The sequence below is a fragment of the Lissotriton vulgaris genome, chromosome 5 (genome assembly GCF_964263255.1).
Source record: "Lissotriton vulgaris chromosome 5, aLisVul1.2, whole genome shotgun sequence".
NCBI classification, from domain to species: Eukaryota; Metazoa; Chordata; class Amphibia; order Caudata; family Salamandridae; genus Lissotriton; species Lissotriton vulgaris.
The window spans coordinates 1,932,024,873-1,932,313,230 of NC_141693.1; the positions used below are offsets into that span (position 1 = coordinate 1,932,024,873).

The 288,358-nt window shown below is 45.7% G+C and overlaps 1 protein-coding gene across 2 annotated transcripts; it reads left to right on the forward strand.

The window, feature by feature from the left end:
- Positions 1–15,033: 15,033 nt before the first annotated feature.
- Positions 15,034–191,278, forward strand: LOC147717782 (N-acetyllactosaminide alpha-1,3-galactosyltransferase-like). 2 transcript variants are annotated; one of them, XM_086924566.1, is made up of 4 exons: positions 15,034–15,268; positions 62,571–62,686; positions 178,247–178,384; positions 188,478–191,278. In XM_086924566.1, exons 2-4 carry the CDS (start codon positions 62,592–62,594, stop codon positions 189,160–189,162), a joined length of 918 nt encoding a protein of 305 aa, XP_086780692.1. In that variant the 5' UTR covers positions 15,034–15,268; positions 62,571–62,591; the 3' UTR covers positions 189,163–191,278. The 2 variants fall into 2 exon arrangements, with proteins under 2 accessions (XP_086780692.1, XP_086780693.1); XM_086924567.1 differs by having other exon boundaries at positions 62,574–62,686.
- Positions 191,279–288,358: the final 97,080 nt, after the last annotated feature.

The window sequence follows — 288,358 nt, forward strand, 5'->3', positions numbered from 1 at the left end:
TTCTGTGTCCCTGCAGTAATAAACCTTTGGTCTTTGACGCCACCATCGAGAAGCCCGTGTTTCTGTTCATTTGCGCACCAAGGCAGGTGGAACTCCGGGGTCTTTGGGTGTTGTTCCCTGACACCTCTGGACGGAACCAAAAAGTCCAGAACACCCCAACCCAAATGATCAAGTAGTAAATTGTCTAAGAACATTTCTATTGGAGCATGAGCTAACACAATACTGCAAAAGTCCAACCCATAACAAGAGTGAAACTATGGACCGCATCCTCTCCAAAGGAAAAACCGTCTCAATAGAGGCCATTATCCATTGTGATTGGTCTAACCATTACTGCATCAATCAATCAATCAATCAAAGCATTTATATAGCGCACTACTCACCCGGAGGGTCTCAAGGCGCTGGGGAGGGGGGGTCCGCTACTGCTCTAACAGCCAGGTCTTGAGCTGCTTCCTGAAGGCGAGGTGGTCTTGGGTCAGGCGGAGGTGGGTCGGGAGGGAGTTCCAAGTCTTGGCGGCCAGGTAGGAGAAGACCTTCGTTCTGTTGTGGCTCTTCGGATGCGGGGGACGGCGGCGAGGGCGTGGCTGGTCGATGGAAGCTGGCGGGTGGGAGTGTAGAAGTTGAGGCGGCTGTTGAAGTATCTTGGGCCTTGGTTGTGTAGGGCTTTGTGAGCGTGGGTGAGGAGACGGAAGGTGATTCTCTTGTTGACCGGGAGCCAGTGCAGGTCTCTCAGGTGTCCGGAGATGTGGCTGTGTCGGGGGATGTCGAGGATGTGTCTTGCTGAGGCGTTCTGGATCCGCTGGAGTCTCTTCTAGAGCTTGGCGGTGGTTCCGGCGTAGAGGGCGTTGCCGTAGTCCAGTCGGCTGGTGACGCGGGCCTGGGTGACCGTCTTCCTGGTCTCGGTGGGGATCCACCGGAAGATCTTGCGTAGCATGCGCAGGATATTGAAGCAAGACGAGGAGACGGCGTTGACTTGTCTGGTCATGGAGAGGGAGGAGTCCAAGATGAAGCCCAGGTTGCGTGCATGGTCTGTCAGTTTGGGTGCGCTGTCCAGGGCGGGGGGGCAACAGGAGTCGTCCCAGGCGGAGGGAGAGGAGCCCAGGATGAGAACTTACGTCTTGTCTGTGTTCAGTTTCAGGCGGCTGGTCGTCATCCACTCGGCTACGTCTTTCATCCCTCCGTGTAGGTTGGCTCTAGCGGTGGCGGGGTCGTTGGTGAGGGAGAGGATCAGCTGAGTGTCGTCGGCGTAGGAGATGATGTTGAGGTTGTGTTGGCATGCGATGGCCGCAAGGGGGCTCATGTAGACATTGAAGAGGGTGGGGCTGAGCGAGGAGCCCTGAGGGACGCCGCAGATGACTTCAGTGGCTTCTGATCTGAACGGGGGAAGGCGGACTCTCTGTGTCCTTCCGGCGAGGAAGGAGGTGATCCACTCCAGTGCCTTCTCCTGGATTCCGACATTGCTGAGGCGCTGCACTAGGGTGCGGTGGCAGACAGTGTCGAATGCCGCGGAGAGGTCCAGGAGGATGAGGGCCGCTGTTTCTCCGTTGTCGAGCAGGGCTCGTGTGTCATCGTTGGCAGCGATGAGGGCGGTCTCGGTGCTGTGGTTGGCCCGGAAGCCAGACTGCGAGAGGTCTAGGGATCCATTTGTCTCGAGGAAGGCGGCCAGCTGCTTGTTGACGTTCTTCTCGATGACTTTGGGCGGAAACGGGAGGAGCGAGATGGGGCGGTAGTTTTTAAGTTCGGTGGGGCCCGCTGACGGTTTCTTAAGTAGAGCGCTGAGTTCGGCGTGCTTCCAGCTCTCAGGGAAGGTAGCGTGTCGAAGGAGGTGTTGATGATGTCCCGCAGGTGGGGTGCGATCACAGCATCGGCCTTGTTGAAGACGTGGTGGGGGCAGGGGTCGGTTGGAGATCCAGAGATGCCCCCGGGTAAGCTGAGCGCATTACAAATTTCATATAATAATAATAAGAGTGGATGGTGTTCATCGTGCGGATGGTGTCTTCGGTGCTGATCGGGGTCCAGGCGCGTAGGGTGGTGGTGGGGAGCGTAGGTGCGGTCGTGGGGAGGGTTGGTTGTGTGCTGAAGCTGTTGTGAATGTCAGCGATCTTGTTGTGGAAGTAGGAGGCGAGGGAGTTGCAGAGGTCTTGAGATGGGGTGATGTCGTTGTTTCCGGCGTTGGGGTTGGAGGGCTCTTTAACGATGTTGAAGAGTTCCTTGCTGTTGTGTGCGTTGTTGTCCAGTCGTTCCTTGAATGCAGTTTTCTTGGTGGCGTGGATCAGTTGATGGTGTTTTCGGGTGGCGAGCTTGAGGGTGGTCATGTTGTCTGGTGTAGGGTCTCTGCGCCAGGTTCTCTCGAGGGCTCGGCAGTTCTTCTTGGAGCCCTTGAGTTCGTCGGTGAACCAGGGTGCTTTCTTGCTGCCGGTTCTGCTAGGTGGGGTCCTCAGTGGGGCGAGGTCGTCTGCGCAGCTGCTGATCCACTTCGTGAGGTTGTCGGCGGCCTAGCTGGGGTTCGCTGAGCTGGTGGGGGGGTGCTGGCTCAGGGATGCAACGAGCTGGTCGGCTGTGATCTTGTTCCAGCTTCTGCGTGCAACCTGTTGCTGGTGGTGGTGGACCGTTGTTCTTTTGAAGCTGAAGTGGATGCAGCTGTGGTCCGTCCAGTGGAGTCCGGTGGCGTGGCTGAAGACGATGTCCTTGCTGGATGAGAAGACGGGGTCGTGTGTGTGTCCGGCGTAGTGGGTGGGGGTGGTCACCAGCTGCTTGAGACCGAGGTTGTCCAGAAGGGTGGTGGTGTTGCGGTCGTTGTTGTTCTCCAGGTGGAAGTTGAGGTCCCCGAGGAGGATGTAGTCAGCGGAGGGGAGGGCGTGCGGGGTGATGAAGTCGGCGATGTCTTCGCTGAATTGTGTGCGGGGTCCAGGGGGTCTGTAGATGAGGGTGCCTCTGAGGGTGGTCTTCGGGTTGGTGTGGATCTGGAAGTGCAGGTGTTCGGCGGTTGTCAGGGTGTCGTTGGTGTTGGTCGTGATGCGGATGGTGTTCCTGTGGACGATGGTGATGCCTCCTCCAATTTGGTTGCCGCGGTCCCTCCGGGTGATCTTGTATCCGTCTGGGATGGCGATGGCGATGTCGGGTGCTGAGGAGGCGTTCATCCAGGTTTCCGTGAGGAATATGACGTCTGGGGATGTGGTGTCGAGGAGGTTCCAGAGTTCGACGGCATGTCTGTGGATGGAGCGAGTGTTGAGCAGGATGCACTTCAGGTGGTTGCTGCTGGTGCTCGGCTTGGCGGGTGCGGTGCAGGTCCGGATGCAGGTGAACTTGCAGGAGTGGCAGCTGAAGGGTCCGTGGGTTCGTCTCGGGGTGGCTCGGTAGCATCCCGGGATTCGGCCGGTGTTGAGTGCGTTGAGTTCGGTGGTGTTGTAAGTCCGGCGGGGGGGCTGGTGTCTGCGGGGGGCCAGGGGTTCGGGCGCTGGGCGCGGTCCAGGCGCGGACGGGCGCAGACGGGCTTACCTTTGGCACGCCTTGCCACTCTGCCATATGAGGAGAGTGGGTGGGGGCGGAGCGAGGGAGGAGCAGCTGGGAGGTGGGAGCGGGGCGGCGAATGGGAAGGGTCCTGGGTGGCAGGGAGCGGGCCGCAGGGGAGCAGCGGCGGGGAGCGGGGAGGTGGCGGGAAACGCGGCGGGGGCACAGCAAGGGAAAACAGCGGGCAACAAATAAGAGGACAAATAAGAGGACAAAGGCTGGGCACAGAAAGGGCAACAGAGGATACAGCAACAATCAGAGGGGAAACAAACCGCAAATCACAGGAGACAGGTCACGAAACGGGCAACAGGGGGGAAAACGAACAGTCAGCAGGAGAAAGCGGCGCTGCGCTATGGAGGCTGAGACCACACCAGTGGTCAGGAGCACAGCTGCGGGCAGCGGCGGGATCGGGGCAGCCTGGGTACACCCACGGGGAGTGTGCGCGGTGCGTGGTGGTGTGACCGGCCCAGAGGGTCAGAGGCATCTTCTTCCTAATTAACAAGCAGGTTTCATCGAAGAGGGTCCAACCAAGAAAACGAAACAATGGAAATGAAACCTTAGGAATATTAACTCTGGAGATCTCGCATCCTGCTGTAGCAAGGCCTTGACTCCCCAATCGGACATGTCAGATGTGCATGTCCTCACCGACTTCTAAAACACCACCATCGCTTGGACCCTGGATGAAATAGCCCCCTCTACAACTAAAAAGCTTGACTCAACAACAACCTAAACTCTGAACGCCGCAACCTAAGGTTAGCTGAGAGAACCTGGAGATCAGTACCCTCCACTGATCATCTAATTAACCTTAGATCGGTCAGGATGACCTATAACAAAAAAATCTGAACTATAAAGATTGACTTCTTCCGAAAACAACTCAATCAAGGCGGAAACCGCCCCATGAAACTATTTGAAATTGTTAAACAACAACCAAGCAAGACACCCAACAGTTCTGACCTTGACGACGACCTTCCATCTTGCGACGAGTTGGTGGTCTTCTTCACTGAGAAAATGAAGAGCATCAGTACCGATCTGGAACCAAAGAGGGCTCTTCTCCCATCAGCAGGGAGGGATGATCCATCTCACCTTGAGAGGCTCAGCCCTTCCAATACTGGCACTAGGAATGACACCTCTTGGTCCTCCTTTACTCCCCTCTGCAAAATAGATAGTTACAACACTTTGCGGGTGATCAACCCATCTAAGTATTTCACCGACCCGCTGCCACCACCCATCTTCAAAGACATCAAGGACACCATCCTCCCCCTTTGGATACAGATTATCAATGCCTCGCTATCACAAGGCATGATTCCCAACTACTTAAAAGTAGGGCAGATCTCCCCCATTCTAAAATAAACCTAATGCAGACCGATCTGATGTCAATAACTTACATCCCATTTCCACCATCCCCACGCTGGCTAAACTGCTAGAAAAATGCAGGCAGTTGCAACTTTCTGAACACATGGATTATTTCCACTTACTGGACCAACATCAATCCGGATTTCGAAGGGGCCACAGCATGGAATCTACTCTCACTTGCCTTTTGGATAACATTTTGATTATGCTAGACCACAACGAATCATGCCTCCCGATTCTCCTTGACCTTTCTTTAGCCTTCAACACTGTTAACCACAACAATCTCCTATCTAGCCTTGAACATAGGATGGGCTTTTCAGGGCCGGTTTTGCGATGGTTCACATCCTTCCTCCATAATCGATCACAAAATGTCAAGATAAAGCAATCCCCATTCCAGTCCTCCTCAGTCACGATGGGAGCTCCACAGGGGTCGGCACTATCACCGATACTCTTCAGTTTATTTCTAGAACCCTTGGCAAATGCTCTGAAAGCCACAAACATCCTCTTCCATATGTATGCAGAAGACACTCAACTCTATCTGAAAATCACCTTCCCTGAAGACTTCGTCTCACTCAACTCTACCCTTTTACATACTCAAAAATGGCTAACTGACCACCACCTCATGCTCAACACCTCCAAAACGGAATTCCTGCTCATTGCACTGTCTAATCACACCCCTAAGACAGACCACTGCCTGAAACATCTTACTGCCTTCAACTGCACTCACCGCATTATCGCTCTGCAAAGTACCTCGGAAACACACTGTATAAGCACCTGAGCATGCAGAATCATATTAGCAATGTAAGCAAGGGGACTAAACACCAAATGAGCTCCCTAAAGAATCTAAAACCTTTCCTTCCACAAGAGGACTTCAAGAGGGTGGTGCAAGCTAGGTGCTGCCTAGGCTGGACTATGGTAGTTCCACGCTTTGTGGACTCCCCCAAATACAGCTTGGCAGTTGTCACCACGAAAAGCGTCCATTAATTCAGCAGCTAGACAACTCACTGGTTCAAAAAGAAACCAGCCCTCAAATACCTACACCGGCTGCCATTCAAGGCCAGAATTCAGCTAAAGATCACCTGCATGACACACAAAGCCCTACATCTCAAGACTCCCACGTATCTGGCTCAAACATTTGAACTGTCCGGAGGTTGCAGACAGTCAAGAAGTGCAAGTTCATGGCTCTTAAAACCACAGATCTTCTACAAAATGAGAACGAGTTAAAGAGCTTTCTCAGGTGCAGCCCTAAAGATCTGGAACTCTCTTCTTCCGGAAGTCCGATGAATTTCCTCCATGACTACCTTCAACAAGCACTGGCATAGCCAATAGGTCTCGCCTTTGGGACCTTCTAAGTCATCAAAATTAAAACTGAAGATATAAGAGTTTACATCTACCACTAGTATGATAGTATTAGGATACAATTCGTACAAAAAAGGGTAACAAACTGGTCAGTGTGAAAATGAACCTCTAAAGAGGTTAAGAAAAGAGTGTGCAGTGCCTAACTGGAGGGATTTCTAACAGATTTGATTAAAGCCTGCCTGCATGTGAGGTGAGATGGTATATTGTAACTTTTAATCCTGAATGTTTCTTTTTGTTAACCTATTTGATAAATGTTTCTTTTTGTTAACTGACAGTGCTCTGTGCTTCCTCCACTCAGCAGATAATTAGTTTTCAAGTTCTGGGCTCAGCCGGAGGCACCATGATTAGAGCTGCCCTAAAAACTTTCCAGAGGCAGACCGGCTGGCTGAGACACTCTTGGTTACTCAGCGAGTCCGTTTAATTTTGCAACATTTCTTTTGTCAACCTGTTAATTATTAAGGGCCAGATGTAGGTAAACTATATTTACCGATTCTAAAATACCGAATTTTACCGATTCAGTATTTTAGAATCGGTAAATGCTATGTAGGTAAATACCGATTTGGTAAATCCCATTCATTCCTATGAGCTTGGAGGCCCATAAGAATAAATGGGAATTACCCTATCTGTATTTACCGACACCCTGTTGCACCCCTGAATAGTGCATGGGTGCACATGTGGCACACATACCAGTCTGTTTTTGTGCACATGCGTAAAGATAAGAATTCCACAACTGATCATTGTTTACTGTTTTTATCTATAGTGACCCCTGAAGAAGTGCAAAGATGCACGAAATGCATTGGGTTTTTAGTTTACTAATAAACACTGCCCTGAACGAAGAATGCTTTAGTCGTGTTTTTACTGAGAGGTCCGGATGGTCACGGTGGGAACACTAGAAACCTGGATAATGGCATGAACACTCCGCTTGAGGAATATGCAAAATATGCGAAAACACTAATAATGAACTATGAGAGAAGAGTAACAAGATGGAATAAATTAAGGTGTACATTTGTTAGATGAACTGCCAGAGGAGGCACGATAATGCTGTGTGACGGATTGGCGCGAAATGGCACACATACATGTCTGCCACATCGCACTGTTGGAAAAGCAAAAAAAATGCTTTTTCAAAGGTTTTCATTATTTACCACCAACTTGTAGTTGGTGGTAAATAACGAATCCTTAACTGAGAAATGCACTAACTTGAGTGCTCCCTACATCCTGGATTCGGTAATTTACTGAATCGGTATGTTAAGAATTCGGTATTTTACCGAATCCTTAAGTTACTGATTCGGTAAAATACCGAATCCCACAAAAATGCCACCTACATCTAAAAAAACAATACCGGTCTGTAACGGCCGAAATTCGGGAATTTCGGCCATTACCGGCCGGTATTGGGCGACCTACATCTGGCCCTAAATGCATTTGTGAATTATCAGGCAGACAGAAGAAATGTTTCAAAATGAAATGGACTCGCTGAGTAACCAACAGAGTCTCAGCCAGCCAGTCTGCCTCAGGAGGATGCGCTGCAGGCTCCCGGGCAGGGCAGGCAGTGCCTTCCTTCCTCCTCACATTGCCTGAGCTTCTTGTTTTCAATGCTAATGGTATTACCCTCCTGTGCTGGCCCTGATTTATTCCCATTGTTCATGACGAGCTCAGCTCGTCATGAGTGTACGAGAGGTGTACCTCATGACGAGCTGAACTCGTCATGAGCATCGAAGGTGTTAAAACTCGCTCAGTATCTGCAGTTTGCATGATGGGTGAGGGATGAGAAGAAAAAATTGATGGATAAGGCATGATAGGTGAGCGATGAGAAGGAAGGATGCACAGTGAGGTAGGAGCAGCAAGAGACAAGGGATGGTATATGAGGATTGATGGATGAAGATTGAGGGGTAGAAAGCAAGGATAAGAAGTCAGGAAAGAAAGCTAAAGAGTGAGAGATGAGGGATAGGAATTAGGGTTGGGAAATGAGGATCCATGGATGGTGGATGGAAGTAGGGGTGGGGAGTGTGGAATCGGAGATGAGTGAGGGTGATGGATGATAGAGAAGTTGGCATGAGGAATGGCTGACATTTGAGGCTTGAAGAATGAGGACTGAAGTCTCAGGATGCCATAAAGTGGATGCTACCCAAGGGAGTCTGGAATGAAACTGTAGGAGAGTAGGGTCTGCTATCCTATGGTCACCCCATATTTTTGCTTTTTGCTTCACTGGTTTATGACTTAATGTGGCTGTGGACCTGCTAATCAGACCCACAGCCTGCTGTTCTCTCTCTAAATTACTGCCAATGCACTCTAGGTGCATTACGAATTGGGTATTGGTTCACCTTATAGGCCCCTGTAACAGTGTACCATAGGTACCCAGGGCATAGGTGCATCCAAGGCCTACCAGGGGCTGCAGCATGTATTGTGCCACCCCTGGCCTGGCCTCCATATTTGACACAACTGGCTGATCACTCAGCTGGGGTAAGTTGGTGTAATCACCTCTTACTTAGATATAGTATCCCTATATCTAACCTTAAACTGGACACATGTTAACCTGTAAGCCATTCCTATGGAAGGCCCCTGCAATCCTGGGGGCAGAGTGCGTGGTTACATGTGAGATGGTGCTCTAGCATGAGCTGAGCCTGTCTGCAGCTGTCGGGAACAACTCCCTAAGCTGTTCCGGGATATTGCCATACCATATACTCTTAAGTGCATTATAATCCTCGTGGTTATATGCTATCTTTGGTTTGGCTTTATCAAAACATGTCGAGTAAGGTGTCATACGAATTGGAATACTATCCCCTCGACAGTTCTGTCGACAGGGATAGCATTCCACCCTTCTAGAGGGACACGACATGTGTGTAGCCTTAACCCCGGTTAAAGTTAACCAGAGCCTCAGCATCACAAAATGGATGCTGCCACCACAGACACGAGTCTGGCCTCCTGCTGCTGGGAGTCCTTCCAGCGAGGAAGGCCTGGACAAAGGGTTTCCTGCCTTGGGAGGTGCGAGCACCACCCCAGACATGGTTTTGTGTATTAGGTAGGACAGGGCTGAATAGAAACAGACATGCCCGGGGCACACAAGGTGTCCCCGTGCATAAGCCAGTCCAAACCGGTCCTGGGACTTTCCAGACCCAGGCCTGGCGAGGAGCTGGACAAAGGAAAGGGGGTGTAACCGCCCCCCTTCCTGGTTCCTCCCAGAGTAGGGACCTAGTAGGTGATCCACCCCTCAGACTGGGAATAAGAGTGGGAGCAGTGCCATTGCACAGCAGATCATCCTGAAATCAACTTTAAACAAAGAAGAAGACTGGACTTCGACATTCTGCTGCTCAGAAGACTGAAGAGAATCTCCCTTGTGGCCTAGGAGTGGCCACCCTGTGAATACAGGTACCAACCAGTGAATCGACGTCTGTTTTGCCGCCGCCTCCCGCCGGATCCCGAGCCCAGAGCCTGACAAGACCCAGACTCCCAGATTTCTCCAAGCCCGATCCACAGTCCCTGCAAAGAAGGGACCCGTGGAGGCACCGAGAGACGTAGGACCGGACATCTTGAAAGACACCCGAAGAGCTGACAGCGCAGCTTCCCAGGCACCCTCGACATTGTGCTTTGGGGACTGAGAACCCCCACCACCGAGCAGCCCTTGCACCGAAGATCAGCCCCCCAGCATCTCCACGATCTGCGTGGGGCCCTTTTGCATTGTGCCACTTGACGCGCCATCCCGGCCACTAGCCACGTGGTCAGCGTCCATCTTGGCAACGAAACCGACAAACTACACTGCGGGTCTGGTTGCTCCAGACTAGCCCTAGCTCCTGTAGAAAGGAGCCCCCGCTCTGACCTTGCTGGTCCGAGTGGTAAGCATTTTTCAATTCCTGCGTGGCTTGCATTAGCCAAGGCCTGTTTGCTCCAATCAAGTTGCCAATACCGCCAACAGCGAGAAACCTGCGTAGGACAGCTCGTGACTGACTCCTGGATGTCCTTGACCCCCGGTGTCCACGTGGCTGCAGAGAGAAGCTACACCTCAACGCCTGTTTGCACCCGACATCGCCTGGTTCCAATCTGGTTCCACGGTAGTCACTGGCTAGTGACTTCGAACATTGTCCCCTCTGCTTTCAGGTCTTCACATCTTCAGATCCACCCTTGGATCCACCGGAACTCTTCACCTCGAGCCGCCTGCAGCATCTTCAGCTCCAAGCACCATCGACCAGCGTGACGAAACCCGACACTACTTCGACCCTGTGCACACGCTTCCTGTGGGTGAGGTAACTCAGCTCCGCCGGTGTTCCTACACTGGTACACATCTCAAGGGCCTGTGTCTTAAGTTTCAGCTTTATAGGTCACTTGGAAGGTTCCGAACTAACTAACTTTGTACTTTTTACGCACCATAGACTTTCCATTGGTGAGTGCGTGCACTTTAAACACTGCACCCGAGTCCTGCGGGCCTTTCCCGACTTAGGAACTGCTAGTCCCGATCAGCTCCAGCAATTCCCAAGGCCCTAGGCCTGGTTCCTTTCAGATTGGTATCTCTTATACCACTTTCTTAGTATATGGTTTAGGTGGCCCCTAGGGCTCATCCATATTGTGCAAATTTTGTGTATTTTAAACTGTCTTGTGATTTAACGCTTGTGCTTCTGTGCTCATAAAGAGTCCAGGGGATACTTTTAGTTAATAAATCTAAATATATATTTTCAATATATATCTGTGTGGTGTTCTTTCATTTGGAATTCAAGGGGGTTGTGTATGGTAATACAGCTGGCTTCACATGCCTTTCAGAGTTTAGCCTAAGACTGCTTTGTCCACGTTACCACTAGGATAACTGGTCTACAAGGTTGAATTACAACCAATCATCATAAGGGTTGCTTGGCATGGTACAAAGTGATCACTAGAATTAGTGAGCATTATATACCAGGCCAACTTCTCACAGAAACCCCTTCCATTATCATTTGAGCACTGAATTCTGCAGATAAATATCACTGTTTGTAAAAGAGTTCCTTTTAATGTAATAAAAATGTCACACTGAACTTTATTGTGTTGTGCTAACGTTTTAGGAAAAACAAAATTGTTTTAAATCTTGGTTTTGATTAAGAAATGTAATTGTCAGTAGTTCTATGTGGCTTAAATGAAAAATTGTGAACAATTATAAATGCAAATAGCCAATAAACATATTGCACACAGTTGAACAGCTGCACAGTATACATTGTCACGCATGCACACAACTGCAGAGATTTCACTGTCCGATATTTATACAGAGCATTGATTATTGCAACACGCTAAGACACGCCAGAACATTAAGCACTCGCAAACACACACACAACTGGAGTACAGTCACACAAATGCAAAACTGCATACATTTGCACGTGCACAGTCTCACACAGAAACAATACAACCAGTTAACTCCCACATGGAAATAGGGACACAGTTACACACAATTGCATTGATCGGCACAGTCACCCACATACATTCACACACAAAGTTGAACAGAAAGTACAGACACACTAACACATACTGCACAGAGTTCCTCCTAAGTAAACCGCAGTTTTTCATAGTGAAATTCAAATTTACATATGATGCACACAAACACATTTATACCACACTTTAACTCCTTCGACGCTACTGACGGAACCATTCCGTCACGCCCCTCGGGTGGGCTGTGCTCATGACGGAACGGTTCCGTCACGACCCGGCCGCCGCGTCGGCGCGGTGCTGATTTTGCGCCTGGGTGGCGCGTTTCATTAAGCGGGCGGGGCCGTGACGGAACCGTTCCGTCACAAGCACAGCTCACCCGCGAGCCGTGACGGAACGGTTCTGTCACCCGCGCAGGTGAACCGCGCGCCCCCGCGACCGTTAGCGCTGCGGCGGAATAGCCGCCGCAGCGAAGGTGGTAAGACAATTCAACATAGAGTACAAATAAACACACAGTAATACCCAACAGCACTGAGCAGACAATAATCACGGGACAAAAATAACGGAGAAAATAACATTGGAAATGGAGCAGTCATCAATTTACACATCGATTATATACAAGGAACAGTAAACTGATGCACAGGAGGGTTCCCTGCGTCCCCAAATATTACATAAATCTAAAAATACAAAAGGTGAAATTAATAAACAATGGTAAAACGGGTAAATTAATAGAATATTTAAATGATTGGATGTTGATAGTGGTAGTGTGTCATTTGTGGTGGCAGTATCGTGAATGGTCGTGGCTGCATTAGCAGCGGAGATATTGGTGGTAATATTGGTGTTAGTGGTATTGTGTTGCTGGTAGTGGTGGTATTGCTAGTGATCGTGGGGTTGTATTAGTGGTTGTAGTGTTTTTGGTGATAGTGGTATTGGTAATGGGGGTATTATTGGTGGTGATGGCATTGGTTTTGGTACAGATGGATATGATGGTATAAGTGGTGATGGTCATGGTATTAGTGGTGCTATTTTATGAGTGGTGGTGTTAGACGTTGTATTAATGGTGATGGTATAGAATTGGTATGGTATTGTTGTGGTATTTGTATTGTGGTGGTATTGTGATGGTATTGGTGGTGTTTTTATATTGGTAGTTGGTTGGTGGTATTGGTATTCGTGGTATTAGTTGTGATGGTTATTGTGGTGGCATTAATACCCTTGTGCTATTGCTGATAATGGTATTGTTGGTGCTGTTTTGGTGGTAGTGGTGGTGCTGGTGATGGTGTGCAATTGCTGGTGGTGGTCTTTGTAGTGATATTTGCCATGTTGATGGTAGTATTGGTGTTGTGATTGTATAAGTAGCATTTGGGGTGGTGCTGACTCTAGTGGTGTTCTTGTGATAGTAATGTTATTGGTAGCACTGATATTGGTGGTTTTGATATTGGTGACTGTGATGATGGTTTTGATTGCTGTACTTGTTGCATTAGTTTTGGTGGTATTGGCGTTGGTAGTGGTGTTAGTGGTTGTATTAGCGGTAGTAATTGTAGTGCAATCAGTAGTGGTATTCTTGATGGCAATATTGATAATGTATTGGTGGTGATTCTGGTGGTACTTCTGGGCTTTTGGATGGAGGTGTTGGTACTTTTATTGGTAGTGGCATTGGTGATGGTATTTGTGTTAATGTTGGTAGGATTGATGGTCTGGTATTAGCAGTGAGATGGTGCTGGTGGTCTGGTATTTGTGATGAAAAGGGTGGAGGTATTGGTAGTGGTAATATGGGTATTGGTGGTGGTGATTGTGCCGTTGGGGACCTTACCGTGGGAGGGAACTTAGGTTAAGGCAGAAAATGAAGATAGCAAATACATTTAAGTTCCTTTATTGTTTGTTTCTGAGATGCGCTTCTTAACAAGGGTTCCTCATGAACGGGACAATTGTTTTTTTTGTTTTCACTTTTACCAATATACATTCCCACAACAGTGCTTTGGTCTGGGTCCACTCCTGATGTAAGGCATTGTTTTATATTCGCAAATTCTACTATTTGCAAACTCACAGGGTTTGCGACTGAGTCGGAAAAGCTTTTCACACTCGCAGCTCACGACTCATTTTAAATGACCATTAGTCAAAGAGGCGTTACCACCTAATTACGGTTTGAAATGACGCATATGATTGGTTTGTGACCACAACTGCGGTGACAAACCAATAACCAGATACTGAGTCCAAAATCGGGGTGGTACCTGATCTGCAAACAGAGAATGGGGCGGCTTTCCCTTTGAGGGGAAGCAGGTGGTAGTGTGTTGGATGACTCCCCTAAGTCCCTTGAAGGCCACCATCACTGAGTTAATAGTCAACTGCAGTGGATCCCAAAGAGCAGCCTGCCTACTGATTATTCTTTAAGCAGATTGTTTTGTGACCGATGGCCTTTTTGTGATGTAACCAATTATTACATTAGTTAAGAGCAGCTCTGGGCTCTGAGCTTTTACCGATCGTGGTTGTTTGACTCAGAAGGGCCAATTTATAAGGGCATTGTGCCACAGGAACGTCACTTTTAAAGACGTTCCTGTGACGCAATGCCCTGCTCTATATTTACAAGGTGGTGTTAATGCCACCTAAATATGTCTATTAACTCAGCAGTCCGCGGCAGCAAAGAGGCGAGCAGTGGGTGTTGTGGTGGGCGTTTCACCGCAACACTCATTGCTTTTTGGCACTGCCCCCTATTTACAAGGGTGTCGTAAATTTGGGGCAGAGCCAAAAATAAGACCAGGGAAAACCTGGTGTTAAAGAGGCGCAACGAGGAGAAATGATTAACTTTGTCTCGTTTTTGCTGGTTCTATGTGTGCTGCAGCACACCTAGAAAGAGCAAATCGCCATTAGTGATTGTTCCTAGGCAGGAAGGTGTCCCTTCTTGCACATAAACAATCATTAAAAATGACGAGTTCCAACTTCTATATGCAGCACACATAGAAATAAACAATCGCCATTAGTGATAGTGTATGTCAGGCGCGGAACACCCATTGGACTCACCGGGCTTCAGCCCCCCCCTCCCGTCGTGTGTGGCAGCCCGGGATGGGACAGATCCCGGGCACACACAGAGCCGCACCCGAACGTTTCACAGGTCTTTAAAAGACCATTTGAATGTTAATTAGGCCTTGCAGTTGTTTCACCCCTTCTAAGAGCGCCTGCAGCTCCACTCTGCCTACTGATTAAAGGTTCAGCCCCCCCCCCCCCCCCCCACCCCCACCCCGAAATTTGGCTCGAGTTGCGCCTCTGGTTTATGTTCAGGAGGGGCCCCTTCGTGCAGAGGAACAACCATTCCCTGGATCGCAGGCCCTCTTGTGCAAGGGTGCCTGGGTTGCTGCCAGGCATCTAGGGGTGTGCCTCATTCTTGTCAAAACGGCACACCCCAGGGCTTTTCAACTGTTCGAGCGCAGCCTTAGCAATTATCGGAGGGAGACCTCATCACAGTCACTTTGACCGTGACAGCTAAAGGTGGCATTTTGGGTCGCGCTACAGCCGTCCCTCTGTCCCCTGTTAATGAAGGCGGTGGCTCGGGTGCGCAGCGACCATGCACAGCTGGTGTGAGGAAGGAGAGCCTGTCTGAGCCAGACGGGGCCAGGTCCAGGAATCCAGGATCTTTACTGTGTAACCACATTTCTTACTGAACCACAGAACTGCTGCAACTCGGGTAAGAGGGACCGACCTTTGTTTTTTAAACCCACTCGATCCACGGCTCACTTGCAAGTATTGCACCTGTGTCATGCATGATGGGAGAGGCCTAAGAAGCTACTTCTGAACCAATGTTAATTCTATGTTTGTTTTTGATGAATGGCCGCTCTTTAGACATATACAAGTTGGATATGTTCACCAGAGGGCGAGCCTGATGCCTTGTTTCTAACTGAAACTTGTCTGAATGAAAGTTAAATGCCTGATGTATCTTTAGCTCTACTGTATGCCTGCTGCATCATTAGGAGGGACTGGGGCAATAGAAAAGGGGAGAAATTGCAATTGTATACGATTACTGTCTGTACTGCATAACGTCCCAAATGGGCTGGGAGTGTATTATGGCATTTTGCCACATAGTTGGCTCCGTTGCAACATCAGTGAAGAGAGCACAACACCTGTCCTCATTAATACAAGTCTGCGCAAGGTAAAGTGCGAGTGCATGCACTCTCCAGCAGGGCTTTCAGTGGGCCGGGTCCTGCCAGTGCTCAGCACCCTAGTTCTTCCAAGCAAGTGCTGAAACGGGTTCCTATCGGGCTCGCCATGTTTACCCTCGCCCTTAGGACGAAAAAAAATCTTACCTTTGCAGCAGTACCACTGCTGAAAGCCTTTGATGTCACTTCAAAGAGACTCATTTTAGTTCTTTCTGTCTCATCATTTCAGAACCGAAGCATTTTCAATATTATGTACAATGAAGCCATAGTTGATGTTTATTTATTTTATGCAACTAACAACAATTGACAAAGCCAATAGTCCTAGCTTGTTGTAGTTATGTTACTTGATGTATCATATTTCTGGATGCAATGACAGAAACCGCATAGAAGCAGTATAGGAGAGGGAGGGGTCCTAACTTCCCCTAGACCATCTCCGATTTTTTTACCTTTGAATCCTATCCAGGGACTCCAGGAATAAAAACAATTGGAAAGGTATCTCTGAGTTAGTTTTACACTCGCACAATCACTGTCTTTTCGTTTTTTCAAATTACAGCATGGATCCCGATACATTTTATGCTTGTTATGTCCTCCCCTCTCTTTGCTCAATCCCAGGCATTGCAGGGATGTTGTAGCAGGCCTCTGATGAGGCATGCCACTATTTAGTGGGTGAGAGCAGTCTTTTAATAACCCCAGGTTTTCTAAAGAGAAGGGTGTTATCTTGGCCACCGTCCTCTCCCTCCTTCTCCTCATTTTATGGTTACAGTATGAGCCTTACAGGGAGGATGGAAAAAGAGCAGCAGCTCTCTCCCCTTCTTATTTGAGTAATGATTTAGAAACCGAAAAATTCCAGTCGGACGGCACACTATGCTAAGCACAGATTTTTAGCGTAGGTGTTTTTAAGCCACGCCCTTACTTACATCGGCCTCGCCCTTTTGAGAGACGCCTCAGTTTTTTTTATCCCACTTAAAGCCCTGCTCTTCAGTAAATGTCGCTAATGCTACCTAAAAAGCGGAGGTACAGCAGATAAAACTGAAGAATGGGACGCATTCAACCAGAGTAAAACAGTTAAAAATTGCATTTGCGTGCTAATCACTAAAGTCTTCTTAGTTGAGACAGACAAACAGACAGTAAAGTGCTGGTGCATGGAAGCGAGGATGAGAAGCCTTTAGGACATAGTTCCTCCATTTGATGGTAGGACCACTTTAAATTGTTGCTCCACAGTATTAGTGAACTTTACCAGGCAAGCTATTACTTGTGGGCTCCGGCCTTGCAAGCAGAACAGCGAGGCTTGGCAGCATGTTCTAACTCCATTAGCATTAAAGGGGTTGCGTAAAAGCTCTCTGCATGCCTGTTGCAAAATGGGCCATATGCATAATATGTGCAACAAAGATCCGTCCGGCCCCTGATATAGCCTGCATGACGGTGAAGTCGGCTCTGGGGCCCAAGGAGGCATTGCACCCCATGTTGGTCAGTCTTAACGCAAACAAATCTAGATTTGTAAAAGCCTTTGATGGTTTCAAATAGATATTTCTGTGGCATTGTGATTTGTATGTATTGATACGTAGCCACTGTTGTGTCGTGGGGGCCTGTGGAGTGTGGGGGACTCACAGGGCTTACTACACTCAGGGGCAACCTGGGGCCTATAACTCTGACACGAGGCCGAAGGCAGTAATAATGCACACGGACACTGGGTGATGTTTATAGCTCTGCTCGCCAACGCCGACTGCCGTACGTGCGTGCGTGGGCCCCTTTTATTATTCGGGTCACGTGGTGCCGCGCTGCACGCATCTTGCGTCGCAGGCGTAGTGTACACTAGAACACAACATTCCTCTTCAACCATAAAAAAACTAAAATGTGCAACCTGTATTTAACTAAAACATAGGCACATAGACTACAGGTACTCAGCGCCAGTCTCTTGGATTCACTATATAGTCTCTGAGGTATTACATAAGTAAGTAGGCTAAAGAACAATCTTACGTGAAGTGATTTCGGAGGCGACAGGACGGCTCCGGGTTTCTTCTCAATCGATATTGGGAAGTTCCTCTGCTCGGAGTAACCCCAACCCCAGCCGGGGATGGGGAGCTACTGCTACGTGCTCCAAAGTCTTCTCCACTTGAGTCCTCGATGACCCTCTTGGAGTCTCGGGGAGGGGCATTGTCGCCACTGGTCAACTCTGGAGATTCTTCTGCTGAGGGGCAGCTTCTAGGCGGTGGGGATCCCACAGCCGCTGGACTTAGTGGCACATGGATCTCCGGTGACTCAGGTTGTGAGATTGCCGGGGTCTCAGGGTGAAACAGTTTGAAGAAAGACATGTTGCGAGTTACGATATCTCGACCTCGAGCCGCAATGACTCGAGTCCCTTTCACGTTGACTACCTTCCAAGGCTCCGTCGCATATGTTAGTCTAAATTTTCCGCTTGTGATCCGGTTCTTCAGTAGCACGAGATCTCCTTGATTGATCCGTGATGTCCTGGCTCTCCTCCGTTTGCTGGCTTGGGCATAGGGCTCTTGCCGCCGGGCCTCAATTCGGCTTTCGTTGGATAACTCTGGTCTCCAATGAGGGTGGTGGGGGATGGAATCCATAACCACTCGCCCCATAAGAGCATGTCCGGGCGCAACCCCCATTATTCGTGTGAGGGGTCTGTCAATAGCTCCTCAGGAATGTGAAGACGGCCAGTTCTGGCGACTGTCCTTTATCATGAGCTATTCGGATCACCTTGTTGAGGGTTCGCATGAACCATTCTACCTCGCCATTGGCCTGTGGCCATCGGGGGTTATTCGGCGATGTCAGATTCCTAAGGCTTTGAGGTAGCTAGCAAGCTCTTGCCCCTGGAAAGGAGGGCCATTGTCTGTTCGTAACTCTTTCATCAGTCCATGCGCTGCCAGGATTTTCTCGATTTTGGGAATGACTTCCGTGGCACTGGTGGATGATACTATTTCCACCTCCGGGTATTTGGAGTGATCATCAATGACTACCATGGTGTGTCGCCCATCGGGGAGGCTGCCAAAGTCCATGCTGACGCACTCCCAGGGACGTTGTGGCCGAGGTTCTGCAATTACGGGTGCTTCTCTCGGCACGTCTCCCGTGACCTGACAGGCAGTACACAATCTCACTGTGGTTCCATGAGATTGTCCATGAGGGGGAACCACACTTTGGTTCTCAGTCTGGATTTCGCCTTGACCATTCCTTGATGGCCAACGTGTGCCAGCTGCACTGCTTGAGCCGTCAAAGCCAATGGTATTACGAGCCGTTGACCTTGCAGTAAGCATCCCGTGTCGTCTTCGTTGAGTTCATCTCTCACGTGATGAAGGCTCTCCATGATGCGTTGTGCCTCAGGTGTTAGTATCTTCCATTGTTCCTTGGCTCTGTGCCAATTTCCACTCTGAAGTGCCGCTCTGGCTCTTTGTAGGCAGTCATCTCTCCTGGTGGCCTCTGCAATGCTCTTCACCGACATGGGCATCGGGCATGATCTAGCAGTTATACACCTTACATAGGCTTCGGAGTCCGCGGCGTCCTCCATTTCTTCTGAGTGGCGGCTCGCGGATGCCGTGATAAGTAGTCTGCGGGATTCCTGGATCCGGGTTCATACTCCTCTCGGGAGTTATAGTCTTGGAGTTGGAGCATCCACTTTTCAATGCGGGGTGGAGGTTTCGTGGAGGTTCCTGAGAAGAGGGCAACCAGTGGCTTGTGGTCTGTGGCCACCACAAACGGCTTGCCGTAAACATACAGGTGGAAATGCCTGCATCCCCAGTGAATGGCTATCGCTTCTTTCTCAATTTGAGAATATCGTTGTTCAGTGTCTGTGAGGAAACGGCTGGCGAATGCCACCGGGATCCAGTCATCATCTGCTCTCTGCCTTTGCATTAGGACGGCCCCTAGGCCCACGGGCCAGCATCCACCGCCACAAGTGTCAACTTACGGGGGTCAAAGAACGCTAGGGTGGTTGCGTCTGACAGGGCTTCTTTGATGTCTTGGAATGCCTTGGCCTGCTCTGGACCCCATCTCCACGGCGTAGCGTCTTTTGTAAGTTCTCTCAGCGGTAGAGTTAGATTGGCACGGTCACAGATGAACCTTCCGCAGTAGTTCACCATCCCTAGAAAGCTTCGGACCTCCGTGACAGTGGTGGGGGGAGCAGCGTTTTTGATGTCTTTCACTTTGTCCGGATCCGGGTTGACCCCTCCGGCTGCGAAGGTATACCCGAAAAACTGCAGCTTTCGTTTCAGGAATTCGCACTTCTCGCGATGTGAGGCCAGCTTCCCTTAGTCTTCGGAATACTAGCATCAGCCGGTTGTTGTGTTCCTGGATGGTGCAGGCGTATATCATGATGTCATCGCTGACATTGATCACCCCAGGTATGTCCGTTATGAGTTCTTGGATGACGTTTTGAAAAATTTCAGCCGCGCTGGAAATGCCAAAGCTGAGACGTGTATACCTTCGAAGGCCCACGTGCGCCGAGAAGGTCGTGATGTTGAGTGATTCTTCATCCAGCACCAGCTGGTGATATCCAGATCGTAGGTCGAGTTTGGAAAACCAGCTGGCTCCTGCCATTTCTCCTATAAGGTCATCAATGGTGGGCGTTATATGGCGCTCCCTTTTGATGGCGGTATTGGGTAGGCGCATGTCTACGCAGATTCTTACCGCTCCTGGTTACTTTGGTTTTCGTGTGACCACTATGGGTGAGACCCAGGGAGTGGGGCCCGTTACCTTTTCTATTATTCCAGCCGCTTCTAGCTTCTTGAGTTCTTCTTCTACGAGGGGCCTGAGATGGAATGCGATGCGGCAGTGCCTCAATGACACCGGCTGAACGGTGTGGTCTATGTGGAGGTGTATTTTGTTCCCAGTGAACTTTCCGATACCCTTGAATATGTCAGCGAACTCTGTTGTGAGTTGTTGAATTGACTCCTGGTGTACTCCAAAGGCAAACTTGACAACTCCTAGGTCCTCCGCCACCTTGCACCCAAGCAACATACCTTGCCCGTCCTCTGACACGAAGATGTTGGCGGTGACAGATCGGTTTCCATGCAAGACAGTCGTTTTGAATTTTCCTCGAATCTTGAGCGGGGTGTCCTGTCCATATGCGAACACAGTGAATGCAGGGGGCCGATCTAGTGTTTGATAGAGAGTGGCAGCCATGATGTTGATGGTCGTGCTGGTGTCCACTACAGCCATAAGCTCTTGTTCATTCACTCTGATGCCACACTGAGGTAGTCACCTGGCTCGGCGGATTGCAGTGCCAATCATGTGCACTTTGTGCACTGTCTTCTCTTCTTCTTCCTCGTCATCATCCATGTCACTCGGGCTTGGGTCACCCTCTGGCACAGCGTTTACCACCTGCCTGGGTTTCCGGAATTTCTTGGCCCGACATACCTTCTCGAAGTGATTGAAGCGACCACATCCATAGCATCGTTTTCTATTTGCCGGGCAGTCTGCAGCCTGGTGAGGTGATCCCCCGCAGTATCCGCAGGTCTATCCCGATGTCCACGCGGCAGCTCCTGTGTTTTTCTTGTTCCACTTCATTGGGGGTTTGACTGTCATCTTATTGACTGGTTCTGCTTTCACCGGTGCTTGAAGTACGGCTTCCATGTGGGCCGCTCGGGCCTTTGATAGCTCTTTGGTTCGGCCGAGGGTGAGAATGTCTGCCAGGGGTTTCCCAGACTCTTCCAAAATGCGTTCTCTGAGTTTTGGCAGAGGCACATCCTTGGATGATCTGTCCTCGTATCTCTTCAGTGACGTCCACGAACCCACAGGTCGACGCTAGGTTTTTCAACCGAGCATGATACGTGTCTAGGGACTCTCCCGGCAACTGCCTAGCTTGTCGGAATATGAATCTCTCATAGTTCTGGTTGGCCATGGGCTCGAAGTACGCATTCAGAGCATTTATGAGCGAGTGGTGATTTTTTGGTGGGACTTCCACTAGAGTTTTGGCAATATTGTGGACGTCTTTTCCTCCTAAATGGAGTATCATGGCTTGTTTCTGTTCTTTGTGAACTTTGGTGCTTGGCTTCAAAGAAGATTATTAATCAGTCTACCCAGTCCTTCCATTTCGGGGCTATTGACGATGGTGACCCCTCCACTAGGAATGGTTCGATTGGGGGTATCGTGGCCATGTTTGAGGTTTTAGGTGCCGTGCAGTGGACAAAACTGGCGCATCAGTGATGACTGCTCTTTGCTTTTGCTCCACAGCCTACTGTAGGAAGTGGCCTTTTGCCAATGCTTGTTGGCTCTGGAGGTCAGCTGGGCCTGTTTTGCTTGCTATGCTGTCCCTGGTTTGTTCCGCGTGTTCCCTCTTCTCCCCCTTGTAGAGGCGTTGAGCCTTCTCCCAGCAAGGTTGCATTCTCGGGGCAATCTCCGCGGCTCGGGCCACGTGTGCGCGGTCGGCGCGAAGATGGGGAGGTGTGGCCTGGGCCTACTTGCAGCGCGAGCCCTTTCACGCGGGTTCATCCGGCAGCGCGCTTCACGCATCGGCTGCCTGCCAGGATGCGGCGCTGGCCGGGGCTTCTAATGATGCCGGCGTGTCTTGCTGACTCTCTCCCCTGGGGCCCCGTTATAGTGTGTCGATGGGGCAAAACCCTGCCGGGTGCGCACATGCGAGACGTCGCAGCTCACCTAACGGGAGTGCTCCTGTCCGGACGCGCCGGTCCGGGGCCAGGACGCGTTGCCGCACTGCCGGCGGATCTGACGGGCACGAGCGCCGCGAGCCTGATGATGGAGCTCGCGGCCGCCCCAGCAGCGTGGGCACGGGACACACACACACAGCTAGGGTACACCCACCCTCGTCGCCAGCTGTTGTGTCGTGGGGGCCTGTGGAGTGTGGGGGACTCACAGGGCTTACTACACTCAGGGGCAACCTGGGGCCTATAACTCTGACACGAGGCCGAAGGCCGTAATAATGCACACGGACACTGGGTGATGTTTATAGCTCCGCTCGCCAACGCCGACTGCCGTACGTGCGTGCGTGGGCCCCTTTTATTATTCGGGTCACGTGGTGCCGCGCTGCACGCATCTTGCGTCGCAGGCGTAGTGTACACTAGAACACAACAGCCACCACCAGTGTCTAGGCTGTGGAAGCGTTCCTTGTCTTAGCCTAGGATAATACCCTTGTTTGTTTGGTTGTTGTCCCAATTTTGCGGGGCGTGAGTGCGCCTCATCCAGAGCTAGGCTTAAATCTGAAATCAAAAGATTAAGTAGTGTTGGGGCTAGGATACAGTCTTGTTTTAGGCCATGTTTTGTTGGTGTTGTTGTAGCTCCATCCTTATTTGTCTCCAGGCTAATCTATGCCCACGTTTCAGAGTACAATAGCTTTAATGCTCGCACGAGGTTGGCTGGGAAGAAAATGTAACCTCTTCCGTGCTGATTACGAGCTCAGCTCGTCATGCAGTACGGTGGCGCTGTGCTGGTGATGAGCTGAGCTCGTCATGACATCTGCAGAACTCCCACGCAGGGATAATTTCCTCGCTGTGCTAGGCATTCCATTGAGTGGGTGTGGCCATGACGAGCTCAGCTCATCATCAGCACAGCGCCACTGTGCTGCATGACGAGCCAAGCACGTCATCAGGAACGCGGCCCCGCGCACTGTACCCTCCCCCCCCCCGCGTCAGGGGGGAATTAACCCAGCGGCGATGGGGTTAATGAAGCATGTGTAGTCGAGTTGTTTTTTTCAGAGTGTGCTTTGATATTAGCGTGATAGGGCGACAATATTGTCTGTTGTGCTCACGTTAGGACAGAAAACTGTTTGATTGCCTGAGAGCTGGCCTGATTCCTCCACCAAATTTTTCAATTCCTGCAGTAGGATGCCGGCGAAGATCTTTGCATGAGTATCTAATAATGCAATTGTGTTAGAGCTGTCTGGGGCTGAGTAAGGGCCTTTTTATATCAAGCCTGGGCAGCGCATGGGCTGCTCTGTGAGCCATGCTGTATTGGAGTATTAACTTGAAGTCCCGACCACTCTTCGCCCAAATTGGTCATTGGCTTGTGTCATTGTCCTTAGTAAATACAGGCTTCTGATTCGTTAGTAGGCTTGTTGGTCCCTTCTTAGTACCACTGTGTCTTCATTTGTAAATTCCCATGAGGTCTGGCACTTCGATTGTTACATTGTACGTCTTATTTAATCAGTAATCACTATTATCTTTAATGGTTTCTCCTACTGCAGGCACTACATGCTTTTGTGCAACATTCAGTTTGCCATGCACGCTTTCACAGAGCGCTTTAACAAAAAAAAGCGCCCCATACCACGCTTTCACGTTAATAGCAGCCGCAGACCTTACTGTAGACTCGGCTTGTCTAAAGAAAGGAGCTTGGTCTCTATTAACATGAAGGCACAGCATGCGGCGCTTGTAAACCACAAATAGGTCTCATATTTTCGAAACTTTGACCTATTGGTATTGTATATGACAATGTCTTTTATTGTTGCAGCTTTTTTAAACACAAATAAAAATGCATTGTCATTTACTATGCCAATAGCTCAAAATCTCGCAATAGAGCGACCTATTGCATTCAAATGCTTCCTTTTGTTTGTTTTCAGCCTGCCATGCAAGCTTTCACTTTCACACAATGGTGGACGGCAGCAAGTCCTCATTCCTCCTCCCGCTGCCTCAGCCACCTCTTGCAAGAGCCAGGCGGGCAGCAGCCTGGCATGAATGCACAGTGTGCAAACAATGGGCCTCATTTATGAGCCCTTGCGTCACTTTTACACCGCCGGTGCGTCACTTTTTGTGACGCACCAGTGGCGTAAAAAATGTGCCTTGTTGCGCCATATTTACAAAGTGACGCATCTAAGTAGATGCGTCACTTTGTAAACCCCTGCGCTACATTATACCTGCGCCAGGTATAATGTATGCAAGGGGGCGTATTGACGCAAGAAAAGGTCGTAGAAGTGACGCAGTGAAATCTATGTGATTTCACTGCGTCACTTCTAGGACGCCGCTGCGTCAAAATCTTGCTCCTGCCTCACAGCAGGTGTAAGACTGACGCAGGCCCTTTCACATGGTGCTTGCCCCATGTGAAAGGACGCATTGCTGGAGTTGCGTCACTTTTGTGACACACTCCAGCAATGCGTCACTTTTGCGCTTACAGATACGTCAGAAATACTGACGTATCTGTAACTCCTTACGACATGATGCCTCATACTGTAAATATGACGCATCATTGGTGTCGCAAGGAGGCCGCAATGAAAAGTGATGCATCGCTGTTTTCACGCAGCGATGCGTCACTTTTCATAAATGAGGCCCTATATCTTTTATGCTCTTTCTTCGTCTCGCCACAGCCTCGGTTTAACCGGAATTGGCTGAAGACAGAGAGCAGCTTCCCCGTGTCCCCTCTTAAACACAACAAAACTCTTGGTTACTTTGTCTCCGTTGTATTTTTTTTTTTTTACAGTGCCCTTAAAATTGAGGCTGTTGTGAGAGGAAGAAAGGGCATAAAAGAGAAAAAAATAGCCTGTCTGTAAACAAGGAAAGAGAAAGGGAGCGCGACAGACAGAAAAAATAAATGATTGCGCGAGACTTTCAAAACGCCTCTGGGGCAAAGGATTAGGCTGCAGTTAACTCATCCCATGTGATATTTCCCCAGGCGTATTCGACTGGCATACAGTTTCACTTTCTAAATAAGTAACATTGGGCACGTTTCGCGTATAGCTCCACACTCTTTTAGATAATTAGAGCAGCACTCCTAACAGTCGCAGCCAGCATGTTCCACGGAGAGGGTGGGAAGTTTGGTAGGGAGGGTGCGTGGGTAGGGGGATTAATTTTACAACAAAAAAATAGACTTACCTCTCCGCTGGCCGGGTACCGTGTCTTCTCGGCTCCTGTTCTCCTGCAGCCTGCATGGAGAAGGTCAGAGTGCGCATGACTGGTTCCGGCGGCCTCAGAGGGCCAGCAAAACAGTCATTGCACCCTCAGAAGTGGGCACACCACTCCTCCCCTGCCGGCTCAACGAGTAGTCCCGCCAACCCGCAACCACACATAAAATGGTAATAATTGAAAGTTATTACCATTTTTTGTTTCTGCTTCTCGCACTGCGTGGAAGCAGTGGGTTACGCTCCTCCGCCCTAGTGGAGGAGCCGCCCCTGACTGCTAAACTTGTTGATAAAATGGATTACAATTAAAAACAGTGGGAGGGCGTCCAGCATTTTTTTTTTGGGGTGGGTTGAATTTTGCCATATTTATGTTTTTTTATCCCCTCCCCGCTCTTTGGTTTTGCTAATGTTGGGCACTGCAAATGGCGATTTTGTTTTCTCTGTCTCTCTTCCTTGGGCCATCAAACCAAATGCCCTCGACTAGCCCGCCTCTGCCAGACACGCCTTTTAAATTATAATAGCGGGCTTAGAGAGGAGATGTCTGCCATGAAGAGTTTGAATAGCGTGTCACCACTTATTTGAGAAAACGTGCCGAGGACGGACACGTTACCTGGTGGAGCACCCAAATTTGATTTATAAATTTAAAAACATCAGATCTACACTGTTGTGCGCTACCTATTTTGAACATTATGCCATGAAGAGTTCCCATGCAGACAGGCAGCTCCCCGGGCACACTGTGGAGAGATTCTCCTCTTCCTCTGGCCTCTCAGATTTGCTTTCTTTTTAATAAAAGTAAAAACACAGAGGCATAGCGAACAAAGGAACCAATTTCTCAAAGAGGGAAGAATAAATGATGGGCTGAACTTTTAACAACTATCTTTTTTTCCCCTCTAGGCAGAAGCGTGTTACTTCTCAACACACTGATTTCACATCCTAGCTTTCTGTGTGGGTACATGTATTAGATGACTACTGTCTTCATCAAAAGGGTCTGGGTGCTTTGTGCTAAACAAGACACTAGTAGCCCGTAATTTAGGCACTAACAGCCTGATTCATCAAAGACCCGTTTTGCGAGTCTTTAATAGCGATTCATAAGGAATCGCTATTTCAGACTCGCAAAACGGGATTCATGTAGGAATCGCAAAATAAAATGTGATTCCTACATATTCCTTATTTGCGATTAGCAAATTGCTAATCGCAAATAAGGAATAACTCCCCATTCATTCCTATGGGCCAAAAGGCCCATAGGAATGAATGGGGAGTATTCCTTATTTGCGATTAGCAATTAGCTAATCGCAAATAAGATAGCGATGTAAAGGGTGCGAGGGGTGTCCAAAGGACACCCTGTAGCACCCCTTAAATGCAAATTTAAACAGGTGTTGCGCACACACATGTCCAAAGGACATGTGTGTGTGCAACATGCAACTTAGAAAAATGCTTTTAAAAGCATTTTTCTAAGTTTTCGCTATTTACCACGAGGTTTGACCTCGCGGTAAATAGCGGGCCGAAATTGCGAATTCGCAATTTAAAAATGGATTCCTCGCTAAATAGCGAAATCGCTATTACCGATTTTTGCATTTGGGATGATGAATCCCAAATGCAAAAATCGCACTCGCAAAGGGCCAGATTCTCAGAATCTGGCCCTTTGCGAGCGCAATTCGGCTTGATGAATCAGGCTGTAAATGTTACAAGTGTTCTAAGGGGCTTATTTACAAGGCCCTTGCGCCTTTTTTGCGTAATTTTTAACATCGGAAAAGTGATGCAAAAGTGGTGCAAGGGGCTTGTAAATCTGCCCCTAAGTGTTTTGCTTTTTCAAAGATCTAGTTGCTTTTTATTTTCAGTCAGCATATCACTCTTGTTTAAGGTGGGTCAGTGGGTTAAAACTGTTGTTGCAGAGATAGTTAGCAGACAGATCTCGAGTTATAATCAAATAACTTTCTTCAGTGGGCAAAAAATCACTGAAAACATCTGCATGTAACCTGGCGTCATTTTGAATTCTTGCATGTTTTAACTCAATTATTCGTTATTTAAGGTTGATAAAACTGTGTTCAGCTGAATAGTGACAAATCCTCATTACTGAGTGTCGAAAATGTTAATATGTATAGTGTGCTACATATATAGGATTGTAGGACACCGGTTGACGCACCTGGCATTCCTATTAACTACACATTCTTAACAATACAGATAGCTTGACGCAACACTTCAATCTCACTTTAACTTTTGGAAATTTGTGAAGTGACCATGGATTGTACCATTGCTTGTTGCAGAATCTCATAATCTGGATGAAAGGTTTCATCTCTGCTTCATTTGACTTCTAACAGCTACTTGGACACAATATATTAGTGATTTTCCCTTGAAATTATCCTTTTAAGGCAGGCCTATGCCTACCTAAATACTGCAAATTCTCCTGCTGAAGTGAAATCAAAGAGTGTGAACCCGCTAATGTGTCAATGTGGCACCAGAGAGGATCAGGTCACTTTTGGGGAAAGTCTTGGGACTGGCTCAGAAATAGCTGCCAGAATTCGGCTGGTTCCCACTCAACTCCAGCACCAGAATAAAAGGAATATTACAACTAATAATAGCATATGAGATCAACCATCATTACTCAGCGCCTCACTGCCATCTTCATCACAGAGATTGGATCCTAGTGTTGCCTTCTCCGAAATTCCACATGATTCCATACTACTGTTATCCTCAAGTCCTTCTCATACCATACACTACCCTATGCATAACTTGTTTAAAAAGAAAAAACAGAAGTGCAGGGGCCCAACTTTTTTTTATGAGCTGACTGCTCATACTAGTGAATGCTGGGAGCTTCCGAATATCACTGTTTGTCATGGTTCGCTCCCTGTGCTCTCGTACCCACCACCAGGGGGGCGCATAGTGGGACTTTCCAGTCTCCTAATAAGTTTCCAGTACCTCCCCTGCATGCATATCCTGACATCCAGCCATTTCGACCCTTATTGGGAATTGACATCCATTCCCAATCCATGCCGGGTTTTGAGAAAGCCAGCCTGCTTATACTTGAAGCCAGCCTGCTCATGCCTGAAACTCCATTACCCAGAATTCCCTGCTCACTGCTTTTTCTCCACCCCTGCAGGCAAAGGATGGGTGGAGGAATTCAGCTCACCTGTGGCTGGCTGCTGCTAGCCTGCTCACACCTGATGCATGTGATTACTGCGAGCTCTTTTAAACCCTAGCTCCCTTCAGGACAAGGTTGGTCATTGGAGCTGTTTACCGGTGAGACCGATCCTTGTTTCCAGTGCTCCCTTAGCTCTTGCTATTCTTGTTTCCAGTTTTGCCTGAGCTTTTGTTTTGCCTTGTTCCTGACCTGCTGCTGTTTTCCTTGTTCCTGTATTAGCACTGCCTGCAGTGCTACCTTGTTTCCTGAATTCCTGAGGGATAGCTATTCCTTGTACCTGAATTAGCACTGCATGCAGTGCTCTTCGTTCCTGAGCTATAGTTATTCTTTGTTCCTGGGCTTCAGCTATTTCTTGTTCCTGGTTTGCATTGCTTGCAGTGCTCTCTAGACTCCTTGTTTCATGAGCTGTAGCTAATTCCCTGTTCCTGAACTAGCCCTTCCTGCAGTGCTACCTTGACTCCTTGAAGCTTTAGTAATTCTCTGTTCCTGAACCAGCACTGCCTGCAGTGCTACCTTGACTCTTGAGCCTTAGCTTAAATTTTGTTCCTGCCCCAGTACTGCCTTCAATGCTATTTTGTTTTCTTGAATCCGTAACCTGCACTATTCTAGAATACCCTGGAAGCCTCCCCTTCTGTATATCCTTTTCCAGTCCCTGCCTTTCTTCCTATTTCCTTGGTTCCAGTTCTAGTTTGATGTCTTTCTATTCTGCTGTCTTGCTTCTGTTACCTTGTATGTTTGTTACCTGCTTTCTGCCAAGTGTGCCCTGTTATTCCCTTCCTTTCCTGTTAAGCACTCCTCCTTGCTAGCTCCTTGTCTAGTGTGCTTGTGTTTAGTTCTACCCCCTTGCTGTTACTGCCTTGAGTGTTCCTCTTTGATCGCCAGGATCCGTGGGCTCAGCTGACTACCTAGGTAGTGTTTCTTGTTCACTGTGTGTATTGTCTTTGAGTTACATTTATAACATCACCATAGGTATAAGCTCCACAGACTATGTCTTTGCATGCATATCCTACATGTGGGTATTTGCAGTCAGTATCTGTAACAGCAATCGTGGGTAAGAAACTTACTGAGCTTCAGTCTTACCATGTGGAGCTCCTGAGTGCTTTACCCCACACTCCCCTTTATTGTTAATGTTGTTTCATATATATGTCTTGCACATTTGTCCTGGGTGTAGATTTTTTGAAAGCTAAATTACCTCATGAGTGTCATTTCTTTCTGAGTCTTAGCCATCTTGTTCCTTTGTGCAGGCTTCCCCTTTGGATCTCTTTTCTCCTCTGACTTCTTGTATGATCCTGGGCAGCGTTGTACTCATCTTTCTGTGTATGTTTTTCTGCCCAGTTCCCAGTCCTTGCCCAAGTCCCTGACTGTGTTCCTCAACCTCACACAGTCCCTGTCACTGTTGGCTAGTTTTCATTCAACCTCATACCTTCATATTCCACCACCATACACCTCCTATATTTTTATCTCACTCTTGTAAGTTCTTTATCCTTGTGTTCACTGTTTGTCAATGCTTTCCTTAAATTTCCCCCTTCTTTCTCCCTTTCATTGCATTTTCCCATTTTCCCGGCGTTCAAGTCTGATAATGAATATTAAGTGCACTTCTCAAAAATAAATGTTGGTGGACAAATTAAGCACTAACCCATCCCCAACACTGGACTGTACATTTAAATCAATGGAGATAGTGCTGTTAGCTGCTCCTCAGAATGAGGAATTATAACTGAGATCAAAGTCCTCTAGACAGTGCTGCAGCTGCTTCTCTCATCTCAATAGTATTTCTTGATTTGTAGTCCTCTATGCAGTGCTGCTAGGTGCTTCTCTGGTCCCATTGGTAATTTCTCATTCTAAGTCATCTATACAGTGCTGCCAGCAGCTTCTCCGGTCCTGTCAGTAATTCCTCCTCTCCTCTAGGAAGTGCTGCAACTGTATCTCTGGCCACAGTGGTACTTCCTCATTTTAAGCCTTCCACGCAGTACTCCTATTTGCTACTCTGGTCTCGGGGTAATTCCTCCATTCAAAGTCCTCTAGGCAGTGCTGCAGCTGTATCTCTGGTCCGTGTTAATTCCCCATTCTTAATCCTCTAGGCAGTGCTGCAACTGCGTCTCTGTTCCCAATGGTACGTACTCATTCGAGACAGTGCTGCTAGGTGCTTCTCTGGTCCTAGTGGTAATTCCTAATTTTAAGTCCTCTGAACAGTGCTACCTCGGCTTCTCTCGTCCGATGCCAGTGGTAATTCCTCATTCTTAGTCCTCTAGACAGAGCTGCTTCTCTGGTCCAAGTGATAATTCCTCACTCTAAGCTCCCTAGGCAGTGATGCAGCAGTGTCTCTGGTTACAGTGGTAATTCCTCATTCGTAGTCCTCTAGGCAGTGCTGCTAGCTGCTTCTCTGGTCCTAGTGATAATTCCTCATTCTAAGTCCTCTAGACCAGAGGTCTTCAATCTATGGAGCGCGACCCCCAGGGTGGCCGTGGAGGCATGGGAAGGGGGTCGCATCCTTTATTTACTAAAAGAAAACGTCCTAAACATATTTTAAATGCTTTCCCTGGAGTTTTATTCAGGGACTCTTCTGTGCTGGGAAATCGGAGCCACACAGACATCTAAAAATACGCCTTTCTACCATTATGTTGCTGGCCTGAAAGAAATGCAAATGTGCACAAGGAGTTAATCTGCAAATGTAAAGGACTTGCAGATTAACTCGTTGTGCACATTTGTCTTTCTTTCAGGTCAGCAGCACTCTGGCAGAAAGCTGTGTTTAGCTGTCTGCCTGGCTTTGATTTCTCAGAACGGGAGAGTGCTGTTCCAGTTAATAGACTGTGGCGTAACAAAACGTGAGGGGGTCCCCCTGCAAGATATGCGGAAGGGGCCTCCTCACATGTGGGGGGCCTTTGTTATGCCCCTGGTTGCTATGAGTAGCATACGCATCTGCCAAGCAAATGATGGCAACAGGTACCAACGTTCAGTCTAACGCTGCACCAAACCTCACATCCTTATTTAGGATTATTTTTTGTATTTAATGTTTTGTGATTAGAGGAGCACTTTTCTGCAAGCTATTTATTTATGTTTGGCCACTTCTAAAACGCTATATACAGGTAGGTACCTCAGCGCTCACTCTTCAAAGACCATTTCTGCAAATCACTAACACGTCCTATAAAATCACAGGAGCCTTGTAGTGGAAAAGTCAGGAGTTTAGTAGCTCTCTAGTCTACATCCCATCAAAGAGTGCTCTTCTCAGATTCAGTGTTGAGCCAGTTCTAGAGCATTTCTGCGGCCACTGAAAACCATCTTTCGCCATAAAGTTCTCTGAAACTTGGGAACCGTAAATAATCAAGCTTTTTATAGATGCAGACAGCACTTGGGGGTATAGAGCCTAGACTTGTGGGTAAGAGGACTATGTCTACCGCCATATAATGCTTTATAAACTAAGCATATGTATTTCAAGTTAACCCTCTGAAAAACCTGAAGCCAATGATGTTTATTTAGGCACTTTGAGAAGGACTTGTGTTTTTTAATGTTTAGTATGAGTCACGTTGTGGCATTTTGTACTAATTGCAGCTTATTCAAGGTTTTTGCAGGATCCCCAGATATACAGCCTTACTGTAATCAAACCTCATAGTCACAAAAACATAGAAAATCTGTATTCTTTGCTGGATTTTGAACAGAAACCTAACCCGTTTTAGTATTCTTAATTGAAAAAAACAGTTCTTAGTCAGTGAGCAAATCTATTTATACATTGGTAGGTCAAAATTAAATTTGATTACAAGATTCTTTATCAAATGTGCAGTGGGGTACTCTGATCTAAAGAGACGACTCCCATGCTATTCACAGAGGAAGTGGTCCCAACATCTCTACCTGCTCTCCCTACCATCCCTATAGTCCTAATCTTGTCTCATGTTTTGTAAACACTGAACTAAAACGGTATTGTAGCTCAGTGAGATGAGAGCTGTGCGACCTGTAAATTGCTGGATAAAAGCAAGGAAATTTAATTCAGAATTTAATCCGTCTAAAGTTGTTAAAGGCAGTGGTATTTTAAATGGATAACACTATTAAAATGTTCTATGTAAAAGTGCAGAAGAATTAGAAAATTGGTATACTGCTTTGTGATAATGAGAAAGGAATGTCTTTGAATGGTAATACATTCATATGTATGTCCTTCCGAGCATGCACCTGACGTACCAACACAGCAGAGTTAAAAGCAAATTGTAAAATTGTAAGATAGTTTCTGACTAAAGAGGGGGTCCTTCCATCTAACATTTTTTGATGGGGGATCTCGGCATCAAAAAGTTTGAAGACCACTGCTCTAGACAGTGCTGCTAGCTGCTTCTCTCTGGTCCTATTGATAATTCATATGTCTACATCTTCCAGACAGTGCTGCTAGCTGCCACTCTTGTTCAGTCGGTAATTCCTCATTGTAAATCTTCCAGACAGTGCTGCTAGCTGCTTTTCTGGTCCAGTTGGTAATTCCTCATTCAAAGTCCTCCGATAGTGCTGCTAGCTGCTACTCTGGCCCCATTGGTAATTTCTCTGTGTAAGCCTTCCAGAGAGTGCTGCTAGTTGATACTCTGGCCCCATTGGTGTTTCCTCCATTCTAAGTCCTCTAGGCAGGGCTGCAGCTGTGTCTCTGGTCGCAGAGCTAATTCCCCATTCTTAGTCTCCAGGCAGTGCTGCAGCTGCATCTCTATTCCCTGTGGGAAGTCCTCATTCTTCCTCCCCTAGATGGTGCTGCTGGCTGCTTCTCTTGTCCCAGTGGTAATTCTTCATTCTCAATCCTCTATCCAGTGCTGCTAGCTGCTTCTCTTGTCCCGTTGGTAATTTTTCATTCTAAGTCCTCTACACAGTGCTGCAGGCTGCTTGTCCAGTACTGTTGCTAATTCCTCATTCTAAGTGCTCTAGGCAGTGCTGCTAGCTGCTTTTCTTGTCCCAGTGTTAATTCCTCATTCTACGTTCTTTAGACAGTGCTGTAGCTTTTCTATGGTCCCATTGGTAACTCCTCCATTTTAGGTCCTCTAGGAAGTCCAGTAGCTGTGTCTGTTCCCACTGGTAATTCATCATCCTCAGTCCTCGAGACAGTGTTGCAATTACGCCCCTGTTCATACGTCCTCTACACTCCAAACCAAAACCCATAGGTAAAAGACATTGTCATCTACAACACCAACATCTCTAACACTCAAGAATGCGAGACCTATTGCATTGCAAATGCTTGTTACTTTTGTTCAGGAGCAAACTAGGGATTGTTTCTTCTTCAGGTCTGGGTAATTCTTATTAATGTTATGGGTGTCTTATATAGCGCTCGGCTACTCCAGGGAGTGTCCCGGCGCTTTCTGACCCATAGCTGAAAACAGAAAAGAGAAGAAAAAGGAAGCAGACCTATCATTGACTATAAAGCCAAGTTTTCAAACCTTTTCTAAAGGCCAGCAGGTTTGGAGTACAACGGAGTGCCAAGGGGAGGGTGTTCCACAGCTTGGGAGGGAGATGTTTAAAAGAACGTCCCCCTATCCTAGCTTTCCTGATAATGGGGACAGTTGCCAGACCAAGGGATTCTGATCTGAGGGATCTTGTGGGCTTATAAAAGGTAAGACGTTTCTGAATGTAATTAGCCCCAACAGCATGAAGTGCCTTGTGGGCCAATGTAAGTGCCTTAAAAATAATCCGCTTTCTGACAGGAAGCCAGTGAAGGGAGAGTAACAGATCCGATGCTCTGGCATGGCGGGGAAGGCCAAAAATGGCCCTCGCAGCCGAGTTTTAGACCACTTGAAGTTTTTGCAATAGGTAGTCCGGAAGACCCAAATATAGAACGTTAGAGTAGTCGAGCCTGGAACAAATTAAGGCCTGAACCGTCATCTTCCTATGGACCAGAGGAAGCAAAGGGAGGAACTTACGTAACATTTTCAGTAGACCGAAACATGTGCCAGTGAGGCCTATGATCTGGGACTTCAATGATAGATTATTATCAATTTTAACCCCAAGGTTTTCAGCCACCGAGAAGGAAGATGAAGGAGGAAACATATTCACCGGCCACCAATCCTGCCATGGCGGGTCTGCCTGACACCCAAAGAAAAGCACCTCTGATTTATCAGGGTTGCACTTGAGGCTGTTTCGCTGAAACCAGTCGAAAACAGCCCCAAGACAGCCACGGATGCTCTCTGCAGTATGCAGTGTGGCATTGGGAGCCAGAGTCGAAGAAGAGTTTAAATGATTTAGCACATCATTGGGGCTACTGTCTGTGGAGGTGGACGAATAATTTGCCACTAAATGTTGAGGCCCTCGTGTCCTGCTTTCAGTTTTTCCTATGTACAATTAAAGTTGTTGAAAAATGTTGAAATTGTGGAGAACTTAGTACCTGATGTAAAATCAAGCCTAGTAGTGACCGGTCCAAAGTAATGAGATGACTGTAATTTTAAAGCTAAAGAACTGAACTGAGATCCACGTGTTTATAGCCAATCAATGAAGGAAATTTGTCGGATTTAGCCAGCTTCAGTAAAATATGCTGAATATATTCAGCAGCTCCTTACAAATTGTCTGATTTCTATTCAAGGCTATAACCAGCAAGAGGTTGAAGGACTGGGTTCTTTTAAGACCCAGCGGTGCCAGGGGACAACACCTGAAACCTTCGTGGGTAACCTGTTCCGGCGTACAAGTGACAGAGACACGGGACACTTCCTTCGGCGTCAAAGATTCGAGGTTTATTACTGCAGGGAACACAGAAGTCACAGCAAGTACAACACGTGCAACTTGGGGAGACTGCTTCGAATTGCTGCAAGTGGGTCGCTCCTTTTATACATGTTTCTCCCATAGGGTTACATGGTACATAAAGGTTTACAACTTGGTTCCCATAATTATCCCCAAGAGGGGTCACTTTAGTCACTTTGATGCATTCAAGGTCCGGAACATAAGTGCGGAAACATTTGGCGGTTCCCAACTGTAAAAACCCATCTTCCTACCATTAGTACATTCCAATCGCCAGTTAAACAGATCGAAGAAGGAACAAGGACAGGTGCAGAGGAAGATGGAAACAGTGGGGAGATCGGAAAGGGTGTAAAAGAGGAGGTATCGGGAAACACGAGCTACAGGCATCAAAGGGACGTGCCTAATGGGATGCACGGCTGAGACAATAGACCGGCACGGCAAGATGAGCCTCGAGCGGGCCATCTGCCTTATAGTATCATCCCCCTCGTCATAAAGACACTTTCAGAGGAAATGTGTCTTCCGCTAATGTCTTGAGAATCCCAGGGTCGCGAAGCGGACAACGTCCGTTCGCTGGCTACTTGAGGGCAAGAAACAAAATGGATGCCGTATCTAAGATGGAACCCGTGGGTACAGATAGAAAAACCCACGAAACAGATGAACGGTTTAAGTTAGTACAGCGAAACTGCGTACACCCACCAAACTCGTCATTTGCGGTTCGTAGATGCCAGACTCGACCATATTCGTGCGAGTCGAAAACACCACTTACAATCGTCACTGAACCTCAGACGCTCCTTTTGCCCTCATGTAGGCAAGCACTAGTCGGAATCATATTCGATATTCATCAGACCATCTAGATGTTGCTGTAACATCGCTCTGTCCAACCGAGCTCCTCTGGTAACAGGTGGTTGCCTTATACACGTCGTAGCACAGAGGCCACATAAGGCAGGTCCACACTGCACACAAAGGCAGCACGTGAACAGGAACGCCACAACAACTCCGATAATCATCAGAATCTTCCAACCCCAAGTCGACATCAGGCCCCAAAACCACCCAAGCAGCGTCCAATCCCCTACGTCCACGTGTATGGACTCAGAGATCTTATGCAGCTTTGAGATGGCTTGATAGACGGTCGGAGCGTTATCTGGAATGAAAATACAGCAGCTCGAATGGATCACCTTACATACCCCACCTCGATCTGCTAGGATGACGTCTAAAACCATACGGTTTTGTAACGTCATAAGCCTATCCGCCTGAAGTTCTGTGGTGATATTACCAAGGGCACTGGCAGTAATATTAGCTGTCGATTCCACCACTCGAGTCAATTGTCTCAGGTTCCTACTATTAGCCATAGGCCCCCAAAACAGGAGGAAACCCTTGAAAAAGTCTCCTGCCTCTTGACCGGCAGTGTCCTCTTCGCTAATTACACCTCTCACAACTCTAGTCTTGTGATAGTCTGCATCTACAGTGAACGTCGGAGGCAACAGATTTGCGATAAAACATGAGCCCACAAAGTCGGAGGGCAACCATGCATACGCACGATCATGGCAGACAAAGTATGTACCCTTGGCAGCCAGAAACACAGGGGACGAGACCATCGGCAGAATGTAATTCTCGGTGCAAGCACTCTCTCCAAGTCGAGCTTTCGATCTTCGGCCACGACCCATTAGACAAAAATTACCAATGTGGGGTACGACCCATATCGGAGGCGAGCTTCTAAGCTGTTTTTCACTCGTGAGCGCACTATACTCGACCTTACTCAGGACCCTATAGGCTCGTACCTCTTCCTCTGGGATGAGCGACGGCTCATAGATATCTCTATCTAAATCTTCTATCGCTATAGACAAAGGCTTATGATACGAGCCAGGGCCAAAGTAGGGAGAACGTGGCTCTCGACTGGGGTAAGAATCTAGTGCGCTTCGAAACATTGTTTGAAATGCTCGAGCTGAACCCTGGGAACTATAGGGTAGGACCAGATATGGAATTCCCTTATCCGTGGTATGTGGCATCAGCCCACACACCCAACAATTAGTAGTGTTAACCACTAACTGGTGCTGATGAAGGAGCTGAATAAAGGAATTATTTCGGAATTCTGCACGTCTAGCCTGCTCGTGTTCGGGTAAGATATGAAAGGAATGAGGGGATGCAGTGGAGGTAAGTTTAGGGTCAGAAGTAGGAGTAGGTATGGCAGAAGGTAAGAAGTACGACATCATGTAATACACCCCACCCGCCAATAGTGCAGAAACAGTCAAAAGTAATACGGACACTTGAAACACAAAACATTTGGTACGAATAAGTTGTTGCAGTTTGAATCTTTGCGCCTGAGCTTCTTCCAAGTCCATCAGCTTTGAAAACGCCATCCCCTATGACCGTCCGCAACGTTTCTTGACGCACTTCGTTCTGTGTAGTAATAGTCAATCCCTAGGAGTTCCCAGGAACCGACGGTCTTTAACCTAGCGTCAAAACCTACTAACCAGAAGGAAGTACACGCGCGGCCCTACGGCCTTTATTCACAATGTATATGCAAAATGTCTCTCAGCTGTGGAAGCAAAAATACGAGTAGAACGAAACTCAATACATACAAAAACAATCACAATAATACGGGTGTTCAGACCGAACAGTAGCAACGTTGGGGGTAACGTAGAATGTCAGGGGAAGAATCAAAAGGTATGCATTTTATTAGTCTTTAACGTTAGAACGGAGAGAATAACGATGTCTCCCAGGACGTGTCTGTTCTTCAAACAACTGGTCCGGTGGCGAAACAGAGTTCTGTGGATCAGTTGAATGTTCAGATCTTGAGTTTGGTGACAAATGTTCAACAGTATCTTCCTGCTGCACTGAGGTATCTTCGACAAGCTGCGCGTCACTGAAAGGGACAAACTTCGATGTTATTTCAGTCTCAGATGAAGCAATGCCTTTCTTCACCCACGAGTCTGCTGGTAAAGGTATAGGGACCTTTTTAGTATGGGTGGCGTGCACCCAATGTTTACGTCCCTCCAATCGAACAGCAGTCCTCGTAGCCAACAAGACTTGATGGGGTCCAGTGAAGCGGGGTTCCAAACTGTGTTTCCGGCTAAAGTTGCGCGTCACCACCCAATCACCAGGTTGCAGCTGGTGACCTGGACCCTCCGTCTGCGTCGGCAGTGGTTCAAAGACCTGTTGATGAATTGACCTCAGTTTAGCAGTCAGATCATGAAGATAGTCAATCAACATGGGGTACTCAAGATGAGAAAACAATTTAGGTCTAGGGACCCCCCAAACATTTGCAGGGCGGCCGAACACTATCTCGTAGGGACTAAGCCCTACTCGGGAGTGTACTGTCGCCCTTGTTGACAATAAAGCTAAAGGTAAAGCGTCAGGCCACGAAAGACCAGTCGTAGCCTGAATCTTCGCTAGTTTTAGCTTAAGGGTGCCATTATACCCTTCAACCAAACCAGCTGACTGAGGATGATTGGCGCTATGGAATTTTTGATTAATTCCAAGGCCCTTACACACACTCTTCATCACACTCCCCACAAACTCACTTCCGTTATCAGACCATACAATCCGAGGCATTCCATACCGAGGAAAGTATTCCTTCAGTAGGATTTTCGCAGTTGACAGGGCAGTGTTGTCTTTGAGAGGGTAGGCTTCAATCCATCGGGAGAACGCGCAAACCACAACTAAAACGTATTTCAGGTTATTGCATCGCTCCATATGGATGAAGTCCAACTGAATCACCTCAAAAGGACATGATGGGGGAGCAAAATGGCCAGGAGGTGTTGGGGTTCCCTTACCAGGATTGTACAACATACACACCATACAATTCTTAACCAACCGTTCAGCACATTTCGTGATACCATCATTCTTCCACACAGGAGACAATAACTTACAAATACCTTTCACACTAATATGTGCTAACCCATGTGCCATTGTCACAACAGCGAGCACATACGCATCTGGCAACATCCATCTCTTGTGTTCCGACAAATCAACCCAACAACCATTCGCATCCAACTTTCCCGTACTTTCTTTCCACTTCATCTTTTCAGTCTCGGTGGCCTCATTCTGTATCGCTTTCACACTCTCGATAGTATCCTCACACATGCTCGTCTCTGTAGGCCACCTAACCGAACTCGCCACATACATCCGAGTGCTAAGGTTCCGGGCAGTCTCCTTAGCAGTCTCATCCGCAAATGCATTACCACGACCAATATCATCCGTCACCTTACGATGTGCACTACATTTAACAATTGCTACCTGCTTAGGCAACGTGAGTGCATCCAAAAGATCATTCACAAGCTGTCCATGCTGAATCTTAGTACCATGCGACGTCATAAAACCTCTCTCTCTCCACAATCGTCCAAAGCTATGAGCGACGCAAAATGCATATTGGCTGTCGGTAAACACATTCACACGTTTCCCTTTCGCTAACACACACGCTCTAGTGAGAGCAATCAGTTCTGCAGCCTGGGCAGAGTTCTGATTCAATCTCGCAGCTTCCACAACAGTATTCAAAGTTACAACAGCATACGCAGTAGTCACATCACCATTCGGCAATTTGAAACATGAACCATCCACATACAAAGTTCCATCTGGATTTTCCAAAGAAGTGTTTTTAAGGTCCACGCAACCTTTTGTTTCCTCTTCAGTCCTCAAATAGCAGTCATGTTCTGCTATTGCATCTGACTCCGTACTAATTGGTAACAAAGTCGCCGGGTTCAGAACATTGCAACGTTTTATCTGAATATGACTCGCCAACAGCGTCAACTCGTACCCAGATAACCTCGCACTCGTCAAGTGCTGAGTTTTCGTACGATTCAAGAGAGTGTCAACTGCATGCGGAACCATCACCGTAAGCATATTATCCATGACCAATCCTGCTGATTGTCGGATGGACACCGCAGCTGCCGCTGTTGCTCTCAGGCAACTTGGCAATGCTCTAGCTACCGGGTCCAAGGTCGAGGAAAAATATGCACATGGACGTTGCTTTCCACCAAAAGGTTGCGTTAAGACACTCAAAGCACAACCTTCCCTCTCGTGAACATATAATGTAAACCGCTTGCTGTAGTCAGGGGTACCTAACACAGGAGCCGAACACAATGAGTCACGCAATTCAGAAAAACTCTTCTGACATTCTTCCGTCCATGGTAAAGGAGTTGAAACATCCTTGCACGTAAGAGCCACCAATAGTTTCGCTAACAATGAAAAATTCGGGATCCACTGTCTACAGTATGACGTGATGCCCAGAAAGGCACGCACATCTCTTTGGGTTGTTGGCACAGTCATTCGCGCGATTGCTGCAATTCTCTCTGGGGTCAACCGCCTTCCCTCCTTTGACAATAAGTGACCTAGATAGGTTACTTCTTGACAACAATATTGGAGTTTAGAAGGTGACACCTTGTGATGTAAGCCACAGAGATGTTGCAGCAACGACACCGTAGCAATTTTGCAAATGTCCTGAGTATCTGCAGCCACCAATAAGTCATCGACATATTGTATTAAGGCCACACCAGCCGGCAACATAAACGCATCCAGTTGACCCTTCAAGGCTTGACTGTAAATCGATGGACTCTCACAGTAGCCCTGAGGAGCACGTTTAAACCGGAAGCTACGACCACCATGAGAGAAACCGAAAAGGTCTCTGCTTTCTTCGGCAACCGGAATGCTAAAGAACGCATTCTTCAGATCGATCACCGAAAACCAAGATGCAGAAGCTGGAATCAGTCAGGAGCGCCGTGATGTCAGGCACCACAGGGAACTGAGGAATCACAATTTTATTTACCTCCCGTAAATCGATAACAAAACGATAAACAGGCGGTTTCGAGGGATCAGTACGTTTTAAAATAGGCAGTACAGGGCTATTGCACACGTTTCCCCGAGTTTCTTCAATAACATCTTTCCCGATCAGATCATAGATGATCGCTAACAGTGCTCGTTCACCATCAAGAGAGATTCGATACTGGGGAATACGTGGCAATCGTACATTAGATTTCAGCTGAACAACATAAGGGGAGATGTCAAGCAGGCCCACATCATTGGGACCTGCTGCCCACAAAGATGCGGGAAGAGAACTCAATTCCGGTGGAAGCTTATCGAGAGACAAGTACATAGGAGAGACAACCCTCTCGCCTAACATAAGCTTTACTCCCGTAGGAGAACAATACAAAGTTGCATACAAACGTTTTAGCAAATCCAGGCCCAAAAGGTTTTCACCACAACCAGTAGTCAAAATCAACGGAGCTTCGAGCTCACGTGGCCCAATTGTAAGGGGCAAAGGGCGCGAAACTGGATTGCTAACAGGGGCGCCAGAGAATCCAACGGAAACATTTGTTAAGCCAGACAAAGGTGCGCCAGGGAGTTTCGAATGCATTATGGAACTTTTCGCTGCACCAGTGTCCAACAGAAAAGGCTCAATGACGCCCGATGTAGCAACTGCGACGAAAGGCCCTCTCTGATCAACCGGAACTGATACCACTCCCTCTCCTTGTCTATGGCTGTCCTAGTAATTACTGTCGTCAGTTCCCTGATCGACGTAATAATCGTCTACATTGTACTGCGCAGATCGTCCTTGCGAGGATCCACGTTGATCAAAACAATTATTGGAATTTGATGAATTATCTGAACGATCATTCTGAGCACCACGACCCCTACCACGTGAGCTCTGCTGAGAACCACCACAACCTCCTCTAGAGGAGTTACCACTATTACGATCATTTAGAACAGGACAGTTGAATTTTAAGTGACCCTCCTGTCTACAATAGGCACACTGATTGTACGCTAACGAAGATCTTTGGGAAGAGGAGTCATTTCGAGATTGCAACCTATTCGATTTCGGCTGCGATCGATTTTGCTGTGAAGCATTCTGATTCGAACGCGGAGGATAGGCCTGCTGCAACAACACTTTGGTTTTAAGTTCTTTCGTCTTTTTATCAGCGCGGTCGTTCTCCTCTTTTTCTCTGTTCTCATAATACTGTGCCATAGCCAGTATTTGAGCAGAGGTAGAAACAGCCCACGCACTCTCAGAATTTTTTAATTTATTGCTCAAATCGGGCAATAAGTTAGAGACAAATTTATCCACAAACAACCGTTGACCACCCTCAGTGCCCATATCCTGACCACTATGATTGATGAATGCCTCCTCAAATCTCGTAAAGAAATCAGAGACACTCTCGTCCTTTTTCTGTTTACAAGCTGACAATTTGTCCCAGTTCACCCTCATGGCTGGCATAAGTGTTTTCATTAGCGTAATTATTCTCTGTGGGAGAGCCGTAATGAGCTGTTCGGGCTTAGCCCCACCAATTTGTCGTGTATCTGCCGCCGTAAGGGCAGCCCAATCACCACCCAATTCGTTTGCATGATCTTCCTGACGAATCCTAGCCCATACCGGTTGCGGTACGACATTGCCAAACAGCATATCGATATCGGCAAGATTCATTATCGTAGCGTCTACGAGCTGTGACAATTCCTTATAATATCCTGCAGGATTTTTGCGAGGATCAGGCAAAGATTGCTTCACCTGTAAAACTTCCGATCGTTTCCATGGGAGATGTATCCATACTCTCTGGAAATGTGGCAGAATCGGCGGAACTTGGGTGGCATCACCCGGCATCCACACTGGTGGAACTTCACGCATGGGAAACTGACCAGACGCATCTAACTGTCTCTCAACGTCCTCAACAAACAAGGCTTGAGGTATAGGAGTGGGACGGAAAGATAACAACCGCTCAACAGCGCGTCGAACGTTGGTATCCATTATCAGTCCGTTCGAGAACTGAAGCTGCAGATCAGACAAAGCGGTCAACACATCGTCAGGTGCATCGGCCGATATCTGATCGCGCAGAACCTTGCACATTTCTTCGAAAACGTATCTGTGTCGGAATATTAAATTGACAGAACGTATCAAGTACAGCACGTGGAGGATTTCTAAGAGGATATGTCATCCAACCCATCGCCATGTTATACAGCGCGGCACGCTCCCTATTACCGGGAAGCTGGCTACGCCTTTGAGGACCGTCCGAACCAGCGGACCCAAGAACAGGTCCAAGAGAATTAAAGAAGTTAGCCGCAACAGGAGAGGTACGACTTCGAGTAGATGGAGAAGTATAACATAAGGAGTTAACAAGAGAAGGAGTAGAAACAGAAGAAGCAACAGGAGTAAGTAGAGCAGGAGCAGTAGCGGGAGCAGGAGTATGTGGAAGTACAAGCGGAGGAGCAGTAGGAACAGCAGTAGACAAAGGAGCAGGAATAGTCGGAAGAACAGGTGCAGGTTGAGGAACAGGTTGAGGAGCAGGTTGAGGGGGAACCACAGGAGCCGTGGTACCCTGTACATACGGAGGTGGCGACTTCATAAGATAGGACATTAAAGGATCCTCAACTAATTCTTCCTTTTTATCCGACTCCGTAGGCAAAACAGGATAGCATTTATCTATCGACATAAGCTGTAGCCTATCAAATACTTCCTTTTCCTTATCCTCCTTATCACGCTGAAACTGCTCTGCTTTCTTTACAATGGTAGCCACACCATCTCTCTGATTACGTTTAGTCTGTCTAATCTCCTTCTGTCGGGCTTCTTTACGCCACAACCGAAAAGCATCAAACATGGCCGGCCTTGACTTTTTCTTAAACAATTTTGCCTCAAGGTTATCTAAAATCGGGGTCTCGAAACTACCATGAGGTGGCCAACTAAGGACACCATCTTTTTTGGTGTAACGAATCCAATATTCATTAAAAGTAATAGGACCTAGTCCGTGCTTACTGTAGAGCTCATAAGTGGGAGTTCCAACCGGAGGTATCGGACACGAGTCCTCCAGTCGGGAATCCGTACCACAACGTCTGAAACAATTAAACAAAGTACAGCGACCAGGCATCTTGCACACTAGCCGTGTTACACAAACTTCAAGGGTTACGGGATTTACCAAGTCCCAGCAAAGAGCAAAAACCCTCGGTTTTTGGCGGCTGCAGTCGTCAAATATCACAACAAAGTACCAAGAACCACAAATGCAATGGAACCATGCAACAACTAAGCAACCACAACCACAAACTCTGGGAGCGACCCACAAATACTGAACTCAAAGATCGATGGCGTCACCAGGAAGGCCCGTCAATCGTCTCGCTATACCAAGGTCTACGCCAAGCGCCAAAACAGGTCTACAGTCAGGGCAGCAGTCCGACGCAGCCGTCAGGAGGCGGGAATCTTCGCGGGAAAAGTCTTCGGGCCACTTATTTCGACAACAGGATCGATGAAGCGGAGTGCACCTTCCCTCGGAGATTTCACACGAAGTTCCTCACGATCGTCGGGCTTGGACCGGTACCACTGATGCAGCCCTACGTTGGGCGCCAACTGAAGGACTGGGTTCTTTTAAGACCCAGCGGTGCCAGGGGACAACACCTGAAACCTTCGTGGGTAACCTGTTCCGGCGTACAAGTGACAGAGACACGGGACACTTCCTTCGGCGTCAAATATTCGAGGTTTATTACTGCAGGGAACACAGAAGTCACAGCAAGTACAACACGTGCAACTTGGGGAGACTGCTTCGAATTGCTGCAAGTGGGTCGCTCCTTTTATACATGTTTCTCCCATAGGGTTACATGGTACACAAAGGTTTACAACTTGGTTCCCATAATTATCCCCAAGAGGGGTCACTTTAGTCACTTTGATGCATTCAAGGTCCGGAACATAAGTGCGGAAACATTTGGCGGTTCCCAACTGTAAAAACCCATCTTCCTACCATTAGTACATTCCAATCGGCAGTTAAACAGATCGAAGAAGGAACAAGGACAGGTGCAGAGGAAGATGGAAACAGTGGGGAGATCGGAAAGGGTGTAAAAGAGGAGGTATCGGGAAACACGAGCTACAGGCATCAAAGGGACGTGCCTAATGGGATGCATGGCTGAGACAATAGACCGGCACGGCAATATGAGCCTCGAGCGGGGCCATCTGCCTTATAGTATCATCCCCCTCGTCATAAAGACACTTTCAGAGGAAATGTGTCTTCCGCTGATGTCTTGAGAATCCCAGGGTCGCGAAGCGGACAACGTCCGTTCGCTGGCTACTTGAGGGCAAGAAACAAAATGGATGCCGTATCTAAGATGGAACCCGTGGGTACAGATAGAAAAACCCACGAAACAGATGAACGGTTTAAGTTAGTACAGCGAAACTGCGTACACCCACCAAACTCGTCATTTGCGGTTCGTAGATGCCAGACTCGACCATATTCGTGCGAGTCGAAAACACCACTTACAATCGTCACGGAACCTCAAGGTGAGGGGAGTTTCTTCTTTTCATAAAGGCTCCACTTAAATGGCCGTCAGCCCATCTTTTATTGGGTTATCGTCCTGCCTGGGAGCTGTCAGGAGCCTAATACCTCGATGCCAATACAATGGGTGGCACAAAGGGACCCAGGTGATTGTCAACTTCATAAGTGCTTAAGCGATAGTATGATTTCAAGGCAGGCTTTGACTTTGGTCAGCCCCTGTGCATGTACTGTAAGAATGACAGAATGTTTGCATGAGTACCTACACTAACATGTATTCATATAGCACTTATTAATTTATTATTTTATTTAATTTCTTGTATAGAGCTGCTTTTAGAAATGGTATTTTTGGTAGGCTAGGGCATGTGCTCAAGCCAGGCAAAAACCACCACTCTAGTCAGGGTAAGGTAGTTACACTTTGGCATGAGCAGTCAGGCTTATCTTAGAGGCAGTGTGTAAAGCATTTGCACATAACCACCAGTAATACAGTGTAAGCACTACAAAATGACACCACACCAGTTTAGAAAAATATCCAATATTTATATATACTTAAGACAAGACCAAAAACAATAACAATCCACAATACAGTACTTAGAAATCTTCAGTTATCAAAATATCCTTGAAAAAGTGTTCCTTGAAGTCGATAGCTTCATCCGGGGCTATCACGGCATCGTGAACAAACAAATCCAAACAGTTCTGGCTGACCACGGTGTCGTGGGCCAGCTGCGGTGTCGGAAGACCCGCAAACAGTACCTTTTAGAAATGCAGGGTGTCTGCGACCTCTTGTTTAGCTTCCAAAAGCACAGCGTCTGCAGGCGTCGGTTGCAGAGGTCAGTGCAGGAGTCGTCGGGACCTTTAAAGTCACACGCATTGCAGATCGGACTCCTCTCAGTTGAAGTCAGTAGCGCTTGTGTCGGCAGGCGTCGGGTGCTCCGGGGCAAAGTGCAGCGGTGAGGCGTGTGGTGCCCTCAGGTCGCGGTGCGAGCAGTGGCGGCGCCAGATGGCGTAGTCGGTGAGACCTGGGTCGCGGTGCAAAGTGAATGCGGTGCGCGTGCAGTCCTGGCAGATCGCGGCGTAAGCAGCGTCGTTGTTGTTGCTAGAGCGCTGTCGTCTGGAGTCGATAGCGCCAGCGTCGGTAGGCCAAAGCTGCGGTGCGGGATGAGGGTGGTGCATCGTGTAACTTTACGAGTGGTGCCCTCGAACCACGGTGAAAGCAGCGGTGTCAATTTCAGGGTGGAGGAGCATCGTCGGGGAGGCCAAGGCATTGCCGTGAAGGCGGTGTGGAATGCGGTGCCCTCAGGTCGCGGTGTGAGCAGCGGCTTGGCAGCATCAGCAGGCGTTATTGGTGAGACCAGGGTCATGGTGCAGTGTTGTGGGGGTGCCCTCTGCGGTGCCTTCAGGACACGGAGTCGGCAGCAGCGTCATAGACGGCGTCAAGTTGGCTTTTCTTCTGTTGCAGCACCAAACACACAGTCCCCAGTGCTGAGGGCAGAAGCGCTGGAAGTTTTTGCTGTTCCTGAGACTTCTTGAACGGGACAAGCTCTACCTCAAGCCCTTGGAGAAACTCATAAAAGTAGATTGCAGAAAGTTCAGTCCAGTCCTTTCACTGCCCAAGACAGAAGCAGCCACTGCAGACCAACACAGCAAAGCACACAGCAAAGTGGTAGTTCCTCGTCACAGCTTCTCCAGATCTTTTTCTTGGCAGCTTTCTTAATCCAAAAGAGTTCTAAAGTTCAGGGGTCTGGGCCCCAATATTTTTATCCCAAAATCCTTTGATCTCTTAGGCGTAAAAAACGCCTTGCGTCACCATTGATGTGTTGCACTTACAATGCCGCGCACCGTGGCACAAGGATTAAGAGATACGTGATGCATCTTTTGGCGGAAAAGCAGCGAATTGCTAGAGTCGTGTCCTATGCATGACGCAACTCCATCAATGGTCAGGAATGCCTATTCCCATCATGCTGCATCAGGCGCAAGGTTTTGTCGCAGTGGCATGGCAAATGTGACTCAGCGAAATCTTGTAGATTTCACTGCGTCACTTTTACGAGGCTTCCTTGCGACGGAACGCCCACCCTGTAGTCATTATAAATGATGCATGTATTATGTAGCGCAGGGCTTTGCAACATGACGCATCTCCCTAGATGCGTCACGTTGTAAATATTTTGCATCGTGGTGCATTGTTTACGATGACACTGCATCACAGAAGTGACACAACGGCGGCATGTCTCGCTGTTGGCTGGTTCCCTGAGACATGTTTCTTTTTCATTGGGATACCAGGTGTTCTTTTTCCTATTGGTGATTTCCGTACATTGACCTCCAACATAGGTGAGGGCTGTGCTTAATTTGAACCAGTGGTTTGTGGTGCTTGGCACCTGCACATATGACAGTCTGCCACACGGTGGCGCTATTTGTCTAATGCAAAGAAATCTCCTCCCCTTCCCCAATTGCAGCCCAGGTCCATTCAGCCCTTTCCTGACCCACCTAGACTATCTGGAGCCACTCCTGCTCCCCAGCCTTCTGTCATCCAAAACCCAGACATGCAATCCACATTCCAGCAGAGGCACATGGGATGACTGAGCAATAAAATTCCTACTTTCTAAAAGTGGTATTTTCAAACACAGAAAGCAAAATTCACCTTCACTAAAAGATGCATCTTTAGAGTTTAGGCACACTAAACTTTATTTTCCTACCCAATGTACCCGGGCCAGTTATGTTTATAAGATGTTATAAACAAACTCCCCATTCTGTCCTATGGAGAACATGTAGACTTGCTATAGCAAAAAATGAAATTGGCAGTAATTCGCTATCAGGACATGCCACACACACCGGGGCATGTCCTACCTTTCACATACACTGCACCCGGCCCACAGGAGTACCTTGGGCCTACCTTAGGAGTGGCTGACATGTAAGAAAAGGGAAGGCGAGGGACTGGCAAGTGTGTGCACTGGCCAAGTTGACATGGAAGTTACAAACTGCGAGCAGACTCCACAATGTCGGGTCTGAATTACCTTTGCAGGGCTACTCACTTGGGTGGCACAATCAGTGCTGCAGGCCCACTAGTAGCACTTGATTCACAGGCCCTGGCACACTCAGTGCACTTTACTGTGAAGTTTTATAGTTCATATTTTATGTTTACCATTTAGCATCAATCAATCACATTATCTATGTAGAGGTTTAACCAGTTCCTAAACTTTAATCAGAAAATTGACACACAGCACAGGTACATAATGACACTATACCAGCAATCAACATATCAGGGTCATTTGGAAACGTTCGTCCGAGGAGTTCCCGAACCCACAGCAAGAATGTTTCAACTTTTAGTTTATTTTCCATTTGGGAACAAGAAACAAAAAGCTCTTGGAGTGGTCCTCAAGATGTCCCCACAGAGACAGAGGGTGCAAGAGGAGGCAGGCGTAAGGGAGTGTTGACAGCTGTGGTACCCAGAGTAGGGCTACGTATTTAAGTGTAGATATTGTCGGAAGAACGGGCACTAACGTCAATCCAGGCACTGGTGAAACATTGCCATCCCAGCCCTCCTAGCTTCAGGCAGAGGTTAGGTGTATTTACACTGGAGCATTATTGAGTGCCAATGCAATACAGTTTCCCAAGAGTAAAAAACAGGATCCATAAAACCTTCGTTAGGACCTTAATGAAGGGGGCACCTCCCAGTGAGACCTGTTAGACAGGTGCCCAAAGTAAATGGTGCTCACAAGCAGTGAGAGTGGGCGTCACACCAGTGGCACCTATTGGGCCTGCCCGTGCCCTCTTGGGCTTGTTTGCTCTTGTGCGAGAATCTATGGCCCTGTGCCTCTCCCATGCCAGTCTAGCAGGCTCCTTTCCACAAGGAATGTGGGAGAGTGAAAGCCCAGGTAGGGGAGACAGGAAAAGTGACTCTGTCATCACATCCCTTCATACTGAAGCTCTATATTTCCAGGCCATGCAGTCACACGAGAAGAAGAGGTCTCTTTGAGGACATCACCCCCCTACACGAACAGACTGGAAGGGGTGGTGAACTGAGTTCATTTAACCATTTCTGGAATAAAAGATGTGTCAGAGTGCCAACATTGTGAGGAAAGTGCAGGAAAACACACGGCGCCTGCTCAGCAGACCTGCAGGTGAGAGATGGTGCTCACTTTCGCACAGCCCCTAATGTGAGTCAGAGAGGGGTGCAGAGACGCACTTCCCCACAATAACTACAGTCCAGGCGGGAATTACAGGTGCTGGCTCTGCCACAGTCGCTGAAGTCCCTCAGTCCCTTCCAGAGCAGGCGTGAGTGACCCTAACTGTCGCACAGTACATAAAGTACTTTTACTCTTGTCTCATAGCCCAATAATACTGCAGGTCCGTGCTGGTACTTCCGGCACCTAGTCCTTGAGCTGTCTTATTTCTGCAAGGATTGTGGGTGAACAGACTATGCTAATCACCTTGTTTTCTCTTCCCCTCTGTTGCACAGTTATTTATTGTTCATGCTGTATTCTTTATCTGTGGTTTGCTTACTTACTGTCAGCCTTCTAGGTAATGTAAGGCCCTTCGGTTTTTCACAATGTGTATGTGAAGCGCTCTGATACCTACGGGTCTAGCTAGCGCTATACATAACTTTTAAATAAAAATAAATAAAATACTAGGGACTAACAAGTAAATCAAATATACAATCATGGAAACATCAATCCATAACACAATTTACCACAGGAGCACTTGCACTTTACCACTGATCAGCAGTGAGAGCAGTGCGCAGAAACACAATGCCAGCAAAAACCGAATCAAAACCGGGAGGTCAGAAAGCAAAAACTCAGGGGAAACACGCCAAAGGATGGCAAGTCTAACAGCTAATCATCCCAATGAAGAGTGTCAGAGCACTTTACATCACACACACACTCTGTCGATCTCTCTCTCTCTATGTACAGAAACAATGAATCTTTCAAGTATATAAATCAATGTGCCAGATGTTTTACTTCAGACAATGGATGTTACAAGATGTAGGCGTAACATATCATTCATAATGATAGGCATTCTATGTCACAATTGCTTGTTCTGAAGAAATGCCAATTTAGGATTCCAAACGTAACACAGTGGTTGGGGTTGTCATTACTAATTAGACTTTAATGCTATTCAAAAGAAGTATTTTTTTGCAAAATTACATTAAAAAAAATTTGAAAAACACTAAGGTTATAAACTTATGCTTTGCAGTTTGTTTGCAGCTGCTTGATGCTAGTTCATAATTCAAGGTGCTACATTAGAAGGGTTGTAACTTATGAACAGCAAGCAACACAAGGGCCTCCGTGCAAAAGCAGTAACCCACTGATCTATTCATATAAAATACAACATCTCAGATTTTCATGTTACACATTCTGCTTTGCAACAAGTACATTAACCCTAGATATACACATCGTATACAAACCTATTAAAAAAATTCTACAAAATTCAATTAAATACTACTTCTTCAGGGCTGAAACTAACTCAGAATGTCTTTTTCTATCTTAGAAACTATCTTGTTATGTCAATTTACACCCACAAATAATAATATTTGCTTTTAAGTGTCTGTACATTTTCAGTTAATAGGGAAATCCTCAAAGTCATTATGTCCAATCTAGTGTATGCATCATGAATTCAATCAAGTGATTTTCAGGTTCTAGAAAAACATGCATGTAGCAGTACTAGAATTCCTCTCAAGATTAGCTAAGATAGAAGTGATTTACTGTCACGTTTTTCCTTGTTGCCAATTTCATTTTGACAGAGTATTTAATAAATTTATAAGTTGACTGTCAGACTCCGAATTTTAGGACTCAGCCCCTCGTGACTCCACGCCTATTCTACTGCCAAACCTTGACCCCCAGTGTATGGTATCCAAGAGTACATTTTTGCCATTTCCAGCACTGCAAGCAATAACGCCACCTAGATTGATACCACCATCTGTGTGATGACTTATGACAGATTTTTAAGTTGTCCTCTCTCCACACAGCTTTCGCTCTGCTCATGTGATATAATGTTTGGGGTTACTGTGAAGTATCTGAAACCCCTTTTGGTCTCTTTGGGGCAGATTTACAAAAACTGGCGCATCTCTGCCTATTAGCTGAGATGCATCAGCTAAATTGCGTGACGTAAAAAACGCCTTGCATCACCATGGATGTGTTGCACTTACAATGCCGCGCACCGTGGCACAAGGATAGAGAGATACGTGATGCATCTTTTGGCGGAAAGGCAGCGAATTGCTAGAGTCGTGTCCTACGCATGACGCAACTCCATCAATGGTCAGGAAAGCCTATTCCCATCATGCTGCATCAGGCGCAAGGTTTTGTTGCAGTGGCATGGTAAAGGTGACTCAGCGAAATCTTGTAGATTTCACTGCATCACTTTTATGAGGCTTCCTTGCTACGGAACGCCCACCCTGCAGTCATTATAAATGATGCATGTATAATGTAGTGCAGGGCTTTACAACATGACGCATCTCCTTAGATGCGTCACGTTGTAAATATTTTGCATCGTGGTGCATTGTTTACGATGACACTGCATCACGAAGTGACACAACGGCGGCGTAAAATTGTCGCAAGGGGCTTGTAAGTCTGCCCCTCAGTTTTTTGGTCAATGGATTGATGAGCAAGTGTAGAGACAGTGCTACCAGCCACTGTCCCTACTCCATGAAAACCATTTGGTTGTGTTCTTACTAGCACACATTTCCTTCTTGGTTGCATATCTTGAATGTTTTTTCCTGTTGGTGGTTAACTGGTTACCCAGCATGTGTCTCGCTGTTGGCTGGTTCCCTGAGACATGTTTCTTTTTCATTGGGATACCAGGTGTTCTTTTTCCTATTGGTGATTTCCGTACATTGACTTCCAACATAGGTGAGGGCTGTGCTTAATTTGAACCAGTGGTTTGTGGTGCTTGGCACCTGCACGTATGACAGTCTGCCACACGGTGGCGCTATTTGTCTAATTTGAAGATCATCAGATCTACAGATTAATGTCTGTCACCCAAGCCATTACTATAGCTTTGGGGGCCAGGAATATTGTGAATTGTTACACATGTAGGAGTATGATTGTTAGTAGCTGTGCTGGTACTGTCATTGTCAGCACTGGCAGGGGCATGGGTTATGCAAGTTGGGGATGGCCTTCTCATGAGGGCCCTGGCACTTTTCTTTTTTTATTTACACAAATTAAGCACTGGGTGGGGATCTAGTGTGCATATCACAGTTCTCTATTACCTACCTGATTTTATCTGTTGGTGAGTCACCTGATGCACCTTTTTCTCTTAGTGGGATTTCTAGATAATCTTCCTGTCGTATGCTTCCTAATTTCTCAGTAGGACTGTGCCTTTAGGCAGCATAAACATCGAAAATATGCAGGACTGAGTCTGTGTACACTATCAGGATATGTAGACTTAATAACTGGCTAACTCACAATGCACCATCTTGGCCCCTAAACTGACAGGGTACCATTTGGTGTCTGCATCCTCAGAACATGACAAACCTAATTCCCCCAAGGGAATTGTTGAAACAGATTATACACTTTCATTAAAAACCCAGGCTTGCCCAAAGGGAGACACAAGAAATAGGCAAATTGGCCTTTTAAAAATGTCCTGAGGCAATTGTACTCTTGTGTAAAATACGTGCACTGCAATGATTATTAGGATGGAGTAAAATAATGTTACCAGCATTACAAGAATGGTGAACAGAATGAATAATTCAACAATCCTGCCTTTGCATTGGATTATATGAATACATAAAATTGCACTCTTACCTAGCACTGCATATCCTATAAAGCATAGAGTTTGCGGTTCTGCAAAACAGGGCCGGTTTTAGCATAGATGGCGCTCTGTGCGACAATGTTTGTTGGCGCCCCCAAATGACCACCTCTGCCACGGATTCTCTCACTACCACCATTTACCAGTGCCCCTCAAGTCTCTATAGCCAATCCTGCTCAGATTCATTTAGTTTTATAGTGCCACTCATACCAGTGTAAGGTGTCGGAGCACTTTCCATCACATACACATTGCTGAGACTATCATATGTTTGTAAATCAGTGTATAGGAAATGTTACATAACACAGAGAACTACAAGGTGTAGGAGTTGCATGTCATCCATACTGGTAGGCAGTATAGTTTGAGTCCTTGGTCTGGAAAAGCATACATTCAGAAATTAAAAGGTAACACCTTTGAATGGGGTTCGCTTTAATTTCTGCCCAGATGAACCTTTTTTTGCAAGGTTAGGATAATAAAAGACTAGGCAAAAAACTTATAGTTGTAATATATACCTTGCAGTTTGCATGCAGCTCTTTGATGACAGTTAATAGCTCACTGTTCTTCATTAGGATTTTAACATATAAACCTGCACTTAAAAAGGATCTCTCTGAAAAGAGCAGTAACCACTGACCTTTTTACATTATGTGCACTTTGTGATCTGCATGGTACACGTTCTTTGCAGCAGGCATATTAACCCTCTGCACTACCTTATGATGAGTCAAAACTTCCACTAGACACAATTCTCTCCAGGAAGAACATTAATCACCAGTGTTATCTTGACATTTTTATTGATGCCTGAGAATTGCTAGAAGCAAGGAACATGGCACACAATGCTTTTAAAATGATGATATACTTGCAATCATGGTGCCCTCACCCCAAGTCAGCACCCGGTGTGGTGGCACTAGTCGCACAGCCCTAGAGCCGGCCCTGTCTGCCAGAATACATTACAGAGGTCTAACTGCCCAATTACCTGTGGGCATGTCATCTGACAGCCAGCCTTGATGTAGACTAGGCTGACATACTCTTCTGGATGCCTATGGAATTCAGCTGGGCTGGAATCAAGGCATGAGGCGGCCTTTGACAACCCATTGAGATGCTCCTCTGCCTAAACAAAGGCTGCAGCACTCTATATAGGAAAGGTGATCTATTTGTTCCGTGTTTGAGTCTCGGTACTCAATTTCAATTCAAAAAGTGCTTTATTCGAGTTGTTACTCATAAAAGCAGACATACAAACACGTAATAAAAAGACAATTAAATTTACAAAAAGTCGTATTTGACATAAGCACATGCCTCATTAAAAAACAGTTATCTAGCAAGCAAAATATACATAATCACAGGTGTAAAGTTCATTACTATTAAAAAACAGTTAAAAAAGATTACAATATCATTGAGCTAAAATCGTCAAAATTTCATTCAAAATGACAAGTAAATTATACCAATACAGAGAATAGACAATGGTCTAGCAGTCTCTGAACGACTGATCAGAGAGTAGTTACCCTACTAGCAATCTCTGCCTTAATACCCACGCCCACCCCAGGCACTTTGCGGTGGCAATTGTGATCCAAGTCAGAGTAGTAGACCTAACAATACGCAAAGCTACCATACTGCTTTTGGTACCCAAATTCTTACACATAGGTGCCAACCAGACTCGCCTTGGAGCAGAATATACTTTACAGGAGAACAAAAAGTGACCAAGGGTTTCATTTCCTTCCCCACAGACTGGACAAGTAGCTGAACCTCCTACCCTCCACTTAGATGTTAGATTACGGAGAGGGAGAGAGCCAGCCCTCAGTTGAAAGAACAATTTCCTATCCATAGGGTTGGATATGTAATCCCAATACAATTCATATACAGGGAACAGTTTAACCTCGAGGAAGCTGATGGTCATGGACCCGCTGTTGGTACTGAGCAAACTCCTATTAGCAACCCGTTCCCAAAAGATATTTTTTAGGGTTGTCTTAGTGGGAAATGATGCCCCAGCTGGATCAAACCACAATGCATTTAGCCCTAGTTCAAATAGTGCAAGTTTTAATGATTTGAACCAGCTAATTTTATAAAAGCGATCTGCTTTAATGACATCAATAAACCCATCCGCATAGTGGGAGAGCTCAGGCGTAGTCAGAGCCTACGCCAGTATAGAATCGGTCGTAGTTTTCCCATTTCCGAGATTTCTTTCCTGCCAAGCTCATATCTCAGAGGTAATAACGGACTACTCTGTGGAGTACCTGTAAGTTTCCTAAAAAACTTGTTCTCTGAAATTTGAAGCTCATGTAGATTTTCATGCCCCCACAACTCAGCCCCGTACAGTACTGACCCAATTGCTTTTGCTTCATATATAATCAGGGGTGGTTTAATCGGTTTGGTCAGCGATTTCCTATGCTCCTTTATAATGGTACCAGCTGGTTGCTTGTGCCTTAATGTTGCAATATTTAAATGTTGGTTCCACCTATTATCATTAGAGATATGGATCCCCAGGTAAGTAAATGATTTTACAACCTCAAGAATGCGTCCACTCATGATAATTTTGGATTTAAAATTTCTATGTGGATTAAAAACCATGAGTTTAGATTTAGACGCATTCACCTCCAGACCGTGATCACCACAAAACTTATCAAAAATGGCCAATGCTTTTTGCAAACCACTTGGGGTTTTAGATAAAATTAACGTGTCATCGGCGAACATTAAAATAGGAACTTTTACACCTGCAAGAGAAGGAGCATCCACTACCTGTGATTGCATGCGGGGGACAATACCGATAATAAAAAGGGTGAACAATGTTGGTGCCATTGAGCACCCTTGCCGAACCCCTCGCTCAACAGGAAATTCGGCAGTGTCATTGCCATACCCACCCCATTGAATTTTGGCATAAGTACCTTCATGTAATCTCATGATCAAGGTCAGCAAGACCCCTGGGACCCCTAAAGCCGCAAGCACTTCCCACAGCTTCGCCCTTGGTACCAGGTCGAAGGCAGCCCGCAAATCGACAAATGCCGCATAAAGACTGCCTCCACCTAGCACCACGGTCCTCCACTGGATCAATTGGAATCGAAAGACTTGATCCACAGTACTAGTTGCCCTACGGAACCCAGCCTGAAAGGGAGATAAAATATTGTGTTCCTCCGCCCAGTCGAGCAATCTATTTACAATCACTCGTCCCACAATTTTTTGGATAGTATCAATTAAACTGATTGGGCGATAGTTGCAAGGCTGGGCACGATCTCCCTTTTTGTACACTGGAATGATTACAGCCCCCTGCCATGATACCGGGATATCTGCACCCTTAGTAATGTGGTTTATTAGCAAGTAGATATATTCACACCACCTTCCAGTGTCATTTAGAAAAACGTCCGCTGGGACACCATCTGTGCCGGGAGCACGACCGCTATGTACAGTTTTGAGGGCAGACAGTATTTCACTCTGCGTGAAGACATTGTCTTCTGCAAATAGATGGATAGGGCAAGTACTAGTTACAATCTGGTCCCTAGTAGCATACTGGTCACTGAAGAATTTGACCCAGGCATCCTGTGGGACATTGTTGTTACTTGACTCTTCAGACCTTTCTTGACCCCATTTTACAATGTGCCAAAATAATCTAGAATGTTTTCGATCACTTGCACATTTCAACTTATTCCAATGGGCCTCGTCCCAATCTCTTTTCGCCTTAGCAATGCAGATTTTATAATTCTTCCTGGCAGATCGAATAGCCCCCAAATTTTTACTCTTAATTGCGGCTCCCAGAGAGGTTTGTGCCACCTTGCAATCATGATTATACCACTTAGCAGCTCTATAAGCACATACTCTCTTTCTACTTACAGGTTTTAAAAAGTAACATTTAATTTCTTTAAAGAAATTCTTATGTACTTTTGTAATGTCATCTTGACCCGGAGGATCCCCTGCCACACACTCTAAGGCCATGATAGCCTTGTCAGTAGCAACTCCTATTTTTTCTAAGACCTGCTGGTCTGTCCTGACACTTGTCCACCTCAACCTGCGCATGTCATTTGTTGGTACAATCAGTGGGGATAGAAGATCATCACGGGGATTAGAAACAATACCATCGGACAACCACCATTTGTGAAAAACACATAGAGGGTTATGGTCACTCTCAAGCCTTTCCATTACAGCCATGTCACTAACAGTTGACCAAAGGGACATGCTACAAATAACATAATCAATGCGGCTTTTGTGTATCCCATTATTGAAAGTCATAGCTGGTACTCTATCTGACTTTGTCCTACCATTCAGAGCTCTTAACCCATGTTCGAGACACATTGCATTTAGACCTAAGATATCCTCAGTCCAGCGAGTTACTGGAGTAGTATCTAATATGGGAATATCCCATTGCTTATCTTCCTCTGTACCTAAGAAAGCCTCGCCGGTATCTAGAGGTTCAAACGTGCGATTTAAGTCGCCTGCAATTATTATGTTCTTACTACTAGAATGTGTCTCAAGTAGATTATACAGGGTAAGAAGGACCTCAGATTTTCCTGTATTTCCACTTCTGGCATATATGTTATAGATATCAAGGGAAATGGATGTATCACTCATGAGCCTAATGAGCTGGATATCTTTTTGATCAAGCGCCACACTTTTTACTACAGCCTTTAGGGACTGTCGGACCCATATAGTAAGGCCCCCCATCGGACGCCCTTTTGGGCCCTTGGTGGCTGGTACATAGAAATTTAAGTACCCCAGAGCAAAAACAGGATCACAGGCCCATGTCTCCTGGAAAATACAAACATCGTACTTGCTAACAAACCCAAACCAGTCTCCGCAGACCAGCTTGGAGCATAGCCCTGCCACATTCCAGGATAATAAGTTCCCAGTACCATATGCCGTTTCAAGTTTAGGGCTAGAGACAAACCCACTCAACACCATGTCGTCAATACCATTGTTATTTACATTTTCATTGATTGGTCCAACCGTGTCCACAGGGTTGACATTCTCAGTTTGAGCGCCTACTAGATCACCAAGTTCCCTTGTAGTGCATGTATCAAATGTAGTTTGCAACAAAGGCTTAGGGTTAAATGGTAGTCAATCACAGGCATTCAGGTTTGAGAGGGCAGAGAATCTATTTTCCAAGCCTAGTCCCCCCTCAGTAAAACCAACATCATTACTACCCCTTTTGGTCACCACGTTCCATTTTGTTCTTAAAGTACTAGGATTCGGGCCTCTTCCTTTCCGAGGGTAGAAAAAATCCAAAGTCAGTGGAACAATCGTAGTTGATCTTCGCTGTGGAGGTAAGATATTGGGCAAGATGTTTGACAATACCTTAGGGTCAGAAAAGTTAAGGACAACACAATCCCCCTTATACCTCTTAACCCTATTACCAATCCACTCTACCCTTCTGGTGTTTACAAGTTCTTCAGATAATTGCTGCCTTCCCCAGGGAGATATTACCATGTTAGTAAGCCACGATAAAGATTTATGTATTAAAGATGATGTAGTTTCAACCTCCCCAGATACCAATGGGGGGACATTTGCAAGAACGAGAACTAATGGAGAAGCTTCTACCACAAGCTCAAAAGACCCTTTCCCAGTATTGAAATCAGCAGTGGTGGGAACGGGGGGTACAACACCTAAAGCACTACCAACTGGATTCGTCAGTGGTACCATTAGTGGATTTGGCACAGGGATAGGAGTAGGTCCACAATTTTCGCCAGAGGGTGTTTTAGTCATTAATGACTCTACCTTAGTCACAACTTCTTCAGGGAGTTTTTCTACCTCCACCAGTGTTTTCTCTAATAAGCCACCCAATCTATTAACCTCAGCGGTTAATTTGTCTATTTTACTAACCAGGGGTTTGACTATACCTTTAATTTTTATATCCATCATGCTCCATAGTTTATTAAATTGAGCATTGGAGAGGGTCACATAAGCTTCATTAGTCAGATCATCCTCCTCCTCCTCAAGTATTTTCCTTGGTGGGGTTGCAACTTTATTTCTACCAGACCTTAAACCCCCCGTTTAGGCATAACCTTTCTTTTGCCCCCAGTAACCCTCTGGGCTGGAACAGGGACTGGGGCAGGGAGAGGAGACTCGTTATTGGTGGATATCACTGTCCCCACTTCACTGTCACTACTATCTTCAGTAATAGCCACTATGCCACTAGGCTGGATAGTGTTTATATCATTAAGAGACTCATGTACCACACCAGATGTACTGCTATTATCTAGTGCAAAAGGATCCTCTATCTCTTTATCATTCAAAGGAGATTGATTAGATGAATCCAATACCAATGATGATCTCCTGTCGCTATTTATTTTTGCAACAACTTGGAAGAGATAGTTGTGCATGGTGTTATTGGCTGGGGTTTGCTTTTTCCCGGGCATAGTTAGAGTGGGCAATACACTCAGAACAATATGTTTACTCACAGAACTCAGTAATTGTTTCAGTTACCCAATGTAGTCCAAGCCAATCTGTGTCCAGGAAGAATTCGCAGGAATTTTCGGGCAGGGTCCCTAGCCCAACCCAACCTAGTCCAGCCTCGGACGGCCACAGACGGCCCGCCCTTTGCCCGGGCTTAGCCCCGGGCGTCCCGCTCGCGTCTCGCGAGGGAGGTGTGGCACTTAATTTATGCGCCTCCTGGCGCTGGATGACGTAGCGCCGAGTGCGCTGTCCTGATGGTGGATGGGGGATGAAGTTCCCCGGTGCCCGCACTCCTCAGCGGCAGCCTCCCTGTAGGCTCTGGAGACGTGTGGCGGGAGGCGGAAAGCAAGGCAGCTCCTCTCTCAGCAGTGCAGCAAAGACACGGTAGGCCCTGTTTCAAAAGTGGAAGTTTTCCCCCGCTCTGCAGATGTGGCACTTAATTTATGCGCCTCCTGGCGCTGGATGACGTAGCGCCGAGTGCGCTGTCCTGATGGTGGATGGGGGATGAAGTTCCCCGGTGCCCGCACTCCTCAGCGGCAGCCTCCCTGTAGGCTCTGGAGACGTGTGGCGGGAGGCGGGAGGCGGAAGGCAAGGCAGCTCCTCTCTCAGCAGTGCAGCAAAGACACGGTACTATTTTCATTGTTTATTCTATCCATGCAGGAATGTCACCAAACGGACAACAAACCTCATTTTGCTCAGTGTACAAATACCTTGTAAAGAACGTTATAAGTCCTGATAATAGGTCCAAGAAGTAGTGTAACTGTAATGCAAAAGCATTTCTAAGTACTTTATCTGTGCAAGCAATGTGTGTTAAAAGTCATCGTCTAAAAAGATGTAGGGCCAGATGTAGGAAGCGTAATTCCGATCGGTAACAGCCAAAATTACCTAATTTCGTCCGTTACCGACCAGAATTAGGCTTTTCATATGTAGGTGGCTTCATTTCAGATTCGGTAATTTACCGAATCGGTATTTAAGAATTCCGAACATTACTGATTCTTAAAAATACCGAATCAGTAAATTACCGAATCTGAAATGTAGGGAGCACTCAAATTAATGCTTTTCCCATCTTAGGATTCGTTATTTACCACCAACTAGAAGTTGGTGGTAAATAATTAAAACCTTAGAAAAAGCATTTGTTTTGCTTTTCCAACAGTGCCATGTTGCAGACATACATGCCCTTAGGGCATGTATGTCTGCAACATGTGCACCCATACACGGTTAAGGGGTGCAACAGGGTGTCAAAGTGACACCCCGCCACCCTTCAATTTTCCCCCATTTACCGAATCGTTATTTACCGATTCGGTAATTGACCAGGCCCATAGGAATGAACGGCAATTACCGAAATTGGTAAATACAGATTCGTTAATTACCGAAACTTACCGATTTGGTAACTATTTAAGAAAAATTACCTACATCCCATTTGCCTGTTCTTATATACAGAATCGGTATGATTCGGTATTTAAGAATCGGTAATCTGGGATTGAGCATGTAAAATGGAAGTGTTTGCACCTCGGGCCTATTTAACCACCCGACATTCCCAGTTGGCATTTCTCCTTTGAAGGGGTTAGTTGATATTTCCTTGTTGTCATTTATTTGCAGAGAATGCACTCTGGCAAGGTACCATTGGAGAAAAAAACTCTTGCAAGCCCTTGTCCCCAGGCCTACACCAAATGGGATAGCGTTACATGTCCCATAAAAGAGATAAGAAATGGGAAAGCAGGCTAAGGTGTATGTGCATATGATCCCTTTGTTTTGTAATCACCAAGTAAACCCAATTAATGTGAATGTTTGTTCGCAACTCCTAAATATTATACAAAGAAAAGAGCTGAAACCTACTGTGGTGGTCCGTGCCCGTGAGGTCTGCGTCACTTGTAGAATGTTAAATGCCTCCTGTGTGTCATGTTAGAAAGTGCTTGTGCAGGGGTTTGAAGCGACGGCTGGGCTGGCTGATGCGTTTATGCTGACTGCTTTGCAGTCCCTGTGCGAGTTAATAAACCTACGATCTAACCCTTTGCATGTATTTGTAGTGTCCTTCCTTACTACAAATATGATGGCAACGCCTGACAGATGAATGCAGAACTCACGAGGCCATCCGGAGTCCATGCAGTGTCACTTTGCTTTTAGAGGGAGCAGCGGGGGCGAATGTGATGGGAGCAGAGAAGGCGGTGTGTGAAAAGAATAGTTAGGGAGCAGAGGCGGCAGTGACAGTAGCGGCTGCTACCGGGGAGTATCGGTGGGGGTGTTCTATCGGGGAATGGGAGCCTGGCATATTCCTCACCAGGCTGTGTAATGCAGCCTAGTGTGGAACATGCAGAGTGCGCATGGCTGACCCAAGACGGCCGGCCAAACAGTCATGCACACTTTAGAGGGTGCTCTCCACTCCTCTCTCTGCTCTGCAACAGCACTGCCCTGCCCGCACCTTTACAGCGCACGCCAATAGTGAAAAATAAAATTATAACATTGTTATTATCATTTTTATTTTTCTTGTGGGGCGTCACTCCTCCACCTTATAGGAGGACCCATCAGTGGTTAGTCACTGTAACGAGGGGACAGTGAGCAGAAGGGGCAGTGAGGGAACAGAAGGGGGAGGGAACAGTGAGGACAGTAGAGAGGGGGCAGTGTCTGACAGAGGTCGAAGGGAGCAGAGAGGGCAGTGCATGTAAAAAGGGGGCAGTGAGGGAATAGAAGGGGAAGGGGGCAGTAAGGGCAGCAAGGTCGAGCTTTCATTACATAATTTTTCCCAGAGCACCTTCATCCAATCCAAGATGGCCGCCATGGCTTGTGACATAGCATTGTGTGCAGCCCTCCCCTTTGAAGGTGCCACTCTACTATTAAAAATACTGGTGAGGAAGATGATGCTACAATAACAGACATTTTGCTTTCTCCAGTAGGTCTTCTATTCGTGTGAAATGTTTTCCCGTTTCCATAAGAAGATCATCCTGCTTCTCCTTCTCATCTGCTTCGTTCCTGTATTTTTCTTCATTAGTCACCTGCTTCGCCCAATGTAAGTATTTTATCTCAGAGGTGGATCAACCTGCAGAGAATGTGGGAGATTTGCCCTACAGTTCTGTGTCTCTGAAAGGAAGAAGGACCAGGACAAAGTGAGTTTCATACTGGGTGCTCCACCCTTTCCAATCCCAACATGCATTTCATGTGCCGTGGCATCGGCCTGTCTTGGAAACATTAGTAATGTGAGAATCCATTCCTCTTAGTAACATGATATTTAGTGCCAGCTGGACACTCCCAGCAGCTCACCAACATCTCAATTCTCTGGATGATCCCATAACCAAAATATATGTGTTCAAGACCAGACCCTCTCCACACATAACAGAGTGGAAGGGGGGACGTTCCAGCTCCACATGCTGCCCATACTCTTCCTTTCTTAAATCCAGTGTTCCCCTTTACTAGTATTATAACTCTAGCTTGAGTGCAGATATCCTCTCAAGATAGATGTGTGGGTATGTCTTTATACATGCAAATCTATATTTTATTTAGTCATAGCAAAAAAGAAAAGAAATATTGAAAAAAATTGAATCTATTTATAACAATAAATGTATGCATGTGGCTTTACACACACACACATATGCGCCGTACACCGGACCTTCGGGCAAACAGGTGTTTTTGATCAATACAAAGCAATGTGGCAAATTGCATAGAAATCCTGACGCGTTTTGGCTAAAGTTGCAGCCATGTTCTTAGGTAAGCTATCAATTGATTGTTGCGTTCCCTGCATGTTTACGCAAGCCTTTTAAAGACTACCAGATTCCAATGTAGTTTCTGCATACTACAATCCCCAGAATGCAATGTTACACCTTTCTAATTTCAGTTCCATTTACAAAGACTGCAATGTTCCCGAAAAACTATATGAATGGGAAAACAAATTGCACGATAAACTGAACTGAAATTAGAAATTTGTAACATTGCATTCTGGGGATTGTAGTATGCAGATACTACATTGGAATCTGGTAGTCTTTAAAAGGCGCATGTAACCATGCAGGGGAACGCCACAATCCGTTGAAAGCTTACCTGTGAACAAGGCTGCAACTTCAGCCGAAATGCATCAGAATTTCTATGTAAACTGCCACATTGCTTTGCATTGGTTATAAACACGCGTTTGCCCGAAGGTCCCATGTACAGCGCACTTCTTTACAGACCGTTAAGGAAGTATATGTTGGATGCTTGCTAGGAGTGCTCTGTCCCCTAGCGCAGACTGCCCTGTGAGGTTGAGGCTCCTCTGCACAGAAAGTGAAGGTGGAAGATTGGCCCTGGTATCCCCCTTGACCGTCACCTACCCAGGTGGCCATTGGGCACAGTTCCGCCTCGTCTCCCCGCTATGACTCCTTCCTCCCCTCCCTCCTACAAATTCTTCCAACATTGTTTTTGTGTACTGTACCTCACTATGCTTTTGTAACTGATGTAACTTTTAACGCAACAATCCTAAATGTAAAGTGCTCTGATACCCTCATGGGTCTAGTTGCACTATATAAAACTTTATAAATAAAAATATTCAATATGCATATACACACCCACATATATAAAGACCATCATAAGAGATTCTAATGTCAGACACAGTCATTTCTTCTCAGTATGTCATCTACAGTCCAGTACCTCGAGATTGGAGCGATGCACAAGTGGATCCACCTCTTAATCGTCTCAATTCAGTTTGCTATAATAGCACAGAATTTTGATAGGATCAAGTGAGGGAAGGAAAGCAAGGAGACAGCAGGGAGGGAGATCTCGAATCAGAGGAACATGCAATTACTATTTTGAAACTATTCATGAATAGACATCCAATGTCCTCATCCTAAATAGTCTATACAAAATAAAGTACCTGAAAAAGCATAACAGGAACCTCTCTTCGTGAGATACGATAGTCACAGGAAGACATTTTACCAGAAGAACTGCCTACTATAGTGTATCTATGAAACAAAAATAGCATTACTCTCCCATAAATCTCCCATACGAAACAAACAGTCTCAATTGTTTTGATTACAGACCATGTGAATTCCCTTTACATTCATCACAGGGTGTGCACTTCACTCCTACTAGGGTCCCTGTTAATAACTAGGCATGAAACACATAGATAGATATAGTATTCAGGTCAAAGAGTAGTAGTGTTATCACTTAGCATTTGTTACAATTACTTTTCTCCAGGTTCAATAGCATTCCAAATCACACATGGACTGAAAATGAGCAATTCATGAAAGTTTTTCAGGAAGAAACAACGTTTTTTAGGGGCAGTTGCCTCACTGCCTGGTGTAAGAACATATACCCATGTTTTGCCTCTTCAAAATAGATAGAAACCATACAATGATGTCTGTGCCATATAGCTTCCTTCCTCCGAATTCCAAGACATGCCTAAAACAAAATGAATGTGTCTTAGTGTAATGTAACTGATACTCATGTAAAGCACTCTAATTCCTCCGGGGCAAGTTTGCGCATATAAAACTGAAAAAAAAAAAAAACTAAGTGTTTTGTACACTGCTGTCATTGGGCTATACTGGGGATACACTTGAGTGAGATTTGTGCTACCTTTTGGTTTTTAGGTCTCGCTCTCGAGACCTATTGTCATCGAGTTGTGTCTCAAGGGAGACAGAGCGGTGCACGAGCCTACCAGGGTCTGTTGACGCGCCTACGCAGGCCGGCAGAAGGCATGCACACACGCGCAGACACACACACACAGACACACACACGCGCAGACACACACACACACTCACACATGCGCACACACACACACGTGCCAAGCCCCCTAAGCCCCACTTACCACATCAGCAGCCTCAGCCTCCACTCCTGACTTCTGCTCCCACCGGTCCTCTGGGCCATCCACTCCGTGTGCGCGGGCTTCTCGCAAAGTCCCGCCCCACGACAGCCGTGAGTGTGCACATTCTGAAACCGGAAGTTCGAGAGTGTGCACGCTCACGGCTTGTTTTCTAAACATTTCTCCATTCGCTCCCCCTGCACCTTTTGGGTGCTTTCTGAAACACAACGTTCCCTTTCTGTTTAATTCTAAAAAGTCGAACCTCTTAAGAGTAGCACAAAGAAGCACACTTTCCTTTTACATACATCTGCGAAATCCGGAATTAAAGTTGTGAACCTTTTACCCCCTCTGCACAACAGGAATGTAAACAAATAATGCGGACGTTGAAGAGAGGGCGGGATGCAGGGGCCTCACACTTTACAGGTACCAGATTAAAGCCACTCAAATGAACAGAGGAAAGTATTGCTGATATTATGAAGTGCTCTCCATTCACTCGGTTCAGCACCTGGAGCATGTACAGAGGCGCTGGATAATACATGGGGTTATTCGTGGCGCTGCAGAGGGCTCCTCGTGAGTAGCCGTGGGCATGTCCCCTCTGGACAGCTCACGAGAGGAGCAGCGCAGCCGGGCAGTACGTCCACTCAGCGCTGTTGTACACTTTGTGTGTGTAAAAGGCACTGCCACTAGCAGTGGCATGCACTTAGCAATGAAGACACACAGACAGCGCTGTATGTAGGCTGGGCACAGTACATTTACTACGCACTGAAAAGGCGATTGACACTGCACATGATTGCGGTACTGTGTATATGCCCTCCCTGCACAAGCACTTAGTGCACATGCACTCGGTACCGTACACGCGCTTAGCAGAGCACGTGCACACTTCCTTGAAAATGCGCCTGGCAGTGTGTTTTCTCGGCGCTGTAGGAGCACGTCGCTCTGTACATACATACATACATACGCTCTGCACCGTGAATACCCTGTATGTCCCCGGGCAGCGCGCGGACCCTCGGCGGTGTATCCACGCTCGGCGCTCTACACGCACCGCGCTCCGTCCCGCACGCACACATCACGGGGTGCCCCCGCGCTCTGCCTACCTGCCAGGAGCTGGACGGGATCCGGTTGAAGCTGACCAGCCCGCGGAGGGTGTAGCACTTGTACAGCTGGAGCACGGGGGCGTGCGGGCAGTGCCAGAGCAGTCCAAAGCTCACCGGCTCCCGGCCGTGCAGGCTGCTGCCCCCCTTCACGATCCAGGCAGGGGACAGGAAGCTGAAGCTGCAGACGGCCGCCAGGCAGGAGGACAGCAGCACCCAGAAGCACCCCACGCAGCCCAGCATCCTGCACCTGGGGGTGGGCGCACGCCGCCTCTGGGTGCGGGCTGGTCACTGCCGGAAGAGCGGGCACGGAACCCCCGGACGGGCAGGCATCCCCATCAGCACGGGCAGGACACACAGGCAGGGCGCGGACTGAGGGACTGCACTCCAGGGGGCACGCGGCAGGACTGTGCACAGAGTCAATGCACTGAGCCGCGGGTGCAGCGGCTGCGCTCACTGCCAGCGCCCCTCGCGCACCACAGCGAGCACGTGAGCACCGACGTGGGTGAGCAGGAGTGCGCGCGGAGAGGAAGTGCGCAGGTGATGCTGAGAGCGGGAGAGCGCAGGCACCCAGGAGCAGAGCCGAGGGGGGAGGCTCCTCGGAGCGGCGAGCAGGATACAGGGTAAACTGCACGGGGCAAGGAATGCAAATACAGATACAGGGTCACTGCACGAGACAGGGCAGGGACTGCAGATACATGGTCACTGCACGAGGCAGGGCAGGGACTGCTCAGAGACAGACAGGACTGCAAATACAGATACAGGGTCACAGCACGAGGAAGGGCAGGGACTGCTCGGAGACAGGCAGGACTGCAAATACAAATACAGGGTCACACCAGGAAACAGGGCAGAGACTGCTCGGAGACAGGAAGTACTGCAAATACGGATACAGGGTCACCAGAGCTAGACCAAGGGAGAAGAAGCTCCTCGGAGAGAGACAGAGCTGCAAGCACAGAGATACACAGTTATATCCAGGACACATGGCAGGGATGAGAGGCAGTTCCGAGACAGACAGGGCTGCCCAGCACAGATACGGGCACACCAGGAGACAGGGTAGGGTGAGAGGCTCCTCGCAGGCAGCAGGACTGTAAACACATATACAGGGTCACACCAGGGTCATAAGCACAGATGCAGGGTCATGCAAGGAGATAGGTCAGGATGAGAGGCTGTTCAGAGACAGGCAGATATTTAAGCACAAATACCGGTCACACCATGAGACAGGACAGGGATGAGGTACTTTTCGGAGACAGGCAGTACTGCAAACACAGGTACAGGCTTACACCAGGAAGCAGGGCAGGGTGACAGACTGTTCGGAGGCAGACAGAACTGCAAGCACAGATACAGGGTCACAACAGGAGACAGAGATTGGTGAGAGGCTGTTCGCAGACGGGTAGAGCTGCAAGCACAGATACACAGTTACACCAGGAAGATAGGGCAGGGTGAGAGTCTGCTCAAAGCCAGACAGGGATGCAAGCAGAGATATAGGGTTACACTAGGAGACAGGGAAGCTGAGATGCTGCTCAGAGACAGGTAGGGATGCAAGTGCAGCTGCAGTCACACGGAAGGCAGCCACAGGACAGAGGTGGCTGGTGCTCGAGACAGGGAGGGTGGAAAACTCAGATACACTGTCCCGCCAGGACGCAAGCAGCACAGATACAGAGTGACAGCAAGGTGTTAGGGCGGGGATGAACGCCTGCCACACTCGGAGCCGGAGCAGGAGCGTGACGTCTACTAGAAGTTATATAGCCAGGAGCCAGGCGGAGGGCAGGGCTGGAAGGCTGTTCACACCCGGCTGCCAGCTGGGTGACGACCCCGACTCACTGGAGGGTCTGTGCAAAGGGCAGCGCGGGAAGGTTGTGCACACAGGTATCAGTGCACATTCAGAGGTCGGCGTCAGCAGTGGTACCAGGAATTGTGCACAGGGCAGCGTGGGCAGGATGTGCACACAGAATTCAGTGCATACAAATAGGGCGATGCCGACCTGAGCTGAAAACACACTGATGGCCATTGGTGACTGCACTCAGGCACCCTCCCGAGCTCAGGGTGGAGGGTGGAAATAGAGCTGAACTCCTAGATCGGGGGTCTCCAACCTTTCCTGCAATGAGAGCTACTTCTGAACATTGAAAATCGTTGTGAGCTGCTGAAGTCTAAGTAGCTCGCACATTGTTACCAGACACCCCTTTGCCCAGCTTCATTGACTTTAAACCTAATGTCCATGGGGCCTGATTCTATGGTTTGAATACAATAAAGTGACTAGAGGTGCTATGATAGAGCTGCCATGTGCGTCAGTTAGTGCATGGTCTGTGGGGATGTAGAAACATGTGTATGGATGAATGGTATGTATGTGTATGGCTGACTGAGAGCCTGTGTCTTATGTACTTGTTGCTCCAGGACATACCTTTTGCCATATGTGGCACCATTACATGTACAGCACATGAATACAACCATCCACCACCACCACATCCACCACATCCCACCACCACCACATCCAGCACATCCACCACCACATCCACCACCTATACATCCACCACATCCAGCACATCCACTACCACATCTATCACATCCACCTCCACCACATCCACCACCACCACATCCAGCACATCCACCACAACAACCAGCACATCCACCACCACCACATCCACCACCACCACATCCACCACCAGGACCACATCCACCACCACATCCACTGCCACATCCACCACATCCACCACCACTTCATCTACCACCACCACATCCACCACCACCACATTCACAACCAACACCACATCCACTACCACATCCACCACCACCACATCCACCACCACATCCACCACATCCTCCACCACCACCACATCCACCACCACATCCACCACCACCACATCCACCACAACATCCACCACCACATCTACCAAATCCACCTCCACCACCACATCCACCTCCACCACCACATCCACCACCACCACATCCACCACCACATCCACCACCACAACAACCACCACAACATCCACCACCACCACATCCACCACCACACCCACCACCACCACCACATCATCCACCACATCCACCACCACCACATCCAACACCAGCATATCCACCACCACATCCACCACCACCACATCCAGCAAATCCACCACCACCACATCCACCACCACATCCACCTCCACCACATCCACCTCCACCACATCCACCACATCCAGCACATCCACCACCACATCCACCACCACATCCACCACCACCACATCCACCACCACCACACCCACCACCACATCCACCACCACCAACACATCCTCCACCACCACCACATCCTCCACCACCACATCCACTACCACCACCACATCCACCACCACATCCGCCACCACCACATTCTCCACATCTACCACCACCACATCCACCACCACAACATCCACCACATCCACCACCACTACATCCATCACATCCACCACCACCACATCCACCACCACATCCACCACCACCAGATCCACCACCACCACATCCACCTCCACCACATCCACCACCACATCCACCACATCCACCACCACATCCGCCACCACATGCACCTCCACCACATACACCACCACATCCACAACCACATCCACCATCCACCATCCACCATCCACCACCACCACATCCATCGCCACCACATCCTCCACCACCACCACATCCACCACCACCACATCCACTACAACATCCACCACCACATCTACCAAATCCACCTCCACCACCACATCCACCTCCACCACCACATCCACCACCACCACATCCACCACCGCATCCACCACCACAACATCCACCACCACCACGTCCACCACCACACCCACCACCACCACCACATCATCCACCACATCCACCAGCACCACATCCAACACCAGCACATCCACCACCACATCCACTACCACCACATCCAGCACATCCACCACCACCACCTCCACCACCACATCCACCTCCACCACATCCACCACCACCACATCCAGCACATCCACCACCACCACCACCAGCAGCACATCCACCACCACTACCACCACCACCACATCCACCACCACCACTTCCACCACCACCACACCCACCACCACCACATCCACCACCACCCCCACATCCTCCACCACCACATCCTCCACCGCCACATCCACCACCACCACCACCACATCCACCACCACATCCACCACCACCACATTCTCCACCTCTACCACCACCACATCCACCACCACAACATCCACCACATCCACCACCACTACATCCATTACATCCACCACTACCACATCACCACCACATCCACCACCACCAGATCCACCACATCCACCACCACATCCACCACATCCACCACCACATCCACCACCACATCCACCACCACATCCACGTCCACCACATCCACCTCCACCACATCCACATCCACCACCACATCCACATCCTCCACAACATCCACCACATCCACAACATCCACCACATCCACCATCCACCACCACCACATCCACCACCGCAACATCCACCCCCACCACATCCACCACCACCACATCCACCACATCCACCACCACATCCACCACCACCACATCCACATCCACATCCACCACCACATCCACATCCACATCCACAGCCACATCCCCCACAACATCCACCACCACCACTTCCACATCAACCACCACATCCACCAACACATCCACATCCAGCACCTCATCCACCACCACCTCGTCCACCACCACCACATCCACCACTACCACATCCACAACATCCACCACATCCACAATACCCACCACATCCACAAAATCCTCCACAACCCCCACCACCACAACCACCACATCCACCACCACATCCACCACCACCACCACATCCTCCACCACCACATCCTCCTCCACCACCACCACATCCTCCTCCACCACCACCACCACCACCACCACATCTACCACCACCACCACCACCACATTCACCACCACATCCACCACCACCACATTCACCACATCTACCACCACCACATCCACCACCACAACATCCCCCACCACATCCACCACCACCACTTCCACATCCACCACCACATCCACCAACACATCCACATCCACCTCCTCATCCACCACCACCTCGTCCACCACCACCACATCCACCACTACCACATCCACAACATCCACCACATCCACAATACCCACCACATCCACAAAATCCACCACAATCCCCAACACCACAACCACCACATCCACCACCACCACCACATCCTCCACCACCACATCCTCCTCCACCACCACCACATCCACCTCACCACCACATCCACCACCACCACCACCACATTCACCACCACATCCACCACCACATCCACCACCACAACATCCACCACCACATCCACCACCACCACATCCACCACATCCACCTCCACCACCACCTCCACTGTCATATAGCTAATTCTTTTCTATATACTGTGTTAAGTTAGCATGAGCTTATTAAATGTTTAAACGCCATTTTTCCTTTCTGCTTCATTTTGCACATGACACATAATTGTTGTTTTAGCTTTCAACCCAGTAGAGCTTCGTGATTTACTTGAGAAATAATATGTTATTTTTCTGATATCAGTTTTGCTCGGTACACCGTCTGCCCAGTGAGTGCTGAAGGCTCCAAGGATAACTGACACAGTGTTGTTGTGAGGTCTGATCTTCGCACCTTAATAGACATAACACACATGCTGCTGCCAAAATCTGGCTCTAGGCGGGTTTTATATTGTTGTGCTGAACACACAAGAGATACACTTGATGTTGCTTCGCATGCAGAGAGCTGGTGGAAGATGATGTGATCCTCTGCCACTGAGATTTTGAGGTATGGGCCCGCCCTGCTAAAACCCAAATGAGACCTTCATAGATATAAAATACTATGCTAAATAGGGAGGGTGAGAATTAGGTATTGTTAATTCCTATTCATTTCAGCATCTTAGTATGCTGTCACCATTCGCCTTTTATGGACTGATAACTATGTTGATAACTTTGTTGCTTATAATATGTTTGCTAGTATTATATAAGATACTGCGTTTGAGAAGCATGCATTAGTAAATAAATATTTCAAACATGCACGTGTCCTCATTTACTCCATGTTCTGGTTTGCAATGATTATATAACGAAAGAGTGTTCATGTGTTCCACGATACCTGAGGTAATCTAAGTTCATGTTCTGGTCTGTCTAAGCATTGGGAGTTTGTTGTGACCAATGAGACACTGTAGCCAGCTCGGTAAGGAGATTTTGGGTACTGAGGTGAGGTTTGGGCCATCCTAATTCACCGAGGTTCCAGGTCTCTATGCACAGTTCTGTAGGAGAACGGAATTCCCGCTACACCACCACCACCACATCCACCCCCACACCCACCACCACACCCACCACCACCATCACATCATCCACAACATTCACCACCACCACATCCACCACCAACATATCCACCACCATCACATACAGCACATCCACCACCACCACACCCACCACATCCAGCACATCCACCACAACCACCACATCCAGCACATCCACCACCACCACCTCTAGCACATCCACCACCACATCCACCACCACATCCACCACCACCACATCCACCACCAACACCACATCCACCACCACCACATCCACTGCCACATCCACCACATCCACCACCACCTCATCTACCACCACCATATCCACTACCACCACATCCACCACCACATCCTCCACCACATCCTCCACCACCACCTCATCCACCACCACCACATCCACCACCACCACATCCACCACCACCACATCCACCACCACGTCCACCACATCCTCCTCCACCACCACATCCACCACCACATCCACCACAACATCCATCCACCACCACATCTACCAAATCCACCTCCACCACCACATCCACCTCCACCACCACATCCACCACCACCACATCCACCACCACATCCACCAACCACAACCACATCCACCACCACACCCACCACCACCACCACATCCACCACCACCACATCCAACACCAGCACATCCACCAGCACACCCACCACCACCACATCCAGCACATCCACGACCACCACCACATCCACCTCCACCACATCCACCTCCACCGCATCCACCACCACCACATCCAGCACATCCACCACCACCACCAGCACATCCACCACATCCACCACCACTTCATCTACCACCACCACATCCACCACCACCACATTCACCACCAACACCACATCCACCACCACATCCACCACCACCACATCCACCACCACATCCACCACATCCTCCACCACCACCACATCCACCACCACATCCACCACCACCACATCCACCACAACATCCACCACCACATCTACCAAATCCACCTCCACCACCACATCCACCTCCACCACCACATCCACCACCACCACATCCACCACCACATCCACCACCACAACATCCACCACCACCACATCCACCACCACACCCACCACCACCACCACATCATCCACCACATCCACAACATCCACCACCACCACATCCAACACCAGCATATCCACCACCACATCCACCACATCCAGCAAATCCACCACCACCACATCCACCACCACATCCACCTCCACCACATCCACCTCCACCACATCCACCACATCCAGCACATCCACCACGACCACCACCACCACATCCACCACCACATCCACCACCACCACATCCACCACCACCACACCCACCACCACATCCACCACCACCACCACATCCTCCACCACCACCACATCCTCCACCACCACATCCACTACCACCACCACATCCACTACCACATCCACCACCACATCCGCCACCACCACATTCTCCACATCTACCACCACCACATCCACCACCACAACATCCACCACATCCACCACCACTACATCCATCACATCCACCACCACCACATCCACCACCACATCCACCACCACCAGATCCACCACCACCACATCCACCTCCACCACATCCACCACATCCACCACCACATCCACCACCACATCCACCACCACATCCGCCACCACATGCACCTCCACCACATACACCACCACATCCACAACCACATCCACCACATCCACCATCCACCATCCACCATCCACCACCACCACATCCATCGCCACCACATCCTCCACCACCACCACATCCACCACCACCACATCCACTACAACATCCACCACCACATCTACCAAATCCACCTCCACCACCACATCCACCTCCACCACCACATCCACCACCACCACATCCACCACCACATCCACCACCACAACATCCACCACCACCACGTCCACCACCACACCCACCACCACCACCACATCATCCACCACATCCACCACCACCACATCCAACACCAGCACATCCACCACCACATCCACTACCACCACATCCAGCACATCCACCACCACCACATCCACCTCCACCACATCCACCACCACCACATCCAGCACATCCACCACCACCACCACCACCACCAGCACATCCACCACCACTACCACCACCACCACATCCACCACCACCACTTCCACCACTACCACACCCACCACCACCACATCCACCACCACCCCCACATCCTCCACCACCACATCCTCCACCGCCACATCCACCACCACCACCACCACATCCACCACCACATCCACCACATTCTCCACCTCTACCACCACCACATCCACCACCACAACATCCACCACATCCACCACCACTACATCCATTACATCCACCACCACCACATCACCACCACATCCACCACCACCAGATCCACCACATCCACCACCACATCCACCACATCCACCACCACATCCACCACATCCACCACCACATCCACATCCACCACCACCACATCCACCACCACATCCACCACCACATCCACGTCCACCACCACCACATCCACCTCCACCACATCCACATCCACCACCACATCCACATCCTCCACAACATCCACCACATCCACAACATCCACCACATCCACCATCCACCACCACCACATCCACCACCGCAACATCCACCCCCACCACATCCACCACCACCACATCCACCACATCCACCACCACATCCACCACCACCACATCCACATCCACCACCACATCCACATCCACATCCACAGCCACATCCCCCACAACATCCACCACCACCACTTCCACATCCACCACCACATCCACCAACACATCCACATCCAGCACCTCATCCACCACCACCTCGTCCACCACCACCACATCCACCACTACCACATCCACAACATCCACCACATCCACAATACCCACCACATCCACAAAATCCTCCACAACCCCCACCACCACAACCACCACATCCACCACCACATCCACCACCACCACCACATCCTCCACCACCACATCCTCCTCCACCACCACCACATCCTCCTCCACCACCACCACATCCACCACCACCACCACATCTACCACCACCACCACCACCACATTCACCACCACATCCACCACCACCACATTCACCACATCTACCACCACCACATCCACCACCACAACATCCCCCACCACATCCACCACCACCACTTCCACATCCACCACCACATCCACCAACACATCCACATCCACCTCCTCATCCACCACCACCTCGTCCACCACCACCACATCCACCACTACCACATCCACAACATCCACCACATCCACAATACCCACCACATCCACAAAATCCACCACAATCCCCAACACCACAACCACCACATCCACCACCACCACCACATCCTCCACCACTACATCCTCCTCCACCACCACCACCACCACATCCACCTCACCACCACATCCACCACCACCACCACCACATTCACCACCACATCCACCACCACCACATTCACCACATCTACCACCACCACATCCACCACCACAACATCCACCACCACATCCACCACCACCACATCCACCACATCCACCTCCACCACCACCTCCACTGTCATATAGCTAATTCTTTTCTATATACTGTGTTAAGTTAGCATGAGCTTATTAAATGTTTAAACGCCATTTTTCCTTTCTGCTTCATTTTGCACATGACACATAATTGTTGTTTTAGCTTTCAACCCAGTAGAGCTTCGTGATTTACTTGAGAAATAATATGTTATTTTTCTGATATCAGTTTTGCTCGGTACACCGTCTGCCCAGTGAGTGCTGAAGGCTCCAAGGATAACTGACACAGTGTTGTTGTGAGGTCTGATCTTCGCACCTTAATAGACATAACACACATGCTGCTGCCAAAATCTGGCTCTAGGCGGGTTTTATATTGTTGTGCTGAACACACAAGAGATACACTTGATGTTGCTTCGCATGCAGAGAGCTGGTGGAAGATGATGTGATCCTCTGCCACTGAGATTTTGAGGTATGGGCCCGCCCTGCTAAAACCCAAATGAGACCTTCATAGATATAAAATACTATGCTAAATAGGGAGGGTGAGAATTAGGTATTGTTAATTCCTATTCATTTCAGCATCTTAGTATGCTGTCACCATTCGCCTTTTATGGACTGATAACTATGTTGATAACTTTGTTGCTTATAATGTGTTTGCTAGTATTATATAAGATACTGCGTTTGAGAAGCATGCATTAGTAAATAAATATTTCAAACATGCACGTGTCCTCATTTACTCCATGTTCTGGTTTGCAATGATTATATAACGAAAGAGTGTTCATGTGTTCCACGATACCTGAGGTAATCTAAGTTCATGTTCTGGTCTGTCTAAGCATTGGGAGTTTGTTGTGACCAATGAGACACTGTAGCCAGCTCGGTAAGGAGATTTTGGGTACTGAGGTGAGGTTTGGGCCATCCTAATTCACCGAGGTTCCAGGTCTCTATGCACAGTTCTGTAGGAGAACGGAATTCCCGCTACACCACCACCACCACATCCACATCCTCCACAACATCCACCACATCCACAACATCCACCACATCCACCATCCACCACCACATCCACCACCGCAACATCCACCCCCACCACATCCACCACCACCACATCCACCACATCCACCACCACATCCACCACCACCACATCCACATCCACATCCACCACCACATCCACATCCACATCCACAGCCACATCCCCCACAACATCCACCACCACCACTTCCACATCCACCAACACATCCACATCCAGCACCTCATCCACCACCACCTCGTCCACCACCACCACATCCACCACTACCACATCCACAACATCCACCACATCCACAATACCCACCACATCCACAAAATCCTCCACAACCCCCACCACCACAACCACCACATCCACCACCACATCCACCACCACACCCACCACCACCATCACATAATCCACAACATTCACCACCACCACATCCACCACCAACATATCCACCACCATCACATACAGCACATCCACCACCACCACACCCACCACATCCAGCACATCCACCACAACCACCACATTCAGCACATCCACCACCACCACCTCTAGCACATCCACCACCACATCCACCACCACATCCACCACCACCACATCCACCACCAACACCACATCCACCACCACCACATCCACTGCCACATCCACCACATCCACCACCACCTCATCTACCACCACCATATCCACTACCACCACATCCACCACCACATCCTCCACCACCACCTCATCTACCACCACCACATCCACCACCACCACATCCACCACCACCACATCCACCACCACGTCCACCACATCCTCCTCCACCACCACATCCACCACCACATCCACCACAACATCCACCACCACATCTACCAAATCCACCTCCACCACCACATCCACCTCCACCACCACCACCACATCCACCACCACCACATCCACCACCACATCCACCAACCACAACCACATCCACCACCACACCCACCACCACCACCACATCCACCACCACCACATCCAACACCAGCACATCCACCAGCACACCCACCACCACCACATCCAGCACATCCACCACCACCACCACATCCACCACATCCACCTCCACCGCATCCACCACCACCACATCCAGCACATCCACCACCACCACCAGCACATCCACCACCACCACCACCACATCCACCACCACATCCACCACCACCACTTCCACCACCACCACATCCACCCCCACCCCCACATCCTCCACCACCACATCCACCACCACCACCACCACATCCACCACCACATCCACCACCACCACATTCTCCACCTCTACCACCACCACAACATCCACCCCATCCACCACCACTACATCCATCACATCCACCACCACCACATCACCACCACAACCACCACCACCAGATCCACCACCACCACATCCACCACCACATCCACCACCACATCCACATCCACCACCACCACATCCACCTCCACCACATACACCACCACATCCACATCCACCACCACCACATCCACATCCACCACCACATCCACAACATCCACCACATCCACCATCCACCACCACCTCATCCACCACCAACACATCCACCACCACCACATCCACCACATCCACCACCACATCCACCACCACCACATCCACATCCAACACATCCACCACCACATCCACCACCACATCCACCACCACCACATCCACATCCACCACCACATCCACATCCACCACCACATCCACATCCACCACCATGTCCCCCACCACATCCACCACCACCACTTCCACATCCACCACCACATCCACCACCACATCCACCACCACCACATCCACCACCACCTCATCCACCACCACCACATCCACCACTACCACATCCACAACATCCACCACATCCACAATACCCACGACATCCACAACATCCACCACAACCACCACCACCACAACCACCACATCCACCACCTCGTCCACCACAACATCCTCCTCCACCACCACCACCACATCCTCCACCACCACCACATCCACCACCACCACCACATCCACCATCACTACCACCGCATTCACCACCACATCTGCCACCACCACATTCACCACATCTACCACCACCACATCCACCACCACAACATACACCACCACATCCACCACCACCACATCCACCACATCCACATCCACCACCACATCCACCACATCCACAACATCCACCACAGCCACCATCCACCACCAACACATCCACCACCACATCCACCACCACCACATCCACATCCACCACCACATCCACCACAACCACATGCACCACCACAACATCCACATCCACATCCACCACCATGTCCCCCACTACATCCACCACCACCACTTCCACATCCACCACCACATCCACCAACACATCCACCACCACATCCACCACCACCTCATCCACCACCACCACATCCACCACTACCACATCCACAACATCCACAATACCCATGACATCCACAACATCGACCACAACCACCACCACCACAACCACCACATCCACCACCACCACCACATCGTCCACCACCACATCCTCCTCCACCACCACCACCACATCCTCCTCCACCACCACCACCACATCCACTACCACCACCACCACATCTGCCACCACCACATTCACCACATCTACTACCACCACATCCACCACCACAACATCCACCACCACATCCACCACCACCACATCCACCTCCACCACCTGCACCACCACCACATCCACCCCCACACCCACCACCACACCCACCACCACTACCACATCATCCACAACATTCACCACCACCACATCCACCATATATAACACCACCACATCCAGCACATTCACCACCACATCCACCACCACCACACCCACCACATCCAGCACATCCACCACAACCACCACATCCAGCACATCCACTACCACCACCAGCACATCCACCACCACCAGCACATCCACCACCACCACATCCACCACCACCCCATCGACCACCACCACCACATCCACCACCACATCCACCACCAACACCACATCCACCACCACCACATCCACCACCACATCCACCAACACCACCACATCCTCCACCGCCACCACCACCACATCCTCCACCACCACCACATCCGCCACCACCACACCACCACCACATCCGCCACCACCACATCCACCACCACATCCACCACCACCACATTCGCCACATCTACCACCACCACATCTACCACCACCACATCCACCACATCCACCACCACCACATCTATCCCATCCACCACCACCACATCCACCACCACCACATCCACCGCCACCATATCCACCTCCACCACATCCACCACCACCACATCCACCACCACTACATCCAGATCCACCACCACCACATCCACCTCCACCACATCCACCTCCACCACACCCACCACCACATCCACCACCACCACAGTCACCACCGCCTCATCCACCACCACCACATCCACCACCACCACATCCACAACATCCACCATATCCACCACATCCACAACATCCACCACATCCACCACCACCACATCCCGCACATCCACCACCACATCCACCACCACATCCACCACCACCACATCCACCACCACATCCACCACCACCACATCCACCACCACTACATCCACATCCACCACCACATACCCCAGCACATCCACCACCACCACTTCCACATCCACCACCACATCCACCAACACATCCACATCCACCACCACACCCACCACCACCTCATCCACACCCACAACATCCGCCACTACCACATCCACAATACCCACCACATCCACAATACCCTCCACATCCACAACATCGACCACAACCACCACCACCACATCCACCACCACGTCCACCACCACCACCACATCCACCACCACCACATCCTCCTCCACCACCACCACCACATCCTCCTCCACCACCACCACCACATCCACCACCACCACCACATACACCACCACCACCACCACATCCACCACCACCACATTCACCACATCTACCACCACCACATCCACCACCACAACATCCACCACCACATCCACCACCACCACATCCACCACCACATCCACCACATCCACCACATCCAGCACATCCACCACCACATCCACCACCACCACACCCACCACATCCAGCACATCCTCCACAACCACCACATCCAGCACATCCACCACCACCACATCCACCACCACATCCACCACCACCACATTCTCCACCTCTACCACCACCACATCCACCACCACAACATCCACCCCATCCACCACCACTACATCCATCACATCCACCACCACCACATCACCACCACATCCACCACCACCACATTCTCCACCTCTACCACCACCACATCCACCACCACAACATCCACCCCATCCACCACCACTACATCCATCACATCCACCACCACCACATCACCACCACAACCACCACCACCAGATCCACCACCACCACATCCACCGCATCCACCACCACATCCACCACCACATCCACCACCACATCCACATCCACCACCACCACATCCACCTCCACCCCATACACCACCACATCCACCACCACCACCACATCAACCACCACATCCACATCCACCACCACATCCACAACATCCACCACCACCTCATCCACCACCACCACATCCACCACCACAACATCCACCACCACCACATCCACATCCACCACATCCACATCCACCACATCCACCACCACCACATCCACATCCACCACCACATCCACATCCACCACCACGTCCCCCACCACATCCACCACCACCACTTCCACCACCACATCCACCACATCCACCACCACATCCACCAACACATCCACCACCACCTCATCAACCACCACTGCCACATCCACCACTACCACATCCACAACATCCACCACATCCACAATACCCACAACATCCACAACATCCACCACAACCACCACCACCACATCCACCACCACATCCACCACCACATCCACCAAAACCACCACATCGTCCACCACAACATCCTCCTCCACCACCACCACCACATCCTCCACCACCACCACATCCACCACCACCACCGCATCCACCATCACCACCACCACATTCACCACCACATCTGCCACCACCACATTCACCACATCTACCACCACCACATCCACCACCACAACATACACCACCACATCCACCACCACCACATCCACCACATCCACCACCACATCCACCACATCCACAACATCCACCACAGCCACCATCCACCACCAACACATCCACCACCACCACATCCACCACCACCACATCCACCACCACATCCACCACCACCACATCCACATCCACCACCACATCCACCACAACCACATCCACCACCACCACATCCACCACCACATCCACATCCACCACCACGTCCCCCACCACATCCACCACCACCACTTCCACATCCACCACCACATCCATCAACACATCCACCACCTCATCCACCACCACCTCATCCACCACCACCACATCCACCACTACCACATCCACAACATCCACAATACCCATGACATCCACAACATCCACCACAACCACCACCACCACAACCACCACATCCACCACCCCATCCACCACCACCACCACATCGTCCACCACCACATCCTCCTCCACCACCACCACCACATCCTCCTCCACCACCACCACCACATCCACCACCACCACCACATCCACTACCACCACCACCACATTACCACCACATCTGCCTTCACCACATCTACCACCACCACATCCACCACCACAACATCCACCACCACATCCACCACCACCACATCCACCTCCACCACCACCTGCACCACCACCACATCCACCCCCACACCCACCACCACACCCACCACCACTACCACATCATCCACAACATTCACCACCACCACATCCACCATATCTAACACCACCACATCCAGCACATCCACCACCACATCCACCACACCCACCACCTCCAGCACATCCACCACAACCACCACATCCAGCACATCCACTACCACCACCAGCACATCCACCACCACCAGCACATCCACCACCACCACATCCACCACCACCCCATCGACCACCACCACCACATCCACCACCACATCCACCACCAACACCACATCCACCACCACCACATCCACCACCACATCCACCACCACCACCACATCCTCCACCGCCACCACATCCGCCACCACCACACCACCACCACATCCGCCACCACCACATCCACAACCACATCCACCACCACCTCATTCACCACATCTACCACCACCACATCTACCACCACCACATCCGCCACATCCACCACCACCACATCTATCCCATCCACCACCACCACATCCACCACCACCACATCCACCACCACCACATCCACCACCACCATATCCACCTCCACCACATCCACCACCACATACAGATCCACCACATCCACATCCACCACATCTACCAACACCACATCCACCACCACTACATCCAGATCCACCACCACCACATCCACCTCCACCACACCCACCACCACACCCACCACCACATCCACCACCACCACAGTCACCACCGCCTCATCCACCACCACCACATCCACCACCACCACATCCACAACATCCACCATATCCACCACATCCACAACATCCACCACATCCACCACCACCACATCCCGCACATCCACCACCACATCCACCACCACCACATCCACCACCACCACATCCACCACCACCACATCCACCACCACATCCACCACCACATCCACTACCACCACATCCACCACCACTACATCCACATCCACCACCACATACCCCACCACATCCACCACCACCACTTCCACATCCACCACCACATCCACCAACACATCCACATCAACCACCACACCCACCACCACCACCTCATCCACCACCACAACCTCCGCCACTACCACATCCACAATACCCACCACATCCACAATACCCTCCACATCCACAACATCGACCACAACCACCACCACCACATCCACCACCACGTCCACCACCACCACATCCACCACCACCACATCCTCCTCCACCACCACCACCACATCCTCCTCCACCACCACGACCACATCCACCACCACCACCACATACACCACCACCACCACCACATCCACCACCACCACATTCACCACATCCACCACCACCACATCCACCACCACAACATCCATCACCACATCCACCATCACCACATCCACCACCACATCCACCACATCCAGCACATCCACCACCACATCCAGCACATCCACCACAACCACCACATCCAGCACATCCACCACCACCACCACCACATCCACCACCACCACATCCACCACCAACACCACATCCACCACCACATCCACCACCACCACCACATCCTCCACCACCACCACCACCACATCCTCCACCACATCCTCCACCACCACATCCACCACCACCACCACATCAGCCACCACCACACAACCACCACATCCACCACCACATCCACCACCACCACATTCACCACATCTACCACCACCACATATACTACCACCACATCCACCACATCCACCACCACCACATCTATCCCATCCACCACCACCACATCTACCACCACATCCACCACCACCACATTCACCTCCACCACATCCACCACCAAATCCACCACCACATTGTAGTAACTTAGTCCACGCTGATTGTGATATTTCAAGAAGGTTTATTCAGATAGGTTACAGCATTGAAGTATAGATGTAATCAGCCCCACCAGGAGCAGCCAGCAAGGCTGTCAGCTCTTCTCCAACTGTCTGCTTCATGCCCCAACATTCTAAATAACATCAACATTATATGTGTTCTACAGATGGAAGAGTGTAAAGCATGTAAAACATTAAACTAAGATATTACATAACCTCTTCTCTTCCAAATGAAAAAAACTAAGATATTACATATCCTCTTCTCTTCCAAATGGAAACACTGTCTGCTTCATGCCCCAACATTCTAAATGACATCAACATTATAGTGTTCTACAGATGGAAGAGTGTAAAGCATGTAAAGCATTAAACTAAGATATTACACACATCCACCACCACATCTAGATCCACCACATCCACCACCTCTACATCCAGATCCACCACCACCACATCCACCTCCACCACATCCACCACCACACCCACCACATCCACCACCACCACATCCACCACCACCACATCCACAACATCCACCATATCTACCACATCCACAACATCCACCACATCCACAACATCCACCTCATCCACCACCACCACATCCACCACATCCACCACCACATCCACCAACACCACATCCACCAGCACCACATCCACCAGCACCACATCCACCACATCCTCCACCACCACCACATCCACCACCAGGACCACATCCGCCACCACCACATCCACCACCACCACATCTACCACCACCACCACATCCACCACATCCACCACCACATCCACCACCACCACATCCACCACCACTACATCCACATCCACCACCACATACCCCACCACCACCACTTCCACATCCACCACCACATCCACCAACACATCCACATCCACCACCACACCCACCACCACCTCATCCACCACCACAACATCTGCCACTACCACATCCACAATACCCACCACATCCACAACATCAACCACAACCATCACCACCACATCCACCACCACGTCCACCACCACCACCACATCCACCACCACCACATCCTCCTCCACCACCACCACCACATCCTCCTCTACCACCACCACCACATACACCACCACATCCACCACCACCACATTCACCACATCTACCACCACCACCACCACATCCACCACCACCACATCCTCCTCCACCACCACCACCACATCCTCCTCTACCACCACCACCACATACACCACCACCACCACCACATCCACCACCACCACATTCACCACATCTACCACCACCACATCCACCACCACAACATCCACCACCACCACAATCACCACCACATCCACCACATCCAGCACATCTACCACCACATCCACCACCACCACATCCAGCACATCCACCACAACCACCACATCCAGCACATCCACCACCACCAGCACATCCACCACCACCAGCACATCCACCACCACCACATCCACCACCACCCCATCCACCACATCCACCTACACCACATCCACCACCACATCCACCACCACATCCTCCACCACCACCACCACCACATCCTCCACCACATCCTCCACCACATCCGCCACCACCACATTCACCACATCTACCACCACCACATATACTACCACCACATCCACCACATCCACCACATCCACCACCACCACATCTATCCCATCCACCACCACCACATCTACCACCACATCCACCACCACCACATCCACCACATCCACCTCCACCACATCCACCACCAAATCCACCACCACATCCACCACCACATCCAGATCCACCACATCCACATCCACCACCACCACATCCACCACCTCTACATCCAGATCTACCACCACCACATCCACCTCCACCACATCCACCACCACACCCACCGCCTCCACATCCACAACATCCACCATATCTACCACATCCACAACATCCACCACATCCACAACATCCACCACATCCACCACCACCACATCCACCACCACATCCACCAACACCACATCCACCAGCACCACATCCACCAGCACCACATCCACCACATCCTCCACCACCACCACACCCACCACCAGGACCACATCCGCCACCACCACATTCTCCACCACCACATCTACCACCACCACCACATCCACCACATCCACCACCACATCCACCACCACCACATCCTCCACCACATCCTCCACCACATCCGCCACCACCACATTCACCACATCTACCACCACCACATATACTACCACCACATCCACCACATCCACCACCACCACATCTATCCCATCCACCACCACCACATCTACCACCACATCCACCACCACCACCACATCCACCACCACCACATCCACCTCCACCACATCCACCACCAAATCCACCACCACATCCACCACCACATCCAGATCCACCACATCCACATCCACCACCACCACATCCACCACCTCTACATCCAGATCCACCACCACCACATCCACCTCCACCACATCCACCACCACACCCACCGCCTCCACATCCACCACCACCACATCCACAACATCCACCATATCTACCACATCCACAACATCCACCACATCCACAACATCCACCACATCCACCACCACCACATCCACCACCACATCCACCAGCACCACATCCACCAGCACCACATCCACCAGCACCACATCCACCACATCCTCCACCACCACCACATCCACCACCAGGACCACATCCGCCACCACCACATTCTCCACCACCACATCTACCACCACCACCACATCCACCACATCCACCACCACATCCACCACCACCACATCCCCCACCACCACATCCACCACCATATCCACCACCACCACATCCACCACCATCTCATCCACCACCACCGCCACCTCATCCACCACCACCTCATCCACCACCATCACATCCATCACCACCACATCCACAACTACCAGCACATCCACTACATCCACCACCACCACGTCCACCACATCCACCACATCCACCACCACATCCACCACCTCATCATCCACCACCACCTCATCATCCTCCACCACCTCATCTACCACATCCACCACTACCACATCCACCACCACATCCACCACCACCTCATCCACCACCACCACACCCACCACCACATCCACCACCACATCCAATACCAACACATCCACCACCATCACATCCACCACACCCACCACATCCACCACCACGTCCACCATCACCACATCCACCACCACCACATTCACCACCACCCCATCCACCACAACATCTACCACCACATCCACCACCACCACATCTACCACCACCACATTCACCACCACATCCACCACCACCACCACATCCACCACCACCACATCCACCACCACCCGACTCACCACCACATCCACCACCACCACATCCACCACCACCACCACCACATCCACCACCACCACATCCACCACCACCACCACCACATCCTCTACCACCACATCCACCACCACCACATCCACCACCACCACATCCACCACCACCACCACCACATCCACCACCACCACCACATCCATCGCATCCACCACCACCCCATCCACCAGATCCACTGCCACTACCACCACATCCATGTATGTGTGTGTGTGTGTGTGTGTGTGTGTGTGGGTGTGTGTGTGTGTGTGTGTGTGTGAGTGGCTCTGTATGTGTGTGTGGGTGCAAATGTAATAGGTCTCACCCATTTGCGAGAGATTAAGCTATTGGCATTGTAAATTACAATGCCATTTATTTATCTGTTTTCAAAACCAACACATAAATACAAAAAATTGTCATTTACAATGCCAATAGCTCTAACATTTGCAAAGGCGAGACCGTTACATTGTAAATGCTTGTTTCCTCTGGTGGGCATCATTGGCGGCTTATTTGTTATAAAGTTCCCTAATTCCATCATTTACTCCAATATCCTCAGTAGAAAATGCTATCAGTTTTCCACTTTGATTCCATCAAAATGACCTTCAGATGTGACACACCTTTGGCATAAATTCAGAATATTAGCACTCTAGTTGCTCATTAGAATACTGTAGTAAAACTGCTGTTCACCAGGGAGTTGACTGGCAGTCTGCTGCTGGTGTTGAAAGGGCATGTTTCAGTCTGTATTTTAATTAAATAGAAGAGGAAGACATTTGAGAACTCACTTAAAAACTAATTTTTCGTTCTACAGCACTAACCATAATTTAAATGACAATATCAAACCCCTCATTATGTTCCTTTCTAAATTAAGGGCTAGATGTAGGTAAATAGGATTCTAAAATACCGAATTTTACCGATTCGGTATTTTAGAATCGGTAAATCCTATGTAGGTAATATTTCGGTAAAAATTACCGAATTGTTAAGATTCGGTAATTACTGAATCGATAATTACTGATTCCAACTAATAGTTGATGGTAAATAACGAATCCTTAAAGCACAAAAGCACTCTTTAAAGTGCTTCCTACATCTCATTTACTGATTCAGTAAATACTGAATCGGTAAATGATGATTTGGTAAATACCGAATCTGTAAATACTGATTCGTTATTTACCAAATCGGTAAATTTGCCACCTACATCTGAAAAGGCTATTACCGGTCGGTAACGGCCGAATTCGGCCGTTACCGACCGGTAATAGCCTTCCTACATCTGGCCCTAAATGTTTAAAGTGTTACCAGTTTGATAAAATCAAGATGGCTTTGTGTTTGCCATACTTTTGTCATAAGTAAGACTTCTAGCACTCTAGTTGTTCTTTAGAGCACTTTGGGAGGCTGTAGTATCACATAAGCAAATCAACTGCTTCCTGTTGAAAATACATGTTTTACTGAGAATGTCAGACTTCATTCTCACATGGCTGAGAAAGATAGTGTGAATTTACAGAAGATATGTTCTCATTTGAGCTTCCGTAACACCTACAGGAAAATCATGAAAAAGCAGTTTGCTCTCAAATATGATTCATGAAATCAAGCAGAAGGCTTTTTTCACAGGGTAAAATCACCTTGGAACACACCGCAATTCTAAAATTAGTATGGTACCATCAACAAATGATTTATTTTGTAACTATTGTAACAATGTATATTGGTCGCAAGATAGGTGCTAGCACTTCCGTGTTGAAATGCTGACAGCCAATCAGATCTCACCATGAGATCTGTGCTTAGGCTCTGCCCAGATGTACAAATGTCTTTTTCCTTTAATAACTCCAATAATACTAAACGTATTTACACCAAATAACAACAGGCATTAGCAATGCAATAAGTCTCGCATATGCTAGAGTTAAAGCTATTGGCGTTGTAAATGATAATGTTTAATGTCTTTTACATGTGTGTTTTTATCTGGAGTATTATGGATGTATGTGATGTGGAGTGGAGTTATGTGAGTTGGATTTGGAATTGGTAGTTGTGTAAATGTGTGGAGTGGTATTGTTTGGTGTATATGTTTAGTGGTGAAATTAATTTGTGGTACCAAAGTGTCCCCTGTGGGTACAGGTTCACATGCCACCACCGTCCCGGAGTTTGTCACAATGTGTGCTCCATTTTTAGACTCTGCTGTCAGAGGCCAAGCGCTAAGGAAATGAAGAGCTGCGTCGACCTAAACATATGATGTCAAAGGTTGTGTGCACTGAGCCCTAATATTTAAAGCAAATAAAGTTTTACTGATTGCAGCATGAGATGATTCATTATCATAATAAAAGAGCTATTTTCAAATGCATTATTTGTCTATGTTGTTTTCATTCTATCATTCACAATCATTGGTGTAAGTATGGATGTATCTCCAAGTAACGGGGGCGCTGACTATTATTTTTGAATGTATGGTTTTTGTATGATAACCGAGGTTGGGGGTGAAGATCGGGCATATAATCTTGGGTCAATTATGGTACTTGACAGGTAATAAAAGCATGCTAATCAGGTTGGATTTAATGTCTCCCATAAACAGCTCGTATAAGCTCCAATACCCAACATGTTGTGGAAGATCTAGCTATAACCGTCCAACCATATTTTATTCCATATTTCTCATGTGGCCCTGATCCCACATACTCCACAAACAGAGGGTCACCCAACAGACTTTTGTAAGTTTTTAGGTCATATATTTCTTGAGACTATTCTGGTTCAGTGCACTCTGTTTGATAATAGACTTATGAGCTAATATATAGCGCAAACGGGATCCTTTTGTTTTACACCTGATTCCACATATTCATGGCAGTTTTCTTTGCCTCTTGATACCAGAGTGGCCTCCTGCCACTAACACAGCTGTATCTGATTCTGGAATAAATGACCACTTATGTCTTTCTGGACTTTGAATATTCCGTCTCTGCTCATAGGAGATATGCAACAATGGCATTTTTACGCCTGTGATAGTTATTGGTTTTTTTATTACATTGTTTAGCACTCAGAAGCAAATCTAGGCTGTTCTGTACTAAAAAAAAACAAGCATTGGCATAGCCATTAGGTCTCGCCTTTTGGAGCTTATGTGTTTAGCCACGCAACAGTTGATGTTGTTGCACCAAGGATATTGTGCTGCATAACTAAATACTTAGAACGTCCCAAAACTAGACAAATTGGCTATGCTAATGCTTGTTCCTATTCCCAACTGCCACCCTCTTCATGTGCTCGACAACTAGTCCCATTAGCCAAAATTCAGCGTTTGCCGCTCATCTGGCATCTTTGTCAAAACCTTGTCCAGCGTCACTTTCTGCATTCTGATCTTCTAAAGCGCTTCAAACCGTACTTATAGCATTTCAAAACACAGTAAACAACAGCTATTACAACCGCCTAAGTTGGAGACAGCAGATGTCAGCAGCAAGTGTTTAACTTGGTGATCAAATTTGCTAACTAGAGCTATTATTTTCGAATGGAAGCGTCAGCAGCTTTCTTTTACTTGCTTCACAAAACGAAGCAAGCACTTGTTAAAACTGAATTCCCTAATCTGTTCACACTTAATTTTGACAAAAGGCCTTTTAAAAAAATCATGCTTGTGGCCTTGTGCATTGATGTCAGCAGTGCCACTGTGCAAGTTAAAATCTTTTCAATAAACCTTCCCACACTGTCTGCTTTTCAGTAATTTGGTTGCATTTATTTCACCCTATTTTTGTATGTATTGATTTCAGCGTTTCCACAAACTGATCTCGTATTCTCTCCTTCAGACTGTGGCATCATTTTCCCTCTAAAACGTATACGTCAGGTAATTCACCCACGCATTTTCATCCCTGGGAGCCCGTTTCAAAATGCAGTGTGTGCTCCTGATTCGAATTCAGGTGTGCGAAATGACTGCCTTGCGCACATTAAGAGGTTAAATAGTTCCCCTACACAGTTGAGTTCTTGTGATGATACCTGGTACAGTACCTCAAGGTAAAGCAAGGGAGCGGTATGGCTACATTCAATTCTTTCCAGCATGTACGCGCAGATATTTCCCTACGATCACATTAAAAACAAACAAGCACTGATTATATATATATATATAGCTGGAGTCAATCACAGAAGCAGCAAAAGTCCTGTAAGGCGACACACTATGCTAAGCACAGGTTTTTACCCTACGCATTTTAAGCCACACCCTTAACTGCATTGAACATGCCTCCTTGAGAGACCCCCGATTGGTTCATCCCACTTAAAGCCCTGCGTGTTGCAGTACTGTTTACTTTTTGGGGTGCAGTAACTGTACACTGAGGATGATGTCTACTGTCTTCCAGGTGTATATTAACTCCAGTGACCTTGTGCAATTATTTAATAGAACCCATTCAGGGGTGTTGGCGGTGGCTACTAGAGAGCAGAATTGTATTGCAGGGCAATACACCTGGCCATGCGGTGGTACAAATCTGCAGTGAAGAAGAGAATTCTCATGTTGTGGGTTTTGACTTGCCGCCCTTCCAACCCCCCTCACTCAGCCCTATTAAAGAGAATATTCGGTTTCATGGAAATGGAAAGAAACTAATGGGCAGATTTTCAATAACTGCCGCATCCCCAGGGATGCGCTAGTTATTGTGCGCCGCAGCTCCGCCACCCATGGTGCGCTGCATTTACAATGCGGCGCACCATGGGACAGAAACGGCACAGATGCGTGACGCATCTGTGCCGTAAAGGCGGCGCATTTCTGGAGTTGCGTCGCAAGCGCGAGGCAGCTCCAGCAATGCTCTGGGGGCCCTATCTGTCCAATGCTGCGTCAAGCCTTACGCCTGCTTCAAGCAGGCACAGGGTTTTGACGTAGCATTGGCCTAAAAGTGACTGAGTGATATCTTGTAGATTTCACTCAGCCTCTTTTAGGAGGCGTTCCTGCGCAGGAACGCCCCCCCCCCCCCTGCACCGGAATGCCTCCTTATGGCGCAGGGCTTTTTCAACGTGACGCATCTCCCAGATGCGTCACGTTGTAAATACCCCGCACCATGGCGCAGGGGCGGCGTAAAAGAGGCGCAAGGGGCTTGTAAATCTGCCCCTAACTATGGCATCTACTCTGCTTTATAAAGCCTTTGAAACATCGGTAACAAATAATGCCATTAGTGGAGCGTACATAAGTTCCATGGCGGCACGTCTTCTGTCAGCATGTCTCCCCAGCACGCAGCTTGTATTCCAAGGATGGGGTCACGCCCAACCTCACGTCTGAAATTCAAAGTAAACACAATCCCAGAAGCCGTCTCTGATAAAGCTTTTCTTCTCACGTATTTATTGGCTAAGTACGAAGAAGTAGCTTAATCTGCTGTAAGCACGGGTGTCGGGTGTACGGAAAGTGTGGCCCATAGCAGTTGGCAAGCTCGTTCAGCAACACAATGAAATGGGTAGGGAGCAGACGACGTTAAACAAAGAAAAACAAGCATTGGCCGCGAGCGAGGTCGGGAGGTGAGAAGCGGGAGCTGTGTGCGCGCTCGGCCAATGCACACAAAAACAAGCATTGCGCGCAGGCTCGCACGAAGGGGCGGTTGCAACCGAAAGCAGGCAGCGTTTCCCTTGTGGGAGCGACCAAATGGCGCTGCGGGCTCCTGCAAGGAAATCGCCAATAACGTGCACGCGCTGCATTGAAAGCAATGTAACACGTGAACGTTTTTGCCTGGAAAGCTGCATCCATCTTAAGAGGTCTCTTTCCAATGCAGCGCATGCTTGCTGCGTAGGCGAGTTGTGAAATGAACAGGGGTTCTGCCCATATTACCCTCCCATACCTGGGCAAGGAACATCAATTAGATGAATAAGTAGAACAAAAAGGTATAAAGGGATAAATTAAACAACACTACTTCATAACAGGAAACACTTTATTAACCTGTTTTTTTAAATGCTCTTTTCTGCCAATAAATGATTATAATTTTAACATAGGACAAAATATTGGGTCAAAAAACCGGAGGGGAAAAACCAGACTATATACAGTAATCAAAGGAGAAGTAATTACAATATATACAAATATACAATTCTGTACCCTAAACACAGAAAGTAGGAGAGGGTGAAACAAAACACTATTAATTGTCTGTCTGTTAATTATCTGTCGACGCAGTCGCGGTCGCGTTTCCGCCAGTTGTATCTTCTGGCTTCGTCAGGACAAGGGTACTGAAAAATATATACATAAGCAATAAAATTCCTAAAAACACACTATGCCGCAAGGAAAAACTCACCCATATACACCGTAGCAATGACCAACCAAAAATGAAAAAAGTGCAGAAAGAGGGTCAAAACCACGTCTTATTTACAAGTAAAGGTTACCAAGCTCCAAATGTACCAAGTGCTAAAGAGTACACACGTTGTGAAGACCCAATCACCAAATCACAATCTTTTATACCACCCTGTGTCTACAAATAAGTGAATGTCAACTGACATGCATTATCAAAATGAATGAAACTCCTAACAGTGACCAAACTAAAAATAATAATAAGCATAATAAGGAGAGGCACCATTCAAACAGGACTATGGCAACTGCCGCGAGGTTCCAAATACCTGTGACGGAGTTGGTAACTGGGACCCCCCCAGGCAGGGAGTGCCAAGGCACCACCCTGAGGGATATACACAACTTCTTGCCTCACGGGGATAGACTCACGCTTTCCTACAGGGATATATGAAGGAACACAGGGGGGGAAAAACCAGGGAGCCGGTTCTATTATTCTATCGGTCACTCACAGACTCTCGTGGAAATATTAAATCATATCTCGTAACATGCAGATGGCCTACCTTCCAAAGTATACGATATAAGGAGAAGGAGTCCCGTATTTCTTTTATGTATCGATCACCACCTTTAAATACACGCTCTCACGAGGTCACCAGGGATGCCTATATTCAAATAAACAATAACCACAGAACACAGCACAATCGCAGTTACTCCTGGCGTGTGCTCAAACAGAGCTCGAATCTCTGCAGCGTCACTTCATATGGGGAGACAATTATAAATGCCTACCTCTGGTGCTAAGATTCCCCCAAGTAGCCGAGACCTAAAAAACTAAAGTAAACAATGGCCATTCCTTTTAGCAAGATATTCGGCTTGGAAATGCATGTGTATACATCCAAGCATTTCATTTGTGAACAGGTTTTTTAAGTCTTTTTTTTCCATCAGGCATAGCTGAGCAGACAGCAATGTGCGGTAAAAAAGAGAGGCGCACAACATACGCCATGTTTCTGTATTTCCTACAGAAAACTGTTTGGATTCGCTGATAAGAGAGATCACGGCGATGACATGGCCCCAAAATCATTATTGGAGTACATGAAACACTTATGAGGCAGCAGTGTTTGGTGATACGCCAAGTGATGAAAGGCAAAGACAGACAGATTAACTCCTGCCTTAAATGAGGCTTTAGGAATAACATATTTTCAGTTGAGTAATAAATACAAAGCTGAACTGATAGAACAGCTGGGCTAAAATATGTTCGGTATTACAGTAATTGGAATCAAAGGTAAACAGCTTACTCAATTCGAAAAAAAAGGGTTTTATACGTGTGTAAAACTATTATTTAAATTCAGGCTAATATAAAGAACGAAGAATTATTAATATACAGTATCCTTGCAGCAAGGTGGTTACACTTCAGTATACCGGTGTGCCAGCGCACTCATTTCACCACTGAATTCCATAATAATATTTGATGCCAGATGTGCCCTGCAGGGGCCCTGTTCAGCTGGTTAAGTGACAGAAAAGCCAATTAGGAAAGGATCTGCATCAGAGATTGCTGAAGCATGTTTTTCCCGAATGATTTAAACAAACCATCTTGAAGAACTGGCATCTATTGGAGAACTTAGAATGCCCGTTTCCCAAAGCACTCTTTGCATGGCAAAGAAATCCAAGCATTGGCCAACAAATAATTAAAGCGTAAAAGTGATGTAATGACTCAATGGAATTAGAAACCTATTGAAGGACATTGAAGATGTGGAAACTGCGTCGCCTGTGAGAACACCATAGAAGGTACAGAATTTGTTCACGATAGCATGTGATAGCATGTGAGCAAGTGATTGTGGAGAAGTGTGGCTCAATGGTTAGAGCGGCAGACCCTGATGCAGAGGTCTGGCCTGGGACCAGGGTTCAATTCCTGCCTTGGTGGGGTCTTGAGCTCTAAATTCCTCAGACCTGATTTCTCGCCTCGGTGCCTATTCTAATCATGGGTCCCACGCTGCAACTCTGGGCAATAGCTTGCTTAATCTCCACAACTGCCTCAACAGCGGTGGGATGCCTGGCTTCACCTTGGGGATTCCCCGGAGTGGACATTTCACAGGGAAAAGCCAGGAAGGGTTCCTTAGCGGTATGAGTACAAGCGCCGGGAGACCTGGTCTGGGTAGCTGTGTGCTATGCTGTGCGCTATAAAAGTACAAAACATTTACATTTACATTTAGCATAAGATGGAAACATACTGAGTTTACAAACTGCAAGACAAAAAATACAGTTTACGCAATAATCTGGCCCTGTAAAATAATGTACATAGGGAACACCAACCAACAGGTCAACACAAGAATCACCCAACACCGCTCCAGAATTAAGAAAATAGTTATGACTGCACCCATGGTTGAACACTTTGTGGAAAAATGTCACAATGAAACACAATTCAAATGGACAGTATTGGCAAGCTTTAAATCTTCAAAAACACTGACAGACATTGCAAACCTGCTCCTGAGCAAAGAGGCGTATTTAATTTTGAAATTTATTAGCGCCACAGTGGGTTTAAACAATATGACAGAATTGAAAAAGATATAAGCACTACAATGCCCAGGATGCACTGGTCTGCTGCACCTAAGCTTGCTAGCTCAAATGTATGACTATGGTAATGAAAAACCACAACACCCATGATTCAAAGCTAGAAGCCATTGCTGGGATGTTTCCAACTGGAAATGCCATCGCCTCACTTCGAAAAGCATGATGAGAGCGAACAGAAGAATTTAAGGTAAAGCGATTGCCCCCGAGCTCCGCTTTTCAAATAAACACAATCCAATATTATGAGCCAAGCCTGAAAACGAACTAAACGCTGTTTTTCAGAAAGACGTGCCACATTAACTGAAATGTACATCACAAGGACGAGAGCCCAAACCGAAAGCTTTTAAAGGGATGCCTTTTGTCTCAAAGGATTTGAAAACACTGTCAGTAACTTCTAAATAACATAACGAACACTTTAGTAAACCAAGCGTTGTTTGTTCACAGCTCACAAATGTTCCTGTGAGTAAATTAACGCGAAGAAAAGTTCCCTGCTCTTTAATAGTGAACACAGCTTCCAGGTATGCTAAAAGCTTTTTAAGTATATTCATTAGCGAAAGCTCGAAGTCTTCACTGAATTGATGGCCTGTCACCCTTTAAACAGATTTGATAACTGAAAAAAACAGGCAGAAGTTAAACAAACTCCGGCTTGAAGAAAAGGCTTTTTATTTGCATGGTACAGTTTAGTAATGAACCATTTGCACATGAATAATGGAAAGAAAAAACCCTAAAATGTGGTCTCTTCTCCGTACAGATAGAGACAACTGAGCTGACAGACAACACACTGCTGCCCAGTAAAGTCCCATGTATGTGACACCAATGTTTTCCCTGTGTTCCCTCTTTCTTAATTGAAACGTTGATGCATATAACATCTTTGAAATGTCTATGAAATAATATTTAGATATGAAATAATACTCAGACCTTGATGCTAAAGGTAACACAAGATCGTCAAGATAATAGGATGTTTTGTTAATGATTTTTCTCACTCATGTTTGTTTATATTGTTTATTTGAAACACAATATCGCTGTCTAATGTTTTGTGAACCACATGTACATAAGTACTTATCTTTATAAGGACTTTATCGTCTCTTTCTGTTTTGAGTATATAACAAAGATTGGAGTAAAAGGTATAAATGAAGTACCAGATCAAATGAAAATAAATTGTTTGGTCCAGCGTTAATTTAAAGACGCCAAAACAAAACAGGTCCTGGCCTTCCCACCTGTTACACGTTCATATACGGCCCAGTCAGAACCTAGCCCATTGGGCCTAACTCCACTTGTTACCCAACCATCTCCTGAATACAGCTTGTCTCAAAGAAACAGCTTAAGTGCTGCCTAGGTGAGACCTAAAAAGGGCTCATTCTGGACAAAAAGCTTGCTTTCTGACAAATTTGATGTAATTCCATTCAGCAGTACGGGCTGTAGTCTTGTCTAACATCTCTATCGAAATTAACATGTGAAACACAATTTTTTTTACCCCCTTTTCTCAGCCCCCGCTTTACAGATCACCCTAAAACTTTAAATGCACAACTTGAATCACGAGGACAGTATTTTGGGAAAATGTAGTGAAGATTATTCAAACAACGCAAAAGTTCAAAGCAAGTCACAAAAACTCTATTCCAATGGAAACTAGCTCCTAACTATAACTACCTACTGGTGACCGCCAGTAGGAAACTCCGAAAACACTGCATTCCTGAAATTTTGCCTGGCCGTTATTTAATGTTGTGCGACTTCATTGAAAGTTACTGCTTACTTAAGCAGTGCTTACAGGCTGAAATCAGGATTTCCGGCGGTGGGGTGAAGGAACAGAAGAGCTGCTCACCGCCCACAAAAAGATCAAGGCACTCACTGCTGGAAGGAGCAGACACCGCCCACTGGGGTCAGTACTTACATTGAGGTGTCTGCTCCGCACGAACTTAGATTTCTGAGTTCGGGCCATTCCCTGTGTGATTGTGTCAGTGATGCCTCAGTCTATATATATATCGTGACGTGCGAGAGGGAAAGCGGTTGCCACCGATGACCGGCATCGGTATGACTCTGAAAGCGGACTGAAAAGTGGTTCGCCAACAGCAACGCGGAACCAACAGACACTTTTTAATTAACACCGCCTAATGGAGGGCTGAGAAACTACTAGTGCCAAAAAAACTACAGGATCCAGCATGCCCCGAAAAACCACGCAATGACAATTGAAGGTCTTGACCACTGGGGGTCAATAAAAGGAACTTTGGCAATCACCTGTAGTGTGGCAGTAGCAATGGTGTGAGGGGTAACCTTTGAAAAAGTCCAATGGTGGACGAAACGCGTCAGGAAATTGCCCCGCAAAGTGAATAAAATTACCTGTTTGGCAATCCGTTGGTGTGCGACTCCGTTTCCTGCGTTGGTGGGAGTTTGGTAATATTTGGCGGCGTGGTTCTGCCGCAGGAGGACGCACAGTCAGCAAGCGCGCCAGAGGCTTTCCCGACCTGAACCACTTCTGCTTGGTCGTGACGTGCGAGAGGGAAAGCGGTTGCCACCGATGACCGGCATCGGTATGACTCTGAAAGCGGACTGAAAAGTGGTTCGCCAACAGCAACGCGGAACCAACAGACACTTTTTAATTAACACCGCCTAATGGAGGGCTGAGAAACTACTAGTGCCAAAAAAACTACAGGATCCAGCATGCCCCGAAAAACCACGCAATGACCATTGAAGGTCTTGACCACTGGGGGTCAATAAAAGGAACTTTGGCAATCACCTGTAGTGTGGCAGTAGCAATGGTGTGAGGGGTAACCTTTGAAAAAGTCCAATGGTGGACGAAACGCGTCAGGAAATTGCCCCGCAAAGTGAATAAAATTACCTGTTTGGCAATCCGTTGGTGTGCGACTCCGTTTCCTGCGTTGGTGGGAGTTTGGTAATATTTGGCGGCGTGGTTCTGCCGCGGGAGGACGCACAGTCAGCAAGCGCGCCAGAGGCTTTCCCGACCTGAACCACTTCTGCTTGGTCGTGACGTGCGAGAGGGAAAGCGGTTGCCACCGATGACCGGCATCGGTATGACTCTGAAAGCGGACTGAAAAGTGGTTCGCCAACAGCAACGCGGAACCAACAGACACTTTTTAATTAACACCGCCTAATGGAGGGCTGAGAAACTACTAGTGCCAAAAAAACTACAGGATCCAGCATGCCCCGAAAAACCACGCAATGACCATTGAAGGTCTTGACCACTGGGGGTCAATAAAAGGAACTTTGGCAATCACCTGTAGTGTGGCAGTAGCAATGGTGTGAGGGGTAACCTTTGAAAAAGTCCAATGGTGGACGAAACGCGTCAGGAAATTGCCCCGCAAAGTGAATAAAATTACCTGTTTGGCAATCCGTTGGTGTGCGACTCCGTTTCCTGCGTTGGTGGGAGTTTGGTAATATTTGGCGGCGTGGTTCTGCCGCGGGAGGACGCACAGTCAGCAAGCGCGCCAGAGGCTTTCCCGACCTGAACCACTTCTGCTTGGTCGTGACGTGCGAGAGGGAAAGCGGTTGCCACCGATGACCGGCATCGGTATGACTCTGAAAGCGGACTGAAAAGTGGTTCGCCAACAGCAACGCGGAACCAACAGACACTTTTTAATTAACACCGCCTAATGGAGGGCTGAGAAACTACTAGTGCCAAAAAAACTACAGGATCCAGCATGCCCCGAAAAACCACGCAATGACCATTGAAGGTCTTGACCACTGGGGGTCAATAAAAGGAACTTTGGCAATCACCTGTAGTGTGGCAGTAGCAATGGTGTGAGGGGTAACCTTTGAAAAAGTCCAATGGTGGACGAAACGCGTCAGGAAATTGCCCCGCAAAGTGAATAAAATTACCTGTTTGGCAATCCGTTGGTGTGCGACTCCGTTTCCTGCGTTGGTGGGAGTTTGGTAATATATATATATATATCTATATCTCTCCGCCCTCGCGCTCTAGTAGCGCTATAAAAAGCTCCTCCCTCCCTCCGAGCTGCGGACGCGTACTGCGGACGCGCCGGATCTGCGCCGGAGTCGTGCCAGAGTCCTGCCCGTCTGCGCCCGTCAGCGTCCCGGAGGCGTACGGCGTGGCAGGTACTCTTGGCTGTTATTTTTCGTTCCCCTGTCTCATTATGCTTTTATACTCCTCTCAGGAGCTTCATTCTCTGCGCGCTGTGGATGCTACCTGTCACCCAGTATTTCCTGGCCGCTTTAGGGGTAAACATAAGTGCCCTGTCTGTAACTGGCATCCCACTAGCAACCTCCCTCCCACCCGTCCCATGAAGGACTGCAGCATTAAACATCTCTGCCTACTCCTTAATACGAGGTCGCTGCATAGACACACTCAGGAGATCTTCGATCTCCTCACCACGACCAGTCCTACCTGTCCTATGCTCACTAAGACTTGGCTCAATGAGTCCTCCCATCCGGACATAGTGGCAGCCATTCCCTCTGAGTATATCATCTATCGACAAGATAGAGCTAAGGGAAGAGGGGGAAGAGTCGCCCTAGTTGTGAAAAAATCTTTCACGTGCACTGTTACGCACACAGATACCATCGCAGGTGCCGACTCTCTCACCTTTACCCTATCCCTATCACCTCAACAAGCGGTGAAGGGTCTCGTAGTTTATAGGCCCCCGGGTCCTGTGGGATCCTTCTTCGATGATCTCCAGCAGGTCCTGTCTGCACTTGTCCTGAGATCTGAGCAGTGTCTATTGGCGGGAGATTTCAATTTCCACATGGATGATCAACAGGATCAAGATGCTATTAAGCTGCTGGACATCACATCTACCTTGGGCCTGTCCCCTTATCTCTTCAGCCCGACCCATGACAAAGGTCATACGCTTGACCAGGTCTTTTCCACCTCACCAATTGTGGCTATTACACTTCTGCCAGTATTATGGTCTGACCCTTGTCTCGTCCATTTTCAAATATCTGCCACTGAGAAACCAGCTGTCAGTGCGAGGAGACTACAGGGCAGTAACTACAGGGCGTACCATCGGGTGACTCCAGATCTGTTAGCCCAGGCCCTTGTGGACCATCCTCTGTCCTACACTGGTGATCTGGATAACGACCTTGACATTCTGCAGTCCTGGCTCCTAGCTAGATTAAATGAGCTAGCCCCATTACAGCCACCCAGATCTGATACCCAACGGATCTCGGCCCCATGGTTTACGGAGGAATTGGCCCATTTCCGCAGACAATGCAAAGTTGCCGAACGGGCTTGGAGAGCCCATTATGATATCGAGGCTAAACAGACATACAAATCCATGATGAAATCTTATCATGGTCTAATCCTACAGGGCAAGAAATGCTATTTTTCCAAAAGAATTGAGGAAGCGGCAAACTCCTGTAAGGAGATTTTCTCGATTGTTCGTGAATTTACCACCCCGCGTTCACTCTCAGTACAGGAAGCTCCGGCTGAGACCTGGGCCAACACCATTGCTAATTTCTTCACTACCAAAATTAGGCAAATACAGGACTCCTTTCCCCCAAGACCGACAGTTGACCCTCTGATTCCGTCTAACGAGATAGCCCACCTGTCTACCTCGGGCCCAGTTTTGCTAGACTTCCCGCCCCTTACGATATCCTCATCCCTAGCATTGATGAGGAACCTTAAATCTGGCTCACCGCGTGATCCCTGCCCAGCAAAATTTCTAGCGAGAATGGCAGATGTAATCAACCCCATAGCCAATCCTATTCTTAACCTCTCCTTGAGTCAGGGAGCTTTGCCACACTCCTGGAAACAGGCCATGGTTATTCCTCTTCTTAAGAAACCCAACCTTGACCCGGAAGCCCCGTCCAACTACAGACCGATCTCGCTCCTTCCAGCACTCACTAAAATCTTGGAGAAACACGTCCATAGCGTGCTTTCTAACTTCCTGGAGTCGAATGAGCTACTCCATGCGTCCCAATCGGGCTTTCGATCCAACCTAAGCACCGAGACGGAGCTTCTGGAAGTCTTTGAGATTGTGAAGGAGGTGCTGGATGCCGGAGGCAGGGTGATGTTAGTTATGTTAGACCTGTCGGCGGCTTTCGACACCGTCCCCCATGAGGATCTCCTCACTAGACTACATGACATCGGTCTAGGGGGGACGGTGCTCAACTGGTTTTGTTCCTTCTTAGCCAACCGCCGACAGACGGTCTGGGCCTCATCTGGATCTGCCGAAATGCCGCCATTGGGAGTTGGAGTTCCCCAGGGCTCAGTATTGAGCCCTACTCTATTTAACATTCTTATGACCCCTCTGGTGACATTGGCGGAGTCCTATGGGGCCCGGATCGTCTCATATGCTGACGACACCCAGCTTCTGTTCACCTGCCGCAAGAGCGAAGATTTCGATGGGGAAAGTATCCGTGAGTGCCTTGGGGCTGTTTTCAACTGGTTCCAACTGAACAGCCTCAAGTGCAACTCGGATAAATCCGAGATACTTTTCTTCGGATGCCCATCGGAACCGGATTGGCATGGTTGGTGGCCTGCCGACATGTTCCCCCCAGCTCAGTCATCTAAATGGGCTAAGAACCTGGGAATTAAGATTGACAACGAGCTCACGCTCAAATCCCAGGTGGCTACTCTTACAGGAACGTGTTTCGGGATCCTCAGGATGCTTCGAAAGTTCTTTCCGCTACTCTCTGAGGAACATCGGAGGATAACTGTACAGGCACTCATAGGATCCAGATTGGACTATGCTAATGCTTTGTATCTGGGTCTGCCGGAATATCTCTTACAGCGCATGCAGGTGACCCAGAACGCTGCAGCACGAGCGATTTTTGGCCTGCATCGCCGTACCAGTGCCTCTAACCTGCCCCAATCCCTCCACTGGCTTCCCATACGGAAGAGGATAATGTTCAAGGCCATGACTCTAGCCCATAAAGCCCTGCATGCCACTGGTGCAAAATACCTCCAGAAGAGGCTGAACTTTTACCGGCCAACACGATCCTTAAGATCTGAGTCACTGGCACTTGCTGTGGTTCCACGTATAAAGAGGGCCCGATTGGGCGGTCGGTCCTTTAGATTCCTGGCCCCTCAGCTATGGAACTCCTTACCGCTGTCCCTGCGGGCCACATCTAATCTGCTTGCCTTTAGGAAGGGTCTAAAGACTTGGTTGTTTTCTGGTTAGGGCGCTTCCTTTTTTTAGCTTCTGTGTTCTCTACTGTTATGTTTTTTCTGTTTCCTTTGGGTCTGGAGCACAAAGCGCCGGGACACTCCCTTGGAGTAGCCGTTGCGCTATACAAGACTCATATATAACATATAACATAACAAGTGCACTCCTTACACCATAGGGGAAATGACGACGCCACGTTTCGATAATTCTTTCCATATTTTCAATTACTCGGCAATGTCGGACGCATTTCGCCTGAGCCAGCAGGCTTGTTCATCAACCATTTTAAACTGTGTATGTGATCAATTACGTGTGAAAACTACACATTCCGTGCATTAGAAAACAGACTCGTAGTTTTTGGAAAAATTCTTAGACACAGTTGATGTTACCACCAATTAGGGCAAAAAATCTATACAAGGTAGATATCACCTATGTACAAACTTATGAATTCCTTCAAATTGGAAATTCAATGTCATCTAAAATATAAATAGCATTTCTAAATTCATACATTCAACAGCCCAAATAATTACACCCCAGTGGGCGGAATTGACCGTGAACTACAAACCCTCAATTTAGCCCCAGTGGGCTTATCTTACCAACCTGTCTGTATATTAATTCGACCCTCGTTTTACACACTAGAAATGTGAAAAATCTACCTGTGAAGCACCCAAATATTACAATATCTAACAAAACAAAAAAGAGAAAACATTTATTTTTACATTTTAAAACAGAGATGTTCCCAAGGATTCTTGATTCTCGTTACAGATATTTCTAACATGGCCACTACAGTTGGAGCATATTACAGGTGCGTATGAAGGTCCTCTTCCATATTAAGACCTGCCGGCACTTTGCTGTTTAATTCCACAATGTACCTAGATTCTAGTTTCCTTAGGCACTTTTCTCTATCGCCCCCTCTGACATTAGGGGCAATCGCATCAATTACGAAGTAGGTTAGACCTGCAACATCATTGTTATGATGCGTAGCAAAATGACGAGCCACCGGATAAGCCTTGTCAATGTTTTTGATGGCTCGAAGGTGCTGTAGTACCCTTCTATGCACTGGCAGGATCGTACTTCCCACATACTGTAATTTACACGGGTAGCTTAAAACATAAGCGGCAAAGTCAGTCTTACAATTATACTGCCCTTTTATGTTTTTCTCTATTTTCGAGCAACCTGTCACAAATTTAGTCATGTTCTTACCATGTTGGCATGCTTTGCACCTAGTGCATTTTATAAACCCATTTTGTCTATACAGCCAAGATGTCGTAGGACGTGTTGTTTTCTTTTTTGGCGCCATATTGCTTACCAACATTTGTTTGAATGACTTCGCTCTTCTGAATGTTATCAAGGGTCTGGCTGGCACAATTTTACTTAACACTGGGTCATTGAGAATTAAATGCCAGGGTTTTCTTAAGATGTTCCTCACTTGACCATGTTGCCTCTTGTACGTTGTTATCATTCTACAGTCATTTGAGCTGTCCTGCTTCTTTTTGGGTTTTACCATTTCAGATTTTTTAAACAAAACTGCTTCCCTTGATTTGCCCCTGATCTTCTGTATGGCTGTCTGAATACATTCCTTTTCATAACATCTTGTTCTGAAGCTGGAATGTAATGTTTTTAACTCTGCCTCCATAATTTCAGGTTCACTGCAATTGCGCATAGTTCTCAAACATTCCCCATACGTGATGCTTCTAATTAAATTATGGGGATGGAAGCTTGAAGCATGGAGCAGTGTGTTTCCTGCTGTAGGTTGCCTAAATATTTTAGTGTGTAAGTTGGAATTTTTTACATACACTGTCAAATCCAGGAAATTCACTTCGCTGTTACTTATAGTTGTGGGGAACTTCAAATTCAAATTATTTACTTGAAGTTTTTGTATGAATTGTCTAGCTGATCCCTCGGTCCCTCTCCAGACAACAAATAAGTCATCTATATAGCGACTCTAGTGGACAATGTTAGTATGCCATTCATCTTGGTACTGCTTCCGGATGACCTGCTCCTCCCACTAGCCCATATGCAGATTCGCATAGCTGGGGGCAAAGCAGGTGCCCATTGCAGTACCGCACAACTGATGGAATAGCTCCCAATTAAAGAGGAAAAAATTGTTCTTTAAGCATGTGTCTACCATAGATGTTATCATTTTGAGTATGTGACCATAAAGATATTGGTCTTGATCCTAAAAAATATTTTACAGCATTTAGGCAATCCTTATGCCTAATGCTCGTATATAATGTCGTCACATCAATTGTCATTAAGAACATGTCTTGTTCCCATTGGCAGGTCATAAATGCCCTTCAGGAAATCCCCGGTATCTTGGATAAATGAAGGTAGGGATTTCAGCATTGGATTAAAAAAAGGAATCAATACATGTTGACGTATTCTCTAGTGCACTCCCGATTGCCAAAATAATCGGCCTTCCTGGCAGGTTATTTATATCTTTATGCATTTCGGGATTAAATAAAAGGCAAGTGTAAAAGGCAAGTGTAATGGGATTCTTAATTTTCAAATACAGCAATTCTTCATAGTAAACCTTGCTCATACCATTCTTGCAGTTCCCTATTAAACACATCATGACTAGCAGTCATCTTGTCTGCAGACACTCTGACATAACTAACTCTGTTATTCAACTGCTTGTAGACTTCATCTAGATATTTGTGTCTCCCCCAAAGGACTATATTGCCGCCGTTGTCTGCATTTTGTACCACACAATCATCATTCATAGATAACTTCTTAATGGTATTCATACACTCTTTCTGCTGTTGTGACCACTTTTTGTATTTTGCACTGGTACATTTCTCCAAGTTTTTAAAATCATTTACAACCAGTTCATTAAATAAGTCTATTGAATCTTTCATAGCCATTGGAACAAATTTTGAGCGTGGTCTAAAGTTCGTAGTTATACTTTCATTGATGTTGATGCCCTGCTCTATTGCAATATTTTCAATCATGTTCAGTTCATCTTCTGGTGTAGTTTCATCATTGGGGTCAACTGTACCCATCTGCTCAAGATCCGCCATTAAATCCATGTCATGTACTTGTACATTGCTCAAATCTTCTTGTACACTGACATTTCTTTGCACGTTAGTCGCTTTGTACCTGGTTGGATTCAGTGCAAAATGTTTTTTCAATGTTAGCATTCGTGTGTACTTAAATCTATCAATTCTTGTGGATACATAATCAAATTCCAAGGGCGGGCAATATGATAGTCCTAGTTGCAAGATTTTGTGTTCTTTTTCGGATAGCTTAATGGATGTCAAGTTTATTATGTCCATTTGATTTGTACTCTCCATTGCATTGTTCACTTCTTCTTGTTCTCCCCTTCTCCGCTGACATTGCTTTGCCCCTTTCCACCTCTGCTTCCTTTGCCTCTTCCTCTTCCGGGACCTGCATAATTTGTCACAGTTCTTGGACGGAGAATGAATCTCCGTTCTTCTTGTAAAAAAACGAATTCCTCTATTACTGAAGGAATTTTCTTGCCCTTACTACCAATAGCCCCTTCATCTGCCGATGTTTCAACCTCTGAGCTTTGAAGACTACTCAAACCAGATTACACCTCATTCACATTCTGCAGCTCTGGATTCATTTTTAACCTGCAGACATTCTCAAACGTCTTGGCGATAGTACACATTTGTCCTCTCTCGTAATCGCCTTTATCACGCATGGATTTCTCTGCTTATCTATCTTTTTATTGATACTTCCAATTTACATAACCGCTCTGCCATATCCTTCTTTAATTTCGTTATTAATTCCTGATCTGCCTCTTTCTCTAGCATTTCAGAGATTTGACTGATTTCCTCAATCATTTTAATGCGGTCAATGTCTGCGTATTTTATTAGTATTGCAAGCATTCTGCGTGATGATTCTTGGTTATTGTCCGCCCATTCACACAACATGTTGGGGTTAGGGTCTTCACATTCGGAGGCTATTAATATTCGCAGGCCCTGTGGGATGCTTTTGACTTCCAAATATCTCTGAAGGGACTTAGCTTCCTGCCATTTGGATAATTCTCCATGCTTCAGCTTTTCCAAGCGCTTCAATCTCGCCATTGCATCTGATACTTTGTCATTATTAACTGTGCCTCCCGCACCTTTAGTGCCTTTCTTTGCAATCTGTTTAGTATCGTCAAAGACAGCTAAAGCTGCCTCTTCTCTGTCCTTCATCTCTGACGCCGACATAATTATTAATCTGTGCAATTGCTTGTATCGAGAGCCGCCCGCAACCCCTCCGCCTTTGCGGGAGGATACTTGCTTTCGTAACGCTGGCTTTCCCACTTCCCTTCAAAGCTTTATCAACAACTGCTCACCTGGCGTCACGGTGCTTTCGCGGGTCCTCCGACTCAACCCGACCGCCGTGAATCCTCGGCCAGCTTCTTAGTTGAACTCCGAATGATTTCTCGCCTGAAAGGGGGGCGGCAGCAAACAAATGCTTCCCAGTGCTTGCAAACAGCCGCCGCTCTCCAAACCATTCAGACGCATTCACGGTCAATTCTGCCCACTGGGGCGTAATATTTGGGCTGTTGAATGTGTGAATTTAAAAATGCCATTTATATTTTAGATGACGTTGAATTTCCAATTTGCATACATTTATAAGTTTGTACAAAGGTAATATCTACCTTGTATAGATTTTTTGCCCAAATTGGTGGTATCATCGACTGTGTCTACGGAGTTTTACGAAAAACTACGAGTCTGTTTTCTAATGCACTGAATGTGTAGTTTTCACACGTAATTGATTACATGCACAGTTTAAAATGGTGGATCTCTGGCAAAACGCTGTTGGTGAACAAGCCTGCTGGCTCAGGCGAAACGCGTCCGACATTGCAGAGTAATTAAAAATCTGGAAAGAATTATGGAGACGTGGCGTCGTCCTTTCCTTATGGTGTAAGGAGTGCACTTGTGATATGACGGACCGGGCTTTCAAGGTCAGATTCGACGATATATATATATATATATATATATATATATATATATATATATATATATATATATATATATATATATTAGAGCACAAGAAGGGCGGCACAACCGGATACTTTTTAAGAAGCTTATATTCGCCCTTTGCAACACCCCACCGACGCGTTTCAGCCAGGACTGGTGTGTTCCGTTCGTTCATGTGTAGTACATTACGACCAAAGTTAATTTCACTTAGGGCATGTATCATTTCACTTTCCTTATACAAGTGAGTTTTTTCACTGTTTTGGGTATAGTACCCAAAACAGTGAAAAAACACACCAGTCCTTTGTCTGTTTTAAATTATTGTTTCATAAACTACGTATCCCATAATGCCACCTGAAGGCTAATATGGGGCAGTATATAAATGAAAACTAAAAAAGGACTTGCTGACCGCGAGAAAAGCTGTGAGGCTGAAACGCGTCGGTGGGGTGTTGTAAAGTGCGAATATAAGCTTCTTAAAAAGTATCCGGTTGTGCCACCCTTCTTGTGCTCTAATTAAATTTCGGGCTTTGATCCAGCCCTAGGGCCGAGCACACACTGCGGAGCGCTCTCATTGCATGAAAGGATCGTTTTGTGGAAATATATATATATATATATATATATCTACATCTACATATGTGTATATATATTATATATATATATATATATATATATATATATCTGGCACTGGCACTTTAAAGACTGCTACGTACCTGTACCACATTGTCATGTGAACAAGCCTCTGAGGAGGTGAAACGTTATGGCGGCAGTTTGCAACAAATAAAAAATACTCTGCACGAATCTTTGGTCCGTGTCTACGTTGCTGCGGTGGGGACAGGATTGCCGTCACCGACACTGTGGATTCTTTGATATACTTTGGCCGCTGAGTTTCATGCGGCCACCAAGCGAGACCCTCTCTATCTGCAGGTCGACGCCGAAAGTGAAACTTTCTCTGAGCTACGCTTGGATATTTCACGTTTCCGTGAGGAAAACAGCGTCTGACCCCCCTGTGCCGAGAAAAGGAATGCCAAGCGAGGAAAGGAGACCGACGCGACTCGAGTCGGAAGACACGAGACTGAAGGAGGGATCTCCCAACCAGTGGAAGGCACTGGAAAAGCAAAAGTATTTGGGGGAGGAGAGTGACTGTGCATGGACGGGTTGGCGGGTTTTTGACACTAGAAATCCCAACCATTTACGTCCAGTAACATAAATCATTTCAAGTTGCACAATAACGTGTCCGCCGACAATGTGAAAGAAAGGGAGGCTGCCGCCATAACCATGTTCTCGGACAGCCTCCCAATTCCTACCAACATCCGGAATCCTACTACAACACCCAGCAACCCCCACAAAAGTACATTGAAAGACAAATACAAGCTTTTAGAAAAAAAGTTACGGAGTGACCAAAGCAAATGGTGGGAGCCCAAGTTTCTCCAGAGCAATATTGAGGTCAACCGAATTCCAAGGGGGCTAAGAATATTGACAGCACCAAGTTATGAAAACCTGAATCCAGAGCTAATGAAGGAATGGGCAGGAAGCAACTTAGAGGCATCACGTGGACTGGTACTTATCCTCATTAAATACACGGACATCGATCGAGCGCATTTCTTGAAGGAAATTGCTGACATTTATGAGGAACTGGAGAAGATTGATCAGACTGATGAAAAAACTAAATTGGCCAGTGAAATGACGACAAGGCTAAAGAAAGAGGAGGCCAAGATCATGGAACTAAAAACCTACACATTTCAAAGAGACCGCAACAACTACGATCTTGGCCAGGTTTTTACCTTTGCCAAAAGGTATGATGCCCTTCGTGTCACTGCCCAAAAAACTCCTTCCCATCAAAGGAGGGCCCATCAAAGCAAGGACCCCGCTGAAACCCCAGCATCTGACTTGAGCTCATTTGGTGGAAGCGGCTCTGAGTCGGAAATGAGAAACCAAGAAGCATCAGACAAATTAACCAAACCCTCTCCAGGGGAAGAAATAATTTTTTTGTGCCACAAACGCTTCAGCCCAGGATACAAAGAGATTACAACGTAAATTCAGGAACCACAAGAGGAGGCAGAGGCTCAGGACAAGGACGAGGCATGCAATTTCAGAGCAAAGAAGGCAAAGAAAAGTGGGTACCCAACAATCAGCAATGAATGCAAGTACCAATCAAACTGTCATTAATCTAACAGACACTGCCCTAACCCAAGAAGAAGAAAATATTCTAAAACTGGGCCTCTCATTTGCACCACCAATCAACTTTGATTACGCTACCACCAGACTTGACATTTGCAAAGCTATCCGCAAGTTGAAGCTCCGCAAATATTTCAGGCTAAACAGCTATAAGAAATCGCTGGATACAGTACTTAGTCAGATAGAGACAATACCATTGGGATCATCAGATACTAGCCAACTTTTTGAACTTTGGGAAACTGATGGTGCCGGATACGCGGTGCCTCACATAAATGGCAGTACAACAACAATGGGACAACACAATACAATTCAATTTCCTATAAATTACTCTATCTAAGCCTGTGTCAACATTCAATCCTATAATGCCTCGAGATACAGTGGATGTATTCCACGAAAATGTAACGCATCAACTAACACAGTTGCAAAAAAGATACAAAATCAAAAACGCAAATATAATAAACAATCTCAACAATATGAGCCCCTCATTACAAAACCTACGGCCAGATTCACCAAGCCGAAAACGGCTCGCAAAGGGCCAGATTCGGAGAATCTGACCCTTTGCGAGCGCTATTTTTGCATTTGGGATTCATCATCCCAAATGCAAAAATCGCATTTTTTGAAATCACATATTTGCGAATAATTGCATTTAAGGAATCTCAATTAGATATTCCTTAAATACAATTCAAGAAGCATTTAAAAATTGCGAAATCGCTATTTTGGGCCGCTATTTACCGCGAGGTCAAACCTCGTGGTAAATAGCGAAAATTTAGAAAAATGCATTTAAATGCTTTTTTCTAAGTTGCATGTTACACACACACATGTCCTTTGGACATGTGTGTGCGCAACACCAATGTAGATTACATTTCAAGGGTGCTACAGGGTGTCCTTTGGACACCCCTGGCACCCTTGAAATCGCATCGTTATTTGCGATTAGCAAATTGCTAATCGCAAATAAGGAATATGTAGGAATCTCAATTTATTTAGCTAATCCTACATGAATCCAGTTTTGCAAGTCCTTAATAGCGATTCCTTAATAATCGCTATTAAGGACTCGCAAAACGGCAGTATGATGAATCTAGCTGTAAGTCAAAAGAAAGATGTGGTGATCAGGGCGAGTGACAAGGGAGGAAACATCGTGCTGCTCATCAATCCAATTATGATAAGGAGGCATATTCACAATTGAATGACAGACAGTGCTACGAGCGGACCACGGCAACAACCATGAAGCAGGCACTTAGAGAATACCACTCTAAACTGTCTAAATGGCGTGCCAGAAAAATCATCACGGAAAATGAATTCAAGTATCTAAAGAATGAAAATCCTATGACGCCTACAATCTATTTCATACCCAAAGTTCACAAAAACAAGGACACACCTCCCAGCAGACTTATAATATCAGCCAGGGGGGAATGCTAGAAAAGACATCAATGTATATTGACTACTTCTTGCAACCCTATGTCAAGGCACTTGAAACCTATGTACAAGACACAGGAGATTTCCTTTGAAAAATACAACAAATAACCTGGGAAGACGGGCTTTGGATGCTTACGCTAGACGTCTCAGCACTCTATACAAGTATTAACCCCTTCCATGCTCATGACAAGGTCAGCTCGTCATGGGCGTTACCTGCGCTGTGCGTTTGACGAGTTGACCTTGTCATGAACAATGGGGATCATGCCTATCCAGCACAGGAGGGGAAAACCCCCTAGCAGCCAAGGTGTTAAACATGAGGACGGCTTGAAGGCAGTCAGGCATTACCTCTCACAAAGACCTGAATCAGACAAGGAACACAACAAGACAATTGTCCAAATGCTGGAACACTGTTTAACTAATAATTTCTTTATGTACCACAACCTACTATATCGCAAACTACAAGGTGTGGCAATAGGGGCCAGTTTTTCACCAAGTTATGCCTGTCTCCATATGGGCAACTGGGAAGAACTGGTCCTCAAAGTCAAGTACAAGAGAAAATGGTATGAAAACATTGTGAAATGGTTGCGATACATCGAGGACCTGTTTGTTGTGTGGAGGGGGAAAAGGGAACAAGCTGAGGCTTTATACAGGAGATTAACAATAATGCGCTTAACCTGCAATTTACTGCTTGTATGAGTCAGCAATCAGTCCCATTCCTAGACACCGAGGTGTTCATTAACAATGGTACCATAGAAACCAAACTGTTTCGCAAAAGTACTGTGGGGAATAAAATTCTCCACGCTACCAGTGCACACCCGGCCCATCTAATATCCAGCATCCCCTATGGGGAGATGCTGAGGCTGAGGAGAGTATGCAGCAACATCAGTGATCTTAAGCAAGCACAATGTGACAGTAAATCCAGATTTCTAGAGAGAGGATACTCTGAAAAAACTATTGACACTGCCATCACTAAGTCTATGACATTAGACAGACAGACTCTTCTCAATAGATACAGTTAGGAGGAACTAAAGGACAGTGACAATGAGGGAAGCATGGCTAACCCAGTGAAAAAACAACCAGACCCTTTTAGGTTCATCACCAGCTACAATAAACAACAAGCTGACATTTATAAAATCATCAATCGTAAGTGGACTAAAAAATGGCAGATGGCGGAACCTTCATGAGGATGCACCTGATCCGAAATAACCTCAATAATAAATTTGCCCCTTTCTTGATATTTACAAAGGGATTATGTGCACACCGATAAGACACCCGCCATCACAATGTCAGTCCTAAACAGAACTTAAACATGTAACAGAAAAAAGCACAGGTGCACCATAAATTAGAATTGTGAAACAATAACAATATTCATCTCAATGCACAGATAGTGAAGTCCAGAAGTCTTTTTTGTTTGATTCTTTATTTTTCAACAGAAGAAAAACGAACAGCCGACGCGTTTCGTCCCAAGACGGGACTTCTTCAGGGCTGTATTTGTAAGAAAAACATATAAAACATACAATTAAAATCATGCACTATTGTATAACTCAGCCGAGCCACAATAGTCACAAATTAAAAGAACATTCATGTAAAATGTTACAAAAGGAATGATCCTGTTTGCTTACAGTTTTGAGCCAGTCTATTTGTGGCCTACCCCAGACAAGTTAAATTGAACCATAAAGGCTAATGTACAGACTAAATCTTAAGAGGGTTTCAGAGAATTTAAACAACAAAAAGTACATATATAAAAATCCGATGACACACATTTTTGATCAGTCAGAATACATCAAAAAACGGAAACATTTTAACCATGTATTCCAAGCGTAAGAGAACAAGTTTAGAAAAAATAGTACTCAAAATTGACATGTGAAAAAACCTATGGTCAACATCTAAAACGAGAATATGAGGGATACACACACACCTACCAAGGAATGAAGAGACAAATTCCTGACGACGAGAGTGAACGTGTGGTAAAAAACCGTTGGAGAAGGTTAATCTCGTAGCTCCAATCAAGAACTGGATAGGGAGAATATAAATAAAAAAAGAAAATAAAAAAGAAAACAATATGAGACAAGCAAACCGGATGTATATCATAGGCCTGCTAAGGAGGAGCAGAAGGAAGAAAGACCCCATGTGAGGTCAGTAGCTTAGGCCCTATCTATAATAGTTTAAATCAAAAGAGGGGGAGATGAGTGGTGGGGGAAAAGAATGTAAATGAGAGTGGCTCACATAGAATTGTAAAAACGTCTGGGGGTCTATATATTGTTTCTATCCACCAGAATTGATGTGCGGCCGAGCTCAAGGATGTGACAGCAGCGCCTGTGGATCTGTATAACAGTTCTATCCTCCAGGATTTTTGTGCGGCCGGGCTTGAAGTATGGCTGAAGAAAAGAAAAGAAATGAAAAGATAAGAAGAAATATTAGAAGATGTAGATTCTATTCTCCAGTCTGAACAGAGGGTGACTGGGATCTCTTTAATGATCTCTTTCTAGAAGTACTATATAATATAAATAGCACTAGCGTGGTTATCAAGACCTAATTATCTGAACTGTCATGTATGTGAAGCTTACCTAGATGTGTTTATCAAGTCGGGAAGATCACTTGTAATCAAGATGTGGATCAAAGTATCCGCGGTGCACCATCCATAGGTTGTGCACCTATATACATATGAGCAAGACATTGTCATGAGAAAAAATCTAACTGAGATCTAAAGAGAAAAACCAAAAGAGACACATAGAGCGTGTGTAATTTACCTGAGCTTGTGTAACCGACCCCTCAAAGTAGAATATGTATAGTTTTAAGAAGTTCTTCCTGTAACTCCGCCAGATTCCTGAGCATCAAGATAAAAGAAAAAAAAGTGCATAGATACAGTTATATAAAATAGGAAAAGAGAATAAGTAACAAAAGATACAAACTGAGAAGGCTTCCGAGGTCTGAAAATTGGTTGAATGTTAGCAAAAAACTTTGCCTATCACTAAGTGATTAACACCGAGATATATGTGAATAAGTGCGGGGATAAGGAGTCAGTCAATGCTGATCAAGACTCCCTCTGCATATTAAGCCACCCGTACAGCAAATTCGTTCGTACAAGTAGGCTTAACAAAAAAGCTTGTTAGACAGATGGTTACTTCTAAACAGAGTAAAAGTAGAACCTCGTAGACACCGGTGTCTAAAGCACACGAGGTTAATGTGGATCGTAATGCATCAAAATTGTAAACTTGACACATTCTTAAAGCCAATCCAGAAGGCAGGATAACTCAAGTTACGCAAACGAGCAACGCAAAGTAACGGCTGTCAACTAACAATGCCACAGACGTTTAGCATTTTCACTTACCACGAGAGAAAGATGTAAACAGGGTTAAGGTAAAACCTCGTAAACACACGGTGTCTAAAGTAACGAGGTTAATGCGGATCGTGAAGCATCAAAATTATGAACTTGACACATTTTTAAAGCCAGTCCAAAAGGCAGCATAACTCAGGTTGCGCAAACGAGCACAACAAAGTAACGGCTGTGAACTAACAATGCCACAGACGTTTTGCATTTCCACTTACCGCGAGAGAAAAATGAATTGTCACCCGAAGTCCGTGTGCTGCTCACCGTCAGTACGTATAGCACCTGATGGTGAAAATAAATTCAATACGCCCGTATATATACCCCTTATAATTGAATAATAAGGTACACCTGGTTGCTATTGGCGCCGGATTAAGGCGTGGAACAGCGGCCATCTGTAAAGGGTGTCAGCATCAAGGAGGTGTATAGTGAAAAAAGGGGAAAAATAACCCATAATTCACAACAAAGACCTTTCTATAGGTAAATAAATGATATATACTGTATAGGAATTACCAAGCATTACAACATAAGTGTTGAAACGGGGGGCTAACAATACCAATAAAGAATTTAAAAAACAAACACATAATGGCGGCCATGTTGCAACGGGTCCGACGACCAATTGTCTTGAATCCGATCTAGTATAGTGGCTGTCCAAAGTGGCAAAGAAAACCTCCCAATTGGCATAGAGTAAATAACGAAACCTTACTACGGATAAGTAAAAGAAGTATGCTCATTTAAGAATGGCCAAATGTAGCAGCGGTAATATTGAAAATAAGAACTGATCGAATGTTAAAAACGGATGTAAAAACGGCCAAATTGAAGCGGGTCCGACAAATTGTGAGGGTGCCCTGATCTAATATAGTGCCCGCCTACAGTATTGGGGAGAACAGCATTACTGTGTATATATGAGAAGGATAAGCAGCCAAACAAAGCAACACACTCGTATATCGCCGAATGTGGAGTGATCCAAAACCGGCTGACCAACTAAGTAGTAAAGCATAATGAAGACTGAATCGGAAGCCTACTATAACAAATATAACCAAACTAGATAAATGTAAAGGGGAAAAAAAACAAAAAGAAGTAACATAAGGAATTCTTGTGGACAAAATAAATTATGTTAGCCTGACCATGTATAGGAAAATTTCACATGTCATAGTGAGAAAGGGGAGGAAACAAACAGTAGGATGTAGGAGGAGACGCCAGGGGACGCCAGGGGACGCCAGGGGACGGTGACCTGCTTTCTGAAGGTGGGTGAGACCTGTCCCACGTCGAGAGGAGCCCGGAGGCGGTGGATCGGGTGACCTGGGCGGCCATCACAAACTGAGGCTTGTGGGACCTGCTAGGCCCAGTTTGGATATTGGTGAGGGTTGGACTCTACTGTGGGGGACGCAGAGAAGAAGGGGCCTTGATAGTAATTGGAGTACACTGGGACCTGAGCGACCCAGAGGTGCGGCAACTGGCGGGCCACGGTGGCGCTGACCTCTTGAACTGCCAGCACTAAGATTCTGTTGCAGGCGATGGCGGCCAACAGTGAAGCGCAGTTTGGTGGGCGCTGAAGGAGCGGTGGCTGCGAGGGCTGTCTGCCGTATCTGGAGGGCCCTGATTGAGGGTGTACATTTTGCTGGCCCCCCGGGACCTGGAAGAGGACCGCTGGGGCGGCGGCGGACCTAGCGTTGGCTTGCTTGCGCCGGTGGCGCTAAACCGGAGTGGGGGCAGTGCCGCAGGTGAGAAGAGGTGCTGTGGGAGGCCCCCTGGCCTTGGGTGCTCCTGAGCACGGACACCGGGGGGGTGCCGCAGAGGGGCCGCTGGACTGGCCCCGTGCTCTGGTTAGGAGGGAGTGCTTCAACTGGCTGGGCTCCCCGAGACTGGATTGCCTAGGAGCCCTACTGGCACGCCTTCCTAAGGACTGCACACGACAATATCCCTGGGACGTGCCCTGAGGTGGCCGGCGCGCTGTGCCCAAGGCGGACTGCTCCCCGGCCCTGCCCCACACCACAGTGCTTTGAACGGTGGGCCGGGCTGGGGCGGATGCCTTGCTGACCCTGAGGAAAGGGGTGTATGACCCGGGAAGAAGCAAGGTCCCCTATCAGTGGGGGTTAGCCTGTGCCGTGGCTGGTGGCCGTCGAGGGCACCCCTGGCCTCTACGTGGGGGCCTGTGTACAGGAGAGAGGCGGTGAGGGCGGCTCTGATGAGGGTACCAATGAACGCCCTGTGAGGAGAGCACTGGGAGACCCTGAGGCCGGGTCGTTGAAGCACGGCAAGTTAGAGGGGAGACCCACCGGGGCTGTATTGAGGGGGCAGGAGACCAGCGAAGCGGATCTAGAGAACATTGCTCGTGGACAACATGGGTAAGCCCCGAGGTCGACGGTAGGGAGACCCAGTTCCATCGGACGCTGAATCTCCTCCCCTGGAGCATAAGGCAGAGCAGGAGCTGCCTCTGAGCTCGGGCCTTCAGTTGCAATTGGATAAAATACTGGCGGTCATCACGGATACTCGAACGGCCCTCCAACAGGACATTGCGCAGGTTACCACGGGGCTCAGCCTCTTGAGGGCAGACCACTTGAAACTGGTGGACCACGTGAAACAGACTGAAGACACATTGCAAGAGGTCGGCCCTGCCCAATCAGTGTTGACCGTCACCATTGCCGGGGTTCTGGATCGTATTGCAGTATTGGAGCGGCGTGCTGAGGAGGTGGAAGGAAGAAATAGGCGCAATAACATCCGTGTGGTGGGGCTACCGGAAACAATTGAGGGATCAGACATGGTGGCTTACCTGGAGGATTGGCTGCGCACAGTTGAGGCCCCTGAGGGCCTGTCGAGCTTCTATACCCTGGAGCGAGCGCACCGTGTCCCGGCTAAACCGCCGTTGCAGGGCCGTCCCCCGCGTCCTGTAGTAGCACGCTTACTACACATTAGAGAACGGGACTTCCTCTTACGTAGGGGTCGCAGCGATGCCCCATTCCAAGTGGATAATAGCCACGTCACTTTGTTTCCAGACTACTCATTCGAAACGCAACGGCGCCGCATGTCGTTCCAAACAGTGAAGAAGGTACTGCGTGCGGAGGGGATCCAGTACTCTCTTTTTTTCCTGGCTAAGCTACGCATAGTGTTGGATGGCAAATCTCACTTTTGTAACACGCCGGAGGAGGCCTGGGAGTGGCTGGAGTCCTACAGAGCGGGGAAGGACGGACAGGAGGTGGAGGCACGTGAACTAGCCGGGGACTCGCACATTCGCCGGTCAAGGCGACTGCGGCGCCGCAAGCGTAGTTTGCGGATACCATCGACCTCACAAACTGCCATGGAGCGTAAAGGAGCCCTAGATGCGGTAGTGGCGATTTCTGCCGAACTATTGAAGGTTACATCGGAGGTATCCGAGCAGGGCAGTGGAAAGGACCGATCGGAGGGAGACTCTTCGGTATCGGATGAACAGAGACTGTCATCGGCCACCCCTGGGACAGCTGATGGACTCCTGGATGAGTAGCCAAGGGGTAGCTTGGGGGGACGGGGGATTGTATTTGAACTGTATTAGGTTTCGCCTTGATGGGTGTATCTTGGATAATTGCGTGGAGGAGTGATTGTGTGTGGGAGATGCTGTTTGGTTGTATTTTGTGTGCCAAGTATTGCAGTGGGCACAGAAGAATGAGTGGAATCTCGGGGGGGGGTGATGTGATTTGGGGGTTTGAGGGGTGGGCAGGGAGAGCGTATTTGTATTCGCCGTGGTTATATCTTTGGCTCCTGCTGAGCTCCCACCGGATGGTATTGTTTAGTTTACCTTGACTTTGCATGATATGCGCAGTTGGGGTGGTTTGGATGGGTCTCACTATGTTAGTGCTTGTTCTTGGGGAGTGGGGCAGTGTGATGGGAGGGGGGGATGGTTTGGGGATGGAGTTGGTTTTGGGGTGGTGGTTTTCGCTGATGTGCCTCAGTATTAGTCTGGTATTGTCACTGGTTGTCTATTGGATAGGGTGTGACCCTGCTTGGTGGCCGAGGATGAGGGCTGCCTCGGGCAGGATTTTACAAGGTCACTATGGGTCCGGCTCCTGATGTTAAGTGTATAACCTGGAATGTTAGGGGGATGCACTCTATGCAGCGCAGATATAAAATCCACTCCTATTTAGTTCGTAGGGGATACAGAATCGCCTTCTTGCAGGAAACGCACCTTACAAAGTGAGAGGGACAGGCGCTACAGCGTAGGTGGCGCGGGCAGCTATATTATACTTCGTACTCGGCCTTTGCACATGGCGCGTTGATATGGGTTAGAGCTGGGGTCCCATTCCAAATGTTAGACCTTTTGATTGACTCTCGAGGCCGCTATGTTGCGGTGCGGGCCGTTTATATGGCCGTGAGGTGACTCTCTGTAGTGTTTATGCCCTAAATATGGAGCAAGCAACTTTTTTGGAGACGTTGACCTCTGCCCTCGCCGGTTACCTTACGGTACCCACCCTGATGGGGGGCGACTTTAACTCTGTCACTGATGTAGCCGTAGATAGATCGCATCTTCCGCTGCCCTCGGCCCCGATTAATAAACTGGCTGGGATTGGCGCCCATTGGCAGGACAATTGGGGGCTAGTCGACATTTGGCGAGCACACTACCCGACGGATAGGGACTATTCCTATTACTCGGCTCTGCATGACCTCCATGTCAGGCTTGATACCCTTCTCTGTAGTGATGGCCTGGCCTCGTTGGCGCTTAGCAGCGAATATTTGATACGCACCATTTCGGACCATAACCCCCTTTTAGTGAACTTTGGTTGGACGGCGGAGCGGCCCAAGATTCCTTGCTGGCGGTTGCGGCCTGAGATGTTCGAGGACCCGGTATTCCGAGTGGAGCTTGGCGAGGGGGTAGAACACTATTTCACCGAGAATGCGGGCACTACCTCGTCGGCAGCTGTAGAGTGGGACGCCTTTAAAGTCGTGGCTAGCGGAGTTTGTATAGCCAAGTGGGTAGGGGTTAGGAAGCTGCTCCTGTGAGTGGTTGAGACGGCTGAGATTGCTCTGCGTGAGGCTGAGAAGGCTCATTCTGATGGTACTGGGTCGCGAGAGGACGTACTGGCTCGGAGAGAGGTGGTGGCCGGGGGTGTTGAGCGGCTCCGCTGTTTCGATTATAAGGAATTCGTGGCTTGTGCGCATGCGGAACGGGACAAGGTGGGTACCTTGTTGGCTTGGCTTGTGAACCCTGCCCCCCGCTGCGTGCCTATTTTGGCACTGACCTCCCCTGCTGGGCGGGTGGAGTACGATCAGCAGCGGATCAATGGACTGTTCAGTTCCTTTTAAGAGAGCCTCTACACCAGCCGCCTGCGCTCCGACGAGACGGGGTCCCAGTCCTTCTTGGGAGCATTGGAGCTCCCTACAGTAGAGGAAGAGGAGGCAGAGGCCTTGGGACAGGAAATTACGTTGGCGGAAATCCGTTGTGTAATTAAGCAAATGGCGCGTAATAAAACACTTGGGAGCGATGGCTTGCCTATTAAATTTTATTTGACGGATATCGACCTGTGGCACCGCGACTTATATTAATGTATCGGGAGGCTCGGAAGGAGGGGAGGTTGCCGGAGTCAACTAGAGAGGCCATTATCGTACCGCTGCTTATGCCAGGGAAGCCGCCGACTGACCCGGCTGCATATAGGCCTCTTTCCATGCTTACTACCGATTACAAGATACTAGGCTCCTACCGTTGATGACGCGGTTAGTGCACACTGATCAGGCGGGCTTTATCCCAACACGCAATACTGCTAGTAGTGTGAGCAGGTTACTTGATATACTGGATGGGGGGTGTGAGGGAAGTGAGTCCGCTCTGGTTCTTTCGATGGACATAGCCAAGGCGTTCGATAGCCTGGGATGGCCTTATTTGTACTCGGTGATGGCGGAGTTTGGACTCGGGGCTGGATATATTAGTTGGACTAAGATATTGTACTCGTCGGCTACGGCTAGGGTTCGGGTGGGGAGGGCTGTCTCTCCTCCTACCCGGTGGGCCGGGGCACTAGGCAGGGCTGCCCGCTTTCCCCATAGCTGTTTGCTCTGGCAATAGAGCTGTTGGCTGCCTGCGCGAGGATGGGGGAGGCGTACTGGGGCCTTTGGCTCAGAGGCCGGGAACATCACATTTCGCTGTACGCGGATGACCTCCTTATGTTTTTAAGGGACACCGGCGACTCCTTGAATGGGGCACGGAATCTACTTGCCCGCTTTGGAAGCATATCGGGCTTGCGGGCTAATTGGGCTAAGACCTGCGTTTTCCCGGTCTCGCGCACATACAGCCCGCCGCCGTTGCAGGTCGACCTGGAGTGGGAACCGTGGTGTCTTCCCTACTTGGGAACACGAGTGTATCATTCGCAGGCGGATCTATTTGATGGTAATATTGGTAGGGTAATGATTGGGCTGAGAAGCAGCATGCGGTTCTGGGGGTCCCTGCCTTTATCGGTCAAGGGACGGGTTGCACTGCTGAAAATGGTGGCTCTCCCTTGATTTCTGTACTTCTTTAGGACGCTACCGCAGCGGATACCGGCGGCATTCTTTCGCCAGCAATGAGGGGATTTATCTGGGGGACAGGCCGACATAGAGTGGCCTTGGATACCCTAATGAGATCGCGCAAGGAGGGGGGCCTAGCAGCTCCAGACTTTGAATTGTATTATTTGGACGCGCAGTTTCAGGTCCTCACCCAAGCTGTGGCGTTGGAATTTCGGGGCCCGGTAGGAGAGGTCGTGCCTGATGTGCAGAGGCATGTCTTGTTCTTTATTGGCTTACAACAGAAATTGAGATTGGCGGACTTGACACTGGCAGAGAGCACCCTGCGTTACTGCTAGAAGCGCTACCATAGTAGAATTGGTGTGCAACGTCCGTACGCGCCTGAGATACCACTGGGCATGTGTACAGCGATGCCACACGGGGGCGACTGGGCGGGCTTGGCGGACTGGGAGGAGCTGGGCTTGCAGATGGTGGGAGACTTGTATGCTGATGGAGCGTTACTGCCGTATAGCATGTTACAGGACACTTTTGGACTTCCACGTGGGCAATTCCTATTGCATGTGGCCCTGAGTGCTGCTCTACAAAAATATTGGGGTATGGGCTTGTCTGAACCCCCAGTTGGCGGAGCGTGCCAGTACGTAGTGATGGCGGCGGGTACGCACAAGGCGATTACGTGTCTGTATAAAAGAATGTCGGGCGACTGCCTTGTCCCATTACAGAAACTGCGTGAGCAGTGGGTGACCAACTTAGGGAAGGAGGTTCCGGATGTTGCTTGGTCGCAAATCCTTCATAGGGCATGGAAGGGCACTAGGAATGCCAGGATTCAGCTGATCCAATTTTTTGTGCTGCATAGGGCGTATCTTACACCAGCTAAAATTAATCAGTACTTCCGCATTACTGCAGCAATCTGTCCTCAATGCCATGCTGGGGGCGCGGACTTGCCCCATATGTTGTGGGCCTGCCCACAGCTGAGTACATACTGGGCGGAGGTACTGGGAGTGCTAAATGGGATAACAGAACGGCAGCTAGACAGGGATATGGCAGTGTGCCTCTTGCATTGTTTCCCGCACACTGCTAAAAATAAGATATCCAGTAAGTTTCTGGACTTGGGTCTTATATTGGCCAAACGAGAGATTACATCGCACTGGAAGGCGGTGACTGGCCCTAGCCATCTTAGATGGAAGGTGGCGCTGCTGTTGTGGGCGGGCAGCGAGAGTTCCATTAGAATGCAGCAGGCGCATAGATCCCATAGTGATAGAGCGTTAGAGGTGGCAAGGGAGTGGGAGGCCCTGGTAATAGGATTCCGGATGTTGGACACGGATGTAGATTTGGATTCTTCAGCAGGGGAGGAGGGGAATTAAGTTGTACCTTGGCATTGGAAGGTAATGGCGCGGGGAGGGTCCCCACAGCATGACGCTTAGTGGGCATCGATGATGTAGAGGAGGAGGTGACCCATATGACTATTGTACAAACGGGTGGCATGACTATGACATTTTTTTTTTCTTTTTTTTTTTCTCCTGGCATAGGGCAACAACAGCAGGGGTGGGGGAAAGGGAGTTAGCGTTTTTTAGAGGGCATGATAGGAGCTCGACTGGGGCTGCTGTGCTTGCATTTCAGTGGGACTGCTGATGATTAGGTAATACGGGATGTGACAGTGGATGTGGAAAATAATTGTATCTTGTTGTATTGCTCGGTCATCGGCTGGCACCTACCGCATGTACTGTGATTTATTCTGTGTCCAAATATGTCCCATTGTGTGGGTTGTTTGTTTGTAAAACAATAAACAGATTTTTTTAAAAAATCAACACCAAACTATACAAAGACGTATTTAGTCATAAAGACCATCAGATTAACAAACTATTATCATTTAAGTCCGAATTCGCTGTGTATATTCTTGTCTGCCCATGCGGATTAAAATACGTGAGCAGTACTAAGCTTGCTGTGCACAAGCGCATTTTACAACATCTCAGGGCCATAGCTAACCATGATAACACCTACCCGGTAGCTAGGCATTTCAAAGAAAAACACAACAGCGACAATTCTGGTTTAAAATACTTTGTTATTGATGCAGTCATTGCCAGCAGGAGGGGTGGGGACAGGGAGTCGAAGCTGCGAAAATTAGAAACTCGTTACATCCTTCAGCTCGACTCCAAAAGTCCAGGAGGCCTCAATATCACTGAGGATTTGCATACATGTCTATCCTAACCACACTACAGGACATCAACACTTAGCCTCGGGTCACCACACAAACATGATAATTCTTGTTAAAATATTTGCTGAAGACATCAATTAGTATTGTGTGTAACCTAAACAATACAATATGAGCCATGCGGACGCATGTATTTTCACTTCTATATTTGTATTATCAAGTCCTTACAGAAATGTTCTCTTTTCGTTCATTTTATCTATTATATTTGCTACATTGCACACATGCAGTTTACATTTTGGGGTTAGTATCTATTGTTAGTCTGCATTCAAGCAGGACGTAGTCACAACAACATATATACAACGAGAACTATGTGACCTATTCATGTAATTAAGTTTATGTATATTCAACGGATATTGTTTTATTCTCAGTTTTTAAAACGTTTTTTTAATCACCTTGCACTTTATTAGCACCTTTTGCACAGCACATAGACCAATTTGTATTAGACCCCAGTTGTGGTCATATCCTATGCTTCAGTCTGTCTGTAACAATATTAGTCTTTCACAGGGAATTAGAGTGTTCAATGATGTTAATAACTGAGTTAGGGATTTATCTTGTTATCATTACATATATATATTCTCTCAGGCTGTTTTAGAGATGTCACAGGCATTAATACTAGACACCTAACTAGAGATCATAAGCACTCAGTATCATCTCGAGGTTACAGGCACATAAAAGTAGACGTATCCGGCTGGAAACGCTACTTGAGGAGCATAGTATCTTTCCTACTATTCGGGGGAAAGTCTCACCCAGTCACCTTGGTCTCCTCATCTACCATGTAGGACTTGCTGCCTGAACAAGTCAAACTTACAGCCCTAAAAAATGCACCAACATGGCATTGTTCCTTACAAGGCCCCACCAAAAGATTAGGGGGTAACTCACAGGGATAGGCATACAGATAGCAGCGGGCTCCGTTCAGGGAATATGCTCAATTTGCACTATTGCATTTTTTGCACAGAAGATCGTTTAGTTATATTTAAAACGTGTTTTACGTCACATGTTTTATATAAAAGAATATTCTGCTTTTACGATCAAGTATTTTATGAACATTTTTTAAATTTATATTTAAATATGTATTTATTTATAACCCTGCATTAAGCTATTTCACATTGAAAAGATCTTTAGGCTTACTTACAACAGAAAATGTTTTAACAATGTATGGTGGCCAGTATTACAAATACGAAATATGTAAAATAATAAGTATTTTGTTTATGTCTATGTGTAACTATGTCATATGATGCACTTTTCAAATCTGGCACTGTCACTTTAAAAACTGCTACGTACCTGTACCACATTGTCATGTGAACAAGCCTCTGAGGAGGTGAAACGTTATGGCGGCAGTTTGCAACAAATAAATAAAGAATACTCTGCACAAATCTTTGGTCCGTGTCTACGTTGCTGCGGTGGGGACAGGATTGCCTTCACCAACACTGTGGATTCTTTGAGATATAATATATTTATAAGAACACTCACTCAGAGGATCAGTTAGTGAGCTAAGTTTTTTTATCCAGTTACGCGTTTCGGAGAGCACAGTCTCCTTGATCCTGATCCCCTGAGTGAGCGTTCTTACTTTGTTGTTGCTAAACAATTGATGTTCGGTGGGCTTCAGCGATGTATGCTCCAACTACCATTGGCTGATTGGGGCGGAAGAAGCACTGCATCAATTTGAATACATGTATATATATCCACAATAAAGGGCAGCTTACCTGGAAACCCGTGTGTGCTCTACTTTCTTCAATCAGTATGGAGTGTGATATATAATATATATATATATATATATATAATCTTAGCAGCCCGTCCCGACGTTGTCCGGGTATGAATTGCTGCCGGCCAGTAGTATCTTGTTATGTAGGATTTCGTTTTGATAGCAATTCTTATCTGTGACAGGCCTGTGAAACGCTCCGATTCACAGTGCACTGCTGATGCACTTAAGAGTGCGCGTTCAGTAGTGTGTGAACTCGAGTTTCTCTACTTTATTTTTCCTAGCAATATTATATAGCGCAAACTCGACAACATGGCATGAGCACAATTTCCATTACAGAAGAACACATTCATTTGTGGTAGGCACGGGGAGACAAAGCGATTTGCCTGGAATCACAGGATGTCGAGCTGATGCCGAGATTCGAACGTAGCACCCCAGCTCTAAAGTTTGCAATTCTAGAACTTGTGGAGGGAGGTGTGTCTAAAAGTGTATGTCTGTGCTGGCCATCAATGAGAGAGACCTGTGCATTTTTCAAATGGGTGTTCAAAAAATATGAGTATGTTGCTGGAGATGTGGGCCGCCGTGCCACCAATGTACTTACCGGGGAGGGTAAACACCCATTATTCCGCAACTTTCTTTCCGCTTACCATCACTCCGCATACTTACATTACGAAAGTACCATGACTCCGCAATGCCATTATAACGCATAACATTACATTTTATATGCTTTTACCACGCATACATTTACAACGAAATTCGTTGTAAATGCATGAATGGTAAAAGCATGTTTTTTTAAAAATGTTTGGATAAGGTAAGTATGGGTATAGGGGTATATGTTTTGCGGTACTGAGGTATATGTTTTGGGGTGTTTGGGTATTTTAAGGGTTCAGATATAGTTTTGGGTTATGGGGTACACGGGTAGTTTTGGGGTTTAGGGATAGGTATGGGTTTTGGGGTACAGGGGTACTTTTAGCGTTCAGGGCTGGTTTGGGTTTTGGGGTATACGGGTATTTTTAGGTTTCAGGGGTAGGTTTGGGTTTTGGGGTACAGGGGTATTTTTAGGGTTCAGGGCTTGGTTTGGGTTTTGGGGTACAGGGTTATTTTAGGGTTCAGGGGTAGGTTTAGGTTTTGGGGTACAGGGTTATTTTTAGGGTTCAGGGGTAGGTTTGGGTTTTGGGGTACAGGGATATTTTTAGGGTTCAGGGGTAGGTTTGGGTTTTGAGGTACAGGGATATTTATATGGTTCAGGGCTAGGTTTGGGTTTTGGGGTACAGGGGTATTTTTAGGGTTTAGGGATAGGTTTGGGTTTTGGGGTACATGGTATATTTATAGGGTTAAGATGAGTTAGTGTTTAAGGGTGTTGGGGTATTTTAGGAGTAAGGGTGGGTTATGATTATGGGGTGCAGGGGTATTTAAAGGGAGCAGGGTGGGATTAGTTTTTAGGGTGTAAAGGGTAATACAATAAAATAATAAAGAAACGTAATATAAATAATGCAATTTAAAAGAATAAATGTTTTAATTAAATTAAAAAAATGTGTATATAAATATATATACGAAGTTACCTGGTCACAAGAGGGTTTTACAGCACATCAGGGCTATCAACAACAATAATCCAAGTTACCCGGTAGCAAGGCATTTCTGGGAAACCCATGGGGGTAAATCCAAAGATCTAAAGTGCTACCTAATAGACAGTGTCCCAATACAGAGAAGAGGAGGGGACAGGGAGGGTATGCTACGCCGGTTAGAGACCCACTACATAATACTATTAGATACGAAACAGCCAAATTGAATGAATATGAGCAATGACTTACATACATATTTGGAATAAATGTCCCTGATGATGTATATTTTGATCGTGGAGTTACATGAAACATAATGTGTGTGTAACATGATGTATCTATGATATGACAAGGTGTAATCAGCAAGATATGTTCAGAATTACTCATTGGTTCTCTAGTAACATTATGTAGAAAAGGGCACAATAGTTCATTCATAAGAAAATGATTGTGTAAATAACATATATATTTTTTTACTACAGAACTTTTTATCCAGAGATATGTATATTTTTCTATTGACAACAACTTTTATGGAGATTTTAGATATTGAAATAAATGAATTAATTATTGATCAGCCAATTTTAAATATTGGTTATAATTAAGTGTGGGAATCATTTATGTGATGTTATAAAGTCGAAAAAAGCATAGCCTGAAAGACTGTCTCTATTATAAATTTGTGGATAATTTGCTATAGGTTGTGAATGAGTAGGAATCTTTTGAAATTAATTTAGAAATACTGGGATGCCAGGTGTTGGGTATAGTTCATTTATTTTTTGCACTTTTCTTCAGAAAACATTATTAGGATATTATTTATGGGGGCTCAGTGGATACACACTGTTAATAGCAATTTTTAGACAAACTAGTAAAGTTATATTTAAAGGTCGATTCTTTCAGTGGCAAATGAAAGAATGTCACAAAAAACATGAATTGTTGCAAGAACATGCATACTGACTTATATGGGGATGGCATTTAAACCGAATGATTCTATTGAGATATAAAAACTTGTCAGCAAGCAGGAGGTAGGAAAATAATGTATTTTACCATGATAGCTATGTTCACCCGCAAATTCATTTAAGCAAGTATTGGACAAAGTAAATGTATTTTACATGTTTACAAAACCTCCTTTGAAAAAGCAACAATGGAAAAAATCGCCAAACCGTTAAATATTTCTTTTATGTCTATTTTTGCACAGTCACTTTAAATAGAGGTGTGTCTCACGACATTGTTGTCATGTGATCCTGCAGTGAGCTAAAAAACGGTGATGGATCAAGCCCTGATCTGTTGACTGGGTACGAGTGTTCTGTTTAATTCAGATACTCTGTCCATCACCACCCCCTTTTCTGAATCGTTTTGTCCACCACAAGCGTGGAAGGGTATGCTCAGATGTGAGTCCCTTGCTCATTGCACCATCAGGATTCAAGCAAGCCGGGCCGAAGACGGCTGTAATGCCAGAAACCGGTCCCCGGAAGCTTGTTTCCTTCCCAGTAAAAGAATTGGCTTGGTAGTTTGGTCTGCCCTGTTCCCATGATGCATTGGGCCAGGGACATACTAATTTGCATGTAGCCAGGTTCTGAGCTGGGATGGTGCAGTGAGCTAAAAAACGGTGATGGCTCAAGCCCTGATCTGTTGACTGGGTACGAGTGTTCTGTTTAATTCAGATACTCTGTCCATCACCACCCCCTTTTCTGAATCGATTTGTCCACCACAAGCGTGGAAGGGTATGCTCAGATGTGAGTCCCTTGCTCATTGCACCATCAGGATTAAAGCAAGCCGGGCTGAAGACGGCTGTAATGCCAGAAACCGGTCCCCGGAAGCTTGTTTCCTTCCCAGTAAAAGAATTGGCTTGGTAGTTTGGTCTGCCCTGTTCCCATGATGCATTGGGCCAGAGACAGACTAATTTGCATGTAGCCAGGTTCTGAGCTGGGATGGTGCAGTGAGCTAAAAAACGGTGATGGATCAAGCCCTGATCTGTTGACTGGGTACGAGTGTTCTGTTTAATTCAGATACTCTGTCCATCACCACCCCCTTTTCTGAATTGTTTTGTCCACCACAACCTTGGAAGGGTATGCTCAGATGTGAGTCCCTTGCTCATTGCACCATCAGGATTCAAGCAAGCCGGGCCGAAGACTGCTGTAATGCCAGAAACCGGTCCCCGGAAGCTTGGTTCCTTCCCAGTAAAAGAATTGGCTTGGTAGTTTGGTCTGCCCTGTTCCCATGATGCATTGGGCCAGGGACAGACTAATTTGCATGTAGACAGGTTCTGAGCTGGGATGGTGCAGTGAGCTAAAAAACGGTGATGGATCAAAACCTGATCTGTTGACTGGGTACGAGTGTTCTGTTTAATTCAGATACTCTGTCCATCACCACCCCCTTTTCTGAATTGTTTTGTCCACCACAACCTTGGAAGGGTATGCTCAGATGTGAGTCCCTTGCTCATTGCACCATCAGGATTCAAGCAAGCCGGGCCGAAGACGGCTGTAATGCCAGAAACCGGTCCCCGGAAGCTTGGTTTCTTCCCAGTAAAAGAATTAGCTTGGTAGTTTGGTCTGCCCTGTTCCCATGATGCATTGGGCCAGGGACAGACTAATTTGCATGTAGACTGGTTCTGAGCTGGGATGGTGCAGTGAGCTAAAAAACGGTGATGGATCAAGCCCTGATCTGTTGACTGGGTACGAGTGTTCTGTTTAATTCAGATACTCTGTCCATCACCACCCCCTTTTCTGAATCGTTTTGTCCACCACAAGCGTGGAAGTGTATGCTCAGATGTGAGTCCCTTGCTCATTGCACCATCAGGATTCAAGCAAGCCGGGCCGAAGACTGCTGTAATGCCAGAAACCGGTCCCCGGAAGCTTGTTTCCTTCCCAGTAAAAGAATTGGCTTGGTAGTTTGGTCTGCCCTGTTCCCATGATGCATTGGGCCAGGGACAGACTAATTTGCATGTAGCCAGGTTCTGAGCTGGGATGGTGCAGTGAGCTAAAAAACGGTGATGGATCAAGCCCTGATCTGTTGACTGGGTACGAGTGTTCTGTTTAATTCAGATACTCTGTCCATCACCACCCCCTTTTCTGAATCGTTTTGTCCACCACAAGCGTGGAAGGGTATGCTCAGATGTGAGTCCCTTGCTCATTGCACCATCAGGATTCAAGCAAGCCGGGCCAAAGACGGCTGTAATGCCAGAAACCGGTCCCCGGAAGCTTGTTTCCTTCCCAGTAAAAGAATTGGCTTGGTAGTTTGGTCTGCCCTGTTCCCATGATGCATTGGGCCAGGGACAGACTAATTTGCATGTAGCCAGGTTCTGAGCTGGGATGGTGCAGTGAGCTAAAAAACGGTGATGGACCAAGCCCTGATCTGTTGACTGGGTACGAGTGTTCTGTTTAATTCAGATACTCTGTCCATCACCACCCCCTTTTCTGAATCGTTTTGTCCACCACAAGCGTGGAAGGGTATGCTCAGATGTGAGTCCCTTGCTCATTGCACCATCAGGATTCAAGCAAGCCGGGCCAAAGACGGCTGTAATGCCAGAAACCGGTCCCCAGAAGCTTGTTTCCTTCCCAGTAAAAGAATCGGCTTGGTAGTTTGGTCTGCCCTGTTCCCATGATGCATTGGGCCAGGGACAGACTAATTTGCATGTAGCCAGGTTCTGAGCTGGGATGGTGCAGTGAGCTAAAAAACAGTGATGGATCAAGCCCTGATCTGTTGACTGGGTACGAGTGTTCTGTTTAATTCAGATACTCTGTCCATCACCACCCCCTTTTCTGAATCGTTTTGTCCACCACAAGCGTGGAAGGGTATGCTCAGATGTGAGTCCCTTGCTCATTGCACCATCAGGATTCAAGCAAGCCGGGCCGAAGACTGCTGTAATGCCAGAAACCGGTCCCCGGAAGCTTGTTTCCTTCCCAGTAAAAGAATTGGCATGGTAGTTTGGTCTGCCCTGTTCCCATGATGCATTGGGCCAGGGACAGACTAATTTGCATGTAGCCAGGTTCTGAGCTGGGATGGTGCAGTGAGCTAAAAAACGGTGATGGATCAAGCCCTGATCTGTTGACTGGGTACGAGTGTTCTGTTTAATTCAGATACTCTGTCCATCACCACCCCCTTTTCTGAATCGTCATGTGATCAAGGCAGGGATCTGCTGAAACGCGTCATGATGGCTGGTGGCAAAATTGAAATAAACTAAAGCACTGAATTTGGGTCTACCTCGTCTCATTTGCAAGTCTGTTGGGAAGTTGTGGTGGAGGCGAGCCTTTGGAGCATAAATATATGTAACCTTGAGGCTTCTATGCGTTTAGTCTGTCTGTTAGTCCAATATGCCAAAATAGACCGACAGACCAATTTGGAAGAGGTCGCGCACATCAGCGAGGAACTAAAGCAAGAACAATTCAAGAAAGATCGGGCTTATATTGATAAAACAATTAAAGAAATGAAAGAACGCCTAAAAAAACATGAAGACGTTATAAAAACGAGGAAGGCCTATAAATTCGCCCGTGATCAGCAGGATTACGAGTTGGGCCAAATTTATACATTTGCCCGGAAATTCGACCACATGCGCAAACAAAGAGCCAAACAGCATCAAATTCAGGGACAACAACACCCAGGACAACAGCAGGTGTGAGTGAAACCACCGCATCTGGGTCAGATACCAGTCTAGTCCCCAGCGAAAATGAATCGGAAGACAGTGTCCCAGGTTCAAAACTAGGGGATATGGGGCACTTGACCCTAGCAGAGGAAATAGAGTACATCCGCATGCAACGGAAGTCCACTCTACGTCCGAGGACTCAGAAGCAAACTCAAGGCAAAGGAGAAATACAAGGAGGAGACAACGACACAGGTGCACCACAGCAAAAAGGAAGGCAACAGAAGAAGCGGTTTTGGAAAAACAAAAAATAGATGACGAAAACACTATTATTAATTTGACCGAAATCGACCTTACAGCAGCAGAAAAACAACTACTATCCCTAGGACTTTCCTATTGCCCTGAGAGCAATTTCAGTTACTGCAACACAAGAATAGATATATTCAAGTTCATCTGCAAAGTTAAACTTAAAAAATATTATACCATCAAAACCAGCCTAGAAACTAAAAAGAATTTGGACCGAGGTAAAAAAGGTGACCTCAGTATATTACAAGCAAAAGACGTGGGGCTAATGCGCACCTTACACGGATTACGTGATGAAGAGGACAATTTGAGCAGTACACAAGAAATAGCAGATCAAGAGGGCCTAAAATTGGGACATTCCTCTCCAAGCCCTTTTAAACCAACATCAATGTTCATCCCCAAGATGCCAAGGGATGCTATCGACGTGTATGCAGACAGGGAGATAGAAGAATTAAAGACACTGCAATACAAAACGCTAAGATCACACAAACCGCCCTCTAACAAAATGAGGCAATAAACGACCCTAATGAAGAAGCTGAAAGACAACAGAAACATCATAATAAATCAGTCTGATAAGGGCGGTAATATTGTGATCTGGGGCAGGAATGAATATATTGAGGAAGCAAATCGACATTTAAGCGACCAATCATGTTATTTAAAAACGGACATGACAACAGTAAAACACATTCAAGAACTGGATCGCAATGATTTGCATCAATGGAAGCGAGATGGGCTCATCTCCAAAGATGAATTGAAATTCCTCTACAAAGAATTTCCTGTGCTTCTCAATATGTACCTTATTCCTAAGGTGCATAAACAACAAGTCCCTGTACCAGGCAGACCCATCGTGTCTGCAATTAATAGCATCTTTGAAAACACGTCCAAATACATTGACTACCATCTACAAGAGTTTGTGATTACATTACCAGCATATATTAAAGACACCACAGAGTTCCCGTTTCATATCTACCAATGCTCATGGTCGGATGACCTTTTATTCATAACTATGGATATATCAACATTATATACCAGCATAGTCCATACAGACGGCATAAGAGCCATGCAATTTTTCCTTGATAAACGCCCACTTGAAATGTACCGGAACAACCAAATGCTAATCAAGATGGTAGAGAAATGTTTAAACAACAATGCATTTCTATTTAACAACACGGCTTATAAACAACTCGGGGGCGTGGCAATGGGGGCATGTTTCTCCCCCAGCTACGCGGGGCTCCACGTAGGCTGGTGGGAGGAACATGTACTCAAGGGGCAACATGTGGGCTATTGGTTGAATAATGTGAGATACTGGCGGTATATTGATGACGTTTTTGTCATTTGTTGGGGTACTGTGGCACAGGCCAATGAATTTGTCAAAGATATCAACACAAACAAATTGAATTTAAAGTTCACAGCTAATATCAGCCATAAAGAAGCCAATTTTTTAGATGTGCATGTAGAAATACAAGAGAACAAGATAGTTACCAGCCTGTTTCGTAAAACAACTTCAGGCAACACAATTCTACTCGCAGGGAGTTTCCACCCACGCCATACCATCAAGAGTATCCCTTATGGGGAATTTCTCAGGATTCATAGAACCTGCAGCACACCAGAGCTTAGGGATCAACACCAACGTGAAGCTAAAACTCGACTCATGGCTAGGGGTTATAACCCTAATAGTTTAGATGAGGCGATGTAAAAAGCAAACACCTTAAACCGCCTCGAGCTCATAGATCCCAACAGATCTAACATGGAAACATCTGTAAAAGGTCAAGATAGCGGGACGATAAGGCTGATAACAGGCTACAGTCGACAATCACGGCAAATCACCAAGATAGTGAAACAGCAATGGCCAATAGTAATGACAGACCATGTCCTCAAAGAAGTTTTACCTAATGCCCCCACGGTCACCTTTAGACGGGCTTACGCAATGCGTAAGGATCTGGTCATGAGCAGCCCGGAAACTGCATCTAAAACCGAATGGCTATCACCACGGAAGGGATTTTTCCGTTGTAGTTCCTGTTGGGCTTGCAAATTCGAGGTAAATACATCCACCTATGTGACCCCGTTTGATGCAACCCCATTAGCCATAAATGGTCATTTCACGTGCCGCACAGAACTGGCGGTATATGTACTACGGTGTAGTTGCAACCTAGATTACGTGGGCAGCACTAAGTTGGCAGTCCATGTCCGCATCTTGCAACATTTACGAGCAATAGTTAATGCTGACCAAAGCTACCCCGTAGCACGTCATTTTCAAACTGCGCATGGAAAAGATGTATCGCACCTCAAGTACTTCGTAATTGATGCAGTAACTCCCAGCAAGAAAGGTGGTGACAATGAGAAGACTCTAAGACAACTAGAGTCTAGGTACATTGTTCAACTAAACAGCAAGGCCCCAGGAGGCCTTAACATGGGGGAAGATTTACGTAACTTCTTATGAATATGTTTATCACAATGTGGTATGTTAGCCCATTGGCATACAGTACAACAGGACAGACTTAGGGCTCTCAGTAACTCGTCTATTATTCAAATAGGTACTTAATCTTGCATTCCCTGATTCCTTCCCAGCAACTATGAGAATCCACTAACTTTGTTATAGTTATACAGAGCACTTTAGCACATATTTTATAACTTTTTTATTCACCTCTACACCTATGTTAGCACTTTTATTCACACTTTAGGATCAGTATCCTTGCATCGCCTCGTACGAGTCGTATAACCATGCCCAGATCACCCATTAGGAACACCATAATGCACGGACACATATAGAGTTTAAGATAGAACCATAAGGCATTGGGGTGACTAACAATGATATTTATGTGCTTAGCATACTTGAGGGTCGGTTTTAAACGTTATGTATTTGTACAGACAGAGTTTAGAAGATGCACTTTGCATTTCAATACACTAAGGTATGCTTCTTAAATGAAATTTGACTAACCCGGTTCATAAAATCGATTGTTGTAAAATGATTGACATCTAAATGGAATTCGGGCTACAAGTTTGCAATTTGCACATAAGCACTTAATTCAATGTATTTGTACAGACAATGGATTTAAAGAATGCACTTTGCAATATTAATGCATTCGCTCATGTTTTCCGAATGGGATTCAACCAGCCCAGTATACAACATCGACTGCTGTTAACATTTCACATGTGTTAGACCGGTCCGCGTTTGGGTAGTCCCTCCAATTTATTATTTATTTTGTCCCCTTTTTGCCCCTCATTCCCTTTCTATCTTTTTGTGTCCACTAGATTTTTATGGTGTTGGCCTGGGGGATAGATGCTCTTTGGCCCTCATAGTTTTTCACCTCAGGCCTAGGTGCCTTTTCTGACTGGAATTCAATCAAATCTACAAAATGGTGGTTTTCAACTGTCACAACTGCCATTCCCTAGAATGCCCCATAGGTTAACATTAAGGCCTTCTAGAACCTTCTGGACCCTACTGGACCCTGTGTGGCCAGTCTATAAAAGGGCAGGGGTCAGGAAGCCATTTTGTGCAGTTCAGTGAGCTGGAGGAGAGAGGCAGTGGTGTGGGGAGGAGGACGCACTAGAAGTACTGAGGGATAGACAACCTCTTTGAGAAGACGCCCCCCCCTCTTGCCCCTGACCAAACCCTCTCATCAGACTTTACTTCCTGAAGGAATCAGTACGGCCGTGGCTGTAGGCCCCCTGAGCCCCTCTGTCCGCCACTTCCCAAGCTGCTGTCTGTGAAACTTTCCCCCCCATTGCCTTCCGTGGGATCACCTCACCGGTAAATCAAAGGAGAAGACCGGAGCGAGATTCATCGCCCTGCGCTGCTGAGGGGCCTCTGAAGCGGAGGCGAACGTCGGCGAAGGTGGTGCTGGGCTGGGCGCTTGAGTGAAGGAAGCGCTGATCTCTGCGCAGGCCCAGTGGTGCAGCTGTATGAGGTGAGGGAGCCGGCGAAGCGCTGATCTCTGCGCAGGCCCAGTGGTGCGGCTGTCGGAGGAGAGCGAGCCGGCGAAGCACTGATTTCCGCGCAGGCCCAGTGGCGGTAATCGGACGCCCAATCGAGTGAGGCGGCGCCTAGCGGGGACACTGCTCACCCGCGCCTGTGCTGCAGCTCGATCAAGGAGAGAGCAGCGAGGTTCGCGCGGGTGACTAGAACACCGGCAGCCTCAGTCCGGTCCCATCTCTTGGTCGGCTCTTGGGTCAAGGGCCGTTTACCGAGTGGGGAGCAGCCGAGGAAAGGGCAAGTTGGAGTTCTGGTTCAGCGACCTCCACTGTTTAATCCCAAGTAAGGTGAAGAAATAGGGGGAAGAGTAAAGAGTGACCGGGGAAACAGCTAGGAAGCTGGGAAGAAGTTCTTTCACGCCCCTGATATCGAGATTAACTGTTGGAGCCCCTTCACACTATTTTATTCACTGTTTAACTTTGTGACTAGCCCTGTGAGGGTGAAGGAAGACTGTTTAGAAGGCCTGCTGGGTTGAAGGCTCGGAGGATTAAGTATAACAGGGAGTCACCTCAGCGCTGGGGAAGTGAACTGAACCTCTGTAGATATCAAAGTTGAGAGTTGAAGTGTAATGTGGGATTTTCTTACAGAGGAGGAGGGGAAGAAGAATCTGTGACTTCATCCTGTGGTTACCTGTAAAGAAGTCTCACAGGGTCCTATGACCTGGATATCCCCGAAGTAGTAGGCTAAAGTGTAAAAGTGTAATTGTTTTCCGGGTGTATCCAGAAAACCTCAGCTTGGGTGGACAAACTATCCCTGTAGAAGGTGCTATAGTTTACTGTGAAGAAAATACTTCCTAGAATATTTCACTGTAAGAAGATTAAACCCTACTGAACTGGGTTCCCCTAATGCTATTGGATATATGTGGAAAGAACTGGTAAAATTGTACAGTGTATTTAATTGTAAAATTACTGAGCGGAGAGAGAAGCTAACAAAATATTTTTATAAAACAGCTCGTATTTTTCCACAAAGACTGGTGTAGTGTCATTTTTGAGTGGAATTGCATTGAATTACTGCTGGGTGGTGTGCAACCTTACACATGTGCCTCTATTTAATGACTGTCTTACCCTAGGCCAGGCTACCCTAAGTGGCTTAGCAACTCTGAGTCCAACAACATGTAATTGTATTTTGGTCTATGAATTTGCAATTTGCACATAAGATCATCATCCAGGCCACGGTCTTGGCTAGACTAGACTATGCCAGCTCTCTGTTCCTGGGCGCCAATCAAGCAGAATTAGTTCGCCTTCAGCGGGTGCAAAATGCGGCCGCCAGGATGTTGGTTGGCCTTCCGAAGTTTGTTTCTGTACGCCGTACTATCCAGGATCTTCACTGGCTGCCCGTCGGGCAAAGAATCAAATTTAAAACCCTTTGTTTAACTTTTAAAATCCTGAAGCTGGCTTCTCCCCCCATTTTGTCACAATTAATTTGTCATTATGTGCCTTCCAGAGTCCTTCGATCCTCAGGGACAAACCTTGCTGTAGTGCCACGTTTTAGGAAAGCAAGAATGGGCGGACGCTCTTTCTCTGTGATAGCAGCAGCTCTCTGGAACTCTCTGCCTGCCTCTCTTCGCTCTATTCCTGATCTGCTCCCGTTCAGAAAAGCCTTGAAGACTTTCTTATTTTCTACTGTTTAGTTCTCTTCTCTGGTTGTATTAATTTCCGTGTTGTGTTTTTTTACCATTTCCTAAGCGCCGGGACGCCTCTTGGCTGCGGCATCCGTTGCGCTTTATAAAATAAAATAACATAACATAACATAACATAACATAACATAAGCACTTTCTCAACTACATAGCAATATTTACAATTGTCAGCTATATCTTCAACTTGATTGTGTGTTCACAGTATATGCCACAACCTTGTACCTTAAACACTCCAATATGGTGTCTGCGTTAGTAACTGCTCTGTCTTACAGTCCTAGCTCTGCGGCTATGCATGATTATTGTTTGGCGCGAAACGCATAGGAGACCCTTTTAAATCACAGTGCTGTTTTACCGTTTGATATCCGTGAGCAAGGGCACGGACGTGCCCGAAACGCGTCTGACGACATGCACCACTTAATGCACAAATAACAGCGTTCACGAAGAAGAAGTCTGACTCTGGCCAATTAATGCTGTCTGCGTACCTGTCTGTGCTTGAGGCACTCTGGAGGCAAGTTGGATTGTATATATATATATATATATATGGTAAACAAATACCATATATACAAACATATATTTGATGTTTTAATAATGTACTTTTACAATGTATATGACTTTACCACACGTGCATTAGAATTATAATGGCATGCGTGATAAAGTCATATGCGTTGTAAAAGTTTTAGAAATTATGTCTTTGCGGAGTAATAGTCCCACGTTATAAAAGTTGCGGAGTGTTGGTATGCGGGATGTTGGTTTGCGGAATATCATCACATATTCTCGGGGGAGGGATAGTCCCTTTCTTGCTATTTCCGTGGAGGCGGGCCTTGTGTCCGGATGTGCGTGGCGCGAGGCCTGTGCGCAACAGAAGTGGAAAATCTCCAGTGTGCGCTTCAGGCATCACCGGAAGTTAAGGCGAGAGTTACATTTCCTGCACAATGGCCCCTGTTTGCGCTCCTTCCGGCCCTTGGAAATAGCGCCATGCCTGACCTCCATACAGTAAAGCAGGTGCACATCACTGGGAGCGCGGGGCAAGCACACCTGGAGTTTGAATGTACAGAACCTGGGAAAAAAAAAGAATGAAATATTGGGCACAACGCTCTCTTTTTTCTATCGTAATCCTGCGCCCCGCACACGCCCACGCCCCCCAGCACACGCCCACAGCACACGTTATGAGACATGGCATGAAGGACGGAACGTACCACACCCCCCAGCGTTTGTCGTGCCCCAGCACACGCCCACAGCACAACGCAGACCCGCCCACAAGGGACTACTTTGCAGGCATGGTTCTTTTACCTTTTAAATGTATATGGTGGGCGTCTGCATAGCCTATGTCCTTCTGCTGCAACTGCCCTTTCCAACACTGTATTGGGTGCTGTGATTGGGGCTGTGGTTCCTGAGATTACCCGCCTCAAAGGTTTGGGCTCTCTATTTATTATATTAGTATAGATATATATAACTGCATGTATACTTAGACATGACAACATATGCTAAGCTAAGCGACACATCACTGTGTAATTGCATTTTGTATGCCATGTTCCAGAGACCCTTGAACAGTGATTACAACCAGCACAGTCCTCCCAGGGTCACTTTCTAAAATGCAACTGGACCAGTGTCAAGCACAGATAATGTCATGTGCTCGTCTCTCATAATACAAATGTCACAAACTCCACCATAAAGCAATGCGTCCAGTGTAATCTACTCTGTAATCCAGTGTCTTACTACAGTAGATGGGATGAATTGTTCAGCAACTAACACACCTCTACTGTGCGCTTATGGACAAATTAATCAACCCTTTCCTACTTCACTTCAGCCATCTGCTTTGGCATCCTACGAATGATCCGTAAAATCCTGAGCCTAATCCCACAACAATCTAGAAAGACGGTGGTTCAGGCTCTTCAGTCTTACGACTGGATTAGGGCAACTCTTTGTGCCTCAACTCTTCCAAATATGTCACAGACAGGCTGCAGGTGGTCCAGAACGCCGCAACCAGAATGCTTCTCAAGATTCCCAGACACAAATCAGTTAGATCATCTCTGAAGAAGCTGCATTCGCTACTAATCAAATCCAGGGTTACATTCAAGGCCCTCTGTTTGGCCCACAAAGCCATGCATGGGAGAGGCCCAACTATGTTAAAATCCTTGATCTCCCAGTATGCTCCCAGCAGGCGCCTTAGGTTAGGAGCCAGCTTCCTGATGAACACCCCAAAGATAAGGAAAGCAAGAAGGGGTGGACGAGCCTTTTCACACCTTGTCCCAAAACTTTGGAATACAATGGACCCAGAACTAAGACTAATCAAGAATGAACAGTGTTTCAGAAACAAAACTTAAAAGCTGGCTTTTCCCATGAGACCTCACACTATGTCTGCTCCTCTCCGCAGCACTGGGAAGCCTGCAGGCAGACATGCTCTTTATAAATCCCCTAAACGTAAACATAAACTCATCAGTAGGAATATTTCTTTTCTGAAGGATGGAGAGTGCAACAACCTTAACAACCTCAGCCTCTGACGGTGCCCAAATCCTTGCAGTATCTCAGGGTTTCCTTGAAAACATCTGTAGAACCATGTTTGCTGCAACACATGAAATGCTGAATACAGAAATATGCCACATAGGTCTGGTCCAGGCCTAAATACCACCAGGTTTCTACCGATGTATCAGAAAATCTTTACAAATCTGGTGGCCTAAATACTTCTTATGGAGGAATACATATTTCAAACACAACTGTCTCAACATCTGGTGCACTAGGGTCATGCACAGAAATATCAGAAAAAGAGCAAAGAAGCTTTCATTTGGAAGTTTTTTTACACATCCTGAGGGACTGAAAAAAGTCAATGCACCGAAAGTAACTTGCAAGATCTATGAGGTTACTCTTTTCAGGGGTGATCCCACTAAAAAGTACTCTTTCAGTACAGCCAGTATGGTTCATTATGTCAAAAATTTGCATCCGAATAACTATGCAAGGATGGCAACACAAATGTTGCAGGAGAATCCTCAACCTGCAGTTCCTACTACCTCAACTCCACCACCACCTCCTCTGAGCAGTCCGCTTCCTATTATTGTGCCACAGTTTGCAGGTCTGAAATTTCATTGTAAATATTGCAACAAATTACTTTGTTACAATGAGCAGTCTATTGATCTCATTGTGAAGAGTAAAGAAGAGCACAGTTGTCCAAAATATAAATTTTATTTTTAACTGTTTTGTTCCTGTTCCACACTTTTTTTGTTTCCAGTTCCATTTTTTTGTTTGTTTTTTTAAAAACTTGTTGAAAAAATACAAAATAAATATAAAATAAAAAAGACAAATAAAGCAGTTCTTAGCAGAACTACCTTTACTGGTCAAAGAAAGAAATATGAGGCCATCCTGTCGGGGGACGGGACCATCCGCCACAGGGTCGGAGGTCCTGTGCCTCGAATTAGGATCCACCCGCCACAGTGGCCGGTGCATCCCGCATTATTAACATTGCGGCGGGCGGTGCTGAAAGTGGTGGCGATCCGTCCGCCATCCTAATCGGCCCCTATATTTCTATATTAGTCTGTAAAAGTTTGTCAAAATGAAAGTGTCGTTCATAAACAAATAAATGAATACATTAGTAGTGTATGGTGAATGTGAAACTGCCAAGTGAGAGTGAAAGTGAGAGTGTCTGGCTGAATTTATAGCAGCTTCACTTTTAGAACAGTATGTACATAAGCACATACTGCTGAATGACTCACTAGAACATTGAACCAGTAGTGTGAGAGTGTTTGGTGAAAGTCTAATGATACACACTAGGGAATAGAACCTATAAAAGACAAGTTTGCCGGTGCATAAAAAAATACATATGTTGTCTATAAGGGTTTGAAACAGTCCATACCCTAAGGCCCACTTTGCACCATGACTACTTGGGTAGTAGCTAAATTATTACAATTCTGGAAGCAGAGTGTCTCAAACCATTATTATTATATAATAATAAATGTATTCTTGTAACATTTCATAAGTTAATGCAGCTTCTATTATAATTTTATCAGGAATTTCATTTTCCTGGATATCATTTTCAAAAGTCGTCTGATGAATCTCAATCTCATCTAATGCTTCCACAAAACATCATCCAAGGTTTCATCAAGAAAATCGCACCTGATTTCTTCAACATTCATTTCTTCCACTTCAATAACGTTGCTCATAAAAGATATGTTCATCTCTTCTATGACAGTGTTAGTACTTTCAAAATCGTCTTCCATATTGTTTTCTTGATTTTCCATTGTAAATTTGTTATGCTGACCTCCTTCTACAAAAACATAAACACTTTATTTTATCTTTTTTCCTAATACAGAACACAAAACTAGCTTTATCAACTAATTTGCCCATTAATAAACATTATATAAATACCATTCTCAACTACTTTATAACATTATATAAGTATAATTATTTATATGAACGGTCAGTTTTAAAATTACCAAACCACTCACTCCTTATCACTATCTGAAAAAAACAGGCTGTAATTATAAAATACAGTAGTAAAAAAAGTACAATATCTCTATTCACCTTACCTGGTCCAAACTAGTAGATGTGTTGTAGTGAAATGCAAAGAATACTGGAACAATACAGTAGTAAAAAAAGTACAATATCTCTATTCACCTTACCTGGTCCAAACTAGTAGATGTGTTGTAGTGAAATGCAAAGAATACTGGAACACTCAGTATATTTATATTTTAAGTTTTTCAAATCTTTATAAAAGATACAAACCATCTTTGTATCATTGACATGGATACATAACGGAAACTAACAAAGAACAATTATTTAATAACCTACCCCACTCTATCTCTATTCCTTATCTATAATTTAGTTTAACGCTACTAATTACCTACTCCTTGGTCTTTTGAACTAGCCTCTTCTCTAGTGTTTATCTGCAACCTTTGTGCTTTCTCTTCAGGAATATCTATGAAGCAATTCAAGACAGGTCTTAACTCGGGAATGTCTTAGGTGAAGTGCGCACTCGTTGGGGAGCGCACGCCTCACCAAGGATTGCCCACAGGTGTGTGGTAAATGACTAGACCGCCAACACGTCTTTCCTCGAGACGGCCATATTTGAATTCCTCTGTTGCACTTTAGCATTCCAAGTCTATTTCCTTGTGGATTCTTCATCTCTCCTGCGCCAGCTAGGGTTTAGATAAGCCATTATCGTATCCACTCATTAATTAGGGGTTCTGACAGGTACACTCACTATATAATTTTTTGAAATGTCTTTAAAAAATACAAACCATCTTTACACACTTGTGTTCTCCAATCCTTGTTTTGTTACTTCAGCTCGGTTGAAGCACATTCCATTGACCATTTTCAACAGTTCTCTGTACTTACCTTAAGCATAATAAATAATAAAAAAAATTATATATTTTAAAATTACCATCTGTGGAAGCCACAAAAAATACAGTTACAATATATCTTTTACAATACAAAATAATTTGCAAAGTATTACATTTGCCTTTTTTGCTGTTCTCAGAATATATTGAATTTCACTAGAAACAGTGACTTCAATACTACTCATCACATAACACCGGGCAAAAAAAAGACAATCAATAAGATTATCTTTAAAAAAAACATTCAACATTCTCAATAACAATCTAAGAAATAGAAATAAAACATATCTTAAATGTTTTTTAAGAGCAATTTCTTACGTAAATATGACAAATCTCAAACAATCATAAAATAACAAAGCATTATGATTAATTTTCATACACTGTAAATAATGTTACTTACAAATATATGCTGACAAAATATACAACAAAAACTTGTTATTGCTTTCACATAATTTTCCGCACAGAAAATAGTATGCGTCAAATTCTTACTTTGCAAACTGTTCAAGAGTAATCCTGTGCATCTGCCCCCCCAGCCTTCTGATCCAAAACCACTGACATCATTTGCTCCGTCCGCCAGTCTTCATCCCTCAACCAGACGCTATTCAACATCTACATGGCCACCCTCACACAAGTAGCCCACCATCACAATCTCAACAACATCTCCTACGCCAACAACACCCAGCTCATCCTCTTCCTCACCAAAAAGCGACATACCACCAAAAGCAACCTCCATGACACAATGAAGGACGTCACCAACTACATAAAGAGCAGCTCTCTAAACATGAACTAGAACAAAATGAAGGTACTCATCCTCAGACCCACCCCCTCAGCCTTGGACGACTCCTGCTAGCTGACTACACTGTGGACAGTACCAACACCTACCAACCATGTCCACGAACCTAGGATTCATCCTCAACTCCTCCCTCTCCATGTGAGGAAATATAAATTTTATGGTCAAGTTATGTTCCCTAGCGCGTACCCCACCGTCTCCATGTACGAGTTAAAGTGCATGTAACTTCCCTCCTGTACCAGCTATGAAGACGCAAATATATTTGCGTCCAACGTTAACATGTCCTCTTTCAGACCCACCATGAATGGGTTGAATGGTCCGTTCCTAAGTATGCCATGCCAACGTCTTTTTGTAGCGTACTTCTACTTTTTTCAGCTCTGGCTGAGTAGGCCCTGAATTTCTGCCACCGAGCCTCTTTTCTGGCTTCTGACTCAAAGGGCCTCTGCCCAGGCTGCCTCTGTACCCGTGAACTCTGACTTACTTTCAGCGCGGCCCCTCGCGCTCAGCTCAGCCTGCTGCCTGCCAAGATCCACTATAACCTTCGAGTTATCTGTTCCGCTCCCCGAAAATACATTCCTGCCTGCCAGTTTCAGTAAACATTCCCCTCAGCTGCAGAACCAAGGGGCCGGCCTGTCTCTATGCAAGTAATTCAAGTAATTCATAGCCCTTGTTGCCATGCTCCCATGGAAGGCCCGTGCCCCCACGCTTCTCATACAGACATTCAGGCGCTTATACACGCACTCACAGCAAGTATAGAATAGCTTCTGCCCTAGAGACCTTTCCGCCCAGATAGCTTAGTTCCTAAACATCCGATACCAGATATGATAGAAGCACAAGTTGATCTGACATGCCAGACTTCTGTCTCTTTCCGTCAGTGTAAATGTCAAGTCCCCGTGCACCCTCTAGTCACACGTGCAGCACACGTCATGCAGCTGCGCGCGCATCCAAGCTTCCGATTTCTGCTGACATTGCAACATTCCTGTTAGTGCCACCCCTTTTGTGACACTTACTTGTGACGTTTCTAGAACACACCTCTAGTTCACGCCTCTTGATTACGCACATGTACCACGTGTATACTGTTATCTTGTCTTCTCTCAGCTGTTACGCCTTCTATACTGTTTCCAATGGTGTAAAATAAGTATATAAGCTATGTACTGTTAATAAAATGTAGCGCTCTATCCCTTCTGACACCCCGTGGTGGTCAGAACATGATATCCTGGCCATGACCATTCCTTTTTAAGGAATAAAACCCCTAAGAACTCTAACACCACGGACTCTGTCTCTTTTTTCCGATTTTGAGTTATTATTGATTAAGTACTTACCTGCATAGAAATTAAGAGAGTAAATTAATTATTTACGTCATTTGGCGCCCGAATAGGAACCCCTCCCCCACCTCACGCGCCGGTTGGCGCATTGCAAGCTCTGTCCCCTGCCATCAGTTAGATGGACCATACGCGTACCGGCAGGATTTCCTGCATCTCCCTCCGACCCACGGAGGTGACGAAGACTGCGATCAGTGCCCAGACGAGGCGGTGAGGAGTGCGGAGGATCCCGACCAGAGCCTAGCCGAAAGAAACAAGGTCCGAGGTGTCAAGAGGCCCACCAGGTTTCCGAAGTTTTCCGAAATTTCCCGACGTTTTCCGAAGTTTTTCCGAAGTTTCGAGTCGAGTCCAGTCGAGTTTTCCGAGGCCTTCTGTTTTCCGTGCTTCCCGGTGAGTACCATTGCTGGGACGTATCTAGACGGGTTTGGGGTACACAAGTCCGGTCTGCACTGTTTTTAGGCAGTGTATCTGTACTGTTTAGCAGTATATCTAGTATTCCGAATTTCTGAATTTCTGCACTGTTACACCAGTGTATCTGTACTGTTTAGCAGTACATCCGGTATAGGGGGTAGTCATCTATGTCTCCAATGTCTTTTTCATGTGATTAATGTTGTGGTATGAATCTGAACGTTTTATGTGCATTATTGTGTTTTCTTGTTTAACCAGTTATATTCAGAGTTAAGTATCAAGGATCGCACATTCAGAATCAAGTAGGCAAAATGCCGTTTTTCAACAAGTTAAAGCAGATAGGAACTAGGAAAGGAATGTTAGAGGAAGAAATTCCTATTCCCCCTAGGGACACTCCAGGTAACTTTATGTATAACAAACATGGCATAGATGCCATATTGTATCTAGAATTATGGACCGATTATACAAAGCACCTAGACGAGAGACACAGATGGCCAGTTAATGGAACATGGGATGCCGAGTGCATCATGAAGGTAGAAGAGGCATTACGGAAAAAGAAAGCCAGACAATCTCAGAAAGACGCCATAGAATTCTGGCGTAAGGAATCACATAAACGTGCTGAAAGAGCACTCCGTAGAGAAGACAGACTTAAAGAATCAGATAGAGCTCAAGAAAATGAATTAGTCACTGAAGGAATCCGAGTAAAAACAGAACAAATAGATCGCATCCGAAATAGCCAAGTAAACGGCATGTATCTTATGGCCGAGGGTACACCTGACGCCATTTCAGAAATACCGAAAAATCTGCCGCCACCACTGGTTCCAACTAAAGTAACTCATAGGGCCACTAAAGATATATTCCTGAATTCCTACCTAGAAGATGTAGCACCAGCTTATACCAATCTGCCTGTTCGTGCCCTGCCTACTGACAGAGACGGGGATGGCACTCCGCCCCCAGGTCATGTTCCGACGGTACCGCAACAGACTTCCCCCGTTCCGCCAGCCCCGCCACTTCCTGCACCTAAAACAGATCTACCGAAACCACGTTTACCAGATCCTACTAAAAGACAAATTCAAATACAGACTGCACACAGAGATGATACCCAAGCCTCCGCTTCAGGGGGTGCGACCGCGTGTCCTCGGACCCCGCCATTGACACACAGATTAAATGTCAGGGACATACAAAGTCCCCTCACGTTCAGGTCCCCTCACTTATCCCGCTTAGACGCAAACATTTCAGTTTGTAGATACGATCCAGTACCCGGTAAAGACGACCTGATGATATTGGCATCACTACGGTTAAGATCCGCTACTGATATCTTGCTATGTTATGTAGGTATGAAGGAACGTCTAGATAGAATATATGAGTTTGTTCAGACAGGGAAAGACCCTGACAGCATCAAAGATGCCATGGAGAAACAGAAAGTTGACATACAAGCACAGATACTACGATTTTTCATAAACTGTCTAATAAGAGAGCGAGATAGGCCTGAGACAGATCAGGAGGAAATAGAGGCACTCCACAAGTGGGGTCAAAATATATCGGAAGGAAAACATGATAGACAGAATTGCATAGCTAGCATGTACAAGAAAATAAGAAAGACAGTAATAGAGATACACGAAAAAGAGAAAGACCAAGCTCCCTCCGAGGAGGAAGAAGAATCTGAAGAACCAGAAAAAGCTGCAGATACTATAGCATATGTAGGTAAGGGAAATTACCTTAGGAAGGGAATCCGTCCAGAAAGCAAGAGAGTTTTCTTCTCTGCCTTGACAAATCCGAATTCTGCTGAGCATCAGTTCCAGGAAACTGATAAAAGGCTTCGAGATCGAGTTGGGTACCACGTACTCAATTCTATGGATGAACAAGAACTAGCCCGATCAGCTGTATCATGGGCCGAAAATGCAGACATATATAATGATGACACGGTGGCGCAGACATTTCTGAACCTCTCCCCCGACGAACAGAAATTAGCAGGTGTATACATGATTCAGCACCTTCTTATCAAATACAGAAAACATTATTCTGATCCAGGTCCCTTACACGAGACACTAGAAGCACTACTCATGGATAGATGGAGAGGTTTAAGCACCAAATTAATTCAAATAATTCTAGAACAACGACACCGATATAATACCTTTGTAAGCTCTGAATATGTTCCCGCCCCGCCCCCAGAAAGGAAAATGTATCACATGCAACGCCTGAGTGGCATTGAAAGTCAGAATCCCTTAGGAGAAGTGCACCCTGTTATGGGTGAGGATCGTGTCTTGAAACGCGTGTATGTACACACGCCTCTGACTAAATTAGAACTGTTAGAAATGAAGAAACTAGTCCCGTGTCATGATAAAGACCCTGCAGGTTTTCACAGAGAGCTTAAAGACATGTTACTGATGGGGGATTACACATATGATGACATTATGAAAATGTTAAAGGTACTATTACCCACGGGTATCTTCGAGAAATTAAAGGAAAAGGAATGGGAGGTGGGGGAAACAAAGATTGCATGGGCAGAAATAGAGGACGAAGAAAGAAAACGGGTCCCAGGGTTAGGCCTTGGGGACAAAACTAAAGCATTACCAGGTTTGATAGTACAGGTCCTGCCCAGATTATTGACAACTAGAAAGGAAGATTGGGACGCCATCTCGTCCTGTAAACAGAAACATGATGAAGATACTAGTGACTTCTATTCAAGATTTGAGAAATGTTTTATTATTAATAGTGGCCTCAAACCAAGTAGCGAGTCATACCCGCATCTTTTTGTATCAAAGTTAGTGGAGAATTCCCTACCGTTAGTCAAAAACCGTGTATACAAGGTCGAGAGTACATGGCAAGCAAACACGCCATCACAGATGTTACAGATGTTACAATATCACCAGAACAGAATTAGAGAAGAACAAGATCAGGAACAGAAACGTATGAAGGACACGAAGATGAAAATGTTAGTAGCACAGACGGTCCCAGCCGATAGTCACAGAAAAGGTACGACCCAGACAAGTCACACTGCAGCTCCCGTTAAAGGGACATGCAATTATTGCAAGCAGCCAGGTCATTACGTACATGAATGCCCAGTTCTGAAACATAACATAGCGACAGGTAAAACTAAAGAAAGACCGCACCCGCCTAGACAAGACCATAACCAGCATCAGTCTTCACAGAATACACAGAATACCCAGCCTATGCATGCTTCCTCAGCTCCAGCACAGACAGTAGCGGTACCACAGCCACAGCCCATTGCCGCGTCTCAGCAAGTCTCACAACAGATGTACCAGTATGCCCAGTCCGCATATCCAGATTATCCCCGATATACATGAAACAGCCTAGAGAGGGAAGGTGGCTTGCCTCTTATTGAGATTCCTGTAGATCAAGAAGGTCCTTATGTACACAGTCAAGTATTGGGAAAAGACAGAAAGTTTTTAATTGACACAGGGGCAAGTCGCACTACGATCAGCCATGATGAAGTCCCAGGGGCACCCCTCTCAGGCTCACAAAATGTTTCCCTTGGTTTTTCAGGTCAGCCTATTGTAAACGAGGTATCAGAACCAGTTCCCCTGGCTGTGGGTCCATTATCACGTGTTACAGACTTGTTACTTACGAAATCATGTCCTGAAAATCTGTTAGGAATTAAAACATTGAAAGCTCTAGGAGCTATAATCTGCTGTTCCCCGGAGGGAGTTAGACTCTTTCTACGGGATTTCAAGGGTCATTATGTTTTGCGAGAATTCGATGTCAGATTGAAAAATGTACCAGATTACTTGTGGGCAAAAGGCCCAACTGATGTAGGTTGTATGCACATTACACCATACCGTGTTACACTCAAAGCAGGTGTTGTATTACCCCGAATCAGACAATACAAGTTACCACCCGATGCTGTAGTGGCTTTACTGAAAATCATTGACGAGCTCATTGTCCAAGGAGTGGTCGTCGAGACCGACTCCAATGTCTGTAATTCACCCATCATTCCGATTCTTAAACGTACTGATCCCAATGCACCGCCATTATATCGGCTGGTGATTGATCTTCGAGAATTAAATAAATGCATTATACCACAGTACCCTGTGGTCCCCGATATCTCATCCCTATTGACTGCCATTGATTCAGAAGCAACGTTCTTTACTGTAATTGACCTCAAGAACGCCTTCTTCAGCGTGCCTATTGATCCAGAGAGCCAATATCTCTTCGGATTCAGTTTAAATGGACGCAGCTTCAAATTTTCACGCGCACCTCAAGGATTCACAGAAAGCCCCAGCATCTATAGTCAAGCACTGAAAAGACAACTAGATTGTATTCAAATGCCAGTTAACACCGCTTTACTGCAATACGTCGATGATCTACTGATCACCGCACGAAGTGAGCCCGAATGTGAAAAAGCATCACTGACAGTTTTACATTTTCTGGCCGACAAGGGACACAAGGTGTCTCCTTCGAAGCTACAATTCTGTGTTCAGCAAGTTGTGTACTTGGGTCACTTGCTGTCCAAAGTGGGCAGACAGCTCACTCCCGATCGCATTCAGTTAATTGTAGATATGCCGCAACCCCAGACACAAAAGGAAGTGCGGGCCTTCATAGGCCTCACCTCATACTGCAGACAATGGATTCCTCAATATGCATTTCTAGCTAAACCACTCATCCAGTTAACGACACAGGAGGCAGCAACTTCGACTGCCCTCCCTTGGACTCAGGAACACACACAAGCTTTTGAAGAACTAAAGAAAGCATTATGCCAAGCACCAGTTTTAGCAACGCCATGTTACAGCAAACCGTTTACACTTTTTGTTACAGAACGTGATGGTACAGCGTTGTCTGTCCTCACCCAAGATCAAGCAGGTTCACATAAGCCTTGCGCTTATTTCTCTAGTACATTGGATTCAGTAGCCCAGGCACTCCCTGCGTGCTTAAAGTCAGTAGCAGCAACAGCGTTAGCAATCAGATAAAGCGACTCAATTGTTTTAGGTCATCAGTTAACAGTTCAAGTACCACACTCTGTAGAGGTTTTGTTAAACAGAACCCAGACTCAACACTTGACCATAGCACGACTGACAGGTTATGAATTAACGTTGTTCCAGCCACACATAGAAATCAGACGCTGCAGTATCCTGAATCCCGCAACACTGTTACCTACAATTTTGACAGACCCAGCCCAGCATGATTGTATAGAAATAATTAATGCAGTAACAAAGCCACGACGAGACTTAACAGATGTCCCACTGACAAATCCAGACCTGACACTTTATGTGGACGGTTCATGCATGAGAACAAATACCGGAGAATTAGTGGCCGCATATGCAGTGACCACTGAAACTGAAGTTAAAGAAACTCATCGTATTGACACACTGTCTGCTCAAGCAGCAGAGCTCATCGCTCTGACCCGAGCTTGTATTCTAGCCAAGAACAGAAATGTTAACATATACACTGATTCCCGTTATGCATTCGGAGTTGTACACGACTTCGGAGTCCTCTGGCAAGAACGAGGTTTCCTGACCTCTCATGGGGCCAAGATACAACATGGTCCCCTCATTCAAGCACTGTTAGAAGCAATACATTTGCCCTCGGGCATATCAGTCATGAAGTGTAAAGCACATACTAAAGTTACAGATTCTGTTTCCCAGGGTAACGACCTGGCAGACCAGACAGCAAAACATACAGCACTGACTCACACCCAGATTACTGATGTGACAAAGACAATAGTACCGACAAAGTGTATGGCAGTTAAAGATCCCGCCCTAGATGTAATTGACATCCAGACGCATGCTACTGCAGATGAAATAAAGAAATGGATTGAACTAGGAGGGATTCAGACAGATCAAGGTTGGATGACGAAGGGAAAATCTACATGGTTTCTCCCCGACTCTATGGTTCAAGTCATGATTAATACAGCACATAGCCCGGCACATCTAGGAGAGAAAGCAATGTTAGACAGTTTACAAAATCTCTGGAGCAATAAACACTTACGAGCAGCAGCAAAACAGAAAGTGCGTACTTGCATGATCTGTTGTCAGTTCAATCCAGGTAAAAGCGTCCCTGTAGAGCAAGGTGGATTTCATCCTCCCGATCACCCTTTTGAAGTCCTCCAGATGGATTATATCCAGATGAACAGTTGTCGAGGATTCAAGTATGTCCTTGTAATTGTTTGTGCTCTGTCCCGTTGGACTGAAGCATACCCAGTTCCAGACTACACTGCTCCGACCACTGCCAGACAGTTGGTTCGTGAATTCTTCCCACGGTACGGTTTGCCCCGTGTCGTATACTCAGATAACGGACAGCCATTCTCGTCCGAGTTAATGAAGCAGGTTTCTTTACTGTTAGGTTACCAATGGAAATTCCATTGTGTCCGACATCCTGAAGCCGCAGGCCTTGTAGAAAGGCATAACCAGACACTAAAAATACGTCTTGCCAAGATATGTCAGGAAAAAGGGGTCGACTGGATAGTCGCCCTGCCCGTGGCACTATTCTACATGAGGATGGTCGCCCACTCGAGATCAGGGCTATCCCCGTACGAAGTGGTTTTTGGCAGACCACCGAATATGTGGGGGACGCCCATTCCGAAGAAAATCACTGATGTTGATTGTAATATGTTGACAGATTACCTTGCCTCCTTGATGTCTGCACTCCAATCATGTCGTTCACAGGTTGCCGCAGCTTTCCCTGACAACACTGATGTAAAGCCGCACGAGGTCCGTCCTGGGGACCTGGTACTCGTCCGGAATTTCGACCGGAAAAATCCGCTGGAGCCCCGCTGGAAATCTCCGAAGACCGTCCTTCTTACCACGAGGACCGCCGTGAAGATTGAGGGGAGAAAGGGGTGGGTCCACACGAGTCATGTGAAGAAGTTTTGTGGACTGAAACCTGATCGAGACTCGTCCACCCCCACCAAAGACTGTGTAGAGAAAAAAGACTTTACAGTATCCGAACGAGAAAAAACTCCCCAAGAAGAATACCGCATGAAACTCCGATCTAGCAAGTCAGACAGTTTAATTGTTTAAGTCCTCCCCTAGGTGAATCGGTTAAATAGTTTCTGACATGTATCCCCTAGATCGAGATAGAGAGAGAGAGAGACAAGTTAAAAGACATACATACTGCAAATCACTGCGTAGTCACTGTATAGTGACGTTGTTAATAATGTTTTTCCTAAGTGTTCTAATTATTATTGCCAGTATTCTGCTACCTATCTACTGGCCTATTTTCAAGCGTGAACAATCTGTTTACAATGTCTCTGCTGAACACACTTTTAGTGAATTACCTGCACACGAACTCTCCTACAGACTTGCGCTGCGCACCAATACATTCATTAGTATGTTACACCACTCCCATCAGACGAACAATGCTACAGACTGCTGGATATGTGGCCGACTCCCTCCCTACCAGAATTACAAGGGAGCTCTGCCCCTCTTTCCGTACCCGTTCACTCACAATGGCTCCTGTGGGGCATGGTTTAAAATAATTAATTCCTTAGATCCTGATATTGCTGTTTTCGATGGGGGCTGGGTTTGGAGAAACTTGAACTTAGTCCTGCTCAACGTCTGTTACCCTGATAAGGAGGGACTCCCTACTCGAATAGGAACTGATCTAGAAAATGAAGTATATGGATTAGGTAACTACACAATTAGCCTCATGATCCTTACTGTTGAATCCGAAGCTGCACCAGTTCTGCCCCATATGCTAGTATTACCAGTCACTGGTGAATTATGTGTCCGAAAGAAAGGTTCAGTACACTTAGGTCATAGTAAATGCACTACTGTGGTCGAATTCAGTGACCATGGTAAATCGTCCTTTAAAGCTATCAGCCATTCCTATTTTGTTTGTGGTCATACCGCATACATACGTTTGCCTCCAAATTGGGATGGTACCTGTTATATTGCATTCCTTCTGCCACCTGTTTTTCTGGCTCCCCCTGATTATCATAGAAATAGGAATCTAGTAAAGAATAGACCCAGAAGAGATATTCCACTTGTCGACTACACAGAAACGGCATGGGAACAGTACACTGATTTCAATAAAGGATTCTTTTTCTTTCTAGGACCTGTCCAAAACAGTAAATTAATACGTAGATTAACTAGAACACTTGAAGCTGTAGTACATGAAACTGCCTCCGCCTTAGGTAACTTAACAGAGGAGCAATCTGCTATGCGGGTTGTTGTCCTTCAAAATCGTCTTGTTATTGACGTCATCTTGGCAGATAGAGGTGGAGCCTGTAAGGTCATCGGGTCAAGTTGCTGTGTTTTCATTCCACAAAATGCACCATCTGTCTATCAAGCTATTACCCGTCTGCATAAAATTGCAAATCAGATACATCAGAATCCAGGCACCTGGACTTGGTCCGGTTGGTTCTGGACAACGTTAACAGCCTGGGGATGGAAGATCCTATCCTTCCTAGGTTTCGGCCTGGTCATAGTATTCAGCTGCTGCCTGTGCCTACAGTGTGGGCCGGCGATATGTGGACTGTGTGCCACATCATGCATTGAACATTCCAGTTTTCTCTCAAACAGTCAAAGAAAGAAAGATGAACAAATAATGTTACAAGAACAGACTGATCGATTCATGAGGATTGATATATCATGAAGGGTCCGTAGGGAACAAGGAGGGAATGAGGAAATATAAATTTTATGGTCAAGTTATGTTCCCTAGCGCGTACCCCACCAGCTCCATGTACGAGTTAAAGTGCATGTAACTTCCCTCCTGTACCAGCTATGAAGACGCAAATATATTTGCGTCCAACGTTAACATGTCCTCTTTCAGACCCACCATGAATGGGTTGAATGGTCCGTTCCTAAGTATGCCATGCCAACGTCTTTTTGTAGCGTACTTCTACGTTTTTCAGCTCTGGCTGAGTAGGCCCTGAATTTCTGCCACCGAGCCTCTTTTCTGGCTTCTGACTCAAAGGGCCTCTGCCCAGGCTGCCTCTGTACCCGTGAACTCTGACTTACTTTCAGCGCGGCCCCTCGCACTCAGCTCAGCCTGCTGCCTGCCAAGATCGACTATAACCTTCGAGTTATCTGTTCCGCTCCCCGAAAATACATTCCTGCCTGCCAGTTTCAGTAAACATTCCCCTCAGCTGCAGAACCAAGGGGCCGGCCTGTCTCTATGCAAGTAATTCAAGTAATTCATAGCCCTTGTTGCCATGCTCCCATGGAAGGCCCGTGCCCCCACGCTTCTCATACAGACATTCAGGCGCTTATACACGCACTCACAGCAAGTATAGAATAGCTTCTGCCCTAGAGACCTTTCCGCCCAGATAGCTTAGTTCCTAAACATCCGATACCAGATATGATAGAAGCACAAGTTGATCTGACATGCCAGACTTCTGTCTCTTTCCGTCAGTGTAAATGTCAAGTCCCCGTGCACCCTCTAGTCACACGTGCAGCACACGTCATGCAGCTGCGCGCGCATCCAAGCTTCCGATTTCTGCTGACATTGCAACATTCCTGTTAGTGCCACCCCTTTTGTGACACTTACTTGTGACGTTTCTAGAACACACCTCTAGTTCACGCCTCTTGATTACGCACATGTACCACGTGTATACTGTTATCTTGTCTTCTCTCAGCTGTTACGCCTTCTATACTGTTTCCAATGGTGTAAAATAAGTATATAAGCTATGTACTGTTAATAAAATGTAGCGCTCTATCCCTTCTGACACCCCGTGGTGGTCAGAACATGATATCCTGGCCATGACCATTCCTTTTTAAGGAATAAAACCCCTAAGAACTCTAACACCACGGACTCTGTCTCTTTTTTCCGATTTTGAGTTATTATTGATTAAGTACTTACCTGCATAGAAATTAAGAGAGTAAATTAATTATTTACGTCACATGTGTAAGCAAGTCTACATCGTCTCCTCGTACTGCTATAACACACTCCACATACTTCGCAACATTTACAAGTGGATCCTAACCAAAAGAAGAAGAACAATGACACAGGCCCTCATCAGCAGCAGACTACACTGTGACAAAACACTCTACACAGCAATTCCAGCCAAACACCTGCAACAACTACAACAAATCCAAAACACCTCCCCCTGAGTGATCATCAATGTCCCCTGCTGCAGCCACATCACCCACCACCTGATACACCTACACTGCCTCAATATCAACAAGACGATCACCTTTAAACTCCTCACCCTCACTTACAAAATACTCTACAACACCAGACTAATCTACCTTAACAGCAGTAATCCAGAAAGGCCAAATTTTGATCTTAAAATTTTGGCTTTAAAAATATTAGATAAGAATTTGGTAACTAATTGACTATCTTTACAATGTATCCAACCTTTCAGACATTTTAAATAAACAGTGTAATGTCCAGATGTTATATAAAGTCCATCATTAAAAATAATTGCAACAGCTAGAAAAGTTCTTCCTGATATTGAAACTTGACCAGCTACAAAAAATTGAATTAAAGTTTCCAATTTTCTCCCATCAGCTCTACAACGTTGCAGCATTAAAATTGCATACTGTCCATATCTTTGTATAAATAATGTTGATGACATTTCTGATTTACATAGGCTACACTCCATGTTTTGACTTGCTCCTCTAATTAGATTGTTAAAAGACACTGATTCACAGTCAGGTAAAGTCAAATTTATGAATCTTTCAGTGTCTATGTTAGTGCTACATGTAAACCAGCAATTTTGACAGTCGTGTTGCCATTTATAAGAAGGGCCAAAAAGGTTTTCAATATCTATACCTTCAACTTCCAGTACAGCAAGCATGAACATAAAAAATTCCTGACAATCTTGCTGAATATTCGGCGTAAATCGACTTTAACCAGAACATATGTCCAAAACATTTCGATTATCAGAAACACTTTGTATTTTACTTTTATCACTACTACATTTCTCATAAACAGAATACAGCAATGAACAGAATCTTTTGTCCCGATTATCAACAATTTGCTGATGCAAACTTTCAAGAACAAAAACAACATTAACAACTACATTAGCATAACAGTTGACACCACAACTATTTTCAAACCGATAACCAACATTCTCTTCAACCAACACTGTCGTTTTTCTTTTTGCTTGCAGGCGCAACTTCATCTTGGTTTTTTTCTTTCTCTACATTTTCACTACAGATATTCTCAAATCTTATTTTTCTACCTACCACATGCTTTTCAAATACTGGATATTGACCTAAATTAGGTGCATATTCTCTTCTTAACCTATTATACTCTTTCACACAATTTACATCTGCACTAACCTTTGTCTCATCAAAATCAATCAAGTACAATCCAGATAAAGTTCTGACTAGAGACAAAGAAACATATGCCATACCCTCTTTAAACATGGTACTTCCAATATTCACTAAAGCACTATCTACACTTAAACCTTGAGATTTATGAATGGTCACCGTATACGTCAAAGAAACAGGAAACTGTTTTCTGCGAACATACAAATCTTTTACAAGCAAAAACCGAGCTGAAGAACGACTAAATTGTTGTGCTTCTTCAATTTGATCAAATTTGATTTTCAAAAATTCAACACCATCTCTATTTACGTAATTAACGAAATCAACAACTTTACCCTTTACTTCATTTACTAAACCTTTTTCCACATTCAAATTACGTCGTAAAATTACCCTACAGTTTACACATGCATACAAATTCTTTTCTAAACCAGCAGTTTTACTTATCGATTTCTCTAAACAATCCAATTTCCTCTTCAACTTTTTACTCAAAATAATAGTGATTCCTTCATGTTCTATTTTATCAATAGCTTCCAATTTTAAAATGTCTTCATTGAATTTAGAACATTCACGTAGTGTTGGCATTAAGCAGATTACAGATTTGTTTTCTGCAATTGTCATGTATATTTTCTCTGGTACAATATTTTCATTTGGAAACAAATTGGAAAGTAATCGTCTCTGTAAAGCTTGTTTGCCATGTCCAGTCATTTTTCCAATTCTTATATCTTGAAGAATAGTTCCATAATCAACATAATTTGCCTGTCACATATTTGTAATAAGTTCCTTATACTCAAAATATGACCAAATGTTTACATTTCCAATACTTCCCAAAGACTTTCTGGTATCTTCATGCACCAGTGTTTTAAACACTGGTTGTCCTTTTACAGGAGTAAGTTGTAGAAGATCTCCAAAAACTATGACGTGCTTTCCTCCAAATAATATGTCATACTCTGTTTTAAGAATTTGCTGCATTCTTAAATGCACAAAAGCAAACATTTGATACCATGATTACCTTATCAATAATAAGAAGTTTCATTTTCCTCAAAACTCTTGAAACTTCATACCAAGCTTCTCCGGATAGCTTGTGGTATTCTAATTTGTTTTCATGCTCTACTGGTAACATTAATAAACGATGTAAAGTAATTCCTTTAATATTGTGGGCTACTAATCCAGTTGTAGCAGTGACAACACAAGTCAAATGTGACTCAGTTGTTTTCTGTAGAAAACTTCTGATTACTTTAATTAAAAAACTTTTGCCTGTTCCAGCTTGTCCACTCACGTACATTCGGATAGGTTCAAATGATGAGCAAGAGCACTCTTTCTTCTCATGAAGTAATCCATGGTCAATCTGTTCTCTCACTTGCTCATATATTTCTTTCTGCTCAAGATTTAGATGTTCTTCCAAGTTTGTAACATATTCTTGAGCTTGATACATTGCTGTTTCCACCTCTTCCGTAGCAGTTGCTGCTTCATTTTGAACAATTGGTTCTCCTAGTGGGTCCTGACTCAACGGAGCAGCTTTTTGACTCTCTTGAGAACTGTCTCTAGCAATCTCAGCTGCAATTGTAGCTTCTTGCTCAATTTCGTCATTCAACATTTTCACATAATTAGCAAAAACAGGACATTGTATAGTATCTTTAGTTGCATCGAAGGAATCTTCATGGCTCTCGAAATCTCCAAGTAATTCTAATTCTGAACGCCATGGCTTGAAAAGTTGCAAAAGAGCTAAATAGTAAAATTCCCTTTTGTCAGGTGTTTCGAAACTCAGTTTACGGTGAATAATCAAATGTCCTTTGCTTTGTTTCACCAGACATCCTTCGGAACCAATCACAGCATATATACCATTATTGATGTTTTCTGTAAAATTCTGTTTAAAAATATAGTTTTGCAGCACTTCATAGAGACAAATGTTCTCAAGATGATGATTTCTATTTGGATAATATGTATCCAACATATTTGTTTTCACAATATCTGTACTTTCTGGCTCTTTTTCAGCTAAATATTCAATTTCTTGCACAGATTCCGAACTCGGTTACGTGTTGCAGCAAGACCTAGACTCACCGAAATGATTCTTCTAGATTTGGAGTATAGACTTGCAGATGATAAGCAATCAAGCATTCATACGCTCCAATTTCTCGATGAGATAATATCTTCAAACTGTAAGTCTATAATTTCTTACTTAGACTCTTCTTGTGGGAAATCTCTTCCCTTCCACATGGACAAAATGACTGGGTTATAGTCATTTATGTATTTTGACTCTTCATTTCTTCTTAAATTGTAGGTATTTTTTGGAGACTTTCTTGTGATAGTATGTCGCAAAGATGACATAAAACTGTTCACTCTTCCTTTCGATATTACTGGACGTGGAAATGCAAAACCACATTTGGTGTAGAATTTGTCCTTAGGTTTGTACTTTCGACAACAGTATTTCCCACAACGATGCCTTTGGAATCGTAAGACTTGTTGTCTTAAGTCCTTATCTTGTGTACTTTTGGGTATATCACATGTAGCATATTCTTCAATAAAAGACAACACAGTATCATCTGAGTCTGTACCAAATTTGGGAGCATCTTTGATCCATATTAGCATGTGTATGTGAGGAGCACCTCTTGCTTGATACTCCTTTCTCCAAAAGAAGTCCAGAACCTCTCGAAGAGGAGGATTTTTTTATTGGTGATAAAAGACATCATAGCTTCAAATCTATGATTGAAATACCTGCATACATTAACTGGATCCAAAGATTATTAAGATTGTATTCAAAATTTAGTATATTTGGATTTGCCTCTCGAAGAAATTGAAGTAAATCATCCCAAGCATATTCAGCACAGCTTAGAGTAAGGAACCATGTAGGAGTTCCTAAGTTCCTTAGCATACGTTTCAGTTCTCCATGACGACGCTACCAGTACTCATTAGTACCATGCTGACACGCCATGAGATTAATTAGCTGAGATTCCGAAACATTATCTTTCTGCAGTACTTTATCCATAAATTCCTTTGCCGAAACATTTTGCAGATGCACACCTGTTTTCAATATATGGTTTACTGCATAAGAAAGTCCAGACAAATCACTCTCAAACAAAAGATGAAACAAATATGGAATACATTGTTGAAATCTTGGATCTTCTGCATATAATCTTGATGTCCGGTATTCAGATGCAGGAATCTGCACAGGTCGGTCATCATATCGTCCTCCTTTTCCTGTGGGAAACAATTGAGGGAAACAACGAGCTTCCAAGCTTTTTTCCCATACACTAATAGGACTTCCTTTTGCTTCTTTCATTTGGAATAACTCTATAGTATTCCCCATCACTTCTTTAGAATGCAGTGGATGAACACTGTAATGTTTGTAGATTTCTTCAGTTTTGGACACATCCACTTTTTCAATTTGTCCAGATGGCAAGTCACTATCTTCTTCTACAGTTATTTCTTCTTCTCTCGCATACACATTTCTGTAATATTCATTATTTTTTACCAGATACAACCTTGCCTTTTTCACTTTCTTAACATCCACTAACTCTTGCCAGATTTTCTTACTCTTAGTAGGAACGCCATTAACAAGAATAACTAAAGGTTCATCTTCTACATTTTCTACACCAATTGTTTCAATATTTTTCCTTAAATCTAGAGGCAAATATACAACTCTTCCCTTTAATCCTCTCTGTATATCAGAAGGAGGCAATTTTCCTGTCTTAGGCTCCATACGAACAATAGCCTGAAATGGATGCACACATTGAATAAGAATAGACTCATAGGTATTTAAATCCATCAGTTCAGAAGGAATATTCACCAACTCAAGATTATTGTGCACAGTTCTAGTAGGCATTTTGTTCTCGTCTAATTTGTTATAACAATATTTACAAATACGCTGATCAGAACCCAAATTTAAAACAATTCTCTACCAACAAATAAGTTGCAAAATCCTTCCACTCATTATTATTTTCCTTTTTACTTTTTAAATACAAATCAACACTCCTGGTCTGATTTTTATAATGAGTTTGTCGACAACAGACACAACAATAATTTGGCCTTTCACCTGAAATCACCTTAAACTTTGTAATTTCTTGCTCAAAACTTTCTGTACTACAATGTTGTACATTCTCCTCTACATTTCCTTCTATTAATATCTCAATTTCTGCACTGTGTTCCTCAGGACCAAAATACATAACCTCAATTTCATCACAAATGTTCTTTACATTTGATACAGATCAATGCAAAAGAGCACTGTTCAACTTTTTTAACAGTAGAGCTGGACTTTTTGCATAATACAATCTTCTGACTAATTTCCTCATTTCAGAATGATGTACTGCTAACATCCTGAAATGGTGAAAAACACTTCAACATACTTTTTTAGAAACACAAGCCAGAAAATGACCTTGCAAACCAGAATTTTCTCTTACTCTGCAAGGGTCTAGTCCTTGCAACATCTTAATCTTTTGGTTTACACTTTTCTATAGATTCTTGCCGTACACTACAAATACTACTACAATTCCAAGTGTACACTGGAGCTTTAGGACAACTCCCTAAAACTTCAGCAGCTAACACCTCTTCTGCATTTCTAGGAACGCTTTTCTCTTTCTCAATAGGACAACCATTTCTAACCTCATTAGCACGACCACTAGTGTCAACTGCATGCAACAAATCATTACTCTGAAGATAACTTTCTTCATTAAAAAAAGGCTCAGAACATGAACTATGTTTCCATTCACCCAAAAAGAACTCACAAAAATTACTTCTGTTAATTACTCTTCTCCGCTTACTTTTGGCCTTCATTAAATGGATTGGCTTATCTAGTGATCAAATTCTATTGATTACTAAAATAAACAATTTTGTTTTCAATTCGAAAGCTTTCTCAACTACATTTTCTATACCTTTCTTTTTCTTATAAAATGCTGTATTTTTTTACATCCCTTAATTTTCTTTAATTAAATTTAACACAACTCTATTAAAAAACATTTTTTTCCTAATTTCCATAAATTGGTTTTTCCTCCATTTACTATACACTTTTTTTTCTGCAGTTGACTTTCCATGATTTTTCTTTTTCGTTGCAGACACACTAATACAAATTTTTCCTTTGTGCACACTACTCTTAGGGCCATATGTATCATTGAAATTCGGATTCGCAAAGGCCGAAATTCACAGAATTTCGGCCTTTGCGAATGCGAATTCGCAAAATGATATGTATGAAGGAAAATCCAATGCAAAATAAGGAATCGCAAAATTTGCGATTCCTTATTTTGCGATTGCATTTAAGGAATAGCAAATTTTGCGATTCCTTAAATGCAATGTAAGAAAGCAAAAAAATTTGCTAAATGGCCTTAAGGAATCGCAAATTACCACCAACTTCTAGTTGGTGGTAAGTTGCGAATTCCTTGAAAAATGCAAATTTTTGCATTTTTCAAAGTGCCATGTGACGCACATACATGCCCTTAGGGCATGTATGTGCACCACATGTGCATCTATGCTTATTTCAGGGGTGCAACAGGGTGTCCTTTGGACACCCCTGAAATTATTCTCAATTTGCGATTAGAAAATTGCGAATCGCAAATTGAGAAAAAATTCCCGGTCCTTCCTATGGGCCTCCTGGCCCATAGAAATGAATGGGAAAGTATTCCTTAATTGTGAATTCGCAACGGATCTGGCGGTATGGGAAGTAAGGAAGTAAGGAAAGGAAGTATTATCCTCTTTTCGCTAAAAAAACGACTCCAAAATTGTCCATCCAACAGGCTCCAATGGCTCCTGTCTCCCAGGAGGGGCCTGCTTCTATTGTGTCATTTAAGGTCACTGGCTCATCTGTTTCATCTTTGACGCAGCCCCTTGATCAGAGTCCAGAGTCTTTACTCTCATCCCCAGTACAATCCTCGCAAACTGTGCCAGATGAGTTAATAGCTAAGGGGACACCGGGCCAGATCTCCTCTCAAAACCCGAGAATGCATGAGGGTGCTCAGATACCAACTGAAGAGGAGGCTCAACTGAACATCAACAAAAGCCCAAAAAGTTATCAACATAGATCCTGAGGTGGATGAAAAAAATCTATCTGGGACAGAAGTTAGATACCAAATGGATATCCGCGAGATGCAGAATCTGATTCTGGACGAAATACGCGAGATAAAGCATAACCAACAAGTAGAGAAAGCTACTCTTCATTCCAGAATGGATACATTTGAGGAATCGATGTTGGCATTTCCCAATAGACTGCAGGAGGCGGAGACTAGGATCTCAGTCCTCGAAGATAAGGTGAACTTGGTTATGGATGAAACCAGGGAGTCAGCCAAGAAGAAGGTTGCGCTGGAACACAAACTTGATGAAAGTGAAAACCACTCGAGAAGGTTGAATCTAAGAATAGTAGGGGTTCCGGAGGGAGTGGAAGGCTCCAATACTCTCCAGTGGGTCTCCTCCTTTATTCATCAAGAACTTCTCCCCGAGTTTGAGGGAGATTTGACAATTACAAGGGCTCATCGGGTTCCAGCGCAACGTTTCGCAAATTCCCCATTTCCTAGAACGATACTTCTAAATTTTTCTGATTTTAGGATTAAAGAAAAGATTTTGTCCAAGGCCTATCAACAACGGCAGTTCCCAGTGTCAGAAACAGTAAAATGTATGATTTTCCCAGATATGTCTGCGGTGCCTGCAAAAAGGCGCAAGGAGTTTGTTAAGATCTTACATTTGTTTAAGGCTAATGGCGCCCAAGCATCGATTGCTCAGCAATCAAAATTGAAGGTTTTGGTCAAAGGGAAGTTCTATATGTTCTCTGACGTTGAAGATGCACAATCCCTCCTTAAAGAGATCTCTTCTGGTTCTAATGTGTAAAAATGGAAAGAATGTTTTTTCTTATAGGTATGCCTGATCGATCCAAATAATTAGAATGAAGGGGGTGGTCCTGGGTTAACGGGTCGCACTAGGGTGTAGCAAGAAGACACCCAAAGAAGAAAGAAGAGGGAGGAATGTGGGCTGCGTGGAAGGGGAGGGGGGCTCCACATTCAGGGGGGGTAAACGCAGTAAAAAGGAACAAGTGCAGCAGGTTTTGTAGTTTGATTTTTATCACTGGTTGGTACGGAATATGTAGAAGCACTGGTTGGTATGGAATATGTAGAAGAATCTACAAGCTTCTAGATTAAAATAAATTCAAGCGTTATCCTGTCCATAACTGCGAATGGTTTGCTTAATAAGCAAAAATATGGAGCCTTACTGAAATGTGTAATAACTTTTAATCCGCAGGTGGTCTTTTTCCAGGAGACGCATCTGAAGACAAATTCCCCGAAGTTGTTTTTGCCGAGATATTTTTCTCATGGGTTCTTCTCCTCAGCAGGGATTGTCCAAAGGGGAGTTGCGGTTTATTTTGCAAGAAACCTTCCCTGGGAAATCCTTCAGGTCCAAAGAGATTCTAGAGGAAGATGGCTTTGGGTTGCAGCAAAGCTGTTGGGAAAAATATTTAATTTTGTGAACTACTATGTCCCCATCCTCGATGATATTTCAGGCTTGTTGGAAATTAGTGAGGTTCTAAGGGGCACCCCAGGGCAAATCATATTAGGAGGAGACTTTAATTACATCCAGGATTTGAGGAAGGACCCTTCTAAGAAGAACAAAAAGCAACTAAAACCTAAGACAAGATGTATATTTGAAGCACTTCTATCAGAATACCAATTGCGGGATTCTTGGCGCTCTTGGAATGTTGATAGGGAGGCATATACTTGCTTTTCTGGCAGATTTCAATCAGCATCCAGAATAGATTTTTTTTTACTTCTAGATCACTTCAAATCGCTAGAACTTTGATAGGATGTAACCCTTTTTCAGATCATGGGAGGGTCGAAGTTGAGTTTATGATAGGAGGAACGGAAGGGGAGCGCCCCAGGTGGCAGCTGGATCGCACCCTTCTTCAGAACAAGGATTGGGTTTCAGGGTTTAAAGAGTGGGTGATAAAAATGTTTTCAGTTAATAAAAATTCGGCCTAACCTTTTTCTGTATGGGGTGCTTTTAAAGCAGCTGCTCGGGGGCAGATCATTGCGTTTTCCAGCAACAAGGCAAATGATCACAAGCGTAAAATATCCGCTCTTCAGAGGGCTGCCGAGAGGGAATATGCTCTAAAATTTAACCAACAGCCGAATCAATGGGATCAGGCTAAAGCTCTTTTAAGGGATTTTTTCACCTTGGAAGAGATAAATAGTTCAAAGGCTTTTCAGCAAAGGGTCTACGAAGAGAGTCAATTGGTAGGGAAGCTTTTGGCTAATTCTATCAGAAAGAAACAAGAGTCATCCGTTATTTTAAAAATTCGAGATCCTCAAGGTGGAATAGAAACTCAGAGTGAAGGAATTGCTAAAATATTTCTGGATCATTATGAGAGAATTTACTCCACAGAATATCAGGTGGAGGATACAATGATTCAGGAATATTTTGCTAACCTAGAAATTCCCAAAATCTCTGATTCCCGAAGTAATCAAATCGGGGGTGAAATAAGCTCTATTGAAATTCACGACAGAATAAAGGCAACATCGGGAGCAAAGGCTTCCGGACAGGATGGGTTCCCTATCGAATTTTATAAGGTGTTTACTAAGGAACTTGAAGAACCTCTTAAAAATGTATTTAATTATATTAGATTAGGTGGAAAGGTCCCTCCAGAATTCAAAGAATCTACAATCATTAGCTTCATTAAAAAAGATAAAAATCCTGAAGATGTGAATTCTTATAGACCAATCAGCCTTCTTAACTCTGATTACAAGTTACTGATGAAAATTTGGGCGCAAAGATTTGTATTAGCAGCTCAGGAGGTAATCCATCACGATCAGACGGGTTTTATTGCAGGTCGTTATATGGCAGCTAATACAGACTTTCTGATTCAGGCTCTAGATTATTTTAATATAAATTCGACAGTTGCGTGTATTTTAATGATTGATGCAGAAAAGGCATTCGATCTAGTTAATTGGTCAGCCCTTTTTTTCTCTTTGGATTCCCTGTTTCAATTATACAAATGATAAATAATATCTATGAAGGGGCATCAGCCCAGATAATTATCAATGCTAAACAAGCTGGAAATATTAAAATAAATCGGGGAACAAGGCAAGGTTGCCCATTGTCCCCCTTGCTTTTTTTTATTGAACCTTTAGTAACAAGAATAAGGAATAATATTGCTATTTTACCCCCCATCGTCGGGATGTCTAAGTTAAAATTGTTCGCTGACGATATTATCCTCTATCTGGCTCATGAAAAAGAAAACATCATACGTCTTATGAAAGAGCTCAAGGATTATGAAGTGGAGAAGTGTGGCTCAGGGGTTAGAGGCGGCAGACCTGGAAGCTGAGATCGGCCCTGGACCAGGGTTCAATTCCCCGCCCCGACAGGGGTTGGGCTCAATAGTTCCACTGACTCGATAATTCTCACTCCGGTGCCTACTCGACTCACGGGTTCACACTCTGCTACTCTGGGCAATAGCTTGCTTAATCTCCACAACGGCCCCTCGCGGCGGGATGCCTGGCTTTCACCTTGTGGATACCCTGCCGGTGTATCTCACAGGGGAATACCAGGACGGGTTCCCTAAGCAAGCGCATAGATGCCTGCGATGTGGGCGATTTGCGCTATATAAATACATGTACATTTACATTTACATTTACATGAAAAGATCGGGGGGTATAAGGTTAATGAAAAAAAACTGAAGTTCTTGTATTAAACACAAGTATAGATTTTCTTCCGATTTATCTTCAGCCCCAAGCAGTAACAAGCATTTGCAATGCAATAGGTCTCGCATTAGGAAAGTTTGAGCTATTGATATTGTAAATTACATATTTTTTATTTATGTGTTGGTTTTGAAAATAGCGAAATTAATAGCTTTCTCATTTACAATGCCAATAGTTTTCACTTTCACAAATGTGACACCTATAGCTTTTGTAATGCAATATGTGTTGTATTTTCACGAAAATCTAAGAACAGAAGTGAAATATTAACATCTTTTTGTGACATTTATAAGACAGACGTCATTGTTGTTCAAGTATTTTACACTGGTGTTTGGATTCCTGTAAATCCCCAGTGTTGCAGGGTGCTTAAGAATTTTGTGATCACAGTGGTACTGTATTCTGTGCTGGGGGGTAGGGGAGGAGAGAGAGAAAGAGAGGGAGGGGAGGAGAGAGAGAGAGAGAGAGAGGAGGAGAGAGAGAGAGATAAAGAGAGAGGGAGGGGAGGAGAGAGAGAGAGAGGGGAGGAGAGAGAGAGAGAGAGAGAGGGAGGGAGGAGAGAGTGAGAGAGAGGGAGGGGAGGAGGGAGAGAGAGAGTGAGGGGAGGAGAGAGAGAGAGAGAGGGAGGGGAGAAGAGAGAGAGAGAGAGAGAGAGAGAGAGAGAGAGAGTGTGTTTTTTGCTCTTTCTTATATTGTGTTTTAATTTGACCAAAGAGGCCCTGTGATAAAATTTTGGGCATTTACAATAGAAATACATCTGTAACTTTCTTAAGCTTTTCTTAGGATGATGAGGGAATCCCTTGGGCACGTGCACATATGCCCTTCACATGAGTATAGCAATAACGATTATAGGTGAAACACTAATTATTCATAAACCTTTACCTTCTCAACAGTGGGTTCATCGACATGCTAACTCCCCTTATTTGGATGATGCGCCTGCCCTCCTCCCATTGTGACTCCAATAGACTCATGCACAAATATCGCTAGACAAGCCAGAGCCGTCAATATTGGAGTTATGGTAATGCAACCAACACTCACCTTTGTCAATGGTCCATCTCTGTGCAGATTTCCAGATCCATCTACAAGGTTCATGAGACCTCCAGCACGTCCTGGTAACCGGCGTATCACACTGGATTGGTTCCGGGTGCACTAACTTGTGTTAAATTCTATAGTAGCTAATACCGGTCCAGAGTTCGTCACAGAATGATATGTTTTGGAAATTTTTTCAAACGTTTATGTTCAGCAATAAACAATAACAAAGCCTCACTCATGAGTCGATTTCCTTCATCCACAGTGCTTTGCCCAACCTGACTCCTCCATATCAAGGGGAATATCACGTAATTTCGCAAACCTGTCACTCAAATGTAGGAGGCGCAGCTACTGCCAGGCAGTGCAGTTTGTGAGGCATAATACTTTTAACTCTGCTTCAAAGTCCGCTCAAGCAGGACAAAACTGCAACAACATTATTGCATTTGATTTATGTCCACTGAAACCCGCTGCCATAACAGTTTTCCAGTTGAATAAAATCCGGCGCTCGTACTTCATGTAAATGAGGAGCTCATAGGCTAGATTCTGTCGAATTAAAGAAAATGCAAGTACATCTTAATAAATCTAGTTTATTGGCCTTTAGCGCATCGGTCTGTTTGTGCGGATGGGAGGCAAAGGGTATTAAACACATGCCTTTCAGCCGAAGCTTAAGAGGGTGCGCCCTTGTGAAGCGAGCGCGCTCACGACAGCAGAACGCCAACCGGAAGTTCGGCAGCGTGAAGCCGGTCGTGGGGCGGGACATCCGCCTTCTACGTGAAGCCCGCATCCACGGAGTGCCAGAGAGCACCATTGGTGACGCAGGCAGGGCTCCCATGCCTGAGGGAGAGCCCCGTGGTGGCTGCCGAAGTCAGGAGTGGCGGCGATGCGGTGAGTGGGGTTTAGTTGTAAGGGGGGATGCGGGGAGTGTGTGTGTGCAGGAGGGGTAGTGGGCTGCGGCGGGTGTATGCGTGCGTGTCTGTGTGTGTGCGTGTCTGGGTGTGTGTGTGTGTGCAGGGGGTGGGGGCTGGGTGTGTGTGTGTGTGCTGCGCCGTGTTTGCATGCAAGCCAGGCGAAAGAAGGGGCTGTGTGTGCGTCTGCGCAAGCGCGTCTCAGAGGCGCGCTCCCGCGGTCAAAACTGAGACTGGGAAAGCGCGCGTCTGACTCATGTCTACCTTCCCAGAAACGGGCAGCAATAGGTCTCGAGCAGACTCTGCTCGACCTAAAAAGGGAGCCGATTAGATACTTGGGTATTTACGTGACCGGAGAGTATGAAAAACTCTTTGCCTTGAACTATAGTAAAATGAAGAATAAAATAAGGAATCTGCTAGATCAATGGTGTTTGCTCCCATTGTCATTGATTGGTAGAGTGTCACTAGTCAAAATTAATGTATTGCCATTGCTTATATTTTTGTTTAGCAATATTCCAATTAAAGTTAATATTGCTTTTTTCAATGAACTCGAATCCATGTTGAGAGGTTTTATCTGGAACAAAAAGGCCTCAAGAGTTAAGCTTTCGGTGGTCCAACTGGCGGTTGATCAAGGTGGTTTGGCTCTCCCCCATTTTAAGACATATTATGAAGCAGCCTTTTTTGATATTGTGGCAGGATTATTAAGGACTAGACAGACAAGAGATAATTTCTTTCTAGAAAAAATGATACAGGAAGCAGGTTCTCAAATTCCTATCTTTTTAAAAACTGCTAAGCTCCCTAAAAAATTAAGATATAAGGCGCTAAAAGTGTATACAGTGAGATTACTGCTCCTTTTTAAAAAACTTGGCTCTGATGGCTCTATCTATTTAAGCTTGTCTGAATGTGCCAAAATGGGTCTTAAGATATCCTTGAATCATCTGAAAGATTGGGAACTTTCCGGGTTTAGGGAATTAAGACATCTGTCTGTACAAAATAAGGTAATTAGCTGGCAGGAGATTTTAGTCAGAATGAATAATTCCAGGCAACTTATGTTTTTAGAGTATTTACAAATGGTCTATTTTATTAGAAAAGAGATTGGTGGCCTGTTCATCTCTCCTACTGCCTTGATATCAGCCTTGTACGGGGATAAAAATAAAGGTATAGGATTTTGGTGTAAAAAGCTCTACTTCGCTAGTTCTTCTCCTGTAATTGATAGTCATCTAGAGAAAATAAGCCTCTCGACGCAGTGTGTTCTTACAGATAAGGATTGGGAGCATTTGTGCCACCTGGGCAATAAAGAACTTCGGGCGGCTAATTACAAACGAATGTCTTTTTTATCACATTGGTTTGCGTATTATACCCCGGAGGCCTTGGAGAGAATGTTCCCGGAAGTTGTGAATAAGTGTTTTAGATGCAAAGCTATGGGTCAGGGAGGATGGTGCCATATCTTCTTCTCCTGCCCGAAGTTGGAATCTTTTTGGAAGGGGATATTCGCAGATATGGAGTTGGCAACTGGGAAAGTATTTTTGCCGGAAGCAGAGGTGGCCAAGTTTGGCACATGTAAAGAGAGGAGCAGGTTTGACAAAACAGAAGAAGTATTTATTTTTATTTCTTGTGTAGTTGCACGGTCTTTAATCCCTCAAAATTGGAAATCCGTGGTGATTCCATCACAGTTACAATGGTTCAATAAAATGAGAAGAACATGTAATTTTGAAAGAGCTTATGCAGGTAGGGTGGGAGCCATTGCAAGATTTGAAAGAAATTGGAAATATTTTGAGAATCTGGAATTGTTGAAAGGAAGATGATAAGGAGGGAGAGGGGAATGTGAACTTTTTGCACTTTTTTTGTAATATTGCTGCTTTATAATAGCTGTTTTCGCACCTTATTGCACTAAGCACTTTAAAATTTTACTTTATTGGATTATATCTCCTTTGGCAGTTGCACTTTATTGCAGTTTTTGCACTTTTATGCAGTGATATTGTTCACTGAAAATTGCTTTTTTTTGCACAAGGATTTTGTAAGTTTTTATAACCGGGTCTTTCCCTTCTAATCCTCTGTTTTTATTCCAGTTTTATCTCTTGTAAATTGTCTGAAATTCCTACTGCCTTGTTCAATAAAAAAATTTAAATAAAAATTAAAAAATAAAAATAAAAACCATGGTAAAGAAATCAAACTAATACGAAACAATGTGTACCACATTTACAAACCTCTTGCGACAATTTCCCATGCAAACCTACCTCCCTACAAAATTAAGTGTGTGGGCCTCAATGACGCCCCTCAAACCACAGAAACAATCACCCCACAAAGATTTCTATATTGCCCAGACACGGTTCCTGCAGTGTCCTGGGGGGAAACAGCCATTACAACGTGGTCATAACCACGCGTGATCGTCACCACGAAGCCATTAGCTCGCATATGGCTTTACCACACATGCTTTTACAACTAGTATGCATTTACCACGCATGATAAATGCATAATCTTAATAATGTCTTTGTGTTGACGAACACGCGCCTCAACATTTCAAATAAATATAGATACAATATGTTTATTAATATATTACAAAAGTATAGCAGCGGATGACACACACGGCCCGGGAAAAGAAAGCGGCAAATTTAATACCTGAAATGAGGAGAGGTTTGCTTGGCGAACTTGAAGAAAAAGATAAAAACGTGGGCTTGGAAACTAGGCTGCGCATGCGTAGAGAGTACAACTGGTGCACAAAAAAACCGGAAAGTTTTACATACTATCATAGAAATATAGCTCTTTTTTTGACCAGTAAAGTTAGTTCTTAAAAATAACTTTTTTTTTTTTTTTTTAGCCCCAATGCCCCCACGATCCCAGATGGCTCCCCATGTCCTTCGACAGCCCACATTGCTTTAACACAGACAGCAGCATACATGCTGCTCTCTCTGACGAAAAACAATCTTCTTTCTTACTTGAAAGAGAGAGCAGATTAACTTGCTCTCTTTTTCAAATAAGAAAGCGGTTTGCTATGGTAAAGTGGGAGCGGCGACTGTACCGCCCTACCATAGCAAACAGCAGTGTTCCGGAAGTATGCACCCCAAGACACTGCAAGAGCCTTGGGAGATGGTGGACCCCAGGACCATCAAGGGTTCCAGTAAGGGGGCTGCGCGACCACCTCCCAACATTAAAAAACCACGGGGAGTCCACAGACCAGGGGCTGGAAGGTCATTTTACATAATACTGCCCCAGGAAGGTGGCGGTCCCTGCGACATGTACGGGGAGAGAGAGAGAGAGGGAGAGCTGAAAACACACTTTTAAAAAAAAAATGTTTTTTTTAAAAGGCTCATAGGGGTGACGGTCCCCGAGACTGAGGGGAAGAGGACCGAAACCCCCGGCATACTTCAAAATAAATCCACAGAGAGGTGGCATTCCCCGGTGCTAGGGGCACCTTACAAGCCCCCCATTATGGAACAAAATTGCCCCCGGAATTTACCCCCCCCCCGGGACCTAATGAATAAAATGTTTTCCTTTTCCACCGCCTACGTGTACCATACGCGTACCCCCCCCTCAATTTTTTATTTAAAAAATATAAAAATTGAGCCTAAAGATCCATGTACGACCCCCTGAGCAAGCCTAGAGGGTCAGGATGTTTCTGCCCTGCCCCCTTTCCTTATTTCTCACCTTTGTTTTACTGTTTTCTTGTGACTCGCTTCTAGCGACGAACAAGATGGCTGCCAACACTTCCTGGAGTGTTGACGCACAGTTGACAGCCAATCAGCACGCAGCTCGTGCTCGCAATTGTACGGATTTCCGTACATGTGCTGTATTTCGTCTCTAGTTATAGCTATGATTTTACTTTTAATTTTCTCAGAAAGTGCTGAATGGATTTACACCATTTAACAAAAAGCACAATCTGCGAACCAAACTCTACCTCTCTGCCAAATTTGGTGTAATTCCGTTCAGCCGTTCAGACTGTAGCCCTGGGTAAAGGTCCCTATGGAAAAATACATGGTGAAAACACGTTTTCGGACCCCCCTTTTTTCTCAGCCCCCTCTTGACGAATCACCCTCAAACTTTCAGGGAAGGAGCGGAGCCAAGCAGGCCATTTTCTTGGTAAAATCCGCGAGGATTCGTCCACTGGCGCCAAAGTTATTCCAAATGGAATGTTGTGGATTTCCTATGGAAAGTAGGTCCTAACTATAACTACCTACTGGCGACCACCAGTAGGTAATATATATATATATATATAACAGCTTGCTGCCTCATGTGAATAATGTCCAGCCCTGACGCGTTTCGTGCTAGGCAGCACTTCTTCAAAAGGGTAAGGACTTGCTGTGAATGAAACCAGGTCCTTCTTCCCAGCACACCTTTGTAAACAGAAACCCCCGCCTCAGTGGGTGTGGCCATGAACATGGCCTCATGGTCCTTGTATTACTGGGGTTTTACTCCAGTGAGTTGCCTGTTTCATTCTCTGTGCAAAAGCGTGAAAATCCCAAGTGGGTTGTTGGGAGATTGAGCGGCTTGTTGCCTGAGCCGCGAGGAGAGCCCAGCTGCAGCTAGCAGTCCGGGCTGAAGCTCCACATGACGTGTCAGCGAGAGGAGTAGGGGAGAGCCTGTGATACAAGTAAGGAAGCTGTTTGAACTGTGGCACTGACCTCACAACCCCCTAATGGCAGGCGTAAGACTGACGCAGGCACATTTAACATGGGACTTGCCCATGTGTAACCGACCCATTGCTGGAGTTGCGTCACTTTTGTGACATACTTTAGCAATGCGTCATTTTTGCGCCTACAGATACGTCAGAAATACTGACATATCTGTAACTCCTTGCGACTTGATGCGTCATACTGTAAATATGATGCACCATTTCTATCGCAATGAGGGCGTATTGAAAAGTGACGCATCGCTGTTATCACGCAGCGATGCGTCACTTTTCATAAATGAGGCCCTTGGTGAATACCGGCACTTTTCTTTTTCCATTTAAAGCACTGCTCATGCACGCATTTACTCCTGGAGTAATCTGAATGCATCTGGAATTTTAATGAAGCACAAAAAGAACAAATGTGAATGGAGCAGCGTCTCCACCGCAGGAGTCACCTGCATGTCAAAATAAACTCAACAAGTACATCGCTTTCTCCAATAAAGTGTCAAGACTGTTTAAATTCAACTTGCCGCCTTACCGGGTTTGACAGTTTTCTAAAATACTTACCTCATATACTTACTTCTGTTGCAGGTAATTAGGTTGAAAATGTTAACTTATCCATCAAAAGAGTTCTTAACATTATTTTAGATTGTATCATACAAGTCCCCTACTTCATGTCAGAAAATTATATATTATTTACCTCACAAATTTATAACCGGAAGAAAGGGCAAATTCTACTCGTCAGCTGAAGTACAAACAGGAGCAAATAAAAGCTTCGGCCTCGTTGCACCACAGAGGGACTCACTTTTTCCAGCCGACTGAAATTTTTTTATGTAGAAAGTGTGTCTCGTCGTCACCCCAGAACATATTACAATAATAAGGAATTGTGTTTTATGGGCCCCTATGTATTTACGTGCTTGATAAAGCATGCGACTCCACGTTCACATAAGAGTGCCGGGACATCCCCTAAAGATTTGGAGCAAAATATTACGGGTATATACTGTACAGTGACACCAGTGTAAGGGGCCACCTTCACCACAGTGGTTTAGCTTTTGTGCTTAGACTTGGGGTCATGGCCTTACTTGTTCTCCAGAGCCAGATGGCCTCTCAAACCTGGTGTTGCATCTTCTGAGAAAGGTGAATTTTCCCCAGTACAGTTAGTTCAGCTAAACTGATTGAAAGTTTGAAACTCTAACAATTGGCTAGGCCTGAGCGGTAAATTCCGTTCCGCTCGCCGAATTTGCTGAATTTGGGTAATTTCGCGTTCCCCAAAATTCTGAGTTCCGTGAAATGTTTTGCTTGTTCGCGTTCTTAAATGCATGTTTGCAAGATATTTCCCCCGAGCACGCAAACCGCGATTGCGAACAGTAAAAAAGCATCTCGAACAAGCAATTCCGTGTGTTCGCAGAATTTCAGCGTGTTCGCTGAGATTTTTTACGTTTCGCTGAGATTTGCGTAACACGATTACGCAAATTCCGCCCACCCCTACAATTGGCAGGCCCCAGCTCGGGTTATTCCTTTGAATGAACCACTTAAAAGGTTTCAAATTTGTACTACAACTTGATAGCACACCTGTTTATTAACAGAAAGGTGAAACATGCACATTCCAAAGCGACCGAAATGCGTGGATAATGTCCTTGAGTGCTGAATTTGGGTGGAGGGGGGATGTGGTGCAGAACTTGTATGCAGTGACAGTGTCACAGTATTCAAATGCGGTCCCTCCTCCACCCTCAAAGTGTGAAAACCAGTAGAGGGGCCTTTAGTGCTCTATTTGGAGAGCCCCCGCCTGTGAAACTTAGCTTAGAGGAAGCTGAGAAGTAAGAAAACACATTCCAGAGACAGCCCTGCATCCTGAAATTGGGGGCGTCGGTGTAATGTGACTGGAAGCCCTCTGCCACATGCTGTGACCCTGATCACGTGCCATGGGAAAGGCGCTGCACCCTCCAGCCAGGGTCTCCCCCTCAGAGGGGGAGGAAACTGTCCACCTAGGAAAAACAAATTTCTCCCTTTTACTTGAGTCTTTTACCATGACCCAGCACCCTCCCTAAAAGCAGGAGGGCCCAACCTTTGCACAGCTTTCTACCATTTAAATGTATACATTTCAAAAAGAACCTTTTGCACCAGAAACACTGAACAGCAAGAAGCCGGTGCTTAAGATCACAGGCTGCGTCCTGGTTACTAAGCCAGTCAGCGGGAATGAATGAGACAGCAATGACTGCGCAGCGTTACATAAACTTACATAAATAACACCATGACGTTGCGTTTTACATAACGATTACTACAACAGCATGGACACTATAACGCGTCATCTCTTCAAAGCAGGCATAGCTAGCTATAAAACATTGAATATTAATACATCGGCATTTGTTAACTCTAAAATGTTCTTGAGACCAGTGTGTACAAGTAAACAGGAGTCTCTTTAACCAACAATACCCCAACAAGACAAGCAGCATATAACTAAAAGGACCACGGAAGAAGTCGCTGAGCAGTGCAAGGCCACCCTTTACACGGGGCCCCACTTTGCACCCACAGCCTGGCACTCCAGGGAATCCAGGGGCATATTATCAACAAATAGCGATAATTATTGCTAAATGCGCTTAGCGCATTTTTTTATCGACGCATATCGCCGGATATTATCGCTGAGATAACATGCTATTAGCAACATTCATCTCTAAAGCGATAAAATACTCGGCGATAGCGGCTCAATGTGTGAATAACGCTCGAAATCAAGCGATATTCAGGCATTATCGCGAATGGGAACTTAACCTGAATATCAACCTCCCATTGGATATACAGGTTAAGTCCTGGTCTGAGCAGGCGTTAGGTTCTGGCGATATTCACGCTTAGCACAAATTTTTTAATCGCTTCGCCTGCCTTGCTAATAGGCAATAGCAGTGTTAGTGACTGCTTTCAGTTGCTAACAGGTTGGGTACGCCCACTTTGTATGTCATTAGCAATGAATATCGCTGACATGCAAAGCGAGCCCCAAACCTGTAGCTATCGCCTATAAGCTGTCGCTAACTGCTGTTAGCGACAGCTTGCTAATAGGGCGATAAAAATATTGCCGCTGTAGCAGGAAAAAGTCCGACTAAAGCGGCGATATTGCCCTTGCTAATATGCCCCTCAGTTTCCTAAGTCAATTGGCATGGATCGGGTAGACAGTGGAAAAAAAAGGTCCTTATCTACAAAAATGTAAGAGATTACCTCCTGCAAATTTTCAAAAGGAGCAGCTTGGAGAACAGCGATCTAAAGGCACATCTCAAGCAGAACACGTCCCCAAACTGGATGGATGAACCAATAAGCTGTGAGCAGCGTGTCCAGCAGCAGCAGAGCTGTTGCTTTGCCCATTCCACCTCACAGCAGCAGGAGGAATGCACAGAAACAGCCATGCCCCTCCCCCATTCAATAGGTTTGTTAATAAAACAAAATCCGATTGCACTAACCACAACAGGCATAAAGTAAAGTGGCTGCAGCTTAAGTTGTGGCGCGCAGAAAACAGGCAAAAGAGTACTCCTGGAAAACAGATTAAGATTTCAAGTGGAAGGTAGCTGTAGTTGGTCGGTGCTGTTCTATGAAAAATGGATGTGAGGTATCACTGCTCGAACCAATTAGGAAGCAGCAAAGAAGAGGGACAATGCATTTAAGCAATGAAAAGGCAGTAGGCAGGACATAAGTCCTGTAGACTACAAGAGGTCTTCCAGATAGCGCATGCGCTGTCTAGGCTCGACCTAAAAAAGGCACAGAGGGACAAAAGGCAACAGAAAAGGTACAAAAACCAGACACGCACAGACAGGCAAAAGCTACAGAAGGCTAGCAGAACGAACCAGCAGAAGAGCAAGGCTCTCCCACTGGACCAACAGGGACGAGGCGCAGGCAGGAGCTTGCGGGTGGAGGAGGGCCTCGAACACTTTACATAGAAGGCAGAGGGTGCTGGGGGCAGTGGTGCAATGGTGGAACTGGGTGAGGGGAGAACAGTTTCTTTGACCAGGAGATCACAGGTCTTGCTCACCCTGTCACGCAGCGGCTACCATTAAGTAGGTCAGGGGGGGTGGAGAGCAGCGGGGAGGCGGGAAGACACAGTGGGGGTAGGGGCCGTGGGGGCAGCAGTGATGGGAGCGAAGCGGAAAACCGGGCTGTGAAAAAGGAGGCAGAGAAAGGGAAAAAAGACACAAGAAAGGCACAAAGGAAAAAAGAGAAAACAAGGTACAATAAAGGCATAAAGAGAAAACGGGTACAGAGGGAAAAAGGGCAACAGAAAAGGCACAAAAACAAGGCACACACAGACAGGCAAAGGCTACAGAAGGCTTGTAGAGCAGACCAGCAGAAGAGCAAGGCTCTCCCACTGGACCACCAGGGATGAGGCGCACTAGAAGGTCTGATGGGCTTGGGCAAGGTTTAGAGGGACTGAACTAGCACCCTGCGAGCAGAGTACATGGCCCCTAGACAGGGACATGCAACTGTCTGAGCCCCAGGTGTCCGCAGGGAGGATACGCCTCTGGGAGGTGTGGCAGGATGTGGTGGTTTGATGTGAGATTTGGCACCTGGAAAGGTGGGATATTCATACATTTTACTATGACGGTGTTGACCGCAGGTTTAGACTGCACTTTATGAAAGTCAATAAAAAGTGTATGAAAAAGAATCTCTTGAGCAACAAGTTCATAGTTTGTTCTTTTACTCTCTTGACCTGTTTGTAAGATCATTACAGGTTTGTGATCTCACAATTTAATACCACTACAGACTCCAAGCTTCATACTGTGATAACACTACAGTAATTTAGCATAATTCTGACTCTTGCTTTTCTCATTCTTTCTCACTTGCTTCTTTGGCAGCTGCTTCCCAAATGAGCCTAGTGTGTCTTCCTGGGGCGCCCCCATTGTATGGCATGGGAACTTTAACCGGACGCAAGAAGACGAGTTCTATCGGGCACGGGGGACAGTCATCGGATTGTCTGTCTTTGCAGTGGACATGTAAGTGTTGCAGTACTGCTAGTTTTAAACACCTCTTGAGGTGCACAGGTGGGTGTTTGGGGCCAGGACAGTAGACAGACCCTGAGGGTCAAGTGCAAAAGTATGCATTTGGATCAGTTGCACATGTATTTGGTGAGGACCGGTACACAGCAATGTCAGTTGCATGGGTAGGTGGTTTGGCCAGAACTGCAGGCAGGTGGGTGGAACTGGTGCACTTGGAATAGGTGCACCAATCCGTTACAATGCGAGTTGGGCAGGCAGGCGGCAGGAATAAGTGTGCTATATGATCCTCGCTAGGAGTTTGTAGACATTCCTTCACAGCTCCCAAATCTAAAATCACTGCACAATTTTTTAATCCACCCCAGAATAAACTTAGACCAAGGCACTTAGCCACTTACCTAAAAGTGATTCACCACAGTGTTGGAATGCTCCACATTTCTGTACTCTCAAATTATTTACTCAGCTACCACTCTCCATTGAGGCTCAGTCATATTTGTCCAACATGAGGCCCTTTCAATATTCATAACTCTTGGAATACTTCCCAGGTGTGTGAAGACCATTCCCAATATGGAAAGCAGCCTGTTCAGAGGGCATACCCAAGGAAGAGGGAGAGGTCAGGAAACAATCTCATTTGCCACAAAATCCATAGAGTTGCCTCCAGAACCCAGTCCAGCATGATCTCCAGTTTACTGTTCTTCTAGAATGTGTAGAGACATAGTATTAGAAGCAGGATTGTTTAAAACCGTGGTTCTTCTGGGCTCCAGTAATTAATTCAGGTTTCAGCACACATACCATCACTGGGTTTCCATCACAACAGATGAAGCGTATGATACAGGAAATTTGCATGCAAGATCAAGGAAAAGTAGTGACTCATTTTAGATCTCGGTTATTAAACCAGTACAGTGTCGAAAAAAATAAATAGGGATCTTACAGTTTATTGACCGCTTTCTCAAATAGAGAGATTTCATGGTCTCTTCTGACCTTTGAGACACCTAGTTCCATATACCAGTGCATCACAGTTGCAGATGTTTTCTTTGAAATACCAATGTAAGGTACTGCCCTTCACCTTACAATCTGTGCAGAGAGTGTCCAGCAATTGCCCTGCCATTGTGTGTGCTAGTTTATCTGAGACATGAGATCTTCTGTAGCTATGCACGAGTTGCTGAACACCTCATCAAGACATGGATTTCTTTCAAACAGCTAAATATCTCTTCAGTTTCCTGGGATCTTCACTTAATTTCCATACAAATTCTTTTCATTCGGTCTAAGAATGACTTCTACACTCAGGACATTTAAGAGTTCTCGGTAATCCGGGCAGTAAAGAGTAGAAGGGGTCTGCTAATATATGAAAACAAAATGGAGGACTTACTTGTCGAGTTATGTAATTCTCAATGAGGTGGGAGACATCCTTGACAAATCCTCAATAAGTGAAATTTCTAGGACCTAAACCAATCTATTGCTCTCTACTTATCAGAGGAATTTCAGAGGATGCATGCAAATCTATTGCAAGGGACTACATCAGGAGTCAATACATCCCACCCAATGCATAGAGAGTTTCTACATCAGGATGAACAGATGACCTCACAAAGGACATAAGTGATCTCATTAGTGACATAACATGATATCTTACCAAACCATCATCAATGAAATGCATGTGGATGCTGCATGATCTCTTAGTGTATGAGCTGGTAATTTAAACATGTGAAAAAAGTCCTCTTAGTTATTGTTAGAAATATTGTGCTGTGGTATGTGAGTTATGGTTAGCATGGAAGGTGTGTGAGTTGTGGTTTGCTTAGTTGACCATAATTGGAGAATTTCAGGGTGTTTTTTGGTTTTATTTTGTAAACAAAACTGATCTTTGAATGTAGTTTTTACAGTGGATTTAAGAGGTTTTTCAAGGTGCTTTGACCAACGTTAACCATAATTTCCCAGCAATTGTGGTATTTAAATTGAAAGGTAAGAGTGTTTCTGTGGTGGTTGTGGGGATTTATGTAGTAGGTGATGAATGATTATGTCTCCTTATCATGTTGTAGTCTCCCACCTGTTTTGCATGATCCAGCAAAAGGTGACTGCCTGGACTGCCTCCGGCCTGGCCTGTGTACACCTACCCTGTGACTGACCACTATTTCACATTGCCTTTAGAGTTTTGCAACTACAGCTTGTCATAAATAGCAAGCATCCCATGTGATCAACAGCCAGGGGCATGTACAATTTATACATTTATCACAATTCTGGTATCTCTACTTTTGTCTAAATCTGACAATTAATGCTATTAGCAAAAAAAAAACATTTTGACCTTTCTGGTGTCAGATCTGCATGAACGCTGAAATCCCTGCACTGCACTCAGCTCGACATGCCAGCAGAAAACTAAACATGTAACTGCATGATGAATCATATTGGCATTTGCCATACACAATGCAATCCCTGGTATTTCTTTCATAGAGTTAAGGGTAATCTCGTGTAATCTTATTTGTACAACAAATTAAGGCTTCTAAGACAGTTGTAATCTGTCACATCAAGGATAAGGCCATTACCATTGAATTTGACGTGTGAGCCCACCAGAGCTCAACTTGTCAGGGGCGGCCAATCTCCAAGACACACGGCATTTGGGCTTGCACAGTGAAGGCTGTGCGCCCAACCCCCACTGGCCAGGCCCAGTTTATCCTTCTTAATTCCTTGTAGGGTTTCTGGATCGTATTGTATGTTCTGAAATCTTCTTGGCCTTGGAGCATTAACCAAAGCAAAATTCACAGGCATGTGTTGAGTCTTAGTGGCCTGTGGTTCTGGGTTTGCAACCCCACAGAAAGGTCTTAAACAGGCCCATGAATCTTGTAATGGTTTGCAGCACTGGCGATGAAACTCGCCATGAGTTTACGGTTCCTTAACCAGGGTTCACTGTTGTCGAGCGGACCTCAATGTAGTTGCAAGCCTAGCACAGCAGTCTGAGAACCCAGCAGGAAAATCTGTTTTTTATTTGTCACTCAGGGGATACCTTTTGAAAGTCCTATCTGAGCCAGGAGGTCCGGGAATCGTTTCCATAACCCCTTATGGCGTAGAATATACCTGAGCTTTAAATGTACTGCCAATGTAGAGACTGCTGATGTTTTCACTCCAGAGTAGTCGCTTGCAATGTAGTTACACATATATATTGCCTATATGTTAATCAATCAATCAATCAATCAATCAAAGCATTTATTTAGCGCACTACTCACCCAGAGGGTCTCAAGGCGCTGGGGGAGGGGGGTCCGCTACTGCTCGAACAGCCAGGTCTTGAGTTGCTTCCTGAAGGCGAGGTGGTCCTGGGTCAGGCGGAGGTGGGTCGGGAGGGAGTTCCATGTCTTGGCGGCGAGGTAGGAGAAGGACCGTCCCCTGTGGTGGCTCTTCGGATGCGGGGGACGGCGGCGAGGGCGTGGCCGGTCGATCGAAGTTGGCGTTTGGGAGCGTAGAAGTTGAGGCGGCTGTTGAGGTATCCTGGGCCTTGGTTGTGTAGGGCTTTGTGTGCGTGGGTGAGGAGTCGGAAGGTGATTCTCTTGTTGACCGGGAGCCAGTGCAGGTCTCTCAGGTGTCCGGAGATGTGGCTGCGACGGGGGATGTCCAGGATGCGTCGTGCTGAGGCGTTCTGGATCCGCTGGAGTCTCTTCTGGAGTTTGGCGGTGGTTCCAGCGTAGAGGGAGGTTCCGTAGTCAAGACGGCTGGTGACGAGGGCCTGGGTGACCGTCTTCATGGTCTCAGTGGGGATCCATCGGAAGATCTTACGTAGCATGCGCAGGATGTTGAAGCACGACAAGGAGACGGCGTTGACTTGTCTGGTCATGGAGAGGGAGGAGTCCAGGATGAAGCCCAGGTTGCGTGCGTGGTCTGTTGGTTTGGGTGCGCTGCCTAGGGCGGGGGGCCACCAGGAGTCATCCCAGGCGGAGGGTGGGGATCCCAGGATGAGGACTTCCGTCTTGTCCGAGTTCAGTTTCAGGCGGCTGTTCTTCATCCATTCGGCTACCTCTTTCATCCCTTCGTGAAGGTTGGCTCTGGCGGTGGCGGGGTCGTTGGTGAGGGAGAGAATCAGCTGGGTGTCGTCGGCGTAGGAGATGATGTTGAGGTTGTGCTGGCGTGCGATGTCTGCGAGGGGGCTCATGTAGACGTTAAAGAGGGTTGGACTGAGCGAGGAGCCTTGAAGAACGCCGCAGATGACTTCGGTGGCTTCAGATCTGAACGGGGGGAGGCGGACTCTCTGTGTCCTTCCGGCGAGGAAGGAGATGATCCACTCCAGTGCCTTCTCCTGGATTCCGACGTTGCTGAGTCGCTGCACTAGTGTACGGTGGCAGACAGTGTCGAAGGCCGCGGAGAGGTCTAGGAGGATGAGGGCAGCTGTTTCTCCGTTGTCAAGCAGTGCTCGGATGTCATCGGTGGCTGCGATCAGGGCGGTCTCTGTGCTGTGGTTGGCCCGGAAGCCAAACTGCGAGAGGTCGAGGGATCCGTTCGTCTCGAGGAAGGCGGCCAGCTGCTTGTTGACGGTCTTCTCGATGACTTTAGCAGAAAACGGGAGCAGCGAGATGGGGCGGTAGTTCTTGAGGTCGGTGGGGTCGGCTGATGGCTTCTTTAGTAGAGCGCTGAGTTCGGCGTGCTTCCAGCTCTCTGGGAAGGTAGCGGTGTCAAAGGAGGTGTTGATGATGTCCCGCAGGTGGGGTGCGATGACAGCGTCAGCCTTGTTGAAGACGTGGTGAGGGCAGGGGTCAGTAGGAGATCCGGAGTGGATGGAGTTCATCGTGCGGACGGTGTCTTTGGTGCTGATTGGGGTCCAGGCACGGAGGGTGGTGGTGGGGGGCCGTGGTTCGTGGCGTGTGTTGGTTGAGTGCTGAAGCTGTTGTGTATGTCCGCGATCTTGTTGTGGAAGTAGGAGGCGAGGGAGTTGCAGAGGCCTTGCGAAGGGGTGATGTCGTTGTTTCCGGCGTTGGGGTTGGAGAGCTCTTTAAAGATGTTGAAGAGTTCCTTGCTGTTGTGTGTGTTGTTGTCCAGTCGTTCCTTGAATGCGGTTTTCTTGGTGGTGCGGATGAGTTGGTGGTGTTTTCGGGTGGCGAGCTTGAGGGCTGTCATGTTGTCCGGTGTTGGGTCTCTGCGCCATGTTCTCTCGAGGGCTCGGCAGTTCTTCTTGGAGCTCTTGGGTTCGTCGGTGAACCATGGGGCTTTCTTGCTACCGGGTCTGCTAGGCGGGGTCTTCAGAGGGGCGAGGTCGTCTGCGCAGTTGCTGATCCACTTCGCGAGGTTGGTGGCCGCCTGGCTTGGGTTTGTTGCGCTGGTGGGAGGGTTCATGCTCAGGGAGGTCGCGAGCTGGTCGGCTGTGATCTTGTTCCAGCTTCTGCGTGCAACCTGTTGCTGGTGGTGGTGGATCGTGGTCCTTCTGAAGCTGAAGTGGACGCAGCTGTGGTCCGTCCAGTGGAGTCCGGTGGCGTGGCTGAAGGCGATGTCCTTGCTGGATGAGAAGACGGGGTCGAGTGTGTGTCCGGCGTAGTGGGTGGGGGTGGTGACCAGCTGCTTGAGTCCCAGGTTTGCGAGGTTGTCCAGCAGGGTGGTGGTGTTGCGGTCGTTGTTGTTCTCCAGGTGGAATGTTACTGAACTAAAGAAACTGGTCGAAAATATCTTGAGGCTGACCTCTCCAAACCAAAGTACAACCATGTCACATTAGAGGGAAAATGAAAGAATCAGTGTTACATTTTTCCTGAGAGTTCTTGGTGCAAGCTTGCTTTGTCTTGTTTGAAGCCACTCTTTAAAAAAAAACGCTCTAAAAACTTGAAAGATAAAACATTTTAATTTATTGGAAATGTTCACAAAAATGTGTGTGTTTTCCAAGGACTGGCATTACAGCCAGGAATTATTCTACGTTTCCCAAACCTTTTTTAAAAAACGACAGTCAAAAGAAAGTAACTTTTCCTTTTGCATTCTGTTAGTTCTCTCATTCAAACTATTAACCCTTGGATTGTACACAGATATGAACTATGAATTAGAACTCTTGCCTCAAAAAAACCCATCCCTCCTCTCACAGTAGAAGTCTGCTACTCCTTTCTAATGTGGATGAGTTATTGTCATGTGTAAACACACAAGCCACCAGTCCAAGACCTCCCATTCGCCTACCTTCCTCATGGTCACCTTACCCACAATCTCACGCAAGACATGGGCATCCTTCTAACAAGGGGATGTTCCACCACTTGATATTCCATATGGAAGGCGTAGAGAACCTCCCGCAACCTGACAAAAACAATATGATTTTCAATGTTTAGCAATAATGAATCTGGCATCCATAATGGAAAGAAGGCAGCAGTGCATCGTTCCAATTATTATTTTGCCTAGAGAAATACACATGGATTATATACTTGGTTGCCCTACTGGTGCCAATCAGATCTAGTGGATCCAATGACTCTTTTAGCAATTTTTTAAGGAATATATTAAAAATCAAATATAGATTCATAATATTGTGCCTTCTTGCTAGTAGCTATGGCGATCCTATATTACTGTATCGCGGAATTGACGACAGAGCTTTAAGTTGATGGGTATCGATTGAACTCTGCACCATTACTTTATATGAAGCTTAACACTCTGATATATGGCTAATTGGTACCAAACAAAGAAATCAAGGGGCAGATTTTGCTGCTGAGATTGTGCTTTGGTTTCACTGAAACAAAATGCCTCAGTTCAAGATACTTAAAGAACTGTGAAGGAAGTAACTGACATTGGGTAGAGATGTGATCAAAAGCCGTACACACAATAGCAGAAGAACTGCAAAGGACACTGTATGACAAACGTAAATCAAGGTTTGACTACTACATGATTGAAGATCTTTAGAAATGGTGGTAAGTCGCAACATTTAAGACCACTCTATTAGAGGTGAATAGAAAACAAATCTCAAAATGTATCTGCAGATAAAGATAAAATTGCCCTGACATAAACTAACGTTGAAAGCAAATGAAAGAAATTTTAGAACTGAGGCACATTTAAGGGAAATTTCAAACATGAAAAAATCTCAGTGAAAGTCTGAAAAAGTAGCATTTCTCAACTGCCCATTGCTGCCCAATACCACATATCCTATTCAGGAAGGGAAGTTGACTCCTCCCGCTCTCTCTCCCGTCCTCATCCAGACCCGCGCCCTCAAGTTCCAACCTGCAGGGAGGGCCCGTCATCACCTCTCTAGAGTCCATCTTCCTCAATCCATGCAAAACATATAGTCTGCGTGGGGTTTTTATGCTGCTCACCCCAAGAATAAATTAAAATAAGATATTAAAAAAATAACTCAAGACCTAAAATAATAAAGCATTTTTGGAAGGCTCATTATTGACCAGGCCAATAAAGATAGCAGCAGATTGTCCTTTTTTCTGAGGGTCTCCGTCCACTTAGCACTGCATTCTCGTATGCCGTCAAGAAGGTCGTGAAAATGGTTAAGAGATTAACACTATCCTGCATGGTCCACACACATGGAATCATCTACTGTAAGATCCATGTACAGCACTACATGGGCTTTATCTGCTTTTGTTCAACTTGCTACCTGCTTATACCCAAAAATCTAAAACAAGTGTTTTGTTTGCTGGAAAGGCAAGGACTGACGATACAGCATAAAGGGCTAAATCCTTAGCAAAAACTGAGTTTAATAGTAGGTTGTCTGTATACGGACATTATTAGGAGCGCCATGAAACACGGATATAATAAGGTAGGGAGCGAGAATTCCTGGAATGATCCTCTTCCTATGGAAAAGGAGGAAGAAGTGAGACTATTAGAGCACATGCCACACAAGGTTGTTTGAGTTTATAGTCTAAGCATCCTTCAACACCTGAGAGATCAGTTGTAACAAGAAACTGAACAGTAAGGATTGGCAGAATCCAGTGGGTATTCATACTGGCAACGCTTGACTGAAACTCTCTGGTGGATTACAGGGCTACCTTCGCTGGTTAGGTGGTTTTGAGGGAAGTTCACTATCTAAGATATGTTTTGAAAAGGGCAAATTAAAGCCACAGTCCAAGTCATTAGTACACTCTGGACCCCATAAGCTCACCACTATAGTGAAAGCTGTTCTTGGTGTATCTGGATAAGGAGTCTAAGTTTTTCTCAAATATGAGTTTCTTATTTTCAATAAAAATACTTTGAAGCTACTAATATTATTTGAGGTGTATTAGTAACCACCTGAGACAATATTACACTATGGAAACCGTATTCAAGATTACCAGCAGTGATCACATCAGTGCATCAGGCACAATTATTAGAAATGATGTAAAAAAAAGCTTTGTCAATGTAGAGTGACTCTCCATGTGTAACACATAACAACAGCCATAGCTGCAATGCTGATAGCACCTACTTCATAATATTGAAATAAGTCTCCCAACACAGTTTGACTTCTATCACTCAAATATAAGTTGCAAATATATTTTGGAAAGTCAACCATTTTTCTCCAAACATCAACTTATGAGTTCAGAAATACACACATTTTCATCTCGAAATACCTGCTTTTCAATTTTGGCATACATATATTAATTCAACCGGGCAATTGGAGAGCCTAAAGGGGTTACAGCTTATGGGACATGCAAATGGTTACTCGTATGGTAAAAGAAAACTAGGTGTACTTTACAAATCGAATCGATTGGCCATAGAAGCGCCTAACCTATAAGTCTGGACTATGTGACAAATGGGGTTGGGTGGCACCAAGGCGAATAAACGTGTTATAATCTCATTATACCACTGCAGAATGATTTGTGAAGCCTACTGCTTTATCAATAAAAATATTTTTTATAACATATTCATTCAACCAAGCAAAAGCTTCTAATTTAGCTCACAAAGCTGCCCACAGGAAAGCTACTCACAGGCAGCAGGAGAGCTACCAGTAGCTCACGAGCTACTATTTGGAGAACCCTGGTCTGGATACTACAAGGACGTCACACAGCACTTTAGTCCTTTAGCAGCACCTCCCTTCTGGACAGCTAAAAAACTCCAAACCCATGATGATGGCCTGTTCGTGATACTACGAATCTTCTTGAAGGACATGCTAAAGGGATCAAAATTCTGAGCTAGGTGATAATTATCGTACCGCCACTATTTTCACGTGAAAGATTTTTCCAATAAAGAAACTGTTGAAATTTACCAGGGAAAAGTCCTGGAAAAAGGAAGGACTTGAGGCAATCAATGTTGTAAAAATGTTTCTGCAAGTTATGCCTCCTTTTTCCCTCCAAAATGATGACTAGGAGAATTTTATCACACCCACAGTGATAGTATTTACCAGATGTGGTAAATAACACACCCATTCCTAGCCAACACTGGCAATAGTAAATCTTCTTGAACTCTAAGTGTGGGATAGTATTCCCATTTCAGGATTGGTGTGAGGAACAGCCACGGGAATGCAGGGCCAGTATGAGTCTTCCACCTGCATTCTTGGCTTTGATTGTACATGAATTGTGTTTGTTAGTTGAATCATGGTTGGAAGACTGCTTAAACAATGGGCTCTTACCTAGTACCCGGGTACTGGTTGACTTAACTGTTTCTTCAGGTGAGCTTTGTGGATTGTAGTCTCCCACAGTGCATTTCACCTTAACCTTGAACATCCATAGACAATGTCATGGGTTACAACACAGATGGTCGGGTCAAGCATGTAGCTGATGGCACGTGATGTACTGGCAGTGCAGTGACCACACTTCATGCAAACTTAATGGAACTTTGTGCTGTGGAGTCAAAAATAACATTGTCGCTTGTACAAACACATGTATAACCATGAAATGATAAAATGTGAGAAACAAGAAAGAATGGAAATAAAGACGGAATAAATAATGAAATAATTTTTAAAGGAAATGATGTTTGGAATCCTCATTTCGTACTGAGGAAAAACAGTGTGCCCATAGGGATGCCTTTAAAGCCTCATTAAAGACACGTGTTGATCGATAAACTTGGCACCCAGGGACGTTGGCCGCCACCTACGGAGCACCTTGAAAGGAGTAGAATCATTTGTAAAACTCAAAGCTGTGCACCTGACTCAAATTTACACTATCTCCTGTCTTGCCACATTTTTCTCTCTCTGTCACCTTTGCTGGTTATCCCTCAATTAATTATTATCCTTATCTCTCCTATCCAGGTACATCCAAAGATATCTTGGGCACTTTCTGGAAACTGCAGAGCTTTACTTCATGCCAGGATATCCTGTCGTCTACTATGTGATGGTAGACGACCCCTCCCTGGTTCCCAAAATCTACTTGCTGCCCAACAGGTCTATGGAGGTGATTAAAGTCAAGAAACATGCCCGCTGGCAAGACATTAGCATGATGCGCATGAGAGATATTGCTGAGTTGGTGGTCCCACGTGCTAAGCTTCAGGTTAACTTTCTCTTCTGCATGGACGTGGACGAAGAGTTCACATCTATCTACGGGGTTGAAACTTTGAGTGACTTAGTGGCCCAGGTCCACTCCATACACTATCTCTGGCCCAAGTTCATACATACATTTGAAACCAATCCTGCATCTGCTGCCTTTGTTGATCCCAGCAAGAGCGACTACTACTACCACGCAGCCGCCTTTGCTGGAACAGTCTCTGAGATCTTAAAGCTTGCAAGGGCCTGCCATGAGGGCATCCGGAGGGACAAAGAGAAAGGGATTGAGGCAGTCTATCAGGAGGAGAGTCATCTCAATCATTACCTGCTGCACACAAAGCCCACCAAGCTCCTGTCACCTGAGTACAACTGGGGTGGATGGCTGAATGTCAAGTACCACACATTGCGCTGGATGCCCAAAGACTACGCAAATCTGCACAAAAATGCAGAATGACCCGCACAATATAATAGGATTTACGTGAAGCCACCACAGTCTCATCATTTCTATTGTTTTCCTGGCACTGTCCTTGGAATAGGACATTAAGCAGAAGGCTCAGCCGTGTTTGGGGATGACGATAAAGGGAGTCCATTGAATATACTGTAATACGTTGATCCATGACCTCTCCAAAGGTCCCAAACTAGGCCAACCATAAAGTTTGTGTCCATATTTAGCAAAAGATTCTTAACTATATTTCTGTATGTTCTGGTATTTTGTTTCCCGAGGTGTGTGGGGGTTGGAGGAAGAGGATGGGAAATGAGAACAACCCAAAACAATAAAACAATTCTTGGCCAGAGAAATCAGATGAATGGTATGAACACACTTGGCTTTCCTCTCCGTCACAGTTTTCTGAACTTTTTATACAAAATTACTACTCTACTCTGCACTTTTTTGCATAGATGGAAGAAATGATGCTTCTATGAATCAGAGTTGCCCCCCTCATATGCTCCACCCTTCTTTGCCTCACTCTCACTGTGCCTGACAATCAGATCTTTATCTCACCCATAGGCAGCTGAAGATACAGCTAATGGTTGTAAGTTTAACAAATAACATAAAATGTACCTATTATGATCATTGTATCTAGTGAGCATCGCTTCTTTTATTAAGGTACCGGTTTGATTTGAACTACACACAGATTAATGATTCGGGCGTGCAGGACAATTTATTTCGAAAGAAGCATTGCCAAAGTTCCTAGAACAGTTTTTTGTTGTTTACAATCAAAAGCTTTGATGGGATGAGAACAAAGATATGTGTAGAGTTTTTTTCTAAGGTTGTATTTCTGATAAGGGAATGTTAATTTGTTGGTAGCCTCAACAATCAGGGTTGGAAATAGAGATAAAAACAAGCATTTGCAATGCAATCGGTCTCGCCTTCAGGACGTTATATGAATTTAGCCATGCAGCTCATTAGTCTGAGTGCTAAAACATCTACTGTTCTTTAACATGGAGGGAAAGTAAGCACCAAACTGCGTGGCATGCAGGGTATGGGAACACACAACCCCAAAACAGGTTTTTCATGTTTAGGAAATATTTCCTTTCAGAGGGAAATGGTATAATTCAAAGCTTTGTTTCTAATACAAAATCAGGGCCTTCGGTGGTCATATCACTGAAAATACAAGATTTGAAAAAATTATTGTCTGCCGGCGCCCATGGGACAATTTCAATGGACAGGAATCTGGAGAATGCTAAAGTGATTCTGGTATTTTACTGTCCTCTGCTGGTCATTATCTATCAAAAAAGTGAAATAGAGGCAGTTGCCAGAAGAATAAAAAAGAGAAAGTCCCTCAGCAGAAAGCAATTCTGGTATTTTACTGACCTCTACTGGTAGTTTTCTATCAAGACAGTTAATTAGAGGCAGTTGAACAGAAAAAAGTCCCTAGGCGGAAGCAGAGAAGTCCTAGGGCAGATCTCCAGAGCCCACAAAGTACATACACATATACTAAAGTATACATAGAGTTCCCTAGCACACGACAATAGTATAATGTAACAGTAATACAGTAAGTTATTGTGAAATTAAAATCTTGACCCAAAATTAATGCGGGTCTTCAATCTTTTTTAGTTTGTTGTCTTCATCCTTCTTTAATCTCTTATTGTGTGACTGTTCCAAAGCCCAAATGCCAACACATGCTTCGTCGTCTCTGTATTTTAGAACATACGACTTTTTCAAGGCTACATAAGAGATAGATTACAACCTGAGCAGGTGTACAGCACACTGGTTAGAAGCGGTGTGAGGCATTAGCCCTTCTTGAGGGCTCCGTATACATTAAATGCTCATCTGTAGTGCACTACTCAGCATGGCGGACATACTTTCTATGGCCCTAGGAAACCGGTGCAAAAGAAATGCTTTTTAACATGTAGGACTTGTATTGAATGCATTTTAATTAAATATACATTGGAGCCAATAAATACAATACAGTAATTGTCCAGAGATAAACTGTGCAGAGCAAAACAGTAAAGGGAAAAGTCAATTTTGGCTGTGCAAAACAATTCTTCTTGAAGCGCAGACCACAATATGAGATCAGACCTCAGGTTCTTTACATTCAGTATTTTGTATAAATTTTCAACCAATATACCCGATATGCCAAAGTTGCGGTCTCGGATAATGAGTGACAGCAGCATTATTGGTTGCTAAAAATGTGCGTCCTGTTAGGGTTTAGAGCAGCTAGTCCTTTTTTAGTGACCATGCCCAGGCATCACATGATCAATGACCTGTAGGATAAAAGGGTAGTCCTACCTTTACTCGTTGCTTGAAAACGCCTATTTTGGATTCCGGTTGCTGGCTGCTGTCGAGAACGCTAAACTGCTGATCGATACTCTTTTTGTCTGGTCTTCTCACGGGCTCGTGAGAAGAAACCCTGTTGCCTTGCCCCTTTTTGTCTGTTTCCTTCTCCCATCCTGGTTCCCTTTTTGTGCACATTAGCGTAGGTCCCGGGTTGGTGTTTCCCCTATATTCCCTGTGCCTTCTTTCCCAGCGGTTGTGGAGGTGGGTGTCCGGGGGATCCCGTTCCTTTCCCTTGTTGACGGGTTACGCGGTGTGTGAAGGCTTTTGCCACCGTTCGTTAGTTAACGGAGTTGTGTACAGCGCGCTTAGTTAGACGCCTGTTCACGTCGTTATTCGCGGTAGTGACGTTTTGGGTCACTCCGCGAAGGTTTCCACTATCGCTGGGATTGTTTGGGGATTCCGCTTCCGGCCAAGAAACGTCCCGGTTCCCTTTCGCTCCTCATATTTCCGAAGGTTTTTTTTTATGGAACTTGTTAAATCCTTTTTTCCCCTTTTCACGAAGGACACAGCTAAAGTTCTCCCGTTCTGTTTATGAACACTGCCATTTATTAGCGTTCCAGCGCTCATGCATTAAGTGTTTACGAGTGCCTTCACGAAGCAAAGCCTGCGCAAATAACCGGTAAGAGGGTTTGTTTATGTGTATGTCGGGGCGTGGTCATAAGGGACCGGGACCTGCCCTGTGGACAATGTTTACATGAAAAGTTGTCTTCCCTACAGGTGCAGAAGCGTGAAGGAAGAAGGAAGCAGTGTCCTAGTGACTCACAAGGGTGGTAGACTTGGTGTCTCATTAAACCACCCTCTTTTCAGGGTCATTGCCCTACTCATAGTGGTCATCCTGTGAGTGGTCAGTGGTCAGGGAAAGGGGATTGGTGTTTGCTACGTTCCTGCAGTGCTCGGGCTGGTTGGAATCCAACAGAATTTCAAGCCCACGATAAATAGCACTGCCCGGACTAGTATGGATGAGACTGGGGGTACAGGGGCCCTCACGTTGCAGGATATTATGGGGGCAGTACACACTCTACAGGCACAGGTCCAGGAGTTACAACAGGAAAATGTAGGTCTGAAACAAGAGTTAGTAGCGGTGAGGGCCAGAGAACAGACACTCCCCCCCAGAGTGACAGGTCCTGTTATTCAACCTGCTACCTTCCAGTATGGGGGCGGAGCAGGAAAAAGTACGGCGGGCGGGAGTCATCCTATAGCTGTTACTGTGACAACTCCTGTGGCAGTCCCTTTGGCTCCCCCGGAAAGGTTTACTGGGGATAGTGATAAATTCGGGATGTTTGTGAATCAGTGCCAACTGCACTTTATGTGTAGACCGAGTGCGTTTCCCGACAACTCTGCCAAAGTCGCATTCGCGCTCTCATATCTGGCTGGCAATGCGGCCCAATGGGCAATTCCCTTGGTTGAAAGCGATGACCGTGTGTTATATAATTACACCGCGTTCAAGGAATTGATGCGGGGTCTGTTCGCGAAACACGCATTTATGCAGGCAAGCGATGCAGAGCTCCTGAAACTGCGGCAGGGCAAACAGGATCTATTGGTGTACATAGCTACCTTTAATCGGCTGATATCTGAGACCCACTGGCCCATTGAGAAACGGACGTCACTTTTCTATCAAGGCCTTTGTGAGGAACTGAAGGACATAGTGTCCCAGGTAGTGGATCCACCGGAGGATTGTGCTGCGTTTATTGACCTGGTGGTTAAGCTGAACCATAGAGTAACGGAAAGACGGGGAGAGAGGAACCGGTTTCAGTCATCTCGGGGAAGCTATGTGAGGGCTGAAGTAAAGACAGTAGGGGAGAGCAAGACAGCACCCGAACCTATGGAAATAGGAGGGGTCCGGGGACCTCTGACTCCTGAGGAAAAGAAGAGAAGGAGAGAAAAGAATCTGTGCTTGTATTGTGGACAAGGGGGTCATTTTGCAAAAGACTGCCCGGTGAAGCCGTCAGGGACAGGGTTTGGAAAAAAAGTAGCCTGTATAATGGTGGATCGGGGTACGGGTGAAGAACGGCATGAACAGAATGAGGTAATGGGGGCTCTGGATCTAATTCCCAGACACTTTGTAGTCAATGCCCAATTGTTGCTTACAGCCCAGAACCATGTTCCGGTGTCGATATTGCTGGACTCCGGTGCTACCGGGAATTTCATGGACATTTCAATGGCCGAGAAATTGATGGTTCCTTGTCATCTGAAAGAACAACCTGAGCCAGTGAGGGCAATCGATGGGTCTGAACTGTCTTCTGGAAACATTACTCGACAGACCGTACCCTTACGCTTGTTGTGTGAGAACGGGCATTCGGAAACGGTGGTTTTCGATTTGATCGATGCACCTTCCTTCGGGTTGGTGTTGGGGGTTCCGTGGCTACAGAAGCACAACCCCCGGATCGATTGGGTGCAGAGGCTGGTGACTCTTGACTCTGTGCATTGTCTGGGAAATTGCTATGCGATGGCAGGGGAGCAGGTCAATCCCTTAACTTGTGCGGTGGCGGAGGTGAGCACTGTCCCGCCCCAGCATGCAGCATTTCAGGATGTCTTTGACAAAGGCTGTGCTCAAGCGCTTCCCCTGCATCGTACATACGATTGCAAAATAGATCTGGTGCCTGGAGTTCCACTGCCCTGCAGTCGGGTATACGCTCTATCAGAACCCGAAGAGAAACATCTGAAAGAGTACATAGATGAGATGTTACAGCTTGGCTTCATCCGTCCCTCTTCCTCTCCGGTGTCATCGGCTATATTTTTCATACCTAAGAAAGAAGGGACCTTGAGGGCCTGTGTTGACTATAGAGTTTTAAATACTGCCACTGTAAAGAACAGGTACCCTCTTCCGCTCATCTCCGTGTTGTTGGACCAGCTCCGCAAGGCAACGGTGTTCACCAAATTAGACTTGCGGGGCGCGTACCATCTTATTAGGGTCAGACCCGGGGACGAGTGGAAGACGGCCTTTAGAACAAAGTACGGCCTGTTCGAATATATGGTGATGCCGTTTGGACTGTGCAATGCGCCGGCAGCGTTCCAGTTTTTTATCAATGAGGTCCTCAGTAGATATTTGGACCAAACGGTCATTGTGTATCTGGATGATATACTGGTCTATTCAGAAAAAGGGGCCGAGCATGTTGAGCATGTAAAACAGGTGCTTCGAACCTTGCAGGAGCATCATCTATATGCTAAGCTGGAGAAGTGCCAGTTTAGTACCCCTGAGGTTGAATTTTTGGGGTTCGTTATCTCGGCTGGAGGTATTGGGATGGACCCAAAGAAGATCAAGGCCATTGCTACCTGGCCGGTTCCGACTACGGCAAAGCAGATACAGGTGTTGCTGGGGTTCGCTAACTTTTATTGGCGTTTTATTACGCATTTCTCGGACATAGTGGCACCCATGACCCGTCTGTTAAGGAAGGGAGTCCCTTTTGAGTGGACCAGTGTGACTCAGGATGCCTTTCAAACACTGTTGACATGTTTTACTTCTGCGCCTGTATTGGTGCACCCTGATCCTGCCCTGCCGTTTTTTGTAGAGACCGATGCTTCTCTGTGTGCCGTGGGTGGGGTGCTGTCACAACGTGATGAAGCCTCGGGCCATCTGCACCCTATAGCGTTCTTTTCCAAGACACTGTTGCCAGCGGAACGCAATTACACTGTGGCGGAGCGTGAATTGCTTGCGGTAAAACTGGCCTTTGAGGAGTGGCGCCATTATCTATGGGGCGCTAGGCATGTAATCACCATTTACACCGACCACAAAAATCTGGAGTTCTTCCGTTCAGCCAGGGCGTTGACTCCTCGCCAGATGAGATGGGTTCTATTCTTTAATGAATATGACTTCGTGATAACATATAGACCTGCGGCCCAACAGATTAAATCCGATGCGCTTTCTCGGATCCATGTGGATCCCAAGGAGGAGGGTTCGTTGGGTTCCGGTAGAGCTATGATTGCTGAGGAAAGGGTCATAGGGGCTCTGTGTGCGGAGGATTTTGCATCTATAGTCAAGGAACACATGAGGCATATAGACCTGGCCCCTTGGTCGTCTAGGCCTATGGTTCAAGAGAAGGATGGGTTTTTGTATTACGAGGATAGGTTGTTTATACCCCCCAGTTTGAGGAACGAAGTACTGGAATGGTGTCATTCCTCTGCTTTGGTGGCACATCCAGGTATGAGAAAGACCAATGATCTGTGCAAGAGGTGGTTTTGGTGGGAGGCCATGATGGGTGACGTGCAGGACTATGTGAGTGCTTGTCCTGTTTGTGCCACTAGTAAACCATCACACAATATGCCCTCTGGCCTCTTGCAACCCTTGGAAGTTCCTCCCGCCCCCTGGCATACCCTAAGCATGGATTTTGTGACGGATCTACCCTCTGTTTCTGGTTTTACCACCATTTTGGTGGTAGTGGACCTGTTCACAAAGATGGCGCACTTTATTCCCCTGTCCAAACTCCCTACGGCCAAAGAGATGGCGATGGTCTTTATGTCTTCGGTGGTACGGTTGCATGGGTTACCCGAGGTTATCATTTCTGATAGGGGAGCACAGTTCGTCTCCCATTTCTGGACGGAATTATGTTCGGTGCTCAAGTCTGAGATCCGTTTGTCCTCAGCTTACCATCCCCAGTCGGACGGCCAGACGGAACGAACTAACCAGACGATGGAACAATACTTGAGATGTCTGGTTACTTCTCTATCTTGTGACTGGGTGACGGCTCTACCCATTGCGGAATTTGCGTATAATAACAGTCTGCACTCCGCATTGGGTATGACTCCTTTCTTTTGTTCCCTAGGATACCATTCCAGAGCAGTCGCTATTAAACCCACGGGCCGCATGCCAGCTATTGATGATGTGTGTGAGCGACTGAATGAGATTTGGGGAATGGCTAGGGACAGGTTGAGGGAGGCTAAGGTGACAATGAAGGCACAGGCAGATAAGCATCGTGTCCCTGCTCCCACCTACAAGGCTGGGGATTTAGTGTGGTTGGCATCACGCAACCTGAGATTGGGAGGGTCATGTAAGTTGCAACCCCGGTTTGTGGGTCCATTCCCTATAATCCAGGTCATCAACCCCGTGGCGATGAAGCTTGAATTGCCTCCTGAGTATGGAGTCTATCCTGTATTCCATACATCACTACTGAAGCCCTATCTACCCTCGGCTCAGGTCTTGCCACCCCCTCCTCCGGTTGAGGTGAATGGCCAGGAAGAATTCGAGGTTCAGGCTATCCTGGATTCTAAGCGGGTTAGGGTTCGCCTCTTTTACTTGGTGGATTGGAAAGGTTATACACAGGAGGACAGGACATGGGAACCAGCTGGGGGAGTACACGCACCACGTTTGGTGCGGTTATTCCATAGACAACACCCATCAAAACCCCGCCCGGTTGGGAGGATCATTGGGGGGGGTACTGTTAGGGTTTAGAGCAGCTAGTCCTTTTTTAGTGACCATGCCCCGGCATCACATGATCAATGACCTGTAGGATAAAAGGGTAGTCCTACCTTTACTCCTTGCTTGAAAACGCCTATTTTGGATTCCGGTTGCTGGCTGCTGTCGAGAACGCTAAACTGCTGATCGATACTCTTTTTGTCTGGTCTTCTCACGGGCTCGTGAGAAGAAACCCTGTTGCCTTGCCCCTTTTTGTCTGTTTCCTTCTCCCATCCTGGTTCCCTTTTTGTGCACATTAGCGTAGGTCCCGGGTTGGTGTTTCCCCCATATTCCCTGTGCCTTCTTTCCCAGCGGTTGTGGAGGTGGGTGTCCGGGGGATCCCGTTCCTTTCCCTTGTTGACGGGTTACGCGGTGTGTGAAGGCTTTTGCCACCGTTCGTTAGTTAACGGAGTTGTGTACAGCGCGCTTAGTTAGACGCCTGTTCACGTCGTTATTTGCGGTAGTGACGTTTTGGGTCACTCCGCGAAGGTTTCCACTGTCGCGGGGATTCCGCTTCCGGCCAAGAAACGTCCCGGTTCCCTTTCGCTCCTCATATTTCCGAAGGGTTTTTTTTATGGAACTTGTTAAATCCTTTTTTCCCCTTTTCACGAAGGACACAGCTAAAGTTCTCCCGTTCTGTTTATGAACACTGCCATTTATTAGCGTTCCAGCGCTCATGCATTAAGTGTTCACGAGTGCCTTCACGAAGCAAAGCCTGCGCAAATAACCAGTCAGAGGGTTTGTTTATGTGTATGTAGGGGCGTGGTCATAAGGGACCGGGACCTGCCCTGTGGACAATGTTTACATGAAAAGTTGTCTTCCCTACAGGTGCAGAAGCGTGAAGGAAGAAGGGAGCAGTGTCCTAGTGACTCACAAGGGTGGTAGACTTGGTGTCTCATTAAACCACCCTCTTTTCAGGGTCATTGCCCTACTCATAGTGGTCATCCTGTGAGTGGTCAGGGAAAGGGGATTGGTGTTTGCTACGTTCCTGCAGTGCTCGGGCTGGTTGGAATCCAACACGTCCGTCACAAGTAATAAGACTGCAACCTTCCCTTTACTGGGAACCAAGCTCCTCATTGTAGCACTTTACCTCTCATGGTAGGGAAGCACAGCAGTCCACCTGCTGATACTGTCACAAACCACAAAAGGGCTATAATATTTACTTAATCATTCACATGCATACAGTTTGTAAAATGGACTTATTGCCAACTTGTCAAAAAACAAAATTATGATCTTTGGATAGAAAACCAAGTCCATATTGTGGCTCCTAGGCGATGCCTCGTTCGAAATAGTTAATCAAAATGAGTACCTTGGAGTTACATACGACAGTAAGGTATTATGGTCTAACCACCTATCCACAAGTAAGCTTTAGTCAACTACGATCCCCAAATCTAACATAATATTTTCCAACCAGTTCAGAGGCAGAGCTATCAAATCCTTATTGAAAGTGCTAAATATGTAACATATTCATTACTTACGCTATGCATTACCTGTGTGAAATAACAAGGGCGTAGCCAGTATTGATAAAACATATGAGCTGTGTTATGCAAATTCCTCATTTGACTAGAACTGAATTTATTATTGATAACCTCCTCTCACCACAGAAGAAGGTTGAACTATTCTTGTGACTATAAGGGCCGATCTGTCAACCTTAAAATCTTTGACCAATCAGGGACTTAATGACATCACACAAGGATATGGAACTGAACATTGTATCATAAAAAAGGGTCTAGGAACATATAATTTACCTGATCTAGGGTCGCTGGCAAAGTTAAACCTGCCAGCCCAAAAGTGTCTGCTTCGAGGGATCTTAACTAGCAGTCAGAGGGAGAATGACTTCGCCAAGTTACAACAATACAAACACGTGGACTTAGTTTCCGGAATACTGGCCTCACGGAAACAAGAATATCTAGGGTCAAATCTACACAGCTACTTTAAAATGAAATTCTTAAAATGTAGACTTTTTCATATTCCCATTTATGATTTCGAGGGGAAGTGGAAAACAGCGCTTAAAGGATAAATTCCTTGTAGACTTTGCAAACTCACAACGGAAACCCTTTTGCACATCCTATGTATTTACCCTAAACTCTTGAATTTAAAAAAATGTACCTACAAATGATTTTTAATAAGGCAAAAAAAAGTTCTACAGTAAAGGATGTTAGACAATGTTTTAGAATTAAAGATAATAGTGCAATTCTAAGATTAATGACATTTTGAAATACATTTTACAAAGTGATCTTCTGATCTATGCAAATTTTAACAATAGATCTTACCTTATATATGTCGAGTTCTTTTTTTGAACTGCCTTTTTTTATATTCATGCCAATTGTGATATACTGTTTTATTGTATTCTTTGGATAAATACAATACATTTCTTACTACTACCCTCCTATACTAAACACAATAGAAGAGAATGTTGTCATCAAAAAGGCAGGCGCTCTGGCTTTGTCAGGGTATACCCACTTTATTAAAAACAGGAAAATGTAAGATCAACCAAGGCAACTCCACTGAATTGGCAACTCCATTTTGTTTTCAATAAAATAATTTTCAATAAATCATTATACGTTCAATAAAATGTGTGCAGGAGTCTTTTTTCTACTTTAGCCTTCTGTCACTGCATCCATAGGACTAACCATCAGGGGTCTCTGCCCTTCAGAGCTCATGTGCAACAGCAGAAACTCCAGAAGAGGTTTTAAACATGAAAAACCTGTTTTGGGGTTGTGTAAATTCCCCAAGGGACTCAGGGCGACATAAAACAAAATGTTTTTGGGGGCACTTTCTGGGAGTCTGCTGCACTTTTGGCAGCTCTCAAAACGCTCTCTAAACGCTGATGGTGCCCCTGCCCTTCCTGTTGCACCACAAGTGGCCCACTTGTATAAAGGTCAGTTTCTATGCACTTACCCAGATGCTAGCATTAAAATTCTGTGCGTGTGTGTGTAGTCTGTATGGTAGATGCTTGGTGTGTATGAGTGAGGCAGAGTAATGGAGGCCTGTGGGATTAATTGTGGATACCCCATGGTTGCAGTGGCAGCTAGTGACATTTTAAAAGTGGTGAGTCGTGAAAGTCGCAAGCGAGCCTAACTATGGTAACGCAGGATTTTTGGAAAAAAAAGTGACCAAATCATTGCTTTATAATATTATCAGTAGACCTTCATGATTTGAAAATGTGGTGACCATTTTAATGGAAATCAGCTTGTACGTCTGACCACAGGGGGTGCATTTTGAATGCAGGCACCTTCAAGGCAGGAAATATGATCTGGACGTCACCAGTTGAGCTAACATTTGGGGCCCACCAGGTTTAGCATTCCCTATGCAATTTGCAAGCAAATATAGAATGCCTTATAAAAATAGAACATATATTCTATTTTTTGAAGATGTTCAATTATTGATTGCAAGTTGCAGAAGGAATGCTGAACCTGCAATCACAAGGACTGCAGCAGTGGCAATGCTGGAACCAAAATATAGGTTGTCATGGCATCCTACGCTAACAATGGAGTTATACAAACGATAGTTGGAGACTCTGTGTGGTGCAAATCAAGATGCAGTGCACATCTGCTAAACCTCAGATCAACTTCACAAGATCAGAGTTGCATCAAAGGTAAGGCTGGGATTTCCGTCCCCAAATTTTGCAGACTACAACCTGAGCCCATCATGATTACCACCACTATCATCACACACCATCAAACGCAGCCGCCCATCATCTGTTTCCAGGCCCCTCTTTATGTGCTGACAAATGTTTTTTATTGCACGCATTAAGGGCCCGATGTAGGTAATTCTAATTTACCACTTCTTAAATACCGAATCATTCCGATTCGGTATTTAAGAAGTGGTAAATTAGAGTGGGGGAAATGTAGGTAATTCAGAATCGGTAAATACCGAATCGGTAAGATTCGGTATTTACCGATTCTGTAAATACCGAATCGGTATCCCCCATTGATTCCTATGGGCCTTGAAGCCCATAGGAATCAATGTGGAATACCGAATCGGTATTTACCGATTCGGTAAATTCCGATTGTTGCAAGGTTGCAGGGGGTGTCATGTAGAAAATTTGAAATATTGATGTACATAAGCAACGTTCATTTCCCTTTTCCCACTCCTCCCCCTGTATGCGCCATGAATACCGTAAAGCATTGACTGCGTCACTCTGCCAGCAAAGGCCTGTACCCATGCGTACGTGGCAACCATTCTAAGCACCCTGGCCCTTTTTCTGCTCATTACAAATCGCCGGCTTCCCTTCTGCGCGTATCTGAAACCCCCCCTCTCTCTCTCATGCATGGATTAGTGAAACCCTCTCCCTCTGTGCGATCCTGCCCTGAAAGGCAGCCCTTCTGCTTGACCCACGCAAACCCCCCATTCACTCTTGAAGAGGTCACCTTCGCCCCAGCTGACATAGCCCTCCCCAGCTGCACCTGACTACCACCGCTCACTCATGCATGAGTCATAAGATCTCTCTCTCTCTCTCTCTGTGCGACTCAGTCCCTGTGCACATCCTGGTTCCCCCTTCCCCTTCTCCCTCACATGGGCAAGTCATAAACCTCCTTCTGCAAGATCCTGTCCTTGGTGGTCACGACCGCGCCTGACCAACACCTCCTTTCCTTCCATGAATGCCCCTCTGTTGACAAGCCCTCCCTCCGCACTCGATTGTCCACGCGGCATGAATGCCACTCCTTTGATGACCCCTTCCCCCGAGTCCGACTGACCACACATGTCCGAGGCCATCGCCTAAGCCAGGAGATACCATTTACTGCCCTTTTTGTATGAAGTCACTCCTCTTCAAAGGACCCACCATTGATCCTGGCCACCCCACCCCCTGGGCTATGATCAGGCGCACACATTCTAAACAGTTGACGGAACACTCAGCTGCGTGATTGCCCTCCCCTCTTATCAGCAAGTCAAGGGTCCCTATTGTGAACACATGTGGGGTAGGATTGACACGAGGATTATGGGGATATCTTATCTTTGTTTCACAATGCTGTGATTGTAAGGCCAAGTGTTTTGTAAGGTATAAAAGACGGAGTCTCAGCTCACTTGTTAGAGCACCTCCCGATGACACCTTGTTTCGTGTCTGAAATGACTGGCTCTCCTCATGAGAAATAAACTCTGTTCTTATGATTCCTGCTCCCAGCGCCCGTCTCTTTATTTTGGTAACTATTCAGAATGGGAACTAATAGGCGACTTGCGCCAGCCATCTGGGCATCGATACTAGTATGGAAACGCACATGTCGCTCTCTTTTTTTACAATTGGCGCCCCAACGCGGGGTCCATCAGTGACATAAGGTCCAATGAGAGAGATCCAGACGATGAGGTGAACATCTAAATGATCGGAGTATACCTGCCTTGAGAGGGCCCTCGTCCGGCTGCCGATTGAATGAACTTCACCAATTCCGAACGGACCTCTCTCGAGTGACCTACTGTCCTGACTGGAATCCCACAGGATTGCCGCGGTAAAATCATGGAGTAAGAGAACGATCGGGCGCTGGAAGGAGGAAGGCGAAGAACTGCCCACACGGTCCGGTCCGGGTAAGGTCGCGTAAATGCGACAAATTGTGAATTAATTGTTTGGTTTGGATAATACTAGTATTACTCTTTTGATTGGTACCTCTGGAGATTCACCGTCTGCAAACGGAGAAACAACAGGCTCTCCCTTTGCAAGCAGTGAAGGATAGGTAACGCAGACTTTTGTCCCCATTGTAATCCGTCGTGCCTATCTTCCTCCCCCACTGTTTCCCGAACTGCCGTTCGTGGATTATTGTCTGGAGATTCTTTGTCTGCAAACGGGGAGGAACAAGGTCTCTCTTTGCAGGTAGAGAAAGAGTGGGTAACGCAAACTTTTCGTACCCACTTATTCTCCCCACTGATTGTTTGATTGACCGTACATTAAGTGTTCGGTATTGGTTCTTTTGAGGTATTCACCGCCTGCAAACAACGGAGAATAGAAATATTCTGTCTAGTCTTTGCCCGCCGTGATAAGATAGGTAGTGCAGACTTTTGTCCCCGTTGTAATCCGTCATGCCTATCTTCTCCCCATTGGTTGGTAGCCTGTTTAGCCCGGACCACTTATTAGAGTTGAACCATCCAGCTCCACTGGAGGGCACACCTAATAAGGACCTGTTCATTAAGTGTGGACTAGTCGCTATAGCTTATAATAGGCTATGGCATAAAAATACAAGAAAAGGAGTTGAGCGAAATCAGTAGGCCACTGAGGAGTTATCAACTTCGCTAAAAATAAAATAAGAAATGTTAGAAATAACTCGTAATAAGAAACATAACAATGGCGAGGGAAGACAAGCTTGACACCAAGGCAAGCCACGAGGTAGCTAGGTTCCGTTGCCTATTCCTGCCCTAAACATGTCTGCCTCATTGCCCACCACGCCCAAATAACGGTCACATGAAATAGATACAAATCAATAGGTACCTACCCCCATTCCGGAAACTCCCGAAGTGCCACAGGTCCGCGGTTACGCCCATCCGGTAGGCGAGGCCTCGAGGCAATCGGGGCTCGCCTGGCCGCAGTCGGAAGGGGAGGCTGTGGGGCGGACGGCCCAGAAAACCGTGATGGCCTCTCCTTCTCTCCTCTTCTGCTGCCCTGCAGGCCACGGGGGGGGGCTGTCTTGCCTCAGCCACCGACCACCCCCCCCCTCTGTCTCTCGCCTGGACCGGGCCGCGAAGAAGGCCGAAGCCAAAAACAAGAACGGCGGCGCTTACATGTAGTCCCGCCACATGTCAACGCCTGGACAAGTGCAAGTAGTCCCGCCACATGCCGACGCCTGGATAGTTACAGGTAGTCCCGCCACATGCCGACGCCTGGATAGTTACAGGTAGTCCCGCCACATTTCAAATTCCTGGAGAGTTGGAGGTAGTCCCGCCACATGTCAAAAAGGGGGGGGGCTGTCTTGCCTCAGCCACCGACCCCCCCCCCCATCTTCAATAGCCGGCACGGCCAATATCGAAACGGCGGAGCCGAGGATCGGCGAGGGGTCGCTGGAAGGGGGAGGTGGCATGAACGAGCCTCCCTCACCTCCCTCCAGGTGGAGGCTTCCAGCGACACCCCAACGCTCTTACTTAAAGAGGGTCCACATCGAAAAGCGGTCTTTTGCCCGGGGCGGGCACACGCCCCATGCCGTCTGTAATGGCAGGGTTTTTGGCTTTATTTAGCAGTGATAATAGATCATTATTCTTGCTCGCATCTAGTATAGGTATCCTTAGCCTGTGTTGGCCCTTTTAAGCCCTTTTTCCAGACCTAGAAGAGGATAGCTGCTTAATGTGCCTTTATTCTTGACTTTAACCTGTCTATTGCCTATTGGCTTTGACATATTAGACATATTGGTATGGTTTATGTAGGTATTCTGACAGAGCTAAGGAGCATTTCACCCCTTTCAGGCCTAAAGCTAGAGAGACTCCATCTTGATGGAAGCAGAGAGGCTTTTCAGGGCAAAGGCGAAGTTTATAGTTAAGGCTGTTTTCCACTTGGAGAGAACCGGTCTGGGCCAGCCCTTATCGGTAGGCTGTATTATTCTCTGTGTAGAAGACACAACAAAAGGCCGGCCGGCTGGTGTGTGTCCTTGATGCGAGGTGATGCAGAGACCTGGTAAGCGGCGGGCTGATGGATGGAACTTTCCATGAGGAAACAGCATTCTATATTTGTGAAGTGCAGAGGCGGAGTCAGTCAGTCGAGGAGAGAGTCAGTCAGAGGGCAGTCGAGCAGAGGAGAGTCCAGCAGAGAGGAGAGCAGTGGAGTGGAGTTGGCAGAGAGAGAGAGAGAGGGTTCAATCTGGAGAAGAGCTGAGTTGAATAGTGAGCTGGAACTGAAGGAAGCAGTCAGAAGCAGTTGTTTATCAGGAGGAAGTGTGAATAGCTGGAGTCTGAAGTAATGCCTTTTAGAAGAGATAGAGGAGAGCTCGTGGATTAACCTATGGGAGCAGATGGAATTGGACATTGGCGCAGAGAAAGAGCGACTAAGATAGTGGAATGAACGGTGATCAGAGCGGCAGGAACTATTAAGAGTGAAGACGCAAGGTGAAGAGACAGTTCGTGTGGGGGAGAGGAGTCCAGAGACAGAGCGATCAGCGCAGAGGTGTACCCAAGAGTGCAGGAGAGGAGAGAGAGCATGAGATGAGCCAAGGCACAGACGAGAGAGGAACCCAGATGACAGCTAGAACAAGACTTCACACTAATCAGGTGATATTGTTTTCATCACATTAGCTACACTTAATCTTTTCCCTTTCAGCGGAGTGTTCCTGTTATGTGTAATCTTTTCTCTTTCAAGCGGTGTGTTCTACCTATAGCCTTTGTTAGATTTGTATTAATGTTTATATTACTATAATAAAATGTCCCCAGTTTATAACTAACTGGTGTGTAGTCCCTATTCTTGTTCACTAAAGGTAAACGGCGCTTCTAGGTAATCCCAGGCGCATGAATGGATGAGTAATCCCAATCAGGTAAGTGGTGATCACATAAATAGGGAGTGAGTGGACCTTTGATGCCAAGAGCAGGTAATACACAATAATCTGGACCCACAATCAAAGTTATTATTGTAGTTTCATCCCGAGTAGACAGCTGAGATAATATCCCAATATATATATATATATATGTATAGGTGTTCATAGGAATGTGGTCGTCGTTGATATGCGGCGTTAATGATAACACTGGGTGGGAGACCAGTGGGAATACCCACAGGATTGTGGCTTGAGTTAATTAATGAGAGCACTGGGGGGTCGAACCAGTGTGTAGGTTTCGCAGGATCGCGAACGGTTTGGAAAAGGAGAGCACTGGGGCTGCAGACCCACGTGTGTAGACACGCCAGATTGTGTGTCAGATCTGCCCTAGGGTAGAACGGTCTGGGTCAGGGTGGCCGCGAGACCAACTGATGTGAATAAGTGTAGTGTAGGGTATGGATATCCCTAGTAATCAGTGAGTATTCTTAGTATCCCTATAGATTTAGTGGTGTTTTTGATAATATGGGCTTGTATATTGCGAGTTCCCTATCCTCAGGTAGGTACCAGGTGCCTGGATATAGAGGAGTCCTGAGGACGGAAGGTGAGTACGTTTTGGCTGGGTCATAGGGGCCCCTGGGGGCTGATCCCATCTAAACAGAAAATCCAGCCATTACATTTTGGCGTAGTCGGACAGTTTACGAACTCTGTGTGCCTGGCCATGTGCTTAGAGAGGTTCCCATGTGTTGTTAGTGAGTACCATGAACGCCAATTACATTTTGGCGTAGTCGGACAGTTTACGAACTCTGTGTGCCTGGCCATGTGCTTAGAGAGTTGCCCATGTGTTCTGAGGGAGTGCCCTACACGCTAGTTCCATCTGGCGTAATGTTGCAGTTTATGTAGCCTGTTAGACCTATTGGCTTGAACAGTTGCAGCGTGAGGAGATTGCATTACATCATGGCATTTGGTTTATTCAGGGTGGAAGGAATGGTTTTCATCTTGGTGTTTAAACTGTCAGAGTTGAAGGATGGCATTACATGAGGAAGTCAGTTACATCTTTGTGATGGTCCAATTGTATAAATGTGTGTAAAAAGTGCTTTTAAATTGCCTATTAAATTGCTTGCTGCATCTGCTTATGCTGTGCAATGTGAAATGTGTTCATTGTTTTATGATCTGTGGAGTTCTGTGAATATAGCTCCTTGTAAATATGACTTGTGAATAGCGCCATATTTTTGTGACTTGTGAGGTGCATGTTCTCATGTTGATCTGCTGTGTTGCTTGTGAATGGTGCTTTGAATATATTCCTTGTGAACAGCGTGTCATTTTTTGAGTTTGTTTATTGTCTTGTAAATATGGCTTTAGAATAGTGTCATTTTATTGTGGCTTATGAGGTGCATGTTCTCATGCTGATCTGCTGTGTTGCTTGTGAATGGTGTTTTGGATATATTCCTTGTGAAAAGCGTGTCGTTTTTTGAGTTTGTTTATTGTCTTGTAAATATGGCTTTAGAATAGCGCCATTTTAATGTGCCTTGTGAGGTGCAGGTTCTCATGTTAATTTGTTGTGTTCCTTGTGCATTGCGCCTTGGAAATGTTGTTTGTGAAAGGCTTGTCTTGTAAATATGGCTTGTGAATAGCGCCATGTGGTCATGGCTTGGACAGGGCATGTTCTCATTACGTTTGGCAGGAGAGAGCTGGATCTCTCTCGGGTGCTTGGGGATAACGTTTTTGAAAATATGTGTACGTGTCATTTGTAAACGTGAAGAAATGTGCTAATGATTTTCCCATGTATAAATGGACGTTGGGAAATGTTTCTATTTGAGCTGCCAAAGGGTTAATATCTTGAGTTGAGATGGCAGCCTTTATTTTTTTTTTTACATGCTGTCAACATGCATGGTTATCTGACCTGACTATAAAAGTCAGTGAATTATTTTAAGGATTTTTGATGGTTTGATTTTGACTTTTTTTTTTGGTTCCTTGGTCAGCCTACGTGCTTTGTCAGTTTCTTGACGGAAAGGTAACATCTTGTGTTTTGAGGAGGGTTCTGTTCATTTCACATTCCTTTTGAAATGCGTCTACGAATTTGTGTGGGTTCACCTTGGAACTGATGTGGTTATAAATCAACCTTACGGAGAAAGCTGTGTTCTTTTAAAATGAGTGAAATGTTAAAAAGACGGCCCGTTAGAATGCATGCTACCGGCTGTTTTCATTAATTATTTCTGTGAGGGGTTTCCATCTAGACAGGAATGTGATGGTTGCAATAATAATAGGTTTAGAATACTAAATCTTGCCCGACAGTGCGTGGTAACATGTGCTTTTAATTAGTGTAATGCAACCATGTGCCTTTGAAAGAGGGAAAAAAAAAAGTTAAAATGTAACATTATTATTTTCCCAGATGTAAAATGAAAATGTATGCTTTTATAAATGTGAACTTAAATACAATGTTGAAATGTATCTGCATTATTATGTTGTTTTACAAATTATTTCTTTTTGACAAATGGGCCATGTTAATTCGTTTCTCAAATGCAGAATGTATATAATTTGGTGTGCAAAAGATAGTTGCCCCTTTTAAATAAGTGCTCATATTTTTAAATGTCTTGCCTTTAGTTGAGTTAGTTGGACAAACGTCTTTTTTAAAAAAAAATGGAGCTTTTTTAATTGGCAATACACTGTAACAGAATTGTTTTTTTTTAATTAATATTAGCCTCCGTTAGTTTGAGAATCAGGCCATGAGAACAGGCATAAGGAATTTGTTTTTTGACCTTGGCAGCCCAGCTGGTCTGCGCAGACGAACTTTTTTTTTTCTCATTCTGCAAGTTTCGATCACGTCCCAGTGTGTTATGATGGGCTACAATCCAATTTTCTTCCGCGCACGGCTTGTTTATTTAAGGGCGGGGTGGCCTTGCTCTTTCCTTGGAGTTAGTTAGTTTGATGGGCCTGGGCGGACTCTGACCTGGGAAAATGGGAGGCTTGCAGTGCCCTGCTGATGCTGTCATCATTTGGCAGTGTTACAAATTTTTTTTTCACATTGTAAGCATGGCTCTTGCCCTGAAGGGTGGGACTGGCTTAGTTAGGATTAGGGTATGTTAGGCCCCACTCAATGTTACTAAAAGTTAAATTTTGAATGTTTTTAATTAATTAGGATATTTTCTTTTCAATAATGAAAGGCACCCGGGGTGCTTTTTAAATGGAAAATTTTATTTTACAAGAATAATGATACTTCTTCTCTTGTTTCTAGGATGGCTGCAGTTGGGGTGCGTGCGTGCGTCTGCCCACTCCCTTTATTTGTTTTAGCTTTTTATTTTCATGTTATTATTTTAGTTTATTGTTTTGGATGATGGAACCAGACCAGACCAGACCAGACCAGACCAGACCGGGTGATGGATGGCCACATTGGAGGAAGTGCCCAGGATGCAGGGTGGTGGCCTACACTGAAGAATTTGGACATTAAATAATCCCTTGGACAATCAGGCCCCACTTTTAAAGCAAAAAAAAACGTGTCACCTATTATGACTAAGTTATTTAATTCCCTGGCCTGCAATTTTGACATCACTACAAGCAGGCCCCACTTTTAAAAAAAAAAATATGTCACCTATTATAGTTTTTCCAAATGAAGGACTTTTTTCAATGATGGCGCACACATGTGCTCCACTGTGTGATTTAAGCTTGATGTTACACTAGTTATCTTGTAGACTGGGGTTGTAGTTTTTTACTGTTCTTGCATTTTCACCTTGATTGATCAAAGGGTGGTTACCTTACAATTTAGATGGTTCTGGGTGGTGTGTCTTTTAGTATGATTATGTATTAATGTTTGCCCAAACCTTGCAACAGTTTGTCATGTTTATTTCTCAGATTTCACCTTAAATTGACTAATGTCAGCAGGTAGGCCTCATTTAGGCCTATTGTTATTTTCATCCCACAAACAAGTCCCTACACCAATAGTTTCATGAGTCATCATTAGCTTAAGTTGCCTATAGTAGGTAGAGCTCATTTAGGCCCTTTCTTGTTTTCTCATTAGAAGTTGAAACACATTTAGCCTTAAGTTGTCCGAAGTAGGCCCATTTAGGCCCCTTGCTGTTTTCATTCAACACATAAGTCCCTACATCACTAGATTTCACCAGTTATCATTAGAAGTTGAGGCACATTTAGTTTGAGGATGCTTTGGTTAGTTTCTGTGGTTATCAGATCCAATCTCAGATATATTTTCAGCATTCAAGTCAAGGGTGCTTTGATTTGTTTTTAGGTTTCTATTCCCTACAATTGAGTTTCAGGTGGAATTTTCTTGAGTTGTCATTGTTTTTAGGGAGTTTTTTAGGTTTTGATTTGTTGATAGATTGTGTTGATGTTTGTTTATTTAGATGTTATTGTTTGTCAGATGTTCGCAAGATAAGGATCTAAGGGTGGATGGCAGGGATATTTAGCAGTGATATAGATCTTAATCTTGCTCACATCTAGGATAGGTATTTTTAGCCTATGTTGGATAGATTATGTTGATGTTTGTTTAGATGGTTGTTGTTGTTTATAAGATGCTCGCAAGATAAGGATCTAGGGTGCAGTGTAATGGCAGGGTTTTTGGCTTTATTTAGCAGTGATAATAGATCATTATTCTTGCTCGCATCTAGTATAGGTATTCTTAGCCTGTGTTGGCCCTTTTAAGCCCTTTTTCCAGACCTAGAAGAGGATAGCTGCTTAATGTGCCTTTATTCTTGACTTTAACCTGTCTATTGCCTATTGGCTTTGACATATTAGACATATTGGTATGGTTTATGTAGGTATTCTGACAGAGCTAAGGAGCATTTCACCCCTTTCAGGCCTAAAGCTAGAGAGACTCCATCTTGATGGAAGCAGAGAGGCTTTTCAGGGCAAAGGCGAAGTTTATAGTTAAGGCTGTTTTCGGTAGGCTGTATTATTCTCTGTGTAGAAGACACAACAAAAGGCCGGCCGGCTGGTGTGTGTCCTTGATGCGAGGTGATGCAGAGACCTGGTAAGCGGCGGGCTGATGGATGGAACTTTCCATGAGGAAACAGCATTCTATATTTGTGAAGTGCAGAGGCGGAGTCAGTCAGTCGAGGAGAGAGTCAGTCAGAGGGCAGTCGAGCAGAGGAGAGTCCAGCAGAGAGGAGAGCAGTGGAGTGGAGTTGGCAGAGAGAGAGAGAGAGGGTTCAATCTGGAGAAGAGCTGAGTTGAATAGTGAGCTGGAACTGAAGGAAGCAGTCAGAAGCAGTTGTTTATCAGGAGGAAGTGTGAATAGCTGGAGTCTGAAGTAATGCCTTTTAGAAGAGATAGAGGAGAGCTCGTGGATTAACCTATGGGAGCAGATGGAATTGGACATTGGCGCAGAGAAAGAGCGACTAAGATAGTGGAATGAACGGTGATCAGAGCGGCAGGAACTATTAAGAGTGAAGACGCAAGGTGAAGAGACAGTTCGTGTGGGGGAGAGGAGTCCAGAGACAGAGCGATCAGCGCAGAGGTGTACCCAAGAGTGCAGGAGAGGAGAGAGAGCATGAGATGAGCCAAGGCACAGACGAGAGAGGAACCCAGATGACAGCTAGAACAAGACTTCACACTAATCAGGTGATATTGTTTTCATCACATTAGCTACACTTAATCTTTTCCCTTTCAGCGGAGTGTTCCTGTTATGTGTAATCTTTTCTCTTTCAAGCGGTGTGTTCTACCTATAGCCTTTGTTAGATTTGTATTAATGTTTATATTACTATAATAAAATGTCCCCAGTTTATAACTAACTGGTGTGTAGTCCCTATTCTTGTTCACTAAAGGTAAACGGCGCTTCTAGGTAATCCCAGGCGCATGAATGGATGAGTAATCCCAATCAGGTAAGTGGTGATCACATAAATAGGGAGTGAGTGGACCTTTGATGCCAAGAGCAGGTAATACACAATAATCTGGACCCACAATCAAAGTTATTATTGTAGTTTCATCCCGAGTAGACAGCTGAGATAATATCCCAATATATATATATATATATGTATAGGTGTTCATAGGAATGTGGTCGTCGTTGATATGCGGCGTTAATGATAACACTGGGTGGGAGACCAGTGGGAATACCCACAGGATTGTGGCTTGAGTTAATTAATGAGAGCACTGGGGGGTCGAACCAGTGTGTAGGTTTCGCAGGATCGCGAACGGTTTGGAAAAGGAGAGCACTGGGGCTGCAGACCCACGTGTGTAGACACGCCAGATTGTGTGTCAGATCTGCCCTAGGGTAGAACGGTCTGGGTCAGGGTGGCCGCGAGACCAACTGATGTGAATAAGTGTAGTGTAGGGTATGGATATCCCTAGTAATCAGTGAGTATTCTTAGTATCCCTATAGATTTAGTGGTGTTTTTGATAATATGGGCTTGTATATTGCGAGTTCCCTATCCTCAGGTAGGTACCAGGTGCCTGGATATAGAGGAGTCCTGAGGACGGAAGGTGAGTACGTTTTGGCTGGGTCATAGGGGCCCCTGGGGGCTGATCCCATCTAAACAGAAAATCCAGCCATTACACCGTCTCTCCTCCACCTTGAAGATTCTATGAGAGCCGGGGGGCCCCCGACCCCTCTGCATGGGTGCCCCCGTCCCCCTCACTGGGACCCGCGACATCGACACACTCCTGCCGGCGCCAGCCTCAGTTTGGAAATGGCTAAAACACAGCCAAGGCACAGACTTGTTCAGTTCCGGTGGAACACCAGAATGACCCGGTAGGAAAATTGTTGTTGCCCTCCCCACTCTTTGACTGATGGTCCATTTGTTAGACTGTTACCACATTGCGAAAAACTTTTTGAACTGCCAACGGAAGGTTCTGGTCCGACCATGAGTCATTGGAGACATTCTGACTATACCGGAACCTGCCTGACCTCGCCCAAAATGGCGCCGATACACGAAACGAAAAACTTTCGAACTCCCTGTTCACCTGGATTGCTCGAATAGTGATGCTCTGAGATATGTATGCGTTTTTGGACAATGAAAGTCGATAAGATGGATAAGTGATTATGTGCTTAGAGAAGAAAGCAATACAGATATTGATCATGTGTTTTGACAATGAACTGATTTAGGGTGGGTACTTATTATGAATGGGAACAATGAATTGGTGTAATTTAGACAGTGAACGAGCACATGGATAATGAATTAATCTAATATGACTGAATCCTTGACATGCATCATGCTTGCTCTGTAGTAAAGTTTTATACGATTTTATTGCACTGCCGCACTTTATGCAATGAACTGCCACCAACTTCGTTCTTCTTATGTACAGTTCCAATCTGCTCCGTGGCCGGTCCACTGGGTTGTAGGCCTGTATTTATACACCAGCACTTTTTATTAAAGGTATTTTTGAAAACGAAAGTATAGTTGTAGCGGTTGCATTAATGAGTTTTGAATGTATTACTACTGTGAGCAACGAGAAAGTACGATGAAGGCTGAAGGTTAAAAAGGACCCGATATTTAGCAGCTACATTATGTGTCACAGGCAGCCGGAAAAGTGTTTTAGAAGCCTTAAAGAGACACCACAGAAATGCCACCTGACCGCCACCCTTGCACCCAACCAAAAGGGGTTACGACCAAGTAACTCATGTAGATACGCAGATCGTCAGTGATTATCTATCTGACATTTCTGGTCCCTCTGGGCTTAAACGCTGAGATGGCAAAGAAATGCACTACGTGGAGATAGGTCGAGTATGTGGTAGGTAAAAACATTTCCGGATTACTGCATGCTGATATGGTTTGAATGCTGCCCCCCCACCCCCTTCTTTCTCCTCCCTTCTGCAGGTCACGTCGGAACTTCGACTGAAGTATGGGAGGGCGATGACCGAACCACCGACGAGAAAGGGAAGAAGGGAATATGAGCATGGTCCTTATGACAATAAGTTCTTAAAAAAAAGACGTAGACTTGACATGACTGTACCTCCTCAGAAGATAGCGACTGGGAGGATGGACTGACATAGAGACTTGACGGGTACTGTATGACGAAAAATTGGCTAGAAATAACACGTTAGAGAATGTAACTAGACGTTTGACTAGGTAGGGAAAGGACAAAAGAAAAGTGCACGGGTGAGGGTTACCAAGACTGCACCCATCTGGGGAGTTAGAAATGTTGCTGATGTTCAAAATGTACTGCCCCCCTTCTCACACTCTCATAGATCTAGCCAAGCTGTCCGACTGTTCTCCCGATCAATACTTGCCGTTGCCTCAGCCGGAAGAACTTCCGACCAAAGGAAGAAACTGGAGAATGGTTTAAAATCCAACCATGGGTAAATAGCGCGACCAGGTTCATTTCTGATCGACTAATCAAGGTGTAAGTATTGGCAATTGAGAACGCTCGAAAAGATAACAGGCGAGCAGGAAAAAGGAGGGGAAGGTAGAAAGAGCTAAGCACGTAGGTAAATAGGATAGTAAAAGATAAGTAGGATATAAAAATATATAGATCTTGTTGGCCAACTATTATTTTATGTTTTGTTGTGAATGTCTTATACATGTACTGTCTTCCTTCGTCTGAGTTTGTGTGTGTGTGTACTGTAGGGGTTTGTGTTCTTTCTTTGTTTACGTCTCTCCGTTACCTGACCCCCTACTGTTCTGTGTTATGAACGCACTAAATGACCTATTTTTGTACACGTCTCTCTCTCTCTCTCTCTATCTCTGTCTCTCTCTCTCTCTTTCTCTACATGTCATGCGTGTACCAAATGGCTCGTTTAGATTGCGGACGACTCTCACTCTATGAGAGTCTCCTTATTCATCTTCCTTTTTATGGTAAAAGCGTGCCTCGCAGGCATCAGTCTGATTGGATAATTATTGAACGCGAAGGCGTTCAGCGAAATTGACCGAAAACTAAAATGATTGTATATCGCCATATTACTACCTCTCCTTTCTGCAAAATGAATGAACTCGACTTGGCTGAGAAGGAAAGGACAGGTCAGACGACTAAGGTCCCCCAATCTGGCCATTATAGGGGAACTGTATGTCAATGGCACCTTATTTTTCTGTTCATCAGAGACGAACGCCAACGTCCAGCTTGACCCCCAATGCCCAGATTGCCCCACTCCCTTTGCACCCAAGCGCGAGCGCCCGAAGCATCCCCGCCCCATTTGATAGACCCCAGCTGCTGTCCCGGGTATAAACATGATGACCATGAGTAACTGTCATCCCTCGAGAAAAACTTGTTTTACCTGACTCTCGATGATAGCGCCCCCGCCCTGTTCGAAAAGGTTAGCCAGCCTTGAAGGGAAATGTTCCGAAATGTTGAAACTGATGAAATACGCAGTTGATGGGAATATTATTTCTATAAAATTATGTCATGAATAGACGATGAATACCCTTGGCATGAACACAGTAGAAATGTTGACATATGCATTGCTTGGTAATAGACCTCTGTCTGTGGTCAATGAGCGTATCTCCCAAGTGCGTAGGAATGAGGGAGGAATTCATCTGCATAAATGACTTCTTCTATCAGTTCTCTAAAACTTGTTTTGTACCTATTCAAAGATCTGCGATCACCGGAGGAGAAGGGTCGGACGTGCCTGGCTGCAGACCTTGAGATCCATGCGACCTCGACCAAAGGTGGAGCTGCAGAGCGACAAGATATGGGACGAGACAGCAATTTCAAACATGGAAAATGACGGGCTGCCCTGAAGCCCTCCGTCTGCTAAACCCACGTGTGCCTGGAGTCTCCGTCCCCCTTCTTTGGGCCCGATTGATGGGCCTGCTTGCTTGTTATCCTTTGCTCCCCTGGTCCCTTTTGTGTATCCCAGGAACTCCGACCCAACTCCACTCTCTCTCCTATCGACTATTTGAACGACACACGCCCTCTTTTCCCCGTGACTTGTTGCCAAAGGGAAGAACTACATTCAAATGGGAATAGGGTGTTGCCACAGAAATATAGGTGCCGAGCATAAGGCGCCGCCAACCGGATTGTTTAGGAAAAAGGACTGTGGTCTAACAGCAGAGGACTGACCGCACCCTGCAACGTGTAAGGATAAATCCGAGCTGGACCTATAGCTCCACCGCCGGTGCTCAACAGCGCCAACGAAAGGACACGGACTAGAGCCTACCAGTGATGGCTCACTACTAAAAAGACACTGTGACGAAGAGATCTTGTGTATTGAACTGAATTCCGCCCTCAACTACTTGGTCAGGATGCTCATTGGCCACATTTTTTTAGTCAGAAACATTTATGCTATGTAATGCTTTGAAATAACAGGAACTCAACAAATGCAATCTTCTATGTGCTGCATTCTGCCAAACACATCAACTGTCCATGGTTATATGCCATATGTTAGTATTGACAAATGCTAATCCTTCAACCGCACCTGTTTATATGTACCCTCATTGATTACGAAAATGAACTTTGCTATGTAAAAAGGGGCGACTGTAGAAAATTAGAAATATTGATGTACATAAGCAACGTTCATTTCCCTTTTCCCACTCCTCCCCCTGTATGCGCCATGAATACCGTAAAGCATTGACTGCGTCACTCTGCCAGCAAAGGCCTGTACCCATGCGTACGTGGCAACCATTCTAAGCACCCTGGCCCTTTTTCTGCTCATTACAAATCGCCGGCTTCCCTTCTGCGCGTATCTGAAACCCCCTCTCTCTCTCTCATGCATGGATTAGTGAAACCCTCTCCCTCTGTGCGATCCTGCCCTGAAAGGCAGCCCTTCTGCTTGACCCACGCAAACCCCCCATTCACTCTTGAAGAGGTCACCTTCGCCCCAGCTGACATAGCCCTCCCCAGCTGCACCTGACTACCACCGCTCACTCATGCATGAGTCATAAGATCTCTCTCTCTCTCTCTGTGTGCGACTCAGTCCCTGTGCACATCCTGGTTCCCCCTTCCCCTTCTCCCTCACATGGGCAAGTCATAAACCTCCTTCTGCAAGATCCTGTCCTTGGTAGGCACGACCGCGCCTGACCAACACCTCCTTTCCTTCCATGAATGCCCCTCTGTTGACAAGCCCTCCCTCCGCACTCGATTGTCCACGCGGCATGAATGCCACTCCTTTGATGACCCCTTCCCCCGAGTCCGACTGACCACACATGTCCGAGGCCATCGCCTAAGCCAGGAGATACCATTTACTGCCCTTTTTGTATGAAGTCACTCCTCTTCAAAGGACCCACCATTGATCCTGGCCACCCCACCCCCTGGGCTATGATCAGGCGCACACATTCTAAACAGTTGACGGAACACTCAAGTCAAGTCAAGTCATAACATTTATATAGCGCACTACATACCCAGAGGGTTTCAAGGTGCTTAGGAAGGGGAGGTGGATTATTTGTCAAATATCCACGTTTTAAGCTGCTTTCTGAACGCTAGGTGATTCTGGGTGAGGCGAAGGTAAGCGGGGAGTGAGTTCCATGTTTTGGCAGCCAGGTATGAGAAGGATCTGCCTCCCATGGTGGTCTTGTTGATGCGAGGTACAGTGGCGAAGGCTTGGCTGGAAGAGCGAAGTTGGCGGGAGGGGGTGTAGAAGGACAGTCGAGAGTTGAGGCAATCTGGTCCGATGTCGTAGAGTGATTTGTGTGCGTGGGTAAGCAGTCGGAAAGTAATCCTCTTATTGACGGGTAGCCAGTGGAGGTCTTTAAGGTGACCAGAGATGTGTTCGTTGCGTGGGATGTCTAATATGAGCCTGGCTGAGGCGTTTTGGATTCGTTGTAGTTTCTTCTGGAGTTTAGCGGTGGTACCTGCGTAGAGGGTGTTTCCGTAGTCCAGTCGGCTCGTGACTAGAGCGTGGGTGACTGTTTTCCTTGTTTCGGAGGGGATCCAGCGAAATGTTTTTCTGAGCATGCGAAGAATGTTAAAGCAGGAAGAGGATACGGCGCTGACTTGTCTGTTCATTGAGAGTGAAGAATCCAGGATGACGCCTAGGTTCCGTGCGTGGTCTGTCGGGATGGGTGCATTTCCGAGGGCTTCCGGCCACCAGGAGTCGTCCCATGCAGAGGGGGATGTACCTAAGATGAGGACTTCTGTTTTGTCTGAGTTCAGTTTCAGACGGCTTTGTTTCATCCATTCGGCGACTTCTTTCATTCCTTCGTGTAGGTTAGTTTTGGCGGTGCTGGGGTCCTTGGTGAGAGATAGGATCAGTTGAGTGTCATCCGCGTAAGAGATGATGTTGAGGTTGTGTTGGCGGGCGATGGCTGCGAGGGGGCTCATGTATACGTTGAAGAGGGTGGGACTGAGTGAGGATCCTTGTGGTACGCCGCAGATGATTTCAGAGGCCTCGGACTTGAATGGTGGGAGGCGGACTCTCTGGGTTCTTCCGGTGAGGAACGAGGTGATCCATTCCAGTGCCTTTCCTTGGATTCCGATGTTTCTGAGGCGTTGTAAAAGGGTGCTGTGGCAGACTGTGTCGAAGGCTGCAGAGAGGTCGAGGAGGATGAGGGCGACTGTGTCTCCATTGTCCAGTAGAGTTCGAATGTCGTCTGTTGCTGCGGTGAGTGCGGTCTCAGTGCTGTGTTTGGATCGGAAGCCAGATTGTGAGGGGTCGAGTGATTTGTTGGCTTCGAGGAAGGCGGCGAGCTGGTTGTTGACAGCTTTCTCGATGACTTTGGCCGGGAATGGAAGAAGCGAGATGGGGCGGTAGTTTTTGAGTTCGGTGGGGTCTGCTGTTGGTTTTTTCAGAAGGGCGGTGAGTTCAGCGTGTTTCCAGTCTTCTGGGAAGGTAGCGGAGTTGAAGGAGCAGTTGATGACGTCTCGGAGGTGCGGAGCTATGACGGAGTCTGCTTTGTTGAAGATGTGGTGGGGGCATGGGTCTGTGGGGGATCCAGAGTGGATGGAATTCATCAGGCGGATGGTGTCCTCAGTGGAGATTGGGTTCCAGGCGTTAAGGGTGTTAACGGGGGGAAGATGGTCAGCTGATGGTAGGGTGGGTTGCCTTCCGGGTTGGTTGTCAAAGCTGTTGTGGATGTCAGCAATCTTGTTGTGGAAAAAAGAGGCTAGGGAATCGCAGAGGGTTTGAGAGGGGGTGATGTCGTTGGAGTTGGCCGAGGGGTTGGAAAATTCCTTGACGATGTTGAAAAGTTCCTTGCTGTTGTGGGCGTTGTTGTCAAGTCGATCTTTGAATGCTGTTTTCTTGGCTTTTCGGATCAGTTGGTGGTGAGTACGGATGGCGCTTTTGAAGGCGTCCTTGTTGCTGGTGGATGGGTCTTTTTTCCAGGCCTTTTCAAGGGAGCGGCACAGTTTCTTGGATTTCTTGAGGTCGTCGTTGAACCATGAGGCCTTCTTGAAGCCAAGTTTGTGTTGACGTTTTTTCAGTGGTGCTAAGGTGTCGGCGGTGTTGGATAACCAAAGGGTGAGGTTGGAGGCGGCTTCGTTGGCGTTAGAAGAGAGGGCTGGGGAGGTTTGAAGGAGTGATGTGGAGATCTGCTCTGTGGTGATTTTGTTCCAGTTTCTTTGCAGAGTTGGTTGGGGGTGGTTGATGGGTTTCGGCTTGTTGTAGGTGAAGTGAACGCAGCTGTGGTCAGTCCAGAGGAGATCCGTAGTGTGGCTGAAGGAGACATGGTTGCTGGAGGTGAAGATGGGGTCGAGAGTGTGACCTGCGATGTGGGTGGGGGAAGTGACCAGTTGTTTAAGTCCGAGGTTGGTGAGGTTGTCCAAGAGGGTGGCGGTGTTGCGGTCGTTGATCTTTTCAAGGTGGAAGTTGAGGTCTCCCAGAAGGATGTAGTCTTTGGAGGGTAGCGCGTGTGGGGTGATGAAGTCCGTGATGTCTTCACTGAATTTTGCGCGTGGTCCTGGTGGTCTGTAGAGGAGGGTGCCTCTGAGTGTGGTCTTGGGGTCGATGTGGATCTGGAAGTGAAGGTGTTCGGAGTTGGCGAGGTTGGCATCAGAGCTGGTTGAGATGCGGATTGTTTTCTTATGGACGATAGCGATTCCACCTCCTGTATGGTCGGTGCGGTCCTTGCGTGTGATCTTATAGTCATCAGGGATAGCGATGGCGATGTCAGGGGCGGAGGAAGCGTTCATCCAAGTTTCCGTTAGGAAGGCGACGTCAGGAGAGATGGTGTCTAGTAGGTTCCAAAGGTTAATGGCGTGCCTGTGGACCGAGCGGGTGTTGAGAAGGATGCATTCTAGGTGGTTGGGGTCGGGAATCTGTGGTGTGGTCGTAGCGGAGATGTTGTCGTTGGCCGCTGAATTTGCAGGAGAAGCAGGAGAACGGTCCATGGGTGCGTCCAGGAGCGGCTTGGACGCAGTTGGGGGCGCGACCAGGGTTAAGGGCTAGGAGGGTGGCGGCATCGTAGGTAATGCGGGAGGGCTGGGCAGCGCGAGGGGCAGGGGGTCTGGCGCTGGGCGCGGTCCAGGCGCGGACGGGCGTAGACGGGCTTACCTTTGGCGCACCTTCGGCGTGTCCGAAGCGCGTGGACGCTGCGCGTGGAGGCATTGGCCATAAATGGATGGTGGAGGGGGCGGAGCGTGGGAGGGTCAGCAGCTGGGAGGCGGTAGCGGGGAGGAGGGGCAGGGAAAACAACAACAGCAAACAAGATGGAGGTCAGAGGGGAGGCGAGGCAGGGGCAGTAGGTCGCCAGCGAAAATTAATCCAGTAATGCACGTAGCTGCCAGGTGGGCCAATACAGTTTAAATGCAGTGCAGGGCGCTGAGAGCTATGAGATTATAAAAGACACTGCGCAAATTGGTGAAATGCAGGCAAGCCGATTTTAAACACGGCGCAAATTAGTCTAATGCAGGAGATACCACTAAAATAAATAATGCAGGCGATACCGTGAAGTTGATTCAGCAGTGCGATCCCCAGGAAGATAGCAGCAGTACAGGGAGAGGAGCAAGGAGGGAGCAACCGGTCAGGAGCGAGTCCGGGCGGTCACAGGGGCTGAGAGGACGAGGTAGGCTCTGTGAACGTGGGTGGGAGGGTCAGCAGCTGGGAGGCGGTAGCGGGGAGGAGGGGCAGGGAAAACAACAACAGCAAACAAGATGGAGGTCAGAGGGGAGGCGAGGCAGGGGCAGTAGGTCGCCAGCGAAAATTAATCCAGTAATGCACGTAGCTGCCAGGTGGGCCAATACAGTTTAAATGCAGTGCAGGGCGCTGAGAGCTATGAGATTATAAAAGACACTGCGCAAATTGGTGAAATGCAGGCAAGCCGATTTTAAACGCGGCGCAAATTAGTCTAATGCAGGCGATACCACTAAAATAAATAATGCAGGCGATACCGTGAAGTTGATTCAGCAGTGCGATCCCCAGGAAGATAGCAGCAGTATCAGCTGCGTGATTGCCCTCCCCTCTTATCAGCAAGTCAAGGGTCCCTATTGTGAACACATGTGGGGTAGGATTGACACGAGGATTATGGGGATATCTCATCTTTGTTTCACAATGCTGTGATTGTAAGGCCAAGTGTTTTGTAAGGTATAAAAGACGGAGTCTCAGCTCACTTGTTAGAGCACCTCCCGATGACACCTTGTTTTGTGTCTGAAATGACTGGCTCTCCTCATGAGAAATAAACTCTGTTCTTATGATTCCTGCTCCCAGCGCCCGTCTCTTTATTTTGGTAACTATTCAGAATGGGAACTAATAGGCGACTTGCGCCAGCCATCCGGGCATCGATACTAGTATGGAAACGCACATGTCGCTCTCTTTTTTTACAGTCACTTTGACACCCTCTAGCACACCAATTCCAGACTTGTGTGCCATGTGGCACACAGACATGCCCTGAGGGCATGTCTGTGTGTCACATGGCACAGGTGTGCATGCACAGATGTGCATGCACACCTGTATTCGGTATTTTACCACCCAATAGGATTGGGTGGTAAAATACCGATTCTTAAAGCCCTGTGGCACTCTGACATGTGCCAGCTACATCTGCATTTACAGAATCGGTATTTTACCGAGTCTGTATTTACCGATTCGGTAATTTTACCCAATCGGTAAATACAGAATCGGTAAAATACCGATTCTGTAAATGCATGCCCTACATCTCAAAAACGTAATACCGGTCGGAAACGGCCGAATTCGGCTGTTTCCGACCGGTATTAGGGCACCTACATCGGGCCCTAAGTGCCTAATTTCAGCAAACCACTGTGTTTGATTCAGGCTGCCATTTGTCAGAACATAAAAGGAGAGACCATAAACACAGGGCTGTAAAGTTCAGTGAAGGAAAACCCAGCCCTGCTTTCCCTCTGATTAGCTTGTAACTACAAGGGTTCGAGAGAGTTCACAAGATTTTAGTGGAAAGAAATCTTAAAGAAATGCACCATGTAATCACGGCACAGTTGGACATGAGGTAGTGCCAGCTACATTTGAACTCAAACTAGGACATCCATGGCGGAGAGAAAATACTAAAAGCAGTATTCCTGCAGTTAGTAGCAGGACCAAGGGAAGATCTCCAAAAATGCTTCAGAGGACGGAGTGAATGAAGGATGGAATAATTTCAAAAGCCTTCTGGAAGGTGCTGACTAACTCAGAGCCCATGCTCCTAAAAAACCCAGCAATTCCAGTTGTATTAGACATATTAAAAATACGATGGACCAGCTCCCCAAAATCTAGTGGGAAGTTAGCATAGAAGAGCTCTTATCTCTCCGAAGAGGAACATACCACCTGAAGATCAAACGTCTCCTTGGCTGAAGTTACGACCACATCTTTTTGAAACAATAAGGCTTTCAGTTTGCTCAGGGTGTCAAAGCCCACGTTGGAAAGATTAATAGAAGGCCACATTGTGTCCTCCCTAACTAAACGAGTAAGTGGAAACAGGACTTGTGTGCAACATGTTACAATGGAAGACACAATTACCACATATGCGACCCCTTGTTTCATTCCACAGCAACTTTGATCATTCAGAATCAGGTAAGTTCCATTCAAGAGCAATCTGAAAGCCAGACGTGTCATTGCCACAGGAGACCGTTTCAAGTAGCAAGACAGGTTTGCTGCTGACTCATTGCATGCCCCATGCAACAAAATTTCCTTGCACACCAGCGACCGGCTTAAAGTATTCTCACAGTCCGTACCTCTGAGAAAAACTTCAGTGTCCTCATTCCTAAACGAAAATGTGAAAGGAAATTGCCATTGTTCATGTATGAACCCTTTACCTAATGCATTTTCATTGCATGTCACATTCTTTTATAAATGAATATATCCATTGTGTTAACTATGCCTTTATCTCTGAACTAGCAGCCCGCCCCAGCGTTGCCTGGGGCAGAAAGGGGCTGGGGGCAGCATTTGAGGCATGCGTGCACTCCCGCCCCGGCCCCCGCCCGCCACGACATTGTTTGTGTCCCGGAGCCTGCGCCTTACCTCAGCCAACCTCCCGCCCCCCTCCCGCCCCAGCCCGGCCCCCTCCCGCCCGTGTCCTGGAGAGCCTGATCCTTACCTCAGCCGCCGGTCCCACTCCAGGCGCCCCACCCACACAGGCCGCCACTTCGCCCAGCAGCAAGCAGGGCCGCGGCAGTCCTCCCAACAGGTCGCGATCTTCGCCGGCATTTCAGGAAGTGTTCAGGAAGTGTTGGGAGCGCAAATGATGTAATCCCGCAGATGTCGCGGCCGGCGCTACTTGCAAGAGACTACTTTATTTTTATTTCAACATTTTTTAAACAACGTATATTTTTTATTTTTAATAGCCTATGTCCTTCTGCTTGCCCTGAGGTTTTCAAAGATGTCTTGGGTGTTTTGATTGGTGGTGTACTTTTCGAGTTTACCTGGCTCAAAGGACACAGTTCTCTCTTTATAATAGTAGTATAGATTGGTCAGCTGTCAAGAATATCCCATCATGATATATGAGCCCCTTTAGATTCATGTTATACCTAGTAAGCGTATATTTAACTATTTTCTCCACAGTAGAAAGTAACATTGGGTTATCTATAGGAGGGGATTTCAGCAATCAATTAAAGCGGTAGCAGCCTCAATATATTACACAATCTGTGCCATACATTATTTATAATAACTTCTTAATTTATTTTTTATACCGTTTGATCTAGTGCGAACTTGACCCTAGATGGGTATCAGAGCTCTTTACAAATGGTTCAATAAAAAGAAAACAGACAACCAGGCTGATACTAAAATGCTAAATGCTAAATGCTGATACTATCCGTTGCAAATCGGGACTGATTTAGAAACAAGGACGTAGATGGCGAATGCAAACCCTGGTTGGAAAATTGCATCATATCAGTATCCAGAGAAATGAGTCAGTGGGTTCAGGGTAGAGTTTTGTTCATTAAAAGCAGTTTGACTTTATTTTTTTAATTATGTGATGGAAGGGTCAGTCTAACTTCAGGGGGTAGGGAGTTCCAGACTCTAGGGCTAATCCGGAGAAAGCTCGGATGTAGGTTTTCTTTTTCCAAAATGTTTGAGATTTCAACAGTCATTCAATCAATCCGTCACTTGTAAAGCACACTACATTCCCGCGAGGGTCTCAAGGCGCTGGTAGGGGGGGTGGGGGGGCGCTACTGATCACACAGTAAGGTGCTGGTAATTCTATTTTTGTGTCCTCATTTTTTATTAGGTTCCCTGGGGGGAGTACAGGACAACAAAACAATGGTAAGTCAGTAAATCATAGTACCTAAATCTGTTTACAACATGGTGGATACAGCTGTACACTGATGGGGGACAGGGTTTAAATGTAAATGTAGTATACTTGTAAAACGCACAGCTGCCCCAGCAACGGGGCGTCCCTGCTCTGTAGAACGCTGTGAAACCCTTCCTGGCTCTCCCTGTGAGATGCCCCTCCTGGGCGCCCCCGAGGTGAAGCAAGGCATCCATGTGTTGTTGGGGCCGTTGTGGAGAATAAGCAAGCTATTAACCAGAGTTGCAGCGTGGAACCCATGATTAGAGTAGGCGCCGAGGCGAGAATTATCGAGTCTGCTGACATTGAACCCAAGACCCCTGCCGCGTCGGGAATTGAACCCTGGTCCCGGGCCTGATCTCTGCTTCAGAGTCTGCCGCTTCTAACCAGTGAGCCACACTCATGGAGTGTGGATGGAGTGTCTGGAGGGGGGTAGGGGTGGTGGCGAGGGGGGAGGTGATAGGGCTTGTACAGACAGGAACACCTTCAATATCAACAGTAGAGCATCTCCTAATAGTCGGTAGATGGTGTACTTCTGGTGGAGGACAATATGTTTCATGGGCATTCTATAGGGGGCGTCATCCAGTAGGATCTGTACTGTGACTGCAGCAGTGCGTGCACGAGGCAGATAAAAGGGGAAAAATCTTGTGCTGGTATGGGTCAACTAGCAGTGTGGGGCAGGAAAGAGAGGGCAGTAGGAAGGAGGTGAGAGGGCAGGAGGGAAGTAGGGATGACCCCGGTCTAATCCAGGTGTAGGGTACATTGCAGATATCGGGTGGTATTGATAGGCGAGAAGGTGAGGGAGTGGATGCTCAATGTAATAAGGGGGTGTTGTGCCCGCGCCTCGGGGTGAACATGTTCTCGATGCACTGCTTAAAGGGCGGGGTAGGCTGCATCCTCACATGAAAAGGTAGTGTGTGGGCTTTTGGAGATCGGATAATGGCTATCTTTATTGGGTCCGAAGAGGGAATGGAAGGCGTCTGCCTACGTGTCCTAATACTGATTGGGTGCTGGTACTTCTAGACGATCTGCCAACACCATACAGTTCCAGTTTACCAGCTAGGTACTTCGGTGTTTTGAAGTGCAGGCATTTATGGGTCATGCCAGCAATTTTCAGCTGTATCCTTGCCTCATAAGGGAGCCAGTTTAGTGCCTTCCGATCTGGAGTGATGTGGTTGTTCCTTTTGGTTCCAGTAGTGAGCCTTGCAGCAGAGTTAAGCAATGCCCTTAATGGAGCCAACTTGGATCTCGGCAGACCACATAGAGTAGCACTCCCAAAGTCTAACCTGGGGATCACTAGAGCTTGTGCAGCTGATTTAAGGTCATCGAAGGGGAGGAAGGGTTTTACTTTTCTTAGAATGTTCATTTGAAAGTGTGCTCCTCTGGTGGCTGGGCTGATGTGTTCTTTGTGGAATCTATAATATGTGGAAGGTAGTTAAAGGCTGTTTAATTTTTCATGCAATCTTTGATGTCTAGGATCAGTTTGATGGGGCAATTAAAAATAATTTGGGTTTGAGCAAGTTGAGTTTGAGGTGGCTTATGGTCATCCAGTTTTGGGTTTTTAGCGGTACAAACGGGGGTGGTAATGGACGGAGCATCTGAACCAATCAAACACTCACACCCAGTCAAAAGATCTGGGTTTAATCCATCACCGTTCTTTAGCCCACTCTGCCACCCCAGTTCAGACATGGCTATATGCAAATCAGTCTGACCCTGTGCCTCATGGGAACAGTCCAGCCCGAACTGCCAAGCCATGCCTTCCCTGGACTGGAAACAAGCTTCTGAGGACCGGTTTCTGGCATTCCAGCCGTCTTCATCCCGGTGCATACCCTGCCACACTTATGGGTGTGAGTGTTTGATTGGTCAGATGCTCCGTCCATTACCACCCCCGTTTGTACCGCTTTTGACCGCTATAAGTGTGGCAGGGTATGCTCAGACGTGAGTCCCTTGCTCACTTTGCCACTGGATTCAAGCAAGCCGGGCTGAAGACGGCTCATTGAAGACATTAGCTGGTAGAGGGTCACAGAAGTGGTATGACAGTTTAAATGTTGTTAAGATATTAAGAATGCCATTTTCATCAAAGTTTTTGAATGTGTCCCACGATGTGTTGTTTTTGAGGGTGAGTCCGTGTAGGTCTGGGGGCTGAACGATCATAGGCGGGTGTGGGCTATTTGGAGGTGTCATTGGGAGGTGCTCAATTGCTGTCTTTTTAATAAAGAAGGAGGCATATATATTGCAGTTTGACAGCGAATGGAATCCTTTTGTGTAGAGGTTGGATTTTTGAGTGGATTGATGTTTGATCATTTCAAACAGTTTTCTTGGGCGATTTCTAGCTTTGTATTGTTGAACTCTGAAGAAATGTGGTCTGATGTGTTTGTGGTAGGTGCTTCTCAGTGATTGCAGGTGCTTAAGGTGTTGTAGGGACGGTGAAGATCTCGACGCTCATTCGGCTAGTCTCAGATTGCGTCCTTCATCGTTTGTACCATTGTACCATGGTTTGTGGTCATTATTGAACTTTTAGCTTTTGGGGTGCAACTGTATCAAGAATGGTCATCATGGAGTTGTTGTAGTGGTTTGTAAGGTCATGGACATCTGATATGTCCGCTGGAGAAGCAAGATGTTATTGCTGAGGGATGTCGAATCATCACGGTCTATGTCGCAAGTGATCCTTTTCCAGTGCCTGCTTCAAGAGCGGTTCTAGGATATTACAGTTTCTTAAAAGAGGCATGTATAAAGTTTACCCGTTTTACATTTTCCATCTCTAGAGTCATGCGTGGTTATAGTGGCTGGGGGAGGTACCAATGGATTGGATAAAAGGTTTGAGTCGAAGCTGGAGCTGAAGCTGGAGCCGAAACAGGAATGACGAGGATGGTTAAAGAAAAGAATCCACCGAGAAGTACACAGGGACAAGAACAAACACTACCGGCTCCCCTTATCTCTATCCCCGCTACCAACACGCAGACGCTAATAGTATTAAAATCCCTGGAAATGCCCTTGAGGAGATGATGAAGGAGCTAAGAACTAAATTCGCAATTTCTGAAGAAAACCAGACCAAGATACAGGAAGTATGTGAGGTCCTTGATCAGAAAATAAATACCCTTATTGACAGATTGACACATGTGGAAGGGGAAATTGAGGTTTTTTTTAAAAAAAACATTTATTGTAGCATTCAATAAAATACAAGCATAGGCCTACAACCACAGGGGCCGGCCGCTAAACAAAATTAAGACTGCCTATATCACAGTACGACACGGCTCATCAGCCGACAACCCTGAGGTCCGGCAGCGATTCAGGATAAAACTTGTATTAGAATGCACAACTGAGTCCCAGGATGAGACAGAGGTTCCAGTTTATATTATTTAAGAAAGGATCAGGTGCCATACAATCAAACAGAAGAATACGGGGGACAGGACAAGAGACAGGATATGCACATAATAACCGCTATAATGGAACATTGGCGCCAAAGCATATGGATCGGTGCAAACAACAATGCAATATACATTCAATGTTGAGCGCCAGTTCTCAGGGCCTGCCCACCCAGGAATCAGGATATCGTAAGCATAAGCACTAAATATAAGTACCAGATAAGAATCCGAATGAATCGTCAGCTATACTGATCCTTTAAGGAAGAGAAAGGGAAGGAAGAAAAAGGCCATAGAATTAAAAAAAGGCAAAATAAAAAACCTCTTTCCAGCCCCCTACCCTGCACCCCTGCAAATGGCTACAGCCTAACCCCACTAGCAGCGTGCCTGTCGCCCCTAATAACTAAAACCCTAAAAGTAGGAAAAGGAATGGAGGAGGCCTTATCCGTTATGCTCCCAGCCCCTTTAGTCCCCCCGCCAGAAACAGACACCCCCTATCACTAAAAGACCAAAGTATGACAACACTTATAGAAGAAATTAGGGGGCACCGTGATTCACCGCCCAGCCTCTTAGATCCGACAGTTGCAGGTCGAACACCCGTAAAAGCCACTCCAACCCGTCCCGACCTGGTTGATCTTAACCTTGGCCCTTCCGAACCAGCACACGAACCCCCCACAGCGAGACCCAAAGGCACACAAAGGAGTAATAAAGGAGAAGGGAGTCATCAAGAATCAATCTATGGCGAATCATAGGCAATGAGTCCACAAAATCTTCAGACGCCGGAGAACTCTCCCGCCTAGATGGACAGTCCCAAAGTATCTTGCCCAGGAGTCGTAAAGTCACCAAGAAAGGAGAAGACGATCACAAAATGACTGGAAAGTCACAAACAAAAGTTTCCGGGAGGGGAATGCCTTTCGGTACCTCCAAAGTCGATAGTGGTGGAAGGTTCGGCAATACACTGACAACCTCGGGAACACCGTCCTCCAGGGCACCATCCGATGGTTTCAATACTTGCTTCTTCACTGGGTTCTCGCACGGAGTCAAAATGGCCATGGTTTGAATGGCTACAGATTGCTGTTCCAACAGTAAGGCTGGGTACGGTTCCACCAGGAGCATCTCAGATAGGCGCATGTCTAATTTGCTCAATAAGACATCCATATGTGAATGAAACGCCCACATTTCTGCCAGTATTGACCTCAGCGATGGCTCAAGCACCGTTCTATCCATAGTCTCACGCCCGACACCAATCACAATCACCTCCCCGGGTGAATCTGGCATCCTCTGGGGGGGACAAACAGGATCCCGAGCGTGCAGATGCGGAGGGTGACTAGTATTTATTCGCTGCCACGGTCAACCCGGTGAAGGCCGCAGGCCAGAGACCCCGACCCACCGAACTCCGTCGGGCCCAGTACCTGGTCCGCGGAGGGGGACCCCCACCCGCAGCCAACAGCAAGCAGAATCACTCCTCCATCGATGCTGAGCAATAGAAACGATCGCCGCCAAATTCGGGCTTAAACAAAGCCTCCACTCCGATTGACCGGACCCAGCCTGGGTCTCCCGGCCGATGTTGTTGCACTGCAGCCCGGCTGTGAAAGTACTCGAGGCCCCGGCTTCACCGCTGGAGTAGGCCACAATCTTCAACTCGATGGAACTTCGTCAAACCAGACGATAAAAGGTTCCGGATTTCACCATCGGAGTGCGGAACAGTTCATGCACACAGAGGCTAGGCGTAAAATCAGGATAATGTACAGGATATTGTGGTGGGATACGAAGGTCGTCGGAGCCGGGAGCCTAAGCAGCCATCTTGTTTGGTGACGATGCTCCTCCGAAATTGAGGTTTTAAACAAAAAAAACGAGGCAAACCACAAGGAAATAACTAAACTAAAAACCAGAGAAGCTGAGATCAGCGAAAGAATGGAGTCCCTGGAGAACCACGCAAGGAGAAACAATATTAAAATCTGAACATTCCGGAGGGAATCGAAGGAGAAGACATAAAAGGATTTATAATTCGGCTACTAGAAGAAAATAATCCTTGGCCCAAATCTGTCAATCTAAATGAAGATATCCAAAGGGTACACCGAGAGCCTTTCAGGATGGGGAAGTTCTCTGAAAAGAGCGAATACTCAGCGAAGGCTTAAAAGCTGTATTATACACAAAGGACGACTGGTCCTGTAAAATTAGATCAGATCTATCTAAATCAACACAAGATAGACAATGGGAGCTGGGGCAACATATGCCTTTCAAAAAAGAGGTTTCCTACTGGTACTGGGCTTTTATAAGAGCAGGAGAACTAGAGTACAAAACCCCACAGATTATCTGGGAAAAAGACATGCCAGGCCTAGACCACCTAAACCTCTGGCATACCTCGAACGCTATTATGGGTCGAATAGTAAAAGCTGTCCCCTTAAGGAAAAACCACCTCTTTACAATTCACCGATGATGACCAGCAACGCACCAAAAAAGTGTCCTAAATGTGGAGAAGACAGAGCCGATGATTTACATATGTTCCGGGACTGCACTTCACTAAAAGACTTCTGGGACCAGATCGGTAAGACTCTCTCTAATGTGGTAGACAAGCATATAAAGGTAAGCACAGAAATTATTATTTTTGGGATACAAAGCGGTGTAACATCTCCACCATTATCTAAAGACCTAGAAAATATTATCTTTATTTTAATCCTGCTGGCTAGAAGAGAGATCTGCATAAACTGGGTTAAGGTTGCACCACCAAAGCATACAGACTGGTTAAACTCTATATTAAGAGTGTATAATCTAGAGAAGCAAAGGAAAAACACTAAGAAAAATAAATTTTGGAAACTGTGGGAACGGTATAATCTGAGGTATACTAGGGGGTCCGATGATTAAGGCAAAATAAACAACGATTTCAAGTTAATTCTTGAACCGAGTAGTCATAATGACTAGCTCAACCCCTCTCGGTTTGGACAAAAGAATGCCCCAAAAGGACAATGTTAAACAGTTTTCCTTTAAGGGTAAAGCTGGGCCCCTCACTCTAGAGCCCTGAATGGATACTGGGTCTTTCAACTCCTCCTCACCTCAAGGGTATTTGCTTGATGAGGACTATAAAAACAAAAAAAAATTTGAGTCGATAAGTAATATTATTCAAAGTCCGGGACTGCCATTCCTTTGCAGAAGTTTAAATCTCATATACCAGAACCAAAGAAAACTGGCAAATCAGCCAAAGGCCCTACAGGCAGAAGTGTAGGAGCAGGTGAGAGTGAAGGGAAAAGGGTAGAAAGAATGTCACCATTGTGAAAGACGAACAGGGTGAGAAAAAAGAGAGGGGGAGAATTTAGACTCAGGTGAGGTCAGGGGAGGGATGTAGCCAGAGACAGTTTAGGCAAGAGCGGAGGAGGAAAGTGGGGCGGCAGTCTGTGGCGGCTGCAGTAGGATGGTTTAAGAGATGAGGAGCTGGCTTTGCAAAGGCATGGGTAAGATAATGCAGTTTATAGGAGCGTCACTGTGTAACACATTCACAGTAAAGGAAATGTTTTTTAAAGCTGAAATTGTTTCAAACCGTTATTAAAACCATTGCTTGGTTTTACATGGTTGCCTACAATTGTATACATTGTTAGGTTAAACTCAGCTCTCAAAATTAACCCCTTGCTTTCCAACCATGTCCTAATTCAAAAGACTTGTTACTGATCTCCTGGTCAAAACAAAAATGTCATGACCTTACTCCTCTCACTTGCCACATTTCAAGTGAAACCTTCAATGGCACACTTTGGTTCGCTTTGATTTTCACCACAGTGCCATATGTGTAGAATCCTGCATCACTCTTCAGTTTCCTCAAGACCCAGTTTAGCACTTTCACCCTCTAGAACTGTAGGATGTTATGCTTTTATAAATCTGCACGGGTCCTCAATACCTTTATCACTCGTCTCAAAACCCTACCATACAAGAAAAAGACCATAGGTGGTACATCTTTCTCTGTTCAAGCAGCCAATCTATGTAATTCATTATCCTCAGAAATAATCTCCATGGATACCTATCTTATCTTTAGAAAACTACTCAAGAATTGGCTCTTTCCTACATAACTACCATACTCAAACACTAATGTGCAGCATATCCCTGTGTATGTAAACATTTATAATTTGATTATATGCATGTATCTAGATATATGTATTTCTTTGTACGAATATTCATAAAGACAATGGTTTTTAAAGTATATATATTCTTTGGTCTGCTTAACAAATGTATATATTACTTATGGTTATATGTACACGTGTGTATGTATATATATATATATATATATATATATATATATGTGTGTGTGTATGTATGTGTATATATATATATATATATATATATATATATATATATATATATATATATATATATAAATTCCCACAAAAAGTAAGAAAAACGGCACTCATGGGTCATCAATCACTGGTTTTCTTTTAATCAGCCAAACAGACACGTTTCGGCGTGTCGCCTTCCACGGTAACTTTGGTACAGATGGAGCGTTATATATATATATATATATATACACATATTATTCTATGTTCAACATGTTTATAAGTCACTGCATAAGTTATTTAATTAGATGCTATGGGCCTCTGTTTTATTTATCTATCACAATATGTAGATATTATAACTATTTTATCTAGAAGTACTTCACTGGTAAAATATTGAGGCAAAGATCAAGTCTACATTTATACAATACACCTTTAAATCTCAATATGTTATCTTCCTTATACATGTAGACCCTTTCTATGTAGTTATGTATCTACATATTTATTACTTTACTCTCAATATAACCTCTACTCCACTCTCTGACTCATTCCAAACTTCGTTCTACTTTTATAATTTCAAAATAACCCTTTCTAGGCTCTTCCCGCCTCTGCTTACCCCACACCTCAGTTTGCTACTATGATCTCCAAAACAACCCTTCCAAAAGTCTTCCCTTATGTATCCCTCCTTTGGCTCATTCCAACTCATTTTACTACTATGATCTCACAAATCCCTATCTAGAGACTCTCCCCTCCTCCATTTCCCCTTGTACTCATCCTAAACCTCATCTTACTACTATGATCTCCTAACTAACACTTTCTAGACTCTGTCCCCTTCTACTCTTCCATTCTCGTATTCAATACAACTAACAGACTTGCATGTCCATTGCTCAAATTAACTCATATTCCCCATACTAATCCACCACTTATCCTTTTGGATTCCAGAGTAGCGTGCTACTCACCGAAAAGAACTCTGATGCCTCTTCTGGGGTAGTAAGTGCTATATAAGTACAATTACAATTTAATGTAATGTGATCTATTGGAGGGGTTCATTAGCTCCAGTGAGTGCATTGAAGCGAGGCTCAATACATAGACTGGTAGCATGATGCGGGTGAAAGAGTGAACATGCGCGTCCGCTGACAGCATCATGTCTGCACTAAGCGGGGTTTTACATCTGTGCTTCAAATCGGGCAGCTTTTAAGCGCTATAGTAATGTTCCAAAAGCAGTGTTCTGGCTCCAAAGAACCCTACACACATCTGCTTCCAAGGCTTTCTCTCCCAAGGGACGCCAACGACGAGGTTTGCTCGAATGTAGAATAGCTTGCAGGCTCGTCTGAGTTCAGTATATCGAAGAAGGGCCACAAAAATGTGCAAGGGAACATTACACCTCCTGAATCAATAAGAAGACAAGCACTTTGCAAAGTGCACTTTCATTTCCACATTGTTCATACAATGAAAAGTACATCACTGATTAAGGTGACAAACCGTCTTTAAATTTCACGGACCGTCCGTCATTTTAGTATGATGTCCACAAGCGTCCGTAATTTGGGGATCTCAAATTACGGACGCCTTACAAACAACATACTAAAATCGAAATGGGAAATCTGAGTAAGGAATGCAGATTCCCATCCGAGAGGCCCCGTGAGTTTAAACGTTTTCACTCGGGCCTCTCGCTCTTATCTTTCAAACTGAGGAGGCTGCCGCAGCCTGCAGCCGCCTCTCCCGGACCTCCCTCGTGCAGACTGTGGAGTAACCCATAGTCATTCTGAGAGTGCAGCTGATTAGCACTTATAGAATGACAATTGGCCCAATTGTAGTGACCGCATATGGTGTGCCTTCTCCTGCATGGGACTGTCTATGGCAAAGCATTCTGCTGTTGTCTTGGCGCCATGCTGGAGAAAATAAAAATAAAATAACTAACAGCGTTTTCACTGTACATTTTAAAGACAGATTTCAACATACAAATAAAATAAGACTATTTATTAATCTGTATTGTTACTAGCACAAATCTTGATTGCAGAAAGGGCCCGATGTCGCTTTGCAAAGTTGCGCGCATTCTGAAAAATGTGAAGTGCATGATTGGCTCAACCTTATATAAACTTATTTTGACTTGTATTTATTTTGGTTGTCTATTTACTCACTTATATATTATTGTGCCACATCCTCCGATATGTCTGTAAATCTTATATTTTGTCCCAAATTTTTGTCCTGAATTTTGACCTTCTGTCCTGAATTTTTGTCCTGAATTTTGACCCTTTGTCCTGAATTTTTACACTGACCGTCCGAAATTTGCACCCATGCCAGTTGGTAACCCTAGGGACGGGTACATTTGAGATTTCACAGCTTAACGGGAATTCGTATACAATTGCAATTTATCCGCTTTTTCTATTGCCATAGTCATTCCTAATGATGCAGCAGGCATACAGTAGAGCTAAAGATACATCAGGCATTGAACTTTCATTCAGACAAGTTTCAGTTAGAAACAAGGCATCAGGCTCGCCCTCTGGTGAACATATCCAACTTGTATATGTCTAGAGAGCGGCCATTCATCAAAAACAAACATAGAATGAACATTGGTTCAGAAGTAGCGTCTTAGGCCTCTCCAGATCATGCATGACACAGGTGCAATACTTGCAAGTGAGCCGTGGATCGAGTGGGTTTATAAAAACAAAGGTCGGTCCCTCTTACCCCGAGCTGCAGGAGTTCTGTTGTTCAGTAAGAAATGTGGTTACACCGTAAAGATCCTGGATTCCTGGACCTGGCCCCGTCCGGCTCAGAGAGGCTTGCCTTCCTCACACCAGCTGTGCAGGGTCGCTGCGCACCCGAGCCACCGCCTTCATTAACAGGGGACAGATGGACGGCTGTAGCGCGACCCAAAATGCCACCTTTAGCTGTCACGGTCAAAGTGACTGTGATGAGGTCTCCCTCCGATAATTGCTAACGCTGCGCTCGAACAGTTGAAAAGCGCTGGGGTGTGCCGTTTTTACAAGAATGAGGCACACCCCTAGCTGCCTAGTGCCAACCCAGGCACCCTTGCACGAGGGTGCAAGAGTGCCTGCGTTGCAGGGAATGGTTGTTCATCTGCACGAAGGGACCCCTTCCTGCACATAAACTATCAGTAATGGCGATTTTTTACTTCTATGTGTGCTGAATGCAACACATATAGAAGTTGGAACTCGTCATTTTTAATGATTGTTTATGTGCAAGAAGGGACACCTTCCTGCCTAGGAACGATCACTAATGGCGATTTGCTCTTTCTAGGTGTGCTACAGCACACATAGAACCAGCAAAAGCGGGAAGAAGTTAATCATTTCTCCTCGTTGCGCCTCTTTAACACCAGATTTTCCCTGGTCTTATTTTTGGCTCCGCTCCAAATTTACGGCACCCTTGTAAATAGGGGGCAGTGCCAAAAATTAAGAAGTGTTGTGGTGAAACGCCCACCACAACACCCACTGCCCGCCCCTTTGCTGCAGCGGACTGCTGAGTTAATAGACATATTGAGGTGGCATTAACACCACCTTGTAAATATGGAGCAGGGCATTGCGTCACAGGAACGTCTTTCAAAGTGACGTTCCTGTGGCACAATGCCCTTGTAAATAGGTCAAACAACCACGATCGGTAAAAGCTCAGAGCCCAGAGCCGCTCCTAACTAATGTAATAATTGGTTACATCACAAAAAGGCCATCGGTCACAAAACAATCTGCTTGAAGAATAATCAGTAGGCAGGCTGCTCTTTGGGATCCCTTGCAGTTGGCTATTAACTCAGTGATGGTGGCCTTCAAGGGACATCAGGGGAGTGATCCAACACACTACCACCTGCTTCCCCAAAAGGAAAAGCCGCCCCATTCTCTTTTTGCAGATCAGGTACCACTCCGATTTTTGACTCAGTATCCGATTATTGGTTTGCCACCGCAGTTGTGGTCACAAACCAATCATATGCGTCATTTCAAAACGCATTTAGGTGGTAACGCCCCTTTGACTCCCCTGCCTAATTGTCATTTAAAATGAGTCGTGAGCTGCGAGTGTGAAAAGCTTTTCCGACTCAGTCGCAAACCCTATGAGTTTGCAAATAGTAGAATTTGCGAATATAAAACATTGCCTTACATCAGGAGTGGACCCAGACCAAAGCACCGTTGTGGGAATGTATATTGGTAAAAGTGAAAACACAAAAAACAATTGTCCCACTCATGAGGAACCCTTGTTAAGAAGCACATCTCAGAAACAAACAATGAAGGAATTTAAATGTATTTGCTATCTTCATTTTCTGCCTTAACCTAAGTTCCCTCCCACGGTAAGGTCCCCCAACAGCACAATCACCACCACCAATACCCATATTACCACTACCAATACCTCCCCCCATTTCATCACACATACCAGACCACCAGCACCATCTCACTGCTAATACGAGACCATCAATCCTACCAACATTAACACCAATACCATCACCAATGCCACTACCAATAAAAGTACCAACCCCTCCATCCAAAACACCAGATGTACCACCAGAATCACCACCAACACATTATCAATATTGCCATCAAGAATACCACCACTGATTGCACTACAATTACTACCCCTTATACGACCACTAACGCCACTACCAATACCAATACCACCAAACCTAATGCAACAAGTACAGCAATCAAAACCATCATCACAGTCACCAATATCAAAACCACCAATATCAGTGCTACCAATAACATTACAATCACAAGATCACCACTAGAGTCAGCACCACCCCAAATGCTACTAATACAATCACACCACCAATACGACCATCAACATGGCAAACACCGCCACTACCAGCAACACAATACCACTAACACCAATATTCTCACCAAAATCTCCGCTGCTAATGCAACCACGACCATTCACGATACTGCCACCACCAATGTCACACTACCACTATCAACATCCAATCATTTAAATATTCTATTAATTTACCCGTTTTACCATTGTTTATTACACCTTTTGTATTTTTAGATTTTTGTAATATGTGGGGACGCAGGGAACTCTCCTGTGCATCAGTTTACTGTTCCTTGTATATAATCGATGCGTAAATTGATGACTGCTCCATTCCCAATGTTATTTTCTCCGTTATTTTTGTCACAAGAGTATTGTCTGCTCAGTGCTGTTGTGTATCAAATAAAATAAGTAATAAAATCCCTGGAAATGCCCTCGAGGAGATGATGAAGGAGCTAAGAACTAAATTCGCAATTGCTGAAGAAAACCAGACCAAGATACAGGAAGTATGTGAGGTCCTTGATCAGAAAATAAATACCCTTATTGACAGATTGACACATGTGGAAGGGCAAATTGAGTTTTTTTTTAAAAAAAAACTTTATTGTAGCATTCAATAAAATACAAGCATAGGCCTACAACCACAAGGGCCGGCCGCTAAACAAAATTAAGACTGCCTATATCACAGTACGACACGGCTCATCAGCCGACAACCCTGAGGTCCGGCAGCGATTCAGGATAAAACTTGTACTAGAATGCACAACTGAGTCCCAGGATGAGACAGAGGCTCCATTTTATATTATTTAAAATAGGTGCCATAGAATCAAACAGAAGAATACGGGGGACAGGACAAGAGACAGGATATGCACATAATAACCGCTATAATGGAACATTGGCGCCAAAGCATATGGATCGGTGCAAACAACAATACAATATACATTCAATGTTGAGCACCAGTTCTCAGGGCCTGCCCACCCAGGAATCAGGATATCATAAGCATAAGCACTAAATATAAGTACACAATAAGAATCCGAATGAATCGTCAGCTATACTGATCCTTTAAGGAAGAGAAAGGGAAGGAAGAAAAAGGCCATAGAAATAAAAAAAGGCAAAATAAAAAAAACCTTTCCAGCCCCCTACCCTGCACCCCTGCAAATGGCTACAGCCTAACCCCACTAGCAGCGTGCCTGTCGCCCCTAATAACTAAAACCCTAAAAGTAGGAAAAAGAATGGAGTAGGCCTTATCCGTTTGGGCTCCCGGCCCCTTTAGTCCCCCCGCCAGAAACAGACACCCCCTATCACTAAAAGACCAAAGTATGACAACACTTATAGAAGAAATTAGGGGGCACCGTGATTCACTGTCTAGCCTCTTAGATCAGACAGTTGCAGGTCGAACACCCGTAAAAGCCACTCCAACCCGTCCCGACCTGGTTGATCTTAACCTTGGCCCTTCCGAACCAGCACACGAAACCCCCCCCCCCCCCGCCCCCCCCAGCGAGACCCAAAGGCACACAAAGGAGTAATAAAGGAGAAGGGAGTCATCAAGAATCAATCTGTGGCGACTCATAGGCAATGAGTCCATAAAATCTTCAGACGCCGGAGAGCTCTCCCGCCTAGATGGACAGTCCCAATGTATCTTGCCCAGGAGTCGTAAAGTCACCAAGAAAGGAGAAGACGATCACAAAATGACTGGAAAGTCATGAACAAAAGTTTCCGGGAGGGGAATGCCTTTCGGTACCTCCAAAGTCGATAATGGCGGAAGGTTCGGCAATACGCTGACAACCTCGGGAACACCGTCCTCCAGGGCACCATCCGATGGTTTCAATACTTGCTTCTTCACGGGGTTCTCGCACGGAGTCAAAATGGCAACGGTTTGAATGGCTACAGATTGCTGTTCCAACAGTAAGGCTGGGTCCAGTTCCACCAGGAGCATCTCAGATAGGCGCGTGTCCAATTTGCTCAATAAGACATCCACATTTCTGCCAGTATTGACCTCAGCGATGGCTCAAGCACCGTTCGATCCATAGTCTCACGCCCGACACCAATCACAATCACCTCCCCGGGTGAATCTGGCATCCTCGGGGGGGACAAAGAGGATCCCGAACGTGCAGATGCAGAGGGTGACTAGTCTTTATTCGCTGCCACGGTCAACCCGGTTAAGGCCGCAGGCCAGAGACCCCGACCCACCGAACTCTGTCGGGCCCAGTACCTGGTCCGCGGAGGGGGACCCCCACCCGCAGCCAACAGCAAGCAGAATACCTCCTCCATCGATGCTGAGCAATAGAAACAATCGCCGCCAAATTCGGGCTTAAACAAAGCCTCCACTCCGATTGACCGGACCCAGCCTGGGTCTCCCGGCCGATGTTGTTGCACTGCAGCCCGGCTGTGAAAGTACTCGAGGCCCCGGCTTCACCGCTGGAGTAGGCCACAATCTTCAACTCGATGGAACTTCGTCAAACCAGCCGATAAAAGTTTCCGGATTTCACCATCTGAGTGTGGAACAGTTCATGCACACAGAGGCTAGGCGTAAAATCAGGATAATGTGCAGGATATTGTGGCGGGATACGGAGGTCGTCGGAGCCGGGAGCCTAAGCAGCCATCTTGTTTGGTGACCATGCTCCTCCGAAATTGAGGTTTTAAACAAAAAAAACAAGGCAAAGCACAAGGAAATAACTAAACTAAAAACCAGAGAAGCTGAGATCAGCGAAAGAATGGAGCCCCTGGAGAACCACGCAAGGAGAAACAATATTAAAATCCTGAACATTCCGGAGGGAATCGAAGGAGAAGACATAAAAGGATTTATAATTCGGCTACTAGAAGAAAAGATTCCTTGGCCCAAATCTGTCAATCTAAATGAAAATATCCAAAGGGTACACCGAGAGCCTTTCAGGATGGGGAAGTTCAGAAAGAACCAGAGGAAAGTTCTTATCAATTCATGACCTATTCTCTGAAAAGAGCGAATACTCAGCGAAGGCTTAAAAGCTGTATCATACACAAAGGACGACTGGTCCTGTAAAATTAGATCAGATCTATCTAAATCAACACAAGATAGACAATGGGAGCTGGGGCAACATATGCCTTTCAAAAAAGATGTTTCCTACTGGTACTGGGCTTTTATAAGAGCAGGAGAACTAGAGTACAAAACCCCACAGAATATCTGGGAAAAAGACATGCCAGGCCTAGACCACCTAAACCTCTGGCATACCTCGAACGCTATTATGGGTCGAATAGTAAAATCTGCCCCCTTAAGGAAAAACCACCTCTTTACAATTCACCGATCATACTGGTCCCCAGAAAAACTATCTAAAATGACCAGCAATGCACCAAAAAAGTGTCCTAAATGTGGAGAAGACAGAGCCGATGATTTACATATGTTCCGGGACTGCACTTCACTAAAAGACTTCTGGGACCAGATCGGTAAGACTCTCTCTAACGTGGTAGACAAGCATATAAAGGTAAGCACAGAAATTATTATTTTTGGGATACAAAGCGGTGTAACATCTCCACCATTATCTAAAGACCTAGAAAATATTATCTTTATTTTAATCCTGCTGGCTAGAAGAGAGATCTGCATAAACTGGGTTAAGGTTGCCCCACCAAAGCATACAGACTGGTAAACTCTATATTAAGAGAGTATAATCTAGAGAAGCAAAGGAAAAACACTAAGAAAAATAAATTTTGGAAACTGTGGGAACGGTATAATCTGAGGTATACTAGGGGGTCCGATGATTAAGGCAAAATAAACAACGATTTCAAGTTAATTCTTGAACCGAGTAGTCATAATGACTAGCTCAACCCCTCTCGGTTTGGACAAAAGAATGCCCCAAAAGGGCAAGGTTAAACAGTTTTCCTTTAAGGGTAAAGCTGGGCCCCTCACTCTAGAGCCCTGAATGGATACTGGGTCTTTCAACTCCTCCTCACCTCAAGGGTATTTGCTTGATGAGGACTATAAAAACAAAAAAAAGTTTGAGTCGATAAGTAATAATTTTCAAAGTCCGGGACTGCCATTCCTTTGCAGAAGTTTAAATCTCATATACCAGAACCAAAGAAAACTGGCAAATCAGCCAAAGGCCCTACAGGCAGAAGTGCAGGAGCAGGTGAGAGTGAAGGGAAAAGGGTAGAAAGAATGTCACCATTGTGAAAGACGAACAGGGTGAGAAAAAAGAGAGGGGGAGAATTTAGACTCAGGTGAGGTCAGGGGAGGGATGTAGCCAGAGACAGTTTAGGCAAGAGCGGAGGAGGAAAGTGGGGCGGCAGTCTGTGGCGGCTGCAGTAGGATGGTTTAAGAGATGAGGAGCTGGCTTTGCAAAGGCATGGGTAAGATAATGCGGTTTATAGGAGCGTCACTGTTTAGAGCATTCACAGTAAAGGAAATGTTTTTTAAAGCTGAAATTTTTTCAAACTGTTATTAAAACCATTGCTTGGTTTTACATGGTTGCCTACAATTGTATACATTATTAGGTTAAACTCCGCTCTCACAATTAACCCCTTGCTTTCCAACCATGTCCTAATTCAAAAGACTTGTTCCTGATCTCCTGGTCAAAACAAAAATGTCATGACCTTACTCCTCTCACTTGCCACATTTCAAGTGAAACCTTCACTGGCACACTTTGGTTCGCTTTGATTTTCACCACAGTGCCATATGTGTAGAAACCTGCATCACTCTTCAGTTTCTTCAAGACTCAGTTTAGCACTTTCACCCTCTAGAAGTGTAGGATGTTATGCTTTTATAAATCTGCACGTGTCCTCAATACCTTTATCACTCGTCTCAAAACCCCATCATACAAGAAAAAGACCATAGGTGGTACATCTTTCTCTGTTCAAGCAGCCAATCTATGAAATTCATTACCTTCAGAAATAATTTCCATGGATACCTATCTTATCTTTAGAAAACTACTCAAGAGTTGGCTCTTTCCTACATAACCACCATACTCAAACACTAATGTGCCTGTGTATGTAAACATTTGATTATATGCATGTATCTAGATATATGTATTTCTTTGTACAAAAATTCATAAAGACAATGGTTTTTAAAATATATATATTCTTTAGGTCTGCTTAGCAAATGTATATATTACTTATGGCTATATGTACACGTGTGTGTATATATATATATATATATATATATATATATATATATATATATATATGTGTGTGTGTGTGTGTGTGTATATGTATGTATGTATATATATTTATATATATATCAAAATTCCCACAAAAAGTAAGAAAAACTGCACTCACGGGTCATCAATCACTGGTTTTCTTTCAATCAGCGAAACAGACACATTTCGGCGTGTCGCCTTCCACAGTAACTTTGGTACAGATGGAGCGTTATATATATACATATATATATACTTTATATATATATATATATATATATATATATATATATATATATATTATTATATGTTCAACATGTTTATAAGTCACTGCATAGTTTTAATATAAGTTATTTGATTAGATGCTATGGGCCTCTGTTTTATCTATCTATCACAATATGTAAATATTATAACTATTTTATCTAGAAGTACTTCACTGTTAAAATATTGAGGCAAAGATCGAGTCTAAATTTATACAATAGACCTTTAAATCTCAATATGTTATCTTCCTTATACATGTAGACCCTTTCTATGTAGTTATTTATCTACATATTTATTACTTTACTCTCAATATAACCTCTACTCCATTCTCTGACTCATTCCAAACTTCGTTCTACTTTTATAATCTCAAAATAACCCTTTCTAGACTCTTCCCGTCTCTGCTTCCCCCACACCTCAGTTTGCTACTATGATCTCCAAAACAACCCTTCCAAAAGTCCTCCCTTATGTATCCCTCCTTTGGCTCATTCCAACTCATTTTACTTCTATGATATCACAAATCCCTATCTAGAGACTCTCCCCTCCTCCATTTCCCCTTGTACTCATCCTAAACCTCATCTTACTACCATGATCTCCTAACTAACACTTTCTAGACTCTGTCCCCTTCTACCCTTCCATTCTCGTATTCAATACAACTAACAGACTTGCATGTCCATTGCTCAAATTAACTCATATTCCCCATACTAATCCACCACTTATCCTTTTGGATTCCAGAGTAGCGTGCTACTCACCGAAAAGAGCTCTGATGCCTCTTCAGGGGTAGTAAGTGCTATATAAGTACAATTACAATTTAATGTAATGTGATCTATTGGAGGGGTTCATTAGCTCCAGTGAGTGCATTGAAGCGAGGCTCAATACATAGACTGGTAGCATGATGCGGGTGAAAGAGTGAACATGCACGTCCGCTGACAGCGTCATGTCTGCACTAAGCGGGGTTTTACATCTGTGCTTCAAATCGGGCAGCTTTTAAGCGCTATAGTAATGTTCCAAAAGCAGTGTTCTGGCTCCAAAGAGCCCTACACACATCTGCTTCCAAGGCTTTCTCTCCCAAGGGACGCCAACGACGAGGTTTGCTCGAATGTAGAATAGCTTACAGGCTCGTCTGAGTTCAGTATATCGAAGAAGGGCCACAAAAATGTGCAAGGGAACATTACACCTCCTGAATCAATAAGAAGACAAGCACTTTGCAAAGTGCACTTTCATTTCCACATTGTTCATACAATGAAAAGTACATCACTGATTAAGGTGACAAACCGTCTGTAAATTTCACGGACCGTCCGTCATTTTAGTACGATGTCCACACGCGTCCGTAATTTGGGGATCTCAAATTACGGACGCCTTACAAACAACATACTAAAATCGAAATGGGAAATCTGAGTAAGGAATGCAGATTCCCATGCGAGAGGCCCCGTGAGTTTAAACGTTTTCACTCGGGCCTCTCGCTCTTATCTTTCAAACTGAAGAGGCTGCCGCAGCCTGCAGCCGCCTCTCCCGGACCTCCCTCGTGCAGACTGTGGAGGGACCCATAGTCATTCTGAGAGTGCAGCTGATTAGCACTTATAGAATGACAATTGGCCCAATTGTAGTGACCGCATATGGTGTGCCTTCTCCTGCATGGGACTGTCTATGGCAAAGCATTCTGCTGTTGTCTTGGCGCCATGCTGGAGAAAATAAAAATAAAATAACTAACAGCGTTTTCACTGTACATTTTAAAGACAGATTTCAACATACAAATAAAATAAGACTATTTATTAATCTGTATTGTTACTAGCACAAATCTTGATTGCAGAAAGGGCCCGATGTCGCTTTGCAAAGTTGCGCGCATTCTGAAAAATGTGAAGTGCATGATTGGCTCAACCTTATATAAACTTATTTTGACTTGTATTTATTTTGGTTGTCTATTTACTCACTTATATATTATTGTGCCACATCCTCCGATATGTCTGTAAATCTTATATTTTGTCCCAAATTTTTGTCCTGAATTTTTGTCCTGAATTTTGACCCTTTGTCCTGAATTTTTACACTGACCGTCCTAAATTTGCACCCATGCCAGTTGGTAACCCTAGGGACGGGTATGCGGGGAATGAGATTTTAATATCTTTTATGATCAATTTGATAACTTATCTCATTCGACAATTTTGGATCGATCTTTATCTGTCATTGAGTAAAAGACAACCCCACATAAGTTTAGATAAACCCCATCAACTGACGCCACTCTGAAGAACCACTTGCAACTGATAAAGCTTAAAAGGTTTAATATAAAATTAAGAAAAGTTGCAAATACAATCCTCTCAGGATCAAATTCATCAAATATACAGGAACTAATAGGAACATATAATCCCTAAAGAACCTCAGTCTACAAACGAATACAATTAAAGTCAGTTCCAAAATCAGCAAATTAAAAAGCATCGATATGAAGTGGTTCTTCTGCGTCATCTATAGAAAGAGAAAAAATAATCAAGTTAGATCTGTCCCTACTCTATACTAGGTGACATCCCTACTTCGCAAGTTTCTAGAACCCTAAAAAGGTGTCAGCAGTTTGACTCCCTAAGAAGTTCAAACTCTCTTAGCCTCTAAAGGTAACTTAAGTTTAAGATGCAGTACCCTCTCTGCCTACCCATCCGTTCTTCTAAGGGTCCTCGGCCTACTGCTTCCTTGCGCTCTGATCTCTCTCAGCGCATCTGCTCAAGTCATCTGCTCCCTTGCTTGGCCTGAGCTCTTCGCTGTTCCCGCTAATCGCTATCTTCTCCCCGGGGTGCTGTCCCTAAAATACACAGTCACAGTGTGGGTGGAACGCCCCTTCGACGCCCACCACGGACTTTCCCCGTGAGGTCATCTTCTAGCTTTTTTCATTGCTTCGTCTCTTCGTCGTCCGTTAAGTTGACCTTTCTCAATAGACGCCATCTTCGTCTTCTTGCTGGTGACTTCATTCAACTTTACCTTTGACACTTTCGGAGTAAAATCTATCACCTTATCAGAACTTTTATTCTTTACGGCTGTACTTTTAACCTCATTTGGTCCTGTGAATGGTCATTTCAAAACAAGACTCAAATTCCAATCGTCTCCTCTCATGTTTAGGCAATAAACTTCGTCCGACATTTGTCACCTTAAATCTAACAAGAACTAGACTCTCCGGCTCGCACCTTCAAGTGAAGGCTATTCACGACTCCTGTGAGCCCACTAAATTACCAACAGCGGACTACACTCCTGCGAACCCTTGGTCAGTCAGGTTATAATCACAAATGACCTAAAACTCTTCTAACATTCCTACAAACTTCTTCTACACAGTATAACCTTTAACATACATTTATATATGATCGCATTTAGCAAATCCTTTGCTTATATGTGAATACATTTTACAAAGAATACAAATTACATAGAATATAATTTGTTATTCTCATTTGCTACATCGTTATGTATATGCTCTCTGCACATTTCTCCATGTTACATTTCTCGCCGTTTCTGCATTTCAAGTTACACACGTACATGAATTCTACTTTGCACGTTCTTCTGTTCGTAAGCATTTCTACATTAGCCCATTACGTATATGGGCCTTCTAAATCTAATACATTCTAAAGTGAATACAGTATATTTCCTATATTACCGTAGTCACATCTGTTAACTTTATGCTATAAGCGTCAACTTCACGTTTGATATACATTTCATTCCTACGTTATACGATATACTTCTAAATATGACTCGGATATACATTTTATTCAAATTGCGCTCTCTCAGTTCCCCCCCTTTGATGACTTTTAGGAGTCATCACTAAATGCAATTTGAATAGCACCTTTAAACAGAACTAGTTACATCATTCCCTCTTTTCATCATTTCAAGTGCTCTTAAACTTTTATACTGTTGATCTTGTAAAGCAGCTAATCTCCTTTCTTGTTCTCTCATAGACCTTTGTAACCGGTTCGTCCTATACCATTTATATAGTTTCACAAATCCTAACAATGTGATTATACAAATTAATACTATTAACACAGGTTTTAATATATACCATATAATACTTTTACCAAGGTTAGCAAACCAACTTCCAACCTTTCCTACTCCATGACCTACTTTTCCCCAAACATTTATTTTTGTCAAATCTTCGATTTCTTGATGAATCTGTGTAATGTTTCTTATGACCTTCTCAAGTGGTTTTGAATTATCAGGAATATAAGTACAACATTCCTGAACCTTCAAAGCCTTGCAAACTCCGCCTTCTTTTGCTAATAGCACATCAAGAGCAAGTCGATTCTGAAGAACCATTGCTCTAATCGATTGCATCTCACCTTCTATTAGCATTAATGACCTTGCAGTACTTGCAGATAATCTATCTACGACTGTAGCTAGTCTCCTGATCTTAACATCGTTAAGTATTAAACCTAACATAGGAAACATCGCTCCAAATACGTCTCCTACTACTTCTGCATCCCCTACTTCTCTTTTCGTTCTTGTCGAAGCCTTTCCTTCTATGATCGCTAAATCTTTTGCATGATATATTTTGGGGAAGACAATTGCCAAGTAACACGAACCATACCAATTGTCAGGCAGTTTTACATAGGCATTTCTCCCGCATACAAAATATACATTAGGAATCACTTGCATCTCCTTCATGAAATCCTTCGTGTAGTACTCTAATCGAAAAGCATGTTCGCAATTTACTTCACCTACAAATACACTTTCATAATATGTCTTGCTTCGAGTTAAACATAACTTTCCTTTCTGCGTTCTATCCAAAGCTATTGGACCATTGCTACCTTTCTTTTTATGTGCCTTCTCTTCTTCGGTCCAATCAGTTTTCCACTGTCCTGACATTTTTAAAATCTTCTGCCTTCTGTATCGGTCATCTACTTGTCCTATGAACTTTTTCTCAATCTCTGACACTTTGCAAGTCAAATTATTTCTACGTGCGTATGATGTATCTAGCGTATCCCAAGGAAGGAAGAATTTGGCTAGTCTATCCTCCTTTTTATAATAGTCCCACTTATTCATTTGTTTATAATTCGGAACTTCAGGCAGTACCGAATCATAATTTGAAAAGTAGTACTCAAATCCTTCTCTACCATAAAATATACTAAGCAGTAAACTACATGTTATCCCATAAGTTAATGGGAGATGATGATATCTGATGCCCTCATCTACAGAAGCCGGCAATTGCATACATACATAGCAATCCTTGGCCTCCATGGCATCGATATACTCGTACAACAGTTTAGCATATGCGTTTGACCTAAAGTTTCCCTGTGACTCGTCTACATGTAATCTACGAGCTTCATCCGCCAGTAACGCCTTTTCACGGATAACATTGCTCTCCTCCTTCTTCCCATCAAGAGCAGGTTTCAAAGTCGTTACAGGCTTAACATCTGCTAATTCTTTATCAGTTTCATGTCCTATTATGTATGATATGGTCACTACTGTAATTATGAGAAATATTACTACAGCTATAAGTGTACCTATTATACATCTGGCTTTTCTGTTTGGGTTGCCGTTCTCCATGTTGTCAAAAACAGCGTAACTCTTTCCTTTGCGAAAAAAGTTTTCTTTCCTTTCCAGTCTTTAGTTTGCTTTGTTTTCTTCTCAGTTTATAAAGTGCTCTTTATCAACAAAGTTTCTTTTTCGCAACAATGTCTCTTTTATTTTTAACAACAGACAACCCTAACCCTTCTCCGTCCTCTAAATGTAATCCCTAATTTTATTCTTCTTTCCACTCGGCGCTAGGTTATCTTCTTCTTTATAGCTTATATACAAAAGTCTTTATACATCAACAATTATTCTTGTACCTGCAACTCTTGCAACAAGTTCCAACAATTCAAAACGAATGACTTTTTCTTCTTCTTCCGGAATTTGATGACCAAATGTTGGAAATTGTAATCTGTTTAGCACTAAATCTTTAATCTGACTCAAGTATGGGGGTATGGGAAGTGTGAAAGTCAGTAATCCCTCAGTCTCGAGTCCAGGAGTCAACATCCATATCTCCACTGCCACAAATGGATCGAGATCGATTACTTTCACGTTCTTCACTCTCCCAGATTTCTGTCCCCAAGACATCTGCTAGATAAGTCCACTCTGGGGTGGCGTACCTTCTGCAGGGCACACACACCCTTCTCGATCTTCTTGGACTCTCCGTTCCTGAGTCTGTAGTTTCCTCTTCTTGGTCTGACTCTTCAGAGATTGGGACAAGGGTTTTCTCCTGTTGTACCTTTAAGCTTGGCCTCCTTCTTCTCTCTGGCCAACTAGCTTCGTCACTCCTTGTCCTCCTGCTCCTTGTTCTGGGACTTGTCTCTTGGTCACTCTCAGCTTGTTCAGTATCTGATTCAATTTCCCAGTTACTTTCTTCTCCTGAGGCGACTTCGGTCTCACTAGTATCTTGACCTTCGTCGACCTGTTCTGTCACAATCTCAGCCTCTTCGATCACCTCTGCAGCTTGGCTTTCCCCCTCTATGGCTTCTCCGCTTTCCGCTGGATTCTCATCCGAGAGAGGAGCTGTTTCTTCTAGAGGTGTTGGCACTCTTCGAGTGTGTGAAGCATGTATCCAGTTTGGCAGGCCTCCACACTTCACTGCAGTGTTCGTGACAAGTATGACTTGAAATGGTCCTCGCCAACGCACGTCTAGGCAGTTCTTCCTGACATGCTTTTTCACCAAGACCCAGTCCCCTGGACTCAGATCATGGCACAAGTCTTGTGCTGATGGAACCTCTGCAGCCTGGACCTGGAGGGACACAGAATTAATGGCATCAGATAGTCCCTTGCAGTAGTCCAAGATCAAGTCGTCTGTGATGTTCAACAATGCTGCAGTCGGAACCGATGGCAATCTCATAGCTCTCCCCATTAGCACTTCATGTGGAGAGAGACCTGTTTTTCTATCTGGTGTGCTACGTATGCTCATAAGAACCACTGGTAGTGCGTCTGGCCAACTCAGGGATGTTGATGAACAAACTTTGGCAAGTCTGGACTTAATGGTGCTGTTGATTTGCTCTACAATCCCTGAAGCTTCTGGTCGATAACTGCAATGGAGCTTCTGATCGATACTCAAAGCTGAGCACAACATCTTCACTATTTCGCTGTTGAAATGAGTTCCTCTGTCCGATTCCAAAGAGGATGGCACCCCAAACCTCGGTATTAACTCTCTAAGTAACAATTTTGCTACTGTAAGTGTATCGCATCTACGTGTAGGGTAAGCTTCAACCCATCTAGAAAATATACAGACAATCACTAAAACGTATCTAAGTTTGTTGCATTTAGGCATTTCTATAAAATCAAGCTGCATTCTATTGAAAGGCCCCCCAGACCTCCCAATATGACTCAATGTAACTGGTGTTCTCTTTCCCACGTTTAGTTGCTGACAGATCGCACATCGCTGACATACTGCTTCTGCCGCTACTCTAAACTTAGGATTAAACCACGTTTGTCTGAATACTCTCACCATGGCATCTCTACCTATGTGTGCTGATCCATGCAATTTCCTTGCCATTGGACTAACAAGTTCGTTTGGTAAAACTGCTCTCCCATCGGCAGAGATCCAAAAGTTCATCTCGCTTTGTACACACCCAGCTGTTTCCCAGCCCTTTTTCTCATCTTCTGGTGCATTCTCCTGAACACTCCTTAGCTCATCCCACGTATCTACAGTGTCTAACAACATTGTCAATTCAGTTCTTTCTTGAATTCCCCCCACTTTCACATCAGTGTGAGAATATCCTTGCTCTGCGCAGTAACGCGCTACTTCATCCGCATAGCGGTTACCTTGTGACACAAAATCTATACCTTTTGTATGCGCAGCACATTTGACTACTGCAATAGCTGTCGGGCCTTGCAATGCCTCTAACAATAATCTCACGAATTCTCCATTCCTAATGGGAGAACCCGAGGAGGTCATGTAACCTCTTTGAGACCATAACTGCCCGTAATCGTGAACTACCCCGAAACCATACTGGCTATCGGTGTATATGGCGACTCGAATTTTGTTACCTGCTAAACAGGCACGCGTCAAAGCAATAATTTCAGCTACCTGAGCGGAGTGTACTCCTTCCAGGCAGGCGGCTTCTACAACTCTGGTAATTGTACAAACTGCATAAGCTGCTCTCAGCTGACCAATATCGTCTCTTACGCATGAACCATCAACAAAGAAAATTTCATCGGGGTCAGTCAATGGCTCATCTACGATATCGGGTCTCGGTTTGGTGCATAGTTCAGTCACATCAAGGCAATCATGATCTGTACAAATTTCATCATCCACATCATTTGGAAGTGGCATCAAAGTTGCAGGATTCAAGACGGAGCATCTTTTTAGGGTCACATTCTCGGCAGCCAGTATGACTTGCTCGTAGCGTGTGAGCCTGCTATTCGTCAGATGCTGAGTCTTAGTCCTGGTCATTAACAATTCCACAGAATGCGGTACGTACACCACTAACTGATGTCCCATTACCACACTTTCAGATCTTTCAATGCTGACACCCGTTGCAGCAACGGATTTGAGACATCCGGGCAACGCTGCGGCTACTGGATCTAATGTAGCCGAAAAATACGCTACTGGCCTACGCGCATCTCCATGAATCTGGGCCAAAACTGCTAAAGCGCATCCCTCTCTTTCGCAGCAGTAAAGCAAAAATGGTTTTGTGTAATCCGGCATTCCCAAAGCCGGGGCGCGACATAAGTCCTCCCTCAGCTGCAAAAACGCCATCAAACAATCTTTGTCCCATGGTACCGGATCACTCACTCCTTTGTGCGTCAGTTGTAATAAAGGTTTTGCCTTCAGTGAAAAGTTAGCTATCCACTGCCGACAATAACCGACCATGCCTAGAAACATCCTGACCTCTCTTTGTGTTGTAGGCGCGTTCATTTTCATAATCGCCTCTATTCTGTCTGGAGACACCTTCCGTTTCCCCTTTTCAATCCTGTGGCCCAAGTATTGCACTTCGGTAAGACAATATTGCAATTTACTTGGAGACACTTTATGCCCGTTCTCGGCCAAGTGATTTAACAAGGTGATGGTGTCTATTCTGCAAGCTTCCTCAGTTTCTGACGCAACTAGGAGGTCGTCTATGTACTGGACTAGAACAGAGTTCTTGGGCAGTAATAGACTCTCAAGATTTCTCTTTAATAGCTGGTTAAATATCGATGGGCTTTCTGTATACCCCTGAGGGATACGACACCATGTCAAAACGCGATCTTCCAGCTTAAAAGCGAAAAGATACTGGCTCTCTTCATCTAAAGGAATCGAAAAGAAAGCCTGGCACAAATCTATCACGGTGAACCATTCAGCTTGGAACGGTATCTGAAATAATATCACTGATGGATTCGGTACCACTGGACAACATGAGACAACAATATTATTAATCTTTCGAAGATCCTGCACTATTCTGTATTTTCCACTAGGCTTCTGCAAACCCATAATCGGTGAGTTACATGGACTACCCACGATCTCCTTCAGTATTCCCTGTTTGATCATGGATTCGATCACAGGCTTTATTCCTGCAATCGTCTCCGGTGTCAACTTGTATTGTGGTGTTCTTGGGTACTCGGCATTGGGTCTTACCATGATATTTACTGGTTCTACCCCCTTGATCAATCCTATTTCTTCTCCAGTAAAATCCCACACCTCAGCTGACACTTTCTCCCTCAAGTCCTGTGGAAGCTCCTCCACTGTTAAGGTAGGATATAGTTCCACGCATTCCTGCGAGTTTACAACCTTGAAATCAGCATCTTCATCATTGGTCTGCACTTCTACTCCTTCAGGTGTGCAATGTATTGTGCAATTCAGTTTACACAACAGATCTCTTCCTAGCAAACACACCGGGCTAGAATCACAGATCACAAACTGATGTTCGTCACTGTAATTCCCTATCTTTACTGACACTGGTTCCGTCAGAGGATTCGTCATCCTCTTGTTTGCGACTCCTACCACCTGAATCATCTCTCCTGATATCGGCAGACCCGGGACTACCGCTGATCTCAACGTGGATCTAGTGGCTCCCGTATCCACCAAAAAGGTCGTAGGACATCCAGCTACTTCAGCTTCTACGTATGGTCCTCTCTGATCTACCTCCAGGGCTGCTCCTAAAGTACAGTCCTCTTCCCTATTCACTCGTTGCCCTGTAAGAGGATCAACGTAGTAGCATTCTTCTCCTCCTACGAATAATGGCATTTGTCTATAGGTTTTCCCTCCATTTGCAATGCGAGGCAGTTGAGGAAACGGGGCTCGAGGAGTCTGAGTCCCCCCTTTGATAAACTTTCCCTTCGGGACTGTCGCTCCCTTAACCACGTTATTCTGTACCTCTTCCTCCTCCTGTTCTAATTCCCCTATTTCAACGTTATAAGGACACTCGCGTCTCCAATGTCCTACCTCGTTACACTGATGACACCTGGTTGTCCTTTTCAGTGTTGCGATATCCATTCTCGGTCTCGGTCTTTCTTCCTCATCTCTGCTCTGGTTATTCTGTTTCTTTGCTGGCGTTCCTGTTCCCTGCTGTCGCTGTCCACCCTTTCCAGCTGATTGCATCTGTACCAACATCAGCTTTTCCTTGAGCTTCTTTGCTTTCGAATCTATCTCATCGCTACAGTACCTTGCATACCTCAGAATCTCATCTAAAGGTTTGTTCTGCCAGCAAATTAAATGCTGTTGAATCATCAGGCTAATGTCTGGTCTCAATCCGAGAACAAACTTTGACACAAACTGTCCTATGTCTTTAGGATCCATTACATCTAACCCACTGTACTGCTTAAATGCTTTTAGCAATCTTTCATAGAACTCGTGAACTGTCTCTTTAGGCTCCTGAGTTGTTCGATCTATCTTAACCCAGTCTATATCCTGCACCGGCACCTTCTCTTTTAGCCATGTTATTACCCTCTCGTATTTTTCCATGACTCTGTCTGATGGACCGTTCGTCTGAGTATCTCTCGGAGGCTCGCAAGTGGGCCATTCAATACTAAGTTTGCATGCCGTCCACAAATCTCCGGGTACTACGATATCGAACAATGTGTTCAAATCAATCCACAGTACCTTAGAGATCTTCACGAATCTCTCTACCTGCTTGTACCACTCTACGGGATTTTCTCTGAGCTTCGGGAAGGAATTAGTGAATGCCGCTAAATCCCCCCTACTCCATGGTACATGCACGTAGTTTCCGTTCGCGATTTCTCGCAAAGGGAAAGCTTCCATTCGCATTAAGTCTGTATCCTGAGACTTCACAAGTGTACTCCGTCTGACAGATCCCTTCTTGGACCATCTTTCCTCCCATCTATCCAGATCTCTCCATATTCTAATACACATGACCAATTCCCTTATGTGTACTCTTAGCCCAATCGTTCTACGCTCATCTAAATCTTGATCCGTGCAATTCAGCCTATGGTTGGCCTGTAAAGCCTTAGTTCGTGATATGTCTATCATGTACTTTTCTGCCAATTCAGATAACTTCTCATGAGCTGCTCTCGCTTTTCGAGTAACGTCTTTAGATAAGAACAGTATCTCATCTGGTGCGTACAGCTCTAACCTCTCAATTGCCACTGTGCCGTCAATTATTTCGTCCAAGTCTGATTTTAAACTCATTACATCTATGCGTCTTGCTTTTATTTCAGCTCTCAGTACGTCAGTCCTAGGTTGTTCTCTTATATCCCTCTCACCTCCACTATGCGCCCTACGCCTACGCACAGGTGAGTTATGAGGAATTTTTCTTCCATCCCTTTGTTCCCACCTCTCTAGATCCCAAGCCTTTCCATCTTCCCTTGGGGTGTGGTGGAACAATGCTCCATCCCTCAACCCTACATTCCGTCTTTTCGACTCGGTTTCTCCAGATACAAGATAGGATCCTCCGTGCTGTTCTAAACCACTGTAACTCGCTTGCTGTCTGGTGTCACTTAACAAACGATAAGGACCTTCCTGGCTCTCCATGCTTCCGCGATCTCTTTCGTGATCACCGGATGTATGGCGAGACGTTTCGCGACTCCCTACATTCTCATGACTTCGTTCTTGATCACCGGACGCATGGCGAGACCCTTCGCGGCTCTCCATGTTCCCGTAATTCCGTCCGTAATCACTGGAGGCATGTCGAGACGTTTCACGACTCTCCATGTTCCCGTGATTCCAATGTTGCACATTTTCATCCGGAGTATGGTGTGTGCATCTGAAAGTGTTTCGGTATTCCTGCGTCCTTCGTTCTCCCTCACTAAAGGTAACGCGAGGCACTTCCCCACACCCTGCACTCCTGTCGTTACACATTTGCCGACTGCCACTAGTAGTAGGGCAAGTATCTCCCCTGCTTCCTTGACTCCCTCTCTCCCACTCCGGGCTGCTTTCGCCAGCTCCACAATGAGAGAGGATCTTGTTATCCTGGTCTCTCCACTCTGCTCCTGTTTCTAAACTTTTATTCCTAGCCTCTTCGACAGTATCCCATTCTTTCAGATATTCCCTTAATTCCTTATAGGATTTTGGTTTTGGTCCCCTCAGATCCATTGACCCTCTTTGACCCCCTTGTTCTATCCAGGGACCCGTTGCGGAATCTAATGGGGTACTCCGACTCACTGGTGCTAGTATCTGCCTCTGAGGATTCATCGTGTTATTCCTATTCTCCATCTCTGCCCTTTCCCTGTCCCATCGTGCCTGCTCCTCCTGCTGGACCCCCTCTGGGTTGTAGATTGACACTATAGGGCCTATGGTAACAGGTACTTGTAGAGCGTCTGGCATTTGGTACGACCTTGCACATTGCGTCTCTGGCACCTTTTGGACCACGAATCTTCCCACTACTCTCTGTTCGGCACTAACTTGGGGTATTTCCTCACTCTTATTGGAGTCCCACTCCGTTACTGGGATCGATTTATATTCCCCCCATCTAGCTCCGTCCCCTTGCTGTAGTATGGGACTTGCTGTTATACGGAGGTGGTCTATCTGTTAATAGCCTCTCTATCAGATCCTCCTCCGTCTCGCTTTCCTCATCTTCCTCCTCTAGAGGTTTCTTTTCTCCCGTGGCTTCTATCATGGTGAACAGTTTGTCTGCTTCTATCTTTTGCACTCTCCACTTCTTAGCTTCCTCATCCCATTTGTCATCTTGCACTGCCTTTACTGATCGTCTCACTCTTTCTTGACGTCTCTTTAAACTCTTCTCGTGAGCTGCTCTAAACCATGCACTAAGGGCTTCGAATTGTGTTGGCCTCGGTAGAGGTCTTGTTGCAAGCATTACCGCTTTCAGTTGGTTCAACACGTCTAGCTTAAATGTTCCGAATCTCGGAAACGTCAGTTCCTTTTCCCCTTCTGTTAGCCTATTCCACTCGGAAATCCACATTATCGAGTGTAAGCCTACGTTTACTGCCATATAATAAGCTGGTGTGCCTTCTGGTGGAGCTTCTTCTCCAGCATATAAGTTTCTTCTATTCCTCCTAAAGATTTTTCTTAAACCCTTAAAGCACTTCATTTTTGATAATCTACGATTTTCTCTTATTAATTCTCTTCCTTGTTTATGTCCCGATGACAACTACCAATCCCTGTGCGACTCTCGCTAATCAGCCTATCCCAACGCTGTTCTACACTAACCGACCAATCTCAGCGCGACTCTACGCTGACGTCACTCGTCCCCTCTGCAGCAGTTTCCTTCGTTTCTCAACTCGTCCCGCGGTCTTACATGCGTTTCATTCATACGCCGAAAAATGACTACTTCCGTCCAAGCGATCACTTTTCTCTGACTGTACGGCCACAGTCTAACTGTAATTGTCACCTCAACTGGCGAAACGTCTTCCTCTTACGGTCAGACGCTCACCTCAACTGATAGGTTACTTACACACAGTAAACGTACGACCAGCATGCGTTTACTCATACACTCACTCAAACGCTCCCCCTATCATCGGTCTGCGGGCGATCAATGGTACCTCATGACCCCCTTTAAATGGTAGACAAATTACTCTGGGTGTTCGATACACCCGAACCACTTAAGCCCTCTCTGGACATAAGATTTTATCCGGTTGCGCGCGCTCACAACCTTCCCTCAATCACACTACAGGCATTCAACTCCGCTTGACATTACAACACAGGAACAACATAAAACACCGCAATCTTACAACGCATGACCCTTATACTCACTCTCGACCGACTCTGCTGCTTTTCTCTCGACGCACCGTCAGCACCTTCTTCGGCAGGGATTCTTCTTCTGGTCGTCGATGACTAGGGACCTTGGGGTAAACTAAACCTGACCTAGGTTGTCTTCCTCAAGAAGAAAACCATCTTTCTCTGCTACCAACTGCGGGGAATGAGATTTTAATATCTTTTATGATCAATTTGATAACTTATCTCATTCGACAATTTTGGATCGATCTTTATCTGTCATTGAGTAAAAGACAACCCCACATAAGTTTAGATAAACCCCATCAACTGACGCCACTCTGAAGAACCACTTGCAACTGATAAAGCTTAAAAGGTTTAATATAAAATTAAGAAAAGTTGCAAATACAATCCTCTCAGGATCAAATTCATCAAATATACAGGAACTAATAGGAACATATATTCCCTAAAGAACCTCAGTCTACAAACGAATACAATTAAAGTCAGTTCCAAAATCAGCAAATTAAAAAGCATCGATATGAAGTGGTTCTTCTGCGTCATCTACAGAAAGACAAAAAATAATCAAGTTAGATCTGTCCCTACTCTATACTAGGTGACATCCCTACTTCGCAAGTTTCTAGAACCCTAAAAAGGTGTCAGCAGTTTGACTCCCTAAGAAGTTCAAACTCTCTTAGCCTCTAAAGGTAACTTAAGTTTAAGATGCAGTACCCTCTCTGCCTACCCATCCGTTCTTCTAAGGGTCCTCGGCCTACTGCTTCCTTGCGCTCTGATCTCTCTCAGCGCATCTGCTCAAGTCATCTGCTCCCTTGCTTGGCCTGAGCTCTTCGCTGTTCCCGCTAATCGCTATCTTCTCCCCGGGGTGCTGTCCCTAAAATACACAGTCACAGTGTGGGTGGAACACCCCTTCGACGCCCACCACGGACTTTCCCCGTGAGGTCATCTTCTAGCTTTTTCCATTGCTTCGTCTCTTCGTCGTCCGTTAAGTTGACCTTTCTCATTAGACGCCATCTTCGTCTTCTTGCTGGTGACTTCATTCAACTTTACCTTTGACACTTTCGGAGTAAAATCTATCACCTTATCAGAACTTTTATTCTTTACGGCTGTACTTTTAACCTCATTTGGTCCTGTGAATGGTCATTTCAAAACAAGACTCAAATTCCAATCGTCTCCTCTCATGTTTAGGCAATAAACTTCGTCCGACATTTGTCACCTTAAATCTAACAAGAACTAGACTCTCCGGCTCGCACCTTCAAGTGAAGGCTATTCACGACTCCTGTGAGCCCACTAAATTACCAACAGCGGACTACACTCCTGCGAACCCTTGGTCAGTCAGGTTATAATCACAAATGACCTAAAACTCTTCTAACATTCCTACACACTTCTTCTACACAGTATAACCTTTAACATACATTTATATATGATCGCATTTAGCAAATCCTTTGCTTATATGTGAATACATTTTACATAGAATACAAATTACATAGAATATAATTTGTTATTCTCATTTGCTACATCGTTATGTATATGCTCTCTGCACATTTCTCCATGTTACATTTCTCGCCGTTTCTGCATTTCAAGTTACACACGTACATGAATTCTACTTTGCACGTTCTTCTGTTCGTAAGCATTTCTACATTAGCCCATTACGTATATGGGCCTTCTAAATCTAATACATTCTAAAGTGAATACAGTATATTTCCTATATTACCTTAGTCACATCTGTTAACTTTATGCTATAAGCGTCAACTTCACGTTTGATATACATTTCATTCCTACGTTATACGATATACTTCTAAATATGACTCGGATATACATTTTATTCAAATTGCGCTCTCTCAGTTACATTTGAGATTTCACAGCTTAACGGGAATTCGTATACAATTGCAATTTATCCGCTTTTTCTATTGCCATAGTCATTCCTAATGATGCAGCAGGCATACAGTAGAGCTAAAGATACATCAGGCATTGAACTTTCATTCAGACAAGTTTCAGTTAGAAACAAGGCATCAGGCTCGCCCTCTGGTGAACATATCCAACTTGTATATGTCTAAAGAGGGGCCATTCATCAAAAACAAACATAGAATTAACATTGGTTTAGAAGTAGCTTCTTAGGCCTCTCCAGATCATGCATGACACAGGTGCAATACTTGCAAGTGAGCCGTGGATCGAGTGGGTTTATAAAAACAAAGGTCGGTCCCTCTTACCCCGAGTTGCAGCAGTTCTGTTGTTCAGTAAGAAATGTGGTTACACCGTAAAGATCCTGGATTCCTGGACCTGGCCCCGTCCGGCTCAGACAGGCTCTCCTTCCTCACACCAGCTGTGCAGGGTCGCTGCGCACCCGCGCCACCGCCTTCATTAACAGGGGACAGATGGACGGCTGTAGCGCGACCCAAAATGCCACCTTTAGCTGTCCCAGTCAAAGTGACTGTGATGAGGTCTCTCTCTGATAATTGCTAACGCTGCGCTCAAACAGTTTAAAAGCCCTGGGGTGTGCCGTTTTTACAAGAATGAGGCACAACCCTAGCTGTATAGTGCCAACCCAGGCACCCTTGCACGAGGGTGCAAGAGTGCCTGCGTTGCAGGGAATGGTTGTTCATCTGCACGAAGGGGCCCCTTCCTGCACATAAACTATCAGTAACGGCGATTTTTTACTTCTATGTGTGCTGAATGCAACACATATAGAAGTTGGAACTCGTCATTTTTAATGATTGTTTATGTGCAAGAAGGGACACCTTCCTGCCTAGGAACGATCACTAATGGCGATTTGCTCTTTCTAGGTGTGCTGCAACACACATAGAACCAGCAAAAGCGAGAAGAAGTTAATCATTTCTCCTCGTTGCGCCTGTTTAACACCAGATTTTCCCTGGTCTTATTTTTGGCTCCGCTCCAAATTTACGGCACCCTTGTAAATAGGGGGCAGTGCCAAAAAGCAAGCAGTGTTGTGGTGAAACGCCCACCACAACATCCACTGCCCGCCCCTTTGCTGCAGCGGACTGCTGAGTTAATAGACATATTTAGGTGGCATTAACACCACCTTGTAAATATGGAGCAGGGCATTGCGTCACAGGAACGTCTTTCAAAGTGACGTTCCTGTGGCACAATGCCCTTGTAAATAGGTCAAACATCCACGATCGGTAAAAGCTCAGAGCCCAGAGCCGCTCTTAACTAATGTAATAATTGGTTACATCACAAAAAGGTCATCGGTCACAAAACAATCTGCTTGAAGAATAATCAGTAGGCAGGCTGCTCTTTGGGATCCACTGCAGTTGGCTATTAACTCAGTGATGCTGGCCTTCAAGGGACATCAGGGGAGTGCTCCAACACACTACCGCCTGCTTCCCCTCAAAGGGAAAGCCGCCCCATTCTCTGTTTGCAGATCAGGTACTATCCCGATTTTGGACTCAGTATCCGGTTATTGGTTTGCCACCGCAGTTGTGGTCACCAACCAATCATATGCGTCATTTCAAAACGTATTTAGGTGGTAACGCCCCTTTGACTCCCCTGCCTAATCGTCATTTAAAATGAGTCATGAGCTGCGAGTGTGAAAAGCTTTTCCGACTCAGTCGCAAACCCTATGAGTTTGCAAATAGTAGAATTTGCGAATATAAAACAATGCCTTACATCAGGAGTGGACCCAGACCAAAGCACCGTTGTGGGAATGTATATTGGTAAAAGTGAAAACACGAAAAACCAATTGTCCCATTCGTGAGGAACCCTTGTTAAGAAGCACATCTCAGAAACAAACAATGAAGGAATTTAAATTTATTTGCTATCTTCATTTTCTGCCTTAACCTAAGTTCCCTCCTACGGTAAGGTCCCCCAACAGCACAATCACCACCACCAAAACCCATATTACCACTACCAATACCTCCACCCATTTCATCACACATACCAGACCACCAGCACCATCTCACTGCTAATACGAGACCATCAATCCTACCAACATTAACACCAATACCATCACTAATGCCACTACCAATAAAAGTACCAACACCTCCATCCAAAACCCCAGATGTACCACCAGAATCACCACCAACACATTATCAATATTGCCATCAAGAACACCACCACTGATTGCAATACAATTACTACCCCTAATACGACCACTAACACCACTACCAACGCCAATACCACCAAAACTAATGCAACAAGTACAGCAATCAAAACCATCATCACAGTCACCAATATCAAAACCACCAATATCAGTGCTACCAATAACATTACAATCACAAGATCACCACTAGAGTCAGCACTACCCCAAATGCTATTAATACAATCACACCACCAATACGACCATCAACATGGCAAATACCGCCACTACCAGCAACACAATACCACTAACACCAATATTCTCACCAATATCTCAACTGCTAATGCAACCACGACCATTCACGATACTGCCACCACCAATGTCACACTACCACTATCAACATCCAATCATTTAAATATTCTATTAATTTACCCGTTTTACCATTGTTTATTACACCTTTTGTATTTTTAGATTTATGTAATATATGGGGACGCAGGGAACCCTCCTGTGCATCAGTTTACTACTCCTTGTATATAATCGATGCTTAAATTGATGACTGCTCCGTTTCCAATGTTATTTTCTCCGTTATTTTTGTCCCGTGATTATTGTCTGCTCAGTGCTGTTGGGTTTTACTGTGTTTTTATTTGTACTCTATGTTGAATTGTCTTAAAGTGTTCTATAAATGTGTTTGTGTGAATCATATGTAAATTTGAATTTCACCATGAAAAACTGCGGTTTACTTAGGAGGAACTCTGTGCAGTATGTGTTAGTGTGTCTGTATTTTCTGTTCAACTTTGTATGTGAATGTATGTGGGTGACTGTGCCGATGAATGCAATTGTGTGTAACTGTGTCCCTATTTCCATGTGGGGGTTAACTGGTTGTATTGTTTGTGTGTGAGACTGTGCACGTGCAAATGTATGCAGTTTTGCATTTGTGTGACTGTACTCCAGTTGTGTGTGTGTTTGCGAGCGCTTAATGTTCTGGTGTGTGTTAGCGTGTTGCAATAATCAATGCTGTGTATAAATCTCGGACAGTGAAATCTCTGCAGTTGTGCGCATGCGTGACAATGTATACTGTGCAGCTGTTCAACTGTGTGCAATATGTTTATTGGCTATTTGCATTTATAATTGTTCACAATTTTTCATTTAAGCCACATAGAACTACTAACAATTAAATTCCTTAATCAAAACCAAGATTTAAAACTATTTTGTTTTTCCTAAAACGTTAGCACAACACAATAAAGATCAGTGTGACATTTTTATTACATTAAAAGGAACTCTTTTACAAACAGTGATATTTATCTGCAGAATTCAGTGCTCAAATGATAATGGAAGCGGTTTCATTCCGGACTCCCTTGGGTAGCATCCTCTTTATGGCATCCTGAGACTTCAGTCCTCATCCTTCAAGCCTCAAATGTCAGCCATCAGTCCTCGTTCCTCATTCCTCATGCCAACTTCTCATCCATCACCCTCACCCTCACTCATCTCCGAGTCCACACTTCCCACCCCTACTTCCATCCACCATCCATGGATCCTCATTTCCCAACCCTAATTCCTATCCCTCATCTCTCACTCTTTAGCTTTCTTTCCTGACTTCTTATCCTTATTTTCTACCACTCAATCTTCATCCATCAATCCTCATATATCATCCCTTGTCTCTTGCTGCTCCTCCCTCACTGTGCATCCTTCCTTCTCATCGCTCACCCATCATGCCTTATCCATAAATTCTCTCTTCTCATCCCTCACCCATCATGCCTTTTTGGGACAAGAATGTCTCCTGAATGGTAAACTGGTGTTTCCCTGCCCTGCCTGCACAACTTGGTGTGTCTGGTATCCTGTCTGAAATTTTTGGCTCTGGCATCATGCTAATCTAGAGAGCGCTAAAAGGTCTACGGGCCAGATGCATCAAAGAGTTTTGCCCATTCTATGTCTATGGGAAAATGTGTTCATGCATGTGGCCATACATCTCTTACCCTCCTCCCATGGAGTTGGTCAAATTGGCGTAGTAGACAACAAGTCAGGGAGGTCGCAAATTGTATTCTGCCATGTCACTGTTCATTAGACGTGATAAGGAACAACCTGGGCCACTGGATCTATTATACCACTAACGTGGGCTTCTCGAATACTGAATTTGACTTCTCACTGGACACTTTCACCAGCCAAAACATTGAAACCAGACATTAGCTCCAGGATCAGCAACAGGCCTGAGTGTATCGGCTGCTCAATGGACCAAATTGCTTTGAAAAATCCCCAGGCCTGTGTGCTGATTAATTGGCGAAACACGTGTTGGCTGGCCCCTTGCCCTCTTTTGCACAGAGCATATCCTGATATACGAAATCCTGCTGTAATAAATATCTGAACTAAAATAACACAGTATCTGTCTACATTTCAAGACTGAACATGGAGTGATTTATCTGGAATATTCTGAATATCCATACATTGTCTAACCATATATGGCATGATGTATAGGGAAAGAGGTCTATTGCGATCCACCTTTTAAGCACTACAATTTCCAGGTAATTGTAGACAGCATTTATTTATTTGTTATTATTTGAACATTTTATATAGCGCAAACCTGACCCAGGTGGGTATCAGAGCACTTTACAATTTTGGGTGGGTATTGCAAGAGTATACATCACACATCAAAATAGTTGTGCAACATAGTTAAGGTGTTTGGGATACAGATTTTGATTTGATTTGATTTTCCACCCTCCCTCCTGGATCCATAGCGCTGCTTGTGGTATCGTAGCGCTGCTCCCCCACCTCTGGCATATTTTACTAATTGGATCTGCACCCGCTCTGTCTGCGCTACGCTCAGCATTACTCTGCTTGAACTGTGATTTCTACGTGAACTGTGATTACTCCGCATTGTTTAGCCTGATTTGCATATCGCATTTAGGAACGCTGTGCATTGCTTTCACTTAATTGAAACTGTTATTGGGCCCGTGTTCCAGCGCCAGCTCGCATTTCCCGGTCCTGTTGTTGTCTCCCCGTCCATTTTGTTGTGCCTGCAGCCCGTCCCTCCCCCTACGCCCCGCCTCCCAGCTCCCCCTCCCACGCTCCGCCCCCTCCACTATCCATTTAAGGCTGATGACCCAACGCGCAGCGTCCACGCGCTGCGGCCGTGCCGAAGGTGCGCCAAAGGTAAGCCCGTCTACGCCCGTCCGCGCCAAGGCTGCGCCCAGCGCCAGACCCCCTGGTTCCCGTACCACCCACCCCTCCCGCATTACATACGACGCCTCCACCCTCTTAGCACTAAACCCCGGCCGTCTCCCCAACTGCGCCCAAGCCGCACCTGGACACACCCATGGACCCTTTACTTGCAACTCCTGCAAGTATGACGGCACCAAGACCAACTCCACATCTAACACCAAACAGAGATCGGACACCAACCACCTTAAATGCATCCTTCTCGACACCCGTTCGGTCCACAAACACGCCATCGACCTTTGGAACCTACTAGACACCATTTCTCCGGACGTCGCCTTCCTAACAGAAACCTGGATGAACGCCTCCTCAGCTCCAGACATCACCATAGCCATCCCGGAAGACTACAAGATCATCCGAAAGGACCGCACCAAGCAAACAGGAGGAGGCATCGCCATCGTCCATAAGAATTCCATCCGCATCTCAACCAGCGCAGACGTCAACCTCGCTAGCGCCGAACACCTTCACTTCCAGATCCACACCGACCCCAAGACCACACTCAGAGGCACTCTCCTCTACAGACCACCAGGACCCCGTGCACAATTCTGTGAAGACATCACTGACTTCATCACCCCTCACGCCCTCCCCTCCGAGAACTACATCCTACTGGGAGACCTCAATTTTCACCTGGAAAAGAACAACGACAGCAACACCACCACCCTTCTGGACAATATCGCCAACCTCGGACTCAAACAACTAGTTAACACCCCCACCCACTGCGCAGGACACACACTCGACCCTATCTTCACCTCCAGCAAGCACATCTCCTTCAGTCGCACCACAGCTCTCCATTGGACGGACCACAGCTGTGTTCACTTCACCTACAAAAAGACCACAATCCACAACCACCCTCAACCCACTCTGCGAAGAAACTGGAACAAAATCACAACCGAACAGATCTCCACATCGCTTCTTCAAAACCCCCCAGCCTATTCGTCGAACCCTAACCAAGCAGCCATCAACTTCACACAATGGCTAACCCACAGCGCCGACAATCTAGCACCCTTGAAAAGACGCCAAATCAAACTAGGAAACAAAAACGCCCCCTGGTTCAATGATGAGCTTAAGAAATCCAAGAAACTCTGTCGCTCCCTCGAGAAGGCCTGGAAAAAAGACCCAAACACCAGCACCAGGGACGCCTTCAAAAACGCCACCCGCATACACCACCAACTGATCCGGACAACCAAGAAAGCCGCTTTCAAAGACCGACTAGACAACAACGCCCACAACAGCAAGGAATTATTCAACATCGTCAAAGAATTTACCAACCCCACTGCCAACTCCAACGACATCACTCCCTCTCAAACCCTTTGCAACTCCTTAGCCTCGTTCTTCTACAACAAAATATCAGACATCCACAACAGCTTCAACAACCAACCCGAAGACCAACCCACCCAACCTTCTGCCGAACCTTCACCCCCCTTGAACATCCTTAATGACTGGAACCCAATCTCCACTGAGGACACCATCCGCCTGATGAACTCCATCCACTCAGGATCCCCCACAGACCCATGCCCTCACCACATCTTCAACAAAGCGGACTCCATCATAGCACCACACCTCCGAGACGTCATCAACTGGTCCCTCAACTCCGCCACCTTCCCGGAAAGTTGGAAACATGCCAAACTCAGTGCCCTTCTAAAAAAAACCACAGCTGACCCCACCGAACTCAAAAACTACCGCCCTATCTCGCTCCTTCCTTTCCCGGCCAAAGTCATCGACAAAGCAATCAACAACCAGCTCGCCGCCTTCCTCGAAACCAACAATTCCCTTGCTTCCGAGCCAAGCACAGCACTGAGACCGCACTCATCGCAGCAACAGACGATATTCGAAAACTACTGGACAATGGAGACACAGTCGCCCTCATCCTCCTCGACCTCTCCGCAGCCTTCGATACAGTCTGTCACAGCACCCTGTTACAACGCCTCAGAAACATCGGAGTACAAGGAAAAGCTCTGGAATGGATCACCTCGTTCCTTGCCGGAAGAACTCAGAGAGTCCGCCTCCCACCGTTCAAGTCAGAAGCCTCTGAAGTCATCTGTGGCGTGCCACAAGGATCCTCACTCAGCCCCACCCTCTTCAATGTATACATGAGCCCCCTCGTGACCATCGCTCGCCAACACAACCTCAACATCATCTCCTACGCTGACGACACTCAACTGATCCTCTCACTCACCAATGACCCTAACACCGCCAAAACCAACCTACATGAAGGAATGAAAGAAGTAGCCGAGTGGATGAAGCACAGCCGTCTGAAACTGAACTCAGACAAAACAGAAGTCCTTATCTTAGGTACCTCCCCCTCCGCCTGGGATGACTCTTGGTGGCCAGAGGCCCTTGGAAAAGCACCCATACCGACGGACCACGCACGGAACCTGGGCGTCATCCTGGACTCCTCACTCTCGATGACCAGACAAGTCAACGCCGTTTCATCATCTTGCTTCAACATTCTTCGCATGCTCAAAAAAACATTTCGCTGGATCCCCACCGAAACTAGAAAAACGGTCACCCACGCACTGGTCACAAGCCGCCTGGACTACGGAAACACCCTCTACGCTGGCACCACCGCAGAAAAAACTCCAACGCATCCAGAACGCATCAGCCAGACTCATAATAGACATCCCGCGTAAAGATCACATTTCTAATCACCTGAAAGACCTCCATTGGCTCCCTGTCAATAAGAGGATAACATTCCGCCTCCTCACCCACGCACACAAAGCACTTTACGAACTTGGACCCGAATGCCTCAACACGCGAGTCTCCTTCTACACCCTCCCACGCCAGCTACGCTCTTCCAACCAAGCCCTTGCTGTTCTTCCACGCATCAACAAAACCACCATGGGAGGAAGATCCTTCTCCTACCTGGCGGCTAAAACCTGGAATTCTCTCCCCATTCACCTCCGCCTCACTCAAAACCGCCTAGCATTCAGAAAGCAACTTAAAACCTGGATATTCGACAAGTAATTCCCCTCCCTCCTCAAGCGCCTTGAGACCCTCCGGGTATGTAGCGCGCTATACAAATTACTTGACTTGACTTGAATATGACCACGGCAAACGAGTACTGGGATTCAGAGGTGTCCAGCAATCTCATTGTCAATCAGGTGGTAATCAATGAACAGTGTGCCAGAGCTGTTTAAGGCAGGTACTGGGCTATTAGTATTTTTTTTACTTCCTTTTTAGGTCTCGCCTACCGCAGCGTGCATGCGCTATGCTATGGGGAGGCCTCTTCGAATCACTCCAGCTTCCAAGAGACTTCTCCGTGTGGATCGGCCTCCTCCCACACTCTCCATTGGCTTTTGCGTGTGGCTTTTAAAAATTGATGTGCATGTCCCGCCTTCTCTATCAACATTGACTCCATGGCCTAGGTGTCTCGGGAGCGAGCAGCAGCACCGCCGGGTGCCAGCTGCATACCTTACATTTCTTGCAGTGCACACGCACCACACGCAGTCTTGATCCCAGTAGGTGGCTCTGTGCCTGCACATTGTCCTTGCCGGGTGCATACAGTAACTTTTCCTTTGTTGACTTGGCAGGAGGTCTCCTTCCTTCAAAGATCTTCCATGCAGCACTTATAGACGACGGCACTCTGTGTGATCTTGTACGTCAATAGATATATTTCAGCCCCAGTGTTTTCCTTCACTCTACTCTCTTACGAGAAACACTCAGTGCCTCCCTCATTTCATCTCATTTTAAAACCCTAATCTGAGATTATAAAACAACAGAATTCACAAGCAAATGGACCGTAGAACTTCGAGTGCTTCGTTACCCAGTCTGAATTTGTATATTGCACGTTTTAAGGAAATTCTTTGCACTGCAGCTCTGTATTTTGTGGCCCTCACCCACCCGAAAGTACAAAAATAATCCACACACATATCATGTATAGTGCACATTCCTGCAGCCTCGGTGCCGGTCTGCAGTCTTTCACATAGTTGCACAGCGCAGCGAAGCACCACCCACGCCCCGCCCCCAAATACTGTAGAATTTTGAAAACTTCGACCCAGAGGAGGGGGAGAAAGGGGCTGTGCATTTGGGATCCTGTAAGGAATTAGTGCTGCCTTGTTCCTCAATTTGCTGCCTGTATGACCCCCAGACTTTCTGGCGTCAGGAACTATCTTCTGACCAAGGAAAATAGGGAGTGGCGGAAATGATTTGCACTTTTCAGGCTGCCGATTCAATGGACAAAACAGATTTGGGTCAGCGGCTTGGATTGTAAAAACGACCTTGTTTTATGTGTGTAGTCTGCAGGGGCGCTCAGGAATTTTTTGGGGGGTAGTGCATGATTTTTTTTCTTTATCTGGAACAACATTTTTAAAACAAGATTGAAAAAGTCAGATTTCACAAAGACCTCTATAGATTTGCAGGTCACATTTTACCTCACCAGAGCGGAGCACATTTCGGTCTTTCATATTCAAGGTTGTTTCGCTTCAGTATTAGTAGGAGTTGGATTTGACAAGAATATGGAATCTGCTAAACTTCCAACTGCACACTCGGGTTGTATGTGGTCGACAACAAATTTACATATTCCACTAAACAATGTCATCTTCCACAATGGTCAAATCCCTACCTCTTAATGCCTCCTAATGCGGCTCTGCTGACGTGGAGTAACCCTGAGTTGATTGCTAAGTAAACCGGGACGTTCATGCGCCCACGCAGGGTTTGTTTTGAGGTTTGAGTGGAGCAGTGTCCAAGTAAAAAAAAAAAAAGAAAAGCTGGTTCCCTTGTTAACTATACGGAATAAGCTAAAACTTAGCCTTAAGAAAAAGGGATAAAATCATGAACTAATACAATCTAAAACATATAGTACAACAAGATTTTTATTTAAAAGAACAAAGATAAAAACAATTCACATTTATACAACATAAGGTTCCTACACAAGACAATAAAGTGCTAACAATTAATACTATCTATTGTGACCTGCACAATATAAAAGACAGACAGAAATTTGTAAAACATAAAAAATTGTAATTTACAATTGGTACATTCAACGTTACAGTTTAGTCACACCCTTGTTGTATAACCACAAATTTCATATAGACAACGGAGGAAAAGACTTGAATTGTACAGTAGTTGTGCGTCGACGCGTTTGGGTGGTACTGGACAGGAATTTGCTCCACCTTTATCAAGACTAAAATTTGTTGTCTGTCTGGTTACTGGGTCTGAGAGATTACCCTCTGCAAATCCCCAATGCCTGATTGGACAATTCGGAATGGGGGCCTGATCTCAATCCTGTTTCTTAATTGCCGTGTGAGTCAAGCAGTCTTCTGTTTAAAACAAGGATTATTCGGAACATCTGTATAATCTGTTGAATAGATTGTATTGTGGTGCTTTACAGGCAATGAGGATGTTTCCTGTAGGGGTTGGCTCTTGTTCTAGCTCCAAAGTCAAAAAATACGTTCTCTCCAGATTACAGGAAGAGAAGGATACTGCACGATATCTGCAGTGTTATCTGGGAAGAGCGAGTTTGATGCCTGTAGCTGCTGGAAATTGCAGGTTGTTTAAGGGCTGAGCGCTCTAGTGTTGAAGATAAAAGTCTCCCCAAACAGGATTAGCAGGCCCTAGTTCTGTGGATGAATCTCGCCGTCTCGGGGGTTCTGGAGGAAATGATCCAAGTACCCAAGATGATTTTGACCTTTGCCTGCACAAATAAGTTAACTTGCGTAAACATTCGTGTGAAAGACCATCTTACAGAAGCATCCCTTGCGGCAAACTGCAGATACTGAGCGAGTTTGAACAAAATGTGTAATAGTTTCAAGTGAAAACAAGAAGCTCAGGCAGTGTGAGGAGGAAGGAAGGCACTGCCTGCTCTGCCCGGGAGCCTGCAGCGCATCCTCCAGAGGCTTCGGAGGCAGACCGGCTGGCTGAGACGCTATTGGTTACTCAGCGAGTCCATTTCATTTTGAAACATTTCTTCTGTCCGCCTGATAATTCACAAATGCATTTAATAATTAACAGGCTGACAAAAGAAATGTTGCAAAATTAAACGGACTTGCTGAGTAACCTCACATGCAGGCTTTAATCAAATCTGTTAGAAATCCCTCCAGTTAGGCACTGCACAGTCTTTTCTTAACCTCTTTAGAGATTCATTTTAACACTGACCAGTTTGTTAACCTTTTTTGTACGAATTGTATCCTATTTCTATCATATTAGTGGTAAATGTACACTCTTATATCTTCAGTTTTAATTTTGATGACTTAGAAGGTCCCAAAGGCGAGACCTATTGGCTATGCCAGTGCTTGTTAAAGGTAGTCGTGGAGGAAATTCATCGGACTTCCGGAAGAAGAGAGTTCCATATCTTTAGGGCTGCGCCTGAGAAGGCTCTTTAACTTGTTCTCATTTTGTAGAAGATCTGTGCTTTTAAGAGCCATGAACTTGCACTTCTTGACTGTCTGCAACCTCCAGACAGTTCAAATGTTTGAGCCAGATAGGTGGGAGTCTTGAGATGTAGGGCTTTGTGTGTCATGCAGGTGATCTTTAGCTGAATTCTGGCCTTGAATGGCAGCCGGTGTAGGGATTTGAGGGCTGGTTTCTTTTTGAACCAGTGAGTTGTCTAGCTGCTGCATTGATGGACGCTTTTCGTGGTGCCAACTGCCAAGCTGTATTTGGGGAGTCCACAAAGCGAGGAACAACCATAGTCCAGCCTAGGCAGCACCTAGCTTGCACCACCCTCTTGAAGTCCTCTTGTGAAAGGAAAGGTTTTAGATTCTTTAGGGTGCTCATTTGGTGTTTAGTCCCTTTGATTAAATTGCTAATATGATTCTGCATGCTCAGGTGCTTATACAGTGTGTTTCCGAGGTATTTTGCAGAGTCGATAATGCGGTGAGTGCAGTTGATGGCAGTAAGATGTTTCAGGCAGTGGTCTGTCTTTGGGGTGTGATTAGACAGTGCAATGAGCAGGAATTCCGTTTTGGAGGTGTTGAGCATGAGGTGGTGGTCAGTTAGCCAGTTTTGAGTATGTAAAAGGGTAGAGTTGAGTGAGAAGAAGTCTTCAGGGAAGGTGATTTTCAGATAGAGTTGAGTGTCTTCTGCATACATATGGAAGAGGATGTTTGTGGGGTTCAGAGCCTTTGCCAAGGGTTCTAGAAATAAATTGAAGAGTATCGGTGATAGTGCCGACCCCTGTGGAACTCCCATCGTGACTGAGGAGGACTGGAATAGGGATTGCTTTATCTTGACTTTTTGTGATCGATTATGGAGGAAGGATGTGAACCATTGCAAAACCGGCCCTGAAAAGCCCATCCTATGTTTAAGGCTGGATAAGGGATTGTTGCGGTTAACAGTGTTGAAGGCTGAAGAAAGGTCAAGGAGAATCAGGAGGCATGATTCGTTGTGGTATAGCATAATCAAAGTGTCATCCAAAATATGAGTGAGAGTAGATTCCATGCTGTGGCCTCTTCGAAATCCGGATTGATGTTGGTCCAGTAAGTGGAAATAATCCATGTGTTCACAAATTTGCATCTGCCCACATTTTTCTAGCAGTTTAGCCAGCGTGGGGTTGGTGGAAATGGGATGTAAGTTATTGAGATCAGATCGGTCTGCATTAGGTTTATTTTAGAATGGGGGAGATCTGCCCTACTTTTAAGCAGTTGGGGATCATGCCTTGTGATAGTGAGGCGTTGATAATCTGTATCCAAAGGGGGAGGATGGTGTCCTTGATGTCTTTGAAGATGGGTGGTAGCGGCAGCGGGTCAGTGATATACTTAGATGGGCTGATCACCCGCAGAGTGTTGTAGCTATCTATTTTGCTGAGGGGAGTAAAGGAGGACCAAGAGGTGTCATTCCTAGGGCCAGTTTCGGAAGGGCTGAGCCTCTCAAGGTGAGATGGATCATCCCTCCCTGCTGATGAGAGAAGAGCCCTCTTTGCTTCCAGATCAGTACTGATGCTCTTCGTTTCCTCAGTGAAGAAGACCACCAACTCGTCGCTGAGGAACCCTTCCTGGCCTTTCACTGTGGAGTGCCCACTCCTGGGCACCCCCAAGGAGAAGCCAGGCATCCTAGCGATGTTGGGGCCATTGTGGAGATAAAGCAAGCTATTGCCCAGAGTTGCAGAGTGGGACCCATGATTAGAATAGGCACCGAGGTGAGAATTATCAGGTCCGAGGTAGTTGAGTCCAGAACCTGCCGAGGCGGGAATTGAACCCTGGTCCCGGGATAGACCTCTGCATCAGGGTCTGCTGCTCTAACCATTGAGCCACACTTCTCCACTTCGTCAAGGTCAGAACTGTTGGGTGTCTTGCTCGGTTGTTTTTCAAATAGTTTCTTGGTGCGGTTTCCAATTGATTTGTTTTCTGAAGAATTCAATCCTTATAGATCAGTTTTCTTTGTTATAGGTCTTCCTGACCGATCTATGGTTAATTAGATGATCAGTGGAGGGTACTGATCTCCAGGTTCTCTCAGCTGACCTTAGGTTGCGGGGTTCAGAGTTTAGGTTGTCGTTGAGTCAAGGTTTGGAGATTTTAATGGAAGCACTTTTTAGTTATAGAGGGGGCTATTTCATCCAGGGTCCAAGCGATGGTGGTGTTATAGAAGTCGGTGAGGACATGCACATCTGACATGTTCGATTGTGGAGTCAAGGCCTTGCTACAGCAAGATATGAGATCTCCAGAGTTAATATTCCTAAGGTTTCATTTCCATCGTTTCGTTTTCTAGGTTGGGCCCTCTTCGATGAAACCTGCTTGTTAATTAGGAAGAAGATGCAGTAATGGTTAGACCAATCACAATGGATAATGGCCTCTATTGAGATGGTTTTTCCTTTGGAGAGGATGCGGTCCAGAGTTTCACCCTTGTTATGGGTTGGACCTTTGCAGTATTGCGTCAGCTTATGCTCCAATAGGAAGGTTTTTAGACAGTTTACCGCTTGATCATTTGGGTTAGACCTGTGAAGGTTGAAGTCGCCCAGGAATATTTGGGAACAAGGTGTCATCATTGGATAATATTATTTCTATTAATTGTTCAATGAAGGAGAGATTGTCTCCAGGGGGTGGTAAAATGTGTGCAATTTACATATTGGGTGGTGGTTACTGGAGATGTTGATGTATAGGTACTCACTTGAGGTCAGCTCTGAGGGATCAGAGTGAGAGACCGCAAGTGTATTTCGATGTATGCAGGCTAAACCTTCATCCTGTTTTGTGGATCTATCTAATCGAATTATGTTATGGCTAGGTGGGACTAAAAGTTCAAGGATTGGGGTGGACGAGCCTTTTTGCCAGGTTTCTGTGAGGATGATGATGATGTCAAGCTCATTGTTAAGGAAAAGGGCCAAAGATGTCGGCTGAGTGTTTACTCGCAGATCTGCAATTGGGTAGTGCACAATTCAATTGGAGAGGTGTGTTGGCAGTCGGAGTCTGCATGATTTTCACTTGTTTGAGGTTTTCGTTGTTTATAACTGAGTTTGTGGGAGGGTTCTCTGTTCCGGTTGGCCTAGATGGTTTGGATTATTGGATTAAGCTCATAGGGGTCTTGCATGAGTCCATAGGTATCTTGTCAGTGTTTAGTGGGATGGCATAAGAGAGGAGAGTAACATCAATATCAATGTCTGATAGCTCGGACTTCATTCTTCTGGGGCGTTAGGGAGGGGGAGGGGTTTTGGGGTAAGGTGTGAGGGACGCATGTCTGAGACAGGGACAGAGGCCATGCGGCTCAAGGGTGAGATCCCTTGTACGCATAGCATTCTGAGCAGAGGGAGATGTTGGATAGAGAGGGCTTTCAGATCAAGAAGTGTATCTGTGAAAAGGAGCAGGTGAAGAGAGACCTCTTCAAGTTGTGCCACCAGTTCTGAATGTTGGCTAAAGGATAGTGATGGCGTGGAAGGCACCACCCGAGATGTGTTATCTTTGGGGAAACTGGTGAGTCAGAGGTGGTCATGGAGGGTCAGGGGGAGCCAATGGATCAATGATGTCTTGTGTATTACGTGTGGTGAGTAGAACAGGGGATGGGGGGCTGGTGGGGTGAGCTAGAAGTAAAGGATAGGGGGTGGGTGAGGGGTGGTGGGACAGAGTTGGGTAGAATCCGTGTGGGGCAAGATCCTAGACTTCGATTGAGATGGTGGTGTGTTTGGTGGTATTGTGCATGGTGGATCATCGGGATAGAAAAAAGGACGGTGGGGCATGATGGAATGACCCACCACTGGGATCGAAGTGAGGCCGCATAGAGATCAGGGAAGTATATGTCGATGTAGAGCCAATAGTCATTGGAATTGATGGTCTAGAGGGGCGTGAGGGGTCTAGTGAGATTACATTAGGTGATTGAGAGGATCTGATATCACCTCGGGGGAGAGGAGGGTTATGAGGGGTTGAAGACTTCCCAAGAGCGGTGGAGGGTTTGAGAGTGAGATTGTGTGTTTTGGAATGGATTAGACCGGGAAGATTGCCCTTAGCTATGGCAGCTTTTTTGATAGTAGGGAAGATAATATCCATCCTAGCTAAGTTGTCAAAGGAGGCTTGGATTTGGATAATACCATTATTGTAGAGGGTGATGGTGGCATTTGCATTGAAGAAGAGCAAGGGAGAGGCTGAGAGTTTGAGGCCACGCTGGGATTTCCTGGATCCCGAAATACGAAGCATGGAGTAGAAGACCGACCTCCAATGAGCTCGTGTTCTGGTGTAGAAGATGAGGTAATTAGATAGTGTACTCTTGTTGCCACAAGCACAAACATCTGAGATTAATAATTCGGGAAAGGGTTTTGGGAAACCGCTTTTTGAGTTTTGTAGACGCATTTTTGGAGAAGTTAGGAGGGTAAATAATAGTGAAGGATTTGGGTTCCTGCGGGGACAAGACTTATATCCATTACGAGAAAGGCCATGGTGAACCCTTGTAGGGCGGAAGTAAAAATATGGAATCCTAGTGTTTACTCTTATTTGTAAGGGAATGGGCCCAGTTGCCTGCCTAAACTGTTGATGGTATGCAAGGTAACAAAGAGAAACAATCATGTCGGTAGGAGCATAGGGTGAACAACTTTACAGTAATGCTGTTCGTTAGGATGGGCCAGATGAGAGGACCTATCCAATTTAGCTCTAAGAAGTGTTAGAATGCACTTGCTATCCAGACCGATCTCCTTTATCAGTTGGACGTTCCTTGGGATGAGTGAATCAGGGGAAAATCACTACAAGTTTCCCCTCCCCGACCGCCCCCACATAGCAGTATAAAAATGCAGAGAGAATAGTCCTACCTTCCTTTTGATGCCTGTGCAAGCAGAGCCCAGCCCTCGTTTGGTTTCTATGATCGTCTGGGCTGATCCTCCTGGTTCTGTTTCCCTATGTGGGTAAACGGGGGCCATCTTGAGGAGTATTTAAAACATTTAAGGGAAGAAGGCAAAATGGACTCCTGACCAGGATCACTTTTCAATGGTCGTGTTCATCTCGACCGGAGCCAGGAACCACCCGCCTCTGTCCCTTGCAAAGTCACCTAGCAGAAACTGTGGATCCAGACTTCGAAAGAGTCTGGCGTTGGGTCTGCCCCTCTGCTAGGCTACTTCTGGGTTGAGCCGGAAACTCTTTGCCGAAGAGTGGCAGGCTGGATAAGCACATGAGATAGGAATAGTAAACCGAGGGTCAGATTTACAAGCCCCCCTGCGCCACCAATTTTTGTGACGTACTGGTGGTGTATTTTATTGTTCCATATTTACAAGGACAGGAAAAGCCACCCTGCGTGGCTTTTCCTGTCATATAAATATGGCCTCTCTACATGCAGCACTTTGCGTGAAAGGGGCGTTCCATGGGTGTTGCTGTGAGTGTTCCCACGCAATACCCATGGAACCAGACACATTTCCAGATTTACGAGGAATCGTAAATCTGGAAATGCATCTGAATGCTCCACCTCCCCAACAGAGGCGCAACAAGAAGAAATGTTTTAATTTCTCCACGTTTTTTCCTCTTTCAATGCGTGCTGCATTATACAGCACATATTGAAAGAGGAAAATTGCTGTAGTGACTGTTTTTGTGCAGGAAGGTGCCCCTTTCTGCTCAAAAACAGCCTCCCCATGATGCAGGCATCCTTGCACCATGTTGCAAGGCTGCCTTCGCCAACGCATGGCAGCTTTTGATGAGCCAGCACAGGGGAGAGCACAGGAATGCAACATATTATTGTAAATATGTTGCATTCCTGTGCTTTGGAAGCACCGCAGCGTGGCGCAGCCAAAGGGCTTGCGTTGCCGCGCCGCGGCACTTCCTTGTAAATCTGCCCCCCATGTGTCTACTGGGAAATCGATGTGTTGTGTAGATTTCTGAAACCTACTCATTGGTATTCCGGGAATACATGAAAATGTGTAACTCTACGCTATGTAAAATTCAGCAATAAGGAGGTTTATGCATTTTCTATCAAATCTGGAACTATTCCCTGGTTAATTGTGTGAGATGGATAATTCTGTCGAGTTGGAATAATAAACTGTACTAGATGTGATGAAGTCTACACCACTGCATTGTTTCCTAAGTCAAACCTGCCTCCAAGCACGAAAATGCAAAAAGCACTCAAATATTTAACTTACACCCAATGTTGAAAAGCTGAACACAGAAGAGATTACAATAATTGCCCCTTGTATACAGCAAATCGGTATCAGATTTCATCTGGTGACGTAACTGTCCCCAGCTCCCCTTTGACTTGTATTCTTTCATTCTTTTCAGTACAATGGGTAGAGATCAATGAATATTGCAAACTTCAAAAACCTTTTGTTTGACAAATCTTGTCAAAAGTGAAGTTGTAAAGTCAGAATTAACCTCCCATTGTATAACTAGGTTAAACAGATTGGACACAGAAGGCTCTATTCACAAACTGCACTTTGTAGTAAGTTTTGTAGTACAAAGGTAGTACAACATACCTTACTACAAGGTGCTGTTCACAAACTGCACTTTTTTTTCCTAAAATGTTTTTATCGAGCAGAGCATTAGATACCTAACTTCACGTATACTCAATCTATTAAAAAAAGACATCAACGAAGAAACCCCAGTAATACATATTCCATTTGATAGCTTCCATTTTCAAGACAAAGCTTAAAAAAAAAAACAAGAAAGCGAAATATTCAACTGTAGCAGCAAATAACATCATCATCCAATAATGATCCTGTGCAAATCATTAAAAATAAAGTGCAATGACCAATATGGTTACACATTTAAATAAAGTGCAACAGTGTAAAGTGCAAAATATTTCTAAATTTTTCTAAAGTGGAATAACTAGCGTATTAATATAAAAAATGAATACTACAAACCATCTTTTAAACTTCTCTAAAAGTACAAAATCCAACAAAATTATGCATATTCCTAGAATACTTAATAAAGTGCAACAGTGTAAAGGGCAAATGCTTCTAAAGTACTGTATATTAATACTAGAGTATTGGTATAACAAAATGAATGCTATCATCCCTTCTTCGATTTTTCTAATTCAATAAAAAAACTTACAATTCTTTACAAACTTCCTGGATGCCCCGACCCGTCTGGCATAGGCTTTTTAAAATTCTCGGGTCCTTTGCATTTTGTTAAATCATTTCAAATGCGAGGGTACTTCACTAGATTTCTAATTCTGAAGAATTAATGAGCGAGTTACGGTGCAAGAAATAAATAAAAACTTTTTCTCAGTCTCCGATAAGATCGTTCCATCGTGACAGAACCCGAATAACGCGGCCTCTGTCTCAAGTGGAACACGCCTACTGATTGTCGACTCAATATCAGCAAAAACTGCATCCCAGAATGGTCTCAACTGGGGACACCCGAAAAAAATATGATGCCAACCACCTTCCCCGTCTGCCTGGCAACGAAAGCACCTGTTCTCTACTCCCGGAAATCTTTTTTCTAAAGCAGCCGGGGTTTAATAGGAGAGCCATCGTGAAAGGAAGGCCATCCTTTTAAAATTCACTGCACACAAAGATTTGTTTCCTATATGGCAATGGCCTCCCAGACATTCGGAGAGAGGGTACACCCTGTTTCACGATTGATTTTAACTAAATGGCTCTCCAACACCGACATTTGACCCTGTTTATAGATTAACCGATACCAGTTCCCCACAACGTTCACTCTGGCCCCATATAGAGCTACCATCAATTGATCTGGGGTGTCCAGAACTCCGTTCTTTTTTTTAAAAAAGTGGACGATTTGTAAACAATCAAAAAAAGGGGGGGGTTTCGATGACTTTCTACCCGGGCCAATATTTCTTGCCAAGAAATCACCCTATTTTGAATGATAAAATGTCTTAACTCGAGTAATCCACAGCTTTCCCAATCTCCAATGTGTCTAGATTAAAGCTGGGGACCACATTTAGAGATTTCCCTCAGTTTTAAATATTGGAGACGCTAGGAGCCTGTTTTTTGAAAGAATGACTGAAGCCTAAAAGCCACGTCTTTCAAGGTCTTATACCTAGTTTTTTTTTAAGTTTGGAAGTTTTTAAAAACACAGGGGTTTTTGAGTCGCTTTCCTGATCCATTTTATCTAAACAAAAGCTATCTTTAGTACATTTAGATCCCATCATTCCCGAAATTTAATCAATAAAGGCTGCCTCGTAGTATGTTCTTAAATGAGGCAAAGCTAAACCCCCTTGTGCAGTGAGTAATTGAACCACTGTCATTTTGACTCTTGGTGCTTTCTTTCCCCAGACAAATTCTCTAAATAAACTTTCTAGCTTTTTAAAAAAGGAGATGTTTATCCTTATTGGGACATTGGAAAAAAGAAATATAAGTAACAAGAGTATAAACATTTTAATTAGCGAAACTCTTCCTACTATCAAAAGAGGAAGTAAAAGCCATTGTTCCAAGAGTTTCTTCATTTTGTCCTTCATCCTTAAATAATTCAGTTTAAATAGCTGATGGTATTGGCTAGATATATATATCCTGAGATATCTAATTGGGTCCAGTTTAACTGCTTGACTCCTCAAGCAAGGTGGAAAAGAATCTAAATCTGAATTGAGGGCAAGAACTTCCATTTTATATGCATTTTTTTTTATACCCGCCAATAAGCTCAAACCTTTTAAATTCCCTTAAAACCAATTCAAAATTCACTTTTTCTGGGGTCAAATATAAAATTATGTCACCTGCAAAGAGTTTCAGCTTTGCCATACAAGAGATAGGAGATTTAATTGCCATATTATTACGTATTTTAATTGTAAGTGACTCAATAAAAAAAGTAAAAAGCACAGGTGAAAGCGGACAACCCTGCCGGGTCCCACTATTTATTTTTGTAGTCCCTGCTTGTTTCAAGTTAATAAGTACCTATGCCGTTGCACCCTGGTACACATTACGAAGCATATTGACAACCTGAACCGGAAAACCAAATTGCTCAAGAGTGAAAAACAAGGTTCTCCAGTTCACAAGATCAAACGCTTTCTCAGCATCAACCATAATGATACTGGCCGGGATAGAGTTCCTAGTAAAAAAATCCAGGGCATGTATTAAAAACTGGGTATTCGTCGTCATTAATCTGCCTTCTATAAACCCGGTTTGATCACTACCAATAGTCTCCTGAGCTGCAGATACAAAGCGCTCAGCCCATACTTTCATTAATATTTTATAGTCTGAGTTCAGAAGACTAATGGGCCTGTATGAATTGATGTCTGCAGGATTTTTATCTTTTTTGACAAAAAATACAATTATTGATTCTTTAAAACTTATTTGAAGTGAACCACCTCCTTTTACGTTGTTAAATAAGTTCTTCAAAGGATTGATCAATTCCCCTAAAAAAGTTCTATAAAATTCAATAGGTAATCCATCTTGTCCACATGCTTTAGCCCCAGCTGTCGCTTTAATGGCGGCCGAGAAATTCTTCCAATTCCACATCTGATCCTACTAACCTGATCCTATTCTCCGATAATTTGGGAATATCCATATTAAAAAAATACTCCTGAATCCTTTCCTCTGTCACCAAATATTCAGTAGAGTAGAGTCGATGAAAGTGGTCCAGGAATATCTGGAGAATCTTGTTGCTATCAACCACTTCCAAGCCTGTCAGGGGATCAAGCACTTTTAATATTATGGCTGCTTCTTGTTTTTTTCTAGTTGAGTTAGCCAAGAATTTACCTATTAGCTGGCTTTCCTCTTAAACCCTTTGTTGGAACATTTGTGAACTACAAATCTCCTCTAAAACAAAAAAATCCCTCAGTGCTGTTCTTGCCAGTTCTAAATAATTGGGAAGCAATTGAAATTGGAGAGCATATTCCTTTTCCACCTTTAGTTGTAGGTCGGCTATTTTTAACCTCCGGGTATTATTATTATTATTATTATTATTATTATTATTATTATTATAATTACATTTATTAAGCGCGCAGCTACCCGGAGGTTTCCCGGCGCTAAGGCAAACAGAACGCTATACAGGGCGAGAGGAGCGTCAGACCAGCAGTTTAAGTATTGAAGAGCCAGGTCTTAATTCCTTTACGGAAAGTCAAGAAGCACATTTCAGAACGCAGAGGTGGGGGTAGGGCGTTCCAAAGAGAAGGTGCTAACAGGGAGAACGAACAGCCTCCCATTTTAGCTCTCTTGACACGCGGTATCCTAAACTTATTCTGGGTGGATGACCTAAGTGTGCGGGGGGGATATATTGCTGCACTAGAACAGATAGGTAGTGTGGAGCTCTTCCAGTCATGATCTTGTGCATGAGACATAGTGCCTTGAATTTGACTCTGCTCTCAATTCGCAGCCAATGCAGTTTACGCATATGAGACGTGGCCGAGGTTCTGGCAGGTAGGTTACAAATAAGGCGAACAGCCATATTTTGTACCACCTGGTACTTCCTAGTTACCTCCTTGCAGGCACCCAGGAGTAGGATGTTCCCATAGTCCAGGCGTGAGGTGACAAGAGCCTGGACTACAGTCCTCAGGGTGTCAGCAGGCAGCATCCACGTGATTTTCCTCAGCCACCTGATGATGGTGGTACAGGTGGCGGAGACTTTCACGACGTGTTGCCTGAAGGACAATTGATTGTCAAGGAGGACCCCAAGATTGCGAGCAGTCGTAGTTGGGGTAGGTAGAGGGCCCATCTCCGGTGGCCAATATTGTGGGCCCCAGAGCGAGGTGTCAGAGCCAAACAGGATCAGTTCTGTTTTGTCCCCATTCAGTTTTAATTTGTGCTCAAGCATCCATGCAGATATTTGTTTTAGTCCAACTTGAAGAGAGGAAGAGGGAAGATTTTTGTTAGTGGAGAGTGAGTAGACGACTTGAGTGTCATCGGCATAGGAATAAATTGTAAGACCTGCCTGTTCCGCCAAAAAAGCAAGAGGTCTCACATACAAATAAAAAAAAAGAGGGCTGAGGATAGACCCTTGTGGAACACCGTGATTAGAGGGGAATATTGATGAAACAGATGTAGAAGAAAAAACTTGAAACGTGCGATCAGAAAGGAAATTAGCAATCCAGGCCAGGGCGGAACCATCGACACCCACAGATTTCAAGGTGGACAACAAGATGGAGTGGGAGACGGTGTCAAATGCGGCACTCAAATCAAGCAATATGAGTGCCACTGTCTCCCCATTGTCCACCTTTTGTCTGATGGATTCCGACACACCAAGGAGAGTGGTTTCAGTAGAAAAACCAGCCCTGAACCCGGATTGAGAACCATGAAGAAGATTAGAGGTTTCGACGTGGGAATTGAGCAAAGAATTAACGTGTTTCTCTAGAATTTTAGAGAAACATGAAAGCAAAGAAATTGGGCGAAAGTTAGATGGGTTGTTGGGATCTGCGTTGGCCTTTTTTAATAATGGGACCACCATAGCGTGCTTCCATTCATTAGGAACGATAGCTTCAGTTAGTGACGCATTCAGAACCTTCAAAATAATATGGAGTAGGGCAGGGTCCAAAGAGCTCAGAACTTGAGGAGGCATTGGGTCAAGGGGGGAACCAGATTTTATGTCTTGCAGATACTTTTTTAAAAGCGTAGGGGAGATAGGATCCCAAGCGTGAAGTAGGGGAATAGCGGAAATGGAGCAAGGGATAATAGCAGGAGGGGGAGTGCGTAAGGTTAGATCAGGGTAAGTGGACGCAACGGGAATAGAGTTAAAAGTATCATAGATCTTATCAATCTTCTCAACAAAGAAATTGGCTAAAACATCACACTGGGAAGTGTCCAGACAGGGATCCTTAGGTACAGTAGACGCACCTGAAAGCTCTTTAACTATTTTAAACAGGGCCGTGGGTCTATTTTGCGCCGTAAGAATAGTGGTATTAGCAAAATTGGCTCTGGCGATATCACAAGCCGAGTGATAAGCTTTAAGGGCAGCCTTGTATTTTATTTTCTGATATTGGTATTTGCTTGAACGGCCGTAAAAGCAATTATTTGACCGCGAGCAGCCGCCTTAAACCCATCCCAAACTGCGTAGGGTTCTGCTGAGTTCTCATTAATATCAAAATATTCAGATATCCACTTTCTGAATTCTTTCACCCAGTCCTGATCCTGCACAAGGAGTCGGTCCAGCTGCCACCTGGGCCGTTTACTACGTTCTCCACTACACATTATTTCCAACCCAACATACGCGTGATCTGAGAACCGATTACCCCCAATATCTACTTTAAGAGATTTAAGAGATCTAGACATAAGAAAAAAATCAATCTGCGACGCTGTTTGAAAGCGATGCGAGTAACAAGTATAATATTCTTTATCGGGATTCAATTCCCGCCAAGGATCTAGCAATTGATATTCTGTTCTACTAGCTTCCACTATCTTTTTAGTATTGGGTTCAATTGCCTTTTATTTTTATTAGAAGTGTCCTTTCTCAGGTCCTCTATAAAGTTAAAATCCCCACCCAAAATAAAGTGTCCAGGAGCCCCTAACATAAGCTCTTTTATCTTGACCAATACTGAGATATCATCTAGCAATGGACCATAGTAGTTTATAAAATTTATACCTTTCCCTTGCAGCCTTGCTACCACCCAAAACCATCTACTATGTATGTCCCTAGGTATTTGTAATCAAATCAAATCAAATTGACTTTATTTCGGATATATTGCAATCCATAAAAGTACACACAATTAGACAATTCATAATAAAAACATCACAATACTCACAAAGTCAATCTTAGATTACATACAACTCAAATATATCATAAAAAAAGGAGTGCATTGACAGAATTAGAATAAGAGATGCAAGTAAGGTCCATATACAGAATATACGAAATAAAGTGCAATAGTGCCATAAACTACAGTTAATGCACATTTACTCATCCAAACAATTTCTTAGTCTCATAGTCATTTTTAAGAATTCTAACACCTGGAGGACACTGTCCGAATGCAGCAACTGTAAGTACATAAGGGCGGTCTGATTTGGTTAAAATTTAATTTCTTTAAAAGAGTAACCAGGTACCGCTTTCGTGGATATTCATAAAATGTACATAAAAATATAAAATGCAGCATGTCCTGTGGAGACTTCCCATCGCAGCCACAGGGAGCTGCTGGTTTCTTAAAAATGTCCGACTTGGATCTAATTAAAAGCTGATGAAAGATGTTAAACCTGAAGCGGGTCAGCAAAAATTTCTCATGGGTGGTGAAGGAGCATGTTAGATACAATTCCATTGAATTACAAGTTCTCAACATGATATACATTCTAACATTAGGTTTCAAGAGCTCTACTTCATCTCTTGCAGCATTACGGTTCAGGTAAAAAGCTCTCTTAATTGCATCAACATCACCCTTAACTATATCCCCCGGGTTATCAAACAGGTTCAGTCGGCCAAGCTTCACAAATTGCGACTTCAAATATTTAAGCCAGGGTACACGCATTGAGTGGTCAAGCGATAAAAGATCCTCCACTATCAAGTGGGTCAGAGGGATTGCATCACTTAACCAATGTTTTACCCAGCACAACAACCGTTTCAGTCCAACAATGTCCGATAAGTGTAAACAGCCAAGTTCTTCATGAGCGGCTAAATTCGGTGTGCTCCCAGGGACACACAACAGACGTTTTAAAATTTTATTTTCAACTATTTGAAGTTGATCACTGTTTGTGTAGCCCCATATCTCGCTTCCGTACACTGCAGTGGCTATGGATTTAGCGTTGTATAGTTTCATCATAGCCCCGTTTGGCTTTTTTCCTAATTTAGAGGCAAAATTGAAGATAGAAGCATTTACCCTGGACATTTCCCCCTTCTTCTTGGCCAAATGTGGGGCCCAACTCATCTTTGTATCAAATAAAACACCCAGGTAGGAAAACATCTGGGTGATGGGTATCGGAACATCATTCAGTTTAAAATTGAACTTCTTCTTAGGTTGACGGCCGACATGCATTATGAAAGATTTTGAATTGTTGACCGTAAGGTCCCTATCAGACATAAATTTATTAAATCCATTCAAGAGTGCCTGAAGACCTAATTCAGTTCGTGAAATTAAGACCGCATCATCGGCATATAAAATCAGAGGAATACCCCTCGCACCCGCCCTAGGACAATCAGATTTTATTTCCTGTAAATCAGCCTCCAGGTCATTTATATAAAAATTAAAAAGATAAGGGGCCATAATGCACCCCTGACGTACACCTTTATTAATTGGAAAACAACCCGTGGTTTCCCCAGTCGAAGAATACCTCACATTGGCTCTTGTTTCATTGTGCAGATCCGCAAGGAACTCCACAATACCCCCATCGATTCCCTTGTCCTTCATGGTCCTCCACAGCCTCCTCCTGTTGACACAGTCAAAGGCTGAGGACAGATCCATGAAGGCAAGATGAATTGCTCCCTTCTGAACGACAGTATATTTATTCAGAATAAGGAACAGGTTGAGACACTGAGTTATGGTTGAGCGCCCCTCACAAAAACCATATTGAGAGATTGACAAGATGTGGTTTTCATTCGACCAACTTATTAGGCGTTGAAGTAGAACTCTCCCCATGATCTTAACCATTGAATCAATTAGGGATATGGGTCGATAGCAAAGTGCACTTCCCCTATCTCCCTTCTTGAATACGGGGACTATAGTTGATAGTCCCCAAGATTCTGGACACCCCACTGGGGCCGCCGCATTAAATACGGCGACCAGAATGGGAGCCCAAAAGGCTGGATCAGACTTGTAAAGATCCGGGGGTATTCCGTCAGGCCCTGGCGCTTTATTGGCAGTGAGGCCCATTATGGCTGCCAAGACCTCACTTTTGTTAAAAATAATAGGGGTAACCCTATCATAGGAGGCAACAACCATAGATCCAGAATTATCAGAATAATATAAACTTTTAAAATGGCCTTCCCATTCCTTTTTGGTTATACAGCAAACAATTCCGTCATCAGGGTCCTCGATCAAGAAAGGTTTCTTAACCAAAGCCCAGAATTTGGTGCTGCTATTCAGGGTAGAGGGGTCAAGCAATTCCTCCCACGCCTCTTTCCTCAGTAGCTCCTTACGGGAGATAGTAATAGCCTTATATTCCTTTCTACAGAGTTTTACAACCTCCCGATCCCTCGGGGAAGCTGACAAAGCAAGCCTCAATTTGCGAGCAGCTACGGTGCAATCATGGCTAAACCATCTCGGTCCTACTTTTGCCTGGGTTTTATTAGGAACAGATAAGAACGCTGACACCTTCTCCGCTATATTTTGATAAGCCGCTAGAACTAATTTAGGTTCACCTCCCCCGTTGATACAAACGTCAATGTCCTCTGCACACCCTTCAGAGATGTCTTTATAGAGTGCATCCGCAGAGTCAATTGACCATTTTAACCGCCTCCTCCCATCTGTTGTGCCCAATCTTCCTTGGACAGTACCTTTAGGACAATTTTTTCCCCATGGACAGTTCAAACAGATTGTGACAGGATTATGGTCACTAAATTCACTAGGGAGGATACAGAAAGAATCTAGAAAAGTTTGCATAGTCCTCGAGACAAGTATATGGTCAATGAAGGTACCCCTGCCATGTCCCTTAAAAGTAGGGATGTCAAAACAGTATGAAGGGTCCTTTAAAGACATAGCCAAAGAGAGGTCAAGGTCATTCATTAAGTCATTACACATTTCCCCCTCTATGGTGTGCTCCATATGCAGACAGTCCGCACGAGCACAGATCATTTCTGATAAACACTTGTGCAATGGATCTACACATGGATGCAGATTAAAATCCCCCAAAATCATGAGATTATGGCCCACTTTTTCCATAAAATTAGAGACAAAAGAATTAAGAGCATGGATATGATTCAAACCTGCACTATCAAAAGCAGCATTGTAAAAATTCACCAGTCCCACAAGAACATTACCACCAGATAGAATTAGTCCCATGACCCCTGTGTGTTGAGCTACCAGTCTCCGTACTTCGCATGGTATCAATATGGAAACAAAGACTACAAGACCCCCCTTGGGCCTTCCCCCCAATGAAGGCACGCCGGCACAAAGAAGGCCTTATACCCTTCTAAAAACAGATTACAGCCCAACTCCCAGGTCTCTTGGAGACAAATGATAGAAAACTGCTTGATGTAGGTAACCCAGTTTACATCAGACATTTTGGCCGCAAGACCAGCAATATTCCAGGAGACAACAAGGTTTCCTGAAGTTTTACCCTCCGGGTTCAAAGAATTTGTAGTTTCACCTGAAGCCCTAGTAATCTGAGCCGCAGGTGCCCCCAGTCAGTCACACTGCTCCAGACCGGATAACATTTCGAATCTATTCTGTGTATTTAGATTCAACCCATATTGATGATGACCGTCACTTGGACTCCTATTATGAATTCTAATAGGCCCCCCTGACCCACAAGGGTTAGTAACATTATAGAGAAACGGAGACTCCTGAACAGGAGTATAGGGTTCAAACCCCCGCCTGGTTAAATTCTGTTGTGGTGTAGGTTTACACAGATGCGCATAAAAGTAACCCAAGGGGCGTACACAAATACTATTCATGTTATATACCAAAGCAGAAGCTCTCAGAAGGATAGTTGCCACGTGCTGGGGGTGCTTAAAATTTACGACTATACAGTCCCCTGTCCCAGTCTTTTTTGACGGCCCTACCCAATTTACACGTCTTACTGTCATAATTTGGTCAAAGTATGAAACAGGGAACCCACAGTTTTTATTGAGCCAGGACACAGTTTTATTTTTCAAAGAGGATTGGGGGTCATCAAAAGGAGATGCGGGATGAGTCCCGCAGGGGGGCACATTAGTTAGTACAGCCACAAACGGAGCACAATCTGGTGGTAAATTAAGATAGCGATTGTACCTCGGGGGTCTGGGAGCTCTACTGGTTATTTGCTCTGTAGATGGTCTCGGCGGAGCCGCTGCCACAGGGATATCTGGACGAATAGGGGTTTCAGAACCAGTGGCCACTGCAACAGCAGCATTCCCCCTTGCCTTATTACATATATCGTTGATATTGGCAAGTTCTAAACCTTTCCTCCCGGAGGGTACACCTCCACAAGATGTGACACTATTCTTTGCTGATAACAGACCACCCAGCCTTGTCACTTCCTTTGCTAGGTTATCTATCTTACTCGTTAATGGTTTAATGAGCTCCTCCATTTTAGTTGTCAAAGAAGCTTCTAGATTTTTTATAAGTGAAGCTAGAAAATCAGGAGTTATGCTTACACCATTTCCATTACCATCATTGTTAGTGCCCATAAAAACAAAAGGGGTTGGTATTGCAGGACTGATAATTGCCTTACCATCCTTATTTTTAGACTTATTTTGCTTCCCATTTACCCTTTGAGAGAGTGTTCTACAAGATCTTATAGCCCTGGTTTCTGATTGGGGCTCATGTAACACACTAGTATCAGGACATGACAGCACCTGAGGGTCAGAATGAGCCTCCACGTTAACTAAAATGGACACTGGCGGGTCAATAGAAATGACATCAGACGAGTTAATTACACATCCTTGTAACGGGCTGATAGGGGAGTTTTCAGATGACATTTCCCCTAACACAGAGTTTTTCCCCAATGATGCACGCCTGTTATTATTTATCTGGCTTACTTTCCTAACCAGGAAATTATCAAGAGTAGCGGGACCCACCGGTGCCTTATCATTTTTGGATTTAGACATTATAAATAAAAATAGAACTAATACTTGCAAACAGATACCCTTCAATCTAAGCACTGAGTGTTAAAACAACCTATACAGCTCAATATTAAGAAATGATCAGATGTCTTACACGCTCCAGGCGCGGAAATGGTCCACAAGGGGAAAAATAAGGGTCCGGGCCCAGTCCAGTCTCCTTCAGTCCCCTGAGGGCCACAGAGGGCCCGCCCTTTGCCCGGGCTTCGCCCCGGGCGCTCCCGCGCGCGACTCGCGGGTGCGAGAGGGAGGTCAGCGTTATCTAGCGCCTCCGGGCGCTTCCAGCGCGCCGCCCCTAAGGCTGCTGGGGGCTGTAGTGCGGCGTGTTGTCCAGCGCACCTCCGCCGGTTTCTCTGATTACCCCCGTTCCCCTCACAGCTCTGGTCCGCCCGATGGCGTGCAGGTAGTGTTCTCGCGCTTACTGGTGTTCCCCCACTGTGCTCCTGGGAGGTCAGCGTTATCTAGCGCCTCCGGGCGCTTCCAGCGCGTCACAGGCACGCCGCCCCTAAGGCTGCTGGGGGCTGTAGTGCGGCGTGTTGTCCAGCGCACCTCCGCCGGTTTCTCTGATTACCGCCGTTCCCCTCACGGCTCTGGTCCGCCCGATGGCGTGCAGGTAGTGTGCTCGCGCTTACTGGTGTTCAATTTCTAAAAATTCCCAGGGGAGTTGTTTAGAAAAATAGATAGCGATTCCTTTCATGGCAAGACCAGCAGATGCATAGAAAACGTTCGCGAAAACCCTAGGAACAAATAATTTAAGAGAATTTGTTTTTAAATGTGTTTCTTAAAGAAACAGGACTTTGGGTTTCAAAGATGTCAGCCATCTTATCAAAGCACCATACTTCTTTTTGTTCAGGATTCCATTTACATTCACAGATAGGATCTTACATTTACTGGTTTCCATTCTTAACTTCTTCTAATGACATTTTCCATTGTATATTCTCAGTATCCTTTGCTCTTACTCTTTTTTTTCTCATTTTATATCTGCTTACCCCCCCCCGCTCCCTCCCCCCCCAAAAAGAAGAAACCCACTTCCCGGAATGTGGAAAAAAACCCTCCCATCTACCTTCCTCATGATTTTACACCCAGGTTAGCCACGCCAAAGTGATCCTACCACCCCCCGGTATTTTGAAGTCATATACCCAAATTATAATCCAATAAGCCAATTGTCAAAACAATACTTTGAACAAAGCAATCTCCCACCAGCACCCCAATTTGTACCAGAAAAACAGACGATAAACCGATAAGGAACTTCTTTTTTTCTCTTCTCTTCTCTTCCTTCCCTTCTTTTCCTTTTTCCCTTTTCCTTCCCTCCCTTTTTTTCAACCAGTGGACCCTGCAGAAATGTCCTTAAGCAAAGCCTGGGCCTCATCAAGGTCAGAGAACATAAAGAACTTTCCTTTGACCAACACCCTCAATTTGGACCGTTGAGTGATTGAGGCCTGTGCACCTTGAGCCTTAAACAAATGCAAAATTTTAACAAACTCTTTTCTCCTATGAGCGGCAACAGCAGTCATATCGGAGACTATACGACACTTATTTGTTTCACTAACAAAGAACTGCAGCTGCTGAATAGCTTTCGTTAAAATTCTTTCCTTAATGCTGAAGTCCTCAAAGTTCAGCAGAATCGTTCTAGGTATCGTAGAGTTTGGAAAGGGCTGTGCAGGGACTCGGT

Coding starts and splice junctions, on each gene's coding strand:
- LOC147717782 (XM_086924566.1), top strand. CDS start 62,592: ATGTTTTCCCGTTTCCATAAGAAGATCATCCTGCTTCTCCTTCTCATC. Junction 62,687..178,246: donor AGTCACCTGCTTCGCCCAAT/GTAAGTATTTTA, acceptor CTTCTTTGGCAG/CTGCTTCCCAAATGAGCCTA. Junction 178,385..188,477: donor TCTGTCTTTGCAGTGGACAT/GTAAGTGTTGCA, acceptor TCTCCTATCCAG/GTACATCCAAAGATATCTTG.